This window comes from Anolis sagrei, chromosome 7, assembly GCF_037176765.1.
Source record: "Anolis sagrei isolate rAnoSag1 chromosome 7, rAnoSag1.mat, whole genome shotgun sequence".
Taxonomy (NCBI): domain Eukaryota; kingdom Metazoa; phylum Chordata; class Lepidosauria; order Squamata; family Dactyloidae; genus Anolis; species Anolis sagrei.
In genome coordinates, this window is record NC_090027.1 from 27,742,263 (window position 1) to 27,988,972 (window position 246,710).

General features: G+C 41.8%; 1 protein-coding gene across 2 annotated transcripts; it reads right to left on the bottom strand.

The window, feature by feature from the left end:
• Positions 1–89,471: 89,471 nt before the first annotated feature.
• On the bottom strand, positions 89,472–242,812 carry ETS1 (ETS proto-oncogene 1, transcription factor). Of its 2 annotated transcripts, XM_060787149.2 has the most exons (10): positions 242,694–242,812; positions 229,256–229,334; positions 214,888–215,032; positions 131,555–131,674; positions 129,444–129,644; positions 122,746–122,823; positions 120,931–121,179; positions 116,265–116,529; positions 99,332–99,446; positions 89,472–96,549 (listed from the first exon to the last, which is right to left on the bottom strand). In XM_060787149.2, the coding sequence occupies exons 2-10, from the start codon at positions 229,325–229,327 to the stop codon at positions 96,334–96,336; spliced, it is 1,461 nt and encodes a 486-aa protein (XP_060643132.2). In that variant the 5' UTR covers positions 229,328–229,334; positions 242,694–242,812; the 3' UTR covers positions 89,472–96,333. The 2 variants fall into 2 exon arrangements, with proteins under 2 accessions (XP_060643132.2, XP_060643133.2); XM_060787150.2 differs by lacking the exons at positions 214,888–215,032; positions 229,256–229,334; positions 242,694–242,812 and adding an exon at positions 172,696–173,100.
• Between the last annotated feature and the right edge of the window lie 3,898 nt (positions 242,813–246,710).

The window sequence follows — 246,710 nt, forward strand, 5'->3', positions numbered from 1 at the left end:
GCTCTCCTGGGAATTATGGAATTCAATCCATTTATTTATTTATTTATTTATTTATTTACAGCTTTTATATTCCGCCCTTCTCACCCCGCAGGGGACTTAAGGCGGATTACAGTGTACACATATATGGCAAACATTCAATGCCAATTTTAACATACAACATATACAGACATACACAGAGGCTATTTAACTTTTTCTTGCCATCAGGGGAGCTGTCACTTTAATCGTCCATCTGCGATGCTGATGAAGCACTTCCGCATCCCCCGCATGCTTCCCCGCTGGAATGCTTTTCTGGAGTCTTCTTTATGGCCTCATAAATCAGTTAATTTAGCCTCCCCACACTTTAAGGTGGTACCTTATTTTCCTACTTGACAGATGCAACTGTCTTTCGGGTTGCAAAGGTCGACAACAGGCTACACACAATTGGTTGGAAACCCACTCCAACCCGGGCTGGCTTTGAACTCATGACCTTTTGGTCAGAGTGATCTTAATGCAGCTGACACTCAGTCAGCTGCACCACAATCCCGGTGATCTAGTGTGGATTTACCAATGATTCATGGTGGTCCACGTTCTGTTTACATCCCGTATTGACTACTGCAATGCACTCTATGTGGGGTTGCCTCTGAAGAGTGCCTGGAAGCTGCAATTAGTCCAACATTCAGCAGCCAGGTTGCTCACGGGAACTGGGTACAAGGAGTGCACAACTCCCTTGTTGTGCCAGCCCCACTGGCTGTCAATTAGCTTCCGAGAACAACTCCAAGTGCTGGTTTTAACCTACAAAACTCTTTATGGTTCCGGCCCAGTTTACCTGTCTGAACGTATTCTCCCCTATAAACCATCAAGGGCATTAAGATCTTCCGGAGAGGCCTTGCTCTCGGTCCTGCCACTTTCGCAGTCAAGCTTGATAGGAACGAGAGACAAGGCCTTCTCTGTAGTGGCTCCCCAACTATGGAACTCTCTCCTGAATGAAGTCAGGTCTGCCTCCTCCCTCCTGACCTTCAGGAAGCAATTGAAATCCTAGTTTTGGAACCAGGCTTTTGCAGAGTGATGGCTGAGACCAGTAAAGACTATGAGTTATTGGACCACAATGCACGGACAAAATTGGATGATGTTTTAACTTGGTGAATGGTTTTATATGTATTTTAACTTATATGTATTTTTACCTGTTGTATTATGTATATTGTTTTAAAATGTTTTTGTTGTCTAGCATTGAATTTTTGCTGTTACCCATTCTGAGTCCCTCCACAGAAGTAGAGAAGAACGGGATACAAAAATTCTAAATAAATATTTATTTATTTACTTATTTACTTTATTTGTATACCGCTCTTCTCAGCCCTTAGGCGGTTTACAACAATATAAAATCATTAAGCATTTAAAAGCAATAGCATCACTAAACATTAAACATCATTAATCATTAAACATCAATATCAATACATCACTACATCAATATAAAAAATCTATCAGGTCTCATCAATGAAATCAGAATCCAAACTTGTTATCTGATATTCCGTGTTTCGATAGTCAGTCAATCAATCACACTGCTTAGTTGAATGCCTGTTCAAACAGCCAGGTATTTACTTTCCTCCGGAATGCCAGCAAGGAGGGGGTCAATCTAATATCTGCAGGAAGGGCGTTCCACAGCTGAGGGGCCACCACTGAGAAGACCCTGTCTCTCGTCCTCGCCAGGCGTGCTTGTGAAGCCGGTGGGATCGAGAGCAGGGCCTCCTCAGATGATCTTAATGTCCTAACTGGTTTATAGGAGGAGATGCGTTCAGACAGGTAGGTCGGGCCAGAACCATTTAGGCCTTTAAAGGCTAAAGCCAGCACTTTGAATTGTGCCCGGTAGCAAATTGGCAGCCAGTGGAGCTGGCGCAGCAGTGGAGTGGTGTGCTCCCTGAGTGCCGCTCCTGTTAGCATCCTGGCTGCCAATCGTTGGACCATTTGAAGCTTCCGAGCAGTCTTCAGAGGCAACCCCACGTAGAGAGCGTTGCAGTAGTCTAAACGGGATGTGACTAGAGCATGGACTACCATGGCCAAGTCAGGCTTCTCAAGGTACGGGTTGTGATGGTGATGATGCTATCATCCCTTTTGTCACCATGCTCATGTTTTCACTGAGCCATTCTGAACAGATTTTGGACACTCTTTCCTTTAATTCACAAAATACTTCCAGACCATTTCCAAATACAAAGGGTTAGACTAGATGGCCCTTGCAATCTCTTCCAACTCTATGATTCTATGATAAGGATATCATTTTATCCAAATGGTTTTAGATTTTAAATCAATTTGTGTAAGGATTTACACAAGGTCCTTCTGCTTCAATAGTTCACTGATGATGACCAATTCTCAGTATTATTTGCAACTGAGGAGAATGTACAGTTCAGAACCAGATGTCCTTTCTCTCCTATTCATTCAATCAGACGTTTTGTCAGTGTGGGGGATAACTGTCTAGCCCAGTTTTTCTCCTTATTTTGATTGCACAATGTGTGGGCAGTTCTAGGAAGCAATCCCTATAAACTATGTGCCTCACAACAGTATATGAAAGTTCTTATTATATTATACACTATTTGTACCAGTAGCATTCAAATTGAAGTCCATCAATATGAAGTGCAGAAATGTATTCGTACAACTCTTATTACTAGGAGCTGCTTTAGAGCAGAACTATATGGATCAAGGTCATACTGAAAGTCCATTTGTCTCCATTGCTAAATGATGAACTAACATTTAAAGGCATCCAACTGATCTGCATCTAATTGGTACAAACAAAAGAATTTGGGCTTGTGTGTGTGTGCATGTATATGCTGGGCCAGGAAAGAGCTATCTTGAGACATTATGCTGCCTGAGGCCTATTATTGTTGTTATTATTATTATTATTATTATTATTATTATTATTATTATTATCTTTATTTGTACCCCGCTAGCATCTCCCGAAGGACTCGATGCGGCTTACAAAGGCCAAGGCCTCAAAAACATAGCATAACAAATACACAACTTAAAGCAAATCAAAACAATTAAAGCAATATCAAAAACCACAAAAACAATAAAACAATACACCAAAACACAGTAAAACTGGGGCCGGGCCAAATGTAATGGGTATAGATTAAAAGTGCTGATGTGACAGGTGGTATGTCGGATTTTAGGGTAAGTGCAGTGTGCAAGCAATCTTAAAGTCTAATAAAGTGCTTCTGGGACAGGCCGCTGGAGTTTTCCTATTCTGGGAAGGCACATCGGAACAGCCAGGTCTTCAAGTTCTTCCTAAAGACTGCCAGCGTAGGGGCCTGTCTAATGTCTTTGGGGAGGGTGTTCCAGAGTGGGGAGGGGACACCACAGAAAAGGCCCTGTCTCGTGTCCCCACCAGACATGTCTGCGACGCAGGTGGAATCACGAGTAAGGCCTCTCCGGATGAGCGAAGAGAATGCGTGGGTTCATAAACGGAGATGCGGTCACGCAGGTAGGATGGTCCCAAACTGTTTAGGGCTCTGTAGATAAGCACCTGCACCTTGAATTGGGCTCGGAAAATAAACAGCAGCCAGTGGAGCTCCTTGAACAGGAGGGTTGACCTCTCTCTGTAGGGAGCACCAGTTAACATCCTGGCTGCCATTCGTTGGACCAGTTGAAATTTCCGAGCCGTTTTCAAGGGCAGCCCCACATAGAGCGCATTACAGTAGTCCAATCTAGAGGTGCCCAAGGCATGGACCACCCCAGCCAGATCAGCCTTTGCGAGGTACGGTCGCAGTTGGCGCACAAGTCTCAATTGTGCAAAAGCCCTCCTGGACACCGCCGACGCCTGAGCCTCAAGTGTAAGTGATGAATCCAAAAGGACTCCCAAACTGCGGACCTGTGACTTCAGGGGGAGTGTAACCCCGTCCAGCACAGGTTGCCACCCTATACCCCGATCCGGTTTACGATCGACCAGGAGGACCTCTGTCTTCTCGGGACTGATCTTCAGATTGTTCATCCTCATCCAGATAGACACAGCGGCCAGGCGCTCATCCAGCACCTTTACCTCACAGAGGAACAATGAAAATTGTGAGCTGTCCACACCTTCAGGAAATATTGTTTTTAATTTCAATGTACTTCCCCATTAAAAATGGTGTACACACATAATTATGAGAACAAAAAATAACGGCAGGTGTTTATTTGCATTTTCAATTTCAAGATTTGGAATTTGCATAGAATTTCTCTACAGGGACTGAAATAGTGGAATATGTTCAGTCTATAAAAGTGAACATTTTCCCTGAGATAATAGCATATCCATAACAGCAACAAAAAAATCCTGCCATACAAGCAAACATGCACACACACACACACCAAGAAGCAGATTTTCCAGAGGCCATGTTGTGGTGCAATTTCTCATTTCTCACCATTGGTCAAGTGAGCACATCCATTAAAAGCAGATGTCCAAGGGAGTGTCTTATTGCATTGAGGTGACTGGGGCCATAGAGAAGGGAGTGTTGTAGTTCGGAAAAGGACACAATGTCACTCGGGCCTGACTCTGCTCCCATCACTTGTGGGAAGGAGGACTTGAACTTAAAAAAAGTAAAGCAAAGCTATGCTGGGGATGAAGGGGGGTTAAGCTTGACTCCTAACAGAAAACAGATTGAGGCTGGAGGTGATTTGACAGGAGATGGGAAACCACAGAGAAACTCTGGATGACATCTGTGAAAATGTATATTCCTTGCATATTAGAAGAAGAGACCAAAGAGAGACGAATTACCATGGAAAAGGGAGAGGTGTTCCAATTTTTTTTCCCCATTTATTGTTACAACCTCAAAATATCTCTGTATTTGCTACTTTACGAATTACTATATTTGTAATTCTGTTTACAGAGCCTTAAAAAAGTATTCATTCCCCTTTGACTGTTTCGCACGTTGTTGTTGTGTTAAGATTAAGACTGGGATGGGTTGAACTGGCACTGATGTATCAAAGATACTCATAGAATCATAGAATCAAAGAGTTGGAAGAGACCTCATGGGCCATCCAGTCCAACCCCCTGCCAAGAAGCAGGAATATTGCATTCAAATCACCCCTGACAGATGGCCATCCAGCCTCTGTTTAAAAGCTTCCAAAGAAGGAGCCTCCACCACACTCCGGGGCAGAGAGTTCCACTGCTGAACGGCTCTCACAGTCAGGAAGTTCTTCCTCATGTTCAGATGGAATCTCCTCTCTTGTAGGGAGGGTGTTCGTAGGGTGTTCAACTCTACGATTATGCATTCTTAAAAAAAATAAATGTGGCACAAACATACAAATAACACAGGGATATGTTGTTGTTGTTGTTGTTGTTGTTTTTCTGTGGCCTGCAGTGTCACATTCCTCAGTACTATATTCTTAAACACTGCAGATTCCTTTAAGAAATACTGTGTCCAATTCTGGGCATCACAATTGAAGGGAGATGTTGACAAGCTGGAATGTGTCCAAAGGAGGGTGACTAAAATGATCAAGGGTGTGGAGAACAAGCCCTATGAGGAGCAGCTTAAAGAGAGGGGCATGTTTAGCCTGTAGAAGAGAAGGCTGAGAGGAGGCACAATGGCCATGTATAAATATGTGAGGGGAAATCATAGGGAGGAGGGAGCGAGCTTGTTTTTTGCTTCCCTGGAGACTAGGATGCGGAACAATGGCTTCAGACTACAAGAAAGGAGATTCCACCTGAATATGTGGAAGAACTTCTTGATAGTGAGAGCTGTTCAGCAGTGGAACTCTCTGTCCTGGAGTGTGGTGGAGGCTCTTTCTTTAAACATAGGCTGGATGGCCATCTGTTGAGGGTGCTTTGAATGCTATTTTAGGTGTTTGTTTATAAATCTATTGTCCTCCCAACCCTGCTATATGTCTGCGAAACATGGAATGTCTATGGAGGAGATGACACATGCAACTGCTAGAATGTTTCCATCAGCACTGCCTCTGGAAAATCCTGCAAATCTCTTGGGAAGACAAGCGGACAAATGTCAGCGTGCTGGAAGAAGCAAAGATCACCAGCAATGAAGCAATGGTCTTCCGCCATCAACTTCACTGGACCGGCCATGTTGTCCGGATGCCTGACCACCATCTCCCAAAGCAGTTGCTCTACTCTGAACTCAAGAATGGAAAACAGAATGTTGGCAGGAGGGAAAAGAGATTTAAAAATCGGCTCAAAGCTAACCTTAAAAACTCTGGCATAGACACGGATAACTGGGAAGCCCTGGCCTGTGAGTGTTCCAGCTGGAGGTCAGCTGTGACCAGCACTGCTGCAGAATTTGAAGAGGCACAAATGGAGGGTGAAAGAGAGAAACATGCCAAGAGGAAGGTGCATCAAGCCAACCCCAACCAGGACCGTCTTCCACCTGGAAACCAATGCCTTCACTGCGGGAGAAGATGCAGATCAAGAATAGGGCTCCACAGTCACATTCTCGGACCCACTTGTCCGAGTAGGAGGATTATCCTACTTGGACAAGTAAGAATGCTATTTTCCCGCTTCTTGGCAGGGGGTTGGACTGGATGGCCCATGAGGTCTTTTCCAACTCTATGATTCTAGGTTGATTGTAGAGGAGGGAGAAAACAGGGGATTAGACAATCTAATCAGCTGAGCATCTTGATTCACCTAATTTGTCTTTATTTCATAGTTGAGTAAGGCAAATAAAAATGGGCTTAACTGTAATGATAAGAGGGGGTTGTAGAGAGATTTGCCAATTTTCCCTTGCTGTGAACTTTAGACTGCATAGGTCCACATTTGTTTCTTATTTTGGAATCCAGGCAGTAATTATGGTTATCATTTATCTTCGTTTGAGTCTTTAAGAACAAATTTCCCAGTCTATGTTTTTGTTCTTTCAGGGATAATATCAGTGCTTCTTCTTGTAGTGGAAACCTGCTTGTGCATCCTAACCCAGGTATTAAAAAAGGTGAAGAGAGTAAAGGGAGTCACAATGCTTTTCTTAGGTTCTCCCAAGGCAGACTAAGCCTCTGCTTTTAGCCATTCTACGAGGGTTGAATGAAAAGTAATGCCTCCACTTTCGTTACTTGGGTTTGGATGGGAATATTTCAATAAATCAAACACAGTAATAATCCTTACAATGTGCTCTTTAACTACCACTATTCGCTCTTCCACATAATCACCAGGCAATTTGATACATTTCTGCCAACCATGAACAAGTTTTCTGAAGCCATCACAGAAAAAGTTGACACTCTGTTTCTGCAACCAGTGTCTCCCAGTTCTCTCAGCATCTTCATCAGAAGCATAATGATGTCCCCGCAGATCTTCTTTCATTATCAGGAACAGATGGAAGTCAGATGGTGCTAAATCTGGACTGTATGGAGGATGTCGTACGGTGGTGAGATCCAGTATCTGAAATTTCAAGTCTGTGTGCTTTCATTTCAGGTGTCAGCATCCTGGGTACCCACTGTGCACAGATCTTCCAATAGCGAAGCAAAGCAATAATGTGACCTACTTGTTCTTGTGAAATGCCGATTATGCTTGAAATTTCTCTCATACTGATATGTCAATAGTTCTGAATCAATCTGTCAATCTTTTGCTTGTGAAACTCGGTGGTTGCTGTCATAGGACATCCAACTCTTGGTTTGTCACGTGAGTCAGATGTTTCCACCTCAACATCTTTAAACTTACTCGCCCAAAGTACTCACATCAACACAATCACCATAAACAGTTTGCATTCTCTGATGAATCTCCTTTGGGGTGACACCTTCTGCAGTCAAGAATTCAATGACTACACTTTGCTTAAGTCGTATTGACCGACCGTCTGCACAGGCTTGCACTTTAACAACACAACCGTTCAATGCTAAGGCTTCCTGCCAAATTGGAACTGTAGAGGAGAGTCTACTGAACAAGCCAATACCTGCTGCATACCAGTACTGCCATCTGTTGAGGAGTTACGAAGGTGGAGGCATTACTTTTCATTCAACCTTTGTACTCCAGAAAGAGACTCTTCCTTTTTTTTTTTAATAAGGATTAAGGTACTTAGATTGACCTGTGCATAAGGCAACCCAGAATTTTTGGGTTGATTTTTGACCAAAATCTCTAGACTTATACATGAGTATATAAGGCACTTCTGACATCTCAAAAAGCACAAGACTGAACTTTATCAAACTCTGCTTCTTGTCAAAATATGTCTGTGAAATAAATAAAGCTGGCTTGCCCTAATATTACAGAAGAGCAGAGGGGCAACCTTTGCGTGTCTTTATTTAGAAAAGAAGTCTGCACAGATGAAGTCCCAATCCTGCTATGTGCTCAGTTCCTTCATTTCCCATGCTGCAGTCTCCCCAGGATCTTATTGGTAGCTCTCAGAGATTTGAAATTGTAACAAGAGCATTGCCACCAGGTGTGATTATATTGAACCCATATTTCACTTTAATAGAGAAGGGCGGTACGGTGGAGAGGAACAAAGATTTCTATTTGCTCCAATAAAAGAGCACTTAGCAAAGTTGGCTCATTAGGAATAGATTATCTCTGCCCGTTCCCTTCCCAGGGAGTTGTTGGGATCATAGAAGCTCAGGCTGAATGAACAACTCTGAGCAGAGATCACAGGCTCTAGTCTGTTCTGTCTCTCATTTGCAATGTCAAGGAACACCTCGGAAATTCAGGGATGAAATTCAGTGACCTTGAGGAAATAGAAAACTGGGCAGAGATTAACAAAATAGACAGAAAGAAAGGAAAGTTTTGAGAGCAAGCAACAATCTCGAAAGACAAATGACAGAATTGGGATAAGGGGGGATATCTGGCTTGACCCTGGGCAAGTCACACTCTCTCAGGAGACGTCCAAAGCAACCCCCATCTAAACAAGTCTTGCCAAGAAAAGCACATGATAAGGCCACCATAAATCAGAAATTACTTGAAGGCACACAACAATAGCTGGTTTGACAGTACCACATATCAAAGTATCTTGCAGTTGTAGGCAGTCATGAGTTTGCGATGATTGGGCACAGGGTTACAGCCTGAGTTGGACGGGGTTACACTCCCCCTGAAGACGCAGGTTCGCAGCTTGGGTGTGATCTTGGACTCCTCGCTGAGCCTGGAACCCCAGGTTTCAGCGGTGACCAGGGGAGCATTCGCACAGTTAAAACTTGTGTGCCAGCTGCGCCCGTACCTTGGGAAGTCTGACTTGGCCACGGTAGTCCACGCTCTGGTTACATCCCGTATAGACTACTGCAACCCTCTCTACGTGGGGTTGCCTTTGAAGACTGCTCGGAAGCTTCAAATGGTCCAGCGTTTGGCAGCCAGGTTCCTAACAGGAGTGGCACTCAGGGAGCATACTACTCCTCTGTTGCGCCAACTCCACTGGCTGCCAGTTTGCTACTGGGCACAATTCAAAGTGCTGGCTTTAGCCTATAAAACCCTAAACGGTTCTGGCCCTACTTACCTCTCCGAACGCATCTCCTCCTATGAACCGACTAGGACACTAAGATAATCTGGGGAGGCCCTCCTCTCTGTCCCGCGTGCTTGGCGGGGATGAGAGACAGGACCTTCTCAGTAGTGGCCCCTCAGCTGTGGAACTCCCTGCCTGCCGATATCAGATCGGCCCCCTCCCTGCTGGCGTTTCGGAGGAAACTGAAGACATGGCTGTTCGAACAAGCATTTAATTAAACAGCGTAATTGAACATAGGAATACAGAATAATGGATGATGAGACTGGATTCTGATTTTACTGTTGAGGCGCTAATGATTGTTATACTGATGTTTAATGATTTATGTTACAATTGTTTTTAATTGCCCTATACTTGTCTCGTAATGTTTTGTATCGATGTTGTTCACCGCTTTGAGTCACCTGAGGGCTGAGAAAAGCGGTATATAAATAAAGTAAATAAATAAATAATGATTGTGGAAATATCTAATATGGTGTTCAGTTGCATTAACAGACACATAGTCATGGAAAATAAATGTTCTACTTTATTAGTCTAAACTTATTGACATCATATCACAGTTCTGTTAGCACATTTTAAAAAGGGCATAGTCAGTTTAAAATTTGAAAGAGGACTAAGATGATGGTCAGATTTGGGGCTGGAGAAGACTCGCTCAGCATCACCCAGTGAGTTTCCATGGCTGAGTGGGAATTCAAACTGTGGGCTCCCAGAGTTCTAGACCAACTTTCAAACCTATGGGCTTTACGTTAGGGTTACTGTATATACTCGAGTATAAGCCTAGTTTTTCAGCCCCCTTTTTAGGCTGAAAAAGCTCCCCTTGGTTTATACTTGAATCAAGGTTATTTATTCTTTTACTCTATTATTAGTATTATTTTATTACATTTATTATTTTACTCTCTTATTATTATATTTACATTGTTTTGCTCTATTATTATTCTATTTATTATTTTGCTCTATTATTATTATTATTATTATTATTATTACATTAACAGAATTTTATCCTATTATTATTATTACATTTACAGTATTTTACCCTATTATTGTTATTATTATTATTATTACATTTACAGTATTTTACCCTATTATTACTACATTTATTATTTTACCCTATTATTACTGTTTTTATTGCATTTTCATTATTTCACTCTATTATTTTTATTATATTTATTATTTTAATAATAAGTACATTTACATTGAAGTAGATGAGCATAATGGTTTAATAAGAGTTGGACAGTCTTATCTTAAATTACAGTTTTATGTAAATACTAGCCGCCCCCTGCCACGCATTGCTGTGGCCCACATGGGGGTTCTGTGTGGGAGGTTTGGCCCAATTCTATCGGTGGGGTTCAAAATGTTCTGCGATTGTAGGTGAACTATAAATCCCAGCAACTACAACTCCAAAACCAAAGGACACTGCCCACTAAACCCTTCTAGTATTTGCTGTTGGTCATGGGAGAACTGTGTGCCAATTTTTGTTCAATTCTATTGTCGGTGGGGTTCAGAATGCTCTGCGATTGTAGGTGAACTATAAATCCCAGCAACTACAACTCCCAAATGTCAAGATTCCATTTTCCCCAAACTCCGCCAGTGTTCACATTTGGGCATATTGAGTATTCTTGTAGAGTTTGGTCCAGATCCATCATTATTTGAGTCCACAGTGATCTCTGGATGTAGGTGAACTACAACTCCAAAACCAAAGGACAATACCCACCAAACCCTTCCAGTATTTTCTGTTTGTCATGGGAGAACTGTGTGCCAAGTTTGGTTCGATTCCATCATTAATAGAGTTCAGAATGTTCTTTGATTGTAGGTGAACTATAAATCCCAGCAACTACAACTCCCAGATGACAAAATCAATTTATTTTGAGTGAAGGACCTACATTGGGTTGTTAGGTGTCTTGTGTCCACATTTGGTGTAAATTCGTCCAGTGGTTTTTGAGTTCTGTTAATTCCACAAACGAGCATTACATTTTTATTTATATAGATTCAAAAACATTTAGCCTATTGATGCCTCAATTAATATAATTTTATTGGTATATATTTTTATTTTGAAATTGACCCATAGTGGATGATTTCCCACCCTCGGCTTATACTCGAGTCAATACGTTTTCCCAGTTTTTTGTGATAAAATTAGGTGCCTCAGCTTATATTTGCGCCGGCTTATACTCGAGTATATACGGTAATTTGCCATTCATCAATTGATTCAATGGGTCTACCTTTAAGGGACTGACCATAGAAATAAAGCCTGTGGGATCTGTAGTCCAAAACATTCAGGAGGCCACAGTTTCCCTAACCCTGATTCCAAGTAAACATAATGTGGACATAACAGCACTCCTAAAATATGAAAAGTCTATCATATAAAACAAAAAATTGCTTTCTGCATACTTAGCAGATCTAATTGGCTTTTGTTAAAAGAGGGTAGATTTTCTTAAATGTTAGAAGAAGTATCCTGACAGCAGGAGCAGCTGGATTATGTAACCTGCTACATTGCTGGGTACTTGGGCTGGCTGATAAGTAGAAATAACTGAAGGCTTAGGCTATTGCCGGTTGCTAGCAACTCTCTCAAAGAGGTTTTTTTTTTTCTTTGCAGTAGACGTAAGTGTTGGATTGGCCATGTTTATACAATGGGTTGAGTTATATGTTCTCCAGCACTTTTCTCTAAACCAAATCTGTTCCCTCGCTGATGAGAGATGTTGCATTATACATGTTTTCTCAAACACTTGTCACATGTAAACTTAGCATGTGCTTACTTACTTACTCATCTGAGTAGGATTGTCTTCCAAGTTCAGTGTACTGGCGGTGGGTCCATAGGTGACTGTGGAGCCCTATTCTTGATCCGCATCTTCTCCCGCAGTGAGGGCATTGATTTCCAGGTGGAAGGTGGTCCCGGTCAGGGTTGGCTTGGCACACCTTCCTCTTGGTATGTTTCTCTCTTTTGCCCTGCATTTGTGCCTCTTCAAATTCTATAGCACTGCTGGTCATAGCTGACCTCCACCTGGAGCACTCAAGGGCCAGGGCTTCCCAGTTCTCAGTGTCTATGCCACAATTTTTAAGGCTGGCTTTGAGCCCATCTTTAAATTATTATTTACAGCATTTATATACCGCTTTTCTCAATGTTGTCCAAATGCCCAATCACTGTCTCCCAAAGCAGTTACTATACTTCCAACTCAAGAATGGAAAATGGAATGCTGGTGGACAGGAAAAGAGATTTAAAGATGGGCTTGAAGCCAACCTTAAAAACTGTGGTATAGATGCTGAGAACTGGGAAGCCCTGTAGATCAGCTGTGACCAGCAGTCAGGCATGTAGCTGGGGGGGGGGGGGGCTTGAGGGGCTTCAGCCCCCCCCCCCCCTTGAAATTCTCATGGTGATTTGTGAAAAGGCCTTACTGGTGCATTATTTAAACTGTTATGTTTATTCATGATCTGATCACCATATTCAATATATCCCATATGCATGGGGGTATTGGAGTAATGATACAAAAGGTTTGCTAGGGTAGAACCTCTTTCACTCAGACTCAGCCCCCCCTCGAAACTCAGCCCCCCCCCAAAAAAAACCCTGAAAAAAATTTAGCCACCCCCCCCCCCCCCCTCCGAAATGAAATCCTGGCTACGGGCCTGCCAGCAGTACTGTGGAATTTGAAGAGGCACGAATGGAGAGCAAAAGAGAGAAATGTGCCAAGCCAACCCTGATTGGGACCACTTTCTACCTAGAAACCAATGCCCTCACTGTGGAAGAACATGCAGGTCAAGAATAGGGCTCCACAGTCATCTATGAATCCACCACCAAGACACTACACTTGGAAGGCCATCATGCTTGGACAACAAGGGATCGCCTAAGGAAAGCATATCTATATCTATATCTAACATCTGTGAACATCTTCACTTTTCACTTGGTATAGATTACCTGTATTATTTCCTCCTCAAATTTTTCCTGGCTGTTTCCTGGAAGTTGAATGACTGTTTTTTATCTTGACTCCACAAGAGGGAGTCTGACCTCATGAAATAAATTTTGGGCATCCGATTCATTAGTTGTTTCACACTGTGTTCTGCAATATATTATGATGCAGAATATTTGAAGAATGAAAAATCTAAGGCTGTCAAGGATGCATGCCTCTGAGTATAGAGGAATGTAGCCCAGGAGCATGTGATTCGCCTGCAGATCCCGATGTTAACAATGCAACCTTTTAATTGCTGTTTGAGGTTTCAATGCTATTTTTAAAACTTTGAGGGGAAGGAGTTGAAAAAAACATATTTGAAGTCCTAGTGCGGTGAATGCTTTCTCATAATTAAATCCCACTGAATTCACAGGGTTTACTCCCACGGAGTGCTTATTGGTTTACACCCTTATACTGTACTTCTCTTTCTGCCTTCATCTTCCTATGTATGTGTGTGTACATACCTTGAATTCCAGTTTTTGGAGAAATATGTGGTGTAAATAAAGGTGATGAAAATGTTAACGGTGACAGTGATGATTAATTAATTAATTATTGTATTATTGAAGGCTTTCATGGTCGGAATCACTGGGTTGTTGTAGGTTTTTTCGGGCTATATGGTCATGGCCTAGAGGCATTCTCTCCTGACGTTTCGCCTGCATATATGGCAAGCATCCTCAGTACCTCACTACGTCTGAGGATGCTTGCCATAGATGCAGGCGAAACGTCAGGAGGAAATGCCTCTAGACCATGGCCATATAACCCGAAAAAACCTACAACAACCCAGTGATTCCGACCATGAAAGCCTTCAATAATACATTATTGATTTGAGGTCGTTTGATATTATCAGAATTTTGGACCATCAGTGGGTTAGATTCTATCAAGCATCTCTGGGTATCATTGGAAAACATGGCATGCTCCCAAGAAGTGTCGTTTTAAGCCATTGTACATTTGCAATTTCATTATGATTTTGGTGTCAACTGGGAATTACGCCGAAGTCACCAATCAGTATTGGGACCACAGTTATTTTCCTCCTCCCCTCTCAGCCTTCTAATAAACCATTGTTATTCCCTTTTTCAGAATAATAATAACAAAAATGTTTTTGTTTACAAAAAGTGACACATTTTCTAGCATTACCTGCACAGTATTGGCATAAAAGTCCCATTGTCGTTTCTGCTGAAAGGATCTTAGGGTCCTTGTGGACAACAAGTTAAACATGATCCAACAATGTGATGTGGTGGCAAAAAAAGCCAATGGGATTTTGGCCTGCATCAATAGGAGTATAGTGTCTACATCAAGGGAAGTCATGCTATCCCTCTATTCCACATTGGCTAGACCACACCTGGAATATTGTGTCCAATTGTGGGCACCACAATTGAAGAGAGATATTGATGAGTTGGAATGTGTCCAGAGGAGAGCAACTAAAAGGATCAAGGGTCTGGAGAACAAACCCTGTGAGGAATGGCTTAAAGAGATGAGTATATTTAGTCTGAAGACGAGAAGGCTGAGAGGAGACATTATAGCGATTTATAAATAGGAAAGAGGAAGTAATAGGGAGGAGGGAGCAAGCTTGTTTTCTGCAGCCCTGGAGACTAGGACACAATGGAACAATGGCTTCAAATGACAAGAAAGGAGATTCCATCTGAACATGAGGAAGAACTTCCTGACTGTGAGAGCCGTTCAGCAGTGGAACTCTCTGCCCCGGAGTGTGGTGGAGGCTCCTTCTTTGGAGGCTTTTAAACAGAGGTTGGATGGCCATCTGTCAGGGGTGCTTTGAATGCAATTTTTCTGCTTTTTGACAGGGGGTTGGACTGGATGTTCCCATGAGGTCTCTTCTAACTCTATGATTCTATAATTTTATAACAGCAAACCACCTCTGAAGAAATTTTCAAAGAGAATCCTGATAACGTTTCATCTTAATGTTGCAATTAAGATGGAAACATTTTTGAAGGCACACAACATCTAGCATCCCACATGTCTCTTTGTCCTCTCCTAGACATGTCCTACCTAAGCATTGTCCTAAAGGAGTGATTTCCATGTAAGAAGATCATGTTTTATAAAATGTCGCCTTTCTCTTCTTTTTAAAAATGTTCCAAAATATTCCAGCATCCTTTGTACTGGTGGATAATATGCCACCTTTAGGCCAGGGGTCCCCTGTCACCCTCCTTTTTGCCTCTAGGTTTGGGCCACTCTCACCTCATTAAGGCTCCATCTGACAGTGAGCGCAATGCAGCCTCCCTCTGGTGCCCCCAGATTCTGCCTTCCTCCTGCGTGTTTCCATCCTTGGGAACCAGCTGCAGTGTGTAGGATGAAAACGACCCTGTCACAGCTGTCTCTAGTGTGTTATTGTTAGCGTTACATTACAAATCCCGTTTCCATGCTGAGGTCTCATGAGGGTCATAAACAGGGGAGGTCATGGCCCTGCCAATAAACAGAACCCCATCTCTAGCTCGATTGCTCTGCATCGACTGGAACAATGCAATTTATATGCTGACATCACTAGAGTATCTTATCCTTCTATCCTCCACAAAGCTTCCCCAATAAGAACTAGCAACGTAGAGATTGTGCATATATATAAATGTGGGATACAGAGCCATGTTGTTTGCTGCTCAGTAACTTCTGCCAATGTATCAATGGGCTAATTAATATTTGAATTAGGTTTTGCACCTTGATGTTGAAGATAAAGCTCTTGATGGCCTACATGCCATTGGTTGGTTCTAATTAGAATAGACCCATTGGATCAATTGTTGAATGATGAGTCAATTAAGCTTGCAGGGAGGCCTTCTTAGCTTCTTTTGTTGCCAAATAAGCAATTTCAGTGACACAGATGGCTATAGGGACTAATTCTGCAAGGGTGCTGTAAGATCTGCAAATAAAGAGAGAAGGCATTCAAGGACCTCATGCTGAACCTAAATCATTATCCACTGCCTTCATACTCTGGGGTGTGGTGTTGTTATGTTTTGCTTTGAGTCATCGAGGGCTGATGCTGTGTAGGCAGCTTTGAACGTGCACCTGTTCTTCTTCTTGTGGTTTGGAGCTCAGAGATGTGATCATTTTGGAGTTGGCGGGGAGGGAGGATACAACATTTTAGAACGTGTGGGGAGGGATAATATTTTACACTTGGCAACAGTTTTTTCCATACCAAAGATCTAATTTAAAAACAGTCTTTGTCTTAAAACATGTTATGTCCCTCTGATTTATTTATTTGTTTTGTGTATTCATAAACTAGCTATTGACTAAATGAGATCTTAGAGTGCCTTATAGTTTGACAGGCCCCTGCCCTCAGGCTTGATTCAATAAAATGCAACACACGAGGAAAGGTTGGATGGTGGTTGCGAAGGGGACAGAATTATGTCCGGATGATGCTGGTCAATGTGTGTAGCATGCAATTCCATTTAGAGAATATAAAGAGTGACAATCTGGCACAGATATGCCCTTTCATAATAGAGTGTCAGCACACTGCTTTGCTCTTGTATCGTGGAACATGAACTATGTCCATTGACCATTTATGTACACAAATTCAGGGCTGTAGTCAGAAAAAAATTTCGGGGAGGGTTGACAATTTGGGGGGGGGGGTTGAACATTTGGGGGGGTGAAAATTTCAGGGAGGGTTGAAAATTTCGGGGGGGGGGGTTTGAAACCTGACTCCTAGCTCATGCTGAAGCAAAGAGCACAGCAGGGGGCAGAGCAACCTTCAATAGCCTGCACCTCCGCCCCTGTCCACCACCTCCACCAAGTCTGGCCTCCTTAATGAGAGCATTCAACACACACACACCCAACTTGTTGCTTCACTACATCGGCTATTGCTGCAAGTAATGACAGTGTGAATAAATTGTCAATATTTGCTTGAGATAGTGCTTACAGTTCTGGAGGGACTCTTGATTTTTTGCATCTCATAGACTTAGCATGGGGATTTGGTTAACCAGTTAAAATTCATGAGTAAACCAGGTTTTTTTAAAAAAAATCTGAAACATTTCGGGGGGGGGGGTTGAACCTCTAAAACCACCCCCTTGCTACAGGCCTGCACAAATTGCATAATGTTGATATTCATATAACATTTTAATACAAGCAGCCAGTGTGGTGTGGTGGTTTGAGAATTGGGCTATGTTTCCGGAGACATGGTTTGAATCCTTCAGGTACAAAACCCACTGGATGACTTTGGGCAGATCACACACTGTCAACCTAAGAGGAAGGCAATAGCAAACCTCTTCTAAACATATATTGCCAAGAAAACCCAGCAATAACTGGGTGTCTGTTATCCCCGCTAATATTTATTATAACATTAGAAATCCTCTTGAACTCTATTAGAGAGGACCATAGCTTAAAGGGAGCAAGGATAAGGAAATACTCGTACAAACTTCAGGTTTTTGCAGATGACATAATCTGCATAATAGAAAATCCCCTTGAAGACATAGAGAGATGGATCTGTAAAATTGAAGAATTTGGAGATCTAGCAGGATTCAAAATAAACAAGAAAAAAACAATGATTTTACCCAAGAACATCCCAAAAGAGAGACAAATAATGCTGGAGGACAAAAAAAGGAATCCAGGTAACTTCAAAAATTAAATATCTAGGAATAAACCTAACAGCAAAAAATGCACAACTTCTCAAAAACAACTATGAAAAGAAATTGAGTAAGATTAAGAAAGATTTCAACAAATGGAAGTTCCTAAACCTTTCCCTACTAGGAAGAATTTCGGCAATAAAAATGATGGTCCTACAAAATTACTATTCCTATTTCAATCTTTACCAATTATAAGAAATGTCAGAATTTTCAAGATCTGGAATAAAGAAATAACCAAATTTATATGGGCAGGGAAGAAACCCAGATTAAAATTTGTCTATCTGATTCACGATTGAAGGAGAGGTTAGGTTGGGAGAATTGGCCTAGATATAAAAAGATCTTAAGGAAAAATGCAGACAGTTATACCATAAAAACACAAGAAGAAATCAGGTCAAGATAAGGAAATTTTTCATGATTCCAATACAGACAGCTTACAGAGGCCGTCAACAAAGATAAAAAAGGTGGATTCGAAACAGATGACAAATTATGGGATAAAATAATGATATCTGGGAAAGAAAAGGTGATCACTAAGCTTTATAGAGCGTTATTAACCTGGTTAACAGAGAATAGTCTTGAAGCAACACAATAATAAAGGTCAAGGTAAAGGTTTTCCTTTGACATGAAGTCTAGTCATGTCCAACTCTGGGGGTTGGTGGTCATCTCCATTTCTAAGCCAAAGAGCCAGCATTGTCCATAGACACCTCCAAGGTCATGCAGCCGGCATGACTACATGGAGTGCTGTTACCTTCCTGCTGGAGTGGTACCTATTGATCTACTCACATGCGCATGTTTTCAAACTGCTAGGTTGGCAGAAGCTGGGGCTAACAGCAGGAGCTCACCCCGCTTCCCGGATTTGAACTGCTGACTTTTCAGTCAGCAAGTTCAGCAGCTGAGTGGTTTAACCTTCTGCACCACCGGCACACAACAACACAAGCAAAAATAACTCCTCTGGTGTTTATTTATGGTAGTGTTACTCAAAGTCTTGGTAGTATTTATGGTAGTTGGGATGACCTTTCACTTCTTCAGTCCATTTACAAGTGTCTTTTTACGTGTGATGATGTGGAGGGAAAATATTTTCTTTTAAATCTTTTTACTGCCTTGTGTTGATGTATTTTCCCCTTTTTAAATTGGCTGGGGCTTTCTTGTGAGCTTTTTCCTTGAGGCTTTTATATTACAGGCTAGAGACACTCTTGTAGTAAACAAAGTAACAAAGTTTAATTATAGCTTCTGGCTCCAACGCTTATGGTTACATTTGTATGTTCTGTTACAGTATTGAGTCTTACATTCAATATCATTCACTTAGTTAACTTTTCCTATCAAACTTCAACTGTTTCACATCAACAAATATGTTACTTTTTCATACATTCTTGACAGAACTATATTCCGCCTTAAACCACACTGGCACTTCTTTATTTTCCTTAAAACTTAAGCTCCATTTTCCTAACTGCTTTTCTCTCACAGAAGTTCCTAACTGTCCTTCACAAACAGAAAGTTTCCAGAAAGAATGAAATAATTTGAGGGCACCAATACTCCCTTGCAGAAGGAGGTGGGTGGGATGTGTTGGTCATTCACATTGAATAACTTGGGATACACTCATTTATGCTATTATTCAACATTGTAGTATCCCACCCAGTAAAGGTGAACAGTCAAAAGAGTGAAGTAAAGACACTCTTTTCATATAGCATTAGTAAAAGATGACCCTTTCCCACAAAACCACAATCACACTATCCTTGACCTCTTTCCCACTCCTCGTCTTTATGAAATAGACATGCTTGCCACAAATCCAACAGCATCAGTATAAATGGAGCTATTAACTGGTGGAAACAAGCTTGCGGACATGGGAACTGACAGAGTAAAGTGTTTTAGACTAAATATTGGTTTAGAACTGAGTCCCACTGCAATTAATCCATATGCTCTTTCTATAAACATCTTTCCCCCTCATTCTGGCATTGCCAGTCTCCTATAGAATAGCAAAATATCCCTTCTGTCCCTGTTCCGCGAGTTAGGTCATAATAATTCAGTTCTCATAAATAAGGAGCAATCTTCTTTCTTTCCTTCCTTTAGAAAAGAACAGGCACTTTTCTAATGTTTCTGGCTAGGCAGCAATTTATGAAGAAAGTAAGATGAGTAAAGGCTAGTGTTCCTCTCTCTGTCTTCATGCCATTATACCAGCAATATAAAATACATTTAAAGGTGGAATAGAACAGCACTATAGTCTGAAACATCTAGAGATTGCTGAATTATGAATGTCTGTTAAACTGAGTAGGTATTATTTCTCCCACTTTTTTAAAATCAACATGGAAGATTTTGAAATAATTGAACTGGGACTATGCTGCTATAGTTGTTGGTAACAGACTTGATACATGTGTACCCCCTCCAAATAAACCCCACCCGTCTTATGTGCATTGTAACAAGCTTAGAGAAATTTAGTAACCATGATCTTGAAGAGGTTGTAACCTTTCACTCTCCCTCTTCATTGTTCTCTGGAGAGCAGAGATTTTCCATCTGGGGGATTTGTAACCCAATCCAAAAATAACAGAGTCCAGCAAACTTAGAGTATCACTCACTATGTTCTAAGTCATACTGCTCCTAATATTTCAGCCAGGAGAGGAAGAACTGTGACATTGTTGAGGGGAAGCTGACAATCCCTCAACATTGCACACTAGATCTTTTTCTCATCGAAAACCGTGAAGGTTTAACCACTGGAGTCATAAGAAGGATGGAGGATGTCAATCTAACAAAGGAACATCTTGATCAGGGAGTGAAGAGGGAAGCCAAATAACACACTAGGTCTTGTTGAGGAACAGTTCTCAGATCCTTGCCATTGGCTTTGCCAGATAGGGCAGCTGTAGTCTGGAAGCACCAACCAAAAAGGGAGGCATAGAAATTTAACAACCACATCTAATTTTAAATGGTAGCAAACGTTCACATCAAAATGAAAAATTGAAAATTAAAGTTGCACATTCTTGTTAGGGCTACACACTTATCCAAGCCAAGCTTGGATTAATTCACTGATATGGGACAACCTTTCAAGCTTATTACATTAGTCTGTTGATTCAGTTTGTCCTTTTCGGAAACCACTTAAGTTGTATTCTGATGATGTATGATTTCATGTTTCAGAAGGATTAGTTCCTATGTTTTTCCCTTGCACTTGAAAAACAACAATACAATTTATACCACCCTATTTTCTCCTTACCCTCTTCTATGATTAGCTCTTTTTTAAAATGGAAGTCATACATTTACACTTTCATAATTAATTAATGACATTTTATGAAACTACTCCAACTTTCTGCCTAGATAGGAAGATGGACACATGCTACAGCACCTCCACCATTTTTCAATGTTCTTCCCTGTTAGCCAACATTTATCTGGTCCTGCTTTTGTCTGTGTGTGTCTATGTCTTCAAGTTGACTGTTGACTTACAGTGACCTCATGCATTTCATAGGGTTTTCTTTGGTAAGGAATACACAGAGCAATTTTGCTTGTTCCTTTGTCTGAAACTACATCTACGCTATGTTCCCATTATCACAATAAAGCTGAATGAGACATTTCCATCCAAAAATGGTCACTGAAGTGTATTGGGGTAGAAGAAGTCATGAACAGATTCTTTTCAGTGGAAAAAAAGTTGATTTCCAAATAGCTCAAAAGTGGCTCGTCATGCTCTATCATGGGGAGAGTCATATCATCGCAGGGAGTGGTCAACCCTCCTGTTTAAGGAGCTCCACTGGCTGCCGTTCATTTTCTGGTCCCAATTCAAGGTGCAGGTTCTTACCTACAAAGCCCTGAACGGTTTGGGACCTGCCTACCTGCGTGACCGCATTACTGTGTACGAACCCACACGATCTCTCCGATCATCTGGAGAGGCCCTGCTCACGCTCCCACCTCCTTCCCAGGTGTGATTGGTGGGGACACAGGAGAGGGCCTTCTCGGTGGTAGCCTCTTGACTCTGGAATTCACTCCTTAAGGACATCAGACATGTCCCAACGCTGGCAGTCTTTAGGAGGAGCCTGAAAACATGGTTGTTCCAGTGTGCCTTCCCAGACTAAGGAAAACTTTTAGCAATATGTCCACAAATGCACTTTAATATTGATTTAGGATTGTCTGTGCACCCTCATCTTTCTCTGAAAACCCTATCCTAGTTCACCTCCTTGCTCATGTCCAGCATTTTTAAATTTTAATTATTACATTTGGCCCGGCCATAGGTTTTTAAATGCTGTATGTTGTTATTGTTATTGTTTATTGCTTATTGTGTATTTTTGGTTTTGAGTTTGTTTTATTTTAGTTGTTTTATTGATTATTTGTTATTGATGTGCTGTGGGCTTGCCCTCATGTAAGCCGCTCCGAGTCCTTTGGGGAGATGGTAGCGGGGTACAAATAAAGTTGTTTTATCATCATCATCATCATCATCATCATCATCATACAAGGAACTCTGAGCAAAGACAAGACTAATGCAGTGTAGTTGTAGTATAGCAATAATGTTTGACCAACTCTTTCATCAGTGATGAGTTACCATGTTCATTTTCAGCAAGGAGTCATTCAGTTATTTATTTGCAGAGGCAAATCAAGGAGCTAAGCAGAGGCTACCTACCATTTGATGATGAGGCACCTCTTTTCAGTTCACAATTGATCTTCAGAGACTATATTAATTGTTGTGCTATTTGGTGGAAAACATCAAAGCCACAGGTATCGGAAATCAGGGCAATGTATTGTCGAAGGTTTTCATGGCTGGAATCACTGAGTTGTTGTAGGTTTTTTTGGGCTATATGGCCATGGTCTAGAGGCATTCTCTCCTGACGTTTCGCCTGCATCTATGGCAAGCATCCTCAGAGGTAGTGAGGTCTGTTGGAACGAGGGAAAAGGCTTTATATATCTGTGGAATGACCAAGGTGAGACACCTAGCTCCAGCAGACAAGAGTCCTTTGTCTCACCCTGGTCATTCCACAGATATATACACCCATTTTCCTAGTTCCAACAGACCTCACTACCTGTGAGGATGCTTGCCATAGATACAGGTGAAACGTCAGGAGAGAATGCCTCTAGACCATGGCCATATAGCCTGAAAAAACCTACAACAACCCAATCAGGGCAGTCCTCCTATGTAAACCATATAAAAATGAAAAATGTTGCAACAAAATCAAAGAACAAGGTAATAATGATTGCAGCTGCCAGAAACAAATTATATATATATATATATATATATATATATATATATATATATATAATCTTCAAATGCACATCAATACTATTTTAAGACAAGCTGGGTGGTAAATTATTCTATCCCCAACTTCTCTGTCATTTACCCCCTTCTTCTTTGAATCTGATCTGTGAATTCTTAATGTTTTTATACTGTGGTTTTGTTCCCTATGTTACACCACATGGAGATTCTCATATTTCTCTTATGCCCCAAATTGAAAATTAAATATTATGTTCGGTTACAGGCTGGCTATATAAAATCTTGCTCTGTAGTTCAGGGATCCCCAGATTGTGCTCTGAAGAAGATGGAGTCCAAATCTTCTGAAGAGCAATTGACATATATTTGTTATACATTTAAAAATGAGTCCTTTCAAATTAATCTGCATACATACTTGGTTTTTTTATGAATATTAAGCAATATTAAGAGCTCTCATTCATTCCCACTTGATCATGGGCAGAACATGCCTTGTGCATAGTAGATGTGAAGTTGCAACCTCTAAGGAATAGCTGTGGTAACAATTGCCAATAACAATAGCAACTGGGGAAAACCTCCGATAATGCTAAATAGCCTTGGGAAAGTACAGTTGTGGATATTCCCATGGTTCCCACACAGAACTTATTTGGCCACTGAACTCCATTGAGTCTCAATCTTGGAAAGAACTTTAGCATTCACACAGAGATTCAGAAACAAAGCATCCATGATCCACAACTCAATGAGACTGGAGAATAGTGATGGGAGAGAAAGAAAAGCAAAAAGTGAGGCAATTTCCTTCCTGCATTGGATCTGGGAAAGCCTAATATCTGGGTAATGCAGTTGGTAAACTATGTTGAGATGATAATAAGTCCTATCCTGATCCTTCTCTGCAATCTCAATCTATTGTGGGGAAACACAGTAAAGTATCAATGACAACATTTACAAATGGAGACATTACTCTGATGCCTGTTTGTCAGTAGCTTTCAATTAGCAACTTTTTCTGACACATGGTATGAAACATGTGTTGTTGTTGTTGTTCATTCGTTCAGTCGTCTCCGACTCTTTGTGACCTCATGGACCAGTCCACGCCAGAGCTCCCTGTCGGCCGTCACCACCCCCAGCTCCTTCAAGGTCAGTCCTCTGCTCCTCCCCAGTAGCATTTTGACCATCTTCCGACCTGGAAGTCCCATCTTCCAGTGGCATACCGACATATCTCTGGTTGTACTGGTCCATGTGTAGTGACCTATATATTCATTTGATTTTTCATCCTCCAGATGGCAATGAACTGCTACTTCAATCTGATAGAAATGGAGCCGGTAGCGCAGTGGGTTAAAGCCCTGTGCCGGCAGGACTGAAGACCGGTCACAGGTTCGAATCCGGGGAGAGGCGGATGAGCTCTCTCTATCAGCTCCAGCTCCTCATGCGAGGACATGAGAGAAGCCTCCCACAAGGATGGTAAAAACATCAAAAATCATCCAGATGTCCCCTGAGCAACGTCCTTGCAGATGGCCAATTCAATCACACTAGGAGTCACTCCTGACACGACCAAAAAAAAAAATCTGATAGAATTCAGAAGCTGTTAGGCTCAAAAATAACCCTCACTTGGGGTGATTCCACAAAAAACCAACATCATTATACCTCACCCCCAACAGGCAGTTGGGATTGATGGTAACTGGAGTTTATCAAAGACTCACAACTTTGAATTCATACATTGTTTACTCTGTTTTTTAAAAAGTCAGAACAAAACTTGAATGTTGATGTCAAATTTAGTTCTTTGATAGGAATGTGAGTACTGCACACAAAATGCCATCAAAACATGGTCCAGGTGAGAATTCTTTTAAAATAATAATAATAATAACCTTTATTGTTATGAAAGTGACCATCTATTAAAATTGTATATAAAATAAAAAGTAGGTGCAAAAAAGAAGATATAGAAATTTGAGGAAAGTGAGTGTATATATGTACATATATAAGCATTTGGGGGGGGAGAAGAAATGGGGGGAAATAAGAAAAGAAAAAAGAAGAAAAAAGGAAAAAATAGCAAAAAAATAGTAAACTCTTTTGACATCCGCCCTTCTTTGTGGTTTATTTCCTTCTCTTCTTTCTTCTTCATACATTCTCTTCCTCTCCTTTCCATTCTGCATCTTCTTCTATCTATCCATCTTTCTTTCTTTATTTCTTTCTTTCTTTCTCTTTTTCTTCTTGTCTTTTTCAATTCTTCTCCTTCTCTTCCATATAATTCTGTAGTAAGCTCCAATCTGTTTCCTTCTATGCTCTTCCTTGTTTCGTCATTAAATATGTCAATTTGTCCATACTTTTTATCTCCCAAGCTTTAATCAGCCATTGATCTATAGTGGGGATTTCTTTGTCTCCATACTTTGGCATATGTGAGTCTTGCTGCTATTGTCATGAAGTTCAGGAGTTTTACTGTATTCTCTCCTAGTTTTCCTTCTGTCATGCCCAATAAATACATTTCTGGTTTCATCTGGGTTTTTATGTTCAATATTTTCTGTGTCATATTGTGTATTTTTACCATTATTCTTTAGCCTCCTTACATAACCACATGTGTTTTTTGTTTTGTTTTGTTTTTGTCGTGTCAGGAGCGATTTGAGAAACTGCAAATTGCTTCTGTTGTGAGAGAATTGGCTGTCTGCAAGGACGTTGCCCAGGGGACGCCTGGATGATTTGATGTTTTATCATCCTTGTGGGAGGCTTCTCTCATGTCCCCGCATGGGGAGCTGGAACTGACAGAGGGAGCTCATCCGCCTCTCCCCGGATTCGAACTTACGACCTGTTGGTCTTCAGTCCTGCCGGCACAGGGGTTTAATCCACTGCACCACCGGGGACTCCTACCACATGTGGTAAAACGTCCCTTCTTGCTTACCACATTTCCAACATTTTGTGTTTATATTTTTATAACTCTATAAATCCAGGTGAGAATTCTAACTATTTGGTTTTTGTTTGGGTTTTTTTTTTTTTGGTCTTATCATGGTAGAAGAGGAAGTGGAGGAAGATTATGGAAACCATTTGTGCCAGGGTGCATAGGGTCCCTGAAATTAGCAAATGGACTGGCTCCTATACCATGCTGTTGTGTTAGGATTTGAGCTGAAATTAGCCATGGCCCCAAGCCAAATACTGCAATAGCCTTCTTGAGGACCTTTCCTCAAAGTAAACAAGCTTTCCAAGGTTTGGGTTGTCAGCATCTAAAATATGTGCTTACAGATCAAATTCATTCATCAGAACAATGCTGACAGCCACAAAAGTTCCTTTAAGTGCTTTTAAGGACTCTGGCATCCATTTGTCTTGGGTTTGTATTTTCAGAAAAAGTTGCAGGAAAGAGGTCATCTTCCTCCTCTTCTCATCCCCTGCCCCTTCCTTGTGCCTCAGCAGTGCCCCTTGAAAATCCTCCTTCACAGAGTCAGGCCTTGACAAAGAGGTTTCCTGCAATTCTTCACTGTGGCAGGTGACTGATTTAACCTCATTTAATATATCAAGAGAGTGGCCGGCAGCCAGGGTACCTCTTAGCAATGTCCAAGCCACTGTTTCTGACCTTCCAAGTACAAATCATTCTGAGAAAAAAGAGGTAACATACTATCACCTTTTTTTTATCTCATTGAGTTATATTTGTTCCCTTTGGTGTCACCAAAAGAGACCTTCAAGATTGTTTACTGTATGTTCACTAGTAGCATCAAATAGCAAAAACTGATAGAGCACTTAAGTATTCCTGCTTTTTAAAATTAATATTCTAAGCTGCCTTAGTTCTTTGGGCTCATCCAGAATAATAATCTTTTAAAAGCAATCAGAATTAATAAAATTCCCAATTATGGTAAAATATCTGTAAGTGTTCTATGTTTCTTAGTTTGGGTCATTTTAAAAATCCTAAGAATTTACTCAAAAAAATATTTATTTATTTATTTATTTGCGGGATTTGTATACCACCCTTCTCAACCGCAAAGGGGACTCAGGGTGGTTCAAAATTGCCATGCTAGATCTAAATAAAGAGAAACAGTGTGATGTAGTGGTTTTGGCATGAAGACTGCAATTCCAACAAACCGGTTCAAATCCCTGCTCTGCTGTGGACACTCACTGGGAAGTCCTCTAAATTTCAGAGGAAGTCAAATGGATAACACTTTCTGAGCAAATCTTGACAAGAAAACCTATAATAGGTTTTCCTTAGTCTTGCCATCACTTGGAAAAACTCAAAGGCACATAGCAACCACCACAACATAGGAGATACAAAGTGCTGGTTTTGACCTACAAAACCCTTTACGGCTCCGGCCCAGCGTACCTGTCTGAACGTATCTCCTTCTACGTCCCACCTCGGAGTTTAAGATCTGCTGAGGGGGCCCTGCTCTCGGCCCCACCTTTATCACAGGCGAGACTGGTGGGGACAGGGCCTTCTTGGTGGTGGCCCCTCGCCTGTGGAATGCGCTCCCCGGGGAAATTAGGACATCAACATCCCTCCTCTCCTTCAGAAGGAAGCTAAAGACCTGGATGTGGAACCAAGCCTTCGGGTAAGCTGGCAGATGGACAAAGACAACCAATAATGACCAGAGTAGGAAAGGACAATGACGATGCTAAATGGTTTACGGACTTGGATTTGGTGAATATTGACCACAAGATGTTTTTATTGCTGCTAGTATACTGTTTGACTGTTTTAATTAGTTATAACTGTGATATTATATGGTAAATTTGTGTATTGTATATTGTATTGTATTTTGTAATTGTTAGGCATCGAATTGTGCCTTTTGTAAGCCGCCCTGAGTCCCCCCTAGGGGGTTGAGAAGGGCGGGGTAGAAGCACCCCAAATAAAATAAATAAATACATACATACATACATACATACATACATACATTATAGAAAGACCAGATAGGCATCTGTCTGCGGTGTCTGGGAATCCTTGTATTATTGTGGGATGACTTGATATGAGGTTTCAGATCTGATGAATCTTATGGCTGACTTATCAAACATTTCATATCAAGTCCAAAATGGAAGAAATGACTCAACTGGTTTTCTGCATCTCCCCAGAACTCAGTACTTGATTTCTGGATTTCAACCATTTCAGCCTTCTGCTGTAGTTCTGCTGCTCTTTTCTCCCACTCTATTGTCACCCGGATCAGATTGTCTGTTTCCAAAATCTGTCATCCTTGTTTTCCCTATTGTTTGCCAAGGCCTGTCCCTGACCCCAGGGTATTTATAAAAGCCATTTCCCGCTGTATTATTGTGTTTTGAGCCATCATAACGTGTGCTCGTGTGCTCCGCTTCCTGCTGGGCAGCAGCCCCTGGATCCGCCCGGCCCCGACTCCTGACTTCCTCGCTTTCCTGTTTACAGAGCTTTGGGAGGAGCTTCTGGCGGCCACTCCTCAAGCCATTCCAGAAGTGCATTCCAAAAGGGAACAATAGAGTGGTTGCTGATAACTTTTAGCCTCAATTTATATTTACCACTTTAATTATTCTTTGGCAGCCCTGTATGCATTGTATGCCTTGGCTAGTCGGGAAGGGGTGGGTTATAATCCACAGAGGAATCGGGGAACTGGTTGCCAACTCCTGCCATAAAGGCACAGCAAGTGGTTGATTATTCCATTTGGATTTTTATGGTCATGAAATAGAAAAAAGTGTATACAGGATATTTTATCTTGTTTCAAAAAACATGGCTGGCTTTGTATGATGTTCAACCTCCATAGAACAGTGGTGTCTTTATTGGGCCAACGGAAAAACAGAAAATACATCATGCAAGGTTTTGAGGCTTCATTGGCTTGTTCATCAGGCAAAAATAGATGACGTGGGAGGCAACTGACCATGTTAGAGTCACAAATCAGCATGTTGTCTCAAATGTTACTTCTGTTGACAGTTGTCCCACCCGCAGCCAAGCAAAGCTTAAGATGCTGGGGGGGGGGGAGTATTTTGAATTACCCCATGAACAGGCATGTAGCCGGGGGGGGGGGGCTTGGGGGCCTTCAGCCCTCCCCTGAAATTCTCATGGTGGTCCGCGAGAAGGCCTTACTGGTGCATTATTTAAACTGTTACGTTTATTCATATAATGATCTTATCATCATACTCAATATATCTCGTATGCATGGGAGTATTGGGGTAACGATACAAAAGGTTTGCTAGGGTAGACCCTCTTTCGCTCAGACTCAGCCCCCCCCCCCCCCCCCCCCGAATCAAAATCCTGGCTACGGGCCTGCCCATGAAGGAGGCAGACTTGGTTTGGGTCAGCTAGTTTGCTGGCCCATGCTTGTAAGGGGGTAGAGCAGCAAGTTGGGTGAGGCTGCTCTGTTACTCTCTTTCAGTTTCCTTTGACGGCATGACCCACCCTTCCTCCCTGTGGACAATGTGAGTATAGACTGGTCACACATGGGCCAGGTAGGAATTCCACCCCCCCCCCCCAAGTTTGCTTTGGGGGTTTTTTCGCCTACCCCATACTGTTTCAGATGGATGTGGTAATTGGCTTTGGGTGGGGTCATTTAAATAGGTTTCCCTGAGTATTGATAAGTTTCCAAGGCATGTTTTATTTATTTATTTATTTATTTATTTAACTTGTATACCGCTACTCCCAGTTTGGCTCGGAGTGGCTTACAGAAATAGATTAAAAACAATACAATTAGCTTTAAAACAACCATAAAAATAACAATAGGTAGAAAGGACAGACATGTTAAAGGTTAAATGGTTCTGGTAGGCACCGTGGCAACCCCAAATTAGGGGGTGAAGGGTGGACTTCCACAAAAGTTCCCATAAGTTTTCATAAAATGGGAGCTACCCTTGGGTCTGGATTGAGGGTTCTCACTCTTGGAAAAAATCTGAGGCTTGGGAGGGAGCGCCCTCAGGATGGCCTTCCAACTATGATCGGCCGAGAGGTGCAGACAAAGAATTTCGCTTGGCCCTCGGGATCCTTGGTGCACGCTTCTCTTTGGAGGTGGTCAGAGGGAGTGATACCTGGCCCAGGGATTAGGCTCACTAGGTGGCCATTAAGCCATGAGTTATATTTTGCATTTTTACAGATTTTTCCCCTCTACAGGTTATTACAAGTGCTTTCAATAAATAGGTCAGAAAATGGCCCTTTAGATCCATTTTCTTGTGTCTGACTCTTTATTTCATGGTGAGAGTTCAAAAGATGGTCTTGCGGTCTATCAATGCTGGCAGAGACCTCTTCCTTTCTTGGCCTTATGGAGACTGGGAACAAAGGGCACTAAATTAATAGTGTCTTTTCAGAAAAAGGAGTAGGCTCAATCCATGAATACAGAGGGCTAACTATACTTGTCAGGAAAAGAGTAGTTATCATGATTAAGAAGAACACATCTAACTCTCCAGTTGCTGCCCTAAGAGTTATTGCCTGGGTTGGCTGTTTGCATTGGCAAAAGATGGAATCCATTCTTTTGTGTTCACCTGTTAGACTGTGTTCAGTCTCAAACATGTTTCCCGAAAGACTGCACTTGCCAAAGGAGTCTTTCTTCTTCTTCTGAGACTAGTTGTATCGAAGTCTTGTTCTCCAATTTCTTTCCTCTCTTTCTTATTTTCCTGATGAGGACATTCCCACCAGTTTCTTTTTTCCCCAGCACAATGTGTCACAGGTTTGGAAGCATAATAAATGTGACAAAAACAGAAATATCGAAAACTTAAGTATTATGGTAACAGTGCAGAGAAATTAGTCTAGCAGTGGAATCATGGACAGATAGTTGACCTAGAGAATAATTTAGAGTAGCTTCTATGAAATGGTTATTTTTATGCACCAACCCTGAATTATTATTATTTTTAAAAATAATATACTTCCAGGGAAGGGCACAGAAATATAATGAACCTATATCTATATCTATATAATAAAAGTGAATGTTTGTATGTATGTATGCGGAGGGCGGACGTAGGGGGGTGTATGTGGCAGCTTTCTGATTGGCTGCCACTTTCACAGACCACTGCGACCAACCCGGGTGACGGACCTGGACCAAACTTGGCACACATAACCCCCATTGCCCCCTTTACATCCTGGTGGGGTTTTCGGGAGGATGGACAATTGATGATGGGATTTGTAGTACTTTAAAACTCTTCGGTTCCCACAGACAATTGTGGCCCCCAACAGAAACCGATAAAGACCAAACTTGGCACACAGAGCCCCCATGAACTACTCTGGATCCTACTGTGGTTTGGAGAAGGGTAGACCATGGATGATGGGACTTGAAGTAGCTCCATTCACTTCCTGAGACTGCTGCAACCCTCATCCAATGACTGATCAAGACCATATTTGGCACACATAACCCCCATGACCCCCTTTATGTCCTGGTCACGTTTGGGGGAGGATGGACAATGGATGATGGGATTTGCAGTACTTTCAAACCCTTTGGTTCCCACAGACCACTGCAGCTCACAAGAAAGATCGATAAAGACCAAACTTGGCATACAGAGCCCCCATGACCAACTCTACATCCTGGTACTGTTTAGAGGAGCATGATGGGGCTTACAGTACCTTCACTAACTTCCTGAGACCACTATGAGCTACATAAATAACTGATAAAGACCAAACTTGACACACAATGCCTTTCTCAAATAACCCAGGCAGCACCGGATCCCCAAGCTAGTTGTAAATAAAAATGACAGTATGAATTACTGTAGCATGGGAGGTTTTTCCCCTTCAAAATCCTTTCCATCAATCTGTTCTTTCCATATGCTGGGCCCAGCAGTCCTTTGGCAAATGGCAGGAAGTCAGCCTCCTTCTGGTGTTTCAGAACCATTCATTAGCTGAACATTGTAAAAATAATTAGCTTTGTTGCTGGATTAAATCCCACCAGAATACAGTCTGTAGTTCCAGGTGGGGACCTCCATTGTCATATCCAATCATCACTATAGGAACGTAGTATCCCGCTGCTATCTCCCCCACCACATGCATCAAAATATGAGGATGGTGAACAATGGCATTACGTCAGTTAAGAGCCAGCTGGCCCTCCTGGTGACTTGCAAAACCCAATATTTGTTTTTCTACCAAACTGCTGATAGAAAGCTATAAGCCAAAACTCCACCTGGAGTCACAGTTAAGCCTTCAGATGTTTTAAGGTCTGTGGCCTTTGGGGTTGTCAGTTGACACGTATTCTTTATCTTGCTAGTGCAGCCTCTGTAACTGCATTTCCAGATGTTTCCTAATCCATATTAGGGTTTTTTAAAGGCTGTAGTTCTTGGTATAAATAGAGCACAGGCGGGTGGGAGAAAACATGTCTTGGGGAGGAGAAGTAGGGCTGTCTCTGCTGAACATGATAGAAAAAGAAATTTGTCAACTGATTCAAAAAAACAACTCATCATCTGAGTAGTTTGACTTGGAAAGAAAGGAAAGGAAAGTGTCATGGGAAGATTACATTTCTCCCTCAAATATGCAAAAGGGATCTTGTAGTACTCTTGAGGCAGCTTTACAAATGGAAAACTATTTGATGCCTTTACAGAAGAACAATTAAATACATTTAAGTTAAAATACAAAATCTAAAAATTAAAAAATAGAGTTAAAATGTACATTAAAACATATAAACATTATAATCACTATGAAAATCACACCATTCACAGTCGTAATTCGGGCCATTCCAAAAATCATTGTACGTATTCTAGTGCACATATAAACACATACACACATATACACACACATAAACACATACACACATAAATCATTGCACATATACTGGGTTCTAGCCTGGACTACATGTCAGAATGTATCTCCTGTTACAAACCATCACGAAATTTAAGATCATCTGGAGAGGCCCTGCTCTCGATCCCACTGCCATTGCAAATGTGATTGGTGGGGACGAGGGACAGGGCCTTCCTTGCAGTGGCCCCCCGTCTGTGGAACTTCCTCCCCAGAGACATCAGATTGGCCACTTCCCTCCTGTCTTTCAGAAGGAAACTGAAGACCTGGCTATGGGACCAAGCATTCGACCACTAATAGCAGCATGACAATGAATTGACCCGGACTGTACTTTGGATTTTGGATTTTGGACTCTGATTTTAGCTACTCTGCATTTGTAAATGCTTGCTCAAAGAGCCATATTTTAACTTGCCTCTGAAATGTTAAGAGGGAGGGGGCAGATCTAATCTCCCTAGGGAGGATGTTCCATAGCCGAGGGGCCACCACAGAGAAGGCCCTATCTCTCATCCCTGTCAAATGTAGTTGAGACAAAGGCGGGACCGAGAACAGGGCCTCCCTACACGATTTTAGAGTCCTTGATTATTCATAAGGGGAGACATGTTTGGACAGGTAAGTTGGGCCAGAACTGTTTAGGGCTTTATAGGCCAAAGTCAGCACACTGAATTGGGCCCGGTAGCAAACTGGCAGCCAGTGGAACTGGCACAACAAAGGGGTTGTATGTTCCCTGAGCGCCACTCCTGTTAGCAACCTGGCTGCTGTTCGTTGGACTAGTTGAAGCTTCTGGACCGTCTTCAAAGGCAACCCCACATAGAGAGTGTTACAGTAGTCTATACTGTAGTCTGTAACCAGAGCGTCGACTACCATGGCCAAGTCAGACTTTCCAAGGTACGGGCGCAGCTGGTGCACAAGTTTTAACTGTGCAAATGTTCCCCTGGTCACAAGTTGTCTTATACATGAAGATTTGATCTGAAAATAGCTTGGACTTCAGCCATTGATTTCTTTATACTTCATAACAAGTCCTTTGTTTTGTACCCAGTGACATATTGGCAACAAATAGAGATGCTATAGCAGGGAAATTGTATGGTCTCTGTTAAGTCTGGGGCGGTGTCGTTTTTCCTCCAAGTGTCTTTTATCCAAGTCGTTTTTAACCCAAGTGTCTTTTACATGTTGTTATGCCTAGATATCTTCCCTCCCGCCCATCTTTTGACTATTGTGTGATTGTTTTATCTTGATGTAAACTGCCAGAGGCTAGCTCTTTCTGAGACAATGCATAAATACTGTAAGAGTAAATGGGTATAAATAAAATGTGAGCTCTGAACTCTGCTGAGTTACCCAAAACAGCACCGCAGGCACAAGGGTCTGTCATGTTACACCTCCTCCCAAGTGCGTAAACGCGGCCTTGCAACCACCCACGCACTCTCCTCAGAAGTCCGCTTTGCAGCTCTGACTCAGGAAACCAAAGACTCGCAAGAGAACGTGCCAGGAGACATGGCTGGCCCTGGGAAGGCAACAGCTCCGCTAGCAAAATGCAATTCTCAGCAGATTCAGAGAACAACTTTTTTATAAATGGCTGGGAAGAAAAGTGTTGTTTTTTTAATTCTAAAATTGCATCTCAGAGATGGGGGTATGCAGGTTGGGGATGTTTTATTCCTCCAGTATTGGCTTCTGGTGTTCTGAAGTTGCCCTGTAGTAGTATCTCCATTTGCTCAATACAGAAGTATTGAAACATAGTAGTGGAGGGAGAAAATACAGAAGAAAACTGGAGGACTGTTTAGCATGAGATTTTAGATCAGGGGCCCATGCATGAAAGAGAGGCTCTTTCCATCTCTAAGTGAGAAAACTGCAGTCATACGTGTGATCAGAAAGTTAAAAGTGTAGCGTATAAACCTTAGGTTATTTATTTATTATTAATATTTATTTAAACACTTATATTCCACCTTTCTCACCCCGAAGAGGACTCAGAGCGGAGCACAACATATACATGGCAAACATTCAATGCCTGGGTACAATACATAAACATTAAAAAACATTTATCTAAATATTAAAATACACCATTTAAAATAACACAATTTAAAACCGTCCTAACCATCCGCATCAAATCCAATTGGCCCTGTCATCTTTCCCATTGTTGCTTCATTGCCCTGTCCCGAAAGCTTGGTCCCACAGTCAAGTTTTTATCATCCTTCTAAAGGACAAGAGGGAGGGGGCTGACCTGATCTCACCAGGAAGGGAGTTCCATAGCTGGGGAGCAATCACCGAGAAGGCCCTGTCTCTCGTCCCCACCAATCGCGCCTGTGACAATGGCGGGATGGAAAGCAGGGTCTCCCCGGAAGATCTTAATCTCTGCGATGGTACATAGAGGGAGATGCGTTTGGACAGGTAATTTGGGCCGGGGCCATTTAGGGCTTTATAGGCCAAAGCCAGCACTTTAAATTTTGCCTGGTAGCAAACTGGCAGCCAGTGGAGCTGGCGTAACATGGGGGTTGTATGCTCTCTGTATGCCACCCCAGTTATTAACCTGGCTGCCTCTCATTGGACTATTTGAAGCTTCCGAACAGTCTTCAAAGGCAACCCCACATAGAGTGCATTGCAGTAGTCTATTCTAGATGTAACGAGAGCTTGGACCACAGTGGCCAAGTCTGACTTCCCAAGGTACGGGCACAGCTGACAAACAAGTTTTAATTGTGCGAACACTCCCCTGGCCACCGCTGCAACCTGGGATTCCAGGCTCAGTGATGAATCCAGGAGAACTCCCAAGCTGCAAACCTGTGCCTTCAAGGGGAGTGTAACCCCGTCCAGCACAGGTTGTGTGCCATACCCTGTTTGTGCCATACCCTGTTTGTGCCATACCCTGTTTGGCCTTGTGACTGACCAGGAGGACCTCTGTCTTGTCTGGATTCAACTTCAATTTGCTCGCCCTCATCCAGACCGTCACAGTGGCCAAGCACCGGTTCAGGACTTGGACAGCCTCCTTAGCATCTGGTGGAAATGAGTGATAGAGTTGGACGTCATCTGCGTACAGATGGCATCAAACTCCGAAACTCCGGATGATCTTTTCCACAACTGTGTTTATAATATACCATATATACTCAAATATAAGCCAAGGTACCTAATTTTACCACAAAAAAATGGTAAAACATATTGTCTCAATGGGAAATGCAGCAACTACTGCTAAATTTCAACATAAAAATAGATAGCAACAAAATTACATTAATTGAGGCATCAGTAGGTTAAAAGTTTTTGAATCTTTACATAAAACTGTAATTTAAGATAAGACTGTCCAACTCTGATTAAACCATTATTCTAACCTTCTTCAGTGTAAAGGTACTACTTACATATCCTTCTAATAATAATGAGATTAGAATAATAAATGTAAATAATAATAACAACAACAACAATAATAATAGAATATAATAAAGGGACTGTAATAATAACAGTAATAAGAAAGTAAAATAATAATATAGTAAAATAATAACTGTAATAATAACAATAATAATAAATGGAGTAAAATAATGAATGTAATAATAATAATAATAATAATAATAATAGAGTAAAATAATGTAAATGTAATAATAATAATAATAATAATAATAATAATAATAATAATTCAAGTACAAAAGACAAAGAGTGAATACTATAAAAACACAATCCAGAACAGAAGCGAAAACTGGCAAAAGAAGGCTATCCATGGACCGTTCCTGGGAAAAATTGAGAGCCAAATTTACAAAGAAAAAACATGGATGTGGCTCACAAATGGAACTCTGAAAAAGGAGAGGGAGGGCCAGATTCTGGCAGCCCAAGAACAAGCTATCAGAACCAATGCCATCAAAGCCAGAATTGAAAAGTCGATGACAGTTCCCAAGTGTAGACTCTGCAAGGAAGCAGATGAAACAATAGATCACATCCTGAGCTGCTGCAAGATGACTGCGCAGACAGACTACAAGCAGAGGCACAACACCGTTGCTCAGATGATTCATTGGAACTTGTGCCACAAATACCATCTGCCTGCAACAAAGAACTGGTGGGATCACAAGCCAGAAAAAGTCACAGAAAATGAGCACATCAAGCTACTCTGGGACTTCCAGATTAAGACAGACAGAGTTTTGAAGCACAATACTCCTGACCTCACGATCATGTTAAAAAATGAAGTATGGTTTGTCAATGTTACAATCCCAGGTGACAGCAGGATTGAAGAGAAACAACTGGAAAAGCTGACAGAATATGAGGATTTAAAGATCCAACTGCAAAGACTCTAGCACAAACCAGTCAAGGTGGTCCCAGTGGTGATCGGCACACTGGGTGCAGTGCCTAAAGAACTTGGCCTGCACTTAAACACAATCAGTGCTGACAAAATTACCATCTGCCAGCTGCAAAGGGCCACCTTACTGGGATCTGCACGCATTATTCGCTGATACATCACACAGTCCTAGACACTTGGGAAGTGTCCGACGTGTGATCCAATACAACAGCCAGTAGAGTGTCTGCTGTGGATTCATCTTGTTGTGTTTCTAATAATAATAATAATAATAATAATAATAATAATAATAATAATAGAGTAAAATAATAAATAACCTTGACTTGAGTATAAGCCGAGGGGGGCTTTTTTAAGCCTAAAAAAGGACTGAAAAACTTGGCTTATACTCATGTATATATGGTACCTTAGAGACTTTGGAAGGAGTAGATGTAGTAATTAAACATTTTTGTTTAATTTTTAACAGATATGCACAGAAATCAGCCATACTCTAATATCAATGGAATGGTAAATCTGCTCTATTAGTCCACACTTTCAATGAGCTATCCAAGGTCCTGAAACTTGAACTTATCACCAAAATAAATTCAAATGTTTGATTTTTTTTTAAGTTCAGAAAAACGAGTAGATTGAGTGCCCCAATGACATGGAAGCCATTAGCCTCTGCATGCCTGAAAGCTTTCAGATGGGGTCATATTTCTGACTCCACGTGCATGGAATTCAGCTGCATTTTTCATGCCTGAAGCTTGTTGTAGAGATGTGCTATGGCTAAGTAGACATACATAGCAATGAAATGTACTTTGTATGCTGGGTGGAAAAATATTCTAAATAAATAAAATTTATTCACTTACATTCACTTACTTGATTTCGTACATTCATGTAGTATTTATTTTGGTACAGGGCATACATTTTTGTAAGTGGATGTACATGTGTGGGAAATAGAACTGAGCATTTCTCCAACATTAATATTCACTTATGAGCTGTTGTGACATTATAATGTATGGGCATGGGCTGACTGGTGCATCATTATCCAGATGAGCAATGTGTATCAAGGCATTCCCAGTGCACATCCAGGCACTGGTTAAGAAATGCTGATGTGCATCAGAAATGGCCAGTGTCCATCAGAAATGGCCAGTGTCCATCAGAATTGCCTGATGCACATCTGAGGTGCCTGATGTGCATCACAAGTGTCCATTGGGCATCACAAGAGGATATATGCTGATATTAGAATCCCACTTTAAAGGATTTCATTTTTCCCTTCTAAACATTTCTATTATCAAAAATTGTCTGCTTCCTGATCTCAAAATATTTGGCAATGTATATATTGCATACAAACTTTGGTCCATTACATGAATTGTAGATCAAAAATTGCTTTCATGATACTCCAGTAGTTTAAAAGGCAATAGTTATAGTTAAAAGTAAAGGTTTTCCCCTGACATTAAGTCAAGTTGTGTCCAACTCTGGGGAGAGAAAGAGCAGGCATGGGCAAACCTCAATCCAGTGTTTTGGACTTCAACTATTAGGAATTGTGGGAGTTGGTCCAAAACAACTGGAGGGTCAAAATTTTCCCTGCCTGATATATATAGAGAGTCCTATAGTTTGAAGGGCCATCCAGTTCAGATGGCCATTCAGCCTCTGTTTCAAAACCTCCAGAAAGGGAAGGAGATTCCACTGGACACACAGGAAACATATTTTACTAACAGCGCTAACCATTAGAAGATAGATAGATAGATAGATAGATAGATAGATAGATAGGATAGGTCCACATCGAATAATTCATAACTCATTATAAATTCATTTAAATTACCTTTTTGAAGTGATTTCAAAGTATTTTAAAAATACCTCAAAATCCTTGCCTCCCAGCCAATCAGGGGAGAAGTTTTGTGGAGGGGAGAGGTTTCGGCAGCCATTGCTCTATATAAAGAGGAGCACATGGCTGAGAGGCTCATTTGGAGCCCAGGAAGAGAAGGGAGAAGGAAAAGAGAAAGGGAAAGGGAAAGGGAAAGGGAGGTTGTGTTGAAGGGAGGTTGGAAGAAGAGCAGGGCAAGCAAGCAAGCAGAGAAGAAGGGTTGGGAGAAGGGCTGTTGCCTGCCAGGCTGCCTGCCTTGCCGCTTGTGTGTTGGGGTTTGGGACGGGTGGGCTCCGTGTGGGTATTGGGGTGTGTGGTGTGGGTGGAAGGAGCAACACGGAGGAACCAAAGCACTCCGACATTTTAAAAAGCCCCAGCATTGTAGCAGGTCTCTCTGACCTCAGTGTTTCTTAGTTTGTTGCAGATTGCCTCAAAAGAACTAGACTTCCCCCCAATTCCTACATCCAAAACAAGTTTTGAACCTCCCCCTGCCTTCTTTTGGTTCACCAAACCTAATAGATAGGTAAAGGTAAAGGTTTCCCCTGACATTAAGTCTAGTCGTGTCCAACTCTGGGGGTTGGTGCTCATCTCCATTTCTAAGCCAAAAAGCTGGCATTGTCCATAGACACCTCCAAGGTCATGTGGAACTCTCTGAAACTTGGTTCTAGAACTCTCTGGAACTCGGCTCTGGAACTCTCTCCCACTGGAGATTCTTTCCCACTGGAACTCTCTGGAACTCGGCTCTGGAACTCTCTCCCACTGGAGATTAGAACTGCCCCTTCTCTCCTGACTTTTAGAAAGCTGGTGAAAACTTGTCTTTGGAATATAGCATTTGATGAGTGAGTCAATAACTCTTGACTACACGGACGGATGGTGTTGAATTGTGATTTCGTTCTGATGACTTGGCCTTATGTAAATATATGTTTGTATTTTAATGTATTTTATGGATTAGTATATTATGAAGTGTGATGTTTTTATACTATTGTTTATGAATCTCTTGTTGTGAACCAGCCTGAGTCCTTCTTCGGATGTTGAGAAGATCAGATTACAAAAGCTCTAAATAAATAAATAACTAAATAAATAAATGTGGTGGGCATGGCTCTTTTTCTATGGGATCTTTTTATAAGTGAAATTAAAGTATAAACTACATTTTATAAAGAAAAATGTACCTCAGGAATATCAACTTTGACATTGTGGAAATGCTGATTGAGCTTTTTTCTTTCATAAGATCTTCTTGAGAAAAACGGGTCTGTTTGGAATTTGTGCTTTCAAGCATTAAGAGATATGAATTTTTTATATCTCTTGACCAGCTTTCCATACAGGTAGTTCTTTTTGCATGTGTGTATATATAGAGAGAAAGGGGTGTGTGTGTATCTATTTTAATCTAGACTTGAACTATCCCTCATGTATCTGCATGGTGGTTGGAAAAGGAACAGATCTATCTCCAGCCAAATAAATCGGAATACAGCTGGGAGACATCAGACCTGTCAATGGTGATAAGTTATTAATAACAGTGAAAGATGACCGGAGAAATAAAAGGTTATCAGCTCTTCTTTTTCCTTATGTAGCTTCTTCCCAGTGCCTTTGATTGATGCCAGATTGCCTGGCAAAGAACAGAAGCATTTCTTTCTCTCTCCTTCTCTCTTTCTCTCTGTTTTTTTTTTTAAACTCTGGCTCTATATCTAAGAACTTTCTGGGTTTTTTTAAAAAAATCTGCTCTTGAAACCTTTATAAATATTTAAGTGAATGGAAAGCATGAATGGAAGCATGTGGGTCCATGAAAACCCATCAAAGCGTATAGTTTCTATATATAGATAGTGTAAGCGAGCAGAGTAACAAAAACAGTGCATATCTTGGGAAAAGGGGAAGCTTCAAAGCAGGGGGGAAGTCGGGCTGAATAAGGTGCATCCTTGACTTTTCCTTATCCTTGCTCTCCACAGCTGGTTCTCTTTACTGGATTACTGGCCTGAGACATTCAGGTGCTTCTCCAGCTAATATAATCGTGTCTAGAATCAGTAGCATGTGCTCTTAATCTTAACCGTTCGGTAAAGTCTTGAACTATATCAGTCCTATAACATATTCTTGCAGTAGCTTAGAGGAATTTGGGGTGAGAAACAATGGCAGTAGCTCATGGGAAGGCAACCTGTAAGGGTCAAGGGTGATTAGTTCCAGGCCTTGGTCCTTCCCAAGAGCTACATGGAACCCTAAAATAGAAATCATTTGGCAACCATTGCTAAATTTATAAAAAAAATTTAAAACTCTATTTATTTACTAGCCATCCCCTGCCACGCATTGCTGTGGACCAATCTGTGTATATGTATTTTGTGTGTGTATATGTATGTATTATATTGGTTTTGTGGATGCGTTGTAATGTAATTTTTGGTTTTTTTGGCTTTTTAAGTCTCTTCTACTGTGTTTTCTAGTGATTTTATGCGTAATGGTTACTCGTTGGCCTGATAGGTGTATTCTGTCCAAATTTGGTGTCAATTCGTCCAGTGGTTTTTGAGTTATGTTAATCCCACAAACGAACATTACATTTTTATTTATATAGACTAGCTGTGCCTGCCACAAGTTGTTGTGTCCAACCTTCATCTCCCTCTTTCTCTCCTTCTTTCTTTCTCTCCTTCCTTCCCTCCCTCTTTCCTTCCTTCCCTCTTTTTCTTTCCCTTCTTCTTTCTTCCTTCTCTATCTCTTTCTTTTCTCCCTCCCTTTGCTCTTTGGTTCCATTCTTCCTTCTCTCTTTCTTTCCTTCCTTCCTTCCTTCCCTCCCTCTTTCTCTCTCTCTTTCATTCCTTCCCTCCTTCCTTCCCTCTCTCTTTCCTTCCTTCTTTCACTTTATTTCCTTCTCTCTTTCCTTCCTTCTCTACCTTTCTTTCCTTCCATCTCTCCTTCCCTCCTTCTTTCCCTCTTTCTCTCCCTTCTTCTCTCCTTCCTTCCTTCCTTCCTTCCTTCCTTCCTTCCTTCCTTCCTTCCTTCCCCCTTTCTGTGTATATGTTTTTGTGTGTATATGTGCATGTATGTGTGTGTGCATATTTGTGTATATGTGTTTGTGTATATATGTGGTTTTGTGCATGCATTGTAATGGAGTTTTTTTGGCTTTTTAAGTCCCTTCTGCTATGTTTCTCAGTGTTCTTATGAGTGATGGTCACTTGTTGGCCTTAGAGGTGTCTTGTGTTCAAATTTGGTGTCAATTCATCCAATGGTTTTTGAGTTCTGTTAATCCCACAAACGAACATTACATTTTTATTTATATAGATTTATTTATTTAAAAAACTAACATTGTGGTCCTCTTGCAATTGTTTATTTTCTGCTTTAGTTCACCACAGAGAACACATGCACAACATGGAATTGAGAGGTTAAAGAAGGAAAGGTTCTCCTAATACCAATCTGTAGTCTTTTACTTTTTGAATAAGTAGCATGCTAATCTAAGTCTCCTGAGCCCACGAAGGCCGGGTGAGAAACATCAAAGAGCAAGAGATTCAGGCCTGGCACACAGAAGCCAGCGGGGAGGGTTATTTCTCAGCCTTCAGACAGTGAAAACTTGAAATGAATTTCCATTTTGAACTGGAGAGGTTAATGTGTCCATTTATGAATTGCATTGTGAGCTTAAGAATGTTGCAGTGGGGAAGAGAAGCCCAAGCTTTGCTTTTGATCAGGGACACTCCATAAGAGCTATCATGGCCTTGACACCTGATCAAGGCTCTGCTGAAACTGTGTGCAAGAGCAGTGGAGATCATAAATCTTCTTCCCTTGTCTCTTTTCTCAACCCTGCTTTATGGATCTAAAGGGAAAATGAAAACCATGTTCCTGATTTGAAAGTGATACCACATCCTCCTTTCATAAACTACAATAGTAAATGTAAGGTGTTCTCTAGTTCTGCTTTTCTACTTCTGTTGGCATGAATTTTGGGGAACGCACGTTATGCCATTGCATTAATGCTGTGATAAGGTTAATTTAGGATTACTTTAAGGCAGTGGTTCTCAACCTATGGGTCCCCAGGTGTTTTGGCCTGCAACTTCCAGAAATCCCAGCCAGTTTACCAGTTGTTAGGATTTCTGGGACTTGAAGGTGAAAACATCTGGGGACCCACAGGTTGAGAACCACTGCTTTAAGGTGTCTAAAAGGGCCGAGTGAATGAAGAAAGCATAATACATGCTTCATGGACTGCTCAGAATGTGTGAAACTCTATTTGCAGCAAAACCTTTGGGTGTGGAGAGAGAGAACCCTCAAGATGTTGTCCATTTCCATCAGCCCCAGCCAGACTGACCAATAGTAGAGCCAGTAGTGACCACAAGTTCTTGAACACTTGAAGGGCCACAGATTCCCCATCAGCCCCAACCAGACTGACCAGTAGTGAGGCCAATAGTGACCCCAAGTTCTTGAAAACTTGAAGGCCCACAGATCCCCAATTCAGGGTAATAAAACATAGAATCATAGAATAATAAGTCCCAGCAATATGTCCTTACAAATGCACTTTAACCATTGGATTGCGTTGGACTGTACCCCCTTTTAAAACCCTCTTACGAGATATATCCTATCTTGTCATACCCAGCATTATTTTTTAAATTTTAATTTATTACATCTGACCTGGCCATAGGTTTTTAAATCCTGTGTGTTATTGTTATATGTGATTTATATTATTTTGTATTGCTTTGTATTGTTTATTGTTTTTGTTTTGATGTGTTTCGGGCCTGGCCTCATGTAAGCCGCTCCGAGTCCCTTGGGGAGATGGTGGTGGGGTATAAATAAAGATTGTTGTTGTTGTTGTTGTTGTTGTTGTTGTTGTTGTTGAAAGAGACCACATGGGCCATCTAGTCTGACCCTCTGTCATGCAAGAAAAGCACAAAGTATCCCTGACAGATAGCCATCCAACCTCTGTTTAAAAGCTTCCTTGGAAGGAGCTTCCAACACACTCTGAGGCAGAGAGTTCCACTGCTGAACATCTCTTACAGTCAGGAAGTTCTTTCTAATGTTCAGGTGGAATCTCATTTCCTGTAACTGAACTGTAACTGAACTCATTGCCCCAAGTCCTAGTTTCCAGGGCAGCCTGCTTCCTCTTCCTTATGGCATCCTTTCACATATTTATACATGGCTCTCATGGCTCTTCTCAGCCTTCCCTTTTGCAGGCTAAACATGCCCAGTTCTTTAATATGCTTCTCATAGGATGTGGTCTCCAGACTTTGCCCTCCTCTGGATACCTTCCAGCTTATCAATATCTCTTTTGATAATTGGACACAGTATTTCAGGTGAGGTCTAACCAAAGCTGAATAGAGACACACCATGACTTCCCTCAATCTAGACTCCTTTTGATGCAGTGAAATATTCACTTGGAAGAGCGAGGCTGAATGCTGCTGTTGCTATTATTCTGATTTTAATAATTAACACATCTTGTGGACTTTCATCTGTCAGAAGGAATAGCAGGACTGGATATTGTACTTTGAATCCCCTGCAGAAAAAGCAATAATCTAATTACTTTGGGCAAGATGCTTTCCATGCATTATGACCATGTAGATTCAGTAGTTTCAGAACAAATAAAAATAGCGGTTCCAATCTTGATGAACTAATCTTTCATCCAGGGGAGGAAAAGCATGAGCTATATGTAGCCTCAGGACTACTTTTGGAGCACCCTAGAAATGCCTATCATTTGGGTAGAGGGGTTGAGAATGCAAATCCTGTTGATAGAGACTACCCAGAAAGCAGCAGCATTTGGCTGTTTATCCCACTTGTTTGTTCCATTGAAGATGCACTAGAGCAGTGTTTCTCAACCTGGGGTCGGGACCCCGGGGGGGGGGGGTCATGAGGGGGTTTCAGAGGGGTCACTAATGACCATCAGAAAACATATATACCTAATATGGCAAAATCAATCCCCCCCCCCCAACCCCACCAGTATCCAAATTTGGGTGTATCGGGTATTTGTGCCAAATTTGTTTCAGTGAATGAAAATACATCCTGCATATTGGATATTTACATTACAATTCATAATAGTAGCAACATTACAGTTATGAAGTAGCAATGAAAATAATTTTATGGTTGGGGGTCATCACAACATGAGGAACTGTATTAAGGGGTCTCGGTATTAGGAAGATTGAGAACCACTGCACTAGAGAGTATGTCCTTTGTTTCCAACACTGGACTAAAGGGGAGTTTCTGGTAGGCTTGTTTTGACAATGTTAGAAGTCAAAGGTCACCATGAATAAAATGAGGGGCATAGGCATGACCTCTCAGTGAATCTATCAGGACAGTATGAAGGAGGTTTGGGCATCACCTTCAGGGCACACGATAAGCCGGTGAAGGGAAGAAAATCCAAGATACCTCTGAATGCTTCCACAGCATGGAGAGGAGGACTGACCTTTGGGAGTGAATGAGGTTGAAAGGGGAGGTGACCGGGCAGAAGCAGTGACCCAGAAGGCCACAGTAAAAGTAATAACAGATGTTAAACAGAAGCTTTCAGTGTTGCAATGGCCAGCAGGGGCCGGCCCTGGAGGAAATGACCTTGCGTAAGAGACGTTGTCACTGAAATGCCTTAATATGAGATGGCAGCTCTGTCATTATAATGGACTGACAAAGAGCGTTCTTCTGGAGTGACATAAACCTGTCGTAACATAGCTCTTTGGCAAATGTTGGGTTCCTAGTCTGGAAAAAGAGAATTTCCTTTGCCCAGTGGTTCCTTTAGCATTTGTCTTGGTTGCTCCATCCTTAAAAAGTGACAACATTATTAGAAAGTATGTATTGCTGGCAAAAGAATATAAAGTTATGGAACAAAATGGGAAAATAAGTGACCATTGACAGGCTGTTTTTCTGAAGATATCACACTGGATGGGAGAATGTTCCATAAATACATAGCCATAAGGGATTTAACCTATGAAGGAGAAATACAAACTTCTATTCTCTAAAGGGAGGGTTGTAAGCACACCACACAGTGATTTATGAACCTCAAGGAGACCATGAATTTAAAAGCTGGATAGATAACGTCTACATGTCTTTTGTTGATGTGATATTAGGATACAATAGAAAGCCCCCTGATGGTGCAGCGGGTTAAACCACTGAGCTGCTGAACTTCCTGACCGAAAGGTTTGCGGTTCAAATTTGGGGAGCGGGATGAGCTCCCACTGTTAGGCCCAGTTTTTGCCAACCTAGCAGTTTGAAAACATGCAAGTGTGAGTAGATCAATAGGTACCGCTTCAGTGGGAAGGTAACGGCACTCCATGCAGTCATGCTAACCACATGACCTTGGAGGTGTCTATGGACAACACTGGCTCTTCAGCTTAGAAATTGAGATGAGCACCACTCCCCAGAGTCAGACATGACTAGACTTAAAAGTTTTACCTTTTAGAAGGGATGGAAGTTATACAACCAAGCCATCTCAGCAAGAGGTTTGTTTTTGCAGCTCGCCTTCAGCCCAGTTTTAAAGGAAAGAGACCCATGCTTGCCTCCATACTTTGCCAAAGCACAAGCCACTGGATCTGAGTGTGCTTCATGTACAATCCAAAGTGACAGATGAGAAATGTCTCCCTTTTCACCTACCCCATTAGAGAACGTTTTGTGATCGGTTGGCTTTGGGGTTTTGTTTCGTTTAGGAGGAGAAATGCGGGGGTGAGTGAAGTTGCGGCAAGAGAAGCAAAAAAAAAAATGTCTTGAAAGCAGCTGAACTCCCACAGAAACCAATTTAATTTGTATGAAAGAATTTGCAGCCGGAATGTGTCAGTGGCTGTTGCCTCTGTCTGTGGTGGCTTCTGGAGGGATCAGCCATCTTCTGTGTTGAATTCCACTTGACCCAAAGGGCAAGACATTTTCCATAGCCTGTTTTAGTGACCTACAGCCAAAAAAAAAAATTAAAAAATGAAAATAACCAGGGGCTCATCCCAATGTGCAAGGAGTTCTGTTAAATCTCAAGGGTTTTTTTGTTTTTGAATTTTACACCTTGTAATGCAGCGTTTAAGCATCAGACTGGAACTCCAGGAGACCAGGATTCAATCCCCGCACAGTAATGGAAATTCATTTGTTGTTTGTTTTTTTATACATCATGTATCACCTATAAAGCATCTTATACCAGTTTTCTTTTAAATCTGTGGAGTATGTATATTTGATTTTTTTTTTGTCCAAATCGATTCCCACTCTTTAAATTGTATTGGACTGCCAATGTTTTTGGCCCATTTTATCATACATTCTTTTACGGCTTCGGTTTCTGTCACCCATTCGAGTAATTTGTTATATATCTGAGTTATGTTCTTCTTGTCTTTTTGTAGTATCTTCTCCCCTAGGCCGTCTTTTTCTGAGAAGCCCATGTCCTGATCTTTGTCGAAATATTCCTTTAACTGAAAGTATTGAAGCCAGGAGAAAGTTTTGAGTTCTTTGACTATCTCCTCTTTTGTCTTCAAATTTCTCTTGCCTTCTCTCTTAATCATTAAAAACACACAACAGATGCTGGAAATGTGAAGATCAAACAGGAACCTTTTACCACCTATGGTGGACTTGCCCCAGAATAAAAACTTACTGGAGAACAATACATGAAAATTGTGAGAAAATATTACAAACAAAAATAAAAATGAAACCAGAATATTTCTTACTAGGAATATTCGATGAACAGATCGAGCTCGATTCCAACAAAGATATATTATTTAACTATTTAACCACAGCAGCCAGAATGGTGCTGGCCAAAATATGGAAACTGAGAGAAACACCCATAAGAGAAGACTGGTTAAATAAAGTCAATGACATAAAAGAAATGGACATGCTGACTTATGCTTTGAAAGATGCACAAGGAAGACCACTGAAGAGGACAGATTGGAAACTATATGATGACTTTATATCTAATCCTCAGGAAGAAATAAAAATAAAATAGATGACTGTTTTTTAGCAAACAAAAGAAGGCGGGAAACAGCAAAAAGTGAGTAGAAGGGAGAAAACATAAGCTGAGAACCACTCCAAGAACAAGAATGACAGGACACGAGAAAGGAGATTTGGGAGTCAAAATTTCCCCAATAACCCCCCAACTTTTAACCCTAACCCAGAGCCCCTTTTTACCCTATGTCTTTCCCGCATGTCCCCAAACCAAACCTCCCAACCCCTCTCCCCCTCATTAGATCCCCGAGACCTATCCTATAATTCTAAGACATATCCCTCACAAGTCCTTTTCTTTTAGCATTGTATTTATTGTATTTATTGAAAACACTTAATAAAAAGCATTTTTAAAAAGTAATGGAAACCCATTGGTTGACCTCAGGAAAAAAGTAATATTCTTTGTCTTGGGAGAGGCAAAGACAAATCCCCTCTGAACAAATCTTTCTAAGAACACATGATATGTTGGTCTTTGTAATTTTGAAACAACCCGAAGCCACACAACAATAAGAAGCACCTCCTAATGGCTATTCCCACTCCCATATCCAGTGATGTCCTAAATATATGGGTATTTAATTCATTCTTTTTTCCTGGTTGAATTGTGGTGTTAGGGGTATGATTTCTTCCTTTCCCATCATCTCCTTCATGAAATCAATGTCTACCCATCTGCTTTCCTGTCCCAGTATTCCAGATCTGGCACATTTATTGTTTATGTGTTGAATTATTGCAAAATGGGCAATATTGGGTGTGTGCCATTCCTGCAGATACACTGGAGTGCATAAGAAGTTTTCCATCTGGTAACCAGAAAGGCAATGAGGGAAAGTAAGAATAAAACCTCCATGACACACTCTTTGGTGGGACAGTCCAGCAAGAGTGTCAAACACATTTTCACTGCCTATGGTTGCCTTCAAAGAGCTGATTGTAATTGTAATACTGTATAAATGTAACTATGTTACTCTGGCATTGAAAGTTTTCTGGACCACAAAAAATAATGTAACAGACTGCATTTGGCCCACGAGCCTCATGTTTGACACATGTGGTCCAGAGGTACAGAAGGAACCAAGACAAAGGATATAGACATGGGAATTTATCCCCTCTCTGTATCAGAAATTCTTTGAAGAGAGACAACAGCAAAGCCACAAAATTTACAAAAATGAACTAGGACAAGCAGCATGTCCAGTCTATTTTTTCCCTTCAAAATCCCAGTACGTACTGGTAAAACTCTCACCAAAATCTGAAGGCTTTTGTCAATCTGGACTGACTCTGGATTTTGGCCAGCCCTCTATATATTTGGAGCTTGGAAATGTTAATTTTGGGAAAATATAACTACCAGAATCCCAGAGCCACTACTGCCAGCAGTTGGGAGAGCCTGGGTATCAAAGTCTGGATAAATAACATTTCCAAAAGTGATGTATTGTTGGCTTGGAATGACTTCTCACCAGTTATTGGTTTGTCCAATTGGTGGCTTCATTGAAATTTCAATTCCACCCAGAAAACTCACATAACAATATCTTCAGTTGCAGAATGCAAGTCTCAATATGTAGCTGCAGCGGAGTACCTGCCATGACCCACATTCCTATGAAGGAGGCCCATCCCTGGTCTCCTCATTCTTTGTCTGGTGTTGCTCCACTTTCTTGTGATCACTGCCTGTTCCAAGCAGAGACTGGGGAAATGTCTCCTTTATCATCATCATCATCATCATCATCATCATCATCATCATCATCTTTATTTATACCCCACCACCATCTCCCTGACATGAGGCCAAGTCCAAAAATATAATACAGCAAAATAAAATACAAAATGCAAACAACAAAAAACAACAAAATTGCATCACAATAAAATACACACAATAGCAAAATAGAATAAACAAAGCAAAATAACATAATATAAAATCGAACACAATGGGTGGGCCACATGGACAAGCTAAAATGATAAAACCCTGGATGAGGCAGGAGTAGAAAAGGTGCATTTGAGAGGAACCCAAAAGGATGAACAGTGGGGTTAGACTTTCAGTTTAGGACAGGAGAAAGTGCATCATAGGGGCAACACTGTAGGTGGAACAAACAGAAATGGGGTGAATGGTCCCTCTCCAAAGGCACATCGGCAGAGCCAAGTTTTCAGATCTTTCTTAAAGGCTACTGGGGTGGGGGCTTGCCTAATCTCTCCGGGTAGTGAATTCCAAAGTTGGGGGGCCACAGCAGAGAAGGTTTTCTCCCTCGTTCCCACAAGTCATGCCTGTGATAGAGGAAGGGGCGAAAGGAGGGCCTCCCCAGAAGATGGGAGGGATCATACAGGTTTGGTGGCAAGAGATGCAGTCACAAAGATAGGCAGGTCCCAAACCATTCAGGGATTTTTAGGTAATAACCTGCACCTTGAATTGGGGCCGGAAGATGAACGGCATCGAATGAAGCTCCTTAAACAGAAGGGTTGACCGCTCCCTGTAATTCACCCGTTATTAATTGGGCTGCCACACGTTGGACCAATTCAAGTTTCCAAGCCATCTTTAAATGAAGCCCCATGTAGAACGCATCGCCATAGTCCAATCTAGAGGTAACTAAGGTGTAGGTGTAGTTTGTAGTTGCTTCCCACAGCCCCCATACATCCTCGTTTGGGAGCTGTAGTCCAACATCTCAGTTCCAAGCTCTAGAAAATGGCAAAGAATATTCTCCTGCATTCGTCCCAATTCACCTTGCAAGTGAGGAGGCCACAGTGACAATAGCAAGGAAATGAAAGAGGATGAACAGTCCATTGCTATGGATCTCTTCCCCTACATGAATCTAGAACCATATTTTCATACAGTCTCTTTAATTGTCTGATAGAAGAAATGAGGGGGGAAACTCCCTTGATAGAAAGTCCCTTGCAGGGCAAAAAACTGCCTCCACCCTTATTGGCAGTAATCCTCTATCGCCATTCACAAAAACATTTTCTATGCGGGGGGGGGGGGGGGGGGACGCAATCATTCATAGTCGTGTTTATTGGCCAGAGCCCAAGAGGAGAGGCCATGATGGGAAAGAGGAGGAGAGTCATTCTCATGGAAAACCTTGGCCTTTCCCCTCCTGATTATTCTTTCCAGGAGGTTAATTCCCAGCTCTTTTCGTGTCACATTACTCCAAAGGCATTGCCAGCACTCAAACAACACAGGGCGGAGGCATTAAATGGTCAATGGGGGGTGGGGGGTATCACCAGATAAGGCAGCGTGTACGGCACGAAACTTGATCTTTATCCAGCTAAAACCTTGAGTCTCCAATTTTACGTTAAAGGTGACAGGCCAGCAGGGAGCGGAAAAGGGTAGAGTTTACGTTGTATCCAAAACAGAAGGTCTGTTAACATTTCATATTGATCTGGTTTGGTTTAAGGCAATATGACATCTTGTTCTGATTCTTTGTGTCACTCTGATCAGTGTTTACAATGCAAAAGTGGTGTCAATATTATCGTCACCACCAACAACAACATCTCTTCCTTCTCCTCCATTCCTCTTCCAATTCTTCATTTTATAGTCTTCTTCATAGGCTTTTAAAGTGACTTTTGTGTTGCTTTTTGTCACTCTTTAAAATGTGATTTTTGATCTAAATACACATCTGGAGTGAGGAACCTCTGGCCTTCTAAATGTTGTTGTACTCGTGGGTCCATCAGTCTCAAGAAGGTGTTCAGGTGTGTTTGAAGTTGTATTCTTACACAATACAGGAATTTGTACCATCCAGACACTTCACCCCAGACACATCTACTTTTTGTAGAAGGGGAAAATCAGTTGAGAAGCAGTCTAAACACAGACTTATTCACTCACAACTTTCACCACTGTAGTCCAATACACTATATTTTCATTTAAGGAACAAAGAGCCCCCACTGACACAATGGGTTAAACCCTTATGTTGGCAGGACTGAAGTTGGACAGGTCGCAGGTTCGAATCCGGGGATAATGGGTTGAGATCCCTCTGTCAGCTCCAGCTCCCCATGCAGGGACATGAGAAAAGCCTCCCACATGCAAGATAAACACCAAAACATCCGGATGTCCACTGGGCAACATCCTTGCGGATGGCCAATTCTCTCACACCAGAAGCAACTTGCAGTTTCTCAAGTCTCTCCTGACATGAAAAAAATTAAGGAACAGTAATGACTCCTAATTTTTAATCTATATGCAAAAATTGACACTTAAATTCTTTAGAATCACAACTTTCTCAGTGGCATATTGGGCGACCCAATAAACAACTAAATAAATGCATTGTCAAAGACTTTCATGGCCGGAATCACTGGGTTGTTGTAGGTTTTTTTTCGGGCTATATGGCCATGTTCTAGAGGCATTCTCTCCTGACGTTTCGCCTGCATCTAGGGCAAGCATCCTCAGAGGATGCTTGCCCTAGATGCAGGCAAAACATCAGGAGAGAATGTCTCTAGAACATGGCCATATAGCCCGAAAAAAAACCTACAACAACCCAACTAATTAAATATGAGGAGTGGTTTGTTTTTGAAGATAGCACATCCTTGTGATATTGCATTTTCCTGATAGGTTAGTTTCAGCTTCGCTTTATACTGCTTCTCTGGGAATAATGTTTTTGAAGCCCTTCTATTCCCCCCCCCCCCCCCTCCACCCCAAATCCTCAAATTCTTGGTCTTAAAGTTGAAGAATTTTTATTTCATTTTTAAATTCTGATTAGAAATGTTGCATTTTGCTTTCCTTGAAAATTGCTGTTGTTCCTATTTGTGCTCTTTTTATGTTTTTCCAGTTACATTTAAAAAATAATCCTCTTTCAAAGAAGCCTGACTGGAATTTCTTTCATGCCCCATTCCCAGCCTATGTGTATATTTTCCAATGCATTTCCAAAAAAGAAGTCACATTGACTCAGCTGGGGATAAGAGCCAGCTCTGGTTTCTATTACTGATGATTAATGCCAGCCAGCCCTGTTTAGGCTCTCAAGCGTTTACATGCTGGTTAGGGACCGAGAGGTTTTGGGGTGCCCACTCTGATAAAACGTTTCTTCGGACCTGGAGAGGAGACGAGGGCAAGAAGGTTCAAATTACAGGGCAGGGTTTTGAAGTCAACACACTGGGAGGGTGGGAGCGAACTTTGGCTTGGAAGAATGTCACGAAAGCAACCACAGCCTACACGCTTTGGACAGACTGGCTGCATTGCTCTGTTGCCTTAATTCATTATCCCTCCCCTTTCTCCCCACCCCTGTTATATTTTTATTCCGTGCCAAATCCTGCTGATGCTTCAACCCTGAGTGTTTTATTAGAACAATCAGGGGAGAAATGGGATAAAAAATGCCAAGAAGCTAATCTTAGGAACAATAAACCGAAAAGGCATAAGAGTGTTTTCCCTGCTGCTCCCTTCCACGTCATGTGTGGTCTGCTCCCTTGGACCCAAAGGGCTTGAGACTGACATGATTCGACTTCCCCACAGGCTTGGGCAATGGCCCTATCGGTTCTTCATCTATAAAATGGGTTGTTGACATCCCACAAGAACATGCGGCTTTGCAAGGAATGAGCCTCTGCTTGCAATCTGCAAGGTCATTGGCATATGCATATTATTCATCCTTTACAAAGTGCCACCTATTTAGAAAGTGGGCACAGTTGATTTTGCAGGAAGCGTCCTGATTTCTCCTCTCCCATACCACTATTTGAGCAACTTTTAAAATGTCCTACTTTTTAAATCTCCTCTTGCTATCCTTTTTGTGGTCAGGTTGGCCACAGCAATGCATGGCAGGGGACGGCTAGTATCTATATAAATTAAAATGTAATGTTAGTTTGTGGGATTAACATAACTCAAAAACCACTGGACAAATTGACACGAAATTTGGACACAATACACCTAACAGCCGAACGAGTGTCCATCACTCCTAAACAACTCACACACAAAACCCCAGCGAAGTAGACTTAAAAACCCGAAAAATACACCATATATGCATATACACATACACTCATATACATATACACATGCACACATTCATATATATATGCACAAACACACAAATATACACACACATACAGATACATACACATATATACACATGCACACATACATATATACATATAAACATACATACACACACATATATATACACACAAATATGCATATAGACAAGCACACACATATACACAATATGTATGTACACACACACACACACACTAGCTGTCCCCTGCCACGCACTGCTGTGGCCCAGTGTGGAAAATAAAGTGTTGGTTTCTAATATATGTAATTTCTTTATGTTTGTGGGTAAACAGTATTTCTTGTTCTTTCTTTGTCAGTGTTGATGTAGAGATGGTCTGGTTTGCCTACTCTGGAATATGCAACATACTATTGTCCATCTTTAGGAGTCCCTTTCAAATCCATAATACTTTATCTCTGTGTGTGAATCATATATATCTATTTCTATCTATGGCTGGATGGCTCTTTGTCAGGAGGGCTTTGATTACATTTTCTTGCCCTGGCGAAGGGAGTTGGACTGGGTGGCCTTAAGTATTTTCTGTTGGTCATGGGGGTTCTGTGTAGGAAGTTTGTCCCAATTCTGTCGTTGATGGGGTTCAGAATGCTCTTTGATTGTAGGTGAACTATAAATCCCAGCAACTACAACTTCCAAGTGTCAAGGTCTATTTCCCCCAAACTCAATCTGTGTTCATATTTGGGCATATGGAATATTCATGCCAAGTTTGGTCTAGATCCATCCATTGTTTGAATCCACAGTGCTCTCTGGATGTAGGTGAATTACAACTCCCAAATTCAAGGTCAATGCCCACCAAACCCTTCTAGTGTTTTCTGTCGGTCATGGGAGTCATGTGTGCCAAGTTTGGTTCAATTCCATCATTGGTGGAGTTCAGAATGCTCTTTGATTGTAATTGAACTATAAATTCCAGCAACTACAACTCCCAAATGACAAAATCATAAATTTTTGAGTTATGGTCACTCCTTGTGTTGTGAGACGTTTTGTTGCCAAATTTGGTGTGATTTCGTTCATTGGTTCTTTTGTTTTTAAGGTACTCATTATGCACAGAGCATAGATAGATAGATAGATAGATAGATAGATAGATAGATACACAAATATACACACAGACAAAACACATATACACAGACTGGGCCACAGCAACGCATGCTAGGGGACGGCTAGTAGCATAATAAATAGAAATGTAGGATCGTATTGAATTTGATTTAATTTAATTGCCACATATACAACAAAATAAAATGTTGTTCTCACTCAAAGGACTTACAATCTTGCTGCAGTCAATACCATTCTTGATGGCGTGCCCCTATGTGTTGAGGTACCTTTTCATAACAAGGACAAGAAAATTATAGATTATTCTTCACCCCTCCCTACATAACATTAAATCATTGTTGAGTGTTACGTGCAATCCAGGCCACTGCCTTTCATTAGTCATTCAGGATTCCTGACCACTGTAAAAACAAAAACGTTCCCAGACTAAGCTGGTGCTTAAAGTAAGACCCCAGAGAGATACATAGAAACAGATGGTTTTAGTAGAGGGCAGTTGCAGGGAGATAAGATGGGAACTTGCCAGCTCAGCCAAGAAGAGGAATCTGTCTGGCTTGGACTTTAGTGGCTCGCATCCCTTTTCCCTCACACCTTGCCCAAGGAGACTTCAGTTCTCACAATAAATATCCCTTTCTTTTCCACTACTTCACTTCTTTCCTGCAGCATCGCAGCCCAGATGGGAAGAATGTTTTATCTCACTGTCTCTAGGCCTCCTGAATCTCAGGCTTTCTGGACCTGGTTTTGGAGACACTCTCTGACATAAGAAACGCCTCATCTGCTTCTCCCAAGCAAACTAATCCCACCGTTTCCTTCAACAATGCTGCTCTCAGCCAGCTGAATGGCAAGATTTGCACTCAGAGTTTTCTGAGACAACTCATGAATCAACGCAGCTTTTCCAGACCATTTGGGACACTCCATTAATCAATGGATGGAACTAAATAGAAGACTGAGCTTCCCACCACTATTTCAATTGATTTCTTGTTTGTCGAAAGTGTTGGTTTAGTTGCCTGCCTAGGAACCCCCAGTGGCACAATAGGTTAAACCCTTGTGCCGGCAGGACTGCTGACCAAAAGGTTAGCAGTTCAAATATGGGGAGAGCGTGGATGAGCTCCCATCTGTCTAGTTTCATAACCCTGTGTTTTTTATGAGTTCCCTCTTGCAAATAACTTGCTCCTCTTATCTCATTTGAGTTTTTTAACATTTTATCCTGCACATGTGGCCCACCCACTGTCATTGTGATTGTGTTTATTGTAATGTTATATTGTTATTGTATTCATATGTTGGGAAACTCACTCTCTCTCAGCATCAGAAGGATGCAAGGGAAATCTTCCTATTTATTTATTTAGTTATTTATTTATTTACAGTATTTATATTCTGCCCTTCTCACCCCGCAGGGGACTCAGGGTGAATTACAATAAACACATATATGGCAAACATTCAATGCCAAAGACACACAACAGATATAGACAGACAGTCAGAGGCTATTTAACGTTTTTTGGCCGCCAGGGGAGCTGTCGCTTTCATCGTCCATCTGCGACACTGATGAAGTACTTCCGCATTCCCCACATGCTTTGCTGGAGTGCTTTGCTGGAGTTTTTTTATGGCCTCGTAAATTAGTTACATTAGTCTCCCCACCCATAGGTGGTACCTAATTTTCCTACTTGACAGATGCAACTGTCTTTCAGGTTGCAAAGGTCAACAACAAGCGACACAATTGGTCAGAAGCTCACTCCAACCCGGACTGGCTTCAAACTCATGACCTTTTGATCAGAAGTGATTTTAAAGCAGCTGACACTCAGACAGCTGTGCCACAGTCCGGGTGAACAAATTCTGCCAAAGAAAGACCAGCAACAGGTTTGTCTTAGGGTTGTCTCAAGCCAAAAATGACCTGAAGGTACATGATAACCCATGATGACTGTTGTTCATAGCCTTTTATTCAAATAGAGAGAGTGAGAAAGCAAGAGAGAGAGAGAACATGTATTTCCCTACTTGAACATAAATTTTCATTAAAAGGGCTGTTTTCGGAGCTAGCAATTCCAAATCCATTTTAAGAGCCAAAGTAGGAATAAGATGTCTATTCAGCTGACATTCGGAGTGGAAGGAGAATGCCATTTCCACCTTTTCCTGCCAGTGACCGAGCCTGTGACTATCAGAAACAACTACATGCTGCAAGGAAAGGCTGGTGATGGAAATAACATTTTTCTTGCCACCCTAATGATAGATATTGTTGACAATATTGGTCACTCTTTATTAGAGGATACCAAGTGGTGAAACCCTGCTGTTTACTAATCTGCAATTATCAATTGCATCCATCTCAAAATTTTTGTCTCTAATCACCTTCTTGTTCAATTTCATTAGGGTTGTTGTTGACCCATCAAAATACTGGTGGAGCAGAGCTAACCAGTGTTGAGCCCAACCTCCCCGCTTATATTGCTCCATCAAGCATTGCTTTGTTATACTCTCATCCTCCATTTCCAGAAGTCTCTTCCCATATGAAACGTTAAGCTTATGTATTCTGGCCTTAAGTGAGGGAAGATCCAATTCAAGCCTTAACAAGGCAAATGGTGTCCCAGGGTGAAGGGCTAAAAGAGGTCTTACAAACTTATTCTGAACTGAACCACCTCAACTGGGCTTTACAGGCCAATGGATACTCCACCTCGGACATCAGAAGAGCTGCAAGACCGAGAACAAGCCACGAGAATAAACATGAAGATCCACCCAGAGGAAAAGTGTTCTTGCCATACATCAAGGGAACCACTGACCGCATAGGGAATCTGATGAGGAAACACAACATACAAACTATCTACAGACCTACCAAGAAAATCCAACAAATGCTATGTTCAGCAAAGGACAAGAGGGATCCTCTCACTTCTGCAGGAGTCTACCGTATACCATGCAGCTGTGGACAAGTCTACAGAGGGACCACCAAACGCAGCAGCATTGCCCAAACACGCATCAAGGAACATGAAAGGCACTGCAGACTACTTCAACCAGAGAAGTCAGCCATAGCAGAGCACCTGACGAACCAACCTGGACACAGCATTTTATTTGAGAACACAGAAATGCTGGACCACACCAACAACCACCATGTCAGACTACACAGAGAAGCCATTGAAATCCACAAGCATGTGGACAATTTCAACAGAAAGGAGGAAACCATGAAAATGAACAAAATCTGGCTACTAGTATTAAAAATCTCTAAAATTACAACAGCACAACAACAGAGAGGAAACAAACAAGGACATCTAATCACCTCTCATCAAAAGTTTGCTCCAGGCCCTTTCAGGCCATTATATGCTAATCAAGGTGGTCAGTTGAAACATTCACACCTAGCTCCAGCAGACAAGAGTTTTTTGTCCCACCCTGGTCATTCCACAGATATATAAACCCTTTTTCCTAGTTCCAACAGACCTCACTACCTCTGAGGATGCTTGCCATAGATGCAGGTGAAAAATCAGAAGAGAATGCCTCTAGACCATGGCATATAGCCTGAAAAAACCTACAACAACCCAGTGATTCTGGCCATGAAAGCCTTCGACAATACATTATTCTGGATATATTCAATCTGCTTTGTGTTACCTTGTCTCCATATTTTTGCTCCATATAACAATTGTGGTAGCATTTTAGCAGCAAGGATCTTAATTGTGGGACACAACAAGGAACCCCCCATTATTTTCCTAAAGACTAGAAATGGTTTTGCTGACCTCCAGACAGGTAGTTTGGCTGCCTCTATATGACTTTTCCAGTTACCATTATATCAGAGTGGAAGGAGAATGCCATTTCCACCTATTCCTGCTAGTGATTGAGCCTGTAACTATCAGAAGCAACTACAGTTGCGTATTTGCTTCTTATCAGATGAGGCTGGTGATGGAAATAACATTTTTCTTGCCACCCTGATGTGATACGAATATACTACCTTTGCTTGATCAGATGGCTGACTGGCTCTTAAGGTGGATGATGTGGGGTCACAATATGTTACCTAGTTTCATTTACTTAACTGAGTACCAATCTAGGATTCTGGGACCAGCAAGTATCATTGCTTTGCCTTATACAGAAGATGGTTGTTTTTTGTTTGTTTGTTTGCTTTTGGTTTTGCTTTGCTTTGCAAAGACTGCCATTTTGCAATGCTAAGAAGGTTTAGGGGCAAGAAAAGAGAGGAATAGTTGTGCTTTGCATGGCTTTTTATTTACAGGCTTTGGGTCACGCTTTGCCAGTGTATGTTTGTATCTGTTCATGTGTAGGCGGAAGGGACTTTGCATTCATTGACCTTTTAAGTCAAGGAATCATATTGCATTGCTAACCAACTCGCTCTATAAATCATTCCTGGCAATTCTCAGAATGGGACACAGGGACTTCAGCTGATCGCTATCCAATGAAAAGGAAAGCAAGTTCATTGGGCTGCCACAAAGGACACAGAGGAATGGGTCTGGAGCCCAGGAGTGGACTGAACATTTTCCTTTATAGGAGCTGAATTATTTTTGGCAAGTGCCCCCTCTGATTTGCCAGTGGGAGGACCTCCCATGGTGCCTGGAGAAATTCTGGAAAGTTAAGGAAATAGGAGGAGGCATGGGAACAGTGCTTTGTGTGATTATATTAGGATGTTTTTGGATGAACTGAATAAGCAAAGCTCCAACATATTCTAAATGTTTAGGAACCCAAGAGCTTACAAGAAACTTTGCTGACTAAGGTGGGTGTCAACAGAGGCAAGCTGCCACAAATGGGTATCGTTTCCTTGGTAGAAGACAAAATGCTGACCATCTTTATTTCCCAGTCTGTAAAGCAACATCACCAATATCTTCTATAAGGGGTATAACGTTACCGCACCTCTGTACCACCAATTATAAGGAACCTGGGGGAAACTATACCAGCTGATGGCCGCTAATTATAAGGAACTTAGCAGGGAAAGGAACAGGGGATTTTAAAATAGTGAAAGAGGCAACTGGGAGATCTTGAAACTGTTTTTTCAATTGTTTTCACTGCCACCTTTTTTTTTTGTATTCAGACTGAGTTGTATGTGGAGAGTATACTTAGTAACTCCCTTTTGTGTTATAGTAGTGTTTGTTTTCTTTAGAGGGTTTAAATCACAATGATGTTCACACCGAGGCTGTTATAAAGTGTTAACAATAACAAAACATTTATTTAACAGGCTTAAACTTCTTCTGGTACAAATGCATAGTGGTTTCAGTAAGTTACTGGTACATAAGCTTCTGGTTACTTTTGATGTACAATTCTTAGATGGGTTCTGGGTTCCAATCTTGATGTTAACAAAACAGGAGATTATCTCAGGAAATTAATTGCTGATAATAATTCCAAACAAAATTACTCCTTTTTGGAACTTAGCCAATATCCTTTGGCTTAGCCTTCCTTAGGGACAAAGAACAGACCTCAAACAAGGTCTTGTTCCACTATCTGTATTCCTAGCTAATTTTTCTAGCTCTTGAATACCACAAAAGATTAACCCAACTCTCCTATCTATCACCAATGAACCGTTATATCCAACTGACAAACTCCCAACGGACAAATTGCAACTGCCAACTCAAGCCTCAGTTCAAAAGGTACATTTTTTATTTTTTGAATACTAGGCTCTGCCCCTATTTTCTAACTAATCCTGGCCATCTAATCTCTGCTTCCTGGATTAGGACACACCCCCTCTAGAAAACCCTTAACTAAGATGGCGTCTCCTTGTTTCCCTATCCTAAGATGGCCGCCAGGGATTTGCCAGGCCCACATTCTAGCTGCTTAAGGTAAGGAGTTCTTTACAAGGGGTAAGAGCAACCCTGTTGTTTTCTTAATCACTTTTTTTATTCTTAGGGATCAAGAGGACATCATGTATGCACTGGAATATTAATCTGTATAGACCCATTAGGTACATAGAGTTGGAAGGGATTTTGAGTGCCACCTAACCCAACCTCCTCCCATTTCAGGAATCTACAGTTAATTTACAGAATAGTGGATGAATGCCACATCCTTTAGGAAGTTCTTCATGCTAAAGTCAACATGCTATAGAAATTCCTATCCCCCTTTCCAATAAATATTGCCTTTGGCATGGATAATTTTGGTTAGCAAAACCAGCTCTCTCATTAGGTAGAGTGAGGCAACTATCTCAGCCAGAAGATGCTGGATACCAAGAGTTCGGACAAGGTCACAGGACTTAACTCAAATAAAGAATGGGTTAAGGTCACAGGACTTAACTCAAATAAAGAATGTATTGTCAAAGGCTTTCATGGCCGGAATCACTGGGTTGTTGTAGGTTTTTCCGGGCTATATGGCCATGTTCCAGAGGCATTCTCTCCTGACGTTTTGCCTGCATCTATGGCAAGCGTCTTCAGAAGTTGTGAGGTCTGTTGGAATTAGGAAAATTGGGTTTATATATCTGTGGAATGATCAGGGTGGGACAAAGAACTCTTGTCTGTTGGAGCTAGGTGTGACCCAGTGAGCCTGTGGTATTTTTTAAGTCTTTTGGCTGCGTGAAATTGTGGGATGGTATCTGTGTCTCTGTAGCATAAAAGGAAAGTCAGGGAACACAGTAGATGTGCTTTCCTGGTCCTTAGTTTTTCCAATTTTCGTGTGTCTTGGAACAGTTTCTCCCCGTAGAGATGTTCAATGTATTGTCAAAGGCTTCGACAACCTACCATGACCATTTCTTCCTGTTGCACTTAGGTTGTTGCATTTGTAGCTAATATAATAATACTACTTGGCTAAACACAGTGCCCTTTATTTTCTTCTCTAGCTAAATCTACCCATCGCAAACATTTGTGGGGAAGAAGCAATGGAAATGAGGATTGCTGTTGTCTCATGTCTTCAAGTTGTTTCTGACGTATGGATCCCTTAAGATGAACCTATCAACCTATCATCATGCAGGACTTGGTCAAATGGGGCTTGCATTTGACCTCCCTTGAGGCTGAAAAAAAGTATCATGCTTTATCTGGATTTAAAACCCCAACTGCTCCAGTTCTTCCAGCTATTCCCTCTCTCCCATTCCTATCTCATTACTAGGGAAAAAATGAGTTACAAATGTTGATAGTAGGAGGACTGCAGGGGAAAATTGGTAGAGAAAAGGTTGAATTTCCTCTTCCACTTCACTGAATCTCCCCTTCAAACTGTTCTCGTGCATGAGCATTAGGAGGCAAGCACAGCTTTATTCTCCATCTCTAGGCAACTCTGCCCTAATAAGGCTGTGTTTAAATGTGTTTGGATGCTTGTGTTACTAAATACTGGTGAATGTTAATTGCTGTTTGGTCTTCTGTTTGACTCTGCTAATGGCACCTCCTGCCCTCTGCCTCACCTTTTGACTTCTCTAAGATAATGGCAAGCGAAGGTGTGTGGGAGGACAGAAGGGGGAAAAACCGAGATCTAGACCATGAATAAATCTATAGCTGTGAGTGGGCTTGCCTGGTAAATGCAAGCAGATTTGCTCCTGCAAACTTTCCAGTGCTGAAAGAGGGATTTGTCGGCAGGAAATTTATGATTTAGTTGCAATGCAGATACCAAACTGGTGGAGGGGTAGCAAACAGTGGTCAGTCTGGTCAGTTAGAACCCTCGTGACCACCAAAGCTGTGTGTGTACTTAAATTGACAGATACACAGATCCCATGGTGTGATATTTATTTGAAAAATCAATCCCCCTTATTCACATTCACATCTATATAAATAAAAATATAATGTTTGTGGGATTAACATAACTAAAAAACCACTGGACGAATTGACACCAAATTTGGACACAATATACCTATCAGGCCAACGAGTGACCATCACTCATACAAACATTGAAAACACAGCAGAAGAGACTTTAAAAGCCAAAAAACAAAAATACATTACAACGCATGCGCAAAACCACGTATCTACCCAAACACACATATATACACATATACACAAATATATAATTTTATTATTATTATTATTATTATTATTATTAAAAACTTTATTTATACCCCGCTCCATCTCCCCCAGGGGGACTCAGGGCAGCTTACATAAGGCCATGCCCATCAATACAATAAACACAGTATTACACAAAAACATAAAATGCAAAAACCAATATAATAGACAACACAGCAATATAAAATCAAAACACTAAAAACACAAGGAATTTCACTGGACAGGGCCAATTCCAGAATAAAAAATTTAATTATTAAAAACTCTGGGAGATAGGCAATGTAAAATTGTGCACACATATACACACACATACACACACACACACACACACACAAAACACATATACATAGAATGGGGAAAGGAAGGAGAGAAAGAGGGAAAGAAGGAAGGAAGGAGAGAATGAAGGAAAGAAAGAAAGGAAGGAGAAGAGAAGGAAATAAAGTGAAAGAAGGAAGGAAAGAGAGGGAAGGAAGGAAGGAAGGAAGGAAGGAAGGAAGGAAGGAAGGAAGGAAGGAAGGAAGGAAGGAAGGAGAGAAGGAACTAAAGAGAGAAAGAGGGAGAGATGGAAGGAAGGAAGGAAGGAAGGAAGGAGGGAGGGAAGGAAGGAAGGATGGAAGGAAGGAGAGAAAGGAAAAAAGAAAGGAGAGGAAGGAAGGAAGGAAGGAAGGAAGGAAGGAAGGAAGGAAGGAAGGAAGAGAGGGAGGGAGGGAGGGAGGGAAGGTTGGCCACAGCAATGCATGATGGGTACAGCTAGTCTACTGGATTGATATGCAAAGTACCTGTATGCTGAAAACATGAAGTTTGTGAGTAAACAAACAACTATATAAATAAAAATGTAATGTTCGTTTGTGGGATTAACTTAACTCAAAAACCACTGGACGAATTGACACCAAATTTGGACACAATACACCTATCAGGCCAACGAGTGACCATCACTCATAAAAGCACTGAAAAACAAAACAGAAGAGACTTTAAAAGCCAAAAAATAATAATAAATACATTACAACACATGTGCAAAATAATATATATGCAAATACACATATATACACAAATATATATACACACAAAATACTTATACACAGACGGCCACAGCAATGCGTGGCAGGGGACAGCTAGTATCTGTATAAAAGTGAAAATAGGTATGTGCATACATTTGTTTGTATCACAAAGGCTCCTACATGGCATAATGGACTTGGGCGAAATTAGGTACACATACTCTTCATTATCAAACTTAAAGTGCTAATGTGGTTTAAACTTAAATATCTATTCATTTGCCTTATTGTTGCCTTATTTTAAAAATGACCTATATTAGTGCCACATGAGCTACAGCAGTCATATGCAACCATAATAGGGCACTATAGAAAGAGGGAGAGATGACAAATAGGCTATAGCATCAACAGATAGATTCTAGGGCCCCTTCCACACAGCTGAATAAAATCCCACATTATCTGCTTTGAACTGGAATATATGGCAGTGTGGACTCAGATAATTTAGGGCCCGTCCACCCAGCCCTATATCCCAGAATAATCAAGACAGTAAATCCCACAACATCTGCTTTGAACTGAGTTATCTGAGTCCACACTCAGATAATGTGGGATTTTCTGCCTTGATATTCTGGGATATAGTGCTATGTGGAAGGGCCCCCAGTTCAAAGCATATATTGTGGGATTTTTTGCTCTGATATTCTGAGTTATATGGCTGTGCGGAAGGGCCCTAGGAGTCTCATTCAGGGGAGGAAAGTGTACCCATGGAGATGCTCTAAGGGAGGCCTTCTCAGAGAGATGGGTAAAGATGGAAGCAAGCTGGAGAGGGAGAAAGGGGCCCTTAAGATGTCAAAGGTTGAATAATAATAATAATAATAATAATAATAATAATAATAATGCAGTTCTTACTAGAACTGAATGATTACCCCAAAGCTAATCTGTTGTCAAAAGATATATCAGGTACCAGCCGTCTCCTGGCATGTGTTGCTGTGGCCCAGTTTGGTGATCTGAAAAATAAAGTAATGAGAAAGTGTTGATTTCTAATATATGTAATTTCTTTATGCTTGTGGGTAAATGGTATTTCTTGCTCTTTCTTTGTCAGTGTTGATGTGGAGATTGTTTGGTTTGCCTACTCTGGAACATGTAATATATAATTGTCCTTCTTTAGGGGGTCCTTTTCAAATCTATGATATTATATCTCTCTGTGTGTGAATCATATATGTATATAGCTGGATAGCTCTTTGTCAGGAGGGCTTTGATTACGTTTTCTTGCCCTGGTGAAGGGAGTTGGACTGGATGACCTTAAGTATTTTCTGTTGGTCATGGGGGTTCTGTGTGGCAAGATTCCCCCAATTCTGTCATTGGTGGGGTTCAGAACACTCTTTGATTGTAAGTGAACTATAAATCCCAGTAACTACAACTCCTAAATGTCAAGCTGTATTCCCCCCCAAACTCCATCTGTGTTCATATTTGGGCATATGGAAAATTTGTGCCAAGTTTGGTCCAGATCCATCATTGTTTGAGTCCACAGTACTCTCTGGATGTAGGTGAACTCCAACTCCCAAACTCAAGGTCAATGCCCATCAAAACCTTCCAGTATTTTCTGTTTGTCATGGGAGTCCTGTGTGCCACGTTTGGTTCAATTCCATCATTTGTGGAGTTCAGAATGGTCTTTTATTGTAGGTGAACTATAAATCTCAGCAACTACAACTCCCAAATGACAAAATCAAGTTTTTTGAGTGATGGTCACTCCTTGGGTTAGTCGGTGTCTTGTGTCCAAATTTGGTGGCAATTTGTCCAGTGGTTTTTGAGTTCTGTTAATCCCACAAACGAACATTACATTTTTATTTATATAGATATATTCCTGTATGGCAGTGATTCATTTCTGCACATCCTTTCCAACTCTATGATTCTATGTAGCTAGGGTACATGGTTGCAGGTTCCTATGTATAAGTTCTATTGTGCAAAAAGCAAGTCGGCTGCATGCCCAGAGGTTTTGGATTATACTCCCCTAGGTAGCATAAAGGTTTTATTTCATTGCAAACCAATCACTTTTTACTGTTACAGCAACCAATTACCATGTAATCTTGTTCAGGAAATGTATGAATGACACAACAGGAAACATGATTTAAATCAGTCTCCCCCTCCATTCCATAGTAACTTAAATCACCAATTTAAATCTCCTCTATTTTAACTCCGCTCTCCCTGCAGCACACGTCAAGGGCAAGAAGAAAAAAGCTCATTTCCTCCAACACTATGTTCCAGAGGCCCCAAAAGCTCTGACAAGAACCTGCCATAATTGGCGTCATGCAACCTGATCGAATTTGCACATTTATTTGCAAGAAGAACTCATTGAATTCATTGAGATTTGGGGAACATCTGGACATGTGTCTCTTTTGAAGTCCCCTTATCTCTAACATTACTTTTAGATTTTTTTTTCATTTTTGTAGCATTCCTGTGTCTCCTCAATGTTTCTTCTATTTCTTAACATGGAAAATCTATTAGGGCACATCTATTCTGTAGAATTAATGCGGTTTGATGCTACTTTAACTGCAATGGCTCAATGCTATGCAATCATGGGAGCAATACTTTCTCAAAGTCTTTAGCCTTCTTTGTAAATGCTTGTGCCTTACTAAGCCTCAGGTCCTATGATTCCATGACATTGAGCTATGACAGTTAAAGTGTTCTTAAGCTGCATTAATTCTGCAGTGTAGCTGTACCCTTAGGAGGTGAAAAGTCAATATCTGCATGTGTCTTTTGATTGATCAAAATGGGATTCCATTGTCTATGTCAGCATTTCTCTTCTCATGTTGGGACCCCTGAGAGCAGGCCTGTAGCCGGGGAGGGGGCTTGTAGCCGGGGGGGGGAGCTTCAGGAGCTTCAGCCCCCTCCCCGAAATTCTCTAAAACGAATATTTCCTTTATTTTTCTGGCTTTCAATTATACATGGCTTGGATTGATTTGACTGTAAATCTGCCCAGGGAGTTTTTGATACATAGCAGAACTGAAATGCTTTCATAATGTTTTCATCATTTATTCCTTTATTTGCATACAGCATTTCCTGAAGTAATTATATTTATATGCAATCATTGAGCCAAGAACTGCATCACAAATCCTGGAGAAGAGTGTAATCCAAAAATGCATTGTTTTCCAATCTGCATATTGATCAGGGAAATGTCAAGAGCTGGCTACAAGGTAAAGACCAACACAATTCCCTGCCATCCCTTTTAGGAAATACAACCTCTTCCTGGCAACTTGGTCTTCAGAGTGAAACAAATGTGCATCCACATGCTAGTTAGCATACCACATGCACAACTCCACTTACACTGCCGTTGGCTAGACACAAATTTACACAATATCCAAGAAAGCCCCTCTGCATATCTTACATGTACATGCCTCTAAACTGACCATACCCTCTAACTGTTCCAATTTGGAAAGGACAATTTAATCCCCCCATTATATACACTGGCATCTATATTTTAAATGTTTTCTTGCTCCTTTCCTTCTTTGTCCTCAACTTACTTAAATTGATTTGCTGCAAAGTGAGCTTATGACTTGGCCATGGTGGTCCACGCTCTGGTTACATCCCGAATAGACTACTGCAATGCTCTCTACATGGGATTGCCTTTGAAGACTTCCCAGAAGTTTCAACTAGTCCAGCAGTCACTCCCTAAGGACATCAGGATGGCCACCAGAAGACAATTGAAGATTTGGCTTTGGGACCAGGCATTCGTCTAGTGCAGGGGTCCTCAAACTAAGGCCCGGGGGCCAGATACGGCCCTCCAAGGTCATTTACCCACCCCTTGCTCAGGTTCAACTTAAGTCTGAAATGACTTGAAAGCACACAACAACAACAACAACAACAACAACAACAACAACAACAATCCTAGCTCATCAGCCAAAAGCAGGCCCACACTTCCCATTGAAATACTAATAAGTTTACATTTGTTAAAATTGTTCTTCATTTTAATTATTGTATTTTATGTGTTTTTTGCTCTACAAATAAGATATGTGCAATGTGCATAGGAATTCATTCATGTTTTCTCCAAATTATAATCCGGCCCTCCAACAGTTTGAGGGACTGTGACCTGGCCCTCTCTTTAAAAAGTTTGAGGACCCCTGGTCTAGTGGATAGCCACAATTGGAAGCAAAGTTAGGACATACGCGATATTGGATTTACCCGACTTGGTCTTGGTTTTAACTGGCATCTTAATTTATTGTTTAATGAGCTTGGTAATGTATGTGTATAATGTGTTTTAATTATTTTTATTGTTTTAATTGTAACCCTTGTTGTTTATATGTTGACAGCATCATACAATGCTTATGTGAGGCCGCTCTGAGTCCCCCTTTGAGGGGAGAAGGGCGGGGTAGAAATGCATGTAATAAATAAATAAATAAGTGTCATCTGTACATAAGACAGCAGAGAGGTGGTTAAGAGAAAGGAGGGGGCAGGCTCTTGCATACACTGTACATTGAGGGAAAAGAAAACTGCCCTGCCTTGTGTATTCTTCCTCATTAATAACTTTTTCCCTCTTGGCCACACACTGATTTTGCCTGGTCGTAATATGTCCTAGTGTTCATCTGTGAACTGTTTGAAGGCATGCAGGATGCCAACCACAGAGTGCCACATTTTCTTAGGTTACAGGGAAACATAGTGCCAGTAAGCTGCTGCTGCTTCTTCCTCTTCTTTATTTATTTGGTCCTTTCCTACCTTCCTGGCATAGCAAAGGTCTATTTTTGTCAGTGGGAGTTGGACTCAACATGAAAGCAGTCCTGTGGGTCCTCACAGAGGCTTACCAAGAGTCTCCCAAGGGCAGAAGAAACAGCCTGCAGTGCCAGTAGTATTTGTCATGGCAAAACAAAAAACAAAAAGTCATACCAGGGTAGCTGACCCAGGCACTTTTCCCAGGGGTTGGGGCAGCTGGGCTTCTTGCTGAGTGCAGCAAAAATGTAGCTGTTGCCCTCTGTTTGCATTCAGAGCTATTCTATGAAAAATGAGCCTCCAGATAGCGGGCACTACAGCATTCCTAGTGATTTACCGAGAACTTTGCTCTAACAAAGTCTTTCTGCTTAACCAGACCTGGAGGAGAGAGGGAGGGAGGCTCAAGAACTGTGAACTGACAGCAGGATTGGAAGCAGATGTTTCCAACTATTTGTTGAAACAGTTGGTCTGAGCATCTTGCAAGTGTCCAGGCAATATGTTGACTACCTATGAAACTCAGTCATTTCTGCTGGCAAATTTAATCTGACCCAAAACTCAGGAATTGGCTCAACACTTTCATCTCTGAGGGCTGGCAGCATTTTTAAGTTCATCACACTTTTCCATCTTGGACCAGCATCTCATCCTTAGAAGTCCTTTTGACCAGCTCGCCAAATGACCTCCTTCAGTGTTTCCTTTCCTCATAGATGGAAAGATAAAGCACAAGATGGAGTAGCTCAGGAAGGCAGGAGCTCCTTTCCCACCCTATAGCTTTTTTGGTATAGTGATCAGAAGTGACAGAAACATCAGATTAGAAGGCAATCTATGTGTCATCTAATCCAACTTGCAACATGTGCCTGGGAATAGTGGAATAAAGTGATTGAATGATTCTCCCAAGGCAGCTGACACATGTTCATAAATGTGATATGTGTGTGCATGTGTGTACATATGGATACACATCAGTTAAATCATCCCTGACCCTCCTTCCTTCCATCCCTTCTATCTTTTCTAATTATTTCCCTTCCATCTTTTCTTTTCCATCTTTTAAAATTATTTCCAAGAATGGAAATTGTTCTCCATTCCACTTTATTTAAACAACATCCCTAAGAGGTGGGTTAAGCTGAGAAAGCATGACTCTCAAGAAAGGAGATTCCATCTGAACATTAGGAAGAACTTCCTGACTGTGAGAGCCATTCAGCAGTGGAACTCTCTGCCCTGGAGTGTGGTGGAGGCTCCTTTGGAAGCTTTTAAACATAGGCTTGGATGGCCATCTGTCAGGGGTAGTTTGAATACAACAATCCTTGGCAGGGGATTGAACTGGATGACCCACAAGGTCTCTTCCAACTCTATGATTCTATGATTCTATTTATTTATTTATTTATTTATTTATTTATTTAGCAATTTTGTATACCGGTCTTCTCCCCTCTATCGGGGGACTCGGGCCGGTTTCCAACAATAAAATCACAAAACAATCATTAAAAACATCATGTAACATTTCTTTTTGCTCTGTTAGAATTGTAATACAATGGTTGCTGATGACACGATAAATAAATAAATAAATAAATATCATGTAACATATTCAATTAAAACATTATAACAGCAAAATGCAATCACATAATAACAATGGTCAGTCGTCATAGTGAATTTGTTGTCCATCATTCAGCGTCATCTATCCGATCACAGAAATATTGATTCACTCGTCGAAAGCCAAACCCCATAGCCAGGTTTTCACCCGTTTTCTGAACGACAGAATGGAGGGGGCAGTTCTGATCTCCAGTGGGAGAGAGTTCCAGCGTCGAGGGGCCATCACCGAGAAAGGCCCTGTCCCTCGTCCCCACCAGACGCGCCTGAGAGGCCGGTGGGACCGAGAGCAGGGCCCCTCCAGACGATCTTAACAACCTAGATGGTTGTTAAGATCTATGACTGATCAAGCTGGCTCAGTGATCTTCATCGCTCAGTAAGGACAAGAACCTGATTTTTCCCAAATCTCAACCTAATATTGTTTTTCCATGCTACATGATTGTATGTTTGGCTCTCACTCCTACTTCCATTCTTCAATAGAAACATTGTGGTATTCTTGCTCTCTCTTTTCAAAAGGGATTGAAATGTCCGCAACTTTTAAAAAAAGAGTGGGAATGGAAATGAGGGTTACTTACCACTTGGTTATGTACATAAACGTGAGTAGGGGTTACATCAGTGCAAATCCATTCAAGTCGAGGTGCAAGGTGGCATCTGGACAGATCCAGGTGCAGCTCTGTTCTCTCTCTGCACCAATATAACTCTGCTGAAGAAACTTTGAACCATTGACATAAATCTGGCTGGTCCTAAGTATTGTTTTCTGAGCAATTACACATCGTTGGATATACTTTTGTACCAAGAATGCTCTGATAAGAAGGGATAAATCACCTCTCTCTGCCTGCTTGTTTAACTCTGAGATGCATGAAAGGTCAAGTGAGACATTCACCAACTGAATTTCCACCTTTCCTGTATTTATTAATAGCATAGAAGCCCATCTGAAACAAAGACCAGGTAATCTGAATGGGAAATGTGTGAACCTCCATCTGCTATTGGACTCTAATTTTTATCATTCCTCATCATGACTGGCTAAGGCTGAGGACCATGTGTAATCCACCTCTGGTCTAGTTTGAGGTAGAATAAGCTTCCTGTGCCATAGCTGTGGCTTCTTTAGAGGAGGCTCCACCCATCCTTGGTTTGCTTTTATCTTACCCTGTGGTTTCCAAACCTGGTCTAGTGTGAATGGGCACCATTGTAGAATTCCCCCCAATGATACTTTCAGGGATCATTAGAAGACTATATACCATTGGCTTAGCTTGGCAAGCACTCAGAGAAGAGTTGGCTCATTTGATGGAACACACATAGCCATCATTTGGGACTATAAACTGCTGCTACTATGGTGAGTTTGAAAACAAAACTATAGCAAAATATCTCCTCCAGGGAAGGTTTGACTTCAATCCTCTCATTAGAGGCTGGTGGCCACCTTGAGTCAGAAGGCCTGGCCTCCCCTCTTTAAATCTTGCTTATTATACTTGTTTATAATAATATTTGCCCTTCTAACTTCAGACTTCTGTTTTACTCAGCAGTTCAAAAAAATGATAACATTTGTGTGCAAAAAAGCCAGCTTTGCTGCCATTAATTCCTTGTTAGGAGTGAAGACTGAAGCCAACTCAAGAAGCTCACAAGCTACATAAATAATTAGGCAGCTGAATGGGGTTGATTAAAATGGAGTCATGGGTACAAAGTTCAGGAATGAAGAAGGAAGGGCCTGGGAAGACCTTGTAAGAACTCATGGAACAGCAAAACAGAACAGTCCGGGATGAAGAGAAGTGATTTCATTTATGATGTGCTACTTTTAAGACAGGAACATTAAAATAGTTCTGATAGACAGTCACAAAAGATCAGAGGTTGGGAACATGACTTTCTTTGGACTACAGCTCCCCAAATCCTCCAGTCCCTCTGCTGATATTCCCACTAACTATACTGACTAGAGGATTTTGAGAAAAGAAATCCAAAAGATATGTTTTCAAGCTTCTGAGAGAATGCATATTATGAGCCAGACTAGCTGGGTTCTGCTGCCATATTTGTAAAGGTTACTGGGAGAGATAATCACAAAAATGATTGTCTCTTGGAAGAGCTGTTCATGAACTAGTTGTTGACTATGAACAGGGTGGCAATAATGTAGTGACTATCATAATGATGGAAATAAAACATATCTAGAGTTTGTTGTACTACAACTCCTTGAGTCCAGTGTGACCATGCTGTTTTTTAGGAGATTCTCTGAGTTATAGACCCCTTCCCCCAAATACGTATGTACAAAATTACTTTTCCAAGTTCTGATCTTACTCAGTGTGAAGTCTGAATGTTTTGCAAGAGGATGGGTTGCTGTTTCCAGAATGTATAGCTTTCAGCTCACCATGTCTTACATGGATGTTCATTTGTTGTTGTGTACTTTCAAGTTATTTTTGAATCATGGTAGGTTTCAGCCCAAATGATGATTTTTGGTGTAAACTAAAGGACTCGGGGAAAAATCATAACTAATATATACAGCAGACTAATAGACTTGGCAACTGAGACCGAAGAAATAAAAAGCTCAATGATCAAGTGGGCCAGGAACATAGGTAGGCCAATAAAATTTGAAGAATGGCAGAATATCTGGACAAAGAAATTAAGATATACATATGCCACAGCCATGAAGGAAAACTATCTGAAAATGATCCATAGGTGGTATATAACATCAGTAAAACTGGGCAGAATGTATAAGAACAGAGAAAATAAGTTCTAGAAATGTAAAAAATGCACAGGCTCTTTCTACCATATGTGGTGGAGCTGTAACAAAACAACTCTGTTCTGGAAAATGATACATGAAAATATCCAGAAAATATTAAAAATTAAATTCTCAATGAAGCCTGAAATGTACCTATTAGGAATAACTGAGAATGCCCAGTTCCCACAACCAAATATGCTGAAACTATTTATTTTTTGCACCACTGCAGCTAGGATAACATATACCAAATACTGGAAGACGGAGACCATCCCCACAAAGGAGGAATGGCTGAACAAAACACTGGAAATAAAGGACAAACTAACCTACTTGCTAAAAAGGAACACTGGCAGACCTATGAGTCAAACAGATTGGTCAAACTTTGAAGAATATTTAAAATAAAAATGATGAATAAACCCTGAACTAAAATAATTATGAGTAGACAAAGGAAGAGCTTCAACAATTGCCGACTTAGGCAAAGGATCATTTAAGTAAAGATTACTGAAGGAGAGAAGATTGGAAGTCAACACATTTAATACCCACTCTTACTCCTCCTTTTTTTTCTTTTTTTTTCTCCCTTCCTTTTTCCTTCTCGACCCTCTCTTTAAACCCTATAGAAACTTTCCTATTTTCCTCTGAGTCAATTGTTCCCACACTTTCATTATAAACCCCCCCAAACCCCCCCCCCCCCACACACACTTTTCTCTCTTTTTCTTTCTGTTTTTTTTTCTTTTTCCTCCTCCCTCCCCGTTTTTACTTCAATACGTAAACTAATAAAAAAATATTTTAAAAAAGTTATTTTTGAATCATGGTGAAACACTATTCCGCATCCTAGTCTCCAGGGCAGCAGAAAACAAGCTTGCTTCCTTCTCCCTATGACTTTCTCTCATGTATTTATACCTGGAGTGCCATTACTTTCCTACCAAAGCGTACCTATTGACCTACTCACATTTCCATGTTTTTTAACTGCTAGGTTGGCAGAAGCTGGGGCTAACCACAGGAGCTCACCTCGTCAGAAGATTCAAACCACCGACCTTCCGTTCATCAAATTCTGCAGTTTAATTGTTTAACCCACTGCACCACCATGACCCTCACACACACATACATACACACAAACACTGTTTGGCTTGTTGATCAATTCCCCTTCCCTCCTTCGTATGAACCAAGATTCCTTATCCCTGCTTTCATTGGTGTTCTTCTTCACCTAATCCAACTTCTTTTTGGCTACCAAGCCCATAAATGTTCTCTATTCCTGGCTCAATTTCTATAGCTCTTCTGTGAGAAACAAAAATATTCCCAAACAAAACATTTGTTCATCGTCACATCCCCACCCACCCCTGCTAGTGTACTAGTTTATGAATGGAAAAGAAAAAAAAAGTTCCACATGAGTGTCTTGGGAAAGAGGGAGGGTGAGAAAGTTGTACAGTGAGAGTCATGTGGCTTTATTTTTCACTTGGAAAGAGGCAATGCGTTAGACAGTGAGAAGAAATTCAGAAGCCAATTGTGTAGGAAATAGTCTGCTGCTGTCTCCTGAGTGTCCCGAGAATCAAGGAATGAACTGAGTCTCTTGGGTCTTACTCATGAGTAAGTGCATTTTAGGTCACCACCTGAGTGATGCAGCTTCGCTCTCTTCCCAGTATTTGACATGTTTGTGGTTGTGATGAGGGCTTTGCTGCTGTATTGGATGAATCACAATTTCCATGACTTTCTTTTTCAGTTTATTTACTGTTCATCCCGCTCAGCTGCCCTGGAGAGGCATAGTAGTGGTATGAAACAGCTGTCCTTGAATACCCTTATGTGTGACTCTTTCTCATCACCTGCCCTGGAGTTATCAGGGAAATATTTCTTATAGAAGAATTGGGAAAGATGGCCAAACTCCAGCAATTCTAGAGGATGACACTCATATTAAGAATTCTGAAACTGGCTTTTTGCCTGGAGAAACCAGGGTTTTTGCCAGAGGTTTTCTTGGGTCTGCAGGCAGTTATAAGGCTGATCTGTTTCAAGGCAACAATAAGCTTTTTGATCTCATTGTATTATGAAGCTATATGACTTGGAGATGGCCTTGTATACCATTTATTCCAATTAGCAGAGTGTAGCAAAGTTTTAAAACAAATACAGGTCTTCCAAAATCCTACACTCCAAAATCCAAGATGCTTTCATCTCAAGCATTTAGGACTAAGTATACTCAGCCCATAGAGTCTGCAATGGAGTCTGATTTTTTCCTAAATTATTTTCCAATTATTTTAGTACTGGCATTATTAAGCAAAATACACAGCAGAGGAGGAGGCTTAAAGCCATACATTCTGATCTTCATTTGGGTAGTGGGCTCTATTCATCCCACAACAAAGCATAAATACCCACATGTCATTGATTTACATACGACAGATGTCAACACTGATGTCATTGTTACACACCTGGCTGTGGGGAGTGGATAGACCCTTCTCCAAACCTTTCTGCTTGCTGCAAAGCATCCAGTGGCGATTTCCGGTAGCCTTGGGAACATACACTAAGGGAGCCAAGGGTGGGTTACGGATAGAGCACTGCAGTAGCAGGAAGGGAATACCAATCCCCATATTGCTTCTGGGTATGGAAGTCTTACACATTTTCTGACTGGACTTCAAGTCACTTTAGACCTTGGTTCCCATGCTAACCCTGTATTTTTGAACCTTGGAACTCTTCTGTTTCTAAGTGTAATAGTGATCCTCAAATGTTTTTTTAAATAAATAAAACTGTTTATTTTGGTTATTGTACATAACAGAAAAGCAAATTGTGGCAGATATAATCAGGTAACAATATTTTTGATGTGGATATGCCTATATACCTTAGTCAATCAACCAGTTAATTTTGACATTGAGTACAAATTATTATCAGTTACTTAACTTAATAAACATAGACTTGCTATTTCTGCATGTTATATCCACTACTTTCAGTCAAAGCTTTCTATTATATTTTTCCCATAACATTTGGAAAATCAGCACATGGCATTTTACACACAGCAGACCATACACTCATCCCCAAACCCCTATCCCATACAAAATAAAACATCTTCCCCACACCCATATACCCTTCACCATGACTTCCAACACCGAAACACTATGAAGCCTTTAAGCCTATTTATCTATCCTTATTCCTGGTAAACCTAAATTCCTAATGGAGCTCCTCTATATTACCGACTCTTCCATTTTTCTAAAAAGTCCTCATTGCTTTCATTCCTCCTGTTATAAGTTAGTCTGGCCATTAGCATATATTCTTGCATTCTTTCCCTCCAATCCTTTTTGGTTAACCCTTTTTCCCCTTTCCAGTCTTTGGCTATGGTCAATCTTGCTGCTGCAAAGCTATATTGATATATTTCTTGGTCCTTTTGATTATTGTTTTCTCTATGTAAACCTAGCAGACACAATCCTGGGCTTTTTTTTAATCTTGTTATGTAACATTTTATTTGTCTCCTTAATTACCTTATCCCAAAATGCCTGTATAGTCACACAGGTCCACCACATATGGAGGAATGTCCCTTTCTGTTTCCTGCACCTCCAGCAAATACCTTGTTGTGATTTGTTTATTTTAGCCAATGTTGCTGGAATGATATAACACCTATAAAACATTTTTAATGGAACAGTTTTTGTCGATCTTACAGCAGCCTATGACACTGTGCAACATTGGAAAATGCTTCAGAAAGTATACCATATTACCCAAGACTATGATTTTACAAAAACTATTCAGACTCTCCTAGAAAACCATAGCTTCTATATGGTGTTTCAAGGCAGGAAAAGTAGCTGGAGGATGCAAAAGAATGGTTTACCCCAAGGCAGCATTCTTGCACCAACCTTGTTTAATATCTTTACAAACAATCAGCCACAACCACCACTCACAAAGAGCTTTATATATGCTGATGACCTTGGCCTAACAACACAAGCAAAAGACTTTGAAACAGTTGAAATCCAACTTACAAATGCCTTGAAAGATCTCTCAAACTACTGCAAAGATAACCAGCTGAAGCCTAACCCTGCCAAGACACAAGTGTGTGCTTTCCACCTACACAACCCGTTAAGCCAACAGGAACTTGAAAGTCACCTGGGAAGGTCAGGAACTTGAACATTGTTTCCATCCTAAATATCTTGGTGTCACCTTAGATCAAACACTAGCATATAGGAAACACTGCTTGAACACCAAGCACAAAGTAGTTGCATGCAATAACATCCTGCGGAAACTTACTGACAGCACATGAGGTGCAGACCCAAAATTAATAAGAATTTTGGCCTTGTCTTACTCAAATGCCAAGTATGCCTGCCCTGTTTGGCATAGGTCTGCCCATGCAAAGCAGGTGAACATAAAATTGAATGAAACATGTAGAATAACCACAGGATGTCTTAAACCTACACCTGTTGATAAACTCTACAAGCTAGCTGCCATTGCCCCCTCCTCCGATGTGCAACAGGAAGTTGCTGTAAATGTGAGAGAAATAAGGCTGAACACTGTGAAAGCCATCCACTACATGGCAACCAGCCTCTTCCCAATAGACTCAAATCAAGGAAAAGCTTTATGAGAACTACCACTCCTCTTGGTGTCCCCCCAGCAACAGCAAGGGAATCCCTCTGGGCAGCTAAACCAGGAAATCCCAACTGGATGGCTCCCCCATGAGGGTCTTCCACAGGGGAAAACAAAGAATGGGCAATTTGGAAGTCACTGAACAGACTCAGAAGTGGAGTGGGCAGATCAAAAGACAACCTGGCAAAATGGCACTACCTAAAAGAATCCTCTGTCTTGTGTGACTGTGGAGCGGAACAGACAACTCTGCATCTGCATGCTTGTCCACTATGCCCTGCCTTTGTTCAGAGGAAGAATTGTTGGAGGCTACAGACAATGACATTGCTGTTGCCCGTTTTTGGTCAAAAGATATTTAGCCACCTGCTCTCCTTCTATTTTTATCAGTTTTATACTAATTTATGCAATGCTTTTGATATAAAATAATAATAATAGTGATCCTTGTCAAATTTTCCCTGCCCCATTGTAGAAGAACAGAAAGAGGAGGGGGAAGTTGGTATTTACAATTTATATACATAAATCCGTGAAACAATGACAGTGTTTTAGTAATTGAAATAATAACTTAGAAAAGAGTGTACAATACTTGTCAACTTCCCAAATTGTTTCTTCTGTTTAGGAGGAGAAAAGTTGGGCTTTTTCAAACAAAACCAACATTATTTTAGTCTTCATTGGAATTTCTTCAGTGCTTTTGCCAGGGCAAAATTGCCCTATACTCCACATTTCTTGTTATACCTTACTATAGGGTTGGTGAAGGTATAGCTTTGAGGTGTGGCTGGATCACAACTCCTAACAGCCCTGGCTATGATAGTCAATGGTAGTGCATGATGAAAAATGTTGTCCTACGGCACACAGAGGACATGTCTCACATTCTTTCTTCAACTGTAACATTGCATAATTGTAATTCTGAATTCTTGCTAGTGCTGCGCTTACCAAGTTCAACTCCCTTTCCATCCCGAGCAAAGCTTAGCTTCAAGTCCAAGGAATGGACCATGACCTCTGATGGAGTCACTGCTCTGGATTAAGCAATCATTCTATTCTACTACTATCAGCTGAATAAGGCATTGCTTCACACTAGTGTCCATTTTTAAAAGACACTTGGAAAAAGGAGTTTGTTCCTAGCTCATCTAAGTTATTTATTTATTTGCAGCATTTTTACCCTGACCTTCTCAACCCTGGGGGGAGGGGGGACTCAGAGCGGCTAACAAAGGCAGCAATTCGATGCCACAATCAATAACATAGTATAAAACCATAAATACATACAGAGTTAAAACAATAGCAATTAATTATAACCAAATTATCACAACAGTCATTAAAACAATACTCAGTCCACAAACCCACTGATAGAACCATAAAACCGTATCCTCATACATATCGTCTTGCCATTTCATTTCCAGTCAAAGTGCTGCTATTATGTTTATTGTCCAAAAGCCTAGTCCCAAAACCAAGATTTTAATTTCTTCCTGAACGCCAGGAGGGATGGGGTCGATCGTATTTCATTTGAAAGCGCATTCCACAGCCGGGAGGCTACAGCCAAGAAGGCCCTGTCTCTCGTCCCCACCAGCCGTGTTTGCGATGTTGGCAGGAGCGAGAGCAGGGTCTTCCCGGATGATCTTAAATTATGAGGTGGGACGTAGAGGCAGATGCATTCGGACAAGTAAGCTGGGCCAGAATCGTATAGAGTTTTATAGGTCAAAACCAGCACTTTGAATTGAGCTCGGAAGTGGACACGCAGCCAGTGGAGCTGACACAACAAGGGGGCGGTATGTAGCTCCTGTTAGTCATCTGGCTGCTGCCTGTTGGACTAGTTGCAGTTTCTGAACCGTCTTCAAAGGTAGCCCCAGAGTGGATGTGACCAGAGCATGGACTACTGTGGCCAGATCAGACTTCCCAAGGTCCCAAGGTACGGGCACAGCTGGCGCACAAGCCTTAACTGTGCAAAAGCTCCCCTGGCCACCGCCGAAACCTGGGGTTCCAGGCTCAGCGATGAGTCCAGGATCACTCTCAAGCTGCAAAGTTATGGCATTAATTAACAAATGTGAAAATTAAATGATTAACTGATACTATATGGACTCCCAGAGTTCTACACCAGAGTATCATAAAGATTTACATAGTGTCAAATCTTACCAGTTGCATTGCCATCATCTGTTCTTAGTGTTGGGGCTATATCTGGATAAAGAATAAAGTCTGAACTTTAAATGAGATACCTAGTATTGAACATATTTGAGAGGCAGAGATTGGCACCTTGGATAGCTCCATTTAAATCTGTGAGTCACTGATTTCTTCTCCTCCCCAAGCTCAACTCACAAACCTGTCCTGATTTCCATATCTCTCCCCTTGTATTTTCCTTCGGGTATGTTCCTTTTACTCCAGGACAAACATGAAGAAGAGCTGGGTCTAAAGAAATGCAAGCTTTTCATTGTTTCTTTCCAGCCTAGACAGGAATTCACTCTATACCAAACAACTTTTTTTTTTTTTTTAAAAAAAAGGTCTCTTTGTTCATCTTGAAGGAGCCGCCTGGCACAATACTCCATTGTGAGGGTGGCTTTAATAGAGGGCCAGTTTCTTTGCAAAGTGTAGTCCGGAGGAGAGAGATGAAGGGGTGTGTGAAGGGGGGAAGGATTGGAAAGTTTCTGTTGGATGCTGTTCAGAAGCCTTTACCCAGCAGGAGAAACCCAGCATGGAAAGAAAACAGAGCACAGAGTGGAAAGTGCTGACTCTGAAAGCCAGAGCTGGCATGTGTAGCCAGCCAGTCAGCCAGCCTTTCTTGAAGCCACCTGCAGTTGCAAGAGCAACCCAGGCTTTTCTTCTCCTTCCCATCCCAAAGCTGATGCACAAAGGGCCGTTGCTTCCACCTTGGCAATAGAATGGTCACAGTAACAGGAATCAGCAAAGGCTGTCCGCTCCTCCTTTCCAAAGCAGTCCAGGACAACCTAGGCACTGGAGCAAGCAGGCAATCCAACTGGCACCTCCCTCCGTGAATGAGCCAGGGTGAGGCCTTTGTGGGGTTAGCTCTAGGACAAAGTGTCTCTGTGAGCTTTTCCTGGACACAATCATTGTGAAACATTTTTATGAGTGGGGTTTTTTTTTTTCAAAAAAAAAAGATAATCAAACCAAGGCACAGAACGAAAGGTTCAACCCCTTCCTAGAAGAGATAAAGCTGTGTATCTCCAGCTGATACTGTGGCATCATTTATCTTTTGAACTACTGCAAATTACAGAATTCTTTCAATGATGAGGTGTTAGATTATACAGGAATACCTTAATTAATTAATTAATTAATTAATTAAAATTAAGAATCTTCTTTTTTCACAGCCCAATTCCTAATTGCTCCTTGTCTTTTGTCTAGATGGTGTTTTTTGTTTGTTTGTTTTGTGTATTTTTTACTTGTATCAGCAGTGGGAAAGAGGGCTGGAGAAACATGGACTTTTTGATAAACAATCTAGCAAAGTTTGAGCAGGTGAAGAGCAAACTGTTCCTAAATTCAATAAATTGGTCTATAATGGTTGTCTTCTTCCCTCTCCTACACAACCATGAAATACATAGAAGTTCTCTCCAGTTTTCACTCTGTCAGCCTCTGGTCGCTTCTGGAGTGAGAGAATCAGCCGTCTACAAAGACGTTGCCCAGGGGCGCCCGGATGTCCTGCAATCCTGCGAGGAGTCTTCTCTCATGTCCCCCATGGACCGTGCTCTGACCTACAAGAAGCACTGCCTGAACATCAAGCAAAAAGTGGGTGCTAGAAACAATATCATACAAAAGCTGACTGGTACAACCTGGGGATCACAACCAGATACAGTGAAGACATCTGCCCTTGCGCTATGCTACTCTGCTGCTGAGTATGCATGCCCAGTGTGGTCACATCTCACCACGCTAAAACAGTGGATGTGGCTCTTAATGAGACATGCTGCATTATCACGGGGTGTCTGCACCGTACACCACTGGAGAAATTACACTGTCCAGTCAGTATCGCACCACCTGACATCCGCTGGGAAGTAGCAGCCAATAGTGAAAGGACCAAGGCAGTGACATCTTCAGCCCATCCCTTGTTTGGGTATCAGCCAGCACGTTAATGACTTAAATCAAGAAATAGTTTTCTAAGATCTACAGAGACACACGCTGGAACACCTCAGCAAGCGAGAGTCCAAAAGTGGCAGGCTCAAACCCAGAACCTCAATCAATGGCTGATACCAAATGAGAGACTCCCCCCTGGGCACACAGAAGACTGGGTGACTTGGAAGGCGCTGAACAGACTGCGCTCTGGCACCACAAGATGCAGAGCCAAGCTTAAGAAATGGGGCTACAAAGTGGAATCCACGACATGTGAGTGTGGAGAAGAGCAAACCACTGACCACCTGCTGCAATGCAACCTGAGCCCTGCCACATGCACAATGGAGGACCTCATTGCGGCAACAGCAGAGGCATTCCAAGTGACCAGATACTGGTCAAAGGACATTTAATCAACTACCAAGCTTGCAAATTCTGAGTTTTGTCTGTCTGTTTGTTTGTTTTTGTTAATAATGTAATACAAATGTCTGGTTACTGATGACATGATAAATAACTCTGTCAGCCCCATCAAGAATACATAAATGTGCAGACAAGCGTCGTCAGTGTCAAATCCTCTGCCATAACAAAGCTTGCAAACAAAATAATTTAAATATCATCCAGAAGTGCAATGAAGAGTTTTGACTCATTCTGGTGTGGATTAGCCTAGGTGAGGTTATACCCAGATGTGATCACACTTTGATTCTAAGTTTTACGATCAGTATACTTTTGTCCATGCAACAGCTTCATAGTGTGGATATGTGGTTATTTCTTATTGTGTGGCTTGATGTCATTTCCAACTTTCCACAAACGTAAAGCATATCTTGCTCTCAGTTGTAATTATAGATGTATTTATCTGAACTATTTCCATTTTGAAACAGTGTTGGGAATGTTTAAAGGAGTGATTGCATTTACAATCATGGGATTTGATTGTAAATGCAAGGGATTTGGATCCAGGAACTCCATTCAATAAGAGTTCTATTTCGTCAACTGTCCTGCCATACCTCTAAGGTTAAGCCACCTTTGGCTGAGCAGCCTCCCTGTCACTGGGGTCATTGAGAGGTTTTTTGATGGAAGGCAAATACAAACCAGATCCTGAAATGTCACTCTTGACTGGGGCTCAGAAGTGGCCGCTGAAAGGCTAACCATCTTTTCTCTATCTTATCAGATGAGATTGGTATGTTTGAGATCCTTGAAGGACTTAGGAAGTGTGTCGTGAGTTTGTTAACAAGTTAAGGGAGAGATAAAAACAGACTGGGATAAAGAGGGCAGGAACTTTTCCATGGGAGACCTTCAGAATGTCTTTGGATATGCCTTTGTTGTGACACAAAGACAACCAGTACTAGTGTGAAGTATGCTTAGTGACCGTATTTGTCCCATTTGTATCCCATCCTGCCTTGTGGTGTACATCAGAGGTTCTCAAACATTTTAAACTTTTTAAACCAATGGCCAGTTCACAGACCCCCAGACTGTTGGGGGGAGGCACTAAAGGTTGAAAAAAATGAATGGATTCCTATGCACAGCACACATATCTTATCTGTAGTGCAAAAAACATGAAAGAACAATAAAATATTTAGAATGAAGAGCAAGTTTAACTAGTCCCAGCAGTTAACTGTGTGTCCAGTAATCTTCTTCCCTGAATCTACAATTTGGTGATGGATCTGTGCACTGTATGTTTTTACCCTGTTTCCTCTTCTGCTCCCTCGCCCATATTGTGCTTCAGTAGTTATATTTATATTTTTAATGCACCAAGCATACCAAGTTTGTATGAAAATTCACTGTGCAGGTTCTTACCTACAAAGCCCTGAATTGTTTGGGACCCGCCTACTGCATGACCACATTTCTGTGTACGAACCTACACAATCTCTTCGATCATTTGGAGAGGCCCTGCTCACGCTCCCACTTGCATTGCAAGCACGTTTGGTGGTGAAGAGAGAGAGGGCCTTCTCGGTGGTGGCCCCTTGACTCTGGAACTCACTCCCTAAGGACATCAGGCATGCCCCATCTCTGGCAGTCTTCAGGAGGAGCTTGAAAATGTGGTTGTTCCAGTGTGCCTTCCCAGATAATGAACCCTTAGCATTATGTCCTCCAAAAGCACTTTATATCGATTTAGGTCTGCTTGTATGTCTCCATCAATGCCCTACCTCCTTTACCTTGTGCATGCCTAGCATTATTTTTTAAACTTCAATTACATTTGGCCCAGCCATAGATTTCAAATGTGCACAGTTCTTTGTCCAATGTTTATGCTATTTGTGTATGAGATTTATTTTAATTGCTTTGTATTTTATTTGATACTGCTTGTTTTGCTTGTATTGTTGTATTGTGGGCGATAGTAGCAGGGTATAAATAAAGTATTATTATTATTATTATTATTATTATTATTATTATTATATTAAAATATGACTTCTATTCCTATGCTGGTCAATGACCAAAATAAATGATTTGATTGATTGATTTGATTGATAACCAACATATACTTACCAGTATTTCAATGGGAAGTGTGGGTCTGCTTTTGGCTGATAAGATAGTCAAGTTATTTAGGATTTTTGTTGCTGTGTGCCTTCGAGTCATTTCAAATTTAGGGCAATCCTCAGTTTAAAGTTTAGGATGGTTCTGGGTAAATTACCTTGGAGGGTTGCATCCAGCCTTAGTTTGGGGACCCCTGGTGTCCCATGTTTTTCCTCTATTTTATCTGCTGAACAGACATGTACAGAAAGTTAATATAAGAAAGATGACTCACCCAATGCACCAAATCACTCTCCTCTCTCCTGCTCTAGATAGTCCCTCTAACTTTTAAATGTTACTATATTACAAGTCCTATGGAAACTTTTCAATATTCTTTGGGTCTCGATGCTGTTGTAGTCTGTGGTGTTTTGCCGATCATAAACAATTGAGACATCTAGAGTTTGTGCTAAGCATGTGGTTTCTGTTGCATTTCCAACTAACCGCTCAGCTTCGAACAAGCAAAGTTTCATGTACCTGTTATAAACCCTGAGCAGTTGTGTAAAATGGGTGTTGCTGAATCAATCAAAGAATTTCCACTTCTAGACAAATTAAACAGAAATACACCAAGGAGGAGAGGCGACAGAGTTGGGTCATGCACACATGCCAGAGCTTTACAGAAGCTGGTTTATAAAATTTCACAACCTATTTTGTTTACTAGCTGACTTACCATTTTTGGGAAGATCAGTCCTTTTGCAAACGTTTTGGCAGGGGCAACCAGCAAAACACACATCCACCCACTCACACTTTAGTCACTCACTCACTCTTGTAAAATGAAGAAGGTAACATTGTTTGTGCAATTACGGAGCTTGGAAAAATGGTTGTGAAATCTGGGTTTATTAAGGTGGAAGCAATGACTTTATGAGACACACATGACGTTCCCAAACTATTGCATATTTCCTAAGAGCAACGTAAGAGATATTTGAGCAGAGATTCCACTGACAAAATGAGTATTTAATCCTCCTATATATCCAATTATCTTTCCCAAAAATTTGCCCCTCAATTGATTATCACCTTGTCGTGGTGAGGTGACTTGCGTGTTCCAATCAACCTGTGGGCATAATGGTCAGAGCCATGTACTCCCAGGAGGGGCCTCAGGGGAGGTTCCTGACCAAGCATAATCCAAAGACCTAAAGACCTCAATGGTGGATCAGATGGAAGATAACATGGTACATGTTACAACGGCTGTGAAGATGGAACAAGGCTGCAACAGACTGAGAAGCCACTGTCATCATATTAACCATGCCACTGATTGGGACCCTCACTCTGTGAAGACTGTGTTGATCAGCTGTGCACCAAAATTCACACATAAAAAAAACTCACATGCAGGCATCTTCCAAGAAAAATAAAACCATTAGAAGGCTATCAAACTCGGACAATGAGGGACTGCCTAACTGAACCACCTTTCCCTGAAACTTGTCACTATCATTTCCTCCCCAACTGAGAACTAAAGTCACCTCCAGATGAGAATGGGCTGAGCTTGTTTTCTTTTGCTCTGGAGACATGTAGCAATGGATTCAAATTGCAGGAAAAAGATTCCACCTAAACATTAGGAAGAACTTCCTGATGGTAAGAGCTTTTTAGCAGTGAAATATACTGCCTGGGAGTGTGGTGGAATCTCCTTCTCTGAAGGTTTTTAAGCAGAGGCTGGACGATTAGCTGTCAGGAGTGCTTTGATTGTGTGTTCCTGCATGGTTGGGGGTTGGACTGGATGGTCCTTGGGGTCTCTTCCAATTCTATCATTCTATGTAGATCCAAAAAGACTTGGAATGTCTTGATACCACCGGAGACTTTGTTAGCATCTTGGGTCACCTTTGTTTTGTGGGAGGGACTGAAGAAGTCAATCAATTGTGGCAAAGTTTGTAGGGGAGAATTAGCACAATGGCAACAACAACACCCCCTCCATGCCTACATTCACTGTCATCCTCAAACAACCACTTTCTGGTTAATCGAATGTCACATATGGGAAACCTGTTTACTAATGAAATATGCAGTTCTAATGCAAGACAGAACTTGGATTAAACATTCATGGCAAGAAAGCTACTTCCACCACAAACAACATTGAAGTGCCATCTCTCTCCTTTTTCCTGCTTGTAAAGTAAAACAAAAGGTGGCATTGTGGTTAGGGATCCCAGGTGAAATAAAGGACAAGGAGCCTGTACAGTTAATGATTGTATAGAAGGGGGAATTTCAGCAGGTAGCATCATGCAAGTTTCCCTTAATGAAATGCCTTCTTTTGCACAACCATTAAAGGTACAGGAGCCTTATCCCTTATTATGTACATCCAATAATCCTTACTGTAATGCTTGCATAATGCCATTGGTTGCTGTTTACTGAGTAAACAAATTAGAGTGAGATTGTTTCATGTATTTTACATTATTAGTAGACAGTGGCACACATTGTATTGTCAAGTCCAACTAGTGCAAAGCTGCTGAATGAATGGGATTTATGCATTTCATATGAACTAACAGTAACAACTGAACCAAGGATTCAGTGGGCCAATTTCATTTAGGACTAACCAAAAAGATCTTATCCAGCAGCATCTTTGAAAGTCTGTAACATCTAATTCCTTTTTCAAGCAAGTAGAATATATTCATATTTGGGTTAGGATATTTATTTTATTATTTATTGATTTATTTTACTTGTATACCGCAGTTTCTCAGCCCAACAGGTGACTCAACGCGGTTTACAACAAGGATAAAAATCAGACAAAGATATACAATTTAAAACCCTAATAGCATGGTATACAATATTAATATAACAATAAACAACACAATACATCTCATAACTAAAGTCGTGATCCAGTTCGTCGTCCGTTTTTCCATTCCTGTATCATAACATTCATTGCACCGTTGGTCCGAATGCCCGCTCAAACATCCAAGTTTTTAATCTTCTTCGAAACACCATTAGTGAGGGGGCTGATCTAACCTCCATGGGAAGGGCGTTCCACAGCCGGGGGGCCACCACAGAAAAGGCCCTGTCTCTCGTCCCCACCAGCCGCACCTGTGAAGCAGGCGGGATGGAGAACAGGGCCTCCCCAGAAGATCTTAGGGTCCTGGCGTGCTGATAGGCAGATATACGTTTGGATAGGTAGCATGGGCCAGAACCGTTTATGTGGCATTTGGAGTGCAGTTCCATTAAACATTTATTTAAACATTGGAAAGCAAGCCTAGATCCACACTGCCAAATAATACAGCTATATTGTATGGTCAGCGTAGACCAGGCATTTGTTTTGGACTCCAACTCCCACAATTCCTACCAGCTGTTAGGAAATGGAGTCCAAACACCTGGACAGCTGAAGTTTGCCCATGCTTGGTGTAAATCCATATAATTCACTTTGAACTATATTGAACTACACCATATGGGTCTACATTTGCTGTATAACACAGTTAAAACAGTGTAGCAGTGTAGATCCAGCTCAACTTTACTGCTCTCTCGGGGCTGATTCCATATACTTTGTAGCTTAAGAAGAAGAGGTTGTATCTCTCCATTCTATCAAGAGAAGCCAATTGTATGGGTAAGTGAAATTTATTCATCATGAGAGGAACCCCCACTGGAGGGATTCAAAGTACAGTATGACTTCATATCTACAGGAATAAATTCCAAGACCTCCTTTGGATACCTGAAACTTTGGATAATAGCAAACCTTGTATGTTGTTTACTATTCTTGGTAGGAAAGTCATACTATAGATTTGTACTGAATAATTAAGCCCCTTCTACACTACCATACAATCCAGTTCAAAGAAGATAATCTGGATTTTATATGGCAGGGCAGAAGGGGCCTTAGAAAGGGCCATAAACATGTGTGGAATGGGTTTTAGGGGGTGGGAGGACATAAGTCGCTTTGAGTATGATTTTTCTGCTTTTTGGCAGGGGGACTGGATCTCTCCAACTCTCTTCCGAATCTGATTCAATTTTTTTTTTGGTCATGTCAGGAGTGACTTGAGAAACTGTAAGTTGCTTCTGGTGTGAGAGAATTGGCCATCTGCAAGGACATTGCCCAGGGGATGCCTGGATGATTTGATGTTTTTATCATCCTTGTGGGAGGCTTCTCTCATGTCCCCGCTTGGGGAGTTGGAGCTGACAGAGGGAGCTCATCCACTTCTCCCCAGATTCGAACCTGTGACCTGTTGGTCTTCAGTCCTACCGGCACAGGGGTTTAACCCACTGCACCACCGGGGGCTCCACCCACCGGGGGCTCCACATCTGATTCTATGATTCTAAGTGAAATTGTGGATATTGAATCTGTTAAGCAATGTAGAGAATATTAAGCGATGTAGGGAAGATGCTACTTTATCCTTCAAGAGAGTACAATTGTCAGGGGTTAGCTGTGCTGTTCCCTCTACGCCAGGGGTTCTCAAACTAATGCCCGGGGGCCAGATACGGCCCTCCAAGGTCATTTTCCCATCCCTTACTCAGGGTCAACTTAAGTCTGAAATGACTTGAAAGCACATAACAACAATCCAATCTCATCAGCCAAAGCCAGGCCCACACTTCCCATTAAAATACTAATAAGTTTATATTTGTTAAAATTGTTCTTCATTTTAATTACTGTATTGTTTTTAAGTGTGTGTTTTTTTTGCACTACAAATAAGATACGTGCAGTGTGCATAAGAATTAATTCATGACTTTTTCTTCAAATTATAATCTGGCCCTCCAACAGTTTGAGGGACTGTGACCTGGTCCTCTGTTTAAAAAGTTTGAGGACCCCTGCTCTACGCCCTCCATTAAAGGGTCAATCGAGACAACAACTTCTCTATGTCTATTGTCTAACACTAGAGATGGCCTTATGGATAACTTTTCATAGAAAAAACAGAGCTTGAACTTTAATTTAATATTACCCCTAAGAAGAAATTACGAGGATTTGTAGAGAACTTACAACATTATGTGAATGTGAACTTACTGTTTAATGTTAATTATGTATGTTTTCATAATTGATTAATGCATGTTTATATGTACTTTGCCTGTGATATTGAAACAAACAATAATTGAATTGTACATCTCATATGCACTGTGCAAATCTATGTTAAAATTGATATAGTTGTGCTGATATACCAAGAGCTCCAACTTTATTTTCTTTCTGTTATCTGTTTTGCAGTCATAGGACAGGCCTCCTGTCCATCATAATTAAGCTTTGGTTCCGTCCCTTGTTCTGGGCTCTGGGAGGGAAAAGAGCAATTTTTTGGGCAGTCTCACACAAGATAGCTAAGCTATAGGACATAGACCAGCTCGTCCCGTAGAAAAGCTTCCTTTCTCAAGAGCATCCAGGGGAATTAACCATCCAGGGAAAAAGTAACATCCAGGGATACAGAAGCAGAAATTTCAGGAGAAATGTCCCAAAGGCTCTGGCTGAGAGCTCACAGCCTCACAGCATAAGAGGGAACAGCCCTGAAGTTCCTGAGAATTCTCGAAGGGAGAACAGCATTACAGACCCACGGAACTCCAGCTGAAATATCTTCGAGCCTCAGCTGGTAGGTCTACTCAATACCCAGACGCATTTGGAGTCGGTAGTAGGTCCCACACCAAAGAGGCATAGATAGAAAGCAGCCTGGGAGAGGTTAAAAAGGGTTTTTCCTACAGAGAAAGTTTAGTTAATCAAAGTCTGGTACCAGTCAATTGAGGACTAGACTAAGAAAGCCTTGAAGTGTTGTTTGAACAAGATTTGTTGTTTGTTCCATAATAAAGACTTTGTTGCATCATTAAAGACTCTAAAGACCATCACTTCAGAAAAATCCCTGAGAACCTCTCTTTGAGGCGCCCCTGGCTTCCCGCTGGGCTTAAAGTATATGTCCTATAAAAAAGTACAGCTGTTACAGGCCCAGTGCGCAACAGAACAATAGTCATAGAACAACTTTATACATCTATCTCTATGTTCCAGCCATTCAAACTAACATTGGCTTGGAGAAAATGCTGACTACAGTGATGTTACTACCTGAATTTCTTTTTCAGAGCAAGGACTGAAAAGGTTCCATCATGATGCATCAGCCATGTGCTAGAGCTGGGAATCAAAGAAATAGACCACAATATTGTGATTTTTTTTATTTTAAATGGTTTAAAATACAATATGAAATCAGGATACAGTTTATTTCTTAAACAAAACAAAAACTCTCCAGAAGAATGATGTGCCAGCATCAGCAATTTAAACAAAACCAGCTCCACTCCCTATTAAGTCTTCAGTGTGGGAGGGATTACTGTTTTGAGTATTTTTTTTAAAAAAACACAGACATCGCTACATCTCTATGCTACCTCAGTTGAGTTTGGTTTTCTTTTCCCAAAAAGCACCTGCTTTTTCTTTTCTTTTCTTTAAAAAAAACCTTGCCTTTTAAGTTGTTTTTTTTTTCAGTTCTATAAAATATAAATTATATGAAAATACAAGTTGGAAAATAGTTGAACAGCATAATATAACAATCTTTTTTCTCGCTAAAATTATCAGCTTAAAAACAAGGTATAAAAACAAAGACCAAAAAGGAAAAAAAGCAACACAACTTCATATATATTTCTTTTAAAACAAAAACTTGTTTCACTGAGGCAGTTAATTCCTGGAGATACTTTTGTCTAACATATATGGATGCATCAGGTATCATCGATTCAAAATCTTTGGAATGGAGGCAATAGTTCATTGGCTCGGCAGAGAGCCCAACGGAAAGAGAACTGAGAAAATAAATTGGCAATTTTGTAGAAACATGAATATTTTATAAGGCAAAATTAGGACATTAGAAAAGTTGCACACGGGGATGTATGATACATAACATTGTCACTGGTGTGGCTTTTCCAAATATACACCTAAAATGCAACATGTGAATGAAACAAACACATATATTATATAAAAAATACAGTCGTAAGAAAGCCAAGGTTTGTTATAGTACAGTGTACATTCAGTTGGAAGCCTAGGTTTGCTCCTTGTGTTTTCCTAGCTCCCATCTGGATATCTCCAACACATTCCTAAACAGTTAGCTCAGAATGTTGTAGAATAAAAGGCAGATTGTCATATAATGAAAGCATTGTCGCTGCTTAAATAAAATGCAAGGAAGTAGAATTAGAAATTAGGTGGTAAAATGACTAAATGATTATTGACTGGCTTCTGAAGTTGGAATCATGGAAGAAGGCAGGAAAAGGGAATGCAAACCCAAATTTTCCCAATTGCACTCCAAAGCAGGGACTTGAAGGGAGATGGGATTGCCCCATCCATTGGGATATTTCTTCTGCCCTTTGGGTTGTCTGTGTGCCTTCAAGTCCTCCCAGAAAAACCAACTCCATGAATTTCATAGGGTTTTCTTAGGTAAGGGATACACAGAGGTGATTTTGCCTCTGAAATATAGTCTACAGCCCCTGGTATGCATTGGCAGTCTCCAGAGGCAGCCCTAGGTAATTTTCAACAGTAAGCAAACAAGTATTCCCCCCCCCCCCCCCCAATCAATCACTGATATATATTTTCTGTTCGTCATGGGAGTTCTGTGTGCCATATTTGGTTCAATTCCATCAGTGGTGGAGTTCAGAATGCTCTTTGATTGCAGGTGAACTATACATCCCAGTAACTACAACTCGCATATGTCAAGGTCTATTTTCCCCCAAGAGCGCCCCTGGGCAAAATCAACTATACTGCAAATGCTTACTTTGCGTAATGGGTTGAGCCGCCCCTGGTGGTCTCCCATTCCAAGGAACCAGAGATGACCCTGATGAGATCTGGTAACTTTAGGGCATTTGGGAGAGAAAGGGATCAATTATGACCAAGGGAGTACAAATGAGTGGTGATACATCAAGCCTACTTTGAAAGCAAAAACATATTTTGACATTGAATATCTATTATGTCCTTTCTACCTTTTTCTAGTCCAGTGGTTCTCAACCTGTAGGTCCCCAGGTGTTTGGGCCTACAACTCCCAGAAATCCCAGCCAGTTTACCAGCTGTTAGGAATTCTGGGAGTTGAAGGCCAAAACATCTGGGGACCCAGAGTTTGAAAACCACTGATCTAGTCCAACTTGGGTTGTGTGCTCTGTAAATGGGAAGAACATCAACCGGAAGCAATGATGGAACACAGTGTGACGACAAAGCTGCCTGTCCATCATTGCATTCAAAGGCAAGCAGCAAGTCAGGCACAGACACTGATTAGGGACAAATGCCACAAATGGTGTCCTGAGGTACTGATGATACTCTACTGCCCTTCAACATCCCTGAGAATACTCTTTGAAAAGTTAACCTTGACTGATCTGGACCAAAACTTGATTGAGATTTGTAAAACCAGTATAGTCTCCAGTACTCCTCAGTATGGTGAAAACTGATCTGCCCATCAATGCATCACTTGGACCAAACCTTGTCATCTAGACCTGCCAGGGAGGGACAATTGTGTGACTCTCATGGCCAGTTTTTCCATCTTCTTCGTGGAATAAAATGTGGCAACACCATATGTTTCAAATCCATTTTATCCTCCTCTGCTCCAAGACCACTCACCATCAATAACCCTAGCTCAAAATCTTCTTTCTATATATTCTCAAGAAATACTGAGCTTAACGTCCTCCCAGGAAAACCAAGCTCTTCAGCCAGCCAAGTCAAACCAAATGGAAGCTATAAATTGTAAATTATCAATCAACTATGTTGGGTGGCATCCTTCTCAAGCTAGTGTTCTTCTGATCTCTTGAAATATATTTTCTATCTACTACGCACCAGATTGGAGAATTGTGCTCTACATCACAGAATTCAAAGTAATTTAATGGTGAGATCTACTAACCCCATGGAACTTTGAGAACTTTAGTGGAGTCAGGAGTCAAGACATCTAGACATCTATGCATGAGTAGTCATGATAGTTAAAACCATACCTACTACTGCATGTTTGTTGTTTAGTCATACCATAGGAATCAATGCTACTATATGGCACACTGAGAACACTATGCATCTTGGGTTGTTGTAGGTTTTTTCAGGCTATATGGCCATGTTCTAGAGGCATTCTCTCCTGACATTTTGCCTGCATCTATGGCAAGCATCCTCATTGGTAGTGAGGATGCTTGCCATAGATGCAGGCGAAACGTCAGGAGAGAATGCCTCTAGAACCTGGCCATATAGCCCCAAAAAAACCCTACAACAACCCAGTGATTCCAACCATGAAATCCTTCGACAATACTATGCCTCTTCCTCACTTTGGCTGTTTTCTACCATTAAAGGTCTAGTCGTGTTCAACTCTGGGGAGGAGGGGTGCTCATCTCAATTTCTATGCCAAAGAGCCAGCATTGTCCATAAACACCTCCAAGGTCATGTGACCAGCATAATTGCATCAAGCGTCATTACCTTCCCACAGAAGCGGTATCTATTGATCTACTCACATTTGCATGTTTTCAAACTGCTAGGTTGACAGAAGCTGGAGCTAACAGCGGGATCTCACCCTGCTCCCCGGATTCGAACTGCCAACCTTTCAGTCAGCAAGTTCAGCAGCTCGGTTGGTTTTATTCTGAGTGAAGGATATATTTATAAGCCCAACAAACATGCAGTTGTTTAGAAAAGCTGTAGAATCCCACCAATATTTCACAAGTGAAAAATGGGACAGTTGTGGCTGAACAACATCAGAGCATGGACAAGCTGGCAAAAGGTATGAATGAGGAAAAACACTCAAGCCAGGAGAAACTGCAGCAGTTTGCTTTTGCTAGAGCCTAGTGGGAAAAGCAATAATTTGTCACCTCCTGTCCTCTTCTTCTCTGAGTTAGCTGAGAAAAAAAATTAATAATAATATTTTTTAGTTTGAACTTAGTTTGTAGCAATAGAAGTAAGCTGAAGAGGAAGGGGAAAAAGTGAGAAGGAAAATAAACCTGAGAAGTTTTTAAAAAGTGGAAAAAGTGGGGTGACAGAGGATTAATAGGTCAAACTGAGATAGACAGGGGATATGCAGACTAGATCACTGACTCATCTAATTCATTAATGGATTTCCTAAGAGGCAATACCTTTCTAGGATCTCAACAGGCAGAGGTCATTCCCATAATATGGCCTCATTATTCATTAATGCCTTTTGGCAGCCCATCTTTGAAATACTACTTAAGACTATATTACTGAATATAATGGACAGTATTGCCCATGATCTATTTCTCAACACAACAAGGGATGCCTTAAGGCCCTTCCTTGACCAAAGCTCCTCAGGAGTAATGCACACTGGAATCCTCTTCCAAACAAAGTGAAGTAGTCTACTTCGGTATCATGTTCTTTAGAAGGTATTGGAGCAGGAAAATGCTACAATGGCGAGCCAGCATGGGTTGAGCATTAGATTAAGACTCTGGGAGGCCAGGATTCAAATCTGTACTCAGACATGGAAACTTCTTGGTTGACTTTTGACAAATCACACAACTAAGAAGGCGACAAAGACAACTCCTTTCTGAACTAGCCTTGCCAAGAAAATACCATGATAGGCTCTAGGGCACACGTATCAAATGTAAGGCCCACGGACCGAATACGGCCCACCATATCATAATATGTGGGCTGTGAGACTTTCAGTGCCAGAGTAACAGAGATACATGGATACAGTCTTACAAATGCAAACAGCCTTTGAAGGCAACCATAAGGGTCATGTGACCATTGGTGAAAATGAGTTTGACACCCCTGTTCTAGGGTCACTGAAGATCAAGAGTGACTTGAAGGCAAGCAACAAAATATATCCTTTTCTGAGTGGGTTGAGTATTGGATTAAGACTCCAGTCCTAAATGTATCCTTTTTTTTCTGAGGATGCATTTTCTATCCTTCTTTTCCGAGGATACATTTTCAAAAGGTTTTGTTTTCCTGCTCTGGCAAGCAGTGGGATTTTATACATTGGATTTCAGGCACTTAATGGTTCGGGGTTCTAATTTCAAGTCCTGGTGCAGCATCAACTTTTCCAGTAGCCCTGAGAAAGACATTATATCTTCTTTTTTTTAGAAGGGTGAAAGGGTTAGACCATCAATTTTTTCATATATAATTACTCTGTATAGCTGCATAACGTTACCAGTTGGTGTTTCCAGCTTCAGTTCAATTCTAAGCCCAACTAGAACAGTAGTTCCCAATTTTTGTTTTGACCAGGGACCACTTGAATAGGGACCATGCTCCAACATTAGTACTAAAAGTGTTATGCATCAGTTTTTGGTCAACTTTAGATTCAATTTGGTTATTTGGAGTGCAATTCAGAAAATTGCATTAGATAGACTACATCAGCTCTAGTTCCAGATACATAACATGACATCCAGTAGTTGCCATCTGCTCACTCACAGAAAACCATATTTAATAATCTAGAACTGATGTGGTAGTAGCAATCTTTTGTGGGTAGTCAGCTTCTCCCCTCCTGACGTCCCCATTGCCTCAGCACTGTAAGAGATTTTTGCAAGACCAGTTGCTCTTGTTGCCACACGGTTCCAAGGCAATAGTGTCGTAACAGTGAGGCTGTGGACCATATTTTCATTCTTGCAGACCACTGGTGGTCCACGGACCACAGGTTGGGAACCACTGAACTAGAATGAACAGAATTCATGCAACAGTTCATTTACCAAGGTCAAATCAATTTGGTGTAGCTCCTCTAGTAGGGCTTTACGCTGGAATGTAAGTCCTTGAGTTGGAGCACCAATGATCAATAAATGATGGATGATTGCATTTGCTCCCAAGAATGAAATTCAATCAAGGATGATCAATGTGCAATGTTCCAGATGTTGGTGAACTACAACTCCCATCTGTCCCAGCCAACAGGAAATGATGGGAGCCTCAAGGCCATGACATCAGGAAGAGTGTATATAGGATTAGGCAATGAGAAATTTGAACGTTGGAATAAAGCCTTTCCTTTAAATCAAAGTGGGAATGAATGGGGAATTATTCTGTAAGGAAAGTATTGGGTTGTTGTAGGTGTTTTCGGGCTGTATGGCCATGGTCTAGAGGCATTCTCTCCTGACGTTTCGCCTGCATCTATGGCAAGCATCCTCAGAGTTAGTGAGGTCTCTAGACCATGGCCATGCAGCCTGAAAAAACCTACAATAACCCAGTGATTCTGGCCATGAAAGCCTTCGACAATACAAGGATAGTATTGTTAGTCAAAAGATTACCAAAAGGTGCAGGAAAGATCCACCAGCTATAATGACAGAACAAGGGAGTAAAGTGCAGGAGCCTCAGTGTCAAAGCAAAACAGCCACTCAATTACAACTCTGTCTCCTTCTCCCCAGTTGATTTTTTTTATGAAACTGTCAAGTCTGTCTATTTTTGGTGGGCGGTCTACATAGACTCTATACTTCTTTCCCCACGATGCTAATTAAATTGGCAGCTGGTATAGCAAACAAACAAACACACATATTGCAATACTGAAACCATCTTAGAGCTTAAGACTATTTTAAAAAATACTGGCACAAAATTTAATAAAATAACTTTTTTTACAAATTTTAAAAAAAGGTTTTTGGTCCCCATCTGATAACAATGAGAACAAGAACAACAAAGAAAATCTATCTTTCTGAAATGAAAAATTATCAAGGATCACAGTTCTTGGCTATTTCAGTTATATCTTCCCTGGAAAAGAGGATGTTATGGACATTCCCCACACAAAAAGAGAGCCTTGTGAGCTTGTGGATTGTCAGTTGATGGTTTATGGAAGGGAAGCCATGAATTAACTGGTTAAATAATGTGTAATGGGCACTTAACTGTAAATATCTTTATTCCCGAAAAGTTAAAATATAAAACCGAATAAGGCCTTCCAAGAACGTTCCAATGTGAAAAGCTGCTCTTTCTACTCACAGACACATTATCTCACAGTTTCATTCAAAAGCTTAACAGCCTGCCCCTTCACAATCTGATTTTTTTTTTGAAATGGAAATGGTGACCACCAAAAACATATTGTCCAATAGAATTTTTAGATAGACCTAAGGAATCTCTCCCATACAGGTTTCTCTTCTCGCCGACTTCTTCCGTTCACTCATCAGCATCTGGCTTCACATCCAGCATGGCGTGGAGCTCCTCAGGGGTGTAGCCCAGCAAGCTCTGCAAATCACACACAAAACGGTAGACGTAGCGCTTCCCCGCTGTCTTGTGGATGATGTTCTTGTCATAGTAGTAACGCAATCCACGGCTCAACTTCTCATAGTTCATTTTTGGCTTGTTTTTCCTTTTGCCCCATCTCCTTGCCACCTGGAAATATAAAAACACACACGGCCAACCATTATGTCACATATTATGGACTTTAAAATAACATAGTTATTTTAGCTGCTGTTCATTTTCCAGTCCCAATTCAAGGTGCAGGTGCTTACCTACAAAGCCCTAAACGGTTTGGGACTTGCCTACCTGCGTGACCGCATCTCCGTATATGAACCCACATGATCTCTCCGATCATCTAGCGAGGCCCTGCTTACGATCCCACCTGCTTCGCAAGTGCGATTGGTGGGGACGAGGGACAGGGCCTTCTCCGTGGTGCCCCCCCCCCCGACTCTGTAACTCTCTCCCCAAGGACATCAGACAAGTCCCAACATTGGCAGTCTTTTGGAAGAACTTGAAGACGTGGTTGTTCCAGTGTGCCTTCCCATAATAGGAAACTCCAAGCATCATGTCCCAAATGCACTTTACTAGAGATTTAATATTGTCTGCACATCGCACTTATCTCCAAAAACCTATCTATTTCACCTGTCATTCCCAGCATTTTCAAATTTTTAAACATTACATTTGGCCCGGCCTTAGTTTTAAATGTGTCATATTGTCTAATGTTTATTGCTATTGTTTTAATGTTTATTGCTTGTTTTATGAGTTTATTTATTGTTGTTTTTTGTTATGCTGTTGTTTTATTGATGTGTTGGGCCTCAGCCTCTTGTAAGCTGCACCGAGTCCTTCGGGAGAAGTTAGCGGGGTATAAATAAAGGATTATTATTATTATTATTATTATTATTATTAGTTCTGTTGTTATTTGTTTGCAATCAAGTTAGCAAAAAGGCTCTTCTGGTTCACGTTACTCCATCTAGACAGAATTGTTCAGCAGAGCTGTTTTGAGTGATCAGGATCTGCAATAGTCTGTCTCAAAAGTAAATGTAAACCACTCAGCAGCCTGTTGTGCAGAATTAGCTTACCACTTTGCAGAAATTGCTCAGATACGCTCTGACTTGGGACACCATATGTGAAACTGTCTTTGAAAAGTGCTCAAAAATATGAGTTTGTCCAAAGAGTAGCAGCCAGGTTATTCAATGGAGTACACAACTACCTTGTTGCAGCAGCTCCATTGTGTGCCAGTCCATTTCCAGATATAATTCAAAGTGCTGGTGTTGTCCTCTAAAGCCCATATTGCTTGGATCCAAGTTATCTGAAGGATCACAGCTCCATTTATGTCTCCAGCACTCTGTTTCTCCCACGTAAATATTTCTGCTTTATTTTTATTTCATCCTGAGTTATCGTTTTATCTTGTTCATGTGGCCCGCCCATTGTGATTGTATTTTTGTATTGGTTTATTGTATTCTTATGTTTTATTTATTTTATTGTATTGTTTGTTGAGTGTTCTTGATTTTATTTTGTTGTAATGCACTACTGGGGTTGGCCTCATGTAAGCGGCCCCGAGTCCCCTTTGGGGAGATGGTGGCAGGGTATAAATAAAGATGATGATGATGATGATTATTATTATTTATGAGCACCTTAGAGCTGCTTTTAAGGCCTTTTCGTTTCACTTTTTCACTTCAGAACTTGTTCATTTATGTCTAAAATAACATCATATATTTGTTAATGACTTTATAGAGTTTTAATCTGTATTGTGTATATATCTACTTTGTGTCTTATTATTGGGAGAAATGGAGGATTTTAAGAACTTGAAATGAAATAAGTATTTTTCATTGAGTGGCTTTGTTATATGGCTCTCGCTCCCTCTGTCCCATTTTTTTTCTCCTTCCTTCCCTCTTTCCCTTCTTCTTTCTTCCTTCTCTACCTGTTTCTTTTCTCACTTCCTTTGCTCTTCGGTTCCATCCTTCCTGGCCTCCTTCCTTCCTTCCTTCCCTCTCTCTTTCTCTCTTTCATTCCTTCCCTCTTTCACTTTTTATTTCCTTCTCTCCTTCCTTCTCTACCTTTATTTCCTTCTCTCCTTCCCCCCTTCCTTCCTTCTTTCCTTCCTTCCTTCCCCCTTTCTGTGTATGTGTTTTATGTATGCATATATGTGTGTATGTATTTCTGTATATATGTGTGTGTGTTTGTGTACATATGTGGTTTTATTTATTATTTATTTATTTATTTATTTCTTATACTTGTATACCGCCGTTTCTCAGCCTGACCGGCGACTCAACGCGGTTTACAACAAGGATAAAATCAACAACAATATACAATGTAAAACCACAAAGGCATAAGATACAATATTAATCCAACAATAAACAACACAATGCATCTCATAACTAAAATCATGATCCAGTTCGTCGTCCAATTTTCCAATTCCTGTAATCATCACATTGGTTGCACTGTTTAACCGAATGCCCGTTCAAACATCCAGGTTTTTAATCTTCTTCGGAACACCATCAGCGAGGGGGCAGATCTTACCTCCATGGGAAGGGCGTTCCACAGCCGGGGGGCCACCACAGAAAAGGCCCTGTCTCTCGTCCCCGCCAGCCGCACCTGTGAAGCAGGCGGGATAGAGAGCAGGGCCTCCCCAAAAGATCTGAGGGTCCTGGCGGGCTGATAGGCAGAGATACGTTCGGATAGGTAACTTGGGCCAGTGTGCATGCGTTGTAATGCATTTTTTGGTTTTTGGCTTTTAAAGTCTCTTCTGCTGTATTTTTCAGTGTTTTGATGAGTGATGGCCACTTGTTGACCTGATAGGTGTATTGTGTCTAAATTTGATGTCAATTCGTCCAGTGGTTTTTGAGTTATGTTAATCCCACAAAAGAACATTACATTCTTATTTATATAGATGATAATGATAATAACTAATGAGATTGATTTGGATCATACATACCTCATCAGGATCTGAGAGCTTGAATTCCCAGCCATCTCCTGTCCAGCTGATGAAAGACTGGCAGGATTTGTCTGTGAGAAGTTCCAACAGGAATTGCCACAGCTGAATGGGTCCACTACCTAAGACAGAAAGGAACACAAAAGAAAACCAACCAAGTTAATAATGAAATCCATGATGAGACTCTCTGCCCTGTAGGAGCAATAACCACAGCCAAGGTTGGCAGTTGGAAGAAATTATGGGTTTCTAACACTTCTACACAACCTATTTCACAGTGAGTTATACCAATACTTCAGGTGTTTATGGGCCTTGTAACCTACTAGATGTGTCAGCAAAAAGTTTTACTCCACTCCTTGAACAAACCCTATAAAGAGCTTGAGAAATGGAACTCTGTCCACTTCCTTTTTTCTTCTTCAGGTTTTGTTAATCGGACATGACTGGTACTGTTCACAATGGAGATTTTCTGGGATGGCATAGTAGCCCTCAGACCCTCAAATGTTTCCTCCTCTGTGATAATCCCAGCAAGCTCAATTTTGCATTTTAAATCTTGATTGGATGCTTGCAATTTACACAGGGATTCACACTTCAATAAGTTTAAAACAAAACCAATATTTTAAAAGTGGGACTTCTTACCATGATGGGACCTTGTCCGCAACTTTGTTTCCTGGCCTAATTTAAACTATTGCCGTTAAAGATCTTAATGCAGTGTTTCTCAACCTGGGGGTCAGGACCTCTGGGGGGGGGGGTCACAAGGGAGTTTAAGAGGGGTTGCCAAAGATCATCAGTAAACACAGTATTTTCTGTTGGTCATGGTGGTTCTGTGTGGGAAGCTTGACCCAATTCTATCATTGGTGGGGCTCAGAATCCTCTCTGATTGTAGGTGAAGCATAAATCTCGGCAACTACAACTTCCAAATGTCAAGCTCCAGTTTCTCCAAACTCCACCAGTATTCACATTTGGGCATATTGAGTATTCATGTCAAATTTAGTCCAGACCCATCACTGTTTGAGTCCATAGTGCTCTCTGGATATAGGTGAACAGCTCCCAAACTCAAGGTCAGTGCCCACCAAACCGTTTCAGTATTTTCTGTTGCTCATGGGAGTTCTGTGTGCCCAGTTTGGTTCAATTCCATCGTTGGTGGAGTTCAGAATGCTCTTTGATGGTAGGTGAACTATAAATCCCAGCAACTAAAACTCCCAAATGACAACATCAATCCTCCCTGCCCTCCGAACCCCACCAGTATTCAAATTTGGGCATATCAGGTATTTGTGCCAAATTTGATCCAGTGAATGAAAATACAACCTGCATATCAAATATTTACGTTACAATTCATAACAGTAGCAAAATTACAATTCTGAAGTAGCAATGAAAATAATGTTATAGTTGGGAGTCACCAAAACATGAGGAACTGTATTGAGGGGTTGCAGTATTAGGAAAGTTGAGAAACACTGTCTTAATGGCTTTAGCCAATAATAATTTAAAGAAGTGCCTCCTCCAATAGGAGGAATTTTGGAAGAGTGCACCATGAAGCAAGGGTTAAACTTCTAGAAGATTGTGGTTCATCTCAGAAGTGAGCAACTGAGCAGAATTCAATTCTGAGTGACCCAAGAGAATCACATCACCTTTGCTTAGGTTGATTTTTCTAGCCTGTTTTGGCCTGGAAGGGTAGGAACCACAGAGACTACCAAGCTGTTATATTTTGGTGACAAATATACATTGTCTACGAATTCAACTGGGAGCTTTGGGGTTTAGGGTCAAGTTCAATCTTCAGGACACACTTCCAACACTGTTTCAGAACAGATTCTAAACAAATACTTCTCAGTGCAAACGACAAGTTTATTGTCAGAGAAATCTGAAGGGATGTGTACACTTCCAGAACTGGGAATTGCAAAAGTCACCAAATGACAGGGTATCCGAGAAAGTGTAATGTATTTATTTTTTATTTTTGGCTTTTAAAGTCTCTTGCGCAGTGTTTTCCAGTGTTTTTATGAGTGATGGTCATTCGTTGGCCTGAGAGGTATCTTGTGTCCAAATTTGGTGAGAATTCATCCAGTGGTTTTTGAGTTGTGTTGATCCCACAAATGAAGATTACATTTTTATTTATATAGATTTTTTATCATTGTAAAAAGGCAGGGTATTATCCAGATCTTCCGGGGTGTTGTTGTTGCCGAATAAGAAAGTCTGTAGGATGGTGCATTTGAAACCTTAGTTCCCGATTCTCTAAACAAGATTATATTTTTGGCATCAGAGTGAAGGAGGAGTCATTCCACTGCCATGAAAGCCTCGCCTGCTCCTACCTGCCAAACAGCTCTTGGCCACAGCCTGACCTCCAACACACTCCTGCCCCCGTGTCTTGTTCGCTGCCTCCCCTGACCTTGACTTTTTGTTCCCTGGCTGTGTTTACCGAGATGTGATAAAGAGCAGGCAGGTATGAAAATTATTTGGCTTTTCCCCAGAGCATGTTGATGCAGGAACAAGCCACACAATCTCATCGCGCACAAAAACTCAGCACCAGTGAGTCAACTCAAGAAGCTATTCATGTAAGAATAAGCAGAGCCTGTGTGTTTGGGTGGCTGGAAGGGTGATCAAGACTCAGTGTCTCGCATCCTTATTTAACTTGACCCGAACTTTAAATAGCCCACCTTCCAACATTCAAAGTCAGCACTTTTCTCAGTCTCTCCTTCCCTTGTCGTTTACTCACATAGATGGTGGGTGCCTACAGTTTTGTCAACTGAACTTTCTTGGGGGAGGCCAATTTTTTTCAGGGACCTCAGAAAAAGCTCAAAATGACTCAAAAATAGGGCGGCGGGGGGGGGGGGGGGGAACCAAAGCCAAACGGGCCTAAAGCTCCACTTTCAGTCCTGAAGAATAGAAATTTATTTTACTAGAAAAACATTACACCGCAGAGAGTTGCTCTTGGTGTCTTCCAGGAGAGATCATCCACCTGTTTTTGTCCAGATAACTGGCAATCTGGGGTCACAGATACAATCTTGAGAGGCCACAGTTTGCACACTTCAGCCTTAACCATCATCTCCAGAGTAAGGAACACTTAGAATAGATATGTAACTTCTTGTAGACTTTTAACATCTTTCTTTGAGTTGTCTGAAATATTATTTTCTGGCTTTCCCCACTATTTGGACACCCACACACTTTTGTTGAGTGTAACTCTCACAACGGCTCCTCAGTGCCCATTTCCTTTTGCCAAATTTCTTGTGGCCACGTGGGTTTGCATCTAAACCAGCAAAGCGAAGCTGGCCAAAAATATGTTCCAAGTTCTCATGAGCTGAAGCTCGGAGATGCTGAATAATTTCTGAAAAACCTGCATGTGTTCAGTAATTTCAAAATCCCTTGCAACAATTGTTTTTCTTCTTCTGTATAGCTTGAAGGAACCCTGTGGGCACAATAATCTTAGGTTCCCAGGGTGGATGTTCCAACCCACTGTAGCCATGAATTTATTGAAAACTTGGGAATCTCATTTACAACATGACATCCCTCTGTGGCTTTATTCCTACTAATTGTTGGGTTTTTTGGGGGTTTTTTTGAGAAAAAGTCCCCACTTTGTCATCTTAAATCCTGTATTGTTAGAATGGATATTTGTGCCCTTCCTACCTACAATGTGAATTTTAAAATCTTGTTACATTTATATAAAAGTCAGACACATCCAACAAAACATAACACAACCCATGTCATTTTTTAAGGCTTGTTCCTGCAGTTATTTGGGACGCAGATTGAGAAAATTATATTGGATAGACCGCATCAGCTCCAGTTTCTTAGATATGATTATCATGGTTTCCTATGAGTGAGCAAATTGCAACTAGTAGATGGCATGTGTTCGGGATCTCAAAAACTAGAGCTGATAGGGGAAAACTGATGTCATTTTTGGAATCAACAAGTCAAATATACCCTATGTTAAGGCACCGCTGAAGCATTTTATAGGACAGTGTTGGCTGCCATTCTGTAGCAAATTTCCGGGAAAGCATTTAACATTTGTAGCTGATGGGCAGATATGGAGTGCCAGTCCCTGGCACATGGGGAGAAAAATCCTAGCAGAGCGACAGCCAGATTACTAACAGGAGCGGGGTACAGGGAGCATACTACTCATCTTTTGCACCTGCTCTACTGGCTGCCAATCAGCTTCCGAGCACAATTCAAAGTGCTGGTGTTGACCTATAAATCCCTAAACGGCTCTGGCCCAGTTTACCCGTCCGAACGGGTTCTCCCCTATGAACCATCAAGGTTGTTAAGATCTTCTGGAGGGGCCCTGCTCTCGATCCCACCGCCTTCGCAATCGCGTTTGGTGGGGACGAGGGACAGGGCCTTTTCGGTGGTGGCCCCTCAGCTTTGGAACTCCCTCCCAATGGGATTAGATCTGCCTCTTCCCTCCTGACATTTAGAAAGCTGGTAAAAACATAGTTTTTGGATACTGTATTTGCAGAATGATGACTGAGTCAATAACTGCTGACCTTTCTGGCGGATGGCGATGAATTTGTGATTCTTTTTGACGAACTGATTTTTGCTGTAACTTGTATGAATTGTATGAATTGTATTTTAATGTATTTTATATTGATGATTTATAATGTTTTTCTTATTGTATTGAATGTTATGTTGTTAGTCGGCCTGAGTCCCACCTCGGAGGTCGAGAAGACCGGGTTATAAAAACTCTAAATAAATAATAAATAAATAGCATTCTTGCACATGAGTAACTTGAGAAGCATTGATCAAAGATAGTATTAAAGAGAAAGTTATCAATATCTATGAGGAAACAGCACTGAGTAATCCAAATTCATCAGAGAACACAGAAAACTTCATGAAAGTTCTTCTATTTGTTGAATGTAATCCTGTCGTGAAGACAAGCCTTAGGTACTTCAGCAGAGACTACCACTGATGATTGAAACTGCTGGTTATTTGCTCAACATCTTATCAGGCTGTCTAAAACCTAATTCCTATGTGCTTTAGCAGAATACTAAATATTCTTTATAAAGCACTTTTAGTTTTCCATTCCATACAGTCAGAATTCAGCAAGAGTCACATGCCAAGCATTGGTCTATGTTTTAGTTGTGCATATGCCAAGTGAAGCTAGAATAAAAGCCAAAACTTCTCAAAGTAGTTGTGGCTGAATAGGACCACACCTGTCTCCTGATTCAAGGAAAATCAGTTCCAGGAAACAAGTGATAAACACATGTCTCTCAGTAACAGAAAAACTAGGAAAAAAACTCATGAAAAAAAAACATATGAAAGCAGGAGAAGACCATCATAATTGTGCAGAGGCGGCCCTAGATCATTTTCATTGGTAAGCAAACAGTATCCCCCCCCCCCCCAACCAATCATTGATATATATTTTCTGTTCATCGTGGGAGTTCTGTGTGCCATATTTGGTTCAATTCCATCATTGGTGGAGTTCAGAATGCTCTTTGATTTTAGGTGAACTATACATCCCAGTAACAACAACTCGCATATGTCAAGGTCTATTTTCCCCTAAGAATGCCTCAAGAGCGCCCCTGGGCAAAATCAACTATACTGCGAATGCTTACTTTGCGTAATGGGTTGAGCCGTCCCTGTAAACGTGTGCACAAGAACACACAGCTCAATCCTTTTGTGTTGTTTTAAAATAATTTCCTATTTCTCTGATTGCTGTATTTGCGGGTGACTTTATGAAATGCAATTCCCTAAATGACGTAAGATCAACTATAAAATAAAATTATAAAACAAAATGAAGACAAAAGCCCGGCAGTTAATAAGAGCCAAATATGATACACAATGAAAACAAAACAAACTTTCATTGAGAGCAAGTGGCTCCCAATTCAGTTATGCCATTTCAACAATTAAGATTTATTTCACATCTCTGAATGAAACAGGTCTTATATTGTTTCACAGTATGAGGATGACCTCCAAGGTCATTTACCTGGCCCTCGCTCAGGGTCAACCTAAGTCTGAAATGACTTGAAAGCACACAACAACAACAACAACAACAACAACCCTATCTCATCAGCCAAAAGCAGGCCCACACTTCCCATTGAAATACTAATAAGTTTATATTTGTTAACATTGTTCTTCATTTTAATTATTGTATTGTGTATAAGATATGTGCAGTGTGCATAGAAATTCATTCATTTTTTCCCCAAATTATAATCCTGCCCTCCAACAGTTTGAGGGACTGTGATCTGGCCCTCTGTTTAAAAAGTTTGTGGACCCCTGATTTAATGTCTAACTATTCCCATTATTAATTGAATCTTCAGGTTCATTGCACTTTTTAGTGGATTCAGAAACTGAGATGTTCCACTAAAACGGGAAATAATTTGACTGGATTCAATGTTCTAGAACTTTTCCTGCATCTCCCTAAATTTCTTGCAAAAATAAAAGGCACCTGATAGAATCACAAAATTATTGTTTATACATATGAAACAGTGCATGGCTTTTATAATGAAAACAGCTAAAAAGTATGATATACAGAATACTAATAGAGATTAAAGGGGGGAGAAAAGGGGTGCAAACAAGGGAACTATAGGAGGAAGAATTGGGAATAAAAATAGAAGGAAGAAATTGGGGAAAATTATGGAGAACAAGACAACTCCAAAAAAATATTAATTAGAATAAAAGAAAACTATTATAAGATGTATTGTCGAAGGCTTTCATGGTGGAATCACTAGGTTCTTGTAGGTCTTTTTCAGTTAGGTCTTTTGTAGGTCTTTTTCAGACAATTTCAACAGAAAGGAGGAGACCATGAAAATGAACAAAATCTGGCTACCAGTATTTAAAAAACTCTAAAATTACAACAGCAAAACAGCAGAGAGGAAACAACCAGGCACATCTTAACACCTCTCAACAAAAGATTCCCCCAGGCTCAGCCAGGCCTTCAAATGCTAATGAAGGTGGTCAGTTGAAACATTCACACCTAGCTCCAGCAGAGAAGAGCTCTTTGCCCCACCCCAGCCATTCCACAGATATATAAACCCATTGTCCTAACTCCAACAGACCTCACCACCTCTGAGGATGCTTGCTATAGATGCAGGCGAAACATCAGGAGAAAATGCCTCTAGACCATGGCCCTATAGCCCGAAAAGACTTACAAGAACCTATTATAAGATGGTATGGAAATGGTACCTGATCCTGACAAAGATACACAACATGGACAAGAGTTGTTCAGAAAACTGTTGGAGGGGTTACAAAGAAAGAGGAATATATATTCACATGTGGTGGCATTGTAAATTTGCAAAGAGGCTTTGGGTAAAAGTTACATTAGAGATAGAAAGTATTATAAAGAACAAAATTAATATAAATCCAGCGACTATATTGTTATCTATTTATAATACAGATGAATGGAATGAAAACAAAAATAATTTGATAACGATGTTAATGGCTGCAAGGCTATTAATAGCAAACAAAAATAGAAAGGAGAGGTGGAAATTAAGATAGAAGAATGGTATAAGGAAATTTTGAAATTAACAATAAATGATAAATTAACATGCAATCTAAAGGTTTAAAAATGAAGAATAATGATTTTGAAAGTATATGGAAAAATATTGAAGAAACATTAAAGAAAGAAGATGAGAACTAACCTCTAGCAGAAGAAAGGAGGTTCTGGTGGGATCATAAAGAAAAGAAGGACTCTGAAGATGGGGAGCACAACAGGTAACACAACGGGGAAAAGGAGAAGAAATACCAATTGTACAGATGGGTTTTTTTGTAACGAAAAAAAATAGAACTGTAATTAAAAATACTATAAAGAATAAAATAAAAAATGCATGACCATGTGCTTTCAAGTAACCTATTCACTTATGGAGAGCCTATTAATTTTATTACGTTTCTTGGGTAAGGAATACTCAGAGGTGGCTTTGCCAGTTCCTCATACAGCTGAAAAAACACAGTCAGAAATCAGATGTGAAAACTAGTATACTGATAAGCTGCAAAAAGAAATGCATACATGCAAAAATACAAAAGCCATGTGTACGTAATTGAAGATGGGAAGAAAAAAATAAAGGCTCCCAACTCAACATGACACCAAGATGGAGAAAATTACAGAGAGTAAAATGAGGCAGAGATTTCCCCGTGCCTAGATTCTAAATACTGCAAAGCAGAAAAACCCTCTAGCATTGGCATCCAGGGCAGAGACAACAAGCTGCCTGTTATGATATGACCCCTAGTGCCATGGGCTCTTTGGAACTCATCTGGACTCATTCACTGGAGAATCAACTATGTTGCCCATTCAATTTTGGGCACAGCATGCAAGGAGGTTGCTCTTCCACCCACCAGGAAGAGGAAGAAAGTTCCGGGCTGCCCCTTGACTGCCGTCTGCTGACCTTTGTCCTCGAGAGGGAGTGAGGACTAAGAATAGAGCCAGTCAGAGGGGGCTCACATGCTTTGTGCCATTCACAATGAACACCCTTGTCTTGCCCCCATAGCAGTGAAGAGAGCCCTTGAACAGTAGCCATTGGGGAGTGTCACACGTTAGGAATTCTCTCGCATCATCCGGAAAATATGACTGGCCCAGGAGATTATGAAATAGTGACTACAGTGGGAACTCTGTTTAAGGAAAGTCCCTTTAGGATGTTTGCAACAGGCACGCAACCACAGATGTAATTCCAGTTTGCTTCGCTATCCCCGTCCAAAATGGACAGATGCCATTTCAGCCTTGCATGACCTGGTATTCTCCAGATGCGATAACACGGAATCCTTCAGATGTGCTACAACTCTCATCCTACTAAGAGCTGCCTGAAGATGACAGAGGATCAAAATCATTTGGAGCCCTCCACATTGTACAGATATAATACTTGATTCCACTTTGACCATCATTGCTATATCCTCTAGTTCAGCATTTCTCAACCTGGGGGTCAGGACCCCTGGGGGGGGGGTCACAAACGGGTACCAGAGGGGTCACCAAAGACCACCAGAAAAAAACAGTATTTTCTGTTGGTCATGGGCGTTCTGTGTGGGAAGTCTGGCCCAATTCTATCATTAGTGGGGTTCAAAATGCTCTTTTATTATAGGTAAACTATAAATCCCTGCAACTACAACTCCCAAATGCCAAGATCTATTTTCCGCAAACTCCACCAGTATTCACATTTGGACATATTGGGTATTTGTGCCAAGTTTGCTCCAGTGAATGAAAATACATCTCCCATATCAAATATTTACATTACGATTACAGTAGAAAAATGACAGTTATGAAGTAGCAATGAAAATAATTTTATGGTTGGGGGTCGCCACAACATGAGGAACTGTATTAAGGGGTTGTGGCATTAGGAGGGTTGAGAACCACTGCTCTAGTAAGTGGTGGAAAATCAAAGTCTTTGTATTTTCTGCTAGCAGTATAGTGTCAGCTGCATATATCAAACTGTTAATGTTCTTTCCTGATACTTTCACATAGATTATGGGGGTTATATTCAAAAAGTAATTTTTCCAAGCTCTGTTTATATAAATCAAGGGTCCTCAAACTAAGGCCCGGGGGCCGGATGTGGCCCTCCAAGGTCATTTACCCGGCCCTCACTCAGGGTCAACCTAATTCTGAAATGATTGTAAAGCACACAACAACAACAACAATCCTATCTCATCAGCCAAAAGCAGGCCCACACTTCCCATTGAAATACTAATAAGCTTATATTTGTTAACATTGTTCTTTATTTTAATTATTGTATTGTTTTTAAGTGTTTTTTGCACTACAAATAAGATATGTGCAGTGTGCATGGGAATTCATTCATGTTTTTTTTTTCAAATTATAATCCGGCCCTCCAACAGTTTGAGGGACTGTGACCTGGCCCTCTGTTTAAAAAGTTTCTGGACCCCTGATATAAATTAATATGTGCAAAGCACATTCAAGATCGCATATTGTTGTAATCAGAGTTTAGGTATGTTACATTTTTGGAATACAATTTTGTCTAGTTGGACTCTACCTGCAGAAAGCTACGTGATTAGAACTCCTCTCATGAATGATAGTATTCAAATATGCATATACGCTTTGAATTCATCCATACAGAGCCACTGAATACATAGTGCAGCAACCTAAGACAAGCCAAATAACAAATTCCATGGAGTTGTTATATGGGAGTACATTACATGGATTTGTACACTACATGGAGCTGTTGTTTGGGAACAATAAAGCATTCGCGTGAAAATCTATCCATTTATCTGACCATTAATTTCAGCAAAATCAGACAAAAATACATTTGGCAATGACCGATCCCTCCATCCACTTTGAAGTGAGTACATCCAGGAATGGAAAGGAGATATGTAACCAAAAGCATGGTGGATGCCATCTGCATCTACCCTGTGAGAGATGGTTCTGGTTCCTAACTCTACAGACATCTGTTCAAAATGTGTGAAAGAATAGAAGCAATAATTTTCAAATTGTCCAGATGACTCAGAAAGCAGCCATATGATTATTAGAGTTGGTAACATGATGCCGGCCATCACCATTTTCAAACAAGGGGATGGGACAAGTACACTTCAACCTGATGAAGTGGCCTAAGGGTTTATATAATGTGTGATTCCTGCCTGATGCCTTGGCTGTTGGCCAGTAAGGTCCCTCAGCCTCTCTCGTGGCCAAAAAGATATTAATAGTTACATGATATCACAATTTAATGAAAATTTATTTATTTATTTATTACTATATTTATATACCATCCCTCTCAGCCCGCAGGCGACTCAGGGCAGTGTACAGTTGGTACCAAGACCATAAAATACAAATTCAATACCATAAAAACAATCAGAAGATATAAAACCACAGCAAAGTCAATTAAAAACACATATCATTAGGGTCTCCTTATTAAAACATTGTCCAGTCACGTCATCAACCATTCCATTTTCCTATGTCTATTACACTGCATTTCCCATAGTCACCTATGGATGTGAGAACTGGACCATAAGAAAGACTGAACGAAGGAAGATAGAAGCTTTTGAACTGCGGTGCTGGAGGAAAGTTCTGAGAGTGCCTTGGACTGCGAGAAGATCCAACCAGTCTATACTTCAGGAAATAAAGTTTGACTGCTCATTGGAGGGAAGGATAGTAGAGGCAAAACTGAAGTACTTTGGCCACATCATGAGAAGAAAGGAAAGCTTAGAGAAGACAATGATAATGGGGAAAATGGAAGGAAAAAGGAAGAGGGGCCGACGAAGGGCAAGATAGGATCCTTGAAGTGACTGGATTGACCTTGAAAGAGCTGGGGATGGTGACGGCCAACAGGGAGCTCTGGTGTGGGCTGGCCCATGAGGTCACGAAGAGTCGGAAACAACTGAACGAATGAACAACAACAACATTACACTGTATTTGCAAACGCCTGCTCAAAAAACCAAGTCTTGACTCTTTGGAGATTGATGCCAACATATGATACTAATTCTACTTCCCATCTAAATCTGAAGAACTGCTTTAGTTCTAAAATGATCAAGGGTCTGGAGAACAAGCCCTATGAGGAGTGGCTTAAGGAGCTGGGCATGTTTAGCCTGAAGAAGAGAAGGCTGAAAGGAGATATGATAGCCATGTATAAATATGTGAAAGGAAGCCACAGGGAGGAGGGAGCCAGTTTGTTTTCTGCTTCCCTGGAGACTAGGACGCGAAACAATGGCTTCAAACTACAAGAAAGGAGATTCCATCTGAACATGAGGAAGAACTTCCTGACTGTGAGAGCCGTTCAGCAGTGGAACTAACTGCCCTGGAGTGTGGTGGAGGCTCCTTCTTTGAAAGCTTTTAAACAGAGGCTGGATGGCCATCTGTCAGAGGTGATTTGAATGCAATATTCCTGCTTCTTGGCAGGGGGTTGGACTGGATTTCCCATGAGGTCTCTTCCAACTCTATGATTCTATGATTCTATAAACCAGTCTGGTGTCAAAAATGGACTACACAACAGAATAGAGGACAGAATAGAAGTGCTTCTGGTCAGTCAAAAGTCACATCAGGAAGCAGGGATTTGGCATGGGTTGGATGGGGTTATACTCCCCTGAGGACCAGACAAACATTTTGAGTATATTTTTGAATTCAGTTCTGAACTTGGATTTTAAGCTTTCCACAAAGATCAGGAGCGCAATTGAAATTGCAACTATTCCTGGAGGTGCCTGTAAACAACGGTGACTCATGGTTATATTTGCAACCCATTTACAACCCGTTTGGTCTCAATACTATACTCGTGGGATACAATACTGCATTCTTGAAGAGTGTTTGAACAGTTCACCTGATCTAAAATGCTTCCACTGTTGACTGAAAATGGTTTCAAGGAGAATGTAACACCCCATTACAACACTGGCCACTTTCTGCCAATAGTCAAAGACCTTATTGTTTATTGTGGCAGGCCTCTACCAACTCACAGACAGAAATCTTAAATGAATGAGCTGTAATTTTGTGTATTTTAATTTTACTTAATATTATTGAGGTTTTAGAAACTGGAGAAAACTCTAGTACGCAAACATAAGAACAATTCTAAAAAGTATTTAAAAACATATCTGGCATAGAAAACAATCAGAGAGTGTAACTCTAATTGTTAAATTATCTCACCTAAGTGGCAGAAAAAAAATAATTGCAACATCGACCAACCATGAACACAGAGAGCTAATTTTGTTCTAATTTGCAAATGTCTAGCAGGTGGCCGTCGAATTACTGAAGCAGCCCGGGCCTCTCCCTTTCGATTTTCTCTATCACCTTCATGAAAACGTCTTGTTGTAGAGTGCAAACATTGCTTATCAAGCTTGGGGTTCATTGTCATCTATGGACTCAATTACTGAGTTAAAGGGAAGAACTAACATGATACAAAGAGATAGATTGAGCACTGTTATTGTGCCGTCACACCCAGGCACTATAAAATTAAAACTAAGATGTACTTCTCTCTTTATCTGGGTGAACTGCAGGGATCTTTCTTAGAAGCTTAAGATTTTCAGAAACAGAGGTGAGTCCAGGTTTTGAACATCAAACAGAATATTTTTTTTCAAAGTCCATAGCAGACTTGGCACAGCTTGTTGAAGTTACAAACAAAACAGTCAATTTGTGAAACCATGTAGATGTTCTTTCCTTTTCCACCAGCTGCTAAGTTAACTTAGTTAGGGTAGAGTGTCCCAGAAAGTTAACTTCCCTCAAAGGTAGGAAATCCTGGGACACTCTACCCTAACTCTGAGCCACTATGGTTAGAAAGAACAGGTCTTCCCCTATCTAAGCTCAAGGTTAGCTTTGGAGATGAAGTAATGAAGTCTCTCTCTCTATCTATCTATCTCAATATGTTTCTCAATAAGCTTCTCTATCTAACTCAATATCTCAATTACTCAATACTCAATTACTCAATTGTACTTACAATGGCTTGTCAGAGCTGCCTTAGCTTGACCTAACAGCACATCTGAGGCTTCTTTTTTTCTAAACTGAAGGAGGCAGGAGAGATTCCAAAATGGAGAACTCATCCCCAGGAAAAAGGGCGGTCTCTAAACCCAAAGAGATACTTTTCTAAACCAATAACTGCAAAATGCCTGCAGGCTGGCTTTCCAGCCTCTATTAATGTTTAACTTTCAGGATGCTGCTAAAATTGTAGCAACCCTGTGAGAAATGCAAAGGGAAGCTATTTCAAGCAACTAAGGGGTAATGCAAACCAAGCTCCTGGAAGACGGAACAGTTATGATAAAACATTACAGGCAACATTGTCACTTTTAATGTGTTTCTTACAGGCTGTTGGGAATGGTGTACTTGCAATGTGTCTAATGCCAATCATCATTATGAAAACAAAGATATTTGACAAATACCTAGCTGTTTTGATGTTGAGTGATAATTTCTACCTTAACCACACAGAAATCCATATGTTCCTTATGCAGTGGTTTTAGACAACTGTTTAGGAGACCCCCCTCTTCCTCTCCCTGACCAGCTTTGCTTTACTTTCTTTAAATATGCTTTAATTATTTCACAATTCAGTTGGCAGGCATCTTTTCTTTGTTTTTTTACATGACACGAGCTGGTTAACTCTCAACAAAATGGATGGTGCCCCAAACAGAAGCCTGTCATTTGTCAAAGTCTGCGGTGAAGCCTAGGCTTTGGTTTGTCAATAACAGCATATTGCTATCCTGGTCCTCAAATGGAGAAAAGGATTTCACACCAACTACCCTCATCACACTAGAACAGTGTTTCTCAACCTTTCTAATGCCAAGACCTCTTAATACAGTTCCTCGTGTTGTGGTGACACCCACCCATAAAATTATTTTCGTTGCTATTTCATAACTGTAATTTTGCTACTGTTTTGAATTGTAATATAAATATCTGATATGCAGGATATATTTTCATTCACTGGACCAAATTTGGCACAAACACCCAATATGCCCAAATTTGAATACTGGTGGCATTGGAGGTGATTGATTTTGTCATTTGGGAGTTGTAGTTGCTGGGATTTATAGTTCACCCACAATCAAAGAGGATTCTAAACTCCACCAACGATAGAATTGAATCAAATTTGGCACACAGAACCCCAATGGCCAACAGAAAATACTGGAAGGGTTTGGTGGGCATTGACCTTGAGTTTTGGAGTTGTAGTTCACCTGCATCCAGAGAACACTGCAGACTCCTACAATGATGGATTTGGACCAAACTTGGTTTGAATACTCAATATGCCCACAATGGTGGAGTTTGGGAAAAACAGACTTGACATTTGGGAGTTGTAGTTGCAGGGATTTATAGTTCACCCACAATCAAAGAGAATGCTCCCCTTCTTAAAGCAGGTTTAACTCCAACTTAAGAAAGGGAATGGTCAGCTTGGCACTTCAACTCCTGTCTTCCATTCTGTGTTCCTTATACTTTTGTGATGGAATACATCATTTTTACACTAATTGTGAGTTACTTCAGTTCAGTCCTAGCTAAGCAACACTAAGAAACAACTCAGACTGAAAGCTGTTAAAAAAAAACCCCAGGTGTTGCAAATGGTCAGAAGTTGTGAAATTATGAAAAGCCTTGTACAGTGACTATTCTAACTCCAGAAATGACAAAGAGAAGAAACAGAAGCAACTTTTCTGAGCAGCTACAGCAACCTGCGAAATTAGGTCAAGATGTGGGAGACAGATAACTGGGTTCCAATAGGTTGCTTCTTCATCACCCGCTCCAGCAGACATCAAAGACTAAGAAAAGTTTCCATCGAAATGTATCACCTTCTTGGCAAGGGGTGATAGATATCATCAGAGGACTGTAGCCTTTGGTTGAGTTCAGATACAGTGATAAAAACAATCTCATTGCCAGAAAAATTATCAGCAAAGTGTGATCAGCACAACCCAGGTGCTCTTTCCTGGTTACTTAATTTATCATCGTCATAAATATAATTCAATTTTTACCTAAAAGAATCCCACACCTTGCGTGACTGTGGAGCAAAACAGACAACTCCGCATCTGTATGCTTGTCTACTGTGCCTGCCTCGTGTACAGAAGAAGAATTCTTGGAGGCTACAGACAATGCTGTTGCTGTTGCCCATTTTTGGTCAAAAGATATTTCACCGCCTGCACACCTTCTATTTTTATCAGTTTTATACTAATTTATGCAATGCTTTTGATACGAAATAAATAAATACCACAGGATCTTCAAATACTGTATTACTTGAGTATATTTTGTGCTTTCAGCTTCTTTGCATGTATCATTTGAATGTATTTATAATAGTCCTGTAAATTATACTGGTGTGATGATTATAATCTCCACATTACAAACAGTAATTTTGCTGGGTTGGTGTAGGTTTTTTTTTTTGGGGGGGGGGCTATATGGCCATGTTCTAGAGGCATTCTCTCCTGACGTTTCGCCTGCATCTATGGCAAGCATCCTCAGAGGTAGTGAGGTCTGTTGGAACTAGGAAAAAGGACAATTTCAACAGAAAGGAAGAAACCATGAAAATGAACAAAATCTGGCTACCAGTATTAAAAAACTCTAAAATTAAAACAATCAGGGACATCTAATCACCTCTCAACAAAAGATTGTTCCAGGCACTGCCAGGCTATCAAATGGTAATCAAGGTGGTCAGTTGAAACATTCACACCTAGCTCCAGCAGACAAGAGTCCTTTGTCCCACCCTGCTCTTTCCACAGATATATAAACCCATTTTCCTAGTTCGAACAGACTTCACTACCTCTGAGGATGCTTGCCATAGATGCAGGCGAAACGTCAGGAGAGAATGTCTCTAGAACATGCCCATATAGCCCGAAAAAACCTACAACAACCTAGGAAAAAGGATTTATATATCTGTGGAATGACCAGGGTGGGACAAAGGACTGTTGTCTGCTGGAGCTAGGTGTGAATGTTTCAACTGACCACCTTGATTAGCATTTGATGGCCTAGCAGTGCCTTTGGCAATCTTTTGTTGAGAGGTGATCAGATATTCCAGATTGTTTCCTCTCTGTTGTTTTACTGTTGTAGTTTTAGAATTTTTAATACTGTAGAACATGGCCATATAGCCCAAAAAAAAACCTACAACAACCCAGTGATTCTGGCCATGAAAGCCTTCAACAGTAGTTTTGCTATTTTGAAAACAGGGGAGAACATGCCTTGATCTCTGATGCACCCTCAAACACTATGCAGGCTTTTCCCAATATCAGTAGTATTTCTCTAACCTTTGGTCTTTCAGGTGTTTCAAACAAATATCATAATCCTTGGCTGTTTGAACTGTACTCCAAAAATATAGATGGAAACAGCTAGGAACAATTGATACATAACATTCCAGGTGGACTGTGCTTAGAGCTTGTAATAGCTGTTTCTCAATTCCCAGAATTCTCCACTCAAAATGAGCACTATATCTATTTATTGCTATGTTATATTCACATAGTAACTAGTTGTCTATAGGAAGTTTCCCATTCCAACTTCTGTCTTATGTTCCCCAGCAACCGATATACATGCTACAGCTAATACTGGAGGTAATATATCTAATAACCACAATAGCACTAACCTTTAAGAAGTGGTCCAATTCCCAAGACCAAGTTTTGAATGTATAAATCCCAATTAAATTATATTAGGAGTAACCTACCTGTGTAGCCAGCCAAAGCAGCAGCAGGAATGACAGGTTTGTCCTTGTTCATGTCAGCCCGGTCCCGAACATAGTCCTTGAAGGTGCCTTTGGGCTTGTGGTTGGGCAAGGCCACTGGGTAGTCCTCAGAATCAAAACTGTCATAAGAAGGGACGCGCTGGAGACTCTGGAAGGATGACTGGCTGCTCCATGATTGTGTCAGCCGATCACAGCTGTCATAGCTTTCTATACTCTCAAAAGAATCCTGGCCTCCAAGTTTACCTATAAGAAAAGGAGAAAAATGAGGAGTGTGCCCAACAAGCGGTGAAACTGCTTCTCACACAGATTAAATGAATCAATCCCTTGATACAGATAAAAGCAAAAATAATCCTTCCTTCCTTTCTTCTTTGACACATTTGTCACAGATTATGGATCCACTGGGTTGACATTGCAAGGTCCTCCAGATGTTGTTGGACTTCCAACACCCATAATTCTGCACCAAAAAAAATCGATGGTTTCTGGAAGTTAAGGTTGTTGTAGGTTTTTCAGGCTGTATGGCCATGTTCTAGAAGCATTCTCTCCTGATGTTTCACCTGCATCTATGGCAGGCATCCTTAGAGGTTGTGAGGTCCGAGGTTGCCTGCCATAGATCCAGGTGAAACGTCCCCCCCCCCCCCCCAAAAAAAAAACAGTGAAAAGGACTTAAAAACCCCAAAAAGCTAAATGATGAAAAGCTAAATGATGATACAGAAAAAAGGGAAGGAAGGGGGGAAAGAAAAAGAAAGAAAGAAAGAAAGAAAGGAGGGAGGGAGGGAGGGAAGGAAGGAAGGAAGGAAGGAGAGAAAGAGGGAGGGAAAGAAAGAAGGAAGCATGGAGTGAAGGAAGGAAGGAAAGAAGTAGAGAAGGAAGAAAGGAGAGAAAGAGAAGGAAAATGAAAAAGGGGGAAGGAAAGAAAGAGGTAGAGAAGGAAGGAAAGAGAGAAGGACAGAAAAAAGGAAAGGAAGGAAAGAGGGAGTGAAGGAAGGAAGGAAAAGCAGAAAAAGAGTGAGGGAAGGAAAGAGAGAAGGAAGGAAGGAAGCAAAAAGCAAAGGAAGGAAAGAGGTAGAGAAGGAAGAAAGGAGAGAACGAAGAAGGAAAAGAAAAAGGAGGAAAAAAAGAGGTAGAGAAAGAAGGAAGGAGAGAAGGACAGAAAAAAAGGAAAGGAAAGAAAGAGGGAGCGAAGGAAGGAGGGAAAGAAGCATAAAAAAGAGGGAGGGAGGGAGGGAGGGAAAGAAGGGAAGAGAGAAGGAAGGAAGGATGGAAGCAAAGAGCTAAGGAAGGAAAGGTAGTGAAGGAAGAAAGGAGAGAAAGAGGAAGGAAAATAAAAAGGGGGAAGGAAAGAAAAAGGTAGAGGAGGAAGGAAGGAGAGAAGGAAAGAAATAAGGAAAGGAAGGAAACAGGGAGTGAAGGAAGGAGGGAAAGAAGGAGAGAAGATTGGCCACAGCAATGCATGGTGGATACAGCTAGTGTGTGTGTGTGTGTGTGTGTGTGTGAGAGAGAGAGAGAGAGAGAGAGAGAGAGAGAGAGAGAGAGAATGGCATTACTAAGCAGCCTAACTTGCCAATCAATATGGTATTGATCATACCATATGGTATGGCAAGGACTTGTTTCAAGGTGCAGCACCTTGCTTTAGAACAGGAGAGAGCAACACAGTGCCACATATGACCTTTACATATACATGCATCCGTGCATGTACACATCGGCATGAACACACATACAAGCAGTTCCACTGCCACAGAAGCAATAAAGACAGCATCACTGCCACCACCTCTACCACTAAAATCATGACTTTTCTTCTTCTCTTTCGGATCAGTTTCTTCTTTACTGACTAGTGAGGCTTTCTGGTGTAGGAGACCATTTGGGTACAATCTTGCACCTTAAGGAGACTGAATTTCAATGCCGAATTCTTGCTACCACTAAATTTTGGGGGAAGTGGCAGCAAAACAATGGATACCAGGGAATCCAATACGGCTTGTGTATCCAACTCTGTGTTAAAATAAGTGCATAGTTTACAAACCTAAGCAGCTACCTTTTCACCCTCCTCATAACTATTTTAATGTTGCCCCAGGGTCAGAATTATTTATTCCCATTGTTTGTGGGATCATTTCATCACAAGCCAGATCTGTCAACCCTGGCAGCTCTGTTCAGATTTACGGCTTATATGCCATCTGATGACTTGAGTCTAGTTAAGTGTTGAGGTTCAAAAAGAATTTAAAACAAAAATAAACAACCAAAAACACACACCCTTACATGGCACTCTCTAGAATTCCTCACTCTGACTATTGCTCAACGATTTCTTCTTTACTGACAATGCTAAACAGCGTAATAGGATCATTCAAGTTCATTAATTTCCAAAAGCCAGGCTGAAAACAGCTGCTGAGATTGTGTAAGAGTTCCTGGAGAAATTTCCACTGCCAGAGATACTGGCACCTAAATACCCAGAAAGTACACTTCAAGGGGCAGAGCAGAGAAACGGAACATTTGGCTGAATATCTGCCATCTCTTTCAGGAATGGGTTGGATCAACTGCTCAGAGGCCTTCATCTCAGGTATCTTAACTTCAAAGAAAATGCATTTCCTGGGAGATTAAGGGGAAAGCCCATTGCTCAGAAGATGCAGAAAGTTTGCATACTCAACCAGTTCCACTTTCTAGAATGAAAGGATGGAGAGTGTTTCAAGTCTGCTATCAAAATTCAACAGATTGATGTGTTGCCTAATACTAGAAGTAGCAGCACAATTTGTGGGGCCCAAGAAACTACAGGAAAAGATGATCTTGACAGCTACACATTATAGTTGCCCATCCTCAGACAGTCCTAGTTTGGAAATGCTAGTTTGAAATGATAATTGGTTCCTATTGCATTAGCTAACTGCAATATAATGAAGGACATCTTCACCTCTTTAATGGTGTAATCTTAAGTTTTTAATCACTCTGGATTGTGGCGCAGCTGGCTGAGTGTCAGCTGCATTAAGATCACTTCTGACCAAAAAGTCATGAGTTTGAAGCCAGCCCGGGTCGGAGTGAGCTTCCGACCAATTGTGTAGCTTGTTGTCGACCTTTGCAACCTGAAAGACCGTTGCATCTGTCAAGTAGGAAATTTAGGTACCACCTATGTGTGGGGAGGCTAATTTAACAAAATTTACGAGGCCATAAAAAGACTCCAGCAATGCACTCCAGCAAAAAGCATGCAGGGAATGTGGAAGTACTTCATCAGTGTCACAGATGGATGATGAAAGTGACAGCTCCCCTGGCAGCCAGAAAACATTAATAGCCTCTGACTGTCTTGTCTATGTTGCGTGCCATGCCACTGAATGTTTGCCATATATGTGTACATTGTAATCCGCCCTGAGTCCCCTGCGGGGTGAGAAGGGCGGATAATAAATACTGTAAATAAATAGATTTGAGGGACAGAAAGAATGACAGAATGGCCCACTCGGCAATGTCCTTCCATTAACAAGCAAAGACTTTTTTATTCAGACAAGCTTTTGAAACTTTTTTTAAAGAATAGGCTAAAGGGCGTTGCATTGTTTTAATATCTTTTTGTCTTCTTTAAATTACATTTTATTCTTTTGAATCGCAGGAACACCTCAGCAAGCAAAAGTCCAAAATTGGCAGGCTAAAACCCGGAACCTCAATCAGTGGGTGAGACCGGATGAGAAACTCCCTCCTGGGCACACAGAAAGCTGGGTCACTTGGAAGGCACTGAACAGGCAGTGCTCTGGCACCACAAAATGGGGCTACAAAGTGCGGCCCATAACATATGAGTGTGGAGAACAGAAAACCACAGACTACTTACTACAATGCAGTCTGAGCCCTGCCCTGCCACATGCATGATGGAGAACCTCCTCACAACAACACCAGAGGCACTCAAACTGGTCAGCTTCTGGTCAAAGGAAATTTAGTATAATGCCAAGTTTTTAACTTACTTTGTGGGTTTTCTATACATTATATCTGTATTCTCACTTCAGGACAGGAAAAGAGATTTAAAGATGGGCTCAAAGCCAACCTTAAAAACTCTGGCATAGACACTGAGAACTGGGAAACCCTGGCCCTTGAGTGCTCCAGCTGGAGGTCAGCTGTGACCAGCAGTGCTGCAGAATTTGAAGAGGCACGAATGGAGGGTGTAAGAGAGAAACGTGCCAAGAGGAAGTCATGTCAAGCCAACCCCGACCGAGACCATCTTCCACCTGGAAACCAATGCCCTCACTGCGGGAGAAGATGCAGGTCAAGAATAGAGCTCCACAGTCACCTATGGATCCATAAGAATTCTGATCCTGGAAGACTATCCTACTCAGCCAATGAGGAATCACCTAAGTAAGTAAGTAAGTATTCTCAGTTCACTTCTGACACAATAAATAAATAAATATTATTTTGTTCAGTTGTGGATTGTTTAAACATTAATCTATTTTAATATTTACTTCTGGGATATTTTTAATTATATTCTTTTAAACTGTGAGTGGCTTTAAACCCCAATTTTGGGGGAGAAGCAGAATAACAACGACGACGACGATGATAGCTATGATGATTGCAGCACCAGCTTTGGAGCAATTATGAGGATAGGGTTACAGCAACTACACTGCTGCAGATAAATATACAAATAGGAGATCTATGGGAAAATCAGAGATGCTAAGTGGTGTCACAAGTTACCTCTGCTGGTGCGCCCCATGCACATGTTATCCGGTGTTACAACTTCCTGTTTGATTGTGAAATAATCTGTCTGCAAGGATTCCATCTGCACTGGGTCGCGGAGGATAACTGACGGGTACTCATTCTCATACTTGAGGGACAGGAGCTCTTCGGAGCTGATTGGGTGGAGGGTCTGGTAGGACTCTGTAATAAAACTGGGCTCGGAAAATTCTGACGGAGGAACACACTGCGCATGCTCAATGCCATAACCTGCAAGCAGAAAGAATGGCACAGACTCAAGAACTGTCGAGAAAAGAACATGTCAAAATGGGGTGATAAGCACAGAGATGGCACTGCTGGCGACACTCTCAGTGTCTCCAGTCAACAAAACCTAACACTTCTTTGTCTCAAGTCATTCAAACTTGAAATCCTTGTTTGTAGGTCTCCTGGTGGCACAGTGGGTTAAACAGCTGAACTGCTGAACTTGCTGATCAAATCCGGGGAGTGGGGTGAGCTCCCACTGTTAGCCCCAGCTTCTGCCAACCTAGCAGTTCAAAAACATAGAATCATAGAATCAAAGAGTTGGAAGAGACCTCATGGGCCATCCAGTCCAACCCCCTGCCAAGAAGCAGGAATATTGCATTCAAATCACCCCTGACAGATGGCCATCCAGCCTCTGCTTAAAAGCTTCCAAAGAAGGAGCCTCCACCACACTCCGGGGCAGAGAGTTCCATTGCTGAACGGCTCTCACAGTCAGGAAGTTCTTCCTAATGTTCAGATGGAATCTCCTCTCTTGTAGTTTGAAGCCATTGTTCCGCGTCCTAGTCTCCAAGGAAGCAGAAAACAAGCTTGCTCCCTCCTCCCTGTGGCTTCCTCTCACATATTTATACATGGCTATCATATCTCCTCTCAGCCTTCTCTTCTTCAGGCTAAACATGCCCAGTTCCCTAAGCCGCTCCTCATAGGGCTTGTTCTCCAGACCCTTGATCATTTTAGTCGCCCTGCTCTGGACACATGCACATGTGAGTAGATTAATAGGTACCACTCCAGCAGGAAGCTAACAGTGCTCTATGCAGTCATGCCGGCCACATGACATTGGAGCTATCTATGGACAATACCGGCTCTTCGGCTTAGAAATGGAGATGAGCACCACCCCCCAGAGTTGGGCATGACTAGACTTAATGTCAGAGGAAACCTTTGCCTTTACTTTACCTTAGGTCCCAAAGACACAAACCCTAGTTTGTAAAGGAAGCTAGTATGACTTGGATCTCATATTATGCAAACCATTTCTCGGAGCAAATGGTCACACACTTTGCCGTTCAGCAGTGGAACTCTCTGCCCTGGAGTGTGGTGGAGGCTCCTTCTTTGGAAGCTTTTAAACAGAGGCTGAATGGCCATCTGTCAGGGGTGCTTTGAATGCAATATTCCTGCTTCTTGGCAGGGGGTTGGACTGGATGGCCCATGAGGTCTCTTCCAATTCTATGATTCTATGGTGAGCCAAGATTGACAAGAAATTTAGAGAACCTTTCCATCTCAACATGGGCTTTTACAAAAAGAAACTGAACTTTCATTTTCTGCCCAGTCCTATCACCTGGAGATGCTACAGATTGAACTGAGATCTTTCTGCATACAAAGCAGATGCTTTACCATTGACTTATGGTCCTTATGATTCTAGCTCCAAGCTTGTCCAGTCCCATATCCAAATTCCCATATTTGATCTCAATGGAAACATCACATGTCACTCTAGAATCTAATATTCGGATCTACAAGTTAAAAAATAGTCCTCCTCAACCTGTATATCACTGAAATTTGCTTCTTATGAGAAAAAATACTTACTAATGAAGTAGTCAGATGTATAACGGGATTCTGGATAGGCAGTGTTCATTCCATTTGTTGGATACGGCTTTATCTCTTCTGTATCAAGGAGTGAAAAGCAATAGGAAATATGTTGGTTTAGTGGAAATCATAACATTTACTTGCTATAACTTTCATTAAAGATATTTTACAACTTCCTTAACTTACCTTCAGAACAAATCAGTCAGGTAGGTTAAAATATCAACATGTTTTGCATGTGACATGCATCTTAGGCAGCAACCAGCAGGAAAAAATATGAACATTATATGGAGATCATTATACATTGTAACTATGTACAAATATTTACTATGTGCTGTACAAGCAATGTGAAGACCTGAAACATCATAGAAACTTAACAATCTACATTTGGGGAGGGAGGAAGCATGGACAATCATGATTGCACATGACAACATACATTCACCGAGCATAGAGTTTCGTACATAAATGTGCAGTGCTTTCTATGTATGAAATCCATCTGACTGGCCAGCGTGCTGGACAATGGGATCTAAAGCTCAAAACATCAGAAGAAATCTACATTGGGAACTAACCTCTAGTAAGTAACCCTCTATTTACCTTCAAGTAAATACCTACAGGGTGAATTTCTTAGATCTAAACCTTCCACAATATGGAGCTGATCCCTTCCATCAGATCCATCTGACTGTCCAGCAGGCAGGACAATGGGATATAAAGCCCAAAACATCAGAAGAAATCTACATTGGGGACTAACCTCTAGTAAGTAGTCCTATATTTACCTTCAAGTAAATATCTACAGGGTGAATTTCTTAGATCTAAACCAGTGGTTCTCAACCTGGGGTCCCCAGATGTTTTTGGCCTACAACTCCCAGAAATCCCAGCCAGTTTACCAGCTGTTAGGATCTAAACCTTCCACAATGTGGATCTGTTCCCTTCCATCAGATCCATCTGACTGGCCAGCGTGCTGGACAATGGGATATAAAGCCCAAAACATCAGAAGAAATCTACATTGGGAACTAATCTCTAGTAAGTAACCCTCTATTTACCTTCAAGTAAATATCAACAGCAGTGGTTCTCAACCTGTGGGTTCCCGGGTATTTTGGCCTACAACTTCCAGAGATCCCAGCCAGTTTACCAGCTCTTGGGATTTCTGGGAGTTGAAGGCCAAAACATCTGGGGACCCACAGGTTGAGAACCACTGATCTACAGGGTGAATTTCTTAAGATCTAAACCTTCCACAATATGGATCTGGTTCCTTCCATCAGAGCCATCTGACTGGCCAGTGGGCAGGACAATAGGATATAAAGCCCAAAACATCAGAAGAAATCTACATTGGGGTTCACCTCTAGTAAGTAAACCTCTATTTACCTCCAAGTAAATGTCTACAGGGTGAATTTCTTAGATCTAAACCCAATTGGACATACCATATATTTATAAATACTATCCCACATCCAAATCTAAATTCACAGCTATCTCAGGTATCATTTTTCAAAATGATGACCGCCTGTAGATACTTAAATGCTCCCCCTACTGAGTGCTGAGCTTTTCTTGGTCAAACTCATTGGGGCGAACAAGGTCACACTGGGACAGGCACCCTACATGCTCTCTCTCTCCTTTTCATTAAGATTAATAGGACTCCAACTTTGTCAGCTATTTCAAAATGTTTCAAAGTGAGGTGACTCACTACCACTGAGACATCTAAGAAGGACCAAAACAGCAGCAGGCAGGAATGTCTTCATCTTCATGTATTTGGGCATATTCATACTTTATTATTATTTTTTCCCGAAAATAAACCCCCACTTCCCAGCCGCCAGCAGTGCCCTCCACTTGACTGCCAATCCAATGGAAAGTTAACCACTGCAACCTGGTCTCCACCCTTCCCTGTGGTCATCCACCCTGGGCCTTGGCAGACCTCACTCGGAGAGAAAAGAGCGCCAAGGCTCCAAGCGACTCAGTTCACACAAGACTCCGTTTTGTTAAGCCATCTCTCCCCTCCCTTTATGCCGTTCCCAGGAGAAGCCAAAATTAGGCACTTTTTTCAATGAGTGTGCATTATCTCTGGCAAGATTCTGTCTGGCTTCAGCAGAAATAAATAAAAAGAGATGCAACCGCTCACCCACCATTTTTGTTGTTCTTTCTTGCTAGTTGGAATTGGCAAGTACAGGAGGTAATGCAGGAGCAAAAGGTCACTACAGAAGGAAGATGGCCTTCCTTTAATGTTGGAAGGCACAGTCTTCACAAGGATGCCCCATGCTGTTGGATAATCCCTCTAGGCTGATAGTTAGGGATAAGGTTACTGTTTGGGATGATAGAAATTTACTGTTCCTGAACTACGCCCCAGGATCCCACAGTCAGCATGGCCAAAAACATAACCTTTTCTGACCTCTGGGAGACTTTCAAAGTAATTGTGCTACATTTCACTGTCATAATTCCATCCTTTTTAATCCTGGGGATATTTAGAATTTTGAGCCAGAATTTGAATGCCCCACCAAATTACAATTACTAGTATTCCAATGCAGTGTTTCTCAACCTTCCTAATGACGCAGCCCCTTAATACAGTTCCTCATGTTGTGGTGACCCCCAACCATAGAATTATTTTTGTTGCTACTTCATAACTGTAATTTTGCTACTGTTATGAATCGTAATGTAAATATCCGATAAGCAGGATGTATTTTCATTCACTGGTCCAAATTTGGCACAAATACTCAATACACCCCCAATTAAAATACTGGTGGGGTTGGGGGGGGGGGTTAATTTTGTCATTTGGAAGATGTAGTTGCTGGGATTTATAGTTAACCTACAATCAAAGAGCATTCTGAACTCCACCAACGATGGAATTGAACCAAACTTGCCACACACAACTCCCATGACCAAAAGAAAACACTGGAAGGGTTTGGTGGGCATTGACCTTGAGTTTTGGAGTTGTAGCTCACCTACATCCAGAGAGCACTGTGGACTCAAAGAATGATGGATCTGGAGCAAACTTGGCACAAATATGGCCAAATGTGAACACTGCTGGGGTTTGGGGAAAATAGACCATGACATTTTGGAGTTGTAGTTGTGGGATTTATAGTTCACCTATAATCAAAGAGCCCCTTGAACCCCACTAATGATAGAATTGCGCAAAACTTCCCACACAGAACCCCCATGACCAACAGAAAATACTGTGTTTTCTGATGGTCTTTGGTGACCCCTCCAACATCCCATTGCGACCCCCCCCCCCCAGGGATCCTGACCCCCAGGTTGAGAAACACTGTTCTAGAGAATCCAATTTTTAGTGACTCCATGAATTTCCTAGCATTTTCTTAAGAAAGCCATAATCAAAAGCAGCTTTGCCGATATTTCCTCTGAAACATAGCTTATAGCACCTGGCAATCTCTCTTTCCAGCACTAACCAGAGCTGACCCCTTTAGGTTTCCAAGATCAGACAGGATCTCATGCTGTTTGGGAATTTAGGTCTAAAGTGAAATATAACACTGAATTGTATAGTATAAACAGAACCCTGGTTAGGACAGGCCTTCACTATCAGTATATTTATTCCAAAAATAAAAATTTAGCCTCCTAGTCATGTATGCCAGATTTGCAGTTCCAAGCAGTAAATAAGATTAGGTCAGAAAACAAACTTCTAGAGGAGGGATTAACAATATAAGGGTCCTGAGAAATCGTTTGACTATAAATTCCATTCTCTCACACCACTGGCTATATTTATTTATTATTTATTTATTTAAAGCATTTATATTCCGCCCTTCTCACCCCAAAGGGGACTCAGAGTGGAGCACAACATATAAACAGCAAACACTCAATGCCGAAACATACAAGTCCGTACACATACAAAAGCATTAAAATCACCCATCTTGATGTTAAAATCCTCTAGTTAAAATGGTATCAACAACATATCAAATTTGGTTGGCATACTAAGGGTTCCTATTGCTGTCTCATTGCACAGTCCCAAGGGCTCGGTCCCACAACCACGTTTTTATCATCCTTCTAAAGGACAAGAGGGAGGGGGCTGACCTGATCTCATTACGAAGGGAGTTCCATAGCCACGAGTTCCAGTGGGATTCCTATGTTGACAGTATCACCTCCACACTCCTTGGTGCCATCTGGTTCATAAAGGGTTGGTGGGATTAGGACTTGATTGAGGATTTGAAACCAGTTGCCTATTTCTAGATCTTATCAACAGGCTCTAAAAAAAAATTGCATATCTGTCTACTATGCTGTCATGGAGATACCACTGAAAACAACCTTCTCCATAGCAAGTGATCAATCTTCAGTATGATGAAATCACATCTCATCTGAGGCTATGACATTTAATGTAATGCTTATGAAAGTGCCAATGTTCTGTACAACATCATTTCATTCCAACACCTCCAACCTTACACTGAGTAATGAGGAGAAAAAGAAATTACCTCCGGAAATACATATCACCACTAAATGAGAAGAGAGGCTTATATTCTACCACTGAGTATATTTACCTACAGAAAACCACAGGTGGAGGTAAAATAATCTAAGTGGGTTGCATGGAACGGGAAGAAAAACCCTATTCCTCCCACTTCTGCCACCCAAGAGACTATAATAAGTTTCTCTCTCCACCCAAAGCAGAAACCTCCAGAATGGTTTGCACTGCAAACATCTTAGTGGGCAGTGTGTTTACAACTGTTTTCACTTTGCCTGTTTCTTTGTTCAGGCATGAGTATGGCTGTGTCTCCCAAAGGTTATCCAGTGTAAACACATTGGTTAAAAGGAGACAGTTGCAACACAGATTTTCACAGCAGACAGTTCCCAGGTCTGCAGCAAAGAATAGTCATTAAATCATTTAGATTCCTATATGCATGGGCTCATTTTTCTTTCTTACTGGACATAGACTGCATTAAACACACAACATCTCAATTATTTTGCAAAGAATTATAAGCCAATGACTTATGCAGAGGTTGATGAATTTCACAGGTTAGCTGCAATGAATTTAATCGTAGGTAAAGGTTTTCCCCTGACATTCAGTCCAGTCGTGTCCAACTCTGGAGGTTGATGCTCATCTCCATTTCTAAGCCAAAGAGCCTGTGTTGTCCATAGACATCTTGAAGGTTATGTGGCTGGCATGACAGCATGGAGCACCATTACCTTCCCACCAGAGTGGTACTCATCCGGAGTTTTGGGGTGCGATGTCATCTGTACGCAGATGAAGTCCAACTCTATCACTCTTTTTCACCTGCCACTAAGGAGGCTGTTCAGGTCATGAACCGGTGCTTGGCCGCTGTCACGGACTGGATGAGGGACAACAGATTGAAACTAAATCCAGACAAGACAGAGGTACTCCTGGTCAGTCGTAAGACCGAACAGGGTACGGGGTTACAGCCTGTGCTGGACGGGGTCACACTCCCCCTAAAAGCACAGGTACGTACTCTGGGAGTTCTCCTGGATTCATCGCTGAGCCTGGAACCCCAGGTTTCAGCGATGGTCAGGGGAGCATTCGCACAATAAAAACTTGTGCGCCAGCTGAGTCCGTACCTTGGGAAGGCTGACTTGGCCACGGTAGTCCACGCTTTGGTTACATCCCGCTTAGATTACTGCAACGCTCTCTACGTGGGGTTGCCTCTGAAGACTGCCTGGAAGCTGCAGCAAGTACAACGTGCGGCAGCCAAATTACTAACGGGTGCTGGGTACAGGGAGCACACCACTCCGCTGTTACTCGAACTCCACTGGCTGCCGATTAGCTTCCAAGCACAATTCAAAGTGCTGGTGTTAACCTATAAAGCCCTAAACGACTCCGGCCCTGTTTACCTCTCCGAACGTATTCTCCCCTACGAACCATCAAGACCACTAAGATCATCTGGAGGGGCCCTGCTCTCGGTCCCACCGCCTGCACAAGCATGGCTGGTGGGGATGAGGGACAGGGCCTTCTCGATGGTGGCCCCTCGACTTTGGAACTCCCTGCCATTAGAGATCAGAACTGCCCCCTCCCTCATGACATTCAGGAAACTAACAAAGACCTGGTTGTGGAACGCGGCATTTGACAACTGATTTAATTCTTTGCCCACATGAAAGGAGGATGATGAATGGGACTGTGATGGTGTTGGACGATTTGGCTCTTTTAACTGTGATGATAATGTTTTAATGTGTATGGTGCTGATATTTTAATCGTGTAATGAAGTGGCATTGTGTTGTTATTGTATATTCTTTGTATGTTAACACATGTTGTGAACCGGTCCGAATCCCTCTTTGAAGGTGAGAGGGTCGATATATAAAACCTCGAAATAAATAAATAAATAATAATATTGATCTAGTCACATTTGCATGTGTTCGAACTGCTAAGTTGGCAGAAGCTGGGGATAGCAGCAGGAGCTCACACCGCTCCCCGGATTTGAACCTGCAACCTTTTGTTCAGCAGCTCAGCGGTTTAACCCACTGCACAATAGATTTGGAAGTGACCACAGAAGCGATCTACTTCAACCCCATGCCATGACATTTCTCATCATTACACTTGGTGCTGTTTTCTTCCTATTATTACTATTCATAAATAATTGTATTAGTCCATGAAAGGAGCTCTTAGAATGTTAGTCAGTACTCAAAATAGAAGTGGACATTATCAGCTGAAATCCAGATAATCAAATATAGTTGTAGGAAATCCAGGACCACATTGTGTAGAAGTCTTACATCATGCTCTTAAACCAAATATCTCAAGTATTTTGAAGCTCATAATTGGAAATTACCTTTTTGCAGGATTTCCAGATGTTCCCAAAGAATATCTCCTACAAAGTCCGGTGCCAATTCAAGGAAACAGTCCTTCCCCAGAGCACACAATGCAGCTCCATTCATGCAGAATTTCTGGAAGTCCACACCTTTCAAACTGAATTCATTCACCGCCCACATCACCCAGTCTCGTACATGGGTCTCTGTCCATTGTTGGGGATCTGCAGCAAGAAGGTAGAAAACAGTCTTTTAAGAGCAGGCATTATGTAGCTGTCTTAGAGTGCACCTACACTATTGAAATGATGCAGTTTGACAAAACGTTCACTGGGTTGTTGTAGGTTTTTTCAGGCTATATGGCCATGTTCTAAAGGCATTCTTTCTTGCCATTTCGCCTGCATCTATGGCCAACATCCTCAGAGGTAGTGAGGATGAAGGAAAACTGCCTTTTCTAGATGTCCTAGTCATCAGCAAGCCAGATCAACAATTTGGTCACACAGTTAACAGAAAACCCACACACAGAGATAGATATCTACATTAAAAAATCCAACCATCATCCAAGTAAAAAAAGAAGCACCATTAAAGCCTTGGCAGACCGTGCAAAAAGAATCTGCGAACCCCACCTCCTCCAAGATGAACTGAACCACCTAAACTGGGCTCTACAGGCCAATGGAGACTCCACCTCAGACATCAGAAGAGCTGCAAGACCAAGAACAAGCCACGAGAGTCAAGATCCACCCAGAGGAAAAGTGTTCTTGCCATACATGAAGGGAACTACTGACTGCATAGGGAAGCAGATGAGGAAACACAACATACAAAGTATCTACAGACCCACCAAGAAAATCCAACAAATGCTACGTTCAGCAAAGGACAAGAGGGATCCTCTCACTTCTGCAGGAGTCTACCGTATACCATGCAGCTGTGGACAAGTCTACATAGGGACCACCAAATGCAGCATTGCCCAGACACGAATCAAGGAACATGAAAGGCACTGCAGACTACTTCAACCAGAGAAGTCAGCCATAGCAGAGCACCTGATAAACCAACCTGGACACAGCATATTATTTGAGAACACAGAAATTCTGGACCACTCCAACAACCACCATGTCAGACTACACAGAGAAGCCATTGAAATCCACAAGCATGTGGACAATTTCAACAGAAAGGAGGAAACCATGAAAATGAATGCCAGTATTAAAACACTCTAAAATTACAACAGTAAAACAACAGAGAAGAAACAATCAGGGACATCTAATCACCTCTCAACAAAATATTCCCCCAGGCATTAACAAGCCACACCAAAAAACTGCCAGGCCATCAAATGCTAATCAATGTGGCCATAGGAAACAGTCACACCTAGCTCCAACAGATAAGAGTTCTTTGTCCCACCCTGGTCATTCCACAGATGTATAAACCCAATTTTCCTAGTTCCAACAGACCTCACTATCTCTGGGATGCTTGCCATAGATCCTGGCGAAACGTCAGGAGAGAATGCCTCTAGAACATGGCCATGTAGCCTGAAAAAAAAACCTACAACAACCCAGTGATTCTGGCCATGAAAGTCTTCGACAATACATAAACGTTCACTGTTCTATGGAATCATGGGAGTTGTAGTTCAGTGAGGTACCGACACACTTTTGCAGAAAAGGCGAAAGACTTGGAAAATTGTAGCTCTCATGACTGCATAGCACTGAGCCACGGTACTTGGAAGCGGTGACCAAAAATAATGTTTTTCAGAGGGTTTCGACCTCTTAACTGTACCTTGAGTATGGTGTTGGTTATATGGTGTAATCTACAAATAGTAGCTTCTCTTTTCTTACAACTACAATTGTATTGTAAAAAGGTTCCTGGTTACCAGAGAAGTTGTTCCTTTTATATTCAATTACTTGGTTCATACAATAAGAGCTATACAGTATTTTGTTGGCAATTTCAAGAATTACAACTCTACACATTCATGCAATTTACATCTTTCTACTCTTTTAAAATAGTAAGATGTAGATCTGTCTTTTCATCAGCCATATCACAATGGTGGCACGGGATGCTGCAGCAGAAAATAATTCCCAAGTTGCTTTGTGATGCCTGACACAAATAAATGTCAATCTGTATCTATTTTAGATCAGTGCCTCAGTCATACCTTTGGGAATTCCCAGTCGTTGCTGTTCTTTCGTGAATCCACTGAATGTGGCCTTTAATGCCTGTGACATCATTTCTTTGCTGCTTGGGGTTAACAAAGGCACATCCGCACATTCCATATCTGAAAGACAGGGGTAGGAAACAGATACGTAAACAGACGAAGTTGATACAGATGGTGAAAGGATCATGGAGCTGCAGAGCCAATGCTGAGGATGGTGACAGTCACTGTCCAGATGCCAAATCTTGAAAGACTTATGAAGACCACCATGCTTTCTCCCCACCCCTCCCACCCCCAAAAAATGTCACTCAACAGGCAGATTTACACTTGCTCTACAATTACAGAAATTGATTCACTAAAAAAGTAGGAAGAGCAACACTTTAAGTCTGGTAGAGGTGCCAGCTATGAAAGGGAGATGAACGTAAACCTCAGCAAATCTGCCCTATCTTTACAAAACACTGATTCTGCAAAGCAGAATAAAAATATGTGACATTCCAGGTCTTGTTATATTGCAATGAAAATGAGCAAGACCAATGGTGAGGAATACCTTGGAATGCAATGCAACAACAATTTGGAGGACCATATGATTCCCACAGTATGTCTGCATATATGTATATTGTATATTGCCTCGGTGGCGCAATGGGTTAAACCCTTGTGCCGGCAGGACTGAAGACCAACAGGTTGAAGGTTCAAATCTGGGGAGAGCATGGATGAGCTCCCTCTGTCAGCTCCAGCTTCCCATGCAAGGACATGAGAGAAGCCTCCCACAAGGATGGTAAAACATCAAAAACATCCAGGCATACTCTGGGCAACATCCTTGCAGAGAGCCAATTCTCTCACACCAGAAGCAACTTACAGTTTCTCAAGTATGTATGTATGTATCTGTGTGTGTGTGTGTGTGTGTCTGCATGTGTATATGTGTGTATACATATAAGTGTGTGTGTATCTAAATAAATAAAAATGTAATGTTCGTTTGTGGGATTAACATAACTCAAAACCTCTGGGTGAATTGACATGAAATTTGGACATAATACATATATCAGGCCAACGAGTGACCATCACTCATAAAAACACTGAAAAACACAGCAAAAGAGATTTAAAAAGCAAAAAAACCCACATTACAACACATGTGCAAAACCACATATATACACATATACACAAATATATACACACACAAAACATATACACAGACTGGGCCACAACAACGTGTGGCAGGGGACAGCTAGTGTGTGTGTGTGTGTGTGTGTGTGTGTGATGAATTATTTTAGATTATTCACACATTACTTTATCAACATAACCAATCTAATCCACATGTGATCGTTTGTGATGAGTTTGGAAATAAAAAAGTAAAAAGAACACAATGAAAATTTGTGCTGTCAATCTTCCAGGTTAAAAGAATAATTGTTAACATTTTAATGAAAGAAGATTTAATTTTGCAGATAAAGAGGATGTATTCCTTTATAAACAGATTATATACAACAGCCTCCTTGCTTCTTTGAGATTTGTAGGGGGAAAGATGGGCATTATTTAAATGTTTTCTTCAATGAAATGATATAGATTTTTGGTTCTCAACTTTTTGCAGTTCATCGGAAAGAGTGAAAAGAATATTTTGCACATACACACAATAAGGGGAAAGTTATTCAGGTTACTGGAGAAGAAGTCAGGGGTTGCAAACACTGCCTAAAGACTGTCATTTGGATATTGAGAAGGTTTTATTAGCAAGGCTCTGGAGAAATAAACATACGGGCCAAGCCATCTCTGCCATCCATCTTCACTTCAAGATAACGCCAAGAGAAAGTGTCCTGCACACTTTTCCCTTACCCTTGAGAGATTTGTTGTATTTTAATGATGGGTTTAGTGGGCTTGGAGGTTGCAAGAGACCACCCAGAAACTGCTCTCCATCACCTTTGCAGTCTGGTTCGAGGGCAGCTGTGTTGCTCTCCAGCTATGGGAGAATGATTCTGTATGTGGGGAGGGCCAGAAACTATTTTCAAGAACAATGGGCCTTGAATAACATGCATCCCAGTATTAAGTCCCAGGAACAGTTCAGGCCAGTTGCCTTCAGTCTTTAGAGCCAACATGGCAAATACCTGTAAAAAAGGTCAGATCACTGACCAGATAGTTCCTAAAATAACCTTATAATGCTTATGGAGCCCCAGGTGGTGCAATGGGTTAAACCCTTGTGCCGGAAGGATTGCTGACCAAAAGGGCTGCAGTTAAAATCTGGGGAGAAGGGTGAGCTTACATCTGTCAGCTCCAGCTTCCTATGCGGGGACATGAAAGAAGCCTCCCACAGTATGGTAACACATTGGGGTGTTTCCTGGGCAACATCCCTGTAGACAGCCAATTCTCTCACACCAGAAGTGACTTGCAGTTTTTCAAGTTGCTCCCGACACACACGCACAAAAAATCATGCCATACTGAAATAGCAAATGAGAAAAATATCAATAATCAGATGAAGGCAGAGGAAGAAAGAGAAAAGAAAGGTAGAGAAAGAAGAGACATAAGAAGGTGGAAGAGAAGGAAGAATAAGTCAGGAGAGGATGGAATTACAAGATCATCTAGAAAACAGCAACGCATAAAAGATCTCACATCAATGAATAGGGTAAGTCAAACACTACAGGACTAGTATCCACTTGTGCTCCCTTTCACATATGCTCCAGAAATTCCAAATCGTCAAGAGAATATTTGGAGGACCTGGTAGGTGCAGCAGGGAGGGGAGTTCAAGTCCCTAACTGCATCCAAATCAGTTTGTTGGAGGAAGTACAATGTTGGACAGAATCCTACTAAAGTATATCACAAAGTTAATGATTAAATGTATATCTCAAAGCTGCTGAATTCTAACTGTAAATGACTCATAACTCAAAATACAAAAGACTTGCTTAAATAACACTGTACTCATGAATGCTGCAATCTTACATACAGACCTATCTAAGAGTAGGCCTCTTTTCAACTTCATGGGGAGAATTTGTGAGTAGACACGTAGAGAATTATCATGTAAAGAACAACACATTCTTTGTCAATGGTAAGAATCATGAAACATTAACAACCTTAGATATGCAGATGGCACCACTTTGATGGCCGAAAGCGAGGTAAACATCAAAACAACCAAGATTATGGCAACAAGAATGATTGACAACTGGGAAACAGAGGGAGAAAACGTGGAGGCAGTGACAGACTTTGTATTTCTAGGTGCAAAGATTACTGCAGGTGCAGAGTGCAGCCAGGAAATCAGGAGACGCTTACTGCTTGGGAGAAGAGCAATGTCCAATCTCGATAAAATAGTGAAGAGGAGAGACATCATACTGGCAATGAAGATCCGCATAGTTAAAGCAACGGTATTTCCCGTAGTCACCTACGGATGTGAGAGCTGGACCATAGGGAAGGCTGAGCGAAGGAAGATAGATGCTTTTGAACTGTGGTGTTGGGGGAAAGTTCTGAGAGTGCCTTGGACAGTGAGAAGATCCAACTAGTTCATACTTCAGGAAATAAAGCCCGACTGCTCATTGGAGGGAAGGATAGTAGAGGCAAAGATGAAGTATTTGGGCCACATCATGAGAAGAAAGGAAAGCTTAGAGAAGACAATGATACTGGGGGAAATGGAAGAAAAAAGGAAGAGGGGCCGAACAAGGGCAAGATGGATGGATGGGATCCTTGACGTGAATGGATTGACCTTGAAGGACCTGGGGGGGGGGGTGATGGCCGACAGGGAGCTATGGCGTGGGCTGGTCCATGAGGTCACAAAGAGTCGGAAACAACTGAACGAATGAAAAACAACAACAAAGAATCATGAAGCCATCTGCAGTTTCCAGTATCCCATAGTAAGTATTAATTACTGCTGGTTTGCTACTGAGCACAATTCAAAGTGCTGGCTTTAGTCTATAAAGCTCTAAACAGCTCCAGTCCAACTTACCTGGCCAAACATATATTTCCCTATGAACTGGTTAGAGATTTAAGATCTGCGGGGAGGACCTGCTTTCGCTCCCCCCCCCCCCCCATCACAAGCTCAACTGGTGGAGATGAGATACAAGGCCTTCTCAGTGGTGGCCCCTCAGCTGTGGAACTCTCTCCCCAGTGATTTCAGACTGATCTCCTTCCTCTTGGTTTTCATGGAAAGAGTGAAGACCTGAAATCTTAGTGGTTCCAGCAGGCCTTTGAAAATGATTAGCCACAGGCCTTTACCTGGACATCAGCTAGGACCCTGCTCTGGACTTTATCCATGTGCCCGGCGATATGCTACTTCGTTGCACTAGCCCTTGCAGCCCTTTCATACCTGTCTAGTAGGCTAGGGCGGTTTCGTTCGTTAATTTCGTAATTCGTTATTAATTCGTATTTAAATTAGCTTAAGATCCAATATTGAGCCATGCAGGAATAGTGTGAGGAGTAAATTAGATTCGAAACAATTTTTTCAATTTATTTCGTAATTATTTCGTTATTACTTCGCAATTATTTCGAAATTATTTCATAATTATAGTTGTTGTTTGTTTTATCACACCAACAGTCAACAACAGAGGGAGAGGGAAGCTTCAGAAGTTCCCTCTGTCCCATTTGGAGTTTTTTTTTTAGCATATTGCGCAATCATGTCCGCCATTAATGAATCAATTCATAATTATATGAAATTTCGTAAATTTCAAAATTTTTAAAAGGAAAATTTCGGAATTCTTTAAAAAAACCGAAACGCGATGGACTCCTAAAAACGAAACGAGTTTAGAAACAATTTTTTCTGTTGTTACCCAAGCGTACTGTCTAGGTCTACCTCATAATTCTGGCCATTATTATTTTGAATCCCATCTAATGGAGTAAACTGAAACTGGCTTTAAAATTTTTGTGATTGTTTTTAATAGGGCTATGTTTATGTTTTATAATGGTCTTTTTTGTATGGTTTTTGTGTCATTCGGCAATTGAATATTTTGCCCTATGTTGGAAACTGCCTTGAGTCCTCTCGGAGAGATAGGGAGGTACATAAATAAAGTTTTATTTATTTTATTATCTTTGGGAGTAGGTGTTTGGATAGTGCAATATATAACTGGCAGAAGTGTAGCAACACAAATAATGATTTCTGGAATATATATCATGGTTTTAACAGTTTTACGTATTTATGTTTTTGCCTGTATTTATGTATTTGATGTATCATATTTTATTTGATTGTATATGCAGAATTGAATATTGCCATGTTGTAAGCCGCTCTTAACCCCCCTTGAGGTGAGAGAGGGAGGGATATAAATATAGTAAATAAGAAATAAATACATTAATAACCAATGGTGAGGAATGAGAGGAGTTGCAATCCAACATCCAGAAGGCTGTAGGGATTCCCACCCATTTTATGTTCTTTACCCGAGCAAATAATGTTGTATCTTTTTCTCTTCTCATTGAGTTTTTAGAAGTGTATTTCTTTTTTAAAAGAAATTGTGTTCCACCATTAAGGAGACCTTGCTATTTGGTCAAACATGAAAAAAAAATTAAAACGTACATTTCCAATGCCATAGATAAGAACTGATCTGTCTTTGCATTTAGAACTGTGTCTTTTCCCATTTCATTTTACTTCAAATGCTAAAAATTATTTGTTTCTTTAACACTGTGCAACCAATGCCTATAAAGGGGGGGGGGCACTCTTGCAAAGCTTTAGTCACACACAAAACTTAATGATTTTCTGCATATTAAACAAGTGAATTAAAATGAGAATTTACCAACAGATGAGAATATTCAGCTCAATTCTTTAGTAAGAGTTACTTCCAAGTAAATATACATCTTTTCACCACAACATGCAGCAACGCGTTAAGTTTCCCATGCAGGCAAAAGATGATTACTAAAGAAACTCCCCAAAAACCAACCTTATCTGATTAATTAGAATATATTCTCAAGTACATTTTGCTATGGGTTGAGATTAAGGAGGGTTTGTTTTTTTTTCTGTATCAGGAGTGACGTGAGAAACTGTATCAGGAGTGACGTGAGGGCGACTAAAATGATCAAGGGTCTGGAGAACAAGACCTATGAGGAGTGGCTTAGGGAACTGGGCATGTTTAGCCTGAAGAAGAGAAGGCTGAGAGGAGATATGATAGCCATGTATAAATATGTGAGAGGAAGCCACAGGGAGGAGGGAGCAAGCTTGTTTTCTGCTTCCTTGGAGACTAGGACGCGGAACAATGGCTTCAAACTACAAGAGAGGGTATTCCATCTGAACATTAGGAAGAATTTCCTGACTGTGAGAGCCGTTCAGCAGTGGAACTCTCTGCCCCGGAGTGTGGTGGAGGCTCCTTCTTTGGAAGCTTTTAAGCAGAGGCTGGATGGCCATCTGTCAGGGGTGATTTGAATGCAATATTCCTGCTTCTTGGCAGGGGGTTGGACTGGATGGCCCATGAGGTCTCTTCCAACTCTTTGATTCTATGATTCTATGATTCTAACTGCAAGTTGCTTCTGGTGTGAGAAAAATGGCTGTCTGCAAAGATGTTGCCCAGGGGACTCCTGGATGTTTTGGTGTTTTTACCATCCTTGTGGGAGGCTTCTGTCATGTCCCCGCATGGAGAGCTGGAGCTGACAGAGGGAGCTCATCCATGCTCTCCCTGTATTCGAACCTCTGACCTGTCGGTCTTCAGTCCTGCCGGCACAAGGGTTTAACCCATTGCGCCACCAAGGGCTCCTATTAAGGAGGCGTTGACAGATGAAAACATAGATGAAAAACACTTTATGAGGTGAAAACATATCTATGTGTGCTAGATTGGGGAAAGAGGTGCAATTTCTACTTCTTATATAGGTCCAAATTCAGCCATACATTATAACTCCTGAGTTTTAGAATATCGCTATGCAAGATATGTATCTGCCACTTCTACCGACACCCACTCAATACTCCACAAAGAGTTCAGAATCATCCGTAAAATGTAGAGTTTCTGTTGCAACACGATTCTGCATCAGATAAGGGAGCAACTATGCCGAGATCAAACAAGCCCAGGATAAGCCAAAAAGATTCAAATGTTGATCTTGAAAGAGGAAGCCAAGGTCAACCATAATTAAAGGACCACATCTATGGTCAAGACTGCTAAGCTATTTCTCACATTACATGGCATGCATGAGACAGTCATGCTTGATATGGAGTCTCTTAACAATCTAAGAAGTGTATCCAAATTGATTCACATGGATATAAAAACATGTTGGTTACATTTATGTATTATAGTTTAAATATGGGCTCAAGTCAATCTTAAGGTAAAGGTAAAGGATTCCCCTTGACATTTAAGTCTAAGTCACATGTAATAATTAGTTATTATGATTTCTTTTTGTTATTGTATGTTGGCATTGAATTTTTGTCATTAATATGTTGTAAACTGCCTTGACCCCCCCCCCCCCCCCGGGTGAGAAAGAAGGTTTATAAATGCAGTAAATTAATAATTAAGTCTAATCATGTCCAACTCTGGGGGGGGGGGGGTGTTCATCTTCTTTTCTAAGCCAAAGAGCCAGCATTGTCCATAGACACTTCCAAGGTCGGAATGGTTGGAATGACTGCATGGAGTGCCGGTACCTTCCCGCTGAAGCAGGACCTATTAATCTACTCACATTTGCATGTTTTCGAACTGCTAGGTTGGCAGAAGCTGGTCCTAACAGCGAGACCTCATCCCATTCCCCAGATTTGTGAACAACTAAAATATAGGATTGGGATTAAATTCAAGGACCAAAATTCATACCACCCAACTATTCTGATTAAGCAAGAATACTCCTGAGAGATATTGACAAGCTGGAACATGTCCAGAGAAGGGTGACTAAAATGATCAAGGGTCTGGAGAACAAGCCCTATAAGGAGTGGCTTAAAGAGCTGGGCATGTTTAGCCTGAAGAAGAGAAGGCTGAGAGGAGATACTTATTTATTTATTTATTTAGAACATTTATATTCCGCCCTTCTCACCCCGAAGGGGACTCAGGGTGGAGCACAACATATATGGCAAACATTCAATGCCAGAACACAAATTCACATACAAAACATAAATATTAAAAACATTAATCAAAATATTAAAATACACCATTTAAAACCGTCCTAGTCATCTGCGTCAAATCTTATCTTTCCTATTGCTGCTTTATTGCCCTGTCCTGAAAGCTTGGTCCCACAGCCAAGTTTTTACCATCCTTCTAAAGGACAGGAGGAAGGGGGATGACCTAATCTCACCAGGAAGGGAGTTCCATAGCCGGGGAGCCATAACCAAGAAGGCCCTTTCTCTCATCTCCCCCAATCGTGCCTGTGACAATGGCGGGATGGAAAGCAGGGCCTCCCCGGAGGATCTTAATCTCCTTGAAGGTACATAGGGGGAGATGCGCTCGGACAGGTAATTTGGGTTGGGGCCATGTATAAATATGTGAGAGGAAGTCCTAGGGAGAAGGGCGCAAGCTTGTTTTCTGCTTCCCTGGAGAATAAGACATGGAACAATGGCTTCAAACTACAAGAAAGAAGATTCCATCTGAACATGAAGAAGAACTTCCTGACTGTGAGAGCCGTTCAGCAGTGGAACTCTCTGCCCCGGAGCGTGGTGGAGGCTCCTTCTTTGGAAGCTTTTAAACAGAGGCTGGATGGCCATCTGTTAGGGGTGCTTTGAATACAATATTCCTGCTTCTTGGCAGGGGGTTGGACTGGATGGCCCATGAGGTCTCTTCCAGCTCTATGATTCTATGATTCTAAGACCGGGAGAGCCTTACTGAATGGAGTAAGCTGTGGGGCAGGGTTTGGAAGATGATCCTGGATGTAACTCATGGGTCAAGTGCCCCCAGAACATATTTTTTAATTAGGATTCTAAGACAGAGCAATGTATCCTTGGAAACAGAGATAAAGGGCAAATTCCTCTCCCCTCACTCCAATATCCTATTTTAATTGGAGGGGTGAAAATGGTAGATGTATACAAAGTTGCAATATGGGTATTTCCTGTTTGGGCTTGCATGTGTAAGCTATTTAAGCAAATACGGAACTTTGCCAACTTTTGATCTTAAAATGATATTGGCGGATTCAAAATTGCTTGCAGGCCTTTTGTTGAAGTGGATCAAATTATATTTTAAACACAGGCATATATATAGATGGGAATTATGAGAGAGAAAACAATCCCCCCCCCCTCTCTCTTTCTCTCTCAAACTTCCGTGGAAGAAGTCACAATTGATGTTCACATTTTTCACTACAGATGCCTGTATCCATGTCATTCTGCTTCAAACATTTCGTTATGCCCTGGCTCATCTACACTACTTTACACAGTAGCGAGGCCAAAATTGATGTCCAGTTTGTCATAGCAGGAGCAAGCTGACCTCCTCCTCCGTTGCTCTGTCTGTCTTGGGAGTTAATAGATGGACTTTGAGGTCAGGGACCAAACTCAAAGTTGACATCTGCAGAAGCAAAATAGCCCTCAACCCTTCGCCTCTTGCTCTCCTACCCAAACCCATATACCTTTCTCAAATTCAGGCTAGTCATGCCAAGGCTTTCAATGCATCACTGTCATGAAAGCTAAAAGAAAGTCCATCTGTTTTGCATACATCAAACCTCTCCAAAGGGGGAAAAAAGTTTGGAAAGGTTCACTTTTGGACTAAAACATCCAAAATCCTCCAGCAATTCTTGGAGCTGCAGACCAAAAAGATGAATTTGGCAAGCCTGGAGTAAGAAGAAAAAAACCCAGGCATTTTATAACGAACACTCTTTAATTTGGTATAGGAAGACAAATGAACAGCATTAAGCCAAGGGTGCTTAATTTTCATAAAAAGTAAGCATATTGCCCACTGGATCCATCATATTCTATTTTCATTCCACCTGTAGTTAACTAGATGTTTGTGGAACTTTCCCAAACTTTGGGGCTACAGCCGGAGATTGATGCTGGTTTTGCTCTGTGACATGAAAAATTATGGAAATATATATTAAAAATCAGTATTAGTATTATTCTGGTGAAATGTTTCCCACCAAAAGGCGGGTGGCAAACTCTTCACTAGTTTATCAAGATTTGTCATTGCTCTCCTCCCAAGAAGTTCAAAGTTGATGCTGGTAAAAGTAATCCTAGGAGAGGGAAAGTGCCCTTTCAGCTAATAAGGGACATAGAAACAGTAATTTTGACTCCCAGTATTGCCGACTGGTGCAGGGAAAAGCTGTGTGTTTGTTGTACATCTTCTCCTGCAATTTCATTTCCAGAAGATTCTCTGATCAGAGAGTTGGAAGAAAACCACAAAGACCATCCAATCTATCCATTTCAAACACCTACCATGCAGGGAAACACAATCAAAGCACTCCAGACAAATTGCCATCCAGTCTCTACTTCAAAACCTCCAAAAAAGGAGACATTAAACCACTGGGTGACACAGTGGGTTAAACCACTGAGCTGCTGAACTTGCTGACCGAAAGGTTGGCAGTTCGAATCCAGGGAGCTGGGTGAGCTTCTGCCGTTAGGTCCAGCTTCTGCCACCCTAGCAGTTCGAAAACATGCAAGTGTGAGTAGATCAATATGTACCACTTCTGCGGGAAGGTAACAGTGTTCCATGCAGTCATGCTGGCCACATGACCTTGGAGGAGTCTATGGACAACACTGACTTAGAAATGGAGATGAACACCACCCCCAGACATAATGTCAGGGGAAACCTTTACCTTACCAGACTCCAAGGCAGCATATTCCATTATTGAACAGGTCTTCCCACAATTCAATGGGAGTAGTGCCTCTGGGGCACTGCAGAAAAAAATGTAAATACCAATAATCCTGAATGCATCTACTATTGGCCAATTTCTGACCCTTAGCACTTCTATGGGAAAACTAGATATCTCCAGATACATCTAGGGCAGAATCCTGCTTGGGGAACCACAAGTCTGAGATTATCATAATGGATGAGGTGAACCAATCGCTTGTGTAACTCAACATAAGACGAGATCCTACATTTACCACAGCTATCTGCTTAAACCTGAGAGTGAGGATGCTGAATGTAAAGTCTGACAAATGAGAAACACACACTTAAAGGTAGAACTCTTACCTTGGGGAAAGAGCCCATGCCCTGAAATACAGTAGATAGATAAGGGGAGCAGAATACATTTGTTCAGGATTCCCTCATAATGGAACCAGTCCAGCCAGTATCAGTCCATGGTTTGGAACTGGGTTGGTCATATTTTTATGAACCAGACAAATAAATGAGGAATATTCCATGCCATGCACATAGAGAGAGCGGCTAAGCTAAAGCTTTATGTCTGCATTTAAATAAATACAGCTGAGACTAACAAACAAGTCCAACTCAAGACCTTTAATGGGAATGCACGTAGTGATACACAGAAGAGGGATGACATATATGCCACTGGAGAGCCTTAAATCATAGATTTAAGTATTCCTTAAATATTCCTTATGACACTGGAGAATGTTCCAAGTTTGGCTCTTCTCACAGAAAGGGGGGTCTTCAAACAGAAGGGGCCTTATAGCCCCAGCCCTCCTGGTGGGAGCGGCTTACTTATTGTCTTGTAGGTCTCCCTGTGTCTCCCCCCACCACACACACACACAAACTCAAGTGTGTCTGGGGGTCTTGAGATAGCCATGGCCTCCAGCCGGAGGCAAACTGGCTTTGGACTGAGAAAGAGCAGAGTGGTCCAGGTGTCCTGTTTGGAGACGGTGGGGTGGCTGATGGGGTGGTGGTGGAGAGAATGTATGAGCAAATAAACCCTGCTGAGCCCCCAATTTATTTAGGCAGGATTAGCTGAAATTTGTCTGCACTTTTGAACTGTTTTCACAGAGGCCTGCCTCGCACTCCCACGCAGGAAAGCAGGAGCCAAAAGGAGCTTGATCCAATGAGAACTCCCAGCATTTGCACAGTCAGGCCAGAGGGAGATGGGAGAAAAGGGAATATCCAGATGTTCGTTTTAAAAGGGGGGGGGGGGCATTTTGTCATTTCTCATAGTATAACAATGGCTATTATTGCACCAGAAAGCTGTCAGTAGTTTTAGGTTGCCACTTTGTGTTGCTGTTGTTGCTAGTTTAGTTACCCTTTTCATTACATTTTCATTGACAACAATCTGATACACACAGGTGACTTTGATAGGGTTTTTTTCTGCTATGGAGAAGGAAATAATTAAAAGTTTAAAAAGAGATGTTACAAATGAAAAAACTTGACAACTTGTTGGATTGTTGTAGGTTTTTCAAGCTATATGGCCATGTTCTAGAAGCATTCTCTCCTAACATTTTACCTACCTCTATGGCAGGCATCCTCAACGGTTGTGAGGTCTGTTGGAAACTAGGAAAATTAGATTTATATATCTGTGGAATGTCCAGGTTGGGAGAAAGAACTCTTGTAGGTGTAAATGTTTCAATTGGCCACCTAGATTAGCATTTGATGGCCTGACAGTTTTTGGTGTGGCGTGTTACTGCCTGGGGGAATCCTTTGTTGAGAGTTGATTCTACGCTGCCCTGAGTCACTTTGGGCTGATATTGGTGGGATAGAAATAGCGTTAATAAATAAACTATCCCTGATTGTTTCTTGTCTGGAGTACCCCTGTATTTGAGTGTTGTACATTTGCTGTTATAATTTTAGAGTTTTTTAAAATACTGGTAGCCAGATTTTGTTCATTTTCATGTTTTCTTCTTTTCTGTTGAAATTGTCCACATGTTTGTGGATTTCAATAGTTTTTTGTGTAGCTTGACATGGTAGTTATTAGAGTGGTCCAGCATTTCTGTGTTATCAAATAATATGCTATGTCCAGGTTGGTTCATCAGGTAGTTTGCTATGGCTGACTTCTCTGGTTGAAGTAACCTGCAGTGCCTTTCATGTTCCTTGATTCGTGTTTGGGAAATGCTGAGTTTGCTGGTCCCTATGTAGACTTGTCCACAACTGCATGGTATACAATAGACTCCTGCAGAGGTGAGAGGATCCCTCTAATCCTGGAGTAGTTTGCAGTGCCTTTCATATTCCTTGATTCGTGTTTGGACGCTGAGTTTGGTGATCTCTATGTAGACTTGTCAAATGCTAATCAAGGTGTCCAATTGAAACATTCACACCTACTTCCAACAGGCAAGAGTTCTTTCTCCACCCTAAACATTCCACAGATATATAAACCCAATTTTCTTAGTTTCCAACAGACCTCACAACCTCTGAGGATGCCTGCCATAGATGCAGGTGAAACGTCAGGAGAGAATGCTTCTAGAACATGGCCATATAGCCTGAAAAACCTACAACAACCCAGCGATTCCGGCCATGAAAGCCTTCAACAATACACTGACAACTTGTTGCTCTCCCACAGAATGCCCATGTATTGTCCTATGCAGCTGCTTCAGTTCAGTCTGTCACTGGCAGGACTATATTGTACTCTAGCACTCACTAAAAAAATGGCAACTGTCAATCTTGCTTTAAGTGCTTGTAAAGTTTTCAGAAAACAGTTACATCTGGAGAGGTGATTTCTTGAATTCTATTACATGGAGAAATTGCCCATAAAAACTTGAAGACAAGTCCTCCCCCCATCCCCAAACAGGCTGCCTCCCTTGAGATAATCAGCTCTAATCCCCACTAACCACTTTGCTAAATAGCTTTAATCCTTCCCCAAAGGATAAACTGAAGAGGGCAGGGGAAACAGGTCAGCTAAACCTGTAACTGACTCCAAGGGGAGGAATGAAAGCGGGAAGCAGAATAAAGAAAAGGAGGGCTGTGTAACATGGTCAAGGGAAGCTTCCTAATCCATCCCATGGCCATTGACCCGACACTAAACCTGAGAACTCATTTAATTGTGAAGATTCCTCTTTTTGAAAATGTCTAGGCTGTTGCATCAGGAACTGGAGAAACCACCACATGAATGGAGCTTTCCAGTTGGTCAGTGAATCAGGAAGGTCACCGGCAACTTGGAAACCAGAGCTCTCAAACTTACACCACTATGGCCAGAAATCTTTCAAGAAACTTGAGGATGCCAGAACACAAGCTCCTCTGGCATCAGGACACTTGTGGCCTGAGCATAACCGAAGCCAAGACACACAAAGACTAAGCTGTCCAGAAAGAAAGGCCTCGTCTGCTTTAACACACTGATATATCTGACTGCTACAAGAGTTTAACTATATTTATAGTCTTCTGATGCTGGTATCTCATTTACATATCTGGTCGCAGGTTCGAATCCGGGGAGTGGGGTGAGCTCCTGCTGTTAGCCCCAGCTTCTGCCAACCTAGCAGTTCGAAAACATGCACATGTGAGTAGATCAATAGGTACTGCTTCGGTGGGAAGATAATGGCGCTCCATGCAGTCATGCCGGCCACATGACCTTGGAGGTGTCTATGGACAACACTGGCTCTTTGGTTTAGAAATGGAGCTGAGCATCACCCACCAGAATCGGACACAACAAGACTTCATGTCAAGGGGAAACCTTTATCTTTACCTTTAGCAATGCATTGCCTCTTCACACCAGTCTCACCTTCAGTATCCTTTTTATGAAACATTTGAGAAGCACCTTGGGCTGTCTAGACAAGTATTAACTTGTACATCCTTCTCTGACAAGCAGGTAATGACCATATTGGCCAGGGATGATGGTTGTTGTAATCTCCAAAATTCCAAGGAGGTCAAAGGCTTCCCAAACCAATGATCAGAGTCAATGAATGGGGCATGAACATATTTCTAAGCCTTTAGACTAATCCAGCCTGGTTTTTCTCATGTCCTTATGACTTTTTGGCTTATGAAACCTCTTCTTATGTTTCTACTTCCTGCAAAATCTTCAGTTGCAATAAAACTACTTGGCACTGACTAAGGAGGTTTTTAATGTTTGGGGTTATTTCATCTGCGTAGAGATAGAGTTTCGGTTACCAAAGACGGTGTTTACCTCTCCCTACAGCTACAAAGAGGTTAAATGCAATAAATGTCCAAGCCTGTCACATCACAGATAGCTTCTTCTTAATTCTTAACCTTCTTGGACATAATTTCTATGTGAATTCTGTTCTTTTAGCATTTAATCCTCCTGCTTATACCAGTTACATGAGATAGTCACTCTTGTTAACCTCCTTTATCTTGACTGCAGATGCCAGATGGCTCCTGCATTTCTGGAAGTGAATGAATTGCAAAACCACAACCCTGCAAGGCAACCATCCAAAATAATGGTGGAGAGACTCCAGCTGGTTTCAAATGACACAGCACTAACTTTGTTGTAACCTTGAGGGCATGATACAGTTGGATGCCTGTCAATCACAACAGGCACCCAAATCCCTATTGCATCTAGCCATGATACAACATGACTAAACCTATGCCTCACACCACCTAAAGTCAGCATGACTCCAAGCCTTATTTATTATTATTTATTTATTTACAGTATTTATATACTGCCTTTCTCACCCCTGGGGGAACTCAAAGCCGTTTACACATAAATAATGGCAAAATTCAATGCCTTACATATGATGCCAATACAAACGATTACAATAGTAAAATCACAATTAAACATTAATCATAATTAAAAAATACACCAACAAGCATTAAAACAATAAAACAGTCTCGTCAGTCTAATCGCTGTTCCAGTCAATGTCCCTCTAAAATGCTACATACATCTAGTGTCCAAAGGCCTGGTCCCAGAACCATGATTTTAATTTTTTTCCTAAAAGCCAGGAGGGAGGGAGCAGATCTTACCTCATTTGGGAGTGTCTTCCATAGGTGGGGGGCCACAGCCGAGAAGGCCCTGTCTCTCATCCCTGCCAGACGGATTTGTGATGTTGACGGGAGCGAGAGCAGGGCTTCCCCGGATGATCTTAGATTACAAGGTGGACCATAGGGGTGGATGCGTTCGGACAAGTAAGCTGGGTCAGAACCGTATAGAGATTTTTGGGTCAAAACCAGCACTTTGAATTGGGCTCGGAGATGGACCAGCAGCCAGTAGAGCTGGCATAGCAGTGGGGTGGTATGCTCCAGTATGTCACCCCAGTTAGTAACCTGGCTCCCGCCCGTTGGACTAGCTGAAATTTCCAAACCGTCTTCAAGGCAGCCCCACGTAGAGTGCATTGCAGTAATCAATTCATGATTTAACTAGAGCGTGGACCACCGTGGCCAGAACAGACTTCCCAAGGTACGGGCACCTTCTAAAGCCTTCTAAATGTTTTCATTATAAATCTCATCAACATGGCCAATGGTTAGGGAAAATGGTGTCTGTAGCAAAGAATGCAAATAACATACTTCAAGTGGGTTGTATTATACCAGTCGTTCTGTGACATGAAAAGACATCCAGACTTATTTCTTCCCACACCACTCCCATAGCATTTAGGAGCAAATGGTTGGGTCAATAATTTAATTCCTTTCTTGAACAATGTTCGCCTGGTTACATGACAGAGAAGAATGTGGATAGAAGCCACAAGGAAATATCACCATTCCTTTACTGAAAACACATAGAATGTCACCAAAAATTGATATCCTGATGTCCATGGGTTTTCCCACACAGAAATCCAGGAAATATACAGCACTCAGCTCCACACACACATTGTGCCCCAAATTAACTAAGGGCCTTTCCACACAGCCATAAAACCAAGGATATCAAGGCAGATAATCCACAATATCTGCTTTTAACTGGATTATCTGAGTCCACACTGCCATATAATCCAGTTCAATGTGGATTTTATACAGCTGCCTACAATGCTTCTCTCTTCTTTTCAGGTGGCTAGTTTCTTCACTCTAACCTAAATGGAAATTCCAAGGAATGACCTGACTTGAAGCCAAGATCTCTCAATCTCTCATTGCCCCCTTATTCGAGTGACTCACCTCAGGCAAAGTCAGCTCTTGTGTAATTCCAGACACATGGAAAGCACATGGCAGACAATGAACTTTCTTGCCCTCAAACTATGATGACACTGATCGAAAACATTTTCTGGCATGGGCAGGCATCAGGGGTAGATTCCTTATTAGTTAAAGAATGGACCAACTACTGGATCTTGCCTGTCTAGAAATCATGAGTGGTGATGAAGTCCCACATCCAAGAAGATGCCAGCACTCTTGAAGGGGTACATGGAGACGTTTCACTCCAGTTCTGACACCCAAATATGATTTTTTTTTTTGTGGATTCCTTCCTCAACATTGTTGTATTGATTTTAATAATTTGATATATTCCTCTCATGTTGTGGATTGTTGGGAATCAGAGCGGTTAGACTCAAAATAACCCTCACTTGGGGTGATGCCACAAAAATATAGCAGAGTGCCAGAAGCACAGTTCATAACCAGCAGAAGCTTATGTGTAGCAGGCCAGGATAAGTTTCCATTCAAGAGGATGGATCAGGATTGCAGGAGCCACAATTTGACGTTCCTATAGTAAGCTAGTTAGCTCCAATCACAACCAGATACAGTGAAGACGTCTGTCCTTGCACTATGCTAGTCTGCTGCTGGATATGCATGGCCAGTGTGGAACACATCCCGCCATGCTAAAACAGTGGATGTGGCTCTTAATGAAACATGCCGCATTATCACTGGGTGTCTGCGCCCTACACTACTGGAGAAATTACACTGTTTAGCCGGTATTGCACCACTTGACATCTACTGGGAAGTAGCAGCCAATAGTGAAAGGACCAAGGCAGAGACATCTCCAGCTCATCCACTGTTTGGGTATCAGCCAGCACGTCAATGACTTAAATCAAGAAATTGAGCAACAGCAACTGCATTGTCTATAGCCTCCAACAATTCTTCCTCTGTACATGAGGCAGGACACAGAGGACAAGCATACAGATGCGAAGTTGTCTGTTGTGCTCCACAGTCACACAAAGTGGAGGGTTCTTTTAGGTAGTGCCATTTTGCCAGGTTGTCTTTTGATCTGCCCACTCCACTTCTGAGTCTATTCAGAGACTTCCAAGTTGCCCATTCTTGGTTTGCCCCTGGAAGAATAATAGAATCATAGAATCAAAGAGTTGGAAGAGACCTCATGGGCCATCCAGTCCAACCCCCTGCCAAGAAACAGGAATATTGCATTCAAATCACCCCTGACAGTTGGCCATCCAGCCTCTGTTTAAAAGCTTCCAAAGAAGGAGCCTCCACCACACAGAGAGTTCCACTGCTGAACGGCTCTCACAGTCAGGAAGTTCTTCCTCATGTTCAGATGGAATCTCCTTTCTTGTAATTTGAAGCCATTGTTTCGTGTCCTAGTCTCCAGGGAAGCAGTAAACAAGCTTCCTCCCTCCTCCCTGTGGCTTCCTCTCACATATTTATACATGGCTTTCATATCGCCTCTCATCCTTCTCTTCTTCAGGCTAAACATGCCCAGCTCCTTAAGCCGCTCCTCATAGGGCTTGTTCTCCAGACCCTTGATCCTTTTAGTCGCCCTCCTATGGACACATTCCAGCTTCTCAATATCTCTCTTGAATTGTGGTGCCCAAAATTGGACACAATATTCCAGGTGTGGTCTAACCAAAGCAGAATAGAGGGGGAGCATGACTTCCCTAGACCTAGACACTATGCTCCTATTGATGCAGGCCAAAATCCCATTGGGTGTTTTTGCCGCCACATCACATTGTTGGCTCATGTTTAACTTGTTGTCCACAAGGACTCCAAGATCTTTTTCACACGTACTGCTCTCGAGCCAGGCATTGTCCCCCATTCTGTATCTTTGCATTTCGTTTTTTCTGCCTAAGTGGAGTAAGAAGAAGACCCTTGTGGGGGGGGGGGGGGCATCCAATTGGGATTTCCTGGTTTGGAGAATGAGCTCCCAGCATCCTGTAGTCCAAAGAAGCTGGAAGGAAAATGCTGAGACAGGTTTCCTTAAATCAGAAATCTCATACAACCATCCAACAGCCAAGCAGAGGTAGTGCAAGACAACAAAGCCCTACTCTGTACCGTTGGGCCTTGCCAATCTTGATCGCCAATCTTTTGGACACTTGATTCACAGTCAAAAATCCCTGCCAAACTCTACTTGCTTGGGCCAAAAGTTTTCACAGCAGCCTTTCTTGGCTCCAGTCCCCCAGCGGTTAAGAAACCCAAACTCTCATAAAGAGCTTTGACGAAAGCAAAAGCATGGTGTGTGTGTGTTTTAGGCGGGGGCTGATGACCGCTGATGACTCTTTTAAGAAAAAAAGGGTTTTTTTTCCAAGACATGTCATGGGATTCTTCTCTCCCTCCTCCTCCTGCTGCTGCTGGCTGGGCTGAGCTGATTCAAGCGCCAGGCTGGGCTGTGCCCTCCAGATGAGTAAGTCAACTGCCCTGGGGAGTGAAGCCAGGGAAGGAAAGGGGTAGGAGGAGATGAAAGAGAAGGGCAGTGCTCAGCCCAATGACTCTAGCATGCCTGGTGCATCAGTCACAGAAAGAGGAGGGGGTTGACAGCAGCCCCACCACAGCTGCTTTTTTAATACGCCAAATTAGTCCATCAATTAGCAAAGACACATGTCCACACCATTGCCCTGCAGCTGCACAAAAGCAGTCCGGTAGCCCCTCTATCCCCCGCCCTCTCCTCTTTAATCCTGAAGATAAAGTCTAGTTTTGAAACAGTATTTTCAAGCAGCAGCCAACATATTATCAAGTGTAAAATGCAAATGAACCAGGCAAAAGGGAGAGGGATTATTTAGGTTTGAACATATGCTTCCTCCACTCTCTCAGCCCAACCATCTCACAAGATTGTCATGAGAATAAAATGTGATGGAGCAGATCAAGCAGAGGGCTCCAAACTTCCTGAAAGAAGAATAGGATAAAGTTGGGGTTTATTTTGGTCGTGTCAGGAGTGACTTAAGAAACTGCAAGTCGCTTCTGGTGTGAGAGAATTGGCCATCTGCAAGGACGTTGCCCAGGGGATGCCCAGATATTTTGATGTTCTATTATCCTTGTGGGAGGCTTCTCTCATGTCCCTGCATGAGGAGGTGGAGCTGATAGAGGGAGCTCATCCGCGCTCTCCCCGGAGTCAAACCTGCGACCTGTCAGTCTTCAGCCCTGCCAGCACAGGGCTTTGACCCACTGCACCACCGGGGGCTCCTAGATGTAAAATACATCTAATAGTCATACATGTTATAGTCTTTCAGATTGATTATCAGGGGAGTTTTCAGATTTTATTCATTTAGTAGCTGTCCCGTGCCACATGTTGCTGTGTTCCAGTCTGTGTATATGTGTTTTGTGTGTGTATATGTTTGTGTATATATTTATGTATATGTGTATATATGTCTGTTTGCATTTATATATGTGGTTTTGCACATGCATTATTTATTTATTTATTAGTTTTTAAGTCTCTTCCGCTATGTTTTGGGTGTTTTTATGAGTGATAGTCATTCATTGGCCTGATACGTGTATTGTGTCCAAATTTGGTGTCAATTCGTCCAGTGGTTTTTGAGTTCTGTTAATCCCACAAACGAACATTACATTTTAATTTATATAGATTTATTGTAAGTAGGGACTGATTTCTAATGCAGTAGAGTAAGATCTGGAGCACAGTTAGCTTGCAAAAGGTAAGATGGGGGTGGAATCTGACCTGGAAACTTCTCATATTTCACTATCATTTACAGCATATACTGTTCTTTTAAAGTTGTTTTTTTATATATTTCTGCCCTAGGGGATGCAGATACTATCTGCTTGTTAGATGCTTATCTTGCCCTTCTTAAAGTGATCTGGGAATGGCACAGATGAGCCGTTCATTTCCTACACAATGGCCTTGAGAGGTAGATTATATTCAGGGAGTGGGCAGTTATATATAAAGAGGAAGTCTAGTTGGATAACTCCATAATGGGTCAAGGATCTGAACCCAATTAAAACCTAGCACTCTTTCATCTGAACACTGGAGCTGAGTGCCGAATTCTCTGATTCCTGCAACTGGAATCAGGACCCATTCCAAATCTGACTCTGAAATCAACTGATATTAACTCAAGGGACAACTTGACTGACTCAACTCGTTGCTCTTTCATCCTATCATGAAAAATATCAGAAACAACAGCAGGCGACTCTGGTTATGCATGATGAAAAGCTCCTAATGCTCTAATGCGGTAAAGCTTTGCTACCCCTTTTATAGGATGAAGACAGGGACAAGAATGATAACACACTGTCTATGGCTAAAAGGAACTTCAATAATTATATTTCATCCTTGTGGGATCTTCCAAATTAGTGTGAGAAGGCCAATCAAAGGACTTTATTGTGTGAACCTGTTATTCCAATACAGCCGCACCAACAATGATAGCAGATCAGCTTTGATACAACACCTTTCTTTAGTAATACAACTATCATCACTCAATCGTCAATGAAAGCTTTATTATTGTCCAAAGACCCAAAAAGCAAGCAATGCAACTATATTAATATATAGTCTTGCAATACACTATTTTTTTGAACAATTGCACAATACCAGCTCTTTTTTTAAAAAAAAAAAGGGGGGGGGATATAACTATAAAATATAAACCCAAAGAAAAATAGTCAGTTTTGGAATAGCAAGGGGAGGGGAGGATAAGAGAAAGAGACGTCATCTTTTAGGTTTGAATATGTTTTCATGGATTTTAACTGTGAATTTTAATACTGTTATGTTTAATTCTGTTTTAATGTTTGCATATTGGTATATTTTAAATTATGTGGTCATATTTTTAATTGTAGGCCACTTTGAGCCTTCTTCAGGAAAGACAAAGTGGGGTATAAATAATAATAGTAGTAGTAATAATAATAATAATAATAATTCCAGTTGCTTCTCGTCACTGCTTGCTGGGATTGCAACATCAACGCCGCTTGCTGGAATTGCAACATCAACGATCCATACTATTTACCCCCTACAATCGTGAGGTCAGGAGTATTGTGCTCCTATTGTGCTGACAGAGTTTTGGAGTCCAATACTCCTGACCTCAAGATCATTTGGGGGTGGGGTGGGGGGACAAGTATGGATTCTCGAAGTTGCAATCCCAGGCGACAGCAGGATTAAGGAGAAGCAACTGGAAAAGCTTACACGATATGGGAATTTTAAGACAGAACTGCAAAGACTCTGGCTCAAGCCAGTCAAGGTGGTCCCAGTTGTGATCAGTACACTGTGTGCAGTGCCTAAAGACCTTGGCCTGCACTTAAAAACAATTGGCACTGACAAAATTATCATTGTTCAGCTGCAAAAGGCCATCCTATTCAGATCCGCATGCCTTATTCGCCAATACATCACACAGTCCTAGACACTTGGGAAGTGTCCAATGTGTGATCAAATACAAAAGCCAGCATAGTGATCTTGTTTGCTGTGTACTAATCTTGTTATTAGGAGCCCCCAGTGGCGCAGTGGGTTAAAGCTCTGTGCTAGCAGGACTGAAGACCGACAGGTCACAGGTTCGAATCCGGGGAGAGGCGGATGAGCTCCCTCTATCAGCTCCAGCTCCTCATGTGGGGACATGAGAGAAGCCTCCCACAAGGATGATAAAAACATCAAATCATCTGGGCGTCCCCTGGGCAACGTCTTTGCAGACAGCCAATTCTCTCACAACAGGAGCGACTTGCAGTTTCTCAGGTCACTCCTGACACGACAAAAAAAAATCTTGTTATATATCAAATAATAATAATAATAATAATAATAATAATAATAATAACTGCCATCATACTGGCATGGAAGCCAAACAGACCCATTGCACTAAGTTAGGTGATGGGAATGTTGTGAACTTGGGAGCCACTGATGGGTTTTATTTGCCAAAAGCAAGGGTTGGGAGTATCACTGGTAGGAGGCAAACTGGCAGCAGGCTGCACATGGTGCTTGGTGATGGCGTTATCACCAATGCTGATGGTCCATCTACAATACCATTTTGCCAGGATAGTGCAATAGAGTTCTAAGTCTGTGTCTGAGCTCATATAAATAACAATACCACATAGGAGTTTTCACTAAAAATTCCCACCTTGAATAGTTCCATGTTTTTGAGAATTATAAAAATAGATTTACTGGATTTGACTGGTTAATAAGTTGGCTTTAAAGGTTGGCTTTTATCAATGAAAAATATATTTCAAAATGGAATTAATCTGGACACATACAACATATAAACATATATTTCGGTGAACACTGTACTTGTAACCACTGTACTTGCTTTAAAGGAAGCTCTGCCAAGTTCAGTGAAATTTACTCCCCAAGGAACGTGATTAGGCAGTTTACATCCCACGTTAGCTTCAAACATTTCTTTTCCTCCAGTCACAAATATTGGCTATGTAAACAGTACTCTCAGCATGGTTTCTGGAAACTGAAGAGATTATGGTTTCATTTCATTCAGAGCCAGTGTGAGAAAACTGTAAGAGTATTGGACTGGGACTTGAAAGTTCTCAGTTCAAGTTCCCAGTGAGCCATGACATTCACCGAATGATCTTCGACCAGTCACTCTCTTTCATCCCAGTCTCCAAAAATAGGGTTGACGTGAGGACTAAGTGGGCAGCAGAGGGTTATGCATGACACCTTAAACTAGCAACCCAACTATTTCTCTTTCATGCATGCTTCATAATCATTATCATTATTGTCATTAATATTATTATTCACCGCCAATTGGTTGCTACTCTGCCTACATGACCGTATCTCTCTCCATGAACCAGCCCGAACTCTTTGATCTTCGGGGAAGCCCTCCTTTTGCCCTTGCCAGTTTCTCAGACTTGCCTTGTGTGTACAAGGGAGAGAGCCTTCTCCTCTGTGGCCCCCCGACTCTGGAACTCATTGCCCGGAGAGATTAGGAAAGCTCCTACCTTAGAAACCTTTAAAAATAATCTCAAGACCTGGCTCTGGCTACTGAGTTTTTAAATCATTTTATGTACATACAGCCTGCTCACTGTTATTATGTTTGGTTTACTGTGTTGTTGTTTTTCTGTATATTGTTTATTGTATTCTTATGTTTTGTACTTTATTGCGATGTTGTTATTTTGTTGTAACTTGTATTTTATTTTATGGTAATTTGTTGTTTGAGCTTGGCCTCATGCAAGCTGCCCCGAGTCCCCGTTGGGGAGATGATGGCGGGGTATAAATAAAGATTATTATTATTATTATTATTATTATTATTATTATTACTCATAGAATCATAGACTCAAAGAGTTGGAAGAGACCTCATGGGCCATCCAGTCCAACCCCCTGCCAAGAAGCAGGAATATTGCATTCAAATCACCCCTGACAGATGGCCATACAGTCTCTGTTTAAAAGCTTCCAAAGAAGGAGCCTCCACCACACTCCGGGGCAGAGAGTTCCACTGCTGAACAGCTCTCACAGTCAGGAAGTTCTTCCTCATGTTCAGACGGAATCTCTTTTCTTGTAGTTTGGTCCATACCAGAAGAAATAATGCTGATGTAGGTAATGCTCTGAACAATGTCCTGAGATGCTATAGAACACACTGTACAATTTTGTGCATGTTCACTCAAAGGTACCTCACAGTGTGGATACAACAGGGTTGCAGCTTTAACTAATATCAGTCTGGTTTGTGGTTTCCACCTAGGCACCTGTTTGTCAAGTGCCTACTAAGAAAGAAAACCCTGACCTGGACAAATCAGGAGATAAAGCCTGTTATGAATGAAAGAATACAGACCAATCCATAAAGTTGGGGACACTAATTGGAAAATGTCAAAAAGACCTCTCAGAGGACAACACATCAACTTTCTGCAGCAGAAAACTGTACTCACAAAAAATCTATGAGCCATAGCTGTAACATTTCATTATTCACCAAGCCAAACAACTGCAGGACATTCTAGTGAAATCATTCATTTGCAATTAAAGTTAGCCAAGGCTGATGGAGCATACTGCCACTGCCTTGCCAATTTTCTGTTGCACCTGGGAAAGATGGGGGAAATGGAAGAATCAATATTTATTATTTATTCCACAATATTTGGACAAAGAATGCAAGCATGGCTACATGCCATGGAGCTGAGAAACTAACTTCTGGCCCGCACAACAGACCAACTTAATCTGATATCTGTTTTGGAAGAGGACATATTAAACAAAGAGAAAAGGAGTAGCCTGCAAGAAGTAGGTTTGTTGCCAAGGAGAAGCACAGGAGCAAAAACACATTATGACTCTGTCTTATTTTGGAACTAAATACAAAATCTTGCTAGCATATGATTCACTTCTGAAATTGCATCAAGATATGGGCAAGCTGTTGGAAGAATACAATTCATTTCTTTGCTTTCATATATCCCAATTTCTGTAAAACTGATGTTAAAGGGACAATGCTTATGCTAATAAGATAATACAAATTACACCCTAACACAGATAGAAGTGCTTATACATGTATGTTCAACAGCAAGGTTCTACTAACTTCAGGAAAAGTTCTATCTGTCACTCAAACATAATCCACATTTTATTATTCTTTTCATCCATTTTTCCTTTTGAAACTTGAATTTTATTGAAGGCACATAACAACAACAAGCAAAGATCTAGATTCATTGGTGGGGCAGATGGTCTTCATATAAAGAGTCTAGGTTTAGATTTAGGTAGACATTAATTATTATAGTTTTAATTGGTTTTTATATGGATTTATATTATGTGATATTAAATGTTTTAATTGATATGTATGTATGTTTATGACATCGAATTGTTGCCAATCTGAATCGCCTTTTGGCTGAAAAGAGTGGGGTAAAATGTTGTTAATAAATAATATATATTTTTTTAGTATTACTTAAAAAGATCAGGTAACCCATGAAAGCTGCGAGAGTTTTGCTTGAATATCCCTTGCTGAACAGCTGCTTCCTACCACAATAAGCAACACTGGTCTAGAGCTGCAATTCACAACTGTTAGCCCTCCAGATGTCTTCAGGTAGAAATCTCAGAATCCCCGACTACGAATGTTAAGGGAGAATCTATATTCTTGTGATTTGAGTCTATTGATCCATAGCATAGCCTACAGATGCATCAGTACTTCAACCTCCACTTTCCAGAATACTGGATTGGATTTTAGGAGTTGTGGTGGTCCAATGAACCTGTAGAGCAGTGATATTCAACCTGTGGGTCCCCAAGTGCATTGGCCTACAACTCCCAGAAATCCCAGCCAGTTTACCAGGTGTTAGGGTTTCTGGGAGTTGAAGGCCAAAGCATCTGGGTACACACAAGCTGAGAACCACTGCTATAGGTGACGGTCATCTCGAGGCTTGACTACTGTAACGCCCTCTACATTGGCCTTCCTTTGTCAGTGATCCAGAAACTGAAGCTGGTGCAAAATGTGGCTGCTTGTCTTCCCGCCGGGATGCCGGCGAGGTGTCATATTACCCCAATTCTCCAACAGCTGCACTGGCTACCGATTGAGTCACTTTCAAGGTGCTGGTACTAAACTTTAAGGCCTTATATGGTCTGGGGCCGGTGTACCTAACGGCCCGCTTATCCCCCTACCAACCCCAGAGATTACTCCGGTCTGAAGACCAAAATCTGCTTGCAGCCCCTAACATCCGGACCTATCATTTGTCATCTACTAGTCATAGAGCCTTCTTGATCGTGGCCCCTTATTTATGGAATGCCTTGCCGGTTGAAACTCGAACCATCCGAGACCTACCTGCTTTTCGGAAAGCCTGTAAAACTTTTCTTTTCCGACAAACTTTTGATGGGTGACCAATCTGGGCTATGCCTGTTCTTGCTGCCTATTGTTATTGTTATGGTCATTTTAAAGCTAATTGTATTGTTTTAATCTGTTTCTGTAAACTGCTCCGAGCCAAATTGAGAGTAGCGGTATACAAGTTGAATAAATAAATAAAATAAATAAATATAGAGCCTCAGGTTGGAGAAAACTATAAGCAAAGAGATAAGAAACCAGAGCTTCAAATATCTACCTGCTTTGCACATGAAACTGTTATTTAAAATCAAGACAAAATGGTACCCGGATACACTTCACAGGGGAAAATAATAATATAAGAATTCATCACTAGTCAGAGGGGTGGTACATTGAGTGGTGCCGGGCTCTAGCCCATAGTCTCCCACATCTGACAGCCTGAGAGAAGCACTGTTTTACAGTCATCCTTTCCAATCTTGCTTGTACCCTCCAGGCTTGGGATGTGCTTCCATTCGGCCAGAAGACAGTAAGAAAAGAGGAAGACCACCTTCCAGATGGATAGACTTAACGAGAAAGTTACAGTTGCCCTGAGTTTGAAAGACCTGAACAGAGGCACTGAAGATAGAGTCACTTAGACCTCTCTTATTCATAGGATCACCATAAACTGAAGTTGACTTGAGGGCAATTAACAACAACAACACTAGGATGGGCCTTTAGATATGCAATCTGTCGATCTCTGACATCTCAAGGGGATTCTACTTGACTTGCAAATATTCCCAGATAGAACATGATTATATTTTTTTTTCATACTGAATAATAGACAAAAGGTCTGTGATGGTCATAGATCTGCTGACAACTAATGTGATTGCAACACATATTGAAACCAATGCAGTTCTGATCTTTTTCATTTGTCGCTGTGAGTCATACAAGGCCTATATTTTTAAAACAGGCATGGCTGTTCTATTTTCAAGTGTCTCCATCTTCATTCAGGGAAACTGTTTCTCCTTTTCTCCACCCCATATATTTGGCTGGAGTTTTACTTAAAAATATATCTATTCTGACTTATATACAAATTCACCTTAAGAACAATCCTACAGAACCCATCTTGTTTGTAACTTGTGGATTGCCTGTATATGGCAGTGTACTCATATAATCCAGTTCAAAGTAGATACTGGATTCAGAAAGTGGATAATATGGCAGTCGATAACATGGCAGGATAATACCCCAACTTTAATTTCTATCTTCATTGCTATGATACTGCACCTTGTTGATGGGAAGCTTCCCACTGGAGTAGAAATAATCTATCGGACAGATGACAAGCTATTTAACCTCAGCAGACTGAAAGCCAAAACCAAGGTTACAACAACATCTGTTATAGAACTCCAGTATGCTGATGACAATGTCATCTACACACATTCAGAAGAAGACTGACAAGCCACTCTAAACAACTTCGCAGAAGCATATGAGCAGCTCGGTCTGTCATTAAACATCGAGAAAACCAAAGTACTTTTCCAGCAGTCACCAGCCAATCCCTTTCCAATGCTAGAAATACAGCTTAATGTTGTAGCATTAGAAAATGTTGACTATCTCCGCTCCCTTGGCAGCCACCTCTCCACCTGAAATTCAACACCGCCTGAGCTCTGCAAGTGCAGCCTTTTTCCGAATGAAGCAGAGAGTGTTTGAGGACCAGGACATCCACAGGGATACCAAGGTGCTTGTTTACAAAGCTATTGTCCTCCCAACCCTGCTATATGCTGGCAGGATGTGGACAGTCTACAGACGTCACATGCAACTCCTGGAATGATTCCATCAGCGCTGCCTCCTAAAAATCCTGCAAATCTCTTGGGAAGACAAGCGGATAAATGTCAGCATGCTGGAAGAAACAAAGACCACCAGCATTGAAGTGATGGTCCTCCGCCATCAACTCCGCTGGACCAGCCATGTTGTCAGGATGTCCAACCACCATCTCCCAAAGCAGTTGCTCTACTACAAACTCAAGAATGGAAAATGGAATGTTGGTGGGCAGGAAAAGAGATTTAAAGAACGGCTCAAAGCCAACCTTAAAACCTGTGGCATAGACACTGAGAACGGGGAAGCCCTGGCCCATGAGCACTCCAGCTGGAGGTCAGCTGTGACCAGCAGTGCTGTGGAGTTTGAAGAGGCATGAATGGGGGAGGGGGGGGCGAAAGAGAGAAATGTGCCAAGAGGAAGGCGCGTCAAGCCAACTCCGACCGGGACCACCTTCCACCTGGAAACCAATGCCCTCACTGCGGGAGAAAATGCAGATCAAAAATTGGGTTCCACAGTCACCTACGGACCAATCGATAGAACACCGACCTTGGAGGACCATCATCCTCGGACTACGAGGGATTGCCTAAGTAATATGACAGTGTAGATCCAGACAGAGTGATATTAAAGCCATGAGTTTCTAAGAACAATTGCAGAACTTGGGACAGACAGTCCTGAGAGGCAGAAGGAAAGTTGTGACCATGGCCACATATTATGGCAAAGGAAATTGTGACCTTGGCTACATATTACTGTATTAAGCAGCTCTGCAGAAATTCATGAGACAATGTTCCCCGGGCTTTCCTTGAAAGGCCAGAGACTAAACTTGGGATCTTGCATATGAAAAGCATGTGCTCTACCGCCAAGCTATGGGTCTTCCTCAGCACTGGGATTGAACAAGAGCAGTCATTTACCTCATTAAAGCATTCTTTCAGAGGCAATGCAGGGGAGGGTTTAAGCCAGATCATTACCCTCCCGGCCCTCCTTGGCTCCTCACATGACTTCATCCCCCAAAACGGAAGCCACTGCAACTTGCATCGATAGGAACACATTTCAGGGATTTCTAGAGCCCTTGCAGCCAATGCTTGAACTTTGGATCAACTTTTAAATGCCTTGCAGTCTTCGAAAGCACAGGAAGAATCAGATTTAAGATTTCATGGGCTTGTTAACATGCTGGAAAGAAACTGATCTTAGGAGGAGTGGGAGAAATGGGCCCCTCACATAACCAAATGCAGGACAACATGTACAGGAAAGAGTTCTCTTCCAGTCCGCACACTTTCCAATTCCCAAGGACTCTTGATTTTTTTAAAAGCTGCTAATATCCCTTTCCCCCTCATCTACAAAGACATTTCAATAGCCCTTTACTGGTGGGAGAAGTTAAAGTTTAAACACATTGGCTTTGCCTGGTTTGGCAGACAGATCAAATTCCCACCAGCTTCACTTTGAGAGGAAGCTGCATTCTGCTCCAGTCTTTGGAAGACTGGGAATCTTCCACCTGGAAAACAGCATCACCATATTCTGTCTAGGACAAGGAAGTTATTTCAAAAATTCTCCTTGCTGTAATCAATACTGTAAAACTTGAGGCTCAGTTGAGACCAAGATCTACTGCAAATCTCTGGGCAATTTGCAGAGAGATCAGAAGAGATTCTGACTGGCTGTTGTTTAACAATAGCAACAACAAATGCTTAGATTTGCATTGAAAATGGAAAAGAGTTGGGGAAAAACCAGATGCGGATTTCTGTGTGAAAGGACTGCAAGATCATGGAAATCCAGATCCCAATCACTGTACAGAATTATGGCACTATGGTTCCACTTTAATGGCTATGTTTTCATTCTACAGAATCCTGGAATTGGATGTTTAAAAGTTCTCAGCCAGAGAGATCTAGTGCCTCACCAAAATACAACATCCAGTACATCATATGAACCATTATAGTAAAATGGGATCATGTCACTATAATTCTGCAATGTCAGTGGGATTTCTACACAGATGGGTCAGCATTCCATGTATAACTGAATGTTGAGTAACTCCTATGAATAATTCCTACCAATGCATAGATCAGGCATGGGCAAACTTCAGCCCTCCAGGTGTTTTGGACTTCAACACCCACAATAGCTGGTAGGAATTATGGGAGTTGAAGTTCAAAACACTCGGAGGGCCAAAGTTTGCCCATATCTGATATAGATCAATAACCCGCACACTCTTGTCCATAGTCTGTGCTTGAGTTAAACATGCATGTATTACTTACAGAGTTAGATTTATACACTTAGTATACATGAATATGCTTCACTGTGCATTTCACCTCAAGAACAGACAAGCATCCTGAGCTCTGAGGATTACCTGGGAAGGAATCCCACTGGAGCATTGCAGCACACCGAAATATCTGGGAGTCACTCTGGACCGTGCCCTGACCTACAAGAAGAACTGCCTGAATATCAAGCAAAAAGTGGGTGCTAGAAACAATATCATACAACAGCTAACTGACACAACCTGGGGATCACAACCAGACACAGTGAAGACATCTGCCCTTGCGCTATGCTACTCTGCTGCTGAGTATGCATGCCCAGTGTGGAACACAGCTTACCACACTAAAACAGTAGATGTGGTTCTTAATGAGACATGCCACATTATCACGGGGTGTCTGCGCCCTACACCACTAGAGAAATTACACTATCTAGCCGGTATTGCACCACTTGACATCCGCCGGGAAGTAGCAGCCAATAGTTAAAGGACCAAGGCAGTGACATCCCCAGCTCATCCCCTGTTTGGGTATCAGCCAGCACGTCAATGCCTTAAATCAAGAAATAGTTTATTTATTATTTATTATTTACTGCATTTATATACCACTTTTCCCCCCTAAGGGAACTCAAAGTGGTCTCCAACATTATAAAGACAAAATTCAGTGACATGCATACATGCAAAATCCAAAAGATAATAGTAAGACTATAGCATATAATAAATTAACCTAACCATATTAAAACAAAAACATAAAAATTTAGACATAAAGCATAAAAAATTAAACATCGATAATATGATAACATTTATATTAAAACCCACCCATAAACAAAATGATTTAAAAACAGTTGTTAAAATCATGCCATCCAATATCAACTCAGTAGTTGTTCCATTGGTCCATTCACTGTTCCTTATTATCTTATTGTACTACATGCTTTGCTGTCTGAAAACTTGGTCACATAACCACATTTCTACTTTCTTCCAGAATGTCAGGAGGGAGGGGATACTCTAATTTCACTAGGGGGGAAGTTTCATAGCTGAGGAGCCACCACTGAGAAGGCCCTGTCTCTCGTCCCCACCAATCACACTTGTGAGGAAGGTGTAATCGAGAGCAGGGCCTCCTCAGAAGATCCGAGGTGGATCATAGAAGGAAATACGTTCTGACAGGTAAACTGGGCCAGAATCATTTAGGGCTTTATAGGCTAAAGCCAGCACTTTGAATTGTGTTCAGTAGCAGACTGGCAGCCAGTGGAGCTGGCATAACAAGGGAGTTGTATGCTGCCCCAGTTAGAAATCTGACTGCCGCCCGTTGGACCACTTAAAGCTTCCGAACAGTCTTCAAAAGCAACCCCACATAGAGCATAATGCAGTAGTCTATCCTTGATGCAACAAGAGCGTGGACGACCATAGCCCATGTTGAAACAGAAGATCGCCTACTCTTTAGGTGGAATCTCCATAAAGGCTAGTAATCATTCATACTAAGAATCCTGCTTTCTTTGGGCTATCTGCCATCAGTAGTGTGATGTAATTCAGGTTTTAAATAGCTTGCTGCTTGTTCACCTATTGCTAATATGATTCATTTCCAGATAAGCAAGTCTGGAAGTTTGGAGGAATCGAAAAAATGTTGATTGTTTCTCTGTTCTTCTCCCCTTCCCACTTGCATCTCTTTTTTTCAGGCTTCTGGTGAACTATAGTTTTCTAGTATATGGAAAAACACACTATAACAGATTATTATAAACTAGCTATTCCTTTACGAGGTGTGGTTTGATGCTGACTTAACACTTATGGCCCTTCCAGAGAGGCGATATATCCAAGCATCTCATCCAGGTTTTCCACTTTAAAATGGATTATATGAGTCCGCACTGCTAGATAATCTGGGGTAAACAGAAAACCGGGGTCAGATCCTAGGATATAGGGCCTGTCTAGAAGGGGCCTTATTCAGCACTTTCAATTTTTAAAGCACTGTACAGTCACTAGTTCAGTCATCATTAGAATATCCTATCCATACATTAACTTAGCTACCTATATATGTATTGTAAAATGTAAGAATGACAGAATTAGGTCTGAGAGAAAGATGCTCCATTTAAGATCAATTAATTGATTAATGCAAGATGTGAATGGAAGGGTTCTTGTATCACAGCTGAGGTTTGTTTGTTTACTCTGTATTGCATCCCCTTTTGTTTGTGAGGCACTGTAACAGCCTTCCCGGTTAGACTACAAGACCTATCATTCTCAACCATAGCACTGGTGATGATAGGAGCTATCTATATAAATAAATGTAATGTTCGTTTGTGGGATTAACATAACTCAATAACCACTGGGTGAATTGCCGCCAAATTTGGCCACAACACACCTACTAACCCAAGGAAAGACCATCACACACAAAAATTGATTTTGTCATTTGGGAGTTGTAGTTGCTGGGATTTATAGTTCACCTACAATCAAAGAGCATTCTGAACTCCACCAATGGTGGAATTGAACCAAACGTGGCATACAGGACACCCATGACCAACAGAAAACACTAGAAGGGTTTGGTGGGCATTTACCTTGAATTTTGGAGTTGTAGTTCCCCTATATCCACAGAGCACTGTGGACTCAAGCAATGATGGATCTGGATCAAATTTGACACAAATACTCAATATGCCCAAATATGAACACAGATGGGGTTTGGGGAAAATAGACCTTGACATTTGAGAGTTGTAGTTTCTGGGATTTATAGTTCACCTAGAATTTAAGAACTGCCATGTCCAACAGAAAATACTTAAGGCCATCCAGTCCAACTCCCTTCACCAGGGCAAGAAAACATAATCAAAGCCTTCCTGAAAAAGAGCCATCCAGGCATAGATATAGATAGATGTATATGATTCACACACAGATAAAGTATCATAGAACTGAAATGGACCCATAAAGAAGAACAATGATATCTTGCATGTTCCAGAGTAGGCATACCAGACAACCTCTACATCAACACTGACAAAGGAACAAGAAGTACTGTTTATCCACGAGCATAAAGAAATTACATATATTAGAAACACTTTCTCATTACTTTATTTTCCAGATCACCAGACTGGGCCACAGCAACGCATAGCAGGGGACGGCTAGTAATATATATATTTCAAGAGCACGAAACTGGAAAATATGCTCTACAATTTGGATAAAATATATACATGCACAGACCTTGGGTAACTGTTCCAAGTCCCAAAAGTAACATTTCGAGATTCAACTAATGTACCAGGAGATATGGTTAGAACTTGGGGCTTGTAGACCATGTTTTGAACATCTAGACAATGATTTCATTTAATAATTTAGAAGCCTGGTTTGAAATTTTAGCTGTCAGCTGTCTTTCCTGAAATCGTATTAGCCAGGACATGCAGAAACCTGAATTGATTTTCTGAGAAACTTGAGAACAAGTCTCAGAAATGGTTGGGAAATATATCTATTGTTTCCTGAAAAAAAATCAGTAAACAAAATATAGACATTCTACAAAAGTGAAGGATTGACAAAGAGAGACTATCCAGATGTCAGATCACTAAAAAAGGGGAAGGTGTTGGGAGGCTGGCTAAGTTTTAACCCCTTTCCTGCCATGCACTTTTGCTACAGAAGTCCTTCCATGTCATATGAGGCTAGAGCGCACATAACAAGCCATGCGCGCAGATAGGGCTTAGTGCTAACCACAGAGAAGAGGAGCTGAAGTTAATGATGGCAACAGTAACGAAGCAACAATGTTACTGAAACCATCGCTCACAAGATAACATCAAACACTGCTTTCGCCCTCCCTTTCATCATATGAGTTTCCCACCCTCTGTATGCATGCAAAGAGTGTGGGGTGGGAGTGACACCAACAACAGCCCTTCAATCTAGAAATCGTTACTGAGATGTTTAAAATCAAACCCCTAAATGCATTCTTTTTAATTACCTTTTAACTTAATCAAGTTTGAATGCATGTTAGTTCACTATTATGGGAGTCTTAGGATAGTGATTATTTTCTATTTGTGTACGTTTCTGTTTTTGTCTTTAATGTTGATACGGTCAGTGGACTAATCAATAAACTTTGCTTGCTTGCCTTCTTTGAAACTCAAAACATATAACTGATTTTAATATTTTCTTGAATAGATAGGGTAATCCATTTTACTTACACACAAACACAGTATTTGTGGTCCAGATTAACCATGATTGAGTGTGTTTGTTTTATGGACATTTCATTCATACATATATATACACACACACACACACACACACACACACACACACACACACACATGGCATTTATATGCCACCCTTCTCATCCTGAAGGGGACTCAGAGTGGCTTACAAGATATATATACATACAATATATTATATTATTAGCACAGCACAATATTAGGAGCCCTCGGTGGTGCAGTGGGTTAAAGCCCTGTACCATCAGGACTGAAAACCGACAGGTCACAGGTTCGAATCCGGGGAGAGGCGGATGAGCTCCCTCTATCAGCTCCAGCTCCTCATGCGGGGACATGAGAGAAGCCTCCCACAAGGATGATAAAAACATCAATTCATCCGGGTGTCCCCTGGGCAACGTCCTTGCAGACAGCCAATTCTCTCACACCAGAAGCGACTTGCAGTTTTTCAAGTCGCTCCTGACATGACCAAAAAGAAAAAAAGCACAATATTAGTATTATATGTTACTATATTGTACTATACCATTATATTGTAATATTATTAGTAATATTGCATGTAATATAAAATATATAATTATAATATTGTATTATTATTAGTTTTGTATTGCATTACATTATAATATTATAAATATTATATTTATATACAATATTTATATTATATTATATTATTAGTACAGCACAATATCAGTATTATATGTTACTATATTGTACTATACAATTATATTGTAATATTATTAGTAATATTACAGGTAATATAAAATATATAATTATAATATTGTATTATTATTAGTTTTATATTGCATTACATTATAATATTATAAATTTATATGTATATACAATATTTATATTATATTATATTATTAGCACAGCACAATATCAGTATTATATGTTACTATATTGTACTATACCATTATATTGTAATATTATTAGTAATATTACAGGTAATATAAAATATATAATTATATTATTGTATTCTTATTATTACTTTTATATTGCATCACATTATAATATTATACATATTATATGTATAAACAATATTTATATTATATTATATTATATTATATTATATTATACTATTAGCATAGCACAGGAGACAAGATGGAAATGTCTTCCTGGTCCCCTCTCTCTTCACTCTGGCCTAGATCAGCAGTTGGTGCTGGGGGAGGGGCTCCCAACTGATGACATAGTCAGGAGACAAAGTGGAAATGTCTTCCTATATACACACACACACACACACACACACACACACCATATATATGGTAATGGTTTCCTCTTGACAATAAGTCTAATCATGACCAACTCTGGGGGGTTGGGGCTCATCTCCATTTCTAAGCCAAAGAGCCGGTGTTGTTCGTAGATACCTCCAGGGTCATGTGGCCAGCATGACTGCATGGAGCGTCATTACCTTCCTGCCTATGCAGTACCTAACAACGGGAGGTCACCCATCTGCAGATTCAAACTGCCAACCTTCCGATCAGCAAGTTCTGCAGCTTATTTATTTATTTATTTAGCTTAGCGGATACAAACACACACACACCTTAATCATTATGCATTTTTCTCTATGAAGATCATGTCTTTGTAGTATTAAGAGAAAGTGCCAGACTCAGGGTCACATCACACTGCAACTCTTTAACCTAGGTGTTGTTGCTCTATCTGACTTTATGTTGTTTCTGATTTACGGTGGCTGCAATGTCAACCTATTTCTTTGCAATCTCTTTTCAGAAGGAGGTTGCCTTTGTCTTTCTCTGAGGCTGAGAGAATGTGAGTTGCCCAAGGTCACCCAGTAGGTTTCCAAATCTGAACAGAGATTCAAGCAAGCAAATCTCATGGAACACCATGACTCACTACTTATAAAAGACATAGGGTGTGTTATGTATTATTATTTATTTACTGCATATATAAATTGCTTTTCTCCCCCTTGAGGGGACTCAAAGCGGTTTCCAACATAATAAGGGCAAAATTCAATGTCATACATACATGTGAAAACCAAAACATAAAATCTAGACAATCTATATAAATAAAAATGTAATGTTCATTTGTGGGGTTAACAGAACTCAAAAACCAGTGGAAGAATTGACAACAAATTTGGACACAAGACACCTAACAACCCAATGTATGTCCTTCACTCAAAAAAAATTGATTTTGTCATTTGGGAGTTGTAGTTGCTGGGATTTATAGTTCACCTACAATCAAAGAGAATTCTGAACCTCACCAATGATGGAATTGAACCAAACTTGGCACACAGTTCTCCCATGACCAACAGAAAATACTGAAAGAGTTTGGTGGGCAGAGTCCTTTGGTTTGGAGTTGTAGTTCACCTATATCCAGAGATCACTGTGGACTCAAACAATGAGGGATCTGGACCAAATTCTACATGAATACTCAGTATGCCCAAATGTGAACACTGGTAAAGTTTGGGGAAAATAGAATCTTGTCATTTGGGAGTTGTAGTTGCTGGGATTTATAGTTCACCTACAATCACAGAGCATTCTGAATCCCACCAACGATAGAATTGGGCCAAACCTCCCACACAGAACCCCCATGTGGGTCACAGCAACACGTGGTAGGGGCTGGCTAGTAATATATAATGATAAATTAAAAACATTAACCATATAAACAACATTTAGAATTAAGACTTAGAATTAAAATATCTTAGTATAAACATTAAAATCACATAATCCAAAATCCTAATCTGAAACCATTCCAATTATCAGTTGCACATCTTCCCTACTCCATTCTTGCACTGCTCACTGACCAAAGGCTTGGTCCCACAATCATGTCTTTTCTCTCTTTCTGAAGGCCAAGAGGGAGAATGCTGATCGAATGTCACTGGGGAGGGAGTTCCCCAGCTGAGGTGCCACCACTGAGAAGGCCCTGTCTCTTGTCCCCATCAATCGCACCTGCGAAGGAGGTGGGATCAAGAGCAGGACCTCCCAGTGGGACCAATGTTACCAGTGGGATTCTTATTGTGTGTGGGATTTGAATTCAGTTAGGCACTCTACAGCACACATACTGTATCCACTATGCTAGAAAGCCACAGAATGCAAGTGATGGGAAGGAACAAGAACATTGAAAAGGAACCGAGACTCCGATGTGTATGTTTTACTCTTGCCTCCTTTCCCAGTTTCCATTAAACTTCTTCCTTGGCATCTTGTGCTTACAGGGGAGTCAGAATGTGCTTCTTTCAGCAAATTTCAATTGCATTAAAAAAAAACCAACAATCGTGGATGTAATTTGTGCATTAGGGAGGAAGGTATGTTACTTTCAGCCCACACAGCTGCCGGGGAGCCAGATCTATTAACTCTTCTTGGAGACACACAGTACAGCTGCTTACAATACATATGCATACAAACAAAACAGGAAGAAATGAGGCCAAGGAATCATAGAATCATAGTGCTGGAAGAGATCACATGGGACATCTAGTCTAATCCCCTGCCATGCAGGAAAAGCATGGGAGATAGAGACTGACATGGATCTTCACAAGGTCATTATTTCAAGATAGTGGCACAACTGTCAAAATGATGTGCCAAATAAGTGTCACAATTCTCAGAAGAATGAGGCACAATCCTGTAAATTGGAGATGATGATTATCCAGTGTAAAAGGCTCCCTTTTACATTACCATATGGAGGATTTCAAGATAGTGTCACAATGGTCAGAAGGATGCTCCAGATAAGTGTCACAATTGTTGGAAGGATTAGCTACAATCCTGGAAATTTTTGGGGTAAATTGGAGATGATGGGTTGCAGGAGGCTCAGGCCCCTTCTGCACTGCCATATAGAATCCAGTTTATCTGCTTTGAACTGGATTAAATGGCAGTGTAGACTCAAAGTCCTTCCACACAGCCATATCACCCAGAATATCAAGGCCGATAATCCACAATATATGCTTTGAACTGGGGGACCTTCCACATAGCCCTATATCCCAGAATATCAAGGCAGAAAATCCCACAATATCTGTTTGGATTATCTGAGTCCACACTCAGATAATGTGGGATTTTCTGCCTTGATATTCTGGGATATAGGGTTATCTGAGGTCCCTTCCACGCAGCTGAAAAAAATCTCACATTTCCTACTATGAACTGGAATATATGGCAGTGTGGACTCAGATAAACCAGTTCAAAGCAGATATTGTGGGATGTTCTGTCTTGATATTCTGAGGGCCCTTCCAGACAGCCCTATATCCCAGAATATCAAGGCAGAAAATCCCACAATATCTGCTTTGAACTGAGTTATCTGAGTCCACACTGTAACATATCCCAATACAATGCACATATTGTGGGATTTTCTGCCTTGGGATATAGGACTGTGTGAAAAGGCCCTGGGTTATATAATCCAGTTAAAAGCAGATAATGTGGGATTTTATACAGCTCTGTGGAAGGGGCCTGATATAATCCAGTTCAAAGTCCTCTGTTCTATGCTAATAATATAATATATTGTATATAGATATAATATTTATAATATTATAATGTAATACAATATAGTGCCACTAATAATATAATATTATAATTATATATTTTATATTACATGTAATATTACTAATAATCTCTCTCTCTCTCTCTCTCTATATATATATATATAAATGCTTTGTGCATAATGAGTACCTTAAAAACAAAAGAACCAATGAACGAAATCACACCAAATTTGGCAACAAAACATCTCACAACACAGGAAGTGACCATTACTTAAAAATAATAATTTTGTCATTTGGGAGTTGTAGTTGCTGGGATTTATAGTTCACCTATCATCAAAGAGCATTCTGAACTCTACCAATGATGGAATTGAAACAAACTTGGCACACAGAACTCCCATGACCAACAGACAATACTGAAAGGGTTTGGTGGGCAGTGTCCTTTACTTTTGGAGTTGTAGTTCACCTACATCCAGAGAGCACTGTGGACTCAAACAATGATGGAATTGGACCAAACTCTACACAAATATTCAATATGCCCAAATGTAAACACTAGTGGAGTTTGGGGAAAATAGAATATTGACATTTGGGAGTTGTAGTTCCTGGGATTTGTAGTTCACCTACAATCACAGAGCATTCTGAACCCCACCAATGAACCTCCCACACTGAACCCCCATGACCACCAGAATGGGCCACAGCAACGCGTGGCAGGGGATGGTTAGTATTACAATATAATGGTATAGGACAATATAGTAATAGTAATATAATAATATATATATTACTATATATATTATAGTAATATAATGAAGGAGTTGGGGGTGGTGACGGCCGACAGGGAGCTCTGGCGTGGGCTGGTTCATGAGGTCACGAAGAGTCAGAAATGACTGAACGAATGAACAACAACATGAACAACAAATATAGTAATATAATGGTATAGTACAATACAGCCATATAGACCTCAGAACCACTGAGGATGTTTGCCATAGATGCTGGTGAAACGTCAGGAGGGAATGCTTCTAGAACATGGCCATATAGCCCAAAAACCTACAACAACCCAATATAGTAATATATAATACTGATATTGTGCTATGCCAATAGTATATTGTATGTATATATATAATGTAAGCTGCTCTGGGTCCTCTTCCGGGTGAGAAAGGGCAGCATATAAATGTCATAAATAAATAAATAATGTGGATTATCTGCAGTGCTGGGGGTGCTTTGAACATGATTGTCCTGCTTCTTGGCAGGGGGGGGGGGGGGGGTTGGACTGGATGGCCCATGAGGTCTCTTCCAACTCTATGATTCTATATCTTGTAAGCTGCTTTGAGTCCCCTTCAGGGTGAGAAGGGAGGCATATAAATGTCATAAATAAATAAATAAATAATGTGGATTATGTGCTTTCATAATATTGATTTTATGGCAGTGTTGGAGGTGCTTTGAACGCGATTGTCCTCCTTCTTGCCCGGGGGTTGGACTGGATGCCCCATGAGGTCTCTTCCAACTCTACGAGTCTATGATTCTATGAAGGGGCCTCAAAGTAGTTGCCAGGGTTTGAATCACTCCCTAGCCTTGAAACCCAGGGCCCTTCCACATAGTCATATAACCCAGAATATCAAAAGCAGAACATCCCACAATATCTGCTTTGTATTGGGTTGCCATGCAGTCATGCTCGCCACATGACCTTGGAGGTGTCTATGGACAACGCCGGCTCTCTTCGGCTTAGAAATGGAGATGAACACCAACCTCCAGAGTCCAACACGACTGGACTTAATGTCAGGGGGAAACCTGGCATTAGCTGAGTCCACACTGTCATACAACACAGTTCAAAGCAGATAATGTGGGATTTTATACAGCTGTGTGGAAAGGAGCACCACTAGCAAGTCGCACTACCCAGCCTCAGAAGAAGCCATGGGTTGGAGATGACCTGAAAGAACTAACAACAAAACAACAAGCCTGGTATGAAAGAAGGTGCCAATCCATCAGTTCCTGGCCATGAAAGCGGTCACTCAAATTCAAAAAAAGAGGAGGAGGAGGAGGAGAAAAGGAGGCGGGAGAGAGAGAGAAGAAACTCACAGTTGGGATCAAGAGCCAGGAATGAAAGGAAAAGTCGCAACTGGAGACAAGAGCTGCCCGCAGATGGGAATGGGGATCCTCCAGGAGGCAAAAGGAAGTGGGAAAGGGGGCTCCATGGATGACACTGCCCAGCCCGCGACCATTCCGCGAGGAAAGAGAAGGAGAGGCAGAGCCCCGACTTACCCGGCGAAGGGAACAAGTCCATCTCGACCTTCTCGGTCTTGATGAGGGTCAGGGTGGGCTTGAGATCCACCGCCGCCTTCATGGTGGCCAAGGGTCCAAGGCTGGGCGAGGGGAGGGGGCTGAGTCCTGGGGAGCCCCCCGCTCCCGTCCCAAAAGATTTGGGGGAGAAAAGACCTTGCTTCTTTCTTCTCTTCCTCCTCCACTTGCCTCCAATTCCTCCAAGAGGCTGCGTCTCCTCTCTCTCTCTCTCTCTCTCTCTTTCTCCCTCTTCTTCCTCTCTGCCTTCCGCGTTCCCTTCTTTCTTCCAGGGCGTTTCTCCCAGGCTGGGCTCGAGGAGCGCTCTCTTTCTCTCTCTTTCTTTCTCTTTCTCAATCCCTCTCTCTTTCTCCGAGGAGGAGGAGGAGGAGGAGAAGGGCGGCGAGTGCGTGGGCCGGGCTCTGCTCGGGGACAGCCCTTCCTCCCCGCCCCGAAGGCTCCCTCCCCAAAAAGTCCGCGGTCCCACCAGCCAAGCTCTCTCGCCTCCCCAAAACTACAGATCCCATTTCGAATGAGCGACACTCAACCAGTCCTTCCCTGCAATGGATGTCCGCCGCATCTGCTGACACCATCCAAGGCTCTGTCCTCGTCCTCTTGTGTATGTTCTCCATCCATGTTCAACATTTACACAAATGACCAGCCATTGCCAAAAGGGACAGAGAGTTTCATCTATGCCGATGATCGTGCCATCACCACTCAAGCAGAGAGCTTTGAGATGGTTTAACAGAAGCTCTCCAAAGCTAGGTGCTCTTACTGCCTATTACAGGGAAAACCAGCTGATCCCTAATCCATCTAAAACAGGAACATGTGCTTTTCACCTTAAGAACAGACAAACATCCCAAGCTCTGAGGATTACCTGGGAAGGAATCCCACTGGAGCAGCATTTCTCAACCTGGGGTTCGGGACCCGGGGGGGGGGGGTTGCAAGGGGGTGTCAGAGGGGTCACCAAAGACCATCAGAAAACCCTACCAATTCAATCGTTGGTAGGGTTCAGAATGCTCTTTGATTGTAGGTGAACTATAAATCCCAGCAACTACCACATGTCAAAGTCTGTTTTCCCCAAATTCCATCAGTGTTCACATCTGGGCACATTGGGAATTTGTTCCAAGTTTAGTTCAGATCCAGGCCCATAGCCTGGATTTTGATTTGGGAGGGGGGGGGGCTGAGTTTGGTTTGGAGGCGGGGAGGGCTGAGTCTGAGTGAAAGAGAGTCTACTCTGGCAAACCTTTTGTATCATTACCCTAATACCCCCATACATGTGGGATATATTGAGCGTGATCAGATCATGATATGAATAAACATAACAGTTTAAATAATGTACCAGTATGGCCTTCTCAAAGACCACCATGAGAATTTCAGGGGGGGGGGGCTGAAACCCCTCAAGCCCCCCCTCCCCCCGGCTACATGCCTGTTCAGATCTCTCATTGTTTGAGTCCACAGTGCTTTTTCGATGTAGGTGAACTACAATTCCAAAACTCAAGGTCCATGCCCACCAAACTCTTCCAGGTTGGTCATGGAAATTCTGTATGCAAGTTTAGTTCAATTCCATCATTGTTGGAGTTGAGAATGCTCTTTGATTATAGGTGAACTATAAATCCCAGCAACTACAACTCCCAAGTGACAAAAACAACCCCCCTCAACCCCGTTTGGGTGTATTGGGCATTTGTGCCAAATTTGGTTCAGTGAATGAAAATACATCCTGCATATCTGATATTTACATTAGGATTCATAACAGTAGCAAAATTACAGTTATGAATTAGCAATGAAAATAATGTTATGGTTGGGGTCACCACAACATGAGGAACTGTATTAAGGGGTCTCGTCATTCAAAAGGTTGAGAACCACTGCTCTAGGTGCTCTTACTGCCTATTACAGGGAAAACCAGCTGATCCCTAATCCATCTAAAACAGGGACATGTGCTTTTTCACCTTAAGAACAGACAAGCATCCCGAGCTCTGAGTATGACCTGGGAAGGAATCCCACTGGAGCATTGCAGCGCGCCCAAATACCTGGGAGTCACCCTGGACTGTGCCCTGACCTACAAGAAGCACTGCCTGAATATCAAGCAAAAAGTGGCCACTAGAAACAATATCATACGAAAGCTGACTGGCACAACCTGGGGATCACAACCAGATACAATGAAGATGCCAGCCCTTGCGCTATGCTACTCTGCTGCTGAGTATGGATGCCCAGTGTGGAACACATCTCACCACGCTAAAACAGTGGATGTGGCTCTTAATGAGACATGCTACATTATCACAGGGTGTCTGCACCCTACACCACTGGAGAAATAACACTGTTTAGCCAGTATTGCACCACCTGACATCAGCCAGGGAGTAGCAACCAATAGTGAAAGGACCAAGGCAGTGACATCTCCAGCCTACCCCCTGTTTGGGTATCAGCCAGCATGCCAACAACTTAAATCAAGAAATAGTTTGCTAAGATCCACAGAGACACTTGCTGGAACACCTCAGCAAGTGAGAGTCCAAAAGTGGCAGGCTCAAGCCCAGAACACATCTCACCACACTAAAACAGTGGATACGGCTCTTAATGAGACATGCCGCATTATCACGGGGTGTCTGCGCCCTACACCACTGGAGAAATAACACTGTTTAGCTGGTATTGCACCACCTGACATCCACCGGGGAGTAGCAACCAATAGTGAAAGGACCGAGGTAGTGACATCTCTAGCCCACCCCTTGTTCGGGTATCAGCCAGCATGCCAACGCCTTAAATCAAGAAATAGTTTTCCAACGTCTACAGAGACACTCACTGGAAAACCTCAGCAAACGAGAGTCCAAAAGTGGCAGGCTCAAACCGAGAACTTCAATCAATGGCTGATACCAAATGAGAGACTCCCCCTGGACACAAAGAAAACTGGGTGATTTGGAAGGTGCTGAACAGACTGCGCTCTTGCACCACGAGATGCAGAGCCAGCCTTAAGAAATGGGGCTACAAAGTGGAATCCACGACATGCGAGTGTGGAGAAGAGCAAACCACAGACCACCTACTGCAAGGCAACCTGAGCCCTGCCACATGCACAATGGAGGACCTTCTTGCGGCAACACCAGAGGCACTCCAAGTGGCCAGCTACTGGTCAAAGGACATTTAATAGAATACCAAGTCTGCAAACTTTGTGTTTTGTTTGTTTGTTTGTTTTTAATGCAATACAACTGTTTTGGTTCACTCCTGACATGATAAATAAATACCACCAGCTCAATTTGCTTACATTGTACCAAGACACCTACAGGTCTTACAATGTGATTCTAATCCCCTAATACAGCGTTTCTCAACCTGGAGATCGGGACCCCTTGAGGGGTTCACGAGGGGGTGTCAGAGGGGTCTCCAAAGACCATCAGAAAACACAGTATTTTCTGTTGGTCATGGGAGTTCTGTGTAGGAAGTTTGGCCCAATTATATCATTGGTGGGATTCAGAATGCTCTTTGATTGTAGTTGAACTATAAATCCCAGTAATTGCAACTCCCAAATGTCAAAGTCTATTTTCTCCAAACTCCACCAGTGTTCACATTTGGCATTTTGAGTATTCATGCCAAGTTTGGTCCAGATCTGTCATTAATTGAGTTCCCAGTGCTCTCAGGATGTGGGTGTACTGCAAATCCAAACCTCAGGGTCAATGCCCAGTAAACCCTTCCAGTATTTTCTGTTGGTCATGGGAGTTGTGTGTGCCAAGTTTGGTTCAATTCAATTCAAGCACTTTCTACAGAGTCTACTGTGAACACTCCACTTTCTTGCTAAGAGAGTTGTGCGAGTGGATGCTATTGAGAAACCTTTTACTGTGCCCACATTTTTCATGATTTATCATTGGGGATGGAGACCCATAGTTTGAGAAACAGTGTGTGATATATACACTCTGGTCCAAACATACTAGCCAGTTATAATGACACTTTGAATCATATGGTTTCACCTGCAGCCCCTGGTAGCGCAATGGGTTAAACCCTTGTGCTGGCAGGACTGCTGACCAAAAGGTTGGTGGTTTGAATCCTGTGAGTGGGGTGAGCTCCCATCTGTCAACTACTGCTTCTCATACAGGGACCTGAGAGAAGCCTCCCACAGGATGGTGTAACATCCAAACATCCTTGCAGACAGCCGATTTTCTCACACTAGAAGCAACTTGCAGTTTCATTTCTCAAGTCGCTCCTAACACAAAGAAAAAAATCTGCAGGCATACATCTTTTCATGGATGCTAGGGTATTTTTTATAATTACATTCCATGATATATAGTAAAAAGGTCACTAAGAATTCCATATGGTATAGCATGGGAGGGAGTCCATGAGGATGACATCAATAGTTACTGCACTGGGTGACACCAACCCTAGTGACACCCTGGTAACTAATATGATTCATGTCAACAGATGTTGTACATCCCATATACACGCCCAATAGCATTTATTAGAAAGATTTGAGTATAAGGCTTGGAAAGATGTGAGTGCAAGGCCAACCCTAACTGGGATTGCCTTCCACCTGGAAATTGATGTCCTCACTGCAGGAGAACATGCAGATCAAGAAGAGGACTCCACAGCAACCTATGAATCCACTGTCAAGACACTACACTTGGAGGACCATCATCCTCGGGCTACCAGACATTGCCTAAGGAAGTACGGGTCTTATCACACTGGAGAAAACATCCACTTAAAATCTGGTTTCTGCCTCCTGCAGAATTTTGGGGTTTGTAGTTTAGTGAGGCTTTTAAAGACTTTTCCCTAAACTATAAACCCTAGAATTCCACAGGAGACAGAAACTGGATTTTAAGTGGATTTTTTCTCTAGTGTGATGAGACACTTAGTAAGGGGGACACCAACCCTAGTGGCAACCTGGAAACTAATATGTGTCAATTCAACAGACGTTCTACGTCACATAGATACCAATGCCTGGTTTGAGAGCAGTACGTGTGAAAAAGATCTTGGAGTCCTCGTGGACAACAAGTTAAACATGAGCCAACAATGTCATGTGGCGGCAAAAAAAGCCAATGGGATTTTGGCCTGCATCAATAGGAGCATAGTGTCTAGATCGAGGGAAGTAATGCTACCCCTCTATTCCGCTTTGGTTAGACCACACCTGGAATATTGTGTCCAGTTCTGGGAACTACAATTGAAGAGAGATATTGACAAGCTGGAATGTGTCCAGAGAAGGGCGACTAAAATGATCAAGGGTCTGGAGAACAAACCCTATGAGGAGCAGCTTAAGGAGCTGGGCATGTTTACCCTGAAGAAGAGAAGGCTGAGAGGAGATATGATAAATATGTGAGAGGAAGTCACAGGGAGGAGGGAGCAACTTGTTTTCTGCTTCCCTGGAGACTAGGACACGGAACAATGGCTTCAAACTACAAGAGAGGAGATTCCATCTGAACATGAGGAAGAACTTCCTGTCTGTGAGAGCCATTCAGCAGTGGAACTCTCTGCCCCGGAGTGTGGTGGAGGCTCCTTCTTTGGAAGCTTTTAAACAGAGGCTGGATGGTCATCTGTCAGGGGTGCTTTGAATGCAATATTCGTGCTTCTTGGCAGGAGGTTCGACTGGATGGCCCACGAGGTCTCTTCCAACTCTTTGATTCTATGATTCTATGATTCTATAACATATAATGATTTAGTCTGATGGTTGCAAGTCAAATGATGAGAGCTGGATTCATCAGTCCTTTCAACTCTTAAGAGTAGTGTATTATTCTGGGTCAGTTTATCAACTTTCAGACAAACCAACCTCACAGAATTGTTACACATATGAGAGAAAAATGGTCGGAATGAGTTAGTTTTACTCATTTTAATTTACTCTTTGTCTTTCTGTAGTGAGCTTCTCATTACAATTCCTTACAAAGTCTTGGGCTGGGGAAGTGATCCAGTATCTTTCCTGCTGGTGTTTGAATCTTTTTTTCTTCCAAAAGAGAAAGGCTTTCATTAACAACAAAAGGTTTTGGCATTCTGAGACTGTGTTATCAGTATGATGCGATGTCCACAAGGTATATATACTTTTAAAGAAGCATAACATTCCATTTCCCAGTCAATGGTTTTGGGTTTTTTTAAAAAAGGAGCCTGGAAAGGATGTTTATCCCACTGGCTTCCACCAGAATACAAAGCCTCTTCTGCAAAACCAAAGATGCTTCGTTTGTAGAACTGGCTTAGGATTTCAGCTTACAAAATATGTGAGATCTGTATCACACCAGAGCCTTATGAACCTCACTGAATTCAAAGAGTGGGGTGGAGTCTTGGTTTGCGCGTGAAATACATTATTGCTACTGAGATAGCAAAAACACCAGACCACAAACGGCAGAATGCAGATAGAAACATATGACTCACAAAGGTCCATTTACTGGCATCGGTTTTTTATTTTATTTTCTTAAGGGTGAAGGGAGGAGAAGTAGTTTAAACGTCATTCGCAACCTGTTTTTTGTGGTTTCTTGCTGAGAATACCTAACAGTTTCTGTGATGTGCTGAAAAAATTAAATGCCTTTCTTCATCAGACTAAGGTTGTATTTGTATATGCATATCGAGGTTTTGATAACTTCTTTCTGGCCGAAGAACTGAACACCTTGCTCATCAGAAGGCACCTTTGCAGTGACAGGATTTCCATCTATTATGTGATGACAGTTTGCACTGACTTTTTTCTTGGCCTCAGTTGACATATCCATTTAAATAAGGAACTCTAAGAATGTTTTTCTCTCTCCATATTTTCAAGGAAACATACCTGCTGCAATTTGCATATGGTTGAATAGCTGTTGTTTACCCTCAAGTTGTGTCCAACGTATGTCAGTCCTCAGACATGGAGTGTCCTCAGCAATATTTGTGCGTAAGAAGAGGGCCATTGCTTTCCTTTGAGGCTAAGAGAGTGTGACTTGCTAAGCAGATTAAAAGGCAGTGATTTTTCATATTTCAAATTTCTTTGTACTCCATGGTGCAATTTTCTGCTATTTATTTATTTATTTATCATGTTGGAAGCAAGTTGAAAGTTCAGTTTAAAAACAAAAACAAAGATTTTTTTTTTTAAAAAAATGGCATTATGCTAAATGTCCTTTGACCAGAAGTTGGCCACTTGGAGTGCCTCTGGTGTTACTGTAAGAAGGTCCTCTATTGTGCATGTGGCAGGTCTCAGGTTGCATTATAGTAAGTGGTCTGTGGTTTGCACTTCTCCATACTCACATAGCCCAATTTCTTAAGGTTAGTTCTGCATCTCATGGTGCCAGAGAGCAGCCTGTTCAGTACCTTCCAGGTCACCCAATCTTTTGTGTGCCCAGGAGGGAGTTTCTCATCTGGTCTCAGTCACTGATTGAGGTTCCAGGTTTTAGCCTGCCGCTTTTGGACTCTCACTTGCTGAGGTGTTCCTGCAAGTATCTCTCTAGATCTTAAGAAACTGTTTCTTGATTTAAGGCATTGGCATGCAGGCTGATAGCTGAACAGAAGATGGGCCGGAGATGTCAATGTCTTGGTCTTTTCATTGCTTCTTCTTCCCAGCGAATACCAGGTGTTGTGATACCAGCTAAACAGTGTGGGGTTTGACATCCCGTGATAATGCGGCATTTCTCATTAAGAGCCACATCCATTGTTTTAACGTGATGAGATGTTTTCCACACTGGGCATGCATATTCAGTAGCAGAGTAGCAAAGCGCAAGGGCAGATGTCTTCACTGTGTCTGGTAGACAGCTGATTCTCTCACACCAGAAGCAACTTGCAGCATGCAACCAAAGAATTTTCTACTAAAGAAATGGGATGCTATGCATTTAAAAAATACATCAAGCAGAACTTCCATGTACTTTTTTGAGTTTTCTACCAAATCTGTCAATAACCATTTTCATTTGATTTATCTTTTTGAAACTGTATGCAAATAAAATCCATACACCAAAAAATGCATAACATCAAAAAATTGCTTCCATAATTTTGGAGGGAAAAGCATACATGAATTCACATGGAAAGAAAAATAATCCCAAAGCTAGGGATGGAAGTCTTTGATGATTTTGTCTTTGCATGCAAGGATGAATAATTTCCAGTTTCCTCCCTATGGTCAGAAAAAAAAATATTTTCATGTGTTTTGCTTAGTAGCCATACATGCTAAAGTGCATTCTGTGAAGAAATACCTTTTTTCCTTTTTGTGCAAAAAAAAATGTGAACCTCAAAGAAGGAAAATCCACTATTTCCAAAAAAACAGATCTGTTATATATATTGTTATTTTTAAAACAAAAATTAAAGCTTTCCAAAAATGTGTTGCTCTGCCAAATCATTCATTGAAATGTGTTGCCTCGGTGTTAACCTTGTCTGCAGTTTCAGTTTTGGTGGCAGTAAACAAATTACTGTGAATAATTTTTCCATCTTGAGTCGCAACAAAAGTAGAAAGAAAATGGAGGCCAGATTCAAAGAGAGAAATGTAACACAGATTATCCATCTCTTTCTATTAAAAGCCAAGAAGCAATTAACACACACGATCCAGTCAGATGGCAATTCCTCTCTAGGTTTTGATAAAGAGAGAAAAAAGCTGCATTTTGGAGCAACTCAGTGAGCTGCAGGCTGGGAAAGAGAGCCATGGTGCAACATTCACAAGTCACTAATCTTGCTTTTCGTACATTGCATTGCAGTGTTGTAACTTCCAGAGGGATCCATGAGCACTTGCACAAAAAGAGAGTGAAAGCATCATACACAACAGGGAATGGTGTAATATGAGGGATACAGATTACAAAGCGAGGTGGGGCCTATTTGACGTAGCCACCTGCAGCTCTTTATGGTGTAACGCCAACGCCGTCCAATTGCATCTGTGGTCCCCAGAGTGTAAAAATGGACCTGATTGTTCCTTAGTTTTCGGCAGGCTTCAGTAAGCCGTGCAGCTCAGGATGAGCCTATTCCTCCCACAGCAAAACCACAAGCGCCTGGAGCGGAACACAAAGCTGGAGGCTCCTCGGGACCCTGCCGGTTGGAACAGCTGAGCAGAGTGGTCGGCCCAAGCTGTCAACATCCACACATGCACACACCAAAGAAGGTTCCCACGGAAGTGATGGCCAGCAAGCCCAGACGGCAAGCCCAAAGGGAAAGCACAAACCAGAGTGGTAGGGTTGCAGTGTTGTAACTTCCAGAGCAACCCCGAGGGGCTGGAATTCCGTGTTTCTCTGAGCTTCTTGGGAGAGAGGAAAGAAAAGTCCTTCACAGCTTTGGTTTTGGCAAAGCAACACCCTCGCCTGTCCCATGGCAGAGAGCCAGCACACCTGAGCTTTGCACAAACCATGGCTGTCATCTTTTGTTTTCCCTGGCCCTGCTCCTGTGGCTTGAACGTCGGCCTGACCTACAGATGTTTTGCAAGCAAAGGATTTTCCCCCCATCACTTCCCTGGAAAAGCTTTGCCTGCAAAAATTCAGTACAGTCAGTACTTAAAGCTAGTAAAAGGAGAGGAGGTAAAACTGAAGGTCTATCACTAACACATTATACACATAATAAAAATGGGGCTGCAGCTTCAATCAGATTAATCAAGGCCCCATCTATTGTTGTTGTTGTTCATTCGTTCAGTCATCTACGACTCTTCGTGACCTCATGGACCAGCCCACGCCATAGCTCCCTGTCGGCCGTCACCACCCCCAGCTCCTTCAAGGTCAGTCCAGTCACTTCAAGGATGCCATCCATCCATCTTGCCCTTGGTCGGCCCCTCTTCCTTTTACCTTCCACTTTCCCAAGCATAATTGTCTTCTCTAGGCCCCATCTATACTGTTATATAATACAATTTCTGAATCCAGATTATTTGGTTTGAACTGGATTATGTCAAGTTTAGGCGCAACTTGACGGAAGGAGAAAGTAAAAAGGGGGCTTAATCTAAGTTTGGACAGGGGAAGATGTCGCCATCAATACAGTATTTATTTATTTATTTCAGGCATTTCTAACCCACCCTTCTCAACCCCTAGGGGGGACTCAGGGCGGCTTACATTCGGCACAATTCGATGCCAACAATTACAATAAAAATGCAGCAACAATAAACACAATAGTTAAAAACATACAATTAATACAATATCAACTAAAAAAAGCGATCTAAAGCCCATGTTTGTCGAGTTCTAAAATCCGCCAATCCATTTAGCATTACCATAGTCCTTTCCAACTCTAGTCATCATTACCTTGTTAGTCTGACAGATTACCCAAATGCCTGGTCCCATATCCATGTCTTCAGCTTCCTTCTGAAGGAGAGGAGAGATGTTGACGACCTGATTTCCCCAGGGAGTGAATTCCACAGGCGAGGGGCCACCACCGAGAAGGCCCTGTCCCTCGTCCCCACCAGCCTCACTTGTGATAAAGGTGGGGCCGAGAGCAGGGCCTCCCCAGAAGATCTTAAACTCTGCAGTGGGACATAGAAGGAGATACGTTCGGACAGGTATGCTGGGCCGGTGCCATATAGGGTTTTATAGGTCAAAACCAGCACTTTGAATTGTGCTCGGAACTGGATTGGCAGCCAGTGAAGCTGACGTAGCAAAGGAGTGGGGTGCTCCCTGTATGACGCTCCGGTGATTAATCTGGCTGCTGCCCGTTGGGACTAGTTGAAGTTTCCGAACAGTCTTCAAAGGCAACCCCACGTAGAGTGCGTTGCAGTAATCTATTCGGGATGTAACAAGAGCGTGGACCACTGTGGCCAGATCAGACTTCCCAAGGTACGGGCGCAGTATGATGTATTGCAAGTAGGTATGGTGCTAAGATGGACAGTTCTGGGGAAGAGTACTATAAATTGCAGCTGGATTATTTTACTTTTATAGACCACCTCTTGGGCTGCGTCTACACTGCCGTAGATGGGGCATGCTAACATGGAGGTGTTAAAGAAAACACTAAACTTGTGCCCAAATTATAAGATGGAAAATTGTTATTTTGATTTGGACTGTGCAATTTACAATAAGGTAAAGCAACAACCAATTAAATTCTATAAAAGGTCAAAGATCAGAGTTGAAAATCTGTTTGAGGAGCCACCAGAACAAGGCGCCTAGCCATGCAAACAATGGTGAAAGCATGATTCAATTAAACCCCATCTGCACACTTTTTAAAAAATGTCAATAACAACCACCAATCAGCCCCTTCCCATGCCATCCCAATCCAGAATGACACTGAGAAAACAACACATTCCCCTCCCCACAGAAACTGTAAAATAAGTTATTTAAAAACATGTCAATCTAAAAATGCCTTTGTTGCTAAAATGGTCAGAAATTATGTCTTCCTACAGCATTGGATTAGACCTAAGTATGGATTTTTCTTCTTCTGGTGCACACAACTGCTGAGTAGATAACGCTAAAGGTCTGACTTGGTATAAGGCAACTACCCATGTTACATAGCTATTTATGTTCCCCTGAAAGGAACTTCTAAGGCAGAGTATTAATCTGGTTTGGAACTCTGATTGTTGACTTTATATTGTAAGACACTTTAATGCCATTTTTTAAAGAAAGGTGGGATATAAAGCAAACAAACAGATGAACAGACCAATAAATAAATACACTGGTTGGGGCTTCTAGGAGTTAAAGTCCAAAACATGGCAGGAGAAAAACCGAGAACCACAACTCTACGGAATCTGGCCTTGTAGTAAGCACACTACCGCCCCTTCTTCCCATGGATTTCTGAATGGCTGAACATTGGTGATCATTTTGGTTTTGGAAAAAGTTGGTTAATATTCCCCAAGGGGGTAGGAGTAAGCTTTTCAGTAGCTACCACATGGTTCCCAAAAGTTATCTGAGATCACACTAAACAATTAAATGAGTTTCCGAAGCATCTAACAAAATTCCAGGGATTTTCCACCTCCACACTGTGTTTTCCTTTTAAGGAAACTTCCTTGCACGCCAATGGGAAACTGGCATTAAAATGCACACACACACACACACACCCAAGTAGAGTAACCCACACATGTTTTAAATGCTGCAGACAACGTAGAGACAAGAGTCCCAAAGGGGACGGGAAGATGAGGATCACACACTTCAGGAGGGAGGACTTTTCCCCCTTCCTGACTGTTTAAGTTTTCACTTCTTCCTTAAACTGGTTTTAGAGCTTGCCAGACTAGAGATGAGATTCTCTGAGTTGCAGCTGAGACTCTCAGTGAATTTCCAGATGTCATGAAGGCTGCCCACATTATCTTTCTGTCAGTTAAGGAAGATAATCCTTTGTAGTTCAAGTCACGTCAAATGTAAGAGATATTTTGCAAATGGAACAGAGGTGCTAGCTGATCTGCTGTGGATAGAACTGGTCTTAAGACTGATTTGCCAACTAATTCTGTCTCTAAAGATTCGGAACAGATAACAATTCAGCCCACGTAGTAAACTTCTGCCTGCTGAAGATATCCAGGTGTAAACTTTCAGGAAAAGCTCAAAATATTTTGTTACCTGCCTGAAAGGAGACATTTCATTTTAGGGTAAAGGGAAAGGGGCATCACTGGCAAGTCTATGGGACAATTTTCTGTTCCGATGAGCTTCACTGATAACCAAATGTGCTACCTCTATGCACAAAAGTCCCAAAACATTTCTCCGATTTTGTGGGGAAAGTTGCATGATACCGGGATACTCCATATTATTGCCTTACCCTTGCATAGGATGACAAGTTGCCAAATAAAGAAAGACCCTTCGCAACAAGAGTGAGCATATGAAGCCCTCCAGATGTTAGGGACAACAACTCAAGGCTGAAATATCTGGAGGCGTGTGTGATGGTTTCCAGTTTAGGATTACCCCAGGCCCTGAGATTTCCAGTCTAAAAGTTGAGAACTTAGGATAGACAGTGGTGATGTTATTCAGCATTAAGTACCAACCACACTTACTCACAAATTGTCATTTAAACCCACACAACATATTTTCATGTTGGGAAATCAAAAGAGAAATCTTACCTAAAAGGACCTTTCCCAGATCAAGGTGAAATGGATTGGGGAAAAAGGGTCATTATTACTTATTTTGGAAGACAGGAGAAGGTGATTTTTTTTCTTTAACTTGTAAGCATAGTGATGGTATATATAGTGATGGTGATATATAAAAAAGTCATCATCAATGCCATTGTCAGCATGACCACTTTACACTGCAAGGTTCGAGCTGAAAGGAAGATGAAGAGCAGCACAGAAAGTGTGCCTTGATACCACAAAAATTGATGTGGGAAAGAGGAATTAAATAAATCCATAGAAAATACACATAGGAAAGTTTAGTAAGCTATTTCTAAGCTAGAGATTTGGATACAGTTCTTTCTGATTGGCTAGATATGGCCCCAGAAAAACTGGATCTTTTTCACCTGGTTCAAGGTGATCCATGGAAATTCAAGACTTATCAATTGCCCGATATTTGGCAACACTAATGAGAGGGGAAGGATTGATGGTTTCATTCCGCAATTATGGAAAAACACAGCTACTCAGTCCTTCTTTACAACAACTAAGGAGCACTGGTAACTTCAAAGCTCTTGCTTACTCCCTGTTGAAGTTTATGCCTTTGCCTGAACAACTACACCAAGATTCTCCTCCTAGTAGCCATCGATTGCTTTTAACTTCATCTCTTTTTAACTTCTTTTCTTCCTCTGCTTTGTTTCACCTCACACTCCACCTTTAGAGTAAACAGGTCCGGAAGCTAGTAGTCTATAAGTAGTGATTCTGAGCATTGGACTATGATTTTGTGGAAAAGGCTTTGAATCCTGGCTCAGCCACGAAAACCCATTGAGAGTGTCCCACTCTCAGTCTGAAGAGGGGTAAATCCCATGATAAGTTCTCGCTAGGGTCTCCATAAGACAGAAATGACTTGAAAGCACACAACAACACAGCATAAGACTTGGACCAAGATTTAGATCAAGATCTGCATTTGAGATCTTGAAGGACAATGGTGGCAAGTCAGGTGAAATGTGAGCGAGCTTCCCTGGAATAGTAAGTTCCCAATCAATGGCTAATCTGGAGAAAATGGGGCTACACACCAGCTATTTAAAAGTATAATGCAGGGAGGTACCAGATACCTCCTTCGGCAATTGTTTTTTGTTTTGTTTTTTTGGTTTTTTTGTCGTGTCAGGAGCGACTTGAGAAATTGCAAGTTGCTTCTGGTGTGGGAAAATTGGCCATCTGCAAGGACGTTACCCAGGGGACACCCGGATGATTTGATGTTTTTATCATCCTTGTGGGAGGCTTCTCTCATGTCCCCATATGAGGAGCCGGAGCTGATAGAGGAAGCTCATCTGCCTCTCCCCGGATTCAAAACTGTGACCTGTCAGTCTTCAGTCCTGCTGGCACAGGGGTTTAACCCACTGCACCACCGGGGGCTCCACAGCAATGGGGGGTAGACTGGTTGCACTACGAGTACATTAATTGTTGTGTATCAATTATTACTGACTTACTGCAATTCTAAGATAAATTCATCATGGAATTTTCTTGGCAGGAGTTGTTCAGAGGGGGCTTTCCATTGCATTTATCTATGGCTGGGACACTGTGATTTGCCTGAGGTCACACAAGAGGTTTCAGTGGCTGAGAGAAGATTTAAAACCAGGCTTCCTGGAATATTTAGTACTCAAGCCTCTACACAATGCCCATCTTCACTACAATACATAATATCCAGTATAATAGAATACAGCCCCAGGAGGATTCTAATCTTAAGCTTAAGTAGAAAGCCAAAGTCAACTATTTCCATAGCAAATGAACCTTTTTCCTGATTAAAAATCCAGAAGGATTACAATGGCCTTCTTTGGAGGGCTGTATAAACATGAAAGGATTTATCTCAATGTAACAAATGATGGAAAGAGTGGCAAAGAACAAAGTATGCAGTGGAAGGCACTGGGAGGTGGCTACTGGGTGTGGATGTGCTAAAAGGCAAATACAGGGAAAAATCAAGGAGCAACTATGTGGGTCCCCTAGGGAGATACCTTGCTTGGAATTTGAATTTATACAAAAAAGTTCATAAAAAGTGCATCCGATAATGAGTAGTTCTGCCCTCCCCATAAAATAGAACAAGTCCCTGAAAGATGGGCATGTGATTGATGTGAAGTCTTAGTTCTGCCTTTTCCTCTCCTCTGCTTCAGTTTCCAGTTTATAGGTTTTCCCAATAGTGTAGATAGATACCTTCCTTTGTATTAGTTTTGGGTGGAGCATAAAGACCCCTAGAGGCTAGCGTTAGTTGGTCTATTCCATTTGCCTGTGTAGAGCTCCTTTGCTGGACGACTCCTTTTTTGCAACAGAGCTACAGAAAATAGAGGCTTGGGAATTATCTGGTAATCTTAGGCCGAAGCAATCCAAAAACAGGCACCCTTAGCACCTGCATTCAGCAGAATTCTTATACCAGCAGTCCCAGTGACAACAGAAGATTTTGACCAGTTTAAGCTTCACAAGAAAGAAGAATGAAACAGCTTATAAGCAACCGCTTGTAAACCATTGCTTTGCACCAGAGGCAGAAGACTCCAGAGCGATGACTGCAGCCAGCAATGGCTCCTTTTGTAATGTACTGTTTTAAGTTACCTTATAATAGTCCCAGGTGGAGTTAACTCTTTATTCATCTTGTTTTCATAGAATCATAGAATCAAAGAGTTGGAAGAGATCTCATGGGCCAACCCCCTGCCAAGAAGCAGGAATATTGCATTCAAATCACCCCTGACAGATGGCCATCTAGCCTCTGTTTAAAAGCTTCCAAAAAAGGAGCCTCCACCACACTCCGGGACAGAGAGTTCCACTGCTGAACGGCTCTCACAGTCAGGAAGTTCTTCCTCATGTTCAGATGGAATCTCCTTTCTTGTAGTTTGAAGCCATTGTTTCGTGCCCTAGTCTCCAGGGAAGCAGAAAACAAGCTTGCTCCCTCCTCCCTGTGGCTTCCTCTCACATATTTATACATGGCTATCATATCTCCCCTCAGCCTTCTCTTCTTCAGGCTAAATATGCCCAGCTCCTTAAGCCGCTCCTCATAAGGCTTGTTCTCCAGACCCTTGATCAGTTTAGTCGCCCTCCTCTGGACACATTCCTTTTTTGCAACAGAGCTACAGAGAATAGAGGCCTGGGCATTGTCTGGTAATCCTAGGCCGAAGCAATCCAAATACAGGCACCCTTAGCACCTGCATTCAGCAGAATTCTTATACCACCAGTCCCAGTGACAACAGAAGATTTTGACCAGCTTAAGCTTCACAAGAAAGAGGAATGAGACAGCTTGCAAACCATTGCTTGGCACCAGAGGCAGAAGGCTCCAGAGCAGTGGTTCTCAACCTGGGGTCCCCAGATGCTTTTGGCCTTCAACGCCCAGAAATCCTAACAGCTGGTAAACTGGCTGGGATTTCTGGGAGTTGTAGGCCAAAAACATCTGGGGACCCCAGGTTGAGAACCACTGCTCCAGAGAGATGACTGCAGCCAGCAAAGGCTCCTTCTGTAATGTACTGTTTTAAGTTACCTTATAATAGTCCCGGGTGGAGTTAACTCTTTATTCATCTTGTTTTCATTAAACTCATTTTGGTTTTCAACTTGTCTAAAGTGCACCCGTGTGTTAAGGGTCTCAATCTGAACAGAAGGTATACAGATAGCCCCTGAGTAAATCCAGACACAATCGTTTTTCCCAAAGGATCGGGCATGCCACCACAATTGACACTTTTGGATTCAGTCTTAGCTGGACTGGACCAGCTTCTATGTAGTGCTTTCTGATCTAGAAGCAGGAAATACGCACATATTGAAGGGAAGGAAAACAGAAAAAGAGTGAAAGAGAAGGGTAAGATGTCCCCTATCTCTTGCTAGTTCTCCCCTACCCACTCCCATCATTTAGCTACAGCAAGTTTGCCTCTAAGAGAAGGCACTTAAACAGGGGGGAAACTCCTCACATTTGCTTTACTGCACAAGGTGCTTAACAGGATAACTAAATGGGTATAACCCACAGATCTTGGTTTCACTACTTTTCTAGGCCAAATAACTATCTTGCAGTGGTGCTTGGCATGGGCTCGGAGGGAGATTCCATCATGACTAACTGTGTCTGTCTGACAATGTGTGATTTTGTATTGAATTAATTGACCCAGCATGTTAACCGCTGAAACATTATTTGGCTTGGATCTCTCTCTCTCAATAAATGATAGTGCAAATATAGTTTTAAGCTTTTATATGCATTGGCAAGTGAAAAGAAGGTTGTGATTTACTTTAAGGTCATATACGCTTTACGGCAGTAGTCTGCATCCAATATTAAGCCTCTAAATACAAAAAAAAAAAAAAGATATGAACCAGAATTGGCTTTTGGTTCAGTTCCATTCTTATTATTTTGCAAGGGAAGGGACATAGTGGAGTGTTCGGCCACCTATGTACCTCCACAGTAAAGCTTCTATCCCAGGAAGCTTTCAGGAGTGGAAAGCAACATATTTGGAAGGAAAAAAGGCAAAATGTCATGGCAAGGGGCATGGGAAGGGTCCATGGGCCACAAAATTGACATGGGGCACATGTGGTCCATGAGCCACAGTTTGTTCATTCTGGCTTAAGAGTACGTCTTCAGACATTAGTGAGGTATAAACAATATGGCTTCTTTTGTTCATTGCACTGAAAAGCCCTTGGTTCAGGACGCCTGGGGGAGGGAGTGACAAGGGAGTGTCAGAGGGGTCGCCAAAGACCACCAGAAAATACAGTATTTTCTGTTGGTCATGGGGGTTCTGTGTGGGAAGTTTGGCCCAATTATATCATTGGTGGGGTTCAGAATGCGCTCTGATTGTAGGTGAACTATAAATCCTAGTAACTACAACTCCCAAATGTCAAGGTCTATTTTCCCCAATCTCCACCAGTGTTCACATTTGGGCATATTGAGTATATCTGTGCCAAGTTTGGTCCAGATTCATCATTGTTTGAGTCCAGTGTTCTATGGGTGTAGGTGCACTACAACTCCTAAACTCAAGGTCAATGCCCACTAAACCCTTCCTGTATTTTCTGTTGGTCATGGGAGTTCTGTGAGCCAAGTTTGATTCAATTCCATCATTGGTAGAGTTCAGAATGCTATTTGATTGTAGGTGAACTATAAATCCCAGCAACTACAACTCTCAAATGACAAAATAACGCCCCCCCCCCACCCCCAACCAGTATTCAAATTTGGGTGTATCTGGTATTTGTGCCAAATTTGGTCCAGTGAATGAAAATATGTTCTGCATATCAGATATTTATATTACGATTCATAACAGTGGCAAATTTACAGTTATGAAGTAGCAACAGAAATAATTTTTTTGAAGTAGCAAAACTATAAATCCCAGCAACTACAACTCCCAAATGTCAAGGTCTATTTTCCCCAATCTCCACCAGTGTTCACATTTGGGCATATTGAGTATCTGTGCCAAGTTTGGTCCAGATTCATCATTGTTTGAGTCCACAATGTTCTATGGATGTAGGTGAACTACCACTCCTAAACTCAAGGTCAATGTCCACTAAACCCTTCCTGTTGGTCATGGGAGTTCTGTGTGCCAAGTTTGATTCAATTCCATCATTGGTAGAGTTCAGAATGCTATTTGATTGTAGGTGAACTATAAATCCCAGCAACTACAACTCCCAAATGACAAAATCAATCCCCCCAACCAGTATTCAAATTTGGATGTATCGGGTATTTGTGCCAAATTTGGTCCAGTGAATGAAAATATATCCTGCATATCAGATATTTATATTACGATTCGTAACAGTGGCAAAATTACAGTTATGAAGTAGCAACAAAAAAATTTTTACATGAAGGACTTCATTAAAGAGTTGCAGCATTAGGAAGGTTGAGAAACACTGTTTTAGACTGTGTTTTGCTGCATTTCATCTCAGAAAAACCCACCTCTTCCAATGCCTTCTCCTAGCACATCCGCTGCCACAGAGAACTGACAGCTGAGCAGTCTTCGCCTCTACACGCGCTTGGATGTCTTGGGGTGGTTTTCTTGGACAGCAATCTTGGCTGCCCAACAATGCAACTCTTGTTTGGCTTCTCTCTCTTTTTTTATGCTGCAGAGCAGGGCCTGAATAGATCCATCTAAAATTATAAGCAGGGCAATCCCTGAGGCTCAGAAAGATCACAGACCCCATGCTGAGCCTGAACAAAGACCCTGCTCTGTCCCAACAATTAGCCCAGCTAAAAGGACATCTATCTCCTTCTATTTGAGCCACCACGTGCCTCCGAGTCAGTAGTTGTAAAGCTAATTCAATAACACGCCTCCCTCCCCATGCCAGTCTCCTGATTAGTCCCAACTCTTTGTCATCATAAATGGGAAGGAGGCAGCCGGCTACTCAGCCGCAACCTCCAATTCTAGGGGGAACATCACCAATGGTGCCTCTGTTTTCACCACCCGGTTATCTTACTGTTTTGAAACACAATTTCTGGAATCTGCACAGGCTTTCTTCACATTTTTCCAAATGTAGTTTTGCTTTCTGTCCTCAATAAGACCCCTTACTCTCCAATTATTGATAAACTCAGTTCAGTTCAGTTCATTCATTTTTTTTAACGTTGAGTTAAGGGGGAGAAAAAAACCTAAAAATAGGGACATTCATTTGGGACTATGAAAAGATATTGATGGGCTCATGTTCCTCTACAGCAGTGTTTCTCAATCTTCTTAGTGCCACGACCCCTTAATCCAGTTCCTCATGTTGTGGTGACCCCCAACTATAACATTATATTCATTGCTACTTTATAACTGTAATTTGGCTACTGTTATGTATTGTAATGTAAATATCCGACATGCATTCACTGGACCAAACTGGGCACCAATACCCGACATGATGGGTTGGGGGGATTGATTTTGTCACTTGGGAGTTGTAGTTGCTGGGATTTATAGTTCGCCTATGTAGTGAAATTGCTACTCTATGTTAAATTTTTGGTATATAGCTCTATGTTTACATATGGCAGATAGGGAAGAATAGGTACAGAAAGGGTAGCAACAGCAGATAGGATTCATTTGCATATGTGAAGCCTATTGGTCATCTGCATATTAGCGTAGGCCCAGGATTTGAAAAGGCTGCTAGGACAAAATGACAGTTGGAGAGCGCAGAGCTGAACATTCCAAAGGGGCGGAGCCAAGGTTTTGAAAGAGGCAGTTAGAGTGAGGGAGTTTGAAAATGACAGTTAGGAATCTGTGTGTGATAAGGATAGTTGGTTTTTGAGTGCCTGTTAGAAATAAGCAGTTATGAAGATGTGTTAAAGACTTCTGATATAGAGAAGCAGTTAGTTAAACAGAGCTCATCTCCACTAATCGCCAGTGTTGCTTTAGTCAGAATACAGTTTTCAGTCAAGAGTGTGTAAAGCAAGTAATATGTTTGTGAATGTGAAACACTGAAAGTCTATTCAGAAAAGTAAACCAAGTATATGGTACTGACTGTAAGCCTCAAGATTGCAACAAAACACAAATGTGACCAATTGGCGTCAGAAGTTATAAATAAACTGTGTTACTTCGTTATACACAAGAGTGTCTCATTGCCTGTACAAAGGTTAAACAGCACACAGAAAATCCCAGCCAATATAAAAGAAGAAACTGAATCAGTATAAGAGTAAAGAGGTTTATCTTTTTAATAAGGAAATAGTCTCCCTCCCTCGCCACAGCCTACAATCAATGAGAATTCTGAACTCCACCAACGATGGAATTGAACCAACATTGGCACACATGACCTACAGAAAATACTGGAAGGGTTTGGGAGTTATAGTTCACCAGTCCCAGAGAGCACTGTGGGCTCAAACAATGATGGATCTGGACCAAATATTGGCAGAAATACTCAATATGCCGAAATGTGAACAGTGGTGAAATTTGGGGAAAATAGAGCTTGACATGTGGGAGTTGTAGTTGCTGGGTATTATAGTTCACCTACAATCACAGAGCATTCTGAATCTCACCAAGGAGAAAATTGGGCCAAGCTTCCCATGCAGAACCCCCACAACCAACAGAAAAAATACTGTGTTTTCTAATATTCTTTGGTGACCCCTCTGACACCCCCTTGGGACCCCCCTAGGGGTCCCGACCCCCAGGTTGAGAAACTCTGCTCTACAGAAACACCTATTTGCTCATCTCCCAAGATTGGCAATGCAACAGACTACATCTTGCTTCAACAATCTGTATATTTCCAAGGATTACAATGTGTTTCAGATTTGTACATTTACATAATGTCCCCAGTTAAGCAGAAATATACTTATTGGATTTTACCCATTTGGGTGGGAAAGGAGACTGACCGCAATGAAAAAGGAATCCCTTCTGAATTGGAAAAAAATGGTGTGAACCTCTTGTTATTTTACACCCCAGTATGCAAAATCTTTCCCAACATTACTTAAGATTGCGACTAGCACTAGAGTTTGGAAGAATGGTAAATCTCTCAACCCACAGATGTTTGTCATTGAGATGTTTCTGGTTTTCACATGTATAGTAAAACATTACAGAAAGAGACGATTCTCAGCAAACTCATAGCATCATCTACTGGGGAGGGGAGAATCCTATCACACATACACATGCTAACACACAGAAAATTTAGTGTTTATCTCTGTATATATTGTATATATGTGCAAAGTTGTAATACATTTCCAACTCACAGTATATACAGAGATAAACACTAGAGTTTCTGTGTGCTAGCAGATATGATGTCAGGGCAGAGGTCATCACCTTTTGGCCTATGACCCCAGCACAGTTTGCCATTTTTCTCTATTTTAATGCTACCCAAGGCATCATCTTAGCCAATAAGTCATTGTACTGAATAAGCACAAAAGAAACACCTCTAAGATCATACTATCTAATCTATGCCAAAGATGGAGGTTTAGAAGACACAGAACATCTGAGAGCAGAAGTTGAAGTTGGAACAGAGATGGAGGGTTCTTAGGAAAATTACAAAGACCCACTAGATCCGAGAAACTCATTGTAGCCACCTAGGGAATAGTCTTGCCTCCATCCTCTAGGATATTTTAGACAGAAATGTGTCCAGTCCAGAAACTACATTTTTAAGATCTCAGACCAACCTTCACTTAAGTTAGACTTCACCAACTAGGCTCCTTCCAGTTGTCCTGCACTACATCTCCGATCATTTATTTATTTATTTACTAGCCGTCCCCTGCCACACGTTGCTGTGGCCCACTATGGTGGTCATGGGGGTTCTGTGTGGGACATTTGGCACAATTCTATTGTTGTAGGGGTTCAAAATGCTCTGTGATTGTAGGTGAACTACACATCCCAGCAACTACAACTCCCAAATGTCAAGATTCTATTTTTCCCAAACTCCGCCAGTGTTCACATTTGGGCATATTGAGTATTCATGTAGAGTTTGGTCCAGATCCATCATTGTTTGAGACCACAGTGCTCTCTGAATGTAGGTGAACTACAACTCCTAAACCAAAGGTCACTGACCACCGAGCCCTTCCAGTATTTTCTGTTGGTCATGGGAGAACTGTGTGCCAATTTTGGTTCAATTCCATTGTTGGTGGGCTTGAGAATGCTCTTTGATTGTAGGTGAATTATAAATCCCAGCAACTACAACTCCCAAATGACAAAATAATTATTTTTGAGTGAAGGACATACATTGGGTTGTTAGGTGTCTTGTGTCCAAATTTGGTGTCAATTCGTTCAGTGGTTTTTGAGTTCTGTTAATCCCACAAATGAATATTAAATTTTATTCATATAGATTTATTTATTTCATATACTTGTACCCCGCCCTTCTCGACCCCGAGGGGGGACTCAGGGCGGCATCACAGCAAACACCATTCAGTGCCATCATAATGATAAGAACAACCAACAAATTCATTAAAACAAAACATTAAATAAACGGTTGTTAAAACACACCCATTAAAATCTGGGTCCGGTTCAATTCATTATCACTTCTAAATTGCTTATGTTTTCTTCATACAAGCCGCTGTTCAATGGTCAAAGGCAAGGTCCCACAGCCAAGTCTTGAGTTTCCTTCTAAAGGACAGGAGGGAGGTGGCCAATCCGATGTCTTTGGGGAGGGAATTCCACACACGGGGAGCCACTGTTGAGAAGGCCCTGTCTCTCATCTCCACCAATCGCATTTGCGATGGCAGTAGGATGGAGAGCAGCACCTCTTCAGATGATCTTAAACTTCGTGATGATTCATAGTAGGAGATACGTTCAGACATGTAGTCTGGGCCAGAACCGTTTAGAGCAGTGGTTCTCAACCTGGGGTCCCCAGATATTTTTGGCCTACAACTCCCAGAAATCCCTGCCAGTTTACCAGCTGTTAGGATTTCTGGGAGTTGAAGGCCAAAAACACCTGGGGACCCCAGGTTGAGAACCACTGGTTTAGAGCTTTAAAGGTTAAAACCAGCACTTTGAATTGTGCTTGGAAGCAGATGGGCAACCAGTGGAGCTGGCATAACGGAGGAGTTGTATGCTCCCTGTACGCCGCTCTGGTGAGCAACCTGGCTGCTGACCGTTGGACTAATTGAAGCTTCTGGGCAGTCTTCAAAGGCAGTCCCATGTAGAGTGCGTTGCAGTAGTCTAATGAGGATGTAACAAGAGTGTGGCTCACCGTGCCAAGTCAGACTTCCCAAGGTATGGGCATTTACCATAGTGGTTAGCATTCATTTGGAAGGAACCTGGTAAGGGAAGGGTATAACAGAGAACTTGAAAACCAGGAACCCATAGTCATGCATTTCTTTCACCCTGAGGGAGGACATGGTACCCAAACATATGGAAGTAGCGGAACAGGCAACAGTGCCTTCCACAGGGTTCCTCTTCAACAAACCAACACACTATATTTTGAAAACAGTTATGGAAATGAATGTCAGACCATCATTTATACAGAGTGACTTTTTCTAAACTTCCTAAGTGCTTTAGAGAGTGACTATTCTGGAGACCCAAATTGGAAACTAACCAGATCATCTCTCTCATTTATAAACATCTGAAACATTAATGAAGTGAGAGGCAGTCAAACTGGGAAGAGAATACTGTCTCACCCGTGTTAAGGTGTGGAAGCTACTTCATGTCTGCTTTTGAAAGACAATGATAGCTTTTAAATACTGTGTCTTCAAGAGACACTTTAAACATCAACTCCATTAGCTCAGAGGTGCAAGAAGCTATGGTCATTCCAGCCAATACAGTCATAGAATCATAGAATCACAGAGTTGGAAGAGACCTCATGGGCCATCCAATCCAACCCCCTACCAAGAAGCAGGAAGAGACCTCATGGGCCATCCAATCCAACCCCCTACCAAGAAGCAGGAATATTGTATTCAAAGCATCCCCGACAGATGGCCATCCAGCCTCTGTTTAAAAGCTTCCAAAGAAGGAGCTTCCACCACATTCCGGGGCAGAGAGTTCCACTGCTGAACAGCTCTCACAGTCAGGAAGTTCTTCCTCATGTTCAGATGGAATCTCCTTTCTTGTAGTTTGAAGCCATTGTTCTGCGTCCTAGTCTCCAGGGAAGCAGAAAACAAGCTTGCTCCCTCCTCTCTGTGGCTTCTTCTCACATATTTATACAAGGCTATGATAGGTCCTCTCAGCCTTCGCTTCTTCAGGCTAAACATGCCCAGCTCTTTAAGCTGCTCCTGATAGAGCTTGTTCTCCAGACCCTTGATCATTTTAGTCACCCTCCTCTGGACACTTTCCAGCTTGTCAATATCTCTCTTCAATTGTGGTGCCCAGAATTGGTCACAATATTCCAGGTGTGGTGTAACCAAGGCAGAATAGAAGGGTAGCATGACTTCCCTAGATCTAGACACTATGCTTCTATTGATGCAGGCCAAAATCCCATTGGCTTTTTTGCCGCCACATCACATTGTTGGCTCATGTTTAACTTGTTGTCCATGATCTTTTTCACACGTACTGCTCTCGAGCCAGACGTCCTCCATTCTATATCTTTGCATTTTGTTTTTTCTGCCTAAGTGGGGTATCTTGCATTTCTCCCTGTTGAATTTAATTTGGTAGTTTTGGCCCATCTCTCTAATCTGTCAAGATCGTTTGTATCCTGCTCCTGTCCTGATGGGAATTGCAGTTCAACAAAATCCAGACAACTACTTGTTGCCTGCCTCTGAGTTGGAAAAAAGCGAGCATCTCCCATGACATTTTCTGTGCATCTCAACTGAGACATTTTGCACAGGCTTTCCTTGGTAGCCTGTGCAAACTGGTAGGGTTTTGTTGGAACCCACCTGAAAGGAGGGTATAAAGCAGAATAGTACCCAAGATAATTTCTCAAGACTGGATGTAGATTTTAAATAGTCTCCATTCTCTTCCTCTTTTCTGACATGACTTGTTTTGAAGAAAGAGAAAAAAATAAAAAGGCTTTGCTTTTGGAGGGGGAGGACAAAATGGAAGATTGGTTGGTTGCCCTTTAGCCACTCTCCATTATGCTCTCTTTAAGCACCTTATGTTTCTGGCTGGCTGACTAATATTTATAGCTAGACATGGCAGTACATCATGGACAGATACAGGAGAACTGACAAAAACCCTCTATCCACTGCTCTCTATCCAGCTTTTCTGTGCACTATTGTGATCATATCCTAGCCCACTTATTTGCATATAGATAAACAGATAAAATGATAAGATAAGATAGTTCTATGGTTTATCTAGTTCAGCATCCATTTCCCACAGTGGGCAAACAGAACATGAGTGAAATAGCTCATCTCAGCTCTTGTTCTCCAGCAACTGGTATTTATAGCACAACTAGCCATCCCCTGCCAGGCGTTGCTGTGGCCCAGTCTGGTGATCTGGAAAATAAAGTAATGAGAAAGTGTTGGTTTCTAATATATGTAATTTCTTTATGCTTGTAGGTGAACGGTATTTCTTATTGGTTATTTTTGTCAATGTTGATGTGCAGATTGTCTGGTTTGCCTACTCTGGAACATGCAACATATACCTGACCTTTAGGGGTCCCTTTCAAATGTATGATACTATATCTGTGTGTGTGTGAATCATATATATCTATCTCTATCTATGGCTGGATGGCTCTTTGTCAGGAGGGCTTTGATTATGTTTTCTTGCCCTGGTGAAAGGAGTTGGATTGGATGGCCTTAAGTATTTTCTGTTGGTCATGGGGGTTCAGTTTGGGAAGTTTGCCCCAATTCTATCGTTTGTGAAGTTCAGAATGCTCTTTGATTGTAGGTGAACTATAAATCCCAGTACCTACAACTTCCACATCTGTGTTCATATTTGAGCATTTGGAATATTCATGCCAAGTTTGGTCCAGATCCATCATTGTTTGAATCCACAGTGCTCTTTGGATGTAGGTGAACTACAACTCCAAAACTCAAGGTCAATGCCCACCAAACCCTTCTAGTGTTTTCTGTTGGTCATGGGAGTCCTGTGTGCCACATGTGGTTCAATTCCATCATCGGTGGAGTTCAGAATGGTCTTTGGTTGTAGGTGAACTATAAATCTAAGCAACTACAACTCCCAAATGACAAAATCAATTTTTGAGTGATGGTCACTCTTTGGGTTAGTAGGTGTCTTGTGGCCAAATTTGGTGTCAATTCGTCCAGTGGTTTTTGAGCTATGTTAATCCTACAAATGAACATTACATTTTTATTTATATAGATAATCCAGAATGAGTATAAACTCTTGAATGCCTTTTGATAGAGGCTACATTAGCTCCATCCAACTTGTCTTCCCATCATCCAGTAGTCATGTCAACTATGAGTTCTGGTTGCTGTAGCCTCTAAAAGTAATGTTTCCAAGTTCCAGTTCATCATTCTTGCCTTCTCCTCCAAACATTGGGAATTTACCAAACCTATTTTAAAAACAACTAGTACCTAAAATAATTTTCCGTAATTTTGGTTCCTTAAAGGTAATGGTAGCTCAAGGCTGGGTTGCCATGAGTTTTCTGGGCTGTATGGCCATGTTCAAAAAGCATTCTCTCCTGAAGTTTCACCAACATCTATGGCAGGCATCTACAGAGTTTGAGAAGTCTGTTGGAAACAAGGCAAATGAATTGTCAAAGGCTTTCATGGCCGGAATCACTGGGTTGTTGTAGGTTTTTTCTGGCTATATGGCCATGTTCTAGAGGCATTTTCTCCTGACGTTTCGCCTGCATCTGTGGCAAGCATCCTCAGAGGAAACTATGAAAATGAACAAAATCTGGCTACCAGTATTAAAAAACTCTAAAATTACAACAGCAAAACAACAGAGAGGAAACAACCAGGCACATCTAATCACCTCTCAACAAAAGATTGCCCCAGGCACCAACAAGCCACACCAAAACAACTGCCAGGACATCAAATGCTAATCAAGGTGGTCAGTTAAAACATTCACACCTAGCTCCAACAGACAAGAGTTCTTTGACCCACCCTGGTCATTCCACAGATATATAAACCCATTTTCCTAGTTCCAACAGACCTCACTACCTCTGAGGATGCTTGCCATAGATGCAGGTGAAACGTCAGGAGAGAATGCCTCTAGAACATGGTCATATAGCCCGAAAAAACCTACAACAACCCAAGGCAAGTGAAGTTTATGCAGACAATAGTTCTTTCTCCCAGCTTGGACATTCCACAGATAGGTATAAAACATTTGCCTAATTTCCAACAGACCCCTCAACCTCTGAGGATGCCTGCCACAAATGTGGGCAAAACTTCAGGAAAGAATGCTTCTGCAACATGGCCATAGAAAACTCACAGCAACCCAGTGATTCCGGCCATGAAAGCCTTTGACAACACTTTCTCAAGACTCCTATAAATGGCTCCAAGGCCAGACAAAGCCTCACTATGGGTCTGCTATGGCAGAGCAGCCAAGCTTCATCCCATTCACTTTGAAATAAAGAAACACTCTTTCCAAAAGCTCAGACACAATGCAGTTTCTCAGTCCCACTTTCTGAAGAGGGACATACTCCATACTTGCAGATAGCAGCTGCAGGGTCAGAAAAGTTGTTCAGTTTGCTGGAAAATTCATTGCAGTTGAGCCAGGTTGCAGCAGCTTTTTATGCTCCACTGAGAGGGGAATGTTCAATGTTGTATAATTTCATTTAAAAAAAAAATCAAACCCATTTAATATACACTTTCTGGAACACATAAAATCTGAATCATAGATTTGGACAATACCAAAGGAACCATCAGGGCGAACCTCCTACCATACAGGAATATATAATAAAAGTTTATCTTTCAGTTCTAAATTCCTCCAAATCTTGGCATACAGTTTCCAACTTGGCAAAAAGGGTTTCAAAATGTGTTTAAAATGTGCTATCTAGGTGAAAATATAGAGGAAAAAATGGGATAGATAACAAACAGACTGATCAATCTACTTCTATAAAAGGTGAAACAGGAATCTTGCTATTCATGATTGTCAAATTGCCCAACATCTTGAGCACGTCTTAGAAAAGTTACTATTTTGGACTCAGATTCCAGAATCCCAAAGCTTATGCTGGCTGGAGAATTCAGAGAGGTAAGGTCTGAAAAATGAATCACTCCCAAGCTCTCTAGTCTAGTAACTAGTGACTGTGTTCCATTAAGAAACTCAACGGATCACATTTTGGACACGATTTACTAACTACTAGCTGTACCCGCTATGCATTGCTGTGGCCAACCTTCCCTCCCTCTTTCTCTCCTTCCTTCCCTCTTTCCCTCCTTTCCTCTTTTTCTTTCCCTATTTCTCTTCTTTCTTCCATCTCTACCTGTTTCTTCCCCCCCCCCCTTTCTTTGCTCTTTGTACATGTTTCCTTCTTTCGTTCTTTCGTTCTTTCCTTCCTTCCTTCCTTCCTTCCTTCCTTCCTTCCTTCCTTCCCTATCTTTCATTCCTTCTCTCCTTCCTTCCCTCTCTTTTTCCTTTTACTTTTTATTTCCTTCACTCCTTCCTTGCTCCTCTACCTTTCTTTCTTTCCTTCCTTCCTTCGTTCCCTCCCTCCTTCTCTCCTTCCTTTCTTCCCTTTTCCCTCCTTCTCTCATTACTTCTTGACTGTCCCTTCCATGTAATATTGTATTTACATCTTACATAGAAAGAAGGAAAGGAAGAAGGAAGGGAGGAGGGACAGGAAGGAAGAAAAAAGGGAGGGAGGGAGGGAAGGAGGGAAAGAAGGGAAGGAAAGAAAAGAAAGAAGGAGGAACAGGAAGGGAGGGAGGGAGGGAGGGGAAAGGAAAGAGTGGGATGAAGAAAGGAGGGAGGGAGAGAAATGAAGGGGAAGGAAATGAAGAAAGGAAAACAAGGAGGAAAGGAAGGGAAAGGAAGAAGGAAGGAAGGACAGGAAGGAAAAGAAGGAGAGAAAGAAGGAAAGGAAGGAGAAGGAAGAAAAGGAAAGGAAAGGGAAAAAAGGAAGGGAAGGAGGGAGGGAGGGAGGGAGGGAGGGGAAAGGAAAGAGTGGGATGAAGAAAAGAGGGAGGGAGAGAAATGAAGGGGAAGGAAATGAAGAAAGGAAAAGAAGGAGGAAAGGAAGGGAAAGGAAGAAGGAAGGAAGGAAGGACAGGAAAGAAAGAAAGGAAGGAGAGAAAGAAGGAAAGGAGAAGGAAGAAAAGGAAAGGGAAAAAAGGAAGGAAAGAAGGGAGGGAGGGAGGGAAGGGCCATCAAAGTGGTGTCATCTGCATATCTAAGGTTATTAATGTTTCTTCCAGCAATTTTCACCTCAGCCTTGCATTTGTCAAGCCCCACACATCGCATGATGTGTTCTGCATACAAGTTAAATAAGTTGGGTGAGAATATACAACCCTGTCGCATGCCTTTCCCAATCTTGAACCAGTCTGTTGTTCCATGGTCAGTTCTTACTGTTGCTATTTGGTCCTTATTCAGATTTCTCAGGAGAGAGACAAGGTGATTTGGTATGCCCATACCACCAAGAACTTGCCACAATTTATTATGATCCACACAGTCAAAGGCTTTAGATTAGTCACTAAAACAAAAATAATAACAGAGATGGAAGGGACCTCTAAAGGCCATCAATATTAATAATAATATTATTATTAATTTGCAGTTGTGATTTCCCCCGGGAGTCTTGTGGCCCTTATTTTAAATCTTGAGACCTATCCCTGGGCTGCGGCCCACAGATTAAGAACCACTGCTCTTCGCACTTCTTGTCCCAACAGTTTGCATGGTCCTCCTGGCTCGGCATTGTTGGCAAGCCCAGGGTTAACCGTGGAGGAGTCCTGCAAAGCAATGCTCTCTGGTTTATTTCAGGAAGGGAAGTGTGTGCCTGCCTGATTAGGCGGATGATTTCCTCTTTTCCCATAACCTCCAGACCCTCATGGCCTAAATGTTTACTTTCTGAAATAAAAAAAAAATCTCTGTGTGTTTTTCTTTTCTCTCCCCTCTTTTGTGTGCCGTGCGTGTGCACCCAGCTGCATATATTTTGGGAGGATTTTGCCAGTGGGGGGAGGGTGGGTGGAGAGATTAGCTCAATGGGATGGGAAGAGTTGCACACACCTCTCCCCCCCCCCCCCCCCATTTTCCTGGTCCCAGTATCGCTCTCACACCCACACCAGCCCCGTTCCAGCTGCGGCCTCTTGAGTGGAGAGCCCTAGCTTCAAGTCAAAGGAGATATTAATGAGAGAGTTTGGTCTCTTGCCCCAGCAGCTATAAACACAATGAACATCTGGCGAGAGAACTGTTCCACGCTGCCAAAAAACAAAAAGGGGAGGATAGCCCAAGCTATTTTCAGGGTTTCAAACCTCCTCCCCCACAAACACACATATTCCCATCTTCTCCCCACACTCTTTTTCATTTTTCCACATTACACACTGAAGCCATTCCCATTGATAAAACCAAGAGGAAGTCTTTTTCATGTGGTAGAAAAGCAGGATAATACTAAATAATGCATTTTACTACCAATGTCACTTTTATTTTCTTCGTGAGAAACTGCAAGTCCTTTCTGGTGTGAAGAACTTGGAGTCCTTGTGGACAACAAGTTAAACATGAGCCAACAATGTGACGTGGTGGCAAAAAAAGCCAATGGGATTTTGGGCTGCATCAATAGGAGCATAGTGTCTAGATCTAGGGAAGTAATGCTACCCTTCTATTCTGCTTTGGTTAAACCACACCTGGAATATTGTGTCCAATTCTGGGCACAACAATTGAAGGGAGATGTTGACAAGCTGGAATGTGTCCAGAGGAGGACGACTGAAATGATCAAGGAGCTGGGCATGTTTAGCCTGAAGAAGAGAAGGCTGAGAGGAGATATGATAGCCATGTATAAATATGTGAGAGGAAGGCACAGGGAGGAGGAAGCAAGCTTGTTTTCTGCTGTCCTGGAGACTAGGACGTGGAAAAATGGCTTCAAACTACAAGAAAGGAGATTCCATCTGAACATCAGGAAGAACTTCCTGACTGTGAGAGCCGTTCAGCAGTGGAACTCTCTGCCCCGGAGCGTGGTGGAGGCTCTTTCTTTGGAAGCTTTTAAACAGAGGCTGGATGGCTATCTGTCGGGGGTGAAAGCACTGAGCTGCTGAGCTTGTTGACCAAAAAGTCGCAGATTTGAATCCAGGGAGTGGCGTGAGCTTCCGCTGTCAGCCCCAGCTTCTGCCAACCTAACAGTTCAAAAACATGCAAATGTGAGTAGATCAATAGATACCACTCCGGTGGGAAGGAAACGGCGCTCCATGTAGTCATGCCGCCCACATGACCTTGGAGGTGTCTATGGATAACGCTGGCTCTTCGGTTTAGAAATGGAGATGAACACCACACCCCAGAGTTGGACACGACTGGACTTCATGTTGGGGGAGAATGTTTACCTTTACCTACCATGTCTCCTCTCAGCCTTCTCTTCTTCAGGGTAAACATGCCCAGTTCTTTAAGCTACTCCTCGTAGGGCTTGTTCTCCAGACCCTTGATCATTTTAGTCGCCCTCCTCTGTACACATTCCAGCTTGTCAATATCTCTCTTGAATTGTGCTGCCCAGAATTGGACACAATATTCCAGGTGTGGTCTAACCAAGGCAGAATAGAGGGGTAGCATGACTTCCCTAGGTCTAGACACTATACTCCTATTGATGCAGGCCAAAATCCCATTGGCTTTTTTTGCTGCTGCACCACATTGTTGGCTCATGTTTAACATGTTGTTCCCTTTTCTCTTTCATCCTTGGCTTATGTCAATTGTTCCAAAACCGAGTTCAAAGTAGTAAAGTAGCTTGCACGCAATTCACTCAGGAAAAGCGATGAAGCTCTTCAAATTTGGGATGTTTCCTTCTTCTTGTATGCTTTCTTAAACATGAATCCCAAGGTTTCTCTGCTTAAAACACAATTTTGTGCCTCCTTCCTCAGTAAAAGCTTTCAATCTCTTGTTGTCTGGCCATACCCTTTGACCATACACTCTTGTTGCTTGGCCACCCACATCCCAGTCTTCATCCGTGAAATGTGGGAGGTTATGGAAGACGACAAGCCAAGGTAGAAGGATTTCATTCATTCGCTCATTCATTCATTCAATCATTCATTCATGCTGAGTCCTTGGGCACCATCCTAACCGGCTCTTGCCAATGACTCCAGGCTGGGCACAGAGTTGCAGGCAGGAAGAGACTGGGATTGGACAGAGAAGGGATGAATGCCTGATTATCTTAGGGAACAGACACTCACAGTTTCCATTTGATGCAAATGTGCTTCCATTATTTAGCCTTTCAGTTGACTACCATGTAGAAATTCATGTGGCTCCCTCCTTGCATCTTCTTCTCCTCTATTTTTCCTTGCCTTCGTTTATATCCGCTTGGCTTCCGTCTTTCTCCCTTTCTTCTTCCTCCCTTTTGCTACTACCGTATCACATGTTCTTACTCCCCATAGTTTCCTCACTACAATTCTTTTCTGGAATTATTTCATAAAAAATAAGCCCCCAGTGGTGTAGTGGGTTAAAGTGCTGAGCTGCTGAACTTGCTAACCAAAAGGTTGCAGGTTTGAATTCAGGGAGTGGCGTGAGCAGCCACTGTTAGCACCAGCTTCTGTCAACCTAGCAGTTTGAAAACATGCAAATGTGAGTAGATCAATAGGTACCACTCTGGTGGGAAAGTAACAGAGCTCCATGAAGTCATGCCGGCCACATGACCTTGGAGGTGTCTATGGACAACACCGGCTCTTCAGCTTAGAAAAGGAGATAAGCACCAACGTCCAGAGTCAGACATGACTGGACTTAATGTCAGGGGGAAAAAACTTTACCTTAACTTTAAGAGTAATGGGAACAAATTGTGCCTCTTATGAGCTCACAATAGCCTGTGCTTGATGGGGTTACACCCCCCTGAAGGTGCAGGTTCGCAGCTTGGGAGTGAACCTTGGCTCATCGCTGAGCCTGGAACCCCAGGTCTCGGTGATGGCTGAGAGAACTTTTGCACAATTAAAGCTTGTGCGCCAGTTGCGCCCATACCTTGGGAAGTCTGACTTGGCCACGGTAGTCCACGCTCTGGTTACATCCCGTATAGATTCCTGCAACACTCTCTACGTGGGGTTGCCTCTGAAGACTGCCCGGAAGTTGCAATTAATTCAACGTTCGGCAGCCAGATTACTAACGGGAGTGGGGTACAGGGAACGCACAACTCCTTTGTTGCACCAGCTCCACTGGCTGCCAATTAGCTTCCGAGCACAATTCAAAGTGCTGGTTTTAACCTACAAAACCCTATACGGTTCCGGCCCGGTTTACCTGTCGAAATGTATTCTTCCCTATGAACCATCAAGACAATTAAGATCTTCTGGTGGGGCCCTGCTCTCGGTCCCACGACTTTCACAATCGCGAGAACAAGAGACAGGGCCTTTTCTGTGGTGGCCCCTCGGCTATGGAACTCTGATCTTCCCCCTCCCTCCTGTCCTTCAGGAGGCTGGTGAAATCCTGGCTATGGAAGGAAGCATTTCCAGAGTAATGGTTGAAACCGGCTACAGAACAAAGTTATCGACCACACATACGGACTGAGTTGGACATGATTTTATCTTGGCGATTTGGCTTATTTGTAATTTTAATCGATATGTATATTAACTCATTATTAGATGATGTTTTTAGATTGTACTATTAGCATTGAATCCTTGCTGTAAGCCGGTCTGAGTCCCTCTACGGAGGTTGAGAAGATCGGGATATAAAAGTTTTAAATAAATAATATAAATAAATAAACACAGTGCTGGCTCTCCCCTCATCCACAAAATTGCATGCACACAAACACACGCAGCTCTCCTGAATCTCTTGGGTCTTCCTCTTGCCTCAAGCAGATGTGCTTTCTGTGAGCAAAAGAAGCCCATTCATCTCCTCTGAAGGAGTGCGAGAGAGGTAGCAGCCAAAGGGGGAGGACAAGAAGGATTTCAGGAGGGGCTGAGAAAAAAAAAAAGGGGGGGGGAGGCTGTAGTTAAAAATAGGATAAAAGAATGCGAAAAAATGCAGAGCATTCTCTTTCAAGCAAGCGTGGCTCCGAAAATGCACTGCAGCTGGAGAAGCCATTGGACTGCTGGGCCATGTTGGTGTTCACACACACACACACACACACACACACGTACACTCCTTCCTCCAAGAAAAGTCCTGGATGTGGGCCCAGAAACTGCATACAAAGAGTAACTTTCCTCCAGGGAACTCCGTGAGAGAGCAAACATGAATGGGGGAAAGGCAGTGGGTAAAAGACCAATCCCAGCAAGTAAAGAAAGAACCAGGAAAGGAAAAGAAGGATGGCATTGCAGCAGGTCTGGGGGTAAGGGCTGGGTAGAAGAAGAAAACTCTTTTCGCCTCTCCGCCCTTCAAGTCAAACCACCCACTTGCGGCATCTTTGAAATTTGTTCCACATTTCTCCGAACTCACAAACCAAGCCCTGGCTTTTTCTGAATGGGAAAGAAGCTGAATGAAACGCTTGGTTTTTGTTCTGCTTCGTGCCTTGGGATGGGAAGCAGATTTCGTCAGCTTTGGCAGTCTCTTGATTTCCCTTCTTCTTCCTTCTTTCAGGATGTGGCAAATTTACAGAAAGCATTCATGACACTCTGAGCCATGATCACGAGATGAAACTACCATTTTCAGAGGCAATATCTCCTTGTGACAGCTGGGCTCTAGGTACAAATAACAGTGGTGGCCTATTTGTGGCTCATAAACTTATTATCTGTGTTTTCCTGGATATGGAGACCTGGAACTGCGACCTTCCACATGAGGTTGAACTGTAAGGCCCAGGGCCGTAGCCAGAAAAAAATTTCGGGGAGGGTTGACAATTTCGGGGGGGGGAGGGGTTGAAAATTTCGGGGAGGGTTGAAAATTTCGGGGGGGGGGGGGTTGAAAATTTCGGGGAGGGTTGAAAATTTAGGCGGGGGGGGGGTTGAAACCTGCCTCCTAGCTAATGCTGAAGCCAAGAGCACAGCAGGGGGCAGAGCAACCTTCAATAGCCTGCAGCTCCACCCCTGTCAACCACCTCCACCAAGTCTGGCCTCCTTAATGAGAGCATTCAACACCCCCCCCCCCCAACTTGGTTGCTTCGCTACATCGGCTATTGCTGCAAGTAATGACAGTGTGAATAAATTGTCAATATTTGCTTGAGATAGTGCTTGCAGTTCTGGAGGGACTCTTATTTTTTTGCATCTCATAGACTTAGCAGCATGGGGATTTGGTTAACCAGTTAAAATTCATGAGTAAACCAGGTTTTTTTAAAAAAAATCTGAAACATTTCAGGGGGGGGGTTGAACCCCTAAAACCACCCCCTCGCTACAGGCCTGGTAAGGCCCATCACCATGGAAGCATCATAACACCTGGAAGACCTGGACTTTGTATCTCCTCCCCTACCTGTTTCCCCTATTTTGGGTCCCAATTTGATTTAAAGGTGCAGGTAACTTGGGTTTTATTAGACAAATGTCTTCACAAATATCCTGCTGTCAGAATGATAGGTCGATATATTTTATGACTGTGTATGGCGTAAGTGTGGAGCCCCAATGGCACAGTGGGTTAAAGCGCTGAGCTGATGAGCTTGTTGACCAAAAGGTCACAAGTTCGAATCTGGGAGCAGTGTGAGTTTCCGCTGTCAGCCGCAGCTTCTACCAACCTAGCAGTTCAAAAACATGCAAACGTGAGTAATAATAATAATAAACTTTATTTAATACCCCGCCACCATCTCCCCAATGGGGACTTGGGGCGGCTTACATGAGGCCAAGCCCAACAGTATATTACAATAAAGTAAAACCAAAACACAATAACAACACAGTAAAATGCATACAACATATGAGTACAAAGATGATAAAGCAAAATCCTACACAGTAAAATAAAATAACATAACATAACAATGAGCGGGCCACATGGGTAAGGCAAAAACTAAGATACTAAAAATACTAAAATCAGGATGAGATAGGGATGGAGCAGATTGTTTGTGAGGAAGAATAGGTACCGCTCCGGTGGGAAGGTAACAGTGCTCCATGCAGTCATGCCGGCCATATGACCTTGGAGGTGTCTAAGGACAACGCTGGCTTTTCAGCTTAGAAATGGAGATGAGCACCACACCCCAGAGTCGGACACGACTGGATTTAATGTCAGGGGAAAACCTTTACATTTACTATTATGGCTTAAGTGAATAAGATATGCCTCTCCAAATGCCATTAAATGACAGTTTCATTGTTGTTTATTCATCCAATCACTTCTGACTCTTCGTGACCTCATGAACCAGCCCACACCAGAGCTCCCTGTTGGCCTTAGCCACCCACAGCTCCTTCAAGGTTAAGCCAGTCACTTCAGGGATAACATCCATCCATCTTGCCCTTGGTTGACCCCTTTTCCTTTTTCCTTCCATTTTCCCCAGCATCATAGAAACATAGAATATAGAGTTGGAAGAGCCTACATGGTCCATCAAGCCCAACCCCCGCCATGCAGGAAATCTCAATCAAGTTTGACCAGTCCTACCTCATCCCAAATCCCAATGGGATTACAACCCAAAAACAAAATGAAAGACAACCTGCTTCCCACCTCTGCTTCAAAACACCATGTACATCAGAGTTGAGAATTGTGTAGCCCCCCCCCCCCCCACATTTATTTTTGACTGATTCTGCTGGCTGGGGATGCTGGAAACTCTCTAGAAAAATGTAGAATATTTATCTTGATCTACATTAATGGCAACGTGATGGAGTCTTCTTCTCCAGATGGTGGATGACTATCTGTCAAAAGTGCTTTCATTATGCATTCCGGCATGGCAGAGGGTTGGAATGTGTTGGGTTTCATCTCTGAACTGCACAAGTCTCTTGTGTCTTCAAGTTTCCAGACCTCAATCAGTAGCCAGACTAGAGATAGGATTAGGCCAAGGGATTTCTCCCCCTCACATTGCTATGCATGTTTCCCAAAAGAGCTTTGTCTTTACTCTTCTTCCTCCCCTTTGATGATGTAAGAATGGAATTCTGTGAGGGAACTTCTTTTCTAAGGTATTTATTGCCCTGGGCTGGACATGTGGTCTTTTGCCAGTTTCCAGTCTCTTCTGCTTTTCTTTCTACCTATGAGGATGCACATTTTGCCTCTCTCTAGGCAAAATGTAGCTGCATGGACTTTTTACCCCTTTACCTCTTTAGAAGATGAGATTGGCAATTTTTTTTCTCTTCCTAGTTTTATTATTTTGGCATGTTAATAAAAATATATTTTAAAAAAGAAGATGAGATTTAGTAAGCTAGTTAGATCCAAGACCTTTTCTATCAACAATGTATTTTTTTTTTTGCTTCAATAAATATTTTCAATTCTAAAGTTCTGACTCTGCAATCTGTGCCATCTTAAGATATAGAAGTTTATCGCAACTCATCACATGTAGGTTTCTGCTGGTTATGAAGTTTACTTCTGGACTCTGCTATATTTATGGTGGAATCACCCCAAATGAGGGTTATTTTGAGCCTAACAGCTCAAATTCCCCAACAGATTGGATGGTCCTTGTGAAATCTTACAACTCTTATTATTCTATGGAGGGAGGAGAGAGCAAGCTTGTTTTCTGCTGCCCTGGAGACCAGGATGTGGAATCATAGAGTTGGAAGAGACCTCATGGGCCATCCAGTCCAACCCCCTGTCAAGAAGTAGGAATATTGCATTCAAAGTACCCCTGACAGATGGCCATCCAGCCTCTGTTTAAAAGCTTCCAAAGAAGGAGCCTCCACCACACTCCAGGGCAGAGTGTTCCACTGCTGAACAGCTCTCACAGTCAGGAAGTTCTTCCTAATGTTCAATGGCTTCAAACTACAGGAAAGGAGATTCCACCTGAACATGAGGAAGAACTTCCTAACTGTGAGAGCTGTTCAGCAGTGGAACACTCTGCCCCAGAGGATGGTGGAGGCTCCTTCTTTGGAGGCTTTTAAACAGAGAGTGAATGGCCATCTGTCAAAGGTGATCTAAATAAGATTTTCCTGCTTTTTGGCAGGGGGTGGACTAGATGGCCCACGAGGTCACTTCCAACGCTTTGAATCTATGATTTACTATAGAAATAAGTGACAGGGTTAATTTTCTTTTTCAGCATACCAACTGGCTTGGAAGATCTCTGTCTTTTAATCTTTTCTATATTATCTTTTTGATGGTAATCCCAGGAGCACACTGTTTTAACTTTTCTCTTTAAAAGACAAAATATAGAGATTATCCTGATCCTTTTTTGTAAAGAAAGGAGAAGACACACACACATAGTTGTCATATCTTGGTAAGTCTTCGAAGACATTTACAACCAAGCCCCAATCCAACTTATCTGCAACAGTATAAAAACTTCCAGTGTGGGATCATCCCCACCTAAACTGCAACTCAGCTGAAGGACATAAGAAGAACATCCTTTTTCTCGTAAGCAGCAGATCTTTATTTTTGCGAAAGTTGCAAAACACGAGATGTTGTCAGATGCACTGTGTTTTTGCAACATACCTCACAATTGCCACCCAGTACTGCCTTCAGGACACACATATCAGAAAGTAAAGTTTTTTATTATTTCAGGACTTGTAAAGTTAGATGGAATGCTAAAAAGTACAATTTGTCCACAGAGGAAAGTTGGGTTCCTGAATTCACACAAACTCAGTTGAGACCAGTCTGGGAGACAGACAAAAGCCTCTGCCAAGCTGTTTGCATGAGGTCCAAGGATCATACTAACAGACTACTATGCTTTGGACATATCATGATAACACCCGGCTCACTAGAAAATACAATTCTTGGTAAGATAGAAGTAGGAAGACTCCATTACAGATACCTAGATTCAATCAAGGAAGCCATGGCCCTCAGTTTGGAAGACCTGAGGACAGGGTGACTTAAAGGCATCTCATTCATAGGGTTGCCACACAAAAAAAAATCAGTTCTATGACAGTTAACAACAAAACTCAGAGAAAGAGAAGGAAATTGAGATACCTTTCAATTGTAAATGCAAACCTATTGCTGTATTTTCAGTATATATAAACCAAAGATAACAGTTCCAAAAATTTAGTATACTAAGGTCCCTCTTGGGAACAGTGGAGCAGTTAAGTAATTTTAGAATTTGTGCTGAATAGTCTTACTTGGAGGGGGATTGTTCTTTTAACAGCCAGTAGACTATTAGGAATTGTTGTTGACCATTTCCGCTACCTTGGCAGCCATCTCTCCACAAAAGTCAACATTGACACCGAAATTCAACACTGCCTGAGCTCTGCAAGTGCAGCATTTTTCCAAATGAAGCAGAGAGTGTTTGAGGACCGAGACTTCCGTAGGGATACCAAGGTGCTTGTTTATAAAGCTATTGTCCTCCCAACCCTGCTATACGCCTGCGAGACGTGGACAGACTACAGACATTACATGCAACTCCTGGAACGATTCCATCAGCGCTGCCTCTGGAAAATCCTGCAAATCTCTTGGGAAGACAGGCGGATAAACGTCAGCGTGCTGGAAGACGCAAAAGACCACCAGCATTGAAGCAATGGTCCTCCGCCATCAACTCTGCTGGACTGGCCATGTTGTCCAGATGCCCGACCACCGTCTCCCAAAACAGTTGCTCTATTCCAAACTCAAGAATGGAAAATGGAATGTTGGAGGACAAGAAAAGAGATTTAAAGATGGGCTCAAAGCCAACCTTAAAAACTCTGGCATGGACACTGAGAACTGGGAAGCCCTGGCCCTTGAGTGCTCCAGTTGGCGGCCAGCTGTGACCAGCAGTGCTGCAGAATTTGAAGAAGCACGAATGAAGGGCAAAAGAGAGAAACATGCCAAGAGGAAGGCGCGTCAAGCCAATCCTGACTGGGACCGCCTCCCACCTGGAAACCGATGCCCTCACTGTGGGAGAAGATGCAGATCAAGAATAGGGCTCCACAGCCACCTACAGAACCACCCCCAGGATACCACTCTTGGAGGACCATCATCCTCAGACTACGAGGGATTGCCTAACATAACATAACAACAGGAATTGTGAGAGTTGAAGTCCAAAACTCAACTCTGAAGTTTGCTCAGGGCTGGTGTAAGGGTTAGAAACTGGCTCAATCTTGGACGACTCCACTGGTGTCTCTTGTATTGAAACTATTCCATCTGTTCTTAATTTTACCGATCCTGCTTGGATCAAAGCAATGGTGATGAAATGTCATACTTCAACTGTGTGTGGAAGCAAGACTTCCAAAGTGAACCTCTTTCTTTACCTCTCGGAATCATAGATCAAGGACTGGTCAGTTCTGCTGTTTGAAGTACAGGCTTGTGAGCGGCAGCAGCAACAAAAATCAAACCACGACATGGATATCTTTGGAACTCAAGAGAATGATAACATTCCAAGGAAAACTCATGCATCTAAACAAGCTTGCTTTCTGAAAATCTTCAAGCCTGGGTTTTATGGCTCAGTGAAGATCTCTAAAGCATACTTCCCTCCTGACGTTGCACCATATACTCTTATCTGGCGTGCAAATAATTTCATTTTGGGCATCACAGACCAACAGTGGATAAGTGTGGCAAAATATGTTTTGATTATTTGGGATACAGGGTGTCATTTTAAAAATCCTCATTACCCCCCCCCCCCCATAAAAAAATCCCTATGAAACTGGCTTTGGGATGAAACTCAAATCCAAAGCATTGTAAAACGACAATTAGAATCAGCCACATGTGTGTAGAAGTGAAACTTTCTACCTAGAGGCATATACAAATGTGTGGCTTCCTCTGCTTGGTTTAAAATAGAAGCAAGGGCCTGCACTAAAGTCAAAAGGTGGTGAAAAATGATGAAGTAAATCAAAACACGGTAAAGAAAAGAGAGAGGAAGAGGAGGAGGAGGGAGAAGCCAAAGAATTTGCCTCTTAAAATATAATCTGTTTGATCAGCTTCCAGATCATAGAATCATAGAGCTGCTTCTTGGGCCATCCAATCTGCCAAGAAGCAGGAATATTGCATTCAAAGCACCCCCAACAGATGGCCATTCAGCCTCTGTTCAAAAGCCTCCAAAGAAGGCACCTCCAGCACACTCCAGGGCAGAGAGTTCCACTGCTGAACAGCTCTCACAGTTAAGAAGTTCTTCCTCATGTTCAGGCGGAATCTCCTTTCATGTAGTTTGAAGCCACTGTTCTGCAACCTAGTCTCCAGGGCAGCAGAAAACAAGCTTGCTTTCCCCTCCCTATGACTTCCCCTCACATATTTGCCATAATATCTCCTCTCAGCCTTCTCTTCTGCAGGCTAAACATGCCCAGCTCTTTAAGCCACTCCTCATAGGGCTTGTTGAACTAGATCAGGGATCCTCAAACTTTTTAAATAGAGGGCCAGGTCACAGTCCCTCAAATTGTTAGAGGGCTGGATTATAATTTGGGGGAAAAATGAATGAATTCCTATGCACACGGCACATATCTTATTTGTAGTGCAAAAAACACTTTAAAACAATGCAGTAATTAAAACAAAGAACAGTTTTAACAAATATAAACTTATTAGTATTTCAATGGGAAGTGTGGGCCTGCTTTTGGCTGATGAGACAGGATTGTTGTTGTTGTTGTTGTGTTCTTTCAAGTAGTTTCAGACTTAAGTTGACCCTGAGTGAGGGCTGGGTAAATGACCTTGGGAGGACCGTATTCGGCCCCCGGGCCTTAGTTTGAGGACCCCTGAACTAGATAGTTCAACTGCATCACACATCATTCCTCAAGTTGGTGTTGTTATTGTTATTATTAATTTATACTCTGCTTATCTTTCTGAAATGAGACTTAAAGCAGCTCCCAACCCTAAAAAAACCCCTACAAACTATGAATATTAAAATAGAATTAAACGTAGAATTAGTAGCCTTAAGCATACACTTATTGAAACAAATTGTTTTTTGAAAAAAATAAAAACCATTAAAAACAATAGCGACACCATATAGTATGTCCTGGCTCATTTCTATTACATTTATAGCGTTCTCACCCAAACACAGTTAGGTGAGTGACATTGACTACGAGAATGGCATATTTCAACGCACAAAGCACACTCTGAGTGCAAGAATTGTCATTTTCATTTTCCATTTCTACTACCAGAGACCTCTGTGAAAGGAAACAGAAAATAGACCTCCCAGATGCAAAGAAAGCAATGACAAGAAGCTTCTCCTACCTGTGCTGTGATACTCCAGCCCTGTAGGCACTTCTTGGATGGCCTTCTCCTCCCAAAGTGGGTAGACCGCCCTCTGCTGGCAGCAGGTTGACTGGAACCCACAGGTCATCCAAGGATCTTCATATGGGGCAGCCTCTCCTTGCCTCTGTGAGAATGAGGATCACCAGGTCAGAAGAGAGACATCCACTTGGAAGAAGGCTCCCAGGCGGCTAACGTGGACACATATGCCAAAGCAGGTGGAGGCCAAATAACTGTTCCCCTGACAAATCAATACACAAGATTTGTGTTTCCCATGGACAATTCCTGGATGCATTGAATTGCTGGAGAGCAAGAGGCAACATTTCTCAATCATCAGTCTACGTTGGCCTTTTACTGACCAACACATCAGTAGGTTGAAAGTATTGTTTGAGTCATTTGTTTACAAAATCTATCAATGACAATTCACAGAAGTCTTCATAAACCGAATGCAATGAATGTGGTGATGATTTATTATTTTAATAAAAATTGGAGCAACTAGAAGTGACAGATGAAGCTGTGCAGACCTTTGAACATTTCACTATTAAAAGTCTGGCTTTGAATCTCAGATAATTCTGCTACATTTCTGGTGCTGAAATGGGATGGCAATTTTTTTTTTCACAAACTCCTCCTGGCAAGCTCATCATATCATGTCAGGTACAACACTCCACTGAATTTAACTAGCATAAAGGTACAAGAGTTTTGTCTAGATCTGATTTTACATTTTGGCCATGAACAATAGGGCAGAAAGAATTTGTAGTTTTAAGCAAAACCAAAATTTGTCCATATTTCGGTATCTCATTTTGGGTTGATGCAATACTCAGAAATAAATATAGATCACGCAGGCATTATTTATTTTCTTAGCTTACATTTTGGTGGATAATGTGTGGCCTTCCAGATGTTGTGGGACTGCAACTCCAATCAGCCCTAGTCAGGTTAGCTAATAGCAAGATACATGGAAACTACTGTTCAGAACACTGCCAAGTTCCAGTCTTTTCCCTCTGCTTTCAGAGCAGAGCAGAGCCCTTCCAGACAGGCCCTATATCCCAGGATCTTATCCCAGGATTTCTGTTTATCCCCGACTAGCTGTCCCCTGCCACGCATTGCTGTGGCCCACTCTGGTGGTCATGGGAGTTTTGTGTGGGAGGTTTGGCCCAATTCTATCGTTGGTGGGGTTCAGAATGCTCTGTGATTGTAGGTGAACTACAACTCCCAGCAACTAAATCTCCCAAATGTCAAGATTCTATTTTCCCCAAACTCTACCAGTGTTCACATTTGGGCATATTGAGTATTCGTGTAGAGTTTGGTCCAGATCCATCATTGTTTGAGTCCACAGTGCTCTCTGGAGGTAGCTGAACTACAACTCCAAAACCAAAGGACACTGCCCACCAAACCCTTCCAGTATTTTCTGTTCGTCATGGGAGAACTGTGTGCCAAGTTTGGTTCAATTCCATCGTTGGTGGGGTTCAGAATGCTCTTTGGTTGTAGGAGAACTATAAATTCCAGTAAATACAACTCCCAAATGTCAAGGTCTGTTTTCCCCAAACTCCACCAGTGTTCATATTGGGACATATTGAGTATTAGTGCCATCTTTGGTCCATATCTATTATTGTTTGAGTCCACAGTTCTCTCTGGATGTAGGTGAACTACAACTCCAAAACCAAAGGACATTGCCCACCAAACTCTTCCTGTATTTTCTGTTGGGAGAATTGTGTGCCAAGTTTGGTTCAATTCCATCGTTGGTGGGGTTCAGAATGCTCTTTGATTGTAGGTGAACTATAAATCCCAGCAACCACAACTCCCAAATGACAAAATTGATTTTTTTTAGTGAAGGACATACATTGGGTTGTTAGGTGTCTTGTGTCTAAATTTGATGTCAATTCATCCAGTGGTTTTTGAGTTCTGTTAATCCCACAAATGAACATTACATTTTTATTTATCTAGATTATATGAGTGTGGACTCATATAATCCAGTTTAAGCAGAAAATCTGGGATCAGTTCCTGGGATATAGTTTTAGAAAGGCCAATATGCCCAGGAAGGTATATGATATATCTTAAAACCAACATTCAGCAAAGTGAAACTTTGAAAATACATCCCCAAATGTGATTGTGTGACTCAGTGCCATGATACTCAAGAACGTAATACCTAGAGTGAAAGACTTGCATAGCAGACAACCAGCTTCTTTCTCTTCCATAATGATTTTGGTTCAGCTGTGTGAGAGACTAGCAGGGAGCAGCCAGTACAGATGGGTTGGAAGCCTTCTGACACATCGTTTCCTATTCCCACACTTAGAACAATCTCTCTCTGATTGAGAACTGAGGTGTACAATGACTGTAACCACACAGTATAGTCCTCTGGGGACTCGGCTCTTTCAAAACACTCCATCATGTAACATAAATAAACCCCAGGAGGTATAAAGTTAGTATCTCAAGGACATGAGATCCAGGTTTGCATCAACAAATACGCAACACTTATGATGTGAATCAGTAATATGAATAGGTGCATGAGTCAACTGGACTGTGGAATACCAGTAACAGCATTTCTCAATCTTTGACGTTCTTGCCTGGAAAGAATTCTGCTTTTGGATTAAAATTGGAGACAGCCTTCATGGATTCAAAATGATATGAGGGGTCCATTTTGGGATCCTTTGTGTAATAACAATTTAAATCTGGATTACATTGGGAATCCAATTCTTTCTATGTAAACGTCATTTTCCAGCCAAAGCATACCGCAATGTCACACTAGAAAACTTAGTGATGCCTAGAAAAGGGTTCTCTCCGGAACTCTAGGGAAATTCTATGGTCAACTTCCAGCAGAACATCTGGGAGAAGTAAACCACAGAACAGTAGGTCCTCTATATAGTTATATAGCAGTGTGTCTCAACCTGGGGGGTCACCAGGGGGTATCAGAAGGGTCACCAAAGGCAATCAGAAAAGACAGTGGGAAGTTTGGCCCAATTCCTTGGTGGGGTTCAGAATGCTCTTTAATTGTAGGTGAACTATAAATTCCAGCTACTACAACTCACAAATGTCAAGGTCTATTTTCCCCAAACTCCACCAGTGTTCACATTTGGGCATATTGAGTATTCATGCCAAGTTTGGTCCAGCTCCATCACTGATCCAGATCCATGATTGTAGGTGAACTATAAATTCCAGCAACTACAACTCCCAAATGTCTAGGTCTATTTCCCCCAAACTCTACTAGTGTTCACATTGGGGCATATTGAGTATTAATGCCAAGTTTGGTCCAGATCCATCACTGTTTGAGTCCACAGTGCTCTCTGGATGTAGATGAACTACAACTCCAAAACTCAAGGTCAATGCCCACCAAACTCTTTCAGTATTTTCTGTTAGTCATGAGAGTTCTGTTTGCCAATTTTGGTTCAATTCCATCATTGGTGGAATAAAAATGCTCTTTGATTGTAGGTCAACTATAAATCCCAGCAACTACAACTCCCAAATAACAAAATCAACCCCCCTCCCCAACCCCACATATATTTGAATGTGGATGTATTGGATATTTGTGCCAAATTTGGTCCAGTGAATGAAAATACATCCTGCATATCAGATATTTACACTACAATTCCTAAAAATAGCAAAATTGCAGTTATGAAGTAGCAACAGAAATAATTTTATGGATGGAGGTCACCACAACCTGAGGAACTGTATTAAGGGGTTGTGGCATAAGGAACGGAGAGAACCATTGTTATATAGTATTCAAATATAACTGAAATTGCATTCAACAAGACTGCATGCCAAGTGGTCTTACTGTATATATATAGCATCCCATATAAGTATGCGTATAAGTTGAGAATTATCCCATGCCCACAGGTTCAAGGACTAAAACCTAAAACACGTCCTCCTGATTTCAAGAATAACTATGCATTAAGTAAAAACCACAGTTGCTCTCAGCTTGTCACTTCTTTATTACTTGTCAACACAAACCCCCATACACACACAAACACACGAACATACTTTCCTGTTTAAAAAATAAGACAGAAATAAACTAAGGGCCTGGTTTCAGAGCAAAGTGAAATGACAGGATCATTTCTGTGTATTGTTGAAAGCTTTCATGGCCGGAATCACTGAGTTGTTGTAGTTTTTTCGGGCTATATGGCCATGGTCTAGAGGCATTCTCTCCTGACGTTTTGCCTACATCTATGGCAAGCATCCTCAGAGGTAGTGACCTCACTACCTCTGTGGATGCTTGCCACAGATGCAGGCAAAACGTCAGGAGAGAATGCCTCTAGACTATGGCCATATAGCCCAAAAAAACTACAACCCAAGATCATTTCTTCTCACTTATTAAGGAAGATGGGATATGGAACCACTTCTTTCTAGCCAGAGCTATTCATTTTAAGTGATAAGGATCTTAGGGAGATCTGAAGGGACATATTGGAGACTCCATTTTGTGCAGAATTTCCACTCCAGCTATGCACATTATCATCTGAATTGGAGAAGAAAAGGAAAATCATCTAATCCAGAAATGAGAAGTAACAGTTGCAACAGTTTGGGCATTTCTGCCTCAAAATAATTTGGCAAGAGCTGATAAGTTATACATTAGGTGGTTCTCTTTGTCACAGAAATGGCTTTCTTTGCCTTCAAAGTGGAAGATGCCTATTCAAAGTCCCTGTGGCCACACCCATATCCTTCTGCGACAATTGCAAGGCTCTTGTACGTATGTGGCCTTTAACACTTAAGAAAGTGTGAGAAGACTTGCTTAGCTGTGCAGCAACAATAGGAAGCAACGGGCGGGCACAAAAACAAACAAACCAAACCCCAAAATATTTTAAGCACATATAGTATGACATCAGGAACTAAGCTTGTGAAAACAATAAAACTTACTGTGAACACAGAAGGGGGTAAAACCTCCTGAAGTTCCACCACATGAGCTGGAACAGCTCTAGTGGCTAAAGGAGAACCTTGTTCTTCATAAGGCTTTGCCAGAATGATAACTTGAACATGTTCATAAATTTTCAATGGAAGAGAGATTTTAAAGCTGGGGTTGCTTGTTACCTGTTTGCATGACAGGCTACTTGTGCCTTAATAATAATAATAATAATAATAATAATTATTATTATTATTATTATTATTAATTTATTTATTTATTTACTTTGCTTATATACCGCTGTTCTCAGCCCGGGGGCGACTCACAGCGGTGTACAACATAGAAGGAACAAGGTTCAAAATTCAAGACACAATATAAAAATCCACAATCCAGCATTAACAAAAAACATCATCATCAGAAAACATCATCAAAAAACATCATCATTACTACGACAACCATTCTGCGTCGTCTCATCATCCAATCCACAATCCAGTATCATTTTCCGTTGTTCCATTCCTATAGTCATTACCAATCATTGCATTTCTTGTTCGAACGCCTTCTTGAACAACCAAGTCTTTAATTTCTTGTGGAATATCATCAGGGAAGGAGCCAGTCTGATGTCCACGGGAAGGGCGTTCCACAGCCGAGGAGCCACCACCGAGAAGGCCCTATCTCTCGTCCCCGCCAGCCGTGCCTGAGAAGCAGGCGGGATCGAGAGCAGGGCCTCCCCGGAAGATCTCAAAGTCCTGGTGGGCTCGTAGGTCGAGATGCGGTCGGATAGGTATCTTGGGCCGGAACCATTTAGGGCTTTATAGGCCAGCGCCAGCACCTTGAATTGAGCCCGGTAGCAAATCGGCAGCCAGTGGAGCTGGTACAACAAGGGGGTTGTATGCTCCCTGCGTCCCGCTCCTGTTAGTATCATGGCTGCCGCATTATTTATTTATTTATTTATTATTTATTTATTTATACCCCACTCCATCTCCCCCAGGGGGACTCGGTGCGGCTTACATGAGGCCACTCCCATCAATACAGTAAACACAATATAACACAAAAGCATAACAAAACCAAAAAATAAAATACATAAAATGCAAAACTAATATAATAAGCAATACAGCAAAATCAAACCAAAACATTAAAAACACAGGGGATTAGACTGGGCAAGGCCAAATTCAATGATAAAATTTTAAACCATAGGGAGATAGGACGATATAAATTATCGACGAGGAGGATCCAGGGATGCCGGAAGGATTTAATTGCACGGACCATAAAATAAAGTGCTTCTGAGGCCATTTTATGCAAAGTTTGGTCAGGGAGTATCTTACATTCAATCATTGAAGGCACATTGGAATAACCAGGTTTTCAGGTTCCTCCTGAAGATTGCCAATGTGGGGGCTTGCCTAATATCTCTGGGGAGTGAATTCCAGAGCCGGGGGGCCACCACAGAGAAGGCCCTCTCGTCCCCACAAGTCGCACTTGCGATGTGGGCGGGAGCAAGAGAAGAGCCTCTCTGGAAGAGGTTGTGTGGGTTCATAGACAGAAATGCGGTCGCACAGGTAGGCGGGTCCCAAACCGTTCAGGGCTTTGTAGGTCAAAACCTGCTCCTTGAATTGGGTCCGGAAAATAAACAGCAGCCAGTGGAGCTCCTTAAACAGGAGGGTTGACCGCTCTCTGTAATTCGCACCAGTTAGTAGTCTGGCTGCTGCCCGTTGGACCAATTGAAATTTCTGGGCCGTCTTCAGGGGCAGTCCCACATATAGTGCATTGCAATAGTCCAATCTAGAGGTAACTAAGGTGTGGACCACCATAGCCAAATCCGACTTCATGAGGTACTGTTGCAACTGTTGAGTTATAGCAACCTCATACATTTCAAAGGTGGTTTTGACAGTTCCTTCCAGCCTACGGCCGCTGGCATTCATTGGTACTCTCCCATCTAAGTACTAAGCAGAATTGATCCTAGTTGGCTTCCTAGAGCAGACCCGGTCCAGTGCTTTTATCATATCCTACACAGCATATTATAAAAGGACTGTCTTCACTTTCCATCCTGGCAACCCTGCATGGTGTAGTGGTTTTGGTGTTGGACTATGGCTGTGGCAACGTGGGTACTATCAGAGTGATGCTTAAACTAACACCAGTTTTTCTTTCCTTGCTTTTTTCTGATTTTAGGTAGATCTTAGAACAAATACATTTGGGAGAGGCCTCAGTTAAGACACTGGAATCCATCATGCATTGAATTTGCTCAGTCTGCAAAACATCTGCATCACATAGTAACATTTTGATGTTTGGTTTGGTTCACATACAACTATCCATTTTAGAGTAGGGTGCTTGCAATGCATGTCAGTAAAGACACCGCAAGCATGCCTGTCAGTCCCAGGATGCCAAGACTTATTTAATCCAGCTCTGACAAATGCTTTCTAAATAATTTTCATGCAGGCTCTACTTCCCTTGATATCAGAAGCTATGGGGATCAACCTCTGTGAGTGCACCATTTGAATTTCTTGTTCCATCAGATGGACCGCAACATTCCTCATAGGGAAATAATGTCAGAAAGGTCTACAGCTTGTCATATGATCAGAATCCTTCAGCAACTCAATTCCCAAAACTGGTCTTAGCTTTGGATATCACTTATCCCACCATGAAATGTAATTATTTGCCTGCCTAGTAGCATTTTTCTTTCTTGGCTATCTACTTAGGAAACAACGGTGTACAGGAGTTGATTATAAATTGTATGATTTTAACTGTATTTGTGTTTAGATTGGCTGCAGTAATGCTGGAGCGGCCTAAGTCAGAGGAGTCCCCCATGTGCATTGCCAGGAGAGAGGGAAGTGGGAGGAGCTTAGAGGGGAGAGTTTGAAAAAAACGACAGTTAAAAATCAGTTAGGGTTTAGGTTTAGAGGAGTGAGCAGTCAGGAGTTAGGTTCAGAGGAGTGAGGAGTTAGGAATTGGGAGAGAAGGAAAGGAAAGGTGGTGGAGTGACTTGTGAAGCAAAACTTTGAGGCTTTGAAAAGCTGGGTTTGGCTATTGGAAGTTTCTCAGGCTAGCGCAGCCGAATGGTGAAACATAGCTGGAATTCTTTTAGTCTAAGGAGAGGCTAAAGAATAGTTTACTTAGTATTTGATCTAGGGAGGATCAACTAAGGGAAACATCCCTGTATGGAAACTTTGTCTGAAACAAGTGCTCTACGTCAGAAAGACACTGTGTTACTTGAAAGAATGAACTGTTAAAGTTACAAGTATTATTCCAAGTGCAACAAGGAAAAGTTACGTCTTGCAACCACACGCTGTGTACTTAATAAAATTGTTAACTTTTATTTGAAGATTGCCTCAGCTCCGTCTATTCTGTGTACCAAGTGCCATTTCTCACAATATTACAACTTACCTCACGTTGTGGCAGAAACGTAGGGAAAAGTAACCAAATAAATTTACATTCTTATCTCCAGTCACGCTACAGTATATACAGAGTAATTACTATTAAGTTATTACTTTCTTAATAAAGGAGGAGGTGCAATTGAACAGCTTCCCTTCTAACTTGATGGTAAATTTGGTTCCTAATTGGCAACCTCCATTGCAAATCGGCTAAGTCTTTTTAAAATTGGGAACTGGGGTAAAATCTCCTGAATACTGGTTTCTTTCAAATTGGTGGCAAAAATAAATCATCCCTCAGCTCCCTTTTCAAATGGTAATATAAAAATGGATGTACATTGTTACTTGCAAATGTACATGTGAAAAATGTGTGAAAAGGAAGTTTGTAATTGCACCATACACAATAGTTTCCCACCCTATTACATTCAGTGCCTTTGAGTCAGTCTGTGGCAGGCATGCTGCAACTTAGTTCCTCCTTCCAGAGAGAAATAGACAATTTGATGAATTCAATTAATAAAATAAAACTTTTAAAGATATGGAAAATGCAATGGAAAATCCAGACAAAATGGGATAGAACTGCTGTGAAATTAGCTCACATAACCAGAACCTCCCCAAAACGATGTTGGCACAACTGCAGGCAAACCGGAACTTACACCCACATGTGGTGGAATTGTGAAAAAAAACAAAAATTCCAAAAAATAATTAAGAAGGAAATGGAGGAACTATTAGGGATAAAAATCTGTATTGTTGAAGATCCATTGAAAAGCTCAGGCTTTCCAGGTATTTGGACTTCAACTCCCACAATTCCTAACAGCCAGTAAGCTGGCTGAGATTTCTGAGAGTTGAAATCCAAACACCTGAAGGGCCGAAGTTTGCCCATGTCTGCTCTAAGGCCAGGGCAGGATTTTGAGGCTGAAATGCTAAACCCACTCTGCAAGCCATTTGGAAAGGAGTGAAATAATAGGGATTGCCATGCACAGAGGGTGTCCCCAGAGGGCCATCAAGCCCAGTCTTAAGTTACCGAAGTGCCGCAGTGATCTGAGGATGATTGCTGAACACTGAAGGCACTAGCAAAACATCTGAAAACATTTTAACAAGCCACTCCTCAAGGGCAAAAGCAGGAGATTGCTTCACTGGTGGCAAAGAATCAGGGAGTGTACCTATAAGCTGAGACCAAGCATAAGAACATAGAGGTCGGCACAACATCACCAAGTAACAAACATCCCCAGCTCAGTCCAATTAAATAGCCATTGTGAGAGATAAGAAACAGGAGAGCCCCCAGTGTTTACACAGCTTGCACACTGTCTACAAGAGGGTGGGCTGCCTTCTAATCTTGACATCAGAGAACTTCAATGGACTGCCGTGAGTTCTTGGTGTCTCTCTCTTTTGGAGTGCAAATGGTGTTTTAACAAGGGAGCCACTCACTTTGAAATGCACCGGGATTTCCCATCTCATCTATCTCTCACTACATCCGCCTACTTAGAATCAAACACATTTGAAGGCCTCATTGATGCATACTATTATTATCCCAGGTAGACCTGACAGTTCTCACCTGAACTCGGTATTGGCTGATACCTGCTGCTATTATGGAAGTCAAGTCGACTCAGGAGTACAGAACCTTAGAATCCTAAAATCATAGAGTTGCAAGAGACCTCATGGGCCATCCAGTCCAACCCCCTGCCAAGAAGCAGGAAAATTGAATTCAAAGCACCCCTGACAGATGGCCATCCAGCCTCTGTTTAAAAGCTTCCAAAGAAGGAGCCTCCACCGCACTCTGGGGCAGAGAGTTCCACTGCTGAACAGCTCTCACAATCAGGAAGTTCTTCCTAATGTTCAGATGGAATCTCTTTTCTTGTAGTTTGAAGCCATTGTTCCACATCCTAGTCTCCAGGGAAGCAGAAAACAAGCTTGCTCCCTCCTCCCTGTGACTATCATGGCTATCATATATCCTCTCAGCCTTCTCTTCTTCAGGCTAAACATGCCCAGCTTTTTAAGCTGTTCCTCATAGGGCTTGTTCTCCAGACCCTTGATCATTTTAGTTGCCCTCCTCTGGACACATTCCAGCTTGTCAATATTTCTCTTCAATTGTGGTGCCCAGAATTGGACACAGTATTCCAGGTGTGGTCTAACCAAGGCAGAATAGAGGGCTAGCATGACTTCCCTGGATCTAGACATTATGCTCCTATTGATGCAGGATTGATATTTCCAGATTTGAACCAAACTCTTCAGTGGATAGCAACCACCAGCCACCACTGTTTCAATAGGTGGCTTTGATGCTGGTATGCTGACAGTAGGGTAGGATTCACCTCCTTTCCCCTCCTCTCTCTCTATTCTCAAGCTGGCTGTTTTTCTTTTACACTTTCCTCTTTTTTGTTTTAATTCTGATACAGTACAATTGCACAACAAGGAACCACAGTAGTGTAGGATAGCAAGGGTTGAAAACTATGATCATGGGGCCACAAAATGGCAAATCAACACAATTGTGCTACTGAAGAGAGATGTAATATCGAAGGCGCTCAACGTGGTATGCATCCCTTTCAGTCACTAATGTGATTGTAGCAGAATAACAGACTGGTGAGATAAAGTATTAAGATTAGCTGTTAAATGGCATTATAGAGATGGGTGGCTATTCTGCTTAGGTGTGTTCATGTCATAGGACAGAAGCTTATAAATAGACATTGTTTTTGAAGTTTTTTTTTGTTGTGTCAGGAGCGACTTGAGAAACTGCAAGTCGCTTCTGGTGTGAGAGAATTGGCCGTCTGCAAGGACGTTGCCCAGGGCACGCCAGGATGATTTTGATATTTTTATCATCCTTGTGGGAGGCTTCTCTCATGTCCCTGTATGAGGAGCTGGAGCTGATAGGGGAAGCTCATCCGCCTCTCCCCGGATTCGAACCTGCGACCTGTCGGTCTTTAGTCCTGCCGGCACAGGGGTTTAACCCACTAAACTAAAACTAACCATTAGAGATTTGTTCAAATGTCAAGGAAGAAAAAAAGTTACTAGAAATTATGACCCTTTCTACAGTGGTCTATATCCCAGGATCTTATCCCAGATTATCTTCTTATCCCAGATTATTTGGCATTGAGGACTCATATAACCCAGTTCAAATCAGATAACCTGGGATCTGTAAATAGTCTTTATTCACATTTTCAGTTATATATTAACAATAACACTTACACATTTACCACATTTCACACCATTAAATACAGACAACATCTACCAGAGGGACGGGGGGGAGGAGGGGAGGGTGAGGGTCTGTGGGAATGAAATATCGGGGGGGGGGGGGTATGATTAAAAAAAACCAACAACATAATGTTGTGACTTCCTAAATAGTCTGCAGAGTCGTACAAATTTATCTGTTTCTAATCCTTTCTCTTCCTAGTAAAATCCACTGCTTTGCTCAATGACCCGCTAATGGGATGTACTTTTTTTCTTTAAATAAGTCTTTACTGGTTTCCAGTCTATTTTCCTCTTTGGGCTTGTATCATATATCAGGTTTGCTAGTGCGTCCATTTCGATTAGATCACTAATTTTTAGAAGCCATTCCTCTGTAGTTGGGAGGATTGCACTTTTCCACTTGCATGCTAGGACGGTTCGCGCCGCCGCTGTGATATGAAATAATATCTTTTCTTTGTTGGGTTCGATATCAAAGTCCAAGAGATGGAGAAGATAATAATCGGATTTTAGTTCAAATTTTGTTTGGATTATTTGTTGGGTCTGTCTATGTACTTCAGACCAGAATCTTTTAACTTCTTTGCATTTCCACCAGGTGTGGATGAAAGATCCTAGTTGCTTGCCGCATTTCCAGCATTTGTTGCTTGCCCCTTTGTAAAATTTTACAAAAGATAACCTGGGATCTGATCCTGGGATATAAGGACAGTGTAGAAGGGGCCTATGTGTTGTCTCTGAACTCTTATCAACTAATTTAAAGCTACTTTGAAAGGGAAGTATAACAGTATAAAAAATATTCGTACAAATTCACCGGCCTTTTGCAGAGGATAGGTAGTGTGTAGCACTTCAAATAAATTGGATCTGATCTCGGAATCTAAGATCAGATCCTGCTTATTTGGGATGCTATCCCTTTATATGGATGTTGTAGGCTATACTTTAGAGGAAAAAACTGAGAAAACCATCCCTGAACATTTATCACCTAAGGAAACCAGAGCCCCCAGTGACACAGTGGGTTAAACTGCTGAACTGCTGAACTTGCTGACCGAAAAGTAGACAGTTCAAATCCGGGGAGCAGAGTGAGCTTACAGTGTTAGCTCCAGCTTCTACCAAGCTAGCAGTTTGAAAATATGCAAATGTGAATAGATCAATAGGCATCACCCCAGAGGGAAGGTGACAGTGCTCCATGCAGTCATGCCGGCCACATGACCTTGGAGGTGTCTATGAGCAATGCCAGCTCTTTGGCTTTGAAATGGAGATGACCACCAACCCCCAGAGTCGGACATGACTGAACTTAATCCCCACCAGCATTAAACACATTTAAAGGAAGTCCCCCTCCTATGTAAGATATTTCTTCTATAAGGCAAAAGAAACCTGGGAGCCTAAAACGCAAAACATGCAAATGAAAAACATGTCATTGGCACAGGGTCTGCTGAGCCTGCGATTGCTTTGGGATAACAGGAAAGAGAACTTCCTTCCCCTGAACTCGGCTACCCTGAGGTCTGGCCCCATCACCGTAATTGTTGTGTGCACTGCAGACCTCACTTTACTCTCATCCTATCCCACCCCAAGCTGTTTCCTCACCATATCTGTTCCCTAGATGACCAAACATGAACCATTCCCCTATTGTGTCATTATTCTCACTACATATTATTTATTTATTGATTTATTTATTTATTTTACGTTTTCTTCTTTAAGCTAGCTTCTGGTAACCCATGAAAACAATTTAGTTACAGGTTTTTAAAAGTCCAGTAGGACTCCAAAAGGAAAAGTGTACACTCATATAGCAGCGTTTCTCAACCTGGGGGGGGGGGGGGGGGGGTCAGAGGGGTCGCCAAAGACCATCAGAAAACACAGTATTTTCTGTTGGTCATGGGGGTTCTGAGTGAGAATTTTGACCCAATTCTATCATTGGTGGGGTTCAGAATGCTCTTTAATTTTAGGTGAACTATAAATCCCAGCAACTACAACTCCCAAATGTCAAGGTCTATTTTCTCCAAACTCCACCAATGTTCACATTTGGTCATATTTATTATTTGTGCCAAATTTGGTCCAGATCCATTATTGTTTGAGTCCACAGTGCTCTCTGGATGTACGTGAACTACAATTCCAAATCTCAAGGTCAATGCCCACCAAATCCTTCAAGTATTTTCTGTTGGTCATAGGAGTTGAAGTCTGCGAACAGTCTTCAAAGGCAACCCCATGTAGAGTGTGTTGCAGTAATCTATTCGGGATGTAACCAGAGCGTGGACCATAGTCTAAATTTAAAGCGTTTATTTATTTATTTACAGCTTTTATATTCCGCCCTTCTCACCCCGCAGGGGACTCAGGGTGGATTACAGTGTACACATATATGGCAAATATTCAGTGCCAATTTTTGACATACAAACATATACAGACATACACAGAGGCTATTTAACTTTTTCTGGCTGCCAGGGGAGCTGCCGCTTTCATCATCCATCTGCGATGCTGATGAAGCACTTTCGCATTCCCCGCATGCTTCCCCACTGGAATGCTTTGCTGGAGTCTTCTTTATGGCCTCATAAATCAGTTAATTTAGCCTCCCCACATTTTAAGGTGATACCTAACTTTCCTACTTGACAGATGCAACTGTCTTTCGGGTTGCAAAGGTTGACAACAGGCTACACAATGGTTGGAAACCCACTCCAACCCGGGCTGGCTTCGAACTCATGACCTTTTGGTCAGAGTGATCTTAATGCAGCTGACACTCAGCCAGCTGCGCCACAATCCCAGTGTTCATCTATATTGGTCTGTTTTGACATTCAAAAGAATCCAGTAGCACCTTTCTGATCATCTGAGAAGACATTTTTGGAAGTGCATCTGATAAAGTGGAATGAGCCCATAAGAGTTTATGAAAGAAATGCCTTCTTTGTGTCTTTTAATTACTATATGGGATTTGACCTTAGCCGGGATTGGATGATTCATTACCCCATTCCCTTTCTTCCCATAATATTATACTGGTATGATTTTTCCTTACCATTGCTGCAGGGCGGGCCAGAGGATAGGGGACCGGACTTCCAATGGCTGTGTCCATGTAGTAACTCATCATTTCCAAGCTGCCTACAGAAAAGGGAAAGAAGGCTCTCATTGGAATACTATAGTACAGAAAAGATATGATAGTAATTCAAGCCACACCAACCATGAGCATTATCAGTTAGGCTTTTAGATGCCCATCTAAGACACGTGGATGGTATATTATCTGTGTGCATGACTGTAAGGCAAATGTACCACTGGGAATTTTAGGCAAGATTTGTTGAGATGTGATTTTGCATTGTTTTCCTTTGAAGATGAGAGACTGGGAATTGATCTGCACTGTTAGATAATATAGATTATCAAAGCAGATAATCCACATTACCTGGTTTAAACTGGATTATATGAGTCTACATTGCCATATAATCCAGATTAAATCAGATAATATAGAATCCTTATGGCAGTGTAGATCCAGCCTGAGGCTAGAACCACCTAGGCATATAGCCAATTATCTCATCCCAGATTATCTGCTTTGAACTAGTTAATATGAGTCTATACTACTATATAATCCAGTTCAATGCAGATAATCTGGGATCAGAAACTGCATTATATGGTAGTATAGATCCACATAGATGCAGACCATCCTTAGGAAATTTATTTATTTATTTATTTTGAGCATTTCTACCCCGCCCTTCTCAACCCCCTAGGGGGGACTCAGGGCGGCACATATTCAATGCATACATTTACAATACAATACATATCACAGTAATTATAAATAGTTAAAACATTAAATTATTACAATAAAATCTCATAGAAAAAGCCAGCTTGATGAAAACCAAATCATTGCGGGATTTTAAAGGTGAGTATTTTGGATCAAGACCAGAAATGCACTGAAAGTCAATACAACTGAAACCCAAATAGTTTTAGATGTTTATGCATCCAACGATCTAAACAGATTAGAGAGATGGGCCAAAACTAACAAAATGAAGTTCAGCGGTGACAAATGCAAGATACTTCACTTAGGCAGAAAATATGACAGAATGGGGGACGATGCCTGACTTGATAGTAGTACATGTGAAAAAGATCTTGGAGTCCTCGTGGACAACAAGTTAAACATGAGCAAACAATGCCATGCAGCAGCTAAAAAAGACAATGGGATTTTGGCCTGCATCAATAGGAGTATAGTGCCTAGATCCAGAAAAGTCATGCTACCCTTCTATTCTGACTTGGTCAGACCATACCTGGAATCACACTGTGTACAGTTCTGGACACTGCAACCAAAGGGAGATGTTGACAGACTGGAATGTGTCCAGAGGAGGGCAACCAAAATGATCAAGGGTCTGGAGAACAAGCCCTACGAGGAGCGGTTTAAAGATCCGGGCATGTCTACCATACAGAAGAGAAGGTTGAGAGGAGACATGATGAGGACCATGTATAAAGATGTGAGGGGAAGTCATAGAGGGGAAGGTGAAAGCTTTTTTTCTACTGCCTTGGAGACTAGGATGTGGAAAAATGACTTCAAACTACAGGAGATTCCACCTGAACATTAGGAAGAACTTCCTGACTTTGAGTGCTGTTCAGCAGTGGAACTCTCTGCCCTGAACTGTGGTAGAAGCTCTTTCTTTGGAGGCTTTTAAAAAGAATGGGCATCTGTCAGGGGTGCTTTGAATGTGGCTTTCCTGCTTCTTGGCCCATGAGGTCTCTTTCAACTCAATGATTCTATACATAAATAAGCATTTTGCACTGACATTTCTGAACTGTCAGAGGCAGACCCATCTAATATATATTACAGCCATCTCAATGCATTTGGCAGTTCAGGCTACGAGTGGCTGCTAATCCGACTTGTCCTTCCACAAGCAATAACGTATTTGACGTTTCCTATCATTTTGTGCCTCTTTCCTCCATTCCTGGTAAAAAAAAAAAACATGAGGGCCTTTGCTTATGGGAAAGTGGGGAGCTCTTTAAAGTTGTTTCCATGGAAAAAACTCAAGGAAGAAGGAGATTACAATTTATTACACGGGTTATGTGTTTTATATATATATCTAGCTGATGGTGACAGAAAACAGCTGTTAGAAGCAGCAGTGAAGGCAAGCAAAGATTGTTTTCAATGTCAGTTTCATTCCTTTCTCTGGAAAAAGCGGAAGTGGTAATCTAAACTGAGTTGCCAGGGCTCTTTTCTGATTGTCTAGTTGACAGGTGGGATAAGATACCTGTGGAAGTGATAAGGAAACATGAGGAATAATTTGCAATGATTGGGAAGCAATAGGTATTGCAAGGAATGATGTTTTAAAGGAAGTGAGATATCTATCTATCTATCTATCTATCTATCTAAAATGACCTCCCAAAATTCTTATTTAGTTGAGAAAGTAAAGTAAGGGCATGGAATAGAGGGGTAGCATGACTTCCCTAGATCTAGACACTATGGCCTGCATCAATAGGAGCATAGTGTCTAGATCAGGGAAGTAATGCTGCCCCTCTATTCCGCCTCGGTTAGACCACACCTGGAATATTGTGTCCAATTCTGGGCACCACAATTGAAGAGAGATATTGACAAGCTGGAAAGTGTCCAAAGGAGGGCGACTAAAATGATCAAGAGTCTGGAGAACAAGCCCTATGAGGAATGGCTTAAGGAGCTGGGCATGTTTAGCCTGAAGAAGAGAAGGCTGAGAGGAGATATGATAGCCATGTATAAATATGTGAGAGGAAGCCACATGGAGGAGGGAGCAAGCTTGTTTTCTGCTTCACTGGAGACTAGGGCGTGGAACAATGGCTTCAAACTACAAGAAAGGACATCTGAACATGAGGAAGAACTTCCTAACTGTGAGAGCCGTTCAGCAGTGGAACTCTCTGCCCTGGAGTGTGGTGGAGGTTCCTTCTTTGGAAGCTTTTAAACAGAGGCTGGATGGCCATCTGTCGGGGGTGCTTTGAATGCAATATTCCTGCTTCTTGGCAGGGGGTTGGATTGGATGGCCCATGAGGTCTCTTCCAACTCTATGATTCTATTTCTACAGTTCCCTCACTTAAAACAAATCTAATTGAACAGAAGCCTAATATATAGATAAGCAGTGGTACGCAGATCTCTGTTCACAGGTACTCAATATAAAGCACAAGCAAGCCAAAACAATAACAAACCAAATATTTTTCAAACTCGTTTTCCTTCTCCTTCAAATGCCCAGTTTAAGCCTTTTTATGGTTATGGGGAAATGTTGCGGTTTACAATTTGGGGTATTTCCCGAAGGAACAGGGACACAACTCAGCCTATTCAATTCTCACAAGAAATATACATTTCAAAACTTGTCTCCCGACTGAGTGAGGTTCTGAAAGTTTATGAATTACTAGCTTGGGTTCCTGGCATTGCCCAGGTTATTTGAAAAAGTAAAATGCATAAGGCTGTGGGTGAACTACAACTCACATCATACCAGCTTAACCATCAGTACTTAAAGTATGGACCGCCAGAAGATCCAACCAGTCCATACTTCAGGAAACATAGCCCGACTGCTCATTGGAGGGAAGAATAGTAGAGGCAAAGATGAAGTACTTTGGCCACATTATGAGAAGAAAGCTTAGAGAAGACAATGATGCTGGGGAAAATGGAAGGAAAAAGGAAGAGGGGCCGATCAAGAGCAAGATGGATGTATGGCATCCTTGAAGTGACTGGATTGACCTTGAAGGAGCTGGGGGTGGTGAAAGCCGACAGGGAGGTCTGGCGTGGGCTGGTCCATGAGGTCACGAAGAGTCAGAAACAACTGAACGAATGAAGAACAACACTTAAAGTTTGTTATGTTGGGCAAGTTTGTTCTAGATGCATCATCGGTGGGCAGGTTAAACTACAACTCCCACTATGATGAGTCAGTCCCCTCAAACCCCTCCAGTATGTTGAGTTAGTCATGGGGGTTCTGTGTACCAAGTTAGGTCCAGATCCATCATCGGTGGGGGTCACAGTTTCTCTAGTTGTGGCTGAACTACAACTCCCAGAAAGGAAGGTCAATTCCCCCAAACTACTTGAATTATCAAATTTGGGTGTATTAGGTATGCGTGCCAAGTTTGGTCCAAACCCACCATTGTTTGGGTTCACAGTGCTTTCTGATGTATTTGAACTACAAGTCCCCCAAATCAAGGTGAATTTCCCACAAAGACTCCCTGTATTTTTTGGTTGGCCATGGGGGTTTTGTGTGCCAAGTTAGGTCAAGGGCCATCATTGGTGAGGTCCATAGTGCTCTTTGATTGCAGGTGAACTATAAATCCCAGTACCTACAATGGCTATAAATCAAGTTGAATTCCCCCACCCAAACCTTTCCAGTTTTTTTCTTTGGTCATGTGGCTTCTGTGTGCCAAATGTGGTCCAGGTCCATTGTCAGTGGGAATCACAGTGCACTGACTTGATGCAGGGTGAACTACAACTTCCATCATGTGGAGTCAATCCCCCCAACTCCTGCAGTATGTTTAGTTGCTGATTAGTTCTGCTCAGTTTGTTGTGCAGGCAGAGTTGAAATGGGTAGAAAAGGGTTAAGGGAGAGGCAGTGGGTGGAATCATGCAAATTCTACACCAATGGAGAGAGTGAGAAACATTGGGATGTCTCTGTGGTGGAGGAAACATGTAAAATCTAGGATGGCATTGTCCCCAAATGAAAGCATTCCTTGGGTAGTGGACAGTATGGTGTTTGAGGAGGACATTGGTAGGGGTTGGGCTACATGTTCATGGAGCTCGCTGTAACCTGAAATGTCATTAGAGGAAGGGCTTTTGGTGGCTCCTCAGCACTGTGGGTTAAAGCTGTTGGTGGAAGCAGGAGCCTGTCTGTGGAAGTGGGCACCCAAGCCACATACACACATACATATTTTCACTTTTATTAGGTATATAGAGGTATATAGATATAGATTATTACTGGGAAACCCCCAAATGCAAAGTTTTGTGCAAAAAAGGCAGTATATTCTGTGCCAAACTCACTATTTTATGCAAAACAAAACCCAACCCCACACATTCTCATCATGTATGGAAGCTCAAGAGCTTGGTCTTGGTCACTGTCAGGCCAGCCTTGCCTTCTGTGATGTCAGCATGCGCAGAATGGTTTTAAGTGATCCATATCATGACTGTTGTGGTCTAACTGTCATGATGGCTTGGCCAACTCAGTGCTGCACCCAAGAAAGGCTCTTCTAGATGACTCAAACAAAGAGGCAAGGCCTTATTTGAATGCAGCAAACCAAGGTTCTCATTCTTGTGTTTGCTGCAGAGTTTCAGATCAGCAGCATAGCAAAGAGCATCACCTTCTCCAAAGCTTCTGCTGCTACTGTCCAGAATGGACAATCTATATAAATAAAAATGTAATGTGTGTTTGTGGGATTAACATAACTCAAAAACCACTGGATGAATTGACACCAAATTTGGACACAACCCAAATTTGGACACAACCCACCTAACAACCCAATGTATGTTCTTCACTCAAAAAATTGATTTTGTCATTTGGGAGTTGTAGTTGCCAGAATTTATAGTTCATCTACAACCAAAGAGCATTCTGAACCACACCAATGATGGAATTGAACCAGTCTTGGCACACAGAACTCCCATGACCAACAGAAAATACTGGGTTTGGTGGGCAGTGTCCTTTGCTTTTGGAGTTGTAGTTCACCTACATCCACAGATCACTGTGGACTCAAACAATGATGGATCTGGACCAAACTCTACACAAATACTCAATATGCCCAAATGTGAACACTGGTGGAGTTTGGGGAAAAGATAATCTTGACATTTGGGAGTTGTAGTTGCTGGGTTTTATAGTTCACCTACAATCAAAGAGTATTCTGAATCCTACCAACAAAAGAATTGAGCCAAAGCTCCCACACAGAACCCCCATGTGGGCCACAACAACGCGTGGCAGGGGATGGCTAGTCTATATAAATAAAAATGTAATGTATTCCTCACTACCTCTGAGGATGCTTGCCATAGATGCAGGTGAAACGTCAGGAGAGAATGCCTCTAGACCATGGCTATATAGCCCGACAAAACCTACAACAACCCAGTGATTCTGGCCATGAAAGCCTTCAACAATACAATGTAATGTTCGTTTGTAGGATTAACATAACTCAGAAACCACTGGACGCATTGACATCAAATTTGGACACAATATACGTATCAGGCCAACAAGTGACCATCACTCATAAAACACTGAAAAACACAGCAGAAGAGACTTAAAAAGCCAAAAAATAAAAAAATACATTACAACACATGAGCAAAACACATACAAAACACATATACACATACTGAGCCACAGCAACACATGGCAGGGGGTGGCTAGTATACAAATATTTCATCTGTCAGACTGATTCTGAGCCATGGACATTTTTCCTTTTGAGGCCAATGAGTTTATTATTCCCATTTTACAGATGGAAACAGTGAGAAACATGGCTTATTAGGAGGCCATAACATGTGCCCACATAAGTCTCCCACTGCATGACATCAATCTACTAACAGGTATGATGCAAAGAAGCCTTAGAAGGGAACATCATTCTGTGACACTCAGGGACTAATTTTGACTCAGAATCTCAGAACACATAAGTCATATTTCTCTAAGGATTATCTATGGCTCATAGAATCATAGAATCATAGAATCAAAGAGTTGGAAGAGACCTCATGGGCCATCCAGTCCAGCCCCCTGCCAGAAGCAGGAATATTGCATTCAAAGCACCCCTGACAGATGGCCATCCAGCCTCTGTTTAAAAGCTTCCAAAGAAGGAGCCTCCACCACACTCCAGGGCAGAGAGTTCCACTGCTGAACAGCTCTCACAGTCAGGAAGTTCTTCCTCATGTTCAGATGTACTTAAGTACAGGTTAAAAAGTTAATTTTGGAAATATTATTTTAAAACCATAAATCCTTGAACTCTACACAGCACCTCTGGCTACAGGATGCTGGGAGCTGTAGTCCACAAACAACGTATTCATGCACTGTATTTACATTGGAAGTTGCCACCATCTATGTTATATACATGAAGGAGGCCGGTCTTTGCACTCAGTTGGGTGGAAGGGCATTTTCTGGTTATAAAACTTCACATCCTGCCTTCCCCTGTGTTATCCTTTGATAACGTTACCGGCAAGGCCTATAAATGCTTCGTTAGATATGGATAACATCACCATCAAGAGCATGGAAGAGGCATTTGGTCAACTGACAGGACAGGAGGTCAGGCCCAGGCCACTTACCGCTGACCAAAGCAACGTCGGGTTATGGGCAAACGCCAGCATCACAGAGGGCTGTTCTGTTTCACATCCTCAGCCCTGAATGTAGCAGCGATTGATAATTAAAGGAAGATGTGAATGAACCAAAATATGTAATGAATGGCAGGCTCTCCAGCAATTAGAAAGGGTGGGAGGCTGGAGGAAAGGGAGGAGGGTTGGAAAGCTGTCTGCATGGTTAACCCATTATCAGCTTAATTTCAATGAGTGTGGTTCTCATCTCGATCTCAGTTTAGAAAGCTTTTGTGATAGTGGAGTGAGTCGTTTATTTAGCAAAGAAACCCAGCATTCTCTTTCTCTTCAATGCTAGCCAGACCAAGCATTGAAGAGAACGTTGTGGGCGTCTCATGAAAAGATGGCAAATGGTTAACTGATTTTTTTATTGCTAGATCTGGGGATAAATTCATCATAAATTGTCTGTTGCATGTATCAAATGACATGGCTTTGGGCACCATGGGCTTCAACTTGGACACGCAAAGGTATCACTTGTCTTATGCCTCAGGCAGCAAAATGTCTTGGGCCAGTCCTAACTACAACGAGAAACAAATCTAGGTTTCAAGATAAAAAAGTAACATTAAGGCTAGTCGTGTCTGACTCCTGGGGGAGGGGGGGGGAGGCTTATCTCAATTTCTATGACAAGAGCCGGCGTTGTCCGTAGACACCTCCAAAGTCATGTGGCCAGAATAATAATAATAATAATAATAATAATAATAATAATAAACAACTTTATTTATACCCTGCTACCATTTCCCCAAGGGACTCGGTGCGGCTTACATGAGGCCACAATACAACAATACAAGCAATAACAACAACAGTAAAACAATTAAATAAAACTCATAAACAAAAAATCAATATACAATGACAATAATACAACACACAATTAAAATCTATGGCTGGGCCAAATGTAATTAAAGTTAAAAATAATGCTAGGCATGAATAAGGTAGGAGAGATGGGGCATTGGTGGGAGCGTACAACAATCTTAAATCAGTGTAAAGTGCATTTGGAGGGCACAATACTGAAAATTCATTACTCTGGGAAGGCACACTGGAACAACCATATTTTCAGGCTCCTCCTGAAGACTGCCAGAGTTGGGGCATGCCTGATGTCCTTGGGAAGTGAGTTCCAGAGTCGAGGGGCCACCACTGAGAAGGCTGTCTCCCTCGTCCCCACCAGTCGCGCCTGCGATGGAGGTGGGAGCGCAAGGAGGGCCTCTCCAGATGAGCGAAGAGATCGTGTGGGTTCATACACAGAAATGTGGTCATGCCGGTAGGCAGGTCCCAAACCATTCAGGGCTTTGTAGACAAGAACCTGCACCTTGAATTGGGACCGGAAAATGAACGACAGCCAGTGGAGCTCCTTAGCATGGAGTGCTATTACCTTCCCAACAAAGCGGTACCTATTGATCTACTCACATTTATATGTTTTCAAACTGCCAGGTTGGCAGAAGCTGGGGCTAACAATGGGAGCTCACCCTGTCCGTGGATTCAAACTGCTGACTTTCCAATCAGCAAGTTCTGCAGCTCAGCGGCTTACCATGCTGCATCACCATGGCCCCATTGGTTTCAAGATACTTTTTTTTTATATATAGTGAAGAACCTTCTTTCATTAGCCTCCTTATAAGAACATGCTCAAAAGAAGGAGAAACGCATTCTAACACACTTTAAAGTATTCCTTTTTCAAACTGCTCCTTCCAGAATCCCCCAACCCATGGCTACTACCTTGAAATGCAACATCCTGTCTCTCGTTTGAGAAAGAAATAAGCAAACCTTCAAAAAGTAAGGTAGTTGGACCTCAGTTTACATAGTTTTTACCCAGTACAGACAATGGTAATAGTTGCTGGGACTTTGGGGACTTTTTGTCCCCAAATTACATTTTCCATGTGAGGTGATGTCAAGGCCCCTGTTCCACAATATTTATTGCCATGGGGAAGTCACAACAATGAGTTCACGTACTATATATTTCCACAACTGTTTTACTGGAAATTGGGAGGCCAGAGGCCGATTGTTCCTATCTAAAGATGGAAAGAATATTTAAAAAATATTCCAAATAATAGTCCAGAGATGTGTCTCTTGAATGTTGAGAAACCCTAATGGAGAAAAAAAAATACTAGGGAGAAGATGTACACCTCAAGAGGTAATCTATGCAAAATGTGCATGGCTTTTTGCACTAAAAACATAATTTTTGGCTCAGGAAGCAACAAAATAATATTGCCACAACCACATTTTATGTTAAATAGGTTCCAAACTGTAAGTAGTCTTTCTCACAGGAGGAAGAAAGCACCTAGAATTAGTCACTGATCCTTTAAAAAGAATCACATATTTGTATCCCAAAGGGAAGCTCATTGGGTGAACATGGCAAACCTACCTCACAGGGGTGTTATGGAGATATACAATAGCAGGGGACTGAATAACTCTTAGCTCTCTGTAGTAAGATCAAATGAGGGTGAATTTGATTGGAAGTGTGCAGTGCCCTACTTAATTCCCTCATTCGTACTTGGTTTTACATTTTGTCAGTTTAGATTCTTCCTATCCAAAAATATTCAACAGGCTTCAAGCCAGATATATCTCTTTTCAAATCAAAGGACTCAAATGTCAAAGGACACTGAGATCCATTTTTAAGTGACCCAGTGGTCTGGTTTGGCTACCATCTCTGCCTATTTCCTACACTTCATTATCACAACCCATCCATCTGCAGACACCTATGAGATGAAAGTGACATCTCGTAGCTGCAAAACTATTAAAAGATTTGAAAAAAAAACTTACTTCATTGATATCCCACATCTCTAAATGGCTGCTGTTTTTTTCAGTATTTTAGGATACAATTAAACATGTGTTTGACAATATATAGTCAGTAGAGAGACATATAATGCAGTCCAGTGCCTGTTGACCTATGGGACCCCATGAATTTCACTGGGTTTCCTCAAGGAAGGAATACTCAGGGCCCTTTCACACAGCCAGAATATCAAGGCAGAATATCCCAAAATATCTGCTTTGAATTGGTTATCTGAGTCCACACTCAGATAATGTGGGATTCTCTGTTTTGATTTTCTGTGATATAGGGCTGTGTGGAAGGGCCCTCAGATGTCCTTGGTGGTTTCCCATACAACTTCTAACCAGGAATGACCCTGCTTAGCTTCCAAGATCAGATGGGTTCTGGTGCCTTTAAGGTATTTAGCTGGTTAGCAGTATGTGGTATCCTCTCCCCGGATCCTTCAGCATTTAATGGCTTCTCTGTGTAGTTATTGAAATACACAAGCATGTGGACAATTTCAACAGAAAGGAGGAAACTATGAAAATGAACAAAATCTGGCTACCAGTATTAAAAAAAACCCTCTAAAATTGCAACAGCAAAACAACAGAGAGGAAGCAGGCAAGGACATCTAATTACCTCTCAACAAAAGTTTTCTCCAGGCAGAGTCAGCCCATTGTATGCTAATCAAGGTGGTCAGTTGAAACATTCACACCTAGCTCCAGCAGACAAGAGTCCTTTGTCTCACCCTGGTCATTCCACAGATATATAAACCCTTTTTCCTAGTTCCAACAGACCTCACTACCTCTGAGGATGCTTGCCATAGATGCAGGCGAAACATCAGGAGAAATGCCTCTAGAACATGGCCATACAGCCTGAAAAAACCTACAACAACCCAATGATTCCGGCCATGAAAGCCTTTGACAATACAAGGGATAGCTTGATTTGCAAATCATGCTCTTAGAAGCCATGCTGACATTTAGGTGGTCTAGGCCTCATCTGCTCTGCCTTATATTGCAGATTGAAACTGCATTATATGGTTAGTGTACTAAACTGTATTATATCAGCTGCACTGACCATATAATGCAGCTTAAGCCTCCAGTGGTGTAGTGGGTTAAAGCGCTGTACTCCTGAGCTTGTTGATCAAAAGGTTGCAGGTTCGAATCCGGGGAATGGCATGAGCTTCCACTGTCAGCCCCAGCTTCTGCCAACCTAGCAATTCGAAAACATGCAAATGTGAGTAGATAAATAGGTACTGCTCCAGCGGGAAGGTAATGGCACTCCATGCAGTCATGACGGCCACATGACCTTGGAGGTGTCTACGGACAACATCACCTCTTCGGCTTAGAAATGGAGATGAGCACCACACCCCAGAGTCGGACACGACTGGATTTAATGTCAGGAGGAAACCTTTACCTTAAGCCACTTGCTGATTTTCAGGCCCCATCTACACTGGCAGTAATAATGCAGTTTGAAACTGAATTTGAAACTGCCTTGAGTCACCTCCGGGCTGAGAAAGGCAGTACACAAATACTGTCAATAAATAAATATGGCAGTGTACCTCATATAATTTCATTTAGGCCGCTTCCACACAGCTGAATAAAATCCCACATTATCTGCTTTGAACTGAAATATATAGCAGTGTGGACTCAGATAACCCAGTTCAAAGCAAATATTGTGGGATTTTTTGCCTTGATATTCTGGGATATAGGGCTGTCTGGAAGGGCCCTTAGTAGCATTGAACTGCATTATATGGCAGTGTAAATGGGGCTCCAATCTCCTGCTGTGTTACAGTTTGAACTAAGTGGGTGCAAAAGGAAAGTTGAAGGAGCAAGGAAAACTGAAAGGAATGTCAAAGTAAATCACCTGTTTCAAACAATGGCTATGCATACAGTCAACTACTTCTAAATAAGTATTTCTCTCCTGAAACTTTAAAACAGGGGGCCCTTCCACACTGCCCTATATCCTAGAATATCAAGGTATAAAATCCCGCATTATCTGCTTTGAACTGGGTTATCTGAGTCCAGGTATGTAGCCCGGGGGGGGGGGGTGTTGAGGGGCTTCAGCCCCTCCCCCCCCCAAAATTCTCATGGTAGTCCACGAGAAGGCCTTACTGGTACATTATTTAAACTTTTATGTTTATTCATATCATGATCTGATCACCATGCTCAATATATCCCATATGCATGGGGGTATTAGGGTAACGATACAAAAGGTTTGCTAGGGCAGACCCTCTTTCACTCAGACTCAGCCCCCCCTCCCCCCGAATCAAAATCCTGGCTACGGGCCTATCTGAGTCCACACTCAAATAATGTGGGATATTCTGCCTTGATATTCTGGGATAAAGAGCTGTGTGGAAGGACCCAGGGGACCAATATTATTAGACAGCTCTAAAGTGCCCCCAGTGGCGCAGTGGGTTAAAGCACTGAGCTGCTGAGCTTGTTGACTGAAAGGTCGTAGGTTCTAATCCGGGGAGCGGCGTGAGCTTCCGCTGTCAACCCCAGCTTCTGTCAACCTAGCAGTTCAAAAACATGCAAATGTGAGTAGATCAATAGGTACCGCTCCAGTCATGCCAGCCACATGACCTTGGAGGTGTCTATGGACAATGTCGGCTCTTCGGCTTACACATGGAGATGAGCACCACACCCCAGAGTCGGAAACACTGGACTTAATGTCAGGGGAAAACCTTTACCTTTACCTAAAGACATACAGCAAATATAAAGGCTTGGATTCAACTAGACCCTTTTAACTTACTACATGGAGTGTGATCGACTCTTGTCAAGCCTTGTTGTTTTGTTTGATATTGTGATATGGCCTAAGGGCTAATCAATAAAATTACTACTACTACTACTAACTAGAGTAGACCCAATGAATGGATTGATAAACCTACAGAGGTTCTGACTTGCAAATTGCTTTTGGTACAATGAGAAGAGCAAAAACAAATGTATAAAATAGTAATAGTAGCACGAACAACCATTGCTCTTGTTGTTACATTAGTGGTGCTTTACAAAACAATGACAGAAAAGAGTCAGGCAATGTAACAAACACAGAGAAGGTAAGAAAGGATTAATTCCAATTCAACACCACTGCAAAACAAATGATCCAGAGAGAATTATAGTCTGATGATATAATTATAGATAATGATCAACTGCGCAGCATTCCCACACTTATCTATCAAATTGTATGTTTAAAACCTGAAATTTTAAGCATCCAATTCTGCCACCAGAAGTCCAATAGTACACTTTTTTGCCTCTGTGACATCCACGCTGTATATAAGATTGAATGCTGTGCCTGTCTCCTAAATGACACCCCTGCTTTGGTATCTACAACCAGAAGAAGTTCTCAGCTGCAAAAGGCCAGGAGAGGACCAATGTGCCCGTGCCCTACTATCAGTATCACCTCTGAAGAAAAGAAATAGCAAGAAGTGACCCACAGTAAAGCGGGCCATTTCTGGAAGGAAGGCACTGGCTATACTTGCCTGGGAAGAAGAAATCTGTGAGAGAGCGAAGAAGCTTTTGTATCCACGCTTGGCTCAAGGCTCTGTCCAACTACCTGGTGGATTCTTCTTTGCTGGAGCTAAAGAGGATGGAAGTACCATCATGTTTCTAATAGAGGCGCCTCTTGGAATAGAAGGCTAGGGGTGTGGTAGGGGCAGCCGGAAAAAGCAGCCTCTGCCTCTCAGCAGCAGCCCTGCAAAGAAGCCTGGCAAGATGCCACAAGCAAATGCAATTATACAGCCCAGGAGCTCATCCCAATGCAATTCACTTTCCAATATGTGATATGTTAAAACACACACACACACAACTGTAGCTCTAATAAGTGTCCCATGCTCATGAGCTCTCTCTTTTATTTTAAGGAGCTTAGAAAAGATTACTTTGGATTTTCTTTTGATTTGTGTGTAGTTCTTGTTGTGGTCACATATTCTTGTAATAGAAGTATCTAACTTTTTTATTTATTTATTTATTGAGATTGTTAATTAAAAAAGAAAAGAAAGGAAAGTTTCCAAAGAACCAGATAATTTTCCCTTTTACATGGAAAGTGTGAGAACAATATGTTTTGACAGGAAAGGAAGAAGAAACAAAACAAAAAAAATGCTAAAAAGGTGACAAAACACCCACCCATTGTTGTTGTTGTTCATTGGTTCAGTTGTTTCCAACTCTTCATGACCTCATGGACCAGCCCACGTCAGAGCACCCTGTCGGCCGTCACCACCCCCAGCTCCTTCAAGGACAATCCAGTCACTTCAAGGATCCCATCCATCCATATTTCCCTTGGTCGGCCCCACATTTGGGCATATTGAGTATCCGTGCCAAGATTGGTCCAGATCCATCATTGTTTGCATCTACAGTGCTCTCTGGATGTAGATGAACTACAACTTCAAAACTCAAGGTCAGTGCCCACCAAACGCTTCCAGTATTCTCTGTTGGTCATGGAAGTTCTTTGTGCCAAGTTTGGTTCAATTCCATTGTTGGTAGAGTTCTGAATCCACCTTGATTGATAGAGTTCTGAATCCCCCTTGATTGCAACTACAACTCCCATATGACAAAATCAATCCCACCACTATTCAAATTTGACATATTGGGTGTTTGTGTCAAATTTGGTCCAGTGAATCAAAATCCATCCTGCATATTAGATATTTACATTATGACTCATAACAGTAGCACTATTATGAAGTAGCAATGAAAATATTTTATGGTTGGGGGTCACCACAACATGAGGAACTGTATTAATGGGGTTGTGGCATTAGGAAGGTTGAGATACACTGGAATAGAGTTATAGTTTCAAAGTCCTTGGGTATTTAATTTCTGCTATCATTGCCATTCTTTTTAAAGTAACTATTCACTTTCCTGTTTCTTGAAAGTAACTAAAATAGATTTTTGTTGCCACTAGTGCAACAAGCCACCAGTATAGGGTTGCCAGATCTCAGGGCCTGACCCCAGTTCTCAAGTTTTGGTGGGCCATTTTCAGGTACGAAATAGCATTGCACATTCTCCGGTTTTGATGGACTGAGCTCTGGCCAAGAGGAAAGAATTGTGTACAAATTCCCTGCTCAGCTAGTAGTCTAGCAAAAATCTGATCTTTTGCTGCAACTTGCAAAGTTTCTCAAGAGAAAAGGGTGTCTGTGTATTGCCTTAGTTGGTTTTCCCTTCCCTCCAAGGCGCCAGGGCTCATCCTCTACTCAGATCTCCAGCCACCTTCTAGTTAAAAACAAATATGCAAGAGTAAAGGTTCTTTATCCCTAAATAAGGGTGTGTCTTAGGCTGTACAATTAGTGAGGTTTGACACAGTGCTATGGAATCATAGGTGCTGTGATTTTACAGGGTCTCTCGATTCTCTGTCAAAGAGTGCAGATGCAACTCTAAACAAAAAATCCCAAAATCCCATAGCATTTATCTATGGCAGTTAAAGTGATGCCAAAGTGCATTAATTCGACAGTGTAGATACACTCCAAATAAGACGGAACAATACCTTCCTTTCCTCTTGATCTGGGAAGAGTTCCTTTCGCAATGATGTTTCCCTTGATTTCCAAACAGGAAAATGTTGCTCACCTCTATTTCAAGTTTGGAAACTTTAAAACACGGCAGCCAGATAATTTTGATGCATCTAGGAATGGTCGTGTTACTCCAGTACACCCATGTTTGCGTATTAGCTTGTTTAGATTTGCTCAGAGAAAGTTTGCCTTTTCTAACTCTGAGGCTGCGACTTGCCAAAGTCACCGAGTGAGTTTCCATAAATGAGTAAGGATTAGAACCCTAGTCTCAAAGAGTCAAATGACTGTACAGCCCTCACTGTCTGAGGACATACAATAGGATAAGTACCAAGATGGAATGTGTCCAGAGGAGGATGACTAAAATGATCAAGCGTCTGGAGAACAAGCCCTATGAGGAGAGCTGGGCATACTTAGCCTGCAGAAGAGAAGGCTGAGAGGAGACATGAGATTATCACCTACAAAGCCCTGAATGGTTTGGGACTGCATTTCCTTCTATGAATCTGCACAACCTCTTCGATCTTCTGGGGAGGCCCTCCTCTCGCTCCCACCCTTGTCGCAAGTGCGGCTTGTGGGGATGAGGGAGAGAGCCTTCTTGGCGGTGGCCCCTGGCTTTGGAACTTATTACCTGGAAAGATTAGGCTAACTCCCATCTTGTCAGCCTTTAGGAAAAGCTTGAAAACCTGGCTGTTCCACCTTGCTTTTGATGAATGAACAACAATCCCCATACCATGACCATCCCAGCATATTCTTGTCCTCCTGTTTCATTTCATCTTAGTGAGCAATTAAACCTCATAGCTTGTCCCTACTGTATCTCCCACCAGATAAATCACTCCAGGCTTCTCATTTCACCCAATGTCCCCTTGTTTTTATTCTTGCATTTGGACTAGCCCACTTCGTTGACTCCTTATCCTTAATTGTAATTTTATTTCACTGTGTTGTGTTTATTTTATTGTTGTATTTTATTGTTTTTTCTGCTTGTACTTTATTTTTGATATTATTTGTTGTATGTATTTTATTTGCTTACTGTATCTGTTGGGCTTGGCCTCATGTTACCCACCCCCAGTCCCTGAGGGAAGATGGTGGCAGGGTATAAATAAAGTTTAATAATAATGATAGCCATATATAAATATGTGAGGGGAAGTCATAAGGAGGAAGGAGCAAGCTTGTTTTCTGCTTCCCTGGAGACTAGGATGCGGAACAATAGCTTCAAACTACAGGAAAGCAGATTCTACCTGAACATGAGGAAGAACTTCCTAATGGTGAGAGCTGTTCAGCAGTGGAACTCTCTGCCCTGGAGTATGGTGGAGGCACCTTCTTTTGGGGACTTTTAAACAGAAACTGAATGGCCATCTGTCAGGGGTGCTTTGAATGTGATTTTCTTGCTTCTTGGCAGGGGGTTGTACTGGATGGCCCATGAGGTCTCTTCCAATTCTATGATTTTATGATCATATGCAAGTTTAATTTTCTAAAGTAACAGTTTAGATTTAGAGAATGTAGCTTTGCACATCTATACTCTTACAACACTTTGGAAAATTAAACTTGCATATTATCTTGATATCTTTCCTTTCCTAAATGCTAAGAACATCCACATTTGATCTGTATCTGATGAAATACAACATCCCATCACAGGCAGGATGAATATACCTTACTGTTTAAGCCTATAGACCTAAAGAGTCCACCACTCCCCGAGGCTATCACTCTTCAGGAAATCATTCAAAAGGATCTATATTCTGGCTGGCCTTTGATGCAACGGATCTTTCAAAGATGAGTGCCATAAGAATGGAACTCATCCAGCATTTGAGATATAAATGGGATGTCTCTTTCTCATTTCTGGAAGATAACCCAGCAGATGGTATCAAAATATCTTTGAGGTGTATTGTGGAGAGGGCGGTCTCTCTATAGCTTCTGATATGGTGGTATTATTTTTACTGCATTCCATTCCAAATATAACAGCCACAAATAAAATACGTTTGGATTGCTGTTTCAATCAGGAGCGAGGC

What these genes read in the sequence shown, in the direction of transcription:
- ETS1 (XM_060787149.2), bottom strand. Translation starts at nt 229,327, where the DNA reads ATGATGAGTTACTACATGGACACAGCCATTGGAAGTCCGGTCCCCTAT. An exon ending in TGGCCCGCCCTGCAGCAATG is followed by an intron (nt 215,033 to 229,255) that starts GTAAGGAAAAAT and finishes TCATTCTCACAG; the next exon opens with AGGCAAGGAGAGGCTGCCCC. An exon ending in AGCTCTCAGATCCTGATGAG is followed by an intron (nt 96,550 to 99,331) that starts GTATGTATGATC and finishes TTATATTTCCAG; the next exon opens with GTGGCAAGGAGATGGGGCAA.